Raw genomic sequence first — 246,963 nt, 5'->3', positions numbered from 1 at the left:
CTGGCAATTTGACACAAAAATAAAATGTCATTCACCACAATCTGTTAGCCTTTTTTCCCCACACAACTCTGCCCAGGAGGGTGCAATGTTTTAAACATTTCAGATGGGAATGTGACTGTCCATGATCCATCCATTCCCTGTCTGCCCTGTCCTTTCCTTGTGTGCGCTACTGTTACAGTACAGTAGGTGGTAGCCATTTTAATGAACACAGACCAGTGTTTACGAACTTCTTACAAAGGTTCTTTATTTCCTGTGTATACATCCACCTGGTCCGTGCTATCCGGGATCCTTGGGACGACACTATCACCCCATTGAAGTAGACATTTATAAAATGGTAAGGGTTTGTAAAATGGTATCCTTCCTGTTTGGCTCTGTCCGGGGGTTTCTTCGGATGGGGCCACAGTGTCTTCTGACCGCTCCTGTCTCAGCCTCCAGTATTTATGCTGCAGTAGTTTATGTGTCGGGGGGCTAGGGTCAGTTGGTTATACCTGGAGTACTTCTCCTGTCTTATCCAGTGTCCTGTGTGAATTTAAGTATGCTCTCTCTAATTCTCTCGTTCTCTCTTTCTCTCTGAGAACCTGAGCCCTAGGACCATACGTCAGGACTACCGGGCATGCTGACACCTTGCTGTCCCCAGTCCGCCCGGCCTTGCTGCTATTCCAGTTTCAACTGTTCTGCCTGCGGTTACGAAACCCCTACCTGTCCCAGACCTGCTGTTTTCAACTCTTAATGATCGGCTATGAAAAGCCAACTGAGATTTATTCCTGATTATTATTTGACCATGCTTGTCATTTATGAACATTTTGAAAATCTTGGCTCTCTCTAATTTTCTCCTTCTCTCTTTCTTTCTCTCGGAGGACCTGAGCCCTGGGACCATACGTCGGGACTACCGGCCGTGGTGACTCCTTGCTGTCCCCAGTCCGCCTGGCCTTGCTGCTATTCCAGTTTCAGCTGTTCTGCCTGCGGTTATGGAACCGCCACCTGTCCCAGACCTGTTGTTTTTCAACTCTTAATGATCAGCTATGAAAAGCCAACTGAAAATTATTCATGATTATTATTTGACCATGCTTGTCACTTATGAACATTTTTGAACATCTTGGCATAGTTCTGTTATAATCTCCACCCGGCACAGCCAGAAGAGGACTGGCCACCCCTCATAGCCTGGTTCCTCTCTAGGTTTCTTCCTAGGTTTTGGACTTTCTAGGGAGTTTTTCCTAGCCACCGTGCTTCTACACCTGCATTACTAGCTGTTTGGGGTTTTAGGCTGGGTTTCTGTACAGCACTTCGAGATATTAGCTGATGTACGAAGGGCTATATAAAATTGATTGATTGATTGATTGATTGGTTTGTGCTCCCGAGTGGCGCAGCGGTCTAAGGAACTGCATCTCAGTGCTAGAGGTGTCACTACAGACCCTGGTTCGATTCCAGGCTGTATCACAACTGGTCGTTATTGGGAGTCCCATAGGGCGGTGCACAGTTGGCCTGGGTAGCCTGTCATTGTAAATAACTGACTTGCCTAGTTAAATTAAAAGGTTAGGTAGAGTTTAGGTTAGGGAGAGAGAGCACAGACCCATCCAAATCCTGCTCTTTACCAGAGATGCCAAACACCTATGGGGGCAAGCAGTGTGCAGGAGGGAGATGTGAGAAGTGTGCAGGGGGACATGAGACAAAGAATGTGTTGTATTGGTGGAAAAAGTTGTGTGTGTGTGTGTGTTAACTGTAGGGGTACACATGATGCTGGAGATCAGAGGTGTCCGGTGAGAGAAAGGCAAGTTCAGGTTGCCAGGGTCAGAGTAGTGCAGAAGGTGTGGTATGCTGAGGCAGTGAAGAGAGTAGTAGAGGAAGATAGGTCCAGGGTGAGGGATCCTAAGAGGATCCCTGTGAGTAGGCCGGGGCCAATAGAGAGTGATAGGAATAACATGTGCCTCCAGTAAGTTTTTTTTTTGGGGGGGGCGTTTATGGTCATGATTGTCAACTGTACCGCAGGAATGGAACGTAAATCACAGAGGATAGATGTTGTGGGGGCAGCTGCAGAGAAGTACTTGGGTGTATGAGATTTTACTGCAGAAGAGTTACAAGGTGTTTTGAACGATAGCGTCCCGTCCTCCCAGGCTGCTGGCCTGGAGTAGGATCAGACAGGGCCAAAGTAGTGGTATAGTGCTGGTGAGGTTTTAATGGGTGTAGGGTTAGTTGGTATAGTGGTGTGGTTTTAATGGGTGCAGGGTTAGTTGGTATAGTGGTGTGGTTTTAATGTGTGTAGGGTTAGTTAGTATAGTGGTGAGGTTTTAATGGGTGCAGGGTTAGTTGGTATAGTGGTGAGGTTTTAATGGGTGTAGGGTTAGTTGGTATAGTGGTGTGGTTTTAATGGGTGCAGGGTTAGTTGGTATAGTGGTGTGGTTTTAATGTGTGTAGGGTTAGTTAGTATAGTGGTGAGGTTTTAATGGGTGCAGGGTTAGTTGGTATAGTGGTGAGGTTTTAATGGGTGTAGGGTTAGTTGGTATAGTGGTGAGGTTTTAATGGGTGCATGGTTAGTTAGTATAGTGGTGAGGTTTTAATGGGTGCATGGTTAGTTAGTATAGTGGTGAGGTTTTAATGGGTGCAGGGTTAGTTGGGATAGTGGTGAGGTTTTAATGGGTGTAGGGTTAGTTGGTATAGTGGTGAGGTTTTAATGGGTGTAGGGTTAGTTGGTATAGTGGTGAGGTTTTAATGGGTGCATGGTTAGTTGGTATAGTGGTGAGGTTTTAATGGGTGTAGGGTTAGATGGTATAGTGGTGAGGTTTTAATGGGTGTAGGGTTAGTTGCTATAGTGGTGAGGTTTTAATGGGTGTAGGGTAAGTTGGTATAGTGGTGAGGTTTTAATGGGTGTAGGGTTAGTTGGTATAGTGGTGAGGTTTTAATGGGTGTAGGGTTAGTTGGTATAGTGGTGAGGTTTTAATGGGTGTAGGGTTAGTTGGTATAGTGGTGAGGTTTTAATGGGTGTAGGGTTAGTTGGTATAGTGGTGAGGTTTTAATGGGTGCAGGGTTAGTTGGTATAGTGGTGTGGTTTTAATGGGTACAGGGTTAGTTGGTATAGTGGTGAGGTTTTAATGGGTGTAGGGTTAGTTGGTATAGTGGTGAGGTTTTAATGGGTGTAGGGTTAGATGGTATAGTGGTGAGGGAGGTTTTAATGGGTACAGGGTTAGTTGGTATAGTGGTGAGGTATTAATGGATGTAGGGTTAGTTGGTATAGTGGTGAGGTTTTAATGGGTGCAGGGTTAGTTGGTATAGTGGTGAGGTTTTAATGGGTGCAGGGTTAGTTGGTATAGTGGTGAGGTTTTAATGGGTGCAGTGTTAGTTGGTATAGTGGTGAGGTTTTAATGGGTGTAGGGTTAGTTGGTATAGTGTGGAGGTTTTAATGGGTGCAGGGTTAGTTGGTATAGTGGTGAGGTTTTAATGGGTGCAGGGTTAGTTGGTATAGTGGTGAGGTTTTAATGGGTGTAGGGTTAGTTGGTATAGTGGTGAGGTTTTAATGGGTGTAGGGTTAGTTGGTATAGTGGTGAGGTTTTAATGGGTGTAGGGTTAGTTGGTATAGTGGTGAGGTTTTAATGGGTGCAGGGTTAGTTGGTATAGTGGTGTGGTTTTAATGGGTACAGGGTTAGTTGGTATAGTGGTGAGGTTTTAATGGGTGTAGGGTTAGTTGGTATAGTGGTGAGGTTTTAATGGGTGTAGGGTTAGATGGTATAGTGGTGAGGGAGGTTTTAATGGGTACAGGGTTAGTTGGTATAGTGGTGAGGTATTAATGGATGTAGGGTTAGTTGGTATAGTGGTGAGGTTTTAATGGGTGCAGGGTTAGTTGGTATAGTGGTGAGGTTTTAATGGGTGTAGGGTTAGTTGGTATAGTGGTGAGGTTTTAATGGGTGCAGGGTTAGTTGGTATAGTGGTGAGGTTTTAATGGGTGCAGGGTTAGTTGATATAGTGGTGAGGTTTTAATGGGTGTAGGGTTAGTTGGTATAGTGTGGAGGTTTTAATGGGTGCAGAGTTAGTTGGTATAGTGGTGAGGTTTTAATGGGTGCAGGGTTAGTTGGTGTTACGCACGCCTCTGAGAAGAGGGAACGCAACTCCCTGCTACAACTCAACTCTCTGAAGTGCAAGAGGTATGGACTGTAGGTGCGAGTAAGGATGACTCAAAAGCAGATTTTACCGTTTACTTGGATTTATTTTCTTACACGGTAATATGGGGAAAAGGGGCTGGACGGAACCAAAGCAAAGAAAGTAAATATCAAAGTTCCCCCTCTCCTATCTAACCTGCCTACCCACTTAACACCGACTGGTGCCCTAACCAAAATACAGGGGGTGGTCCGACCAGGTCTTACCTAGTGTGCCTAGACAGTAAATATGCTACGGGTATATGTATGCCCTCGGGCCTCTTGCCTAAGCACTCCCAAAGTGCCTTCTCCCTCCCCCCTGGGAACAAACGAAACAGAGTAATTATTAATGATTTCACAAACACTCAAACACAGGACATAGAAAAACTGCTACCAACAACAACAGTACATACCACACTTTCTGATACACAACCCACACTATATCACAATCTAATTTTTCTCTCTCTCTCAATCTCCAAATCTCTACTCCTTATCTCATCTCTCTACTCCTTATCTCATCTCTCTACTCCTTATCTCATCTCTCTACTCCTTATCTCATCTCTCTACTCCTTATCTCATCTCTCTACTCCTTATCTCATCTCTCTACTCCTTATCTCATCTCTCTACTCCTTATCTCATCTCTCTACTCCTTATCTCTCTACTCCTTATCTCATCTCTCTTCTCTATCTTCCTCCTCATCTCCCCTCTCCTGGGGCAGAACACTGGCTTTTATCTTCAGGTGGCAATGGTGATTAGTGTCAGCTGCTTCTTGACGAGGGGGCGGGGTCAGCTCCAATCACCAATTAGCCTGGGGGTAGACCAATCAGCTGGTTGGGGAGTACTTCAGGAAGCCATCTCCTGAAACACACACTCAAATACAAAACAGAACACAGAAACTGGGGAACGTAACAGTTGGTATAGTGGTGAGGTTTTAATGGGTGTAGGGTTAGTTGGTATAGTGGTGAGGTTTTAATGGGTGCAGGGTTAGTTGGTATAGTGGTGTGGTTTTAATGGGTGCAGGGTTAGTTGGTATAGTGGTGAGGTTTTAATGGGTGTAGGGTTAGTTGGTATAGTGGTGAGGTTTTAATGGGTACAGGGTTAGTTGGTATAGTGGTGAGGTTTTAATGGGTACAGGGTTAGTTTGTAAAGTGGTGAGGTTTTAATGGGTACAGGGTTAGTTGGTATAGTGGTGAGGTTTTAATGGGTACAGGGTTAGTTTGTAAAGTGGTGAGGTTTTAATGGGTACAGGGTTAGTTTGTAAAGTGGTGAGGTTTTAATGGGTACAGGGTTAGTTGGGATAGTGGTGAGGTATTAATGGATGCAGGGTTAGTTGGTAGGGCATTTTTTTCACTAAGTGTAATACATTCACACTATAGAATAGTACACCTAGAACATTTATTTGCGGATCGCCATAATACCAAAGAAGAAGTAGTAGCTACAGGGGAAAAATGAATAGTTGCGAATACAACGGCGTCGGGTGGAAGTTTTGACGTGAGATGGTTTGTAAATGTTGCTCTCATGGAAACTCATTCCTTTTCGAGACCTAGCAATAAAGTTTAATATTTAATATATTAAATTATAATATAATAATATATTAATTATTTAATATAATTTCGCCTGTCACGTTTTTTTAAAAGTACTTTTTAGTAGTGTAAGTATTACAATTTATGTATTTTGTCTGAAAATGTGATGCACGTGCTCCGTTTCCATTTTGGTGAAAGGTTACGTACTGCCTACTGTAGCAGAGGCGAAGAGGGAGAGATATACCTGTATTCTCCAGCAGGCGGTGTCAGTCACCAAGCAAGGAATTGTTGTATGGAGGTGAATGTAAGTGTCAAATTTGGTTAACAAAAATGGTGTGGCTTATTTGCAATGTATGGCTTATTTGATCGAATAGAAGTTTCGTAATGCTTAGGTTGTTCACACGCGTATTGCCCTCATTGCCTAGAATGGTCCAACTTGATCTTACCACCTCATTGACTGCCTTCCATTTTTGAAGAGATTTCTTTTTCATTGTTAGTGGCCACTACAGTATCTGGTTAATATAATGGACAATTTGTACATGTAGTGTGTGTGTCTGAACAAGTATAAAACCAAGGTTGTTAATTTACTGTCACCTGCAGTTATGGAACGTTTCCTCGGGCGCAAAACTCACCAGAAGCGGGCGGAGCGGGGCGGGCAGAGAGGATGGGAGGGGTAAAACCTCTACAGCGTGAACGTCGTTGCGATTCTAGCTTGGCTGGTGGTGCATTTGGTAGCTAACAAGATTTGATAAATAACTGCTACTTCAAATGAACGAATCGCTGTCAGCTATGTGTAGTATCAGCATACTAATACCATCAGTATTAAGCTGTTGAAAAGAATAATGAATATATATATATATATATATATATATATATATATAAACAAACATGGTGCTTAGCAACTTGGGGAATAATATATACAGTTTTGTACGCCCTCAAAAGTTTTACTTTTAAACAGCTTACATTGAAATAAATTGTACATTTTCACCTCCCTCTCTTTCAACATCGGCAACTACACCTCCGATGATAGTTCTGGCTGTTGCTTTGACTGTATGCTAGCAGGATAGTCCATATGTATGCTAGCAGGATAGTTCATATCTCCGCTAGCAGGATAGTCCATTTCTCCAATCAAATTTGCTGATAGTGACGTTGTGTTAATTGATCTAATTAGCATGTATGGTAAAGCCTCAACTCTTACCCTCTTTTTTTTTTTTTTTTTTTTTTATAAGGACAAACTTTTTTTGTGTTGTGTGACTACAGCGCCAGAGATAAAACGCAAAAATAAAGAAACTTTCTACTTGAGCGCAGCAGCAAAGCGGACAGAGCGTTAGCTGCCCACCCGTCGTCCCCAGTTGGGTCATTATCATTCAAAACAATGCATTCCAAAATAAATTGCACGCACTTCAGTGAGTTTAGGCCTTTAGGAGTATATTTCATTGGTTGATCCCTCCCCATGACCTAGATGAAAATGGCCCATCTACTGTTGCTAGCCCCAATTCTGACGTGTGCTCTAATATCTGCTTCACTGATTTCTGCTCTCGTTAAAATCCTGGGTTTTCTGCACGTTAACGTGTGGGTTCACAGCTCCAATTTAGATGTTTTGGTCATTACTGAGACGTGGTTAAGGAAGAGTGCTTTGAATACTGATGTTAACCTTTCTGGTTCTAATCTTTTTCGGCAAGACATCTTCCAAAGGTGGTGGAGTGGCAATCTTTACCAAGGAACACCTTCAGTGCTCAGTACCACAAGGTATGACTCCAAACACCCAGAAAAGGTTACTCTCCTCAATGTTATCCTCACAAATAGTCCTGATAGGTATCAGTCTTATGTATTCTGTAATGACCTTTGTGATGACTGTTTTACGGTCTGTGCTCGTAATGGCTACTCAGTGAAACAACCTGTCCTGATTTGTCATAGACGCTTGCTAATATACTTTAATGAGCAAGCCTTCCTTCATAAACTGGCCTCTGTAAAATGGTATAGAATCAGCTTGGACCTTCTTTTTTGATATTTTCAGTGGTATTGTTAACGAGCATGCCCCCATAAAGAAAATGACAATTAAAAACAGGTTCTGCATCTGGTTTGACCGTGATCTTGCAGAGTTACTCCACCGTAAGAATTGCATTTGGTGAAAGGCTCTGCACACACATACTCAGACTGACTGGCTATCGTTCAGGCAAATGAGAAATAAGTGCACTCAGGCTATCCGTAAGGCCAAAGTTAGTTACTTTAAGGAGCAGTTCTCTCTCTGTGGGTCTAACCCCAAGAAGTTCTGGGAAACGGTTAAAAACCTGGATAATAAACTCTCCTCCTCACAGCTGTCCATGTCCCTTAATGTTGATGATGTGGTTGTTACTGACAATCTTTAATCACCACTTCATTAAGTCAGGATTCCTATTTGACTCTGCCATGCCTCCTTGCCCGTCCAACATTTCCTCATCTCCCACCCCTTCTAGTGCGACTATCCCCGATGCTTCTCCCTCTTTTTCCCCTGCCCCGCTACAAAGTTTCTCCCTGCAGGCAGTCACAGAGTCCGAGGTGCTAAAGGAGCTCCTTAAACTTGACCTCATAAAAACATCTGGGTCAGATGGTTTAAGACCCTTGTGTCGTCTTATTGGTCAAAGATGACCCGCCACTATGTTTAACAGCAGAGAGAACCCCCTAAATTATATTTTTTCAACTTGAAATTTGATGACTTTTCCTAGAGTGACCCAAACATTATAAAAAGTGAAACATCGCCTTTGTTCCTATTTCCATTAAGGCTGTACACCACCAGGGTACAAAGGTTGTCTTAGGGTCATTTTTGACCCAGCAGTTATTAAATAACTTACACACCACAAAGACACACACACACAATGAGAAATTGAGATTGTGTACTACTGATTTGAACTCAGCCAGCAGCTCCTGAACAGGAAGATCACCATCACAGTTAGAAAGAACAAGCCTGACCTCCCCCTGCACTCTTCGCAACAAGGCGAAGAGAGGCCTTCTCATCAATGTTTGCCTTCACCCCCACCACCACTCTAGTTTCTTACCTCCCAAAGAGGAACAAGAATGTGGTTCTTCTGAGCACACTGAACAAAACGGCTGAGACTAGTGATCGTGAGGACAGGAAGCCAGCCATCATCCTGGTCTACAACCACAACAAAGGAGGCATGGACAACCTGGACAAGGTGATTGGAAAAGCTGCAGGAGGATGACTGCCCGCTGGCCCCTGGTCATCTTCCATAACGTCATTGATGTGTCCTCATACGATGCCTTCGTGATATGAAACAAGATCAACCCTACCTAGATGCCTGATAAGCAGAACAAGAGGAAGGTGTTCCTGGAGCAGCTGGGAAAGGCACTTGTAGCCCCACACATTCAAAGAAGGGAGCGCCTCCCTCACACAGGAGCCTCTGCAGCGCTTGTGAAAGCTGTTCAGGGGGCTGAATCTTGTCCTGAGCCACCTGAGGCTGCAGCTGGGGCAGGCAAGAGGAGGAGATGCTAATTCTGCCGCCCAAAGAAGGACTGTAAAACAAATACTATGTGCTGCACTTGCGAGAAATACATCTGTAAAGTCAATGCACACACACTTGCATACTGTCCTACATGTGCTAATTAGAGTTGATTGATTTATGTTCTTCACGTTTTTGTTTTGTATCTATTATCTTATTTTGTTCTTATTTATTGTTGTTGATTATGCACCTTGTGGGTGGAGGCAAGAGTTAAAAAATGGGAGAAGACTAGTATTTTGTAGTTTAATTCCTCATTGTACAGTATGTAAGAATAAATCACTATGTTGCCAAAAAAAGTTCAAGACTGTTATTGTTTCCCTTCAATTAAATGCATTCAAACCTACTTTCTGCACATTTCTGCTACTTTCTGAGGTTGTACAAGTGCTCTCTCTTGCTAAAAAATGTATGTTTACACCTATGCAGTACCTTTAGCAATAATAATAATAATAATAAACCTCTAGTTTAGTAAAGAAAACAATTATGACAGGTGTGTTGTAATTAAAACGAGTGGTGTCCACTGATTAAATGCAGTCTTTCTGCATTGTGAGGGAAAACCCAGATATTCACAAAGTTTGTGATGAAGGACAGGTTGTTTCTTCATGCAAAATAGATTTGGGGTTTAAAATTCAATTAAGCTGCTTTATTTTAGTGATTTAGTGAAGGCGGTCATTTTTTTACCCTTAGGACAAGGGGAGTATACAGAATGTTAAGACTACACAAGGGTTATGGTTGCTGCCCCTATCATCACCAAGCCTATATTCAACCTTTTAAACATGTCTCTCCTTTCTGGGGAGGTTCCCATTGCTTGGAAGGCAGCCACGGTTCATCCTTTATTTAAAGGGGGAGATAAAGCTGATCCGAACTGTTATAGGCCTATTTCTATGTTCCCCTGTTTATCAAAAGTGTTGGAAAAACTCAATAGTCAAGTGACTGGCTTTCTTGATGTGTATAGTATTCTCTCTGGTTTGCAATCTGGTTTCCGCTCAGGTTATGGATGTGTCACTGCAACCTTAAAGGTCCTCAATGATGTCACCATTGCCCTTGATCCTAAGCAATATTGTGCTGCTATTTTTATTGACTTGGCCAAAGCTTTTGATACTGTAGACCATTCCATTCTTGTGGGCCGGCTAAGGAGTATTGGTGTCTCTGAGGGGTCTTTTAGATGGTTTGCTAACTACCTCGAGTGCAGTGTATAAAGTAAGAATATATGCTGTCTCAGCCATTGCCTGTCACCAAGGGAGTACCCCAAGGCTCGATCCTAGGCCCCACGCTCTTCTCAATTTACATCAACAACATAGCTGTGGTCCCGTGTGGCTCAGTTGGTAGAGCATGGCGCTTGCAACGACAGGGTTGTGGGTTCAATTCCCACAGGGCGACCAGGGTTCAATTCCCACGTGGGGACCAGGATGAATATGTATGAACGTTCCAATTTGTAAGTCGCTCTGGATAAGAGCGTCTGCTAAATGACTTAAATGTAAAAATAGCTCAGGCAGTAGGAAGCTCTCTCATCCATTTATATGCAGATGATACAGTCTTATACACAGCTGGCCCCTCCCCGAATTTTGTGTTAAATGCTCTACAACAAAGCTTTCTTAGTGTCCAACAAGCTTTCTCTACCCTTAACCTTGTTCGGAACACCTCCAAAACAAAGGTAATGTGGTTTGGTAAGAAGAATGCCCCTCCCCCCACAGGTGTTATTACTACATCTGAAGGTTTAGAGCAGGGGTGTCAAACTCATTCCACGGAGGGCCTAGTGTCTGCAGGTTTTTGGTTTTTCCTTTCAATAAAGCCCTAGACAACCAGGTGTGGGGAGTTCCTAACTAATTAGTGATGTTAATTCATCAATCAAGTACAAGGGAGGAGCGAAAACCCGCAGACACTCGGCCCCCCGTGGAATGAGTTTGACACCTGTGGTTTAGAGCTTGAGATAGTCACCTCATACAAGTACTTGGGGGTATGGCTAGACGGTGCACTGTCCTTCTCTCAGCACATATCAAACCTGCAGGCTAAAGTTAAATCTAGACTTGGTTTCCTCTACGTAATCGCTCCTCTTTCACCCCAGCTGCCAAATTAACCCTGATTCAGATGACCATCCTACCCATGCTAGATTACGGAGACATAATTTATAGATCGGCAGGTAAGGGTGCTCTTGAGCGGCTAGATGCTCTTTACCATTCGGCCATCAGATTTGCCACCCATGCTCCTTAAAGGACACATCACTGCACTCTATACTCCTCTGTAAACTGGTCATCTCTGTATACCCGTTGCAAGACACACTGGTTGATACTTATTTATTAAACCCTCTTAGACCTCACTCCCCCATATCTGAGATATCTACTGCAGCCTTCATCCTCCACATACAACACCCGTTCTGCCAGTCACATTCTGTTAAAGGTCCCCATAGCACACACATCCCTGGGTCGCTCCTCTTTTCAGTTCACTGCACCTAGCGACTGGAACGAGCTGCAACAAACACTCAAACTGGACAGTTTGTTCTCAATCTGTTCAATAAAAAACTCAATCATGGACACTTAATGACAGTTGTGGCTGCTTTGCGTGATGTATTGTTGTCTCTACCTCCTTGCCCTTTGTGCTGTTGTCTGTGCCCAATAATGTTTGTACCATGTTTTGTGCTGCTACCATGTTGTGTTGCTACCATGCTGTGTTGTCATGTGTTGCTGCCTTCTTATGTTGTTGTCTTAGGTCTCTCTTTATGTAGTGCTGTCTCTCTTGTTGTGATGTGTGTTTTGTCTTATATTTACAGTTGAAGTTGGAAGTTAAGTTACACTTAAGTTGGAATCATTAAAACTAATTTTTCAACCACTCCACAAATTTCTTGTAAACAAACAAAAGTTTTGGCAAGTCGGTTAGGACATCTACATTGTGCATGACACAAGTAATTTTTCCAACAATTGTTTACAGACAGATTATTTCACTTATACTTCACTGTATCACAATTTCAATGGGCCAGAAGTTTACATACACTAAGTTGACTGTGCCTTTAAACAGCTTGGGAAATTCCAGAAAATGATGTCACGGCTTTAGAAGATTCTGATAGGCTAATTTACATAATTTGAGTCAATTGGAGGTGTACCTGTGGATGTATTTCAAGGCCTAACTTCAAACTCAGTGCCTCTTTGCTTGACATCATGGGAAAATCAAAAGAAATCAGCTTAGACCTCAGAAAAACATTGTAGACCTCCACAAGTCTGGTTCATCCATGGGAGCAATTTCCAAACGCCTGAATGTACCACGTTCATCTGTACAAACAATAGTACGCAAGTTTAAGTATAAACACCATGGGACCACGCAGCCATCATACCGCTCATGAAGGAGACGCGTTCTGTCTCCTAGAGATGAACGTACTTTCGTGCGAAAAGTGCAAATCAATCCCAGAACAACAGAAAAGGGCCTTGTGAAGATGCTGGAGGAAACAGGTACAGAAGTATCTATATCCACAGTAAAACGAGTCCTATATTTACATAACCTGAAAGGCCGCTCAGCAAGGAAGAAGCCACTGCTCCAAACCCGGCCTAAAAAGCCAGACTACGGTTTGCAACAGCACATGGGGACAAAGATCGTATTTTTTGGAGAAATGTCCTCTGGTTTGATGAAACAAAAATAGAACTCTTTGGCCATAATGACCATCTTTATGTTTGGAGGAAAAGAGGGAGGCTTGCAAGCCGAAGAACACCATTCCAACCGTGAAGTACGGGGTTGGCAGCATCATGTTGTGGGGGTGCTTTGCTGCGGGAGGGACTGGTGCACTTCACAAAATAGATAGCATCATGAGGAAGGAAAATTATGTGGATATATTGAAGCAACATCTCAAGACAACAGTCAGGAAGTGAAAGCTTGGTCGCAAATGGGTCTTCCAAATGGACAAAGAACCCAAGCATACTTCCAAAGTTGTGGCAAAATGGCTCAAGGACAACAAAGTCAAAGTATTGGAGTGGCCATCACAAAGCCCTGACCTCAATCCTGTAGAGAATTTGTGGGCAGAACTGAAAAAGCGTGTGTGAGCAAGGAGGCCTACAAACTTGAGTCAGTTACACCAGCTCTGTCAGGAGAAATGATCCAAAATTCACCCAACTTATTGTGGGAAGCTTGTGGAAGGCTACCCAAAACGTTTGACCCAAGTTAAACAATTTCAAGGCAATTCTACCAAACACTAATTGAGTGTATGTAAACTTCTGACTCACTGGGAATGTGATGAAAGAAATAAAAGCTGAAATAAATAATTCTCTCTCCTATTATTTTGACATTTCACATTCTTAAAATAAAGTGGTGATCCTAACTGACCTAAGACAGGGAATTTTTACTAGGATTAAATGTCAGGAATTGTGAAAAACTGAGTTTAAATGTATTTGGCTAAGGTGTATGTAAACTTCCGACTTCAACTGTACTACCACAATTAGCCCGACTAACCGCTGCCCCCGCACATTGGTTACCCGGACTATCTGCATTGTGTCCCACCACCTGCCACACACCACCCGCTAACCCCTATTTTACGCTACTGCTACTCTCTGTTTGTCATATATGCATAGTCACTTTTACCATACCTAGCCCGACTAACCAGGGCCTGTATATGGCCTCGCTACTGTTATAGCCTCGCCACTGTTATAGCCTCTCTACTGTATACAGTCTCTCTACTGTATATAGCCTTGCCACTGTATATAGCCTTGCTACTGTTTTAGCCTCTCTACTGTATATAGCCTCTACTGTTATAGCCTCGCTACTGTTATAGCCTCTCTACTGTTATAGCCTCTCTACTGTATATAGCCTCTCTACTGTTATAGCCTCGCCACTGTATATAGCCTCGCTACTGTATATAGCCTCGCTACTGTTATAGCCTCTCTACTGTATACAGCCTCTCTACTGTATATAGCCTTGCCACTGTATATAGCCTCGCTACTGTTTTAGCCTCTCTACTGTATATAGCCTCTACTGTTATAGCCTCTCTACTGTTATAGCCTCTCTACTGTATATAGCCTCTCTACTGTTATAGCCTCGCTACTGTAATAGCCTCTCTACTGTTATAGCCTCTCTACTGTATATAGCCTCTCTACTGTTATAGCCTCGCTACTGTATATAGCCTCTCTACTGTATTTAGCCTCGCTACTGTTATAGCCTCGCCACTGTATATAGCCTCTCTACTGTATATAGCCTCTCTACTGTATATAGCCTCTCTACTGTTATAGCCTCGCTACTGTTATAGCCTCTCTAATGTATATAGCCTCTCTACTGTATATAGCCTCTCTACTGTTATAGCCTCTCTACTGTATATAGCCTCGCTACTGTTATTATTCACTGTCTTTTTACTGTTGTTTTTTATTACTTTACTTATCTATTGTTCACCTAATACCTATTTTTTACTTCGTTGTTCGTTGCCCGTAGCTTAACCCCACCTCCACCATGGGACGCTCATGGTGCAGGCTCTACACGGCAGCTGACCTTACAGCCTTGACATCTGCAAACCTCTCGCCCACATGACGCCATACATCTGTGTTTGTGAGGACGGTTGGAGGTGCTGCCAAATTCTCTAAAATGACGTTTGAGGCAGCTTATGGTAGAGAAATGAACATCCAATTCTCTAGCAGTCAGCATGCCAATTGCAATTGCATCTGTGGCATTGTGTTGTGTGACAAAACTGCACATTTTAGAGTGGCCTTTTATTGTCCCCAGCATAAGGTGCACCTGTGTAATGATGACACTGTTTAATCAGCTTGTTCATTTGCCACACCTGTCAGGTGGATTGATTATCTTGGCAAAGGAGAACTGGTCAACAAATTTGTGCACAACATTTGAGAGAAATAAGCTTTTTGTGCGTATGGAACATTTGTGGGATCTTTTATTTCAGCTCATGAAACATGGGACCAACACTTTACATGTTGTGTTTATATTTTAGTTCAGTATATGTTCAGTTGTCTTTTTAACAAACCCATTTGTCCAATGTTCCTAGGATTCAGCAGTCTGATTCAATAATTAATATTATTGATGGTTTCTTGTTTAATGTCCTCTGGACATAACAACCCCACGACAGTTATCTGTAACATTTGAGAAAAAAACTAATTTATGAATGAGGGCTTTCACACTATGTAACCTTATGAGGGCTTATGTAACCTACGAACATGTACCATGACTTGAAAAAGACCCTGTTCTGCTGCTGATAACATATCAGTGCTCTACACGGCATCTGACCGTGTTTAACCCTCCCTGGGGTTTAAAAAAAAACACGCCTACACAATCCTGGCCTTGGATTGCATCATCTTTAAAACTTCCTCTACACAACGTTTTGTGTGTGTCTTTTAAAACGACACAGTCATCGATGCATGTCTAGTATGTGTATCGTCTTTAGTCTGCTTTAGTGTTTGGATGTCTTTCTTGTTCCTCTTTTTTCCCTCCTCACCTGCTTAGTTTATGGAAAGAGGAAGAGGAAGGAATTCATGTTTTCTTTTCAAAATTCCCATTTGTCCGCCGCTCACTGTTGTGTTCACACCAAACCACAGTGCATCAGCAGCCGTTTCTTTCTTAATGTATAACATCCCCTTTTTGTGTTGTGGAGCCTATAGGGCCAAGTCACAGAGATATCTCAAATGGCACCCTATTCCCTTGTGCTCTACTTTTGACCAGGTCAACGTTTAAGTAGTGCACTATATAGGGAATAGGGTGCCATTCTGGTCAAAAGTAGTGCACTTAATACTTAATAGGATGCCATTTGGCACGCACACATTGGCTCAATGACTTTATTCATTGATGAAAAGCCAATACCTAATTTACATAAAACAAATATATATTTATGGTAATTACGTGAAGAAACAGTTTTATTGTAATTTTTGCTCAGTTCAGTGCTGTTTTGTATTAGCTTAATGGAACCATTGTGCAAAACATCCCACGGGGTGACGAGTGAATGCTACTGCTGCAGACAGACTGTATGTAGGAGTCTTCCCCAGGCGTATGGGTGGGACTGTGATAAGGACTTCTGTTCTGGGAAAGTGACAGTTTACTGTTGGGTGACTAAGCTGATACTGTTTGCAGTAAAAAAAGGCGGGATAAAAGTCTGTGCGTTCATGCGCGAGAGAACGAGAAAAGTGAGGTAGTCTTATGAGAGACCAAAGAGAAGGATGTCAACACAGAAGATTCTTCAAAAGAATCCCCACATAGCGTTCTATAAGACCCCACGTCTTATAGAACGCTATGTGAGGATTATTTTGACGCTACAGGGGGTCCTATCTAAAGCAACTATTCAATGTACATGCATGTCAACAAAGGTACACAGTGCAGTGCATTGTCTCACAAACTCCAACTCAGTACTGTGTTGGACCCCTGCATGGGCTGCTAAACTGCCTGCTTAATAACATAACATCTTCCACCAAAAGTCCAGAAAAACTCCCCTAAATAAAAAACGATACATTCAGAATGTGCTGCGAACTGTTTTGTACAGAGCATGACAAGGGGAGACCTCATGTTTTTTGCTATGCCTGCTATGCCTTAAAAAGATCATTTTAAGTCCATTGATCCTAATGCTGAAGAGGATCTTGATGTGTTTTTTTGGGGAAACTCACCCCAGAAAGATTGAGGTGTTCCATTAAGATAAATGTAGAGCTGGTACACTGTGTTGGAGATTTCAGATGTTTCGCAGCTCTAGTAGCGATGTATTGATGTAGTTACATGTCTTGGATTTTTTCTGTGTTAACTTGTATTGTACAATGATGAAATTGTTTAGTAAAACTTCCAAAAACCCATGTCCAGTTATAATAGTGGTGGAAAGACACCTAGTGAGAGGTTGTGTGGTGAGGTTGTGGTTTCTCTCCAACACGGCAAACTGTTCTATTGGAAAACAAACCACAGAATCTCTTTCCACTTGTTTCTGAAACAGCTGTGGGGAACTGTCTGGCCAGATCCTTCTCCCAGACTGTCTGGCTAGGCCCTCCTTCCAGGTGGATTGTGGTGGACTTTGTCTGTGTCAGCATCAGCAAAGCTTTGGACCCGTGCTTCCTGCCGGGAGAAACATGAGCCAAAGACCACATCCAGAGCAGCAGGAGAGGCCTATGGCAGACTTAACCAAGGTTAACCAAGTGGAGAGAACATCAGCAGCCAGTATGAATCATACTGGGAACACCTGGGCTGAGTTTCCCAAATACAAACATTGTCTTTAGCTCGAAGATCATTTTAAGTCCATTGATCCTAATGCTGAAGAGGATCTTGATGTGTTTTTTTGGGGAAACTCACCCCAGAAAGATTGAGGTGTTCCATTAAGATAAATGTAGAGCTGGTACACTGTGTTGGAGATTTCAGATGTTTCGTAGCTCTAGTAGCGATGTATTGATGTAGTTACATGTCTTGGATTTTTTGTATTGTTGTGGGGGTGTGGACATTGGTGGAGTCATTTTTAGATGAAGAGGGCAAAGAGCTTTGAATAACTGCTTCTTTACCGTGTAAAACAAAGAAGAGTTAAAAAAAAAAATCAGTTCTTATTTACAATGACCGCCTACACCGGCCAAACCTGGACGACGTTGGGCCAATTGTGCGCCGCCCTATGGGACTCCCAATTACGGCCGGTTGTGATACAGCCTGGATTTGAACCAGGGTGTCTGTAGTTTCATCTCTAGCACTGATACAAAGTGCTTTAGACCACTGCGCCACTCAGCAAGCCCAACTGGAGGTTTTCAGGTTTCAAAATAAGTAAAATGTACCACCAATGACTATTAGTGTAATCATTGGTTACAGTGCATGGAAAATGTATTGTGTATGTCATTAAGGGTGCAGGTGTTTGTTGCTGTACTCATTTCACTTCCTCAAAGGCAAATTAAGAATTTACTGTTTTGCTTAGAGAAGATTTAACAAAGGCCCAGCCTAAAAACTAACCCTACGCATAAATCTGACAGTTGGAAGCTCTGGCAATTCTATTTCATTTGCAGAAGAATGTACCATCAAATGGGAAGAACAAAACCTGTGTAGTTCCTGGATTAGAGCCTGGACTTGAATGACAATTTTACTAAATTGATAACCACATTTCATCACTAGTCTAGACTTGATGAATTTACACCCATGCAAAAACAGACACAGATAGTATTGGTTTTCCCATGAAGAAGATCAGGACTTCTGAGACATCATTTGAGCAGAAGAGTCGTTGCCAATTAAGGATTAGTGGGGTCTCCCTCAGAAACAAAGGGAATTGATGTTTACTTTCATGTAATGGGGAGTCAAGAAACTATATTTGCTCTGTGATTACCGGTAGTCAGGCAGGGAGTCATGAGAATCCTCTGTGCCCATCTGGTGAGAAACATTCAATGTCTCTCTCTCTCTCTCACACACTCTCACACTCTCTCTCTCTCACACACACACACACACACACACACACACACACACACACACACACACACACACACACACACACACACACACACACACACACACACACACACACACAGTTCCCAACCTGGCATTAACTGATGTGTTTATGGGATCTGGATCTGTGGGTGGTGTCTTTGCAGGTGGGACCCAGGTGGTGCGTACGGACTACATATTGGTCAAGCACCATCATTCCTCCCCAACCTTTCCTAGGAACTTCACATATTAAGGTGAAGTTCCTAGGAAAGGTTTAGAAGGAAGGGTGGCGCTTCACTGGTGCATTGTTGAGACTTGACTAGCAGAGGGGTTAGGTCTGAGGAGGAACGAAGTTCCTAATATGTATTCCGCTTATGATACATTTCACTGAAATCCTGTGAGGAAAAGAAATAAAGGAACTTTATTATCCCTCCTGTTCTTGAGCATTTAAAATATATATATATATATATATTCCATTGCAGTCATTGTAGTGTACGAGCAGCCTTCCAGTCTGCTAGAGTGACCCTGTGTGTGTGTGTGTGTGTGTGTGTTTGTGTTTGTGCCCAAAAAAATACCAAATTGGTTAGCTTCCACAAGTCAATTTCTTAGGAAAATATATTTATTTTGGAATATTCTCTTTAACCAAGGCAACCATCCCCACATTGTGAGTAGGTGTTTGGTGAATTGTTCTCTTTCAACACCTTTGCCCCTGAGTTAACAATTCAACAAGGGCATTACATATTGCTCGACAGGTTTGACATTATCCGGTGACACAACAACTAATGATTACACGTATAAAAAGAAAGAAACAATGAAGCTTGGCTTGCTAACAGTTGCTGTGGGAGCTTTACATTCTTGGCCTGAGATACCCAGCAACTACCACAGTGATTTACCCTGAACTAATTCCATTACACTTTCAAAACTCTAAATCCATGTTTATGAGGCCCTGTAGAGGAGGAATGTAAATAACAGTCCCATTATGTGAACTGGTTTGTTACAGCCAAGATACACTGTAACTTCCTCTTAGCTTCCTATTAGAGGACATGACATGCACCTACACTCTTTTTGGTTCCAGGTAAAACCTTTTTGGTTCCAGGTAGAACATTTTTGGTTCCAGGTAGAACTCTTTTTGGTTCCAGGTAGAACCTTTTTGGTTCTTTTGGGAACTCAAAAGGGTTCTACCTGCAACCAAAAGGGTTCTTCAGCTGTCCCCATAGAAGAACCCTTTTTGGTTCCAGGTAGAACCATTTTCACAGAGGGGGGGGGGGGGGGGGGGGCGCTACAAGGGAGTGTGGCGAAGTCAGGTAGGAGACCTGCGCCAACTCCCCGAGCTTACCGTGGAGCGCGAAAGTACGGGCAGACACCGTGTTATGTGGTAGAGCGCACGGTGTCTCCTGTACGTGTGCATAGCCCGGTGCGGGTTATTCCACCTCCCCGCACTGGCAGGGCTAGATTGAGTATTGAGCCGGATGTCATGAAGCCGGCCCAACGCATCTGGCCTCCAGTGCGTCTCCTCGGGCCGGCATAGATGGCACCAGCCTTACGCATGGTGTCCCCGGTTCGCCTACACAGCCCAGTGCGGGTTATTCCACCTCCCCGCACTGGTCGGGCTACGGGGAGCATACAACCAGGTAAGGTTGGGCAGGCTCAGTGCTCAAGGGAGCCAGTACGCCTGCACGGTCCGGTATTTCCGGCGCCACCTCCCCGCCCCAGCCCAGTACCACCAGTGCCTACACCACGCACCAGGCTTCCAGTGTGTCTCCAGAGCCCTGTTCCTCCTCCACGCACTCACCCTATGGTGCGTGTCTCCAGCCCGGTACCACCAGTTCTGGCACCACGCACCAAGCCTCCTGTGCGTCTCCAGAGTCCTGTGCGTCCTGTTGCTGCTCCGCGCACAAGCCCTGAGATGCGTGTCCCCAGCCCGGTACCACCAGTGCCGGCACCACGCACTAGGCCTAATGTGCATCTCCAGGGTCCAGTATGCCCTGTTCCTTCTCCCCGCACTAGCCTTCAGGTGCGTGTCCCCAGCCCGGTACCACCAGTTCCGGCACCACGCACCAAGCCTCATGTGCGTCTCCAGAGCCCTGTACGCACTGATCCTTCTCCCCGCACTCGCCCTGAGGTGCGTGGCCTCAGCCCGGTACCACCAGTTCCGGTACCACGCACCAGGCCTATAGTGCGCCTCGAGAATTCAGTGTGCCCTGTTCCTGCTCCCCGCACTAGCCTTGAGGTGCGTGTCTCCAGTCCGGTACCACCAGTTCCGGCACCACGCACCAGGCCTACTGTGCGCCTCAGCAGGTCAGAGTCGGCCGTCTGCCCAACGCCACCTGCACTGCTCGTCTGCCCAGCGCCGTCTGAGCTGCCTGCCCAGCGCCGTCTGAGCCATCCGTCTGCCCAGCGCCATCTGAGCCATCCGTCTGCCCAGCGCCATCTGAGCCATCCGTCTGCCCAGTGCCATCTGAGCCATCCGTCTGTCCCGAGCCATTAGATCCGCCCGTCTGTCCCGAGCCGTCAGAGCCGTCCGTCAGCCAGGATCTGCCAGAGCCGCCAGTCAGCCAGGATCTGCCAGAGCCGCCAGCCAGCCAGGATCTGCCAGAGCCGCCAGCCAGCCAGGATCTGCCAGAGCCGCCAGCCAGCCAGGATCTGCCAGAGCCGCCAGCCAGCCAGGATCTGCCAGAGCCGCCAGCCAGCCAGGATCAGCCAGAGCCGCCAGCCAGCCAGGATCTGCCAGAGCCGCCATCCAGCCAGGATCTGCCAGAGCCGCCAGTCAGCCAGGATCTGCCAGAGCCGCCAGTCAGCCAGGATCTGCCAGAGCCGCCAGTCAGCCAGGATCTGCCAGAGCCGCCAGCCGGCCATGACCAGCCAGAGCCGCCAGACGGCCATGACCAGCCAGAGCCGTCATCCGGCCATGACCAGCCAGAGCCGCCATCCAGCCATGACCAGCCAGAGCCGCCAGTCAGCCAGGATCTTCCAGAGCCGCCAGTCAGCCAGGATCTACCAGAGCCACCAAAGCGGGTATTGACAATGGTGGAGTGGGGGCCACATCCCGCACCCGAGCCGCCGCCATAGGAAGGCCCACCCCGGACCCTCCCCTTCTGTGTCAGGTTTTGCGGCCGGAGTCCGCACCTTTGGGGGGGGGGGGGGTACTGTCACGCCCTGGCCTTAGTTATCTTTGTTTTCTTTATTATTTTAGTTAGGTCAGGGTGTGACATGGGGAATGTATGTGTTTTTTGGATTGTCTAGCGGTTTTGTACGTTTAATGGGTCTGTCTTGTCTAGGTGTTTGTATGTCTATGGCTGCCTAGATTGGGTCTCAATTAGAGGCAGCTGTGGTTCATTGTCTCTGATTGAGAGCCATATTTAAGGCAGCCATAGGCATTTGAGTTTTATGGGTAATTGTCTATGTTCTATGTTGCATGTGTGCACTTAGTTCGTTTTAGCTTCACGTTTGTTTTTTTGTTTGTTTAGTAAGTGTTTGTTTTTCTTTATTAAAAGAAGGTGTCTGTTTTCCACGCTGCGCCTTGGTCCACTCATTCGTCTCATAACGATCGTGACAATAATTCACTGTATCACAATTCCAGTGGGTCAGAAGTTTACATACACTAAGTTGACTTTGCCTTTAAACAGCTTGGAAAATTCCAAAAAATTATGTAATGGCTTTAGAAGCTTCTGATAGGCTAATTGACATCATTTGACTCAATTGGAGATGTACCTGTGGATGTATTTAAGGCTTACCTTCAAACTCAGTGCCTCTTTGCTTGACATCATGAGAAAATCAAAAGAAATCAGCCATGACCTCAGAAAAACAATTGTAGACCTCCACAAGTCTGGTTCATCCTTGGGAGCAATTTAAGTGCAAAAAAGTGCAAATCAATCCCAGTGCAGAAAAGTGCCAGTGCAGAAAAGTGCAAATCAATCCCAGTGCAGAAAAGTGCCAGTGCAGAAAAGTGCAAATCAATCCCAGAACAACAGCAAAGGACCTTGTGAAGATGCTGGAGGAAACAAGTACAAAAGTATCTATATCTACAGTAAAACGAGTCCTATATCGACTCAGCAAGGAAGAAGTCACTGCTCCAAAACCGCCATAAAAAAAGCCAGACTACGGTTTGCAACTGCACATGGGCACAAAGATCGTACTTTTTTGAGAAATGTCATCTGGTCTGATGAAACACAAATTGAAGTGTTTGGCCATAATGACCATCGTTATGTTTGGAGGAAAAAAGGGGAGGCTTGCAAGCCGAAGAATACCATCCCAACCGTGAAACACGGGGGTGGCAGTATCATGTTGTGGGGGTACTTTGCTGCAGGAGGGACTGGTGCACTTCACAAAATAAATGGCATCATGAAGAAGGAAAATTACGTGGATCTATTGAAGCAACATCTCAAGACATCAGTCAGGAAGTTAAGGCTTGGTCGCAAATGGGTCTTCCAAATGGACAATTACCACAAGCACGTTTCCAAAGTTGTGGCAAAATGGCTTAAGGACATTAATGTCAAGGTTTCGGAGTGGCCATCACAAAGCCCTGACCTCAATCCTATAGAAAATTTGTGGGCCGAACTGAAAAAGCGTGTGCGAGCAAGGAGGCCTACAAACCTGACTCAGTTACACCAGCTCTGTCAGGAGGAATGGGCCAAAATTCACCCAACTTATTGTGGGAAGCTTGTGAAAGGCTACCCGAAACGTTTGACCCAAGTTAAACAATTTCAAGGCAATGCTACCAAATACTAATTGAGTGTATGTAAACTTCTGACCCACTGGGAAGGCAATGAAAGTAATAAAAGCTGATTTAAATCATTCTCTCTACTATTATTCTGGCATTTTCACATTCTTAAAATAAAGTGGTGATCCTAACTGACCTAAGACAGGGAATTTTTACCAGGATTAAATGTCAGGAATTGTGAAAAACTGAGTTTAAATGTATTTGGCTAAGGTGTATGTAAACTTCCGACTTCAACTGTATTTCTGATAAGCTACCCAGGAAAGGGCTGAAAAAAGCCCATAATAACATATGTAGCCTTAGAAATAAGGTTCATGAATTCAATAACTTGCTAAAATCAGAGCACATTCATATATTTGCCATTTCTGAGACTCACTTAGATAATTCATATTGATGATACAACAGTAGCAATAGAAGAGACAGAAATATTTATGGGGGAGGTGCTGCTGTATATATTCAGAGCCACATGTGTAATGCTTAGAGAAGATCTTCTGTCAAGTGTTATTGAAGTGTTGTGGTTGCAGGTTCACCTGGCACATCTAAAGACTTTTCTTTGGCCAAAGTAATTCTGCTACCCAAGAGAGGCACTCAACACTGTTACAAATTACTGATGGTTGGTTGAAAGAAATTGATAATAAGAAGATAGTGGGAGCTGTACTGTTAGATTTCAGTGCAGCCTTTGATATTATTGACCATAACCTGTTGTTGAGAAAACGTATGTGCTATGGCTTTTCAACCTTTGCCATATCATGGAGTCAGAGCCATCTATCTAATAGAACTCAGAGGGTTTTCCTTTAATGGAAACTTCTCTAATGTTAAACATGTAAAGTGTGGTGTACCGCAGAGCAGCTCTCTAGGCCCTCTACTCTTTTCTATTTTAACCAATGACCTGCCACTGGCATTAAACAAAGCATGTGTGTCCATGTATACTGATGATTCAACCATATACGCATCAGCAACCACAACTAATGAAGCCACTGAAAGCCTTAACAAAGTGTTGCAGTCTGTTTTGGAATGGGTGGCCAGTAATAAACTGGCCTTGAACTTCTCTAAAACTAAGAGCATTGTATTTGGTACAAATCATTTCCAAAGTTGTAGGCCTCAGCTGAATCTGGTAATGAATGATGTGGTGTTACCTGAATTACTTGGTGTTACCTTAGATTGTAAACCATCATGGTCAAAACATATAGATTAATTTGTTGTAAAGATGGGTAGAGGTCTGTCTGTAATAAAGAGACACTCTACTTTTTTGACACAACACTCCAAAGAGCATGTCCTGCAAGCTCTAGTTTTGTCTTATCTTGATTATTGTCCAGTCGTGTGGTCCAGTGCTGCAAGGAAAGACCTAGTTAAGCTGCAGCTGGCCCAAAACAGAGCAGCATGTCTTGCTCTTCATTGTAATCAGAGGGATAATGTAAATACCATGCATGCAAGTCTCTCTTGGCTAAGAGTTGAGGAGAGACTGAATGCACCACTTCTTCTTTTTACAAGAAACGATGTGTTGGAAATTCCAAATTGTTTACATAGTCAACTTACACACAGCTCTGACACACACACTTACCCCACCAGAAATACCACCAGGGGTCTTTTCACAGTCCCCAAATCCTGAACAAATTCAAGAAGGCATACAGTATTATATAGAGCTATTATTGCATGGAACTTTGTTCCATCTCATATTGCTCAAATGGACAGCAAACCTGGTTTCAGCAAACAGATAAAGCAACACCTCAAGGCACAACACATCTCCCCTATTAGACCTAGATAGTTAGTATGTATGTATTGATATGTAGGCTACGTGTGCCTTTACATTTTTTTAAATGTAGTTATGTCCTTAAGCTGTTCTTGTCTATTAATGTTCTGTATTTTGCCATGTTTCATGTTTTTTGTGGACCCCAGGAAGATTAGCTGCTGCTTTCGCAACAGCTAATGGGGATCCTAATAAAATACCAAATACCCCAACAACAAATATTCACATTGTAGGCCTCAACAGCAGGTATACTAGGCCTAAATATAAAGAGTTGATTCCAAAACTCTATATCCACAAATGTTTCACATTTCTGTTTTTTTCATCAGAAATGATTGCTTATGGGTACGTTCATGTATGTGTAAAATATGACTGTTTTAATTATTATTATTCATTTTAGATGTGCATGAAAATGTTAGTTTTTTTGTTGCAAAACGCTATATATCCATTGTTTAGCTGGAATGGAATGTTTGTATGCTGTATATTTGACTGTGGTTGTCTCACCTAGCTATCTTAAGATGAATGCACTAACTGTAAGTCGGTCTGGATAAGAGCATCTGCTAAATGACTATAATGTCAAATGTAAATGTTTTACATACACATCTCATATTAATGTATTGAATTGTTATTTTAAACCATTTTTAAATATTGATGTCACAAAATGTATAATTTGTACATTACTTTATGAATGAAAAAGAAAGCAGGACAGGCTTATTGTCAAGAAGTGGTGGCATGGCCCGTTTGTATTTCACCTGAATCCCTGTGCGTGTGATAATTTGAGACACCAGGGCTGACATCTTCCCCCTTTTAATCACTGTCCACAGTGTACAAAATGAATGTGTGACACACAATACTTGTAGTGGGCCGGATTGGTGCAGAAACTATTTTTCACAATGTTGATGAGAAAGGCAGCGAATAGTTTACCTGATGAGACCACCCAAGGAGGGTTGTTTACTTGAAGAGTTGAGCTCTGATATTACATACACAAACAAAAGAACAACCACAAAGTCATGATTTAACCTCTTTTTATACTTATGGAGGCGATAGAGTAACCTACTGACGGTTTAGATTTGATAACCTTTTCACTCAGGATATAGGAGTTTATCAAAACAACTATTTCCAGTGGCCCGAAACAATTCTTTACACATCTTTAGCTACTAGCTTTGCTTTTAAATAACAACGGAACATTGCATTCTTTCTCATTTGAAAAATTCTGTATCAAATGACATTTTATCATATTTTAATGTAGAAAATGTCTAGTCATAGGTCTGCAGATTCAGCATTTCTAAGATTAGGCTAAATCACGCCCTTCTGTCTCCTGGCCTACAATTACAACAAGACCCTGTATAGCAGATAATATTTCCACAGCTGTAGCAGAAAAAGGAGTGTTGCAAAAAAAAACTGAATTTTGTTCCCATGAAGTCTGATTTTCCTATTCATGTGTAACTGCAGGCCTGCGTCCGACTGGTTTGGTAGTTTTGGCATAATCTCGCGCAGAATTCCGGTCCGTCAAACTGCTTGGCATAATTACTGTTTAATAAACCATTTTGAATACAGAGAGGTCCTTATACCTGACCAGTCGGATGAAACAAACTACATTTTTTGAATTGGACAACCTGCAAAATGTGTCACAGTTATGGTTTCATCAGACATGTATAGTGCGTAAAATCATGTCTGCTGTGCAATTATTATTTTTTGAATATGTATATATATATATATATTACAATAATTGTCTGAGACACAAGAAATCTACCCTACCTACAAGTAAACCCTTATCTCTTACTCAGGCCTACCCTAAACGTTGATGTGGCTATTGCATAGGCTATAGGCGCATCGCCCCTACTATAATATCACTGAAATAGCCTAAAGCCGAATTGCATTGATGCCATCTCACATCTGCGCAAATTGAGTTATCCAAATTATATTTCGACAAAAATCGTTACAAGAACACCCTTCATTTTTATTTTGAGCAACCTGCATATAGTCACACCGCATTCAAACCAATTCATATTTAGGATGAGTCCTATATGTTCAGAGATTACCTGTTTATTGACGGTATGGTATATGAAAATGTTGCAATGAATTGTTGGTTGTTCATGGTGTGCAGCCTAGACTATGATGCCGCCAGCCAGTCATTCATTGGCAAACTCCTGCGCAACGCGTGAAAGTCGTCACAATCTGAAAAGCGAAGACACACTTGATTTAGCACGCTAAACTGGCAGTTTTCCCTTTTGGAACCATCCACTAATGCGAAGTGAAGTCCACGGAGCGCGCCGGGTGAGCAAAATCAACTGCGCCCAACGCGACCACGATTCTACATTTCTGTGTACATGTCAATATATTTAATCCTCACTAATGTTGTGCAAACACCCTGGGTCATGTGAATGTGTCAAATTAAACGATCAAAACACATAGGCCTAGAAACCACTGCCGACGTTGCTTTCTCAAGAACGCACACCTTCTAGAAGTTCTGGACTAGAACACATGGCAAGGCCAGCGCACCTCCGCTGAGAGGAGACGTGCGACAGGAAGTGACGTTTTCATCTATTACAACTCGATTTTTTTCTCTATCCATAAAGAGCATGCTCAAGGTTGCTTGCGCCAGTGAATGGAATTTTTTTGTGAACGTTGAAAGAAACCTCGTGTCGAGGGAGCATACAATACCAGACGATTGCCACAATCGAAGAGCGGTAAGGGTGTGATTAGATTCTTATCATAATAACTGTAGCTTTTAAAAGCCGAAATAGTCTAACAATACAATGAATTGACTAACATGAATGGCCATGATGACAGTAATGTTAACGTAAAGCGTCATGTTATTGACGTCCTTCATGTTAGAGCGCATATGGATATATTAGGCTATATGCAACCAAATATGTTTTACTGTCAAAATATTGCCAGCATGTCTTAATTACTATTTTTGCCTATCGCTTTATGTAGGCGAGTTGGCAGTTGTCAATGGTTGATTGGATCATGATTGTAGCTCTGTGTCTTATTGAAATCTAGGCTACAATGACTCTCATCGGTTAATTCCTTTACATTACACAACGTTAAATCATTGGATGAAGGCGTCTTCTGTACGGGGGAGTTTTGTTAAGAATGCTCGGTCTGAATATTAAGCATCGCTTGCAGTATGTGTTTGGAAACACACGCACCTTATCCTTCATATTAGCTAGAAATCATTTTCAAAAAACAAAAGGTTAAATTGATATACACCTTTTATAGGGTTGGTGTTCCGGCATCTTTCACATTTACAGCACACAGCGTGTATTTACGGAAGACAGTGACCACTTGTACTAATTATCTATCTAACGTGCTTTGAACACCTGTGTGAAACGGAAGAAGGCCGCCAGAAACGTGTTGTCACAGAAAAATACTATCGGCTGCAACTGTGATACACCCGTTTTTAAAACGGTGTACAGTAAGTGTATCTTTTTGCATTTGCTTTCATATCACGTTAACATAATGTAACAAAGGGCTTTGTTTCTATATCCGTATATCTTCACGTTTTTAATTGGTGTATTTGGTGGTTTTGGCTGGCAGAGCAAGTCTACCTCGGAAAATAACATAAGGTTCTTTGGACTATAAGGAGTAATCGTAGGCTCTTTAAGAGTACATATTGGGCTCAACTTCTGTATGGGAGGTTTGTCATGTTCGGTTGAGTCGAGTGCTCTGTAGCCAAGGCTACTCTCAGCACATGGTAAGTAGCCTATTTTCATGAGGTATGCACACACTCGGTTGATCTGGACTCATAGCTACCTAGATATATCGTAAACTATGCACAGTAAAGTTAACCTCAAGTAGGGTTCTTGAATGGGATTGAAGTAGTAGCGTTAGCGTTAGTAACGTTAGCATTTAAAAAAAAATAATCTCGTAATGGTAGTTCATATACATGGGTAAACCTTCGCGCCCCACAATCTAATATCCTATTCTCTATCAGCAAGATAGTGTGAAACAGACATTGTGTTATATAATCCATTTATTCCTGGTCATAGAAGCTAAAAGGCCCTGTTAGTCTATTGTACCTGGCTATAGCTTATCTAAACAAATCCAGCTTTTCAACGCTAGTGTGCGTGTAGAAGTCCAACAAAATTCTTAATTATCTCAACGCAAATCATGTCGAGCAATTATTTTGCATTGAAATAGGCTATGAATGAACTAACCTCGGTTTGCAAATAAATACACAAGGCCAATGTGTGCAGAACATTTGACCCAGAGTGCTATATTTCTATTTAAAACCATAACGTGGGCTACATTGAAGCCGAAACGGCATCAGGGGAACTTGACAAGCTCAAGTAGCCTACTGCGCATTCCTGCCCTTGACAAGTCCGCGTCGCTCCGGAGCGTCCCTATCCTATAATGACCTTGGTGATTTCTTGAATGTCTAAACAACGGTATTGTTATTCACGACCTTTGACACACATGGCTTTGCAACTTAAACTATGCACAGCACACATGTTGTCATCTCTATGCTGTGTGTCAGTCAGTTATATTCTAGAAGTCTCTACTTTTTAAGTAATATCCTTATTCATCCAGGTCGTTGATCTCCGTGTAGAAAATCTCCACAATATTCTAATTGACAATAGACCCCCAGTGTGTCTGATGTTCACCTCACAGCCGTGGTTGATTGGGTGGCAGGTAGCCTAGTGGTTAAGGACGTTGGGCCAATAACAGATTGTTTCCTGTTTCGAATCCCTAGGTGAAAGAAATATGTCGCTGTGCCCTTGAGCAAGGTGCTTAACCCTAATTGCTCTTGTAAGTCGCTCTGGATAAGAGCATCTGCTAAATGACATAAATTTAATGAAGATTCTTGTTTTTTTGTGTTGACAATATTGGTTAGCCTTTTCATATTCTACCCAGTAATCTCAGACTGAATATGTAATGTGTATGACTGTCAAACCCAGCCATTTTGGAGATACCTCTGTATGGCTCTGTAGCCTGTTCTCCTGGCTGATTCTCATGAACAACTGGGAACTTTTCCCAATGTGACTCTCACATGATCGGCTACTGCACAATGAAGCAGAAGATATGACTCCCCTCACACCCCACCTCCCTTCTCACTCCCTATAACAAGGATTAGTGGGCAACAATCCAGATGTCAGCAGCTTATGGAACCAGGATTGGCCATGTTCGGTTTGATGAATTAAGCTTTTATGTAATTGTTGTGTGGGTTTGCCCTAGAATTCTGGACTCTGGTGCTCCAAGCTTGCTCCTTTTGTGTTCATAGCAGGTCTATTTGTTGGGCAAAAGATTGAGTTAACAGCACTAGTCTATACTTGGTAGGAACTGGTTGAATGAATGACATTTCATGAAAAATATTGTGAAAAATATTTTAATTTCCCCGAACCTATCAAAGTTTGCAGTTGTCACACCTTTTACATTCGGAAAACCTGATAAAAAAAAATAAGATTCCTTTTCAGAAGTGAAATAGTTTCAGGATTCTTTTCTTGCTTCTCTTCACTTTAACACATACTGTCCATTCTGACTAAAGGTTTCCTATAACCATTGTGATGAGTCGAAGAACCTTTGTTATAGGTCTGCCTATGTGAGTGGTCGAATAGCTTTAGCCAAGGGCAATGATATAGGCTAGGATCTGTTACTTTGGTTAGGCTACATATTCAACTATAAAGCATAGGCCTCATACTGTGGCATGTAAGCGTCTAATCCTGTTGTGTTCATTCACAACATGTTGCCAGTTCTTGAGACTAAAATAACTTCCCATGGATGTTTGCAGTCAACTCGCAGCTGACGGAGTCAGTCCCCTATATCTGCATTTGTCATGATATTATTGAAGAAATTAATGGTTATGACATGCGTTATAGCATGTTTACAACACTGTAACATCGTCAGCTTCATGGATAAATGCTGTTCCATAGAAATGCATTGTGGTCAACCCATTGGTTGGCTACAGTAGTAGGCCTTAACTCAGTCACGCTCGTAAAGCTGGGATAAATGGCTGTGTTTGAACTCGCTCACCCCCCCCCTGTCTTAAGTTCACGGCAACGGTGGTGTCGTAATGTTACATGGCCCCACATTATACTCCTGGACTATTTATGAAGTTAAGGTTACCCGGGTTCTTCTGGGAGAGGTGTTGGAAAGCACTACCGTGAGTGTCTGCTTGACAATGGAGAAGAGAAGAGCTATTAGGCTGTTAGAAAAAGCGGTTGAAGATGTGTCTGTTTTCCAAGGAAGAACTTGATACGCAAGGCTTATTGCTTTAGCCTTGAATTGATGTAACCACGGTGCCCCCCCCCCCCCCCCCCCCCCCTGGGCCCAGTGTAGCAGTACGTCTGGGAACCAAGGGTGAATTCACGGTTCCCATGGTGATAGCACATGCTTTATCTGTCTGACACACTTTGAAGGCTTTGCAGGTAGAGGCCTACACTCTAGAACGCGGGGGACTCCAGGCCTCAGGGGCTTGAGAGGTTTCACACTTTGTCTTCATCCCTAGCAAACACAGCTGATTTTTAAACTAATTGCTCCCGAGCTGTGCAGCAGTCTAAGGCACTGCGTCTCAGTGATTGAGGCGTCACTACAGACACCCTGGTTCGAATCCAGGCTGTATCACTACCGGGCAGGTGATTGGGAGTCACATTTGGCCCAGCGTCGTCCAGATTTGGCCGGTGTAGGCCGTCATTAAAAATAAGAATATGTCCTTTAACTGACTTGCCTAGTAAAATAAATAAAATGTACATTCTAAACTCAAGATCATGGTTAGATGATTATTGGAGTCAAAGTCTTTAGGCAGTGGTCAACAGCTGGCAGATGCTGTGTGGTTAAGGCTACCTACGTGATGTGATCCTTATGAATTATTTGTCAAACAGCAGCCAAGCATCGATCATCATGTCACCAGAATAAGACCCTCGATATTTATTGGAAAGAAGCATCAAGCTTATCATGGAGGGGTTTCACCACCCTGTGAAGTTCATAATTTATTTAATCTGTAGCCTAATAAACTGCATGATTACCTGAGTTGTAGATGGAGGACCATACAACATAATCACGTGACTCCAGGTTCACATCGATATAATGGTTATTATATCAATATTTGTGCGTAAAGGGGATTCCACCGCCACTTCTCGCATTTTTATTAATTTGACTGACACAAAAAGATCCCACCTTGGCTAGCGTATTGTTTTGTTGTTGTCGACATTTGGAAAGTTTACAGGCAAATTTGTTTCCATCCGGCCCGTTGTGACCTTTTTATTTATCCGACATGTACTTTACTCGCATAAAAAGTTGGATGGAAACCTGGTTAGTGTATGTGACTGTGTGTTTTGTAGTCACACCTCATCTCTTATCTGTAGGTCTTGCAGAATTGGTTAAGTTTTTAACCCTACCAAGGCTGGTTATGTTTGGCATGTAGGCTAAAAGCTTTGAGATAGTGTGATTTTTATGAGAGAACCACTTAACCAACAGTCTTTTCTCAACATATTCCACTGTAAAGCAGAGGTTGAAGTTACAGCCTACATTTTGATATGCCAGCAAGAGGTTACAGCCTACATTTTGATATGCCAGCAAGAGGTTACAGCCTACATTTTGATATGCCAGCAAGAGGTTACAGCCTACATTTTGATATGCCAGCAAGAGGTTACAGCCTACATTTTGATATGCCAGCAAGAGGTTACAGCCTACATTTTGATATGCCAGCAAGAGGTTACAGCCTACATTTTGATATGCCAGCAAGAGGTTACAGCCTACATTTTGATATGCCAGCAAGAGGTTACAGCCTACATTTTGATATGCCAGCAAGAGGTTACAGCCTACATTTTGATATGCCAGCAAGAGGTTACAGCCTACATTTTGATATGCCAGCAAGAGGTTACAGCCTACATTTTGATATGCCAGCAAGAGGTTACAGCCTACATTTTGATATGTGGTTATGAAGTTTGCTCGTTTACGAAAGGACCGGTCATCATAATAATACATCGAATTTATAATGCGTTTTTCATTGAAAAACAATCTCAGTACTACAGTTAGTGTATTACAATAAATAAAAAGGAGACTTAGAAAAAGGACACAGCTAGACAGGGCAACTGACACGACGTACACAGCTGACGCTACAAGGAACACAAGGAGGAATAGTGCTACAGTATCTCCTCTGTTTGTGACCTTTACTGAAGTCTTGCTAAGTCAGCCTTTACTAGCCGTAGCCAAAATATGCTGAGGAAGACACGGCCAGGCCAACTTAGCCTAACTGAAATTAGCCTATATCTGCTAACCTAATGTAGTGTTAAGATCATAGGCTTATATTTATTTATGGTTTAGTTAGGCTAGGCTTGGAGGTTGCTAAGTAGGGCAGGCCCGTCTCCTGGCATTTGCCCACGGTTCCGCTGTCACGCCATGTCCTCTATGGAATCTCACCCCATTGGGGCTGAACATATCGCAAGAGGTCATTCGGGGCTCATTGTCCGGACAGGCGCCACTGTTCTGCCCCGTTAGTCTTACTACAGTAATCATTGTGGCAACTCTCTACTGAGGTGACTTTACAAAAACAAGGACTGTCTTTTGCTGATTCATTCAGTCCCTAACACAATCCTAGAATTGATTAGTCTTCTTTTTACACTAGATGGGTCATAAGAGAGCTGTTTAGGTGGTTGAAATTCTTCAAGACTGAGAGGAACGGTTGACGAGCAGTTATTTAGAGAAGCCGTGTTCAATTGGGAGTCATGTCCCGCGTGGCTCAGTTGGTAGAGCATGGTGATTGCAATGCCAGGTGTGTGGGTTCGATTCCCATTGGGGAACAGTGTGAAAAATAATGTAAATGTATGCACTCACTAACTAACTGTAAGTCTCTGTGGATAAGAGCATCTGCCAAATGAGTAAAATGTAAATGAGGGCTCTGCTCACTTGCCCCATTTTCTTTTTGTGTGTTTTGGTTCAGGAGCATTGAGATAATATTGATGCTTGGTGTGATGGGAAAAGAGGTGAATGAGGTTCATTAGGTAGGTTCATGCTGATTGGGAACACAGTTAGCGAGGCATTTGGTAAGACCGTAGACATGTGGCTTGTTCAGAAAGATTGGGCATGGTTTGAAAGGTAAGAACACATTTTTGTTTTAGTATTTAGGCCAAGGTCCTCTCTTGTCAGAGATGCATTGTTTTGAATGGTAATAAGTGAAACATTGGTTGTCAATTACTGCTTGTCTTTCTCAGTAAAGGAGAAGTGTTATGAGGAATTGCTATCATGACTGCGGTAACCCTGTGGTCAAAACATCTGTTAAGGGGGTTCGATAAACTTGACTTAGGATGTTGGCTGGATGCTCTGTTTCCTTTCCTGAAATAGTGAGGTGGTTTACTTATTTAATCGTCTATTTAAGTTGTGTTTTGACATGTTATCTCTGCACTTTGTTCTTTATTCAGAGCGTTAACTTAGTAAGACTGCCCTGTTGTCAAATATAGATGAGGTGGTTGTATTTAAAAAGAATAGATGAGATGGTGATCGTGATGTATCATTTTTAACTGAATAATGGATGTCCTATCTAGTGGCTTCAAGTTGATAACCTCTCAACGTGATGTAGGCCATCACAGCTGTGGCAATGATTAGAAGAGCTTTCGATTTATTTGCCCATTATTTTCAATTACTATTTATTTTTACAATGAATGTTTTTAATTTGGATTCAGTTCCTATATTATTTTGAGCCATTAGGCCTAGTTGTAATACAATTTGAGCCATTAGGCCTAGTTGTAATACAATTTGAGCCATTAGGCCTAGTTGTAATACAATTTGAGCCATTAGGCCTAGTTGTAATACAATTTGAGCCAATTAGGCCTAGTTGTAATACAATTTGAGCCATTAGGCCTAGTTGTGCTTCTACACCTGCATTGTTTGCTGTTTGGGGTTTTAGGCTGGGTTTCTGTACAGGACTTCGAGATATTAGCTGATGTACGAAGGGCTATATAAAATAAACTTGATTTGATTAGTTGTAATACAATTTGAGCCATTAGGCCTAGTTGTAATACATTTTTGAGCCATTAGGCCTAGTTGTAATACATTTTTGAGCCATTAGGCCTAGTTGTGATACATTTTTGAGCCATTAGGCCTAGTTGTAATACATTTTTGAGCCATTAGGCCTAGTTGTATATCACCCTAAGCAAAGCAAATCTTGTGGGACTTTGTCGCCACCTACTGCTCTAAACTGAATACTACATGGTAACTTCAATGGGACAAAATAATGGATTATTTTATGAATTAATTTAGGCTAATTACAAGAACTTACAATTAGGCCAGCATAACATTAACGTTACCAGTAGTGTACAGTACAAAATCACTTAAGACTGTACAGTCAAATAAGCAATGGGGTCTGCAATAATGACTTAATAACACAGCACATTATCGAAAATGTTTAAAACGGCCTATCCCTTATTCAGAACAATTGCTCATCATGGGTGCTACTTGACAGCCAGGAAATTATATGGTAGTCTTGTGTTTCTGGTCTCAGGACTCCATTCACACAGAGACATTGCTTTCTTTGGCGCATCCATAAAATCAAGCCATGTGGGAAGTTTGTGTTTTTGTAATCATGTTATTTTCCTTCCCCCTCGACTTCACGTGGAGCAAGTGTGATTATGTGGCCGGTTCACGCCCTCAACAGTGCTCTTTTGTGCCTGGGAACAGTGCAATCCTTCAGGGCCACACCGTAGGAAGCCTGGTGGATGTTTAGAGAAGATGTGGGACTTTTTTCTCTGGTTTCTTCCCACTAGCCAGAAAGAAACCGTTCATGAATACACAAATAAGAAGTGAAAACCTGGGGCTTTGGGACGTGTAGTATTTTCTTTCCCCAAAACTCCGTATTTCTATTCTAGCATGGATCCTATTCCACACTCATTGTTTTTCTGTTCCCTCTAGACTTCTGAGAAGCTACCATGGACCACGCAAGGTCGACAATATCCAAAATTGTAAGTACTAGGCCAACACTAAAGACATTACCCTAGCATTTATTAAATGATTGTCTCATTATCCTGTCTAAAAAAAATGGTTGCAAATCAAAAGCATTCCTCTTTTTGAATGTCTTTTTAAATGGTCGCTTTTAGTTTCAGTTGACTGATACATGCACCACAATTTTCTAAAATGTTAGTAAAATGAGTACACGTCACACACTTGCAAATTGGTTTCTTCACTCTAAAGTGGTTCAGTGATTCCCGAAGCAAAGGTATAGTGCTGCTACCTCGCATTCCAACCAAGGTGCATGAATAAAGGAGCCAACTGGAAATGTGAAGAATGGTTTAACTTCAGAATCTATTGATATTATACCCTGATGAAGGCTACAAGCCAAAAAGCATTGGTTTTTATTAAGGCAATGAAACAAATGTTTTTCTTCAGTTATTATGCCAGCCGTTTCAGTAAGCTGGTCTAGAGGAAGTAGTGTGTTATGTTTTATACTGATTTGACTCCAATAAAATTGTAACACAATAGCTGTGTTTACACAGGCAGCCCAATTCAGATCTTTTGCCTGATTTTTATTGGCACAAGCTCTGCTCTGATTGGTCACCTCCTTACTTAATTTGCACACACTGTATACAGGTTTTTCTATTGTGTTTATTGACTGTACTTCTGTTTATCCCATGTGTAACTCACTGGATGTAGTCTCACAGTGCCATCCGTTGTGTTACAAAAAGCCCCATATATTACCCACCACTGCGACCTGTATGCTCTCGTTGGCTGGTCCTCACTACATATTCGTTGCCAAACCCACTGGCACCAGGTCATCTATAAGTCTTTGCTAGGTAAAGCTCCGCCTTATCTCAGCTCACTGGTCTCTATAGCAAGATCCACCCGTAGCAATAATTAATTACTTGTAATTACTTCGCCACTATTGGCCTATTGCCTTACCTCCTTACTTTGTTTGCACACACTGTATACAGATTTTTCTATTGTGTTATGGGACAAACAAACGTACAGTCAATGTGTAACTCCTGTTTGTGTCGCACTGCTTTGCTTTATCTTGGCCAGGTCGCAGTTGTAAATGAGAACTTGTTCTCAACTGGCCTACCTGGTTAAATAAAGGTGACAGGATATCAGAAGTAGGCTGCCTGAGTAAACAGTAAACACAGCCAATGTGTTAAGTGGCACACATTATGCAAATCAGTTTCAACAACCTCTGACAAGTTGATGTATGGACACATACGTACTATATTACTGAACTATAGTATAACTTGACATAGTGCCAGCCTAGTAGGACTATACACTAGGGCTGGGAATTGCCAGGGACGATACGATATTATCACCATACTTACGTGCCTATTCGATACTGTGATATTATTGCGATTAGATTTTTCCAAACATATTGCTCACGATATCGCTGCAGAGGGATCAGTCATGGAAATAAAAGTGCTGAAAACAAATTGGATCACTGTTACTGGAGTTTGTTGCAGGTACAGATGACGAAGTCAAATAATATTGCGATATATCGGCAAATAATAATATCCCGATTTTTTTAGGGCTGTCAAACTGTTAGGAGAGTTAAGTTCTCATGTTCTTTAACCAATTAAATTAAATGACTGTCTGCTATATCAGGATTTGTAAGATATACTGATAGAAATAACAACAGACAGAGGCCAAGTCTACAATAGTCAAATGTTTATTTACGGGAACTTTCTGCCTATCATTTCCTGTACATTGGTCTATATACCTCATATTTTGTCATTACTGTCCCTCCTCCTCTCAGAAACAATGACAATATAGTTCACAAGTCTTCCTGTTATATAATCTACTACAAGCCCAAGGTCTCTCCCCTCCCTGGGTGGGGACAGAATGTCCTGTAAGGAACACAGTAGTACACCTTGTCTGTCGATAGCTCCTCTTATCATTTGTTTCCCACTTGCACCCTGCTTACATACTAAAAAGGAACAAAAAGTCCTTGTCCTAGTTCTGACTAAAACTAGACATCAGATTTATAGAGGTATGATTCTAATAAATTTCATACAATCATACAATGACAGGGTAGGTTTAGTTATAGTTCTACGTTAAATGTATACAACATTTAGTCATTATTCATAAAATCATAACACAAACTAATTAAAATAATCAATCACATTACATTCTGTAGTTAATCTCGATTTAAATCACTTTATTTTTTCAAATTTGGTGCCAAATAAAGATTGTTCCATTAAAAAAAGAAAAAATCTGATATAGGCATGTTATTATAGGCATGTAGGGAGTGAAACACAAGGTATTCTGTATAAGAATGTTTTCAATGTTCAAAATGTCTTCATTTTGGCTGAATAAAACACACACTAAATCACATGGCATGTGAGGATTTTAACAGCTCTCCTTCATCAATCTGTCTCCACACAGTTCAATGGAGAGCCTCGCTCATACACACGCTTCAACCTGACACAGAACATGGAGGGTGAGAACAGCCAGGTGGAGATGAAGCTGTCGTCCGACATGGACGAGGAGGTGGGCGGCAATGGCGTAGGGGAGGACCTCAACCATGCCAAGGAACCCTATGTGGTACACAAGCCTGCCGGGCGCACGCCCAAGAGCGTCTGCTTCATGGTGGCCACCATACTCCTCATCTTCATCATCAGTAAGAACAGACATTTTAAAAATGGACAATTGCATGCTGGTGCCTCAGTCACTATTAGTCACGTATTGGTCATATACTGTATCAGTAAAAGTCACATGCTCAGTATTAAAGGACACGTTGAAGGATGGTTGGTTTCTTCACTCTGAAAGTAGTCTATGGGCCAGGAGAAACTCTAATTCATGTTTCGGGTTTCTTTAAAAGCCACTATGAAATTCTGTTAACTTTAGCCACAGATATCTAAAACTCAGTGCAAGTCGCCCCTATCACTTCCACTGTCGTATGATTTATGGATGAAACACTGTTAAACTGATGACCAGATTAAGAGACGGTTTTCCAGACAAAGATTAAGCCTAGTCTTGGACAAAAAAATAATAATTCTCCATCGAAAGCTTTTTTTAAAATTTGTCTGGGGTAAACCGGCCCGTCTGGGGAAAACCGTCTCTTGGTCTGGTTTCTGCCCAGATGGTTTTGTATAACTCCTGCTGACAGTGGTTTCAGCGGTTATTTTATCATTTACTCTATTCCCCTTTTTTTCTGTTTCTCTCTCAGGCTATCTGATTGGCTACCTGTCCCACCGGAAGAAAGAGTTGGCTCCTCCCAGCTGCTCCAGGTCCACCTTTGAAGAATCCATTACCCAGGATTCCGTTAAGATGGAGGCGGACCCTGTCATGGACTGGACGGACGTGAAGCGACTGCTGGATCAGAAGATGAGTGCTTCCAGCTTCGAGGGTGCCTTCAGGTGACTGCACTAGTAGCCCAGTGGGGTAAACATTAAAGGGTTACTTCAGGATTTTGGCAATGAAGCCTTTATCTACCTCCCCAGAGTCGGATGAATTTGTGGATACCATTTTTTTTTTTATCCATGAGCTCATCAGACTGGGGAAGTAGATACAGAGATTTAATTGCAAAAATCAAAGTATCCCTTAAGCTTGTCTGCTCATTTTTCAACTTTATATTGGAAATGGCACTATGTTATACTACTGCCAATTGTATTATGTTGTGACAGTATGGCAGCTGCATACGAAGCCTGAACAGATTCTACCCCCAAGCCATAAGACTGTTAACCAATAGCTATCCCCACTATTTAACTATCTGCGTTGACCCTTTTTGCACTTAACTATTTTGACTCATATAAGCTGCCATTACTGTTTATCTATCCTGTTAGCTGGTCACTTTATCCCATCCTATATGTACATACAGTATCTACCTCAATTACCTTGTACCCCTGCACATCCACTCTGTACTTGTACCCTGTGTATATAGCCAAGTTATCGTTACTTATTGTGTATTCTTTATTTTTTTTCTTTCTACATTGTTGGGAAGGGCCCGTAAATAAGTGTTTCACTGTTAGTTTACAACTGTTGTTTACAAAGGATGTGACCAATAACATTTGAAGTCTTAATAATTGTCTGCATAATGTTTGGCACATCATTGGGATAATTTAAAAAAATATATATTTCTCTCATCACCCCCTTCCTGTCTCTCTCCATCCCCCCCCCCCCCCCCCCCTTTCTCTCTGTCTCTGTCTGTCACTCTCTCAGTGAGTTTGCTAGTGAAAGCCATCAGGCAGGCTCTGCTGGAGACAATGTGCTGGCCAAGAAGGTGCTGGCAAGGTTCAAAGAGTATGGCATGTACACGTGGACTGACGAGCACTATGTCAAGCTTGTGGATCCCCCTGCATCTGGCTCCAACATGGTGACCTTCAAAGGGTCTAACCTTGGGGCACTGAGGGGCTATCTGGCCTACAGCAAAACTGGAACAGCGAAGGTAATCATTGAAAAAAGTCCAGTGTTTCTATGTCTTTCTCTTTTTTTTTTACATTGAAATGAACTAATTTGGAGCATTTCAGTTGATTTCAAGCTTGACAATCGAGCTGATACTCTGATTTGTAATAAAATAATTTACATAACAATGTATACTATAAAATACTACGACAGGTATCACATTAGTCATTCGGTTTATTTTCAAGCGTTTAGCACAATTGCTAACTACACTTTGTATATACCCCTAGTATTCTTCCATAATAGTACTTCCATATTTATGAATAAATTGTTGCAGAGTAATTTGAGCTCAAGACCGGTTTCAATTTTTGTTTTTCACAGGGCGCAGTACTTCACGGCAACTACGGCCAGATGGATGACCTGAGGAAACTGCAGGATAAGAACATTGCCTTGGACGGGAGGGTCCTTCTGGTCAAATCTGGAAAAATAAGCTTTGCTGAGAAGGTGAGGGAATTTGCACAAGAAGAAACAGAAAAACATACTTCCTTGAGATATTTCATAATCTAATTTCATAAGCATACTGCTAAAAATTAACAAGGTCATTGATCGCTCTTCATTTTGGAGGTTTAGTGTCAGTATGATGAGTCTAGTTTTGTATTGGTAAATCTATTGGAGCCTATATGGACTTGATTGAATAACACAAGGTGATGTGTCATCGCTAGGCGTAAAAGGGTTCTGTTCTCGTGCTGTTCCACTCCACGCTTCCTCCTTTCTTCATTGTGTAGGTGGCCAACGCAGCCAAGCTGAATGCCTCTGCTGTTCTCATCTACCCTGCTGACAGAGGGCTCGGAGGATCCACTCAGCTCTTTGGCCATGTGAGTGAGGCGGACATTTTCTCTATGAAATGTACATGTAGACAGACTTGTATGATTTGCATTCCCAGCCATAACTGAAGTTAACTGGACACACACACATATATATTGTTGTGTATATCTGCAGTATCTACTTATGGGCTCCCGAGTGGAGCAGCGGTCTAAGGCACTGCATCTCAGTGCTAGAGGCGTCACTACAGACACCCTGGTTCAAATACAGGCTGTATCACAACCGGCCGTGATTGGGAGTCCCATAGGGATTGTAAATAAGAATTTGTTCTTAACTAACTTGCCTAGTTAAATTAAAACAAATTACATTTAAGGTTACATTTAAAGATACAGTAGTGTGTTGTTGTACCTCTTGTTGCTTCATCTTATTCAGCTCCACTTCGTACCCTGATGACACCCTCACTATATTCTAGGCAGTGCACCTTCTTGTTCTAGCCCTGCACCAACACACCTGGGGTGTATTCACTAGGAACCAAAACGGGAAGGAACCTACTTGAATTTTTTTCAACAGAAACTAGTTTTTGTTTCCAAACGCAACTGTTTGGACTAATGATTACACCCCAGATTGAACTTATCAAGGGTTAAGTTGAATTGGCTATGTTAGTGCAGGGCCAAAGCAAAACACAAAGGTCAGGGCTCACTCTGTCGTGTGTCTCCGTTTCTCCATATCCAGGTCCATCTTGGCTCTGGCGACCCTTACACCCCCGGGTTCCCCTCCTTCAACCACACCCAGTTTCCCCCTGTCCAGTCCTCAGGCCTCCCCAGCATCCTGGCCCAGACCATCACAGTCAACATGGCCACCACTATAATGAGGTAGGTTTCCATCAACTGATCGTAGTGTAGTAGAAGTTGGGTCTTAAACACAGATCTAGGAACAGCATACCATTCCTATCCTAACCATGACCATTTTTAAGGGTTAAAATGTGAAACTGACCTTAGATCAGTGCCTAACATTTTCCTGCCAAATCTTTGTCTGGAAACCCAGGGGGATGGGAGGGAAAAGCGCCCCTACAGGTTGGTTAGAGGTAGGACAACTGGGAGATGATGATGATATGGTCACGGTGGAGGTCAACAACGTCCTGGCTGAGAAGATGATCGTCAACGTGTTTGGAGTCATCAAAGGCTTTGTGGACCCAGGTATGGTTGACCTATGACCCTGTGGAAAGAAACATGAGTCCCTAGTATTGTATAGTTCTTAGGTAATTTGACGGCAGCTTTGGGGTCAGTTTCATTTCAAATGTAGTCAAGTCAATAGATTTAATTGAAATTCAATGTGTGTATTGATGCATAGTCCAGATCTAAAAGAATGAACCATTTTCATTTCATGAGCATAATTTCCATTATTGTCCCTACATTAAGGGAAATTAAATGGTATTGACCCTAATTTGAGAGTCTAACTGCTATCTGTGAGAGGCTAACTTATCTAATAGATCAACTGTCACAATCCTTTACACCCTTTAAATATGCTATGTCTCTGCCTTCCTTGCTGTAGATCGTTTTGTGGTTATGGGTGCTCAGAGGGATGCCTGGGGTCCAGGCTTCGCCAGCTCCACAGTGGGCACCAGTGTGTTGGTGGAGTTGGCACGCGCCATCTCAGACATGGTGAAAAATGGTGGGTGATGATAGATGCCAGGCCAGACCATATAAATGCCATAGAATAGACAGAATGGATACAGGTCTCTATTCTACTGTACTGCTTTGGGTTTTCAATCGGCAGGTAGCCAAGCACTTAAGAGCGTTGGACCAGTAACCAAAAGGTCACTGGTTCGAATCCCCACAGCGACTAGGTGAAAAATCTTGTTTGTGCCCTTGAGCCAGGCACTTAACCCGACTTGCTCCTTTTTAAGTCGCTCTGGATAAAAGCATCTGCTAAATGACTAAAATGTAAATGTACGGTTATAGACAGAATGGATATACAGTGTAGGTCTCCACTGTAGTGCCTTGAGTTTTCAATCAATTCTCTTGTGTGTTCATGTCGTGTCTGGGGTTAATTCTAATCTATTCCACCAATCTCAAGGAGCATTGTTGTCAATTAAGTCATATTTTAAGTGACCATGGGGTTCTGTTCACATAAACTGAGCACATGACTAGAGAAGACTTATATATTTAAAAAGGGGCATATAGATTAACCTAGTTAGAATCAGAATCACCATTTTTTTTACCAAGTACATTTACATGTACCAGGAATCTGACCTGGTGAAGTGGTGCTGACATCGTCTTACAATAAATACACAGACAGAATGTACACACACAGTGCCTTCAGAAAGTATTCAGACCCCTTGACTTTTCCCCCACATTTTGTTACAACCTTATTCTAAAATGGATTAAATACAAATAAAAATCCTCAGTAGTCGACCCACAATACCATATAATGACAGAGAAAACAGGTTGTTAGAAATGTTTGCAATAAATTAAAAACATAGAGAGACTTGAAATTGAGCTCAGGTGCATCCTGTTTCCATTGACCATCCTTGTGATGTTTCTACAACTTGATTGGAGTCCACCTGTGGTAAATTCAGTTGATTGGACATGATTTGGAAAGTCACACACACCTGTCTATGTAAGTTCCCACAGTCAAAGGAATTGTCCGTAGAGCTCCAAGAAAGGATTGTGTCGAGGCACAGATGTGGGGAATGGTACCAACAAATGTCTGCAGCATTTGAAGGTCCCCAAGAACACATTGGCCTCATCATTCTTAAATGGAAGAAGTTTGGAAACACCAAGACTCTTCCTAGAGCTGGCCGCCCGGCCAAACTGAGCAATCGGGGAGAAGGGCCTTGACAGGGATGTGACCAAGAACCCGAGGGTCACTCTGACAGAGCTCTGTGGAGATGGGAGAACCTTCCAGAAGGACAACCATCTCTGCAGCACTCCACAAAATCAGGCCTTAATTCTAGAGTGGCCAGAAGGAAACTACTCCTCAGTAAAAGGCACATGACAACCCGCTTGGAGTTTGCCAAAAGGCACCTAAAGACTCTCAGACCATGAGAAACATTCTCTAGTCTGATGAAACCAAGTTTCAACTCTTTGGCCTGAATGCCAAGCGTCACGTCTGGCGGAAACCTGGCACCATCCCTACATTGAAGCATGGTGGTAGCATCATGCTGTTGGGGTGTTTTTCAGTGGCAGGGAGACTAGACAGGATCGAGGCAAAGATGAACGGAGCCTAGTACAGAGATCCTTGACGAAAACCTGCTCAGGACCTCAGACTGAGGCGACAGTTCATCTTTCAACAGGACAACGACCCCTAAGCACACAGCCAAGACAACACAGGAGTGACTTTAGGACATGTCTCTGAAGGTCCTTGAGTAGCCCAGCCAGAGCCCGGACTTGAACCCGATCTAACATCTCTGGAGAGACCTGAAAATAGCTGTGCAGCAACGCTCCCCATCCAACCTGACAGAGCTTGAGAGGATCTGCAGAGAAAAATGGGGAAACTCCTCAAATACAGGTGTGCCAAGCTCGTAGCATCATACCCAAGAAGACTCGAGGCTGTAAATTCTGCAAAAGGTGCTTCAACTAAATAAAGGGTCTGAATACTTATGTAAATGTGATTATTATAAAAACATTTTTTTTAAATAAGTAAGCAAAAAAAAAGTTTTTGCTTTGTCATAATGGGGTATTATGTGTAGATTGACTAAATAGTTTTCCCCCCTCATCCATTTTAGAATAAGGCTGTAATGTAACAAAATGTGGAAAAAGTCATGGGGTCTGAATACTTTCCAAATGCACTATTCTATTCTACATGCATGACTTACAGTACAGATATAGTGGGGGGGAAATGGAACAATTACATAATAAAAAAGATAAATATCCCCATAGCCTGTAAGGAGGCAACCAACTGTGAATGATGACGATAATGATGTTCGTCCTCATGATACCTGTCTTTTCGCCCCCTCTGACAGATGGCTTCAAGCCCAGGAGGAGCATCGTTTTTGCCAGCTGGAGTGCTGGAGAGTTTGGGAGTGTTGGCGCCACCGAGTGGTTGGAGGTAAGAACAGCTGTTTTTTACTTGAGTATGTGTCTCAACCAATGATTTATATACAGTGCCGTTCAGAAATTATTCACACCCCTTTTACTTTTCCCATATTGTTGTGTTACAGCCTTAATTAAATTGAGATTTGTTGTCACAGGCCTACACACAATACTCCATAATGTCAAAGTGGAATTAGGTTTTTTGATTATTTGATTATTTTATTTTTTATATTTTTTACAAATTAATAAAAAATGAAAAGCTTAAAGGTCAAGTATTCAATCCCTTTTATAGCAAGCCTAAATAAGTTCAGGAGTAAACATATATATTTTTTTACAAGGCATATAAGTTGCAATAATAGAGTTTAACATTATTATTTTTTTAATGACTACCTCATCTCTGTAACCCACACATACGATCTGTAAGGTCCCTCAGTCGAGCAGTGAATTTCAAACACAGGAAAGGAAGCCTGTACATAATAAACATATTCATCCTTTTTGCAACAAGGCAGTAAAGTAATACTGCAAAACAAAATTGTCCTGAATACAAAGTGTTATGTTTGGGGCAAATACAACACATTACTGAGTACCACTCTAAATATTTTCATGCATGGTGGTGGCTGCAACATGCTATGGGTATGCTTGTAATCAGTTTTTCAGGATAAAAAAAAAAAGAATGGCACTTAACACAGGCAAAATCCTAGAGGAAAATCTGGTTGTCTGCCTTCCACCAGACACTGGGAGATGAATTCACACTTCAGCAGGACAATTTACTAAAACACAAGGCCAAATCTACACTGGAGTTGCTTACCATGAAGACAGTGAATGTTCCTGAGTGGCCTAGTTACAGTTTTGACTTAAATCAACTTGAAAATCTATGGCAAGACTTGAAAATGGCTGTCTAGCAATGATCAACTAATTTGACAGAGCTTGAAGAACTTTGAAAAGAATAGTGGGCAAATATTGTACAATCCAGGTGTACAAAGCTCTTGGACTTAACCAGAAAGACTCACAGCTGTAATCACTGCCAAAGGGGATTCTAACATGTATTGCCTCAGGGGTGTGACTACTTATGTAAATAAGATGTATCTTATTTATATATATCTCAGCAAAGAAAGAAACATCCTCTCACTGGCAACTGCGTTTATTTTCAGCAAGCGTAACGTGTAAATATTTGTATGAACATATTTGTATGAACAAAATGTTTTTGTTATCCTGCAGTCAAGTAGCCCTATCCATAAAAGGTTTCTAGATGGTCTACCTGCGGTGCATAATCCATTCGGCTTGTATCCATCCCCCATTTCCAAAGAGCGCCTCTTGTCCGGCTACAAAAGACAAACTCCTCCAAACAGGCTATTTACATTTTTAAGTCCTATAATGTCATATCAACGGTAGGCCTGGACTGAAACACCTGTTTATTGATAACGTGCCTCACACCTACAATACAATTTACGGAAGCCTAGTATTTATAAAAAATTAAAAAATATATATTTTTTAAATTGTGTAGTCAACATTGTTGTAATTGGCGTCAACGAGTATATGCCTTTACCCACTTCTCAGATTAGTATTTTTATTTAAATCTGAGAAGTGGGTAAAAGCATATACTCGTTGACGCCAATTACAACAATGTTGACTACACAACTTTATTTTATTTATTTTTTTACTGTTGCTATCACTCATTACTGTAGCCTATGCTATTTAAACTGTAGTATCAATCCACAACGGACTAGGCCAAGAATATTCTGTGCTGAATTGCACTTGATAATGCAGACTGGCAATAACCTACTGAACTGGAGACCAACAAATGTAGTATTAAAGCCATGGAACGCCTTGATTGGCCAGTGAGTGACCAAACCCTCGTCGCACCTACAACTTATTTATTCATCAAAACCCAGCCCTTTCGCGCCACCGCTAGCTATTACGCTCATAATAACGGCTGTGAAAATAACTAAAATATTATGGATTGACCTATAGCGCTACCGTCAGTGCTTAGATTTGCCATTGTGTTAGTTAAAATAGAGCCCGTAATGTTAATGTCCTTACTACAACAACAAAAATACTTAAATTCATGTAATTCATGTAACATTTAATTGAAATGCTGTAGAATTCCTGTAGAATTCCTGTAGAATTCCTGTAGAATTCCTGTAGAATTCCATTTATTCCCATAGAAACGGCTCCTTCTGGGGAATGTCAATCTGGCTGACCGGTGGCTTCAAAGCCTCCTATTGGCCAATACATGGCATCAGTAATCCTGGGTTTATATACATAATTAGTCTCAATTCGTTTCTGTTTTCAGGGTTATTTGTCTTCTCTGAACATGAAAGCCTTCTCTTACATCAACCTGGATGGAGTTGTAACAGGCACGTATAGTGTATTTGATATCTGTACACAATGCATTGTTTGGTTTGTGCCAATGACAGTTTACAGTTGCAAAGGTTATACATGAAAACTTAAAGTAATAAGGTGAAATAGTTTCCTCCTTGAATTGTACAATGTCTCTCTCCCAGGTTTCCCAACATTCAAAGCCTCGGCCAGCCCTTTGATGTACACACTCATCCAGAGAACGCTACAGGAGGTTAGATTTACGGAGCAGCAGATCATGTGACACGATTTCTCGTTTCATTATGAAGCCGTGATGTTTTGAAACCTGTGCTGTTCTTCTCCTCAGGTGAACACTCTCAGTGACTCCGGTACACTCTACTCTGCAGGCCCCGGGCCCAACTGGGAGACAGCAATGTAAGTGGGACTTGGTGGCATTTGGGAAGATCATAAGTGTGGCTCAACGTGTCAAGTATTTATTCTAAAGCAGATCCCACATGATGTTAATTGAATCGGTTATAGAATTAGTGGACATTTTCACCGCCATATTTGTATGATTGTGTAGTCATGTTTTTGTCTTTTTTATGTTTTAACAGCATGGAGCCTCTGAGGCTAAATGATCCCTCTTATCCCTTTGTTACCTTCTCCGGCATCCCAGCCGTCTCGTTCCGTTTCACCACAGAGGTCAGTTTGTGAAAAGTGCCTTTACAATGCCTACATAATGGTCTCGGCAGTACACCACGATACACATAGAAGCAGTCATTTTAGAACCCTTATACTCAACTGGCAGACCGGACCCACAACAGGGTCAATACGGGCCGGGACCCTGGTATCGTATAAACGGACAAATGTGTTGAAATGCAGGTCATTAACTATAAAACGGCAACATTTTCAGTCTGTCAACAACAGGGGTGTGAACAGTTTACATGGGTGGTGGGGGGGGTTTGTTACTACCCTGATGAATGACAATATTCAGCTGGACTTTTTGCCATCTAGGAACTTTGTGTAAATAGTACTTGAGTAGCCCTGTTATAGAAGGTCCTCCTCAGACCTGGAGAATCAGGTCCTGTCAGGGAAGCTTTCCATATCCTCTGCTCCAAGATGGTCCCCGGGAACCACAACAATTAGATCCTTGATCCCATTCCTGTCAGATTCCACTGTTCGTTCGATCAGGCTTTGCATTAAAAATGATCTAAAAATGTCTGGTGTAATATGACCGATAACTCTCTCTTTCTATGACAACACCAACAGAATATAACATGTTATTGCTACCTGTCGTTATTTTATAAACCCCGTTTTCCCCCACATTTTGAGTAATGCCAGTAATTGTTTAGCATTCGGTTTCTACCTGTAATCGTTGACATTCTTTACCCTTTAACCACCATGTGTCTCAGGGTGAGGAATACCCATACCTCGGGACACTGGATGATACACGTGACAAGCTGTATGGTGCCACGTCCAACCAGGTGGCCAAGCTGGCGGTGTCCGCAGGGCAGTTCGCCGGGAAAATAGCCCTGCGGCTGGTCCACGACCACCTGCTGCGCCTGGATGTGGAGAAATACATCCGCCTGATCCGCACCCACGTGGTCGCAATTAACTCCAAGATCAAAACAGTGCAGAGTGTAAGTCGAGTCCTGTCTGCTTAATTTCAGCGCAGTGCAGAATTGCTCAGCTAGTGGGAAAGGACATGTTTACTGTCTGGTAATGTGAACTTGGTGGAAGAATTTATAAGTTTAGTCTTCCTGTCGTCTTGTCTTCCTGTCCATGTCTACCCGTCTAGGATTTTGTTTTGTGCATTATTTAATCTGTCTGAAATTGATCCCGTTGCTTGTTTTGTCTGTTCTCATTTCTCCTTTGATCTTAATTTTTGTTATCTCCAGATGCAGCCCCAGCTGTTGCCTAAGTCGCTGACTGTCCAGTGGCTGATGTCTGCGACGGGCTCCTACAGCCGAGCCGCCAGTAGCCTGTCCACTGCAATCGATAATAGTAACCTGGAGGAAGCAGATGTGTGCCGTAACATCAACGACCGTATCATGAGTGTGAGTGCCTGTCCCTTCGAGTGTTATCTGGTCCTTTTGAGATTATTTTGTTGTTGGAATTGGACTGTGTACGGCAGGGTTAGGGTTACAGTGCCTTCATGGGGTGTGAACACTTTCTGGCTTTTTCCCACATTTTGTTACAAAGTGGGATTTTAAAATGGATTTGTCATTTTTTGACAACAACCTACACAAAAAAATACTCTGTCAAAGTGGACAAAACATTCTAATTTGTCAAATATTACTGAAAAATAAAACACTATTTATATATTTGTTCCTAATTAGTTACTTTCAAACTTTGCGATGAAATGAGCAGCAGCAGTACAGAACCATTGCTAGACTGGCACATTAGACTGGCACATTAGACTGGCACATTAGACTGGCACATTAGACTGGCACATTAGACTGGCACATTAGACTGGCACAATAGACTGGCACAATAGACTGGCACAATAGACTGGCACAATAGACTGGCACAATAGACTGGCACAATAGACTGGCACAATAGACTGGCACAATAGACTGGCACAATAGACTGGCACAATAGACTGGCACAATAGACTGGCACATTCCTCACTCGCTACATGCGCAACTAAATTAGTTTGTTTTCTTCTACTTTCAAAAAATAAAAAGAAGTGTTCTGATGTGATTTAAGCATTGAAATGGACTCAGAACATCAAATTTTGTTTCTCTTTTGAACAATTGTAATTTTAAGTGTGAAAAAATAAAAACATAATTTGGGAAAATATAAAACTGAATTTTGGGAGGACACCCCTTAGTTCTTAACAATTATTTCACAAGGTTTATTGAAAGAAACCAGTGCACTAATGTATCTTGTACACTAAGGACCTGGGGAAGAGTTGCAGGGGAGAAAAGCATAAAAGAAAAGTCTGTTTTTCATTATTTAAAAAAAAGTTGCTCTCATGCTAGAAAAGGTTGTAGACCCCTTTAACACAACAAAAATGTGGGGGGGGAAATCAAGGGGTGTGAATACTTTCTGAAGGCACTGTAGATGTCATGTACATCAGGATTGGAGGTCCATTTCAATTCCAGGCAATTCAGAAGGTAAACCCGATTCCACATTTTTTAAAAGCACTGAAGAAAATGTCAATTGAAATATGTGTACTTCCTGAATTGACTGGAACTGAAATGGAATTGACCAACCCTGATGTACACATGATCCTTTTGAAAGCAAACTCGGTGTTGCTGGGCTGCAGTGGCTGCAGGCCAAAAGTATGAATTTCAAGTATTTTGAAAAATGACACCAATAGGGAGAAAAAATATATATTTTAAGTGCCTCCACACATGGTTCATCCAAAATGTTTTGGGACACAAAAGTCCATGGAGAATAAGAGTACCTCCTCCCAGCTGCCCACTGCACTGAGACTAGGAAACACTTACCACTGAAAAATACAATACAATACAAAAAATACAAAATACAATACAACACTCCTTCTGTGGCCTCCAACTGCTCTTAAATGCTAGTGAAATGCATGTTCTTCAACCGCTCGCTGCTCACACCCGCACACCTGACTAGCATCACTACTCTGGGTGGTTCTGACTTAGAACATTCTGACAACTCTAAATACCTAGGTGTCTGGTTAGACTGTAAATTCTCCTTCCAGACTCATATTAAGCATCTCCAATCCAAGTTAAATCTAGAATCAGCTTCCTATTTCGCAACAGTCTCCTTCACTCATGCTGCCAAACATACCCTCGTAAAACTGACTATCCTACCGATCCTTGACTTTGGCGATGTCATTTACAAAATAGCCTCCAACACTCTACTCAGCAAACTGGATGTAGTCTATCACAGTGCCATCCATTTTGTCACCAAAGCCCCATATACTACCCACCACTGCGACCTGTATGCTCTCGTTGGCTGGTCCTCACTACATATTTGTTGCCAAACCCACTGGCACCAGGTCATCTATAAGTCTTTGCTAGGTAAAGCTCCGCCTTATCTCAGCTCACTGGTCTCTATAGCAACATCCACCCGCAGCACGCGCTCCAGCAGGTATATCTCACTGGTCATCCCCAAAGCCAAAACCTACTTTGGCCGTCTTTCCTTACAGTTCTCTGCTGCCAATGACTGGAACGAATTGCAAAAATCACTGAAGGTGGAGACTTATATATCCCTCACTAACTTTAAGCGTCAGCTGTCAGAGCAGCTTACTGATCGCTACAGCTGTACACAGCCCATCCAACTACCTACCTCATCCCCATATTTGTTTTAGTTTTTCTGCTCTTTTGCACACTCGTGTAAATTGCTAAATTGTAATTACTTTGCCGCTATTGGCCTATTGCCTTACCTCCTTACTTCATTTGCACACACTGTATACAGATTTTTCTATTGTGTTATTGACAGTACGTTTGTTTATCCCATGTAACTGTTTTTGTTGCACTGCTTTGCTTTATCTTGGCCAGGACGCAGTTGTAAATTAGAACTTGTTCTCAACTGGCCTACCTGGTTAAATAAAGTTGAAATAATAAATTAAATAAAAAATATCGTGTAACCTTGGGTACACACGGCTCATCGTGTAACCTTGGGTGTAGGACGATACTGACACATTTTAAACACTTATGTTTTAGTTACCTTACTTTCCTCTTCCTCCTGTAGGTGGAGAGGGACTTCCTGTCCCCATACACGTCTCCCAGAGAGACCCCGTTCCGCCACATCCTGGTGGGCTCCGGCTCCCACACCCTGAAGGCTCTATCGGATCACCTGGACGCCCTGCAGATCGACCACTCAGACGCCAACGCTGATCTGTTCCGGATTCAGTTTGCTTTGGCAACCTGGACCATCCAGGGCTGCGCCAACTCACTGGCGGGGGAAGTCTGGTCCATAGATAACATGATCTAAGCCGGCCTCAACATGTCCTATTAAACAAAACACCCAATATAGCCATCGGTCAAAGCACCATCAGTAAGGGTCACCCATTCAGGAAAATGAAATAGAAGTGTTCTGTATCGATATCAATAATTCAACCTCCTTTTTTTCATATGCATTGCAACTCTCATCAGTATGATATGCTGTACTTTACCTTCCGCACAAGGCCCCAAAAAATAACACTTAAATTCAACTGCCTTAAATTTCACTTGTTTGAGAAATAAGTGAAAAGCCATTATCACTCTTGCAAGAGAAAAAAAATTGAAATGCATTTCCTAACGCCGCATTTGAAATATATTGGTGCTAAATACGAATGACTAATGGCCTACAAATGTCACAGTACTTACTAGTATGGCAATAACGCAGTTTTGGCCCAATATCCAAGGTCACAAACACCTAAATTGTGTGCGTAAACTCAAGAGGTACTTTGCGATTACAACAAAAAGGTTATTATGGTTCTATTACCTACCATGAACGAAATTACAATTTTTTTACAATCCGAAACTGCTGTTACTTTACATTGGATTCAAACCTGGGCTGTTTTTATAGAGATTATGGTGCTGAACACTTTAGAACGAGACCTGGTCTGAGAGCTGTTGCCAAATGGGTTTAAATGTACATTCAGTTCAGAAAGTAACACAGAATAGATCGTTATCAATAAAACGTCTCAATATTCGATTTGCCTGGTTGGTGGGAAGGAGACCGCAGCTCAGCTAAAACCATGGGCAACTGTGTGCCCTTTTTTTCAAACGATTGTTAAATAAATGTTAACTATTTGGTTGTAATAATCCCCCTCCTTGAAGAGCATAGTCAGAACTACAAATGTACGATTATTCCTTGCAAACAATTGAGCACATTTTAGCTCTATCTTCAGTTTTTATACAGCATGAAACTGTATGCTATTCAGCCTCACGAAATCCCTCAATATTGGCCACCATTAATTGGATATTTAAGTGCTAAAAAAAGTTAACGAAACCTGACGAATGAGTGGTTTAGGTTAATTTCCCCATCTTTTGTGGGCTCTGCCTGTCAAGCAGCATAAGGGCGCATTTGCAGATGTAATGTTTACATTGCAAGCTACCGGTAGAAAGTTTGTACAGTTGGCTAAACATGTGTAACGGATGTGAAATGGCTAGCCAGTTAGCGGGTACGCGCTACTAGCGTTTCAATCAGTTACGTCACTTGCTCTGAAACCTAGAAGTAGTGTTGCACCTTGCTCTGCAAGGGCCGCGGCCTCTGTGGCACGATGGGTAACGATGCTTCGTGGGCGACCGTTGTTGATGTGTGCAGAGGGTCCCTGGTTCGCGCCCGAGGTCGGGGCGAGGGGACGTACTAAACTTATACTGTTACACATGTATAGTGGAAAGTAGACCTATTGTACTTTTTTCTTCAAACAATGTAGGCTTACCTAACATCCCCTTCTCAACATAGTGTTTAATCACGATTGCTGCTGACACATAATAGGCGACATTGATTGATGGACCACGGCTGGTTAACAAGCTAATTTTCAGGGGATATATTGTGCGCCTGCCATCTATTGTGATGACAGTAGTCCGATTTACAACTTTACCAGGACGAAGATTTACCAATGTCAAGCTCTTTCCTAATCTCTGATGAAGCAAGCTAAATGAGTTTTAGCCAGTTAACGTGCCAAATGTCTAGGCTACCTACCCTCACGTATCTTAAATGACATGATACATTGATGTTTACTGACAATGAAAAGCATACAGTGACTGCTAAATGTGCAATAATCGGAAATGTGGTGTTCTGACTATACTCTTAAAAAGGTGATATTTAAAAACCTAAATAGTTATAATATTGATTTAACAATTCCCTTAAACGGCACATAGTTGTCAATGGTTTTAGTTGACGCTGCAGGCAAATCGAACGCTCCGACATATTTGACACTATTGATAACGACCTGTTGACCCTTCACTACGCCCTGCCTGCCTTGGTTACTGTTGCCACCGGGAAGCCCAATTCTCCATTCAACCACTGGCGAAATCTCCTCACAATGATCTCAAACTCTGTTTTCGAATACACAATGAAATTAGACAGACTGACTACCCCTTGCTAATCAGGAAGCTCTTGGGTATGTTGTGGTTGCCCGTCATTACAATTGCTTCACGGGAACCTGGTAAAATTGTTTGTACTTTAGCTAGCCACTGAATTGCTCTGAATTCATTGTAGGCATGCAGTTAAAGCTATGACCACTTTTGGCGTTAACTAGTGCCCTCAACCCATATCCTGATGTCGACAGCAGTATACACTAAAAACCAAGCAAAGTTATCTAGCTAAAACAATTTAGCTAGCGCTAGCAAGCTTTGGTGGTCAGCGACAGAGCTAGCTAACCAGCTGAACTAGCAAACAAAATTATATAATTTCGGATTCAAAAAAATACTCCAAGGTCTATATTTCAAGAATTACAGTAGCAAGTATTCCTGGTGCATATTTCAAATATTTATCCATTTTAATAAAGTTTGAAAAACATATTTTTTTGTTGCCTAAGATGGATTGGCGTGGCTTAGCGAAGGGTCATTTGAACCACGTAAAGTGAGACCATCTAACCTAGTTACTGATGTTCAGTTGTCCTTAGACCTAAAGGCTAAATAAAGCCCTTACGCCTCAAGCAACATCTTCCTTACACCACACTTGTGAGCTCTTTCAAAATGGCTTCCTGCTGACATGAATACAATAGCGAAGACTTTTAAACCTGGGGGAGAAAGGGTCTTCACCACATGGCACTGAAAAGGTCTATTTCCTTGTTTATTTATCAGTGACAGGATTCATAAATGGTGTGTTTTTTTAACTACTTTTTAAACAAGAATAATTATCGGGAGCAGTGTCTTCCATAATTGACAGTAATACTGTCGAATTGACAAAGCAGCATCTGCTATGGAAGTGTACCTGTCAGACCGACTAACCCATACTAGAGACCAGCCCATACTTCAGTCCATTCAGTCACATACTTAACAACCGATTGCAGGTTCTGCGAGTTAGCCGTTAATATATTCCCGAATGACATCTCAAACCGATGTTTAAAATGCATTAAAAACAGCACAACGGAAGTTTGTTGCGTAAAAAAATAATAGTAATTTAACCGTTATTTCACTAGGCAATCAGTTAAGAACAAATTCTTATTCATAATGACGGAATACCCCGGCCAAACATTAACGACGCTGGGCCAATTGTGCGCCGCCCTATGGGACTCCAATCACGGCCGGTTGTGATATAGCCTGGAATCGAACCAGGGTCTGTAGTGATGCCTCTAGCGCTAAGAAGCAGTGCCTTAGACCGCTGCTCCACTCAGGAGCCCAAATTGCCTTTTTAGATTAACACAAAACTCAAGGCGGTTTCTAGTACAGGTCTCTTGGTGAATGTACACTTTCTCATCCTGAAACATTATCGGGAGCAGTGTCTTCCATAATGGGAAGAAGAAGGTAGTTTTTGTCTACCAGTGTGTCCGTATCGGAGGCAGTGACCTCCATATTTCACTGTAGGGTGGATGTGATTTATTATCGGGAACAGTGTTTCCCATAATGTTGTGTATATAATTGTCTGCATCTTTTGCGGTGCTTGCCGTTCCCTGTCATGTTGTCGCAACCCCTATAACCGTGGCACTCTGTAGTCAGCTAGTATTTGATTTCTACCTGGTGCTGTTCTTCTCTTGTTGACTCAATTCATAAGGAATTGATAGTGTGAACCTGAAACATCCATTGATTGGGTAAATGTTAAAGCTGAGACTGAACGATGTAGTCAAAAGGGTTTAATGTTTTCACAAGAGATTGAGACTTGATGTGGGCTATCGAATTTCCTGTATGATTCTGTTCCTATGACAATATCGGTTACACTTAACATAAAGCCTGCACTGCAGTATAATGCATTATTACTTATAAGCATGTGTGAGCCATTATAATGTCTTATTTTAAGGCTTATAATATGCTTTCTCTTTATGTAGGACATTTTTAAAAGGACAAAAATTGACTTATTTAGTCCGGATCATTATGAGACCAATCAGAAGACAAGTCTTACAATGCATTATAACCACATCATAATGCATTATAACCACAATGCATTATACCTGCAGGCTTTGAATAAAGTGTTACCAAGTTACATATTTTTCTATTTCTCCCTTTTTTTGGGTTGCTGTACATTCTGTACTCTTTAGGGGTTTAGGCTATGTGTGCCTTGTTATTTTTGTGAATGGTAATAATGTAGAGAAATCCTGGCGAAATGAAGTCTTCTCTGTGGTGAATTGTTTTTGCTTTATCCATACTTCTTTGCAGACATTGTAGTTCCTGATTTTTATTTTATTATTGTTTTTTTTTGTTGGAATGTTTGAGTATAATTTGGATGCGTTTTGAGTCTGTCATTTGTTAGCTTAAAGCTAGAATCCGCTGTTGAAACAACAAAGGGTGACTTTGTTGTCTTTTTACTCTGTGTTAGTAAAAGTGATGGGCCTGGAGAAATGCAACCGCTCTCAAATTCATAGACTCCATGACATCTATCAAACTCATTCCATGAAAGGCCGCGTGTCTGCAGGTTTTCGCTCCTCACTTGTACTTGATTGATGAATTAAGGTCGCTAATTAGTTAAACTCCCATCACCTGGTTGTCTAGTACTAAATTGAAACGAAAAGACCGCAGACACTCTGCCCTCTGTGGAATGAGTTTGACACCCCTGATTCATGATATCAAAACTAGCGTTTTAACCATGTTTTGAGGCTATACAGTATTTTACATTTGCTTTGTTTACATTGGAGTAAAACAAGCTTATATTTTGGGATCAGATGGGGTATGCCAGTTGAACTAAGCTCATTAATAAGGCATTCATAATTGATATTCTTCAATATTCAATGGGTATATACCATTTTTAATTTATAAGTCCAAAATGGATGTAGCAACTGCAGATTCCAGCGTTAAGCCCAAAGTCATTGTTTTTGAGAGAAGTCTACCCTATACTATTACACTCATAGGTTATAAACAGGCTTGATTATGACTGATGGAAAATAACATGAGTAACATGAAAAAAAGAATGTCTAGAACAACTTGCACAGCAGACAGTGAAGAATTTCTTAAACTTTTTGTTTAGTTGTTTACGGGACACACAATTTACTGATAGTCAAATATTTTTATTATCAGACACTCACGTCTGCTCGAGTTGTCATGTCACATTGGCAGAGTCAAAATTCCATTAACCAAATTTTCAGGGATTACCACACTGTGAAATTGCTATTTTCCTGCATTAGACTTGGCATTTTTACATTTAACCACTCTAAACTGAAAGTATGCTACAATCAGATTATTCAATATGTTAATTTACATCTAAAGTATTGGCAAAACTGATGCCCCACAAAGGTGTAATTGGTGTATTGCTTGTTGAGTTTATGATAGAAATTTCCTACAATGTATGTTTTTGAGGATTGGATTACATAGCTTCCCTTTGGTGGGCACTTAAAAGCCTGAAACAATAGGCAGCATATTTTGAGAAGACCATTTATTGGATGTTGGATTTTTTTTCTTTGTTTAGGACTACGCAAAATTGCTTGTCTCCTGTGTTTGCTGCAATAAATCATTACACAGTTTTTTTTGTCTTTTGTAAAAAATTTCAAGAATGTACTGGTAACACATTACTGTCTGAAAGGGAATGGGTAAAATATAGTTGTCGACAGGAGACCAATGTAAGTGTAGTAAAAAAAAAAAATTGGAAGAGGGGTATGCTTTATAAAAAAAACTAAATTGTAGTTTTACTTTTCACCATGGGATGTCATCATGGAAGATGTTTGACCAAATATAATGGCAACTACCCTGAACAAAAATAAACGCAACATGTAAAATGTTGGTCCCATGTTTCATGAGATTAAATAAAAGATCCCAGAAAGGTTCCAAATGCACAAAAAGCTTATTTCTCAAAAATGTTGTGCACAAATTTGTTTACAGCCCTGTTAGTGAGCATTTCACCTTTGTCAAGATTAGCCATCTGCCTGACAGGTGTGGTATATCAAGGTTACACAGGTGCGCCTTGTGCTGGGGGCAATAAATAGGTGCACCTCGTTCTGGGGGTGATAAAAGGTCATTAAAATGTGCAGTTTTGTCACACGATACAATTCTACAGATGTCTCAAGTTTTGAGGGAGGGAGTTCCCAAGTTTGAGGGAGGGAGCAATGGGCATGCTGACTGCAGGAATGTCCACTAGAGCTGTGGTCAGAGAATTCTACCATAAGCCACCTCAATTATTTTTGAGAATTTGGCAGCACGTCAAACCGGCCTCACAACTGCAGATGGTGTCTTGTGGGCGAGCGGTTTGCTGATGTCAAAGCTGTGAACAGAGTGCCCCATGGTGGCGGTGTGGTTATGGTATAAGCCACGGACAAAGAACACAATTGCATTTTATCGATGGCAATTTGAATGCACCAAAATACTGTGACGAGATCCTGAGGCCCATTTTTTTTTTTTTTTTAAGGTATCTGTGACCAAAAGATGCATATCTGTAATCCCAGTCATGTGAAATCCATAAATTAGAGCCTAATGCATATATTTCAATTTACTGATTTGCTCATATGAACTGTAACTCAGAAAAATCTATGAAATTGTTGCATGTTGCTTTTATATTTTTGTTCAGTATAATCATATCAATGCTATATTCCCATCTACTCAATGTAGGGAGGAAGTAGTGTAATGGGGGGCCTCTACAGCAGAGGCTGCTGGGAGGAGCTATATGAGGACGGGCTCATTGTAATGGCTGGAATGGAGTAATTGGAATGATATCAAACATATGGAAACCACATGTTTGGATCCGTTCCATGAATGTCAGTCCAGCCATTACAATGAACCCGTCACTAATCCAGCCCTGTTAGCCCATGTGGGACACAAACACAGACCACACTAACATCAAACGGACACACACATACACACACAGACAGAGGTGTTAACTGGACAGGAGCAGCCTGTGCACACTATGGTCATCCAAAACGAGATGCCCACTTCAGTCCTTTAGAAGTTTCATCTTCATATTGCCTGGCCCTGCAGTTTCATTTACTCTCATTATAGCACCACCTGATGGCGACAGAGAACAATACAACGTACAATGGAAACTACATGCAGCAATCCAGTGACAGCCATCTCTTCAAAATATGGGAGCCGTAGGAAAGGGGCAGCAACCAACACATGCTCATTTTTACACGTTTTATTTACAGTGTTATACATCTGTGAAACCCCTATTACAGCTTGCGATGAAGTCGATACTGACTTTCATATATTAATTAAGAAAAACACTGGCTGTGCATGACAGCAAAGTGGGACACCAAATAAAAATTAAATAATTACATTCAGCCTTGTTTTGTATTTGGAAGTGCAGTCGCAGTCAAATGTATTTTCAATGGTGCAAGTGTACGTTTAGCTCGGTACTTTACCAAGTTCAGGTTCAAAACGTGAGTTAGGGACATGTGCCTTTAAGAGTGGGTTGACTGCATAAACGCCTAGAAAAAAAAGCAGGGTTGAGTGGATGACGTCTGCTCGAGCCGACGCAAGCAAGGCTGGAATATGGTCAACTGAGAATAGAATAATAAAAATGAGCGATCCATGTTAAGTTTTCATAAGGAACTGGAGCGTTTCAAAGAAACAGGCAGCCAAACACGCCTCGCCGGGGAGCAATGCCGTGAGAGAGAGAGGAGCAGAGATCTACAGGTAGTTTTATTAAGTTTTATTAAGTTTTATTAGTTGTATGTCATGAAGTTGTATGTACAGGATACACATGGTAACGTTATAACTTATACACCGTCCAACGAAATACCTTCTCGACAATGTAACAACAATAAGAAATAATGAAAGATAAGAATACGAACATAAAGTAAATGTCTCAGTAGAATATAATATATTTTTTAGCATAAGTATAAAACAGGAAGGCACAATTTATAGTCCAATATTTACATCTTTTGTGGAAGGGGGGATTGGGGTGCAAGTGTTTAAATTGTGCAGTATCGAGCAATAAATAAATAAACAGATGTGTGTGTGTGTGTGTGTGTGTGTTTGTGGGGGGGGGGGGGGGGGGGGGGGTGCATGTACATGAGTTAGTGCATGTGTGCTAAGGTGCAGGTGGTCAGTCCAGTTCATGTGTTCAGCATTCGGATGGCTTGTAAATAGAAACTGTCTTTGAGCTTGTTGGTATCAGACCTCATGCTCCGTCTGATAAAGTTTGACCGACGGTAAGGGAATGAACAGCTCATAGCTGGGGGTGTGTGGGGTCCTTGATGATGCTGCGGGACTCCTTCAGGCATCGTTTCGAGTACATGGATGGGTCGGAGGATGGTCCCAGTGATCTACCGGGACCAGTTGGCCATCCTTTGCCACCCGCTGGAGGGCCTTGCGGTCGTGGACTGAGCAATTCTCTTACAGGCTGTGATGCAACCTGTCAGGACGCTCTTGACTCTAACCAAATTCTCTTAAAATGATGTTGGAGGCGCCTTATGGTAGAGAAATTAAATTATCTGGCAACAGCTTTGGTGGACATTCCTGCAGTCAGCATTTTAATTGCACGCTCCTTCAAAACTTGAGACATCTGTGACATTGTGTGGTGTGACACAACTGCAAATTTTAAAGTGGCTTTTAATTGTCCCTAGCACAAGGTGCACCTGTGTAATGACCATGCTGTTTTAATCAGCTTCTTGATATGCCACACCTGTCAGGTGGATAGATTATCTTGGCAAAAGAAGAAATGCTTACTGACAAGGATCTAAACATTGAGGCTTGGAAATTGTCAGTGCAGACTTACCCCAGGCACTTGCCTGGTCCTGCATTTAGTCTGGCCTAGTCCTGCATTTAGTCTGGCCTAGTCCTGCATTTAGTCTTGTCTGGCCGAGTGCCACCATCTGAAGTACTTTAGTAGATGAATGCTAGGGCTTGAACGCCAGGCAGTCAGCCAGTGGAAGTAACTCTTGAGTTCACTGACAGAGCCCATATTATTGCCGCTTTCAAGGCAACTCGGAAACTCTGAAATGTCAGACTTGGAAACTCATTGTAGAAAGATGAGTTTCCCACTTGGTAAGTATAAGAATCAAAAAAGTAGGTAGTGTGTTTAGCCACTCTGCCCAGAGTGGTTGAAAAGTTGTTTTGGTGATGAAATTTCACTTTATGTTATAAAATACATTTTACCAAGACAAATCTTTTTTCATGTTCTGAATCTTTAAGTGGGGTCTTTCTCTAACCTATCATTAACATTATAGCCAAAAAGTTGGATTTCGTAACCTAATACATATCCGATAATAAACACCAGCTCTGTTGACAGAGCGCAGTCTTACAGCGAATTTGGAGGATTTTGCATGTTGTGGTGGTCGTCTGCAAATTTGTTTCTGTGTGCCGCAAAAAAGCCAAATGAACACAAACTGAATTCAATGTAAACTTGGGTATACGGTAATACAGTGGAATGGTAGAGGGAGCGTTAGCTGAGTGCGTCGGTAGACCATGTGTCGATACTGATGGGATCGAGAGAAAAGCAGGGCTGCTCTCAGATCAGCTTTTTCCATTCAAATCTTACCTTCACATTAGAATTATTCCACAATACTGACGACGGATCAGCTCCTAGAGAGATATTATCACCTTATGGCTGCAAATATTGAGGCGTCTTATGATGCTTACCCTATAATAATGCAGTAAATCACAGATTGAGAACATGTTGTCACACATCATGAAACACATTGAGCCAAAAAAGCATATAACGACGCATTTGGCTGTTCTTTTTGTAAAAAAAATATTTTTATTTTAATTGAACCTTTATATAAACTAGGCAAGTCCAGTTAAGAACAAATTCTTATTTACAATGACGGCCTACCCCGGGCCAAACCTGGACGACGCTGGGCCAATTGTGCACCGCCCTATGGGACTCCCAATCACGGCCGGTTGTGATACAGCCTGGAATCGAACCAGGGTGTCTGTAGTGATGCCTCAAGCACTGTGATGTAGTGCCTTAGACCGCTGCGCCACTCGGGAGCCACACAGTTTGGAAAAGTAACTTTTACGAGTGGTCTGAGGTAGTCGGTAAATAACGAGCGTTTTTAAGTACAGCTGCAGTAATGATGGTTTCGAGGGAAACAGCTTGGCTACTAAAGATACATCGTATCTGGTTCTAACAATGATCTTACCGCTACAGAAGGCTATGGGAAATGGCTGCAGCACAAAGCAACTGCACTCCAGCCACCACAGTCACAGACAACTTCCCATTCTGACTAATGGAGGGCTATGTCAACACAGAGCCTCGATCCGCAGTAATACAATACAGATCAATCCACTGGTGGGCCCAGACACATCCTGTTCTCTCACAAAGGGTTTGATTGGACAAAGGCCAGGGCCATTACTGGACACCACCATTCTGGAGAGAGAGTGTCACTAGAACTCTCAGGTCAATTGGTCTTGTTTCAATGTCTTCCATTTCTTTTTCTTTTTTTCTTTTTTTTTTACCCAGTTTTATCCACAATTTCGTTCTTATCCAATTGGTAGTTACAGTTTTGTCTCATCGCTGCAACTCGCATACGGACTCGGGAAAGGTGAAGGTCGAGAGCCGTGCGTCCTCTGTAACATAACCCAACCAAGCCGCACTGCTTCTTGACATAATGCCCATCCAACCCGGAAGCAAGCCGCACCAATGTGTCGGAGGAAACACCGTACACCTGGCGACCATGTCAGCGTGCACTGTGCCCGGCCCGCCACGAGTCACTAGTGCATGATGGCACAAGGACATACCCGCCGGCCAAACCCTCCCCTAACCCAGACGACGCTGGGCCAAATGTGCGCAGCCCCATGGGTCTCCCGGTCGCGGCCGGCTGCGACAGAGCCTGGCCTCGAACCTAGAATCTCTAGTGGCACAGCTAGCACTGCAATGCAGTGATTTAGACCACTGCCCCACTCGGGAGGCCCGATATTTTGATTCACGTGAAAGTCTGAGTTCCTCACGCTTATCTCAACTGTACAAAGGCCCAACAATCACAAAATAGGCTGCTTTATCAGGAATGGCAAATTGAGAGAATTCTGCTTCTCGTAAGAACAGGGTGACTGAGTCAACTAATTCAGTCATAGGAGACACTACAGCACATCAGGTTTCTACCTGAGGCAACCGAGCGTTTTTCAGTTTCTGAGGATAGGTTCCGAACGGGGGGGGGGGGGGTTCAGCTGTGTGAATAAGTGTGAGAACAGGATTCACTGCACTGTCTCATTGTTCCTTAGAGAGAATTGCATTTCAAACCCACTCAGTTTTCACCATAATACCATCCAGCTCCTCCAGTGTATCGAGAAAACAATGGTCCCTGTAGCACTGTATCAAATGTCCTGCTTTGACTTTGGACACCTTATGCCTTACTTTGACTGATGGTCCTATACTGTAAAGGAATATTCTTTACAGTGTCTTCTATTGAAATGCAGTATGGTGTGGATGAAAGTGCGTTCTCAACTGCATGCAAACCTTAATTTTAAAGAAAGTTAAAGAAAACTGTGAATTTTCAATCCGTGGGATTTAACTAGGCCTGTGCTTCATACTACACACAGAGCTTTTTAAATGTCCTTGTGGAGGTTAGAGTTGGCTACTAACAATATTCACAATATGGATGACCAAGACCTACAGCATGGCTTGTTACTAGAGGTCGACCGATTATGTCTTTTCAATACCGATTATTGGAGGACCAAAAAAAGCCGATACCGATGAATTGGCCGATTTTCTTATTTTATTTTATTTTTAATTTATTTATTATTATTTTTTTTCTTCTTTTATTTATATATATATATTTTTTATATAAATATATATTTGTAATAATGACAATTACAACAATACTGAATGAACAATGAACACTTTTATTTTAACTTAATATAATACATCAATAAAATCAATTTAGTCTCAAATAAATAATTAAACATGTTCAATTTGGTTTAAATAATGCAAAAACAAAGTGTTGGAGAAGAAACTAAAAGTGCAATATGTGGCATGTAAGAATGCTAACGTTTAAGTTCCTTGTTCAGAACATGAGAAAATATGAGAGCTGGTGGTTCCTTTAAACATGAGTCTTCAATATTCCCAGGTAAGAAGTTTTAGGTTGTAGTTATTATAGGACTATTTCTGTCTATACCATTTGTATTTCAAATACCTTTGACTATTGGATGTTCTAATATGTACTTTAGCATTGCCAGCCTAATCTGGGGAGTTGATAGGCTTGTACTCATAAACAGCGCTGTGCTTCAGGCATTGCGAAGGGCTGCTGGCAAACGCAGTGAAGTGCTGTTTGAATGAATGCATACGAGCCTGCTGCTGCCTACCACCGCTCAGTCAGACTGCTCTATCAAATCATAGACTTAATTAATATAATAACACACAGAAATACGAGCCTTAGGTCATTTAATATGGTAAAATCCGGAAACTAACATTTAGAAAACAAAACGTTTATTCTTTCAGTGAAATACGGAACCGTTCCGTATTTTATCTAACAGTGGCATCCATAAGTGTAAATATTGCTGTTACATTGCACAGCCTTCAATGTTATGTCATAATTACGTAAGATTCTGGCAAATTAGTTCACAACGAGCCAGGCGGCCCAAACTGTTGCATATACATACCCTGACTCTGCGTGCAAGAGAAGTGACACAATTTCCCTAATTTAATATTGCCTGCCTGCAAACCTGGATTTCTTTTAGCTAAATATGCAGGTTTAAAAAAAATATACTTCTGTGCATTGATTTTAAGAAAGGAGTTGATGTTTATAGTTAGGTACATTCGTGCAATGATTGTGCTTTTTTCGCAAATGCGCTTTTGTTAAATCATCCCCCGTTTGGCGAAGTTGGCTGTCTTTGTTAGGAAGAAATAGTCTTCACACAGTTCGCAACGAGCCAGGCGGCCCAAACTGCTGCATATACCCTGACTCTTTTGCACAGAACAGAAGAGAAGTGACACAATTTCCCTAGTTAAAATAAATTAATGTTAGCAGGCAATATTAACTAAATATGCAGGTTTAAAAATATATACTTGTGTATTGATTTTAAAGAAAGGCATGGATGTTTATGGTTAGGTACACATTGGTGCAACGAAAGTGCTTTTGTCGCGAATGCGCTTGTTAACTCATCACCCGTTTGCCGAAGTAGGCTGTGATTCAATGATAAATTAACAGGCACCACATCGATTATATGCAGCGCAGGACAAGCTAGATAAACTAGTAATATCATCAACCATGTGTAGTTAACTAGTGATTATGTTAAGATTGATTGTTTTTTATAAGATACGTTTAATGCTAGCTAGCACCTTACCTTGGCTCCTTGCTGCACTCGCTTAACAGGTAGTCATCCTGCCATGCAGTCTCCTCGTGGAGTGTGTAATCGGCCATGATCAGTGTCCAAAAATGCCGATTACCGATTGTTATGAAAACTTGAAATCGGACCTAATTAATTGGCCATTCCGATTAATCGGTCGACCTTTACTTGTTACATCACTCCCTCAGCCCTCAGTCACTACCATGTTACTGTACATCACTCAGCCCTCAATCACTACCATGTTACTGTACATCACTCAGCCCTCAATCACTACCATGTTACTGTACATCACTCAGCCCTCAGTCACTTCCATTCGTACTGCCCTTAAACGTCACAATCACGCCAAGAAATAATGCCAGTTGTCTGTGTTCAAGTGCTCATGATTAATAAAGATTGGCCATTCAATCGCCCTTGTTTTTCTAACAGTGGTGTGATGATTTCATTATGGCCACGTCAATGAAAGGCCTAACTGGTGGCCTGTCAGTCAGCAGTGACTCGAATGGGTGGACTGTTCCACTTCCATATTTCTCTGGAGTCTGTTTTGTTAAGGGATTACATTCATATCACGGCTACGGTGCAATTCTGGCTCAATGTGGTAACAAGGAAATCGCCTGTTTTTTATGTTATTTTTTTTATGACAATTCAGATCCGGTAATGGTAATGACACGTCTTTAAACTGTACAACATTGTGCAAGCAGTTTACATTTACCATCTAATTTAGGCCTAGGCACAAGGACTGATCTGCATCGATGACTGTCCTCCCTAGGTAGATTTTGTTTTCTGAACACTCTACAGATTGAGGGGTATGTCCATTTTCGATCACATACCGTCGCCCGCCACAGCCCACTGAGTGAATTGCGTAACTATAATTCAATTCGGTATACTATAGTCGCCTATGTGTATAGTGTGTGTCCTTGCATAGGTGTGTGTGTGTGCGCGTCCCTCAGTTAATTTATGTCTCTTGGTGTGTGTATATTCCGTTTTCTGGACGCCCGCTCAGAGAAAGATGATCACCTGCCTCTCGCCCAAGCACGCACTCTACGTGTAACACTACGTGTCACTCTACGTGTCACTCTACGTGTCCTCATAAAAACACCTGGGACTTGGAGCATAGTGTGAACCGTCTGTGTAACTTCTGTTGTCGTAACACTGTTCTGCTCTATGACTCAAAGAGATGAAGGATCAACATCAAGAGAATAATTTGCATATTGTCCTGTGTGATTGTGTGTGTACCGGAGGTTCGGCTAATACAAACTGAGGTGTGATGCTTATAGCTCTATCATTAATACGTGGTGTGTTATTGTAGAGTAACTCAGGTGTGATAGTTATAGCTCTATCATTAATACGTGGTGTGTTATTGTAGAGTAACTCAGGTGTGATGGTTATAGCTCTATCATTAATACGTGGTGTGTTATTGTAGAGTAACTCAGGTGTGATGGCTAGCTCTATCATTAATACGTGGTGTGTTATTGTGTAGTAACTCAGGTGTAATGGTTATAGCTCTATCATTAATACGTGGTGTGTTATTGTAGAGTAACTCAGGTGTGATGGTTATAGCTCTATCATTAATACGTGGTGTGTTATTGTAGAGTAACTCAGGTGTGATGGTTATAGCTCTATCATTAATACGTGGTGTGTTATTGTAGAGTAACTCAGGTGTGATGGTTATAGCTCTATCATTAATACGTGGTGTGTTATTGTAGAGTAACTCAGGTGTGATGGTTATAGCTCTATCATTAATACGTGGTGTGTTATTGTAGAGTAACTCAGGTGTGATGGTTATAGCTCTATCATTAATACGTGGTGTGTTATTGTAGAGTAACTCAGGTGTGATGGTTATAGCTCTATCATTAATACGTGGTGTGTTATTGTAGAGTAACTCAGGTGTGATGGTTATAGCTCTATCATTAATACGTGGTGTGTTATTGTAGAGTAACTCAGGTGTGATGGTTATAGCTCTATCATTAATACGTGGTGTGTTATTGTAGAGTAACTCAGGTGTGATGGTTATAGCTCTATCATTAATACGTGGTGTGTTATTGTAGAGTAACTGAAATAACAGGAAGCTCAGCCCACATGGATCATTTCCCTGGTGCTTTAGTTAGGCTAACCTCACCTTAAGGTGGGTTGAAGGGAGTTGATCTTCACCTGGTAAGGACTTCAAGGTAGGCCGTCATTGTAAATAATAATTTGTTCTTAACTGACTTGCCTAGTTAAATAAAACTTGCTCTCATATAATTTCCTCTCAGATAATTTTAGGTTTCATTTCTTACTTAGGATGTAGAATTGTCAGTTTAGCTGTGCAGTAGAACTTGACTTTACTGACTGACTGACTGACTGACTGGTGGACTGACTGACTGACTGGTGGACTGACTGACTGGTGGACTGACTGACTGGTGGACTGACTGACTGGTGTACTGACTGACTGACTGACTGACTGGTGAACTGACTGACTGACTGACTGGTGAACTGACTGACTGACTGGTGGACTGACTGACTGACTGGTGGACTGACTGACTGACTGGTGGACTGACTGACTGACTGGTGGACTGACTGGTGGACTGACTGACTGACTGGTGGACTGACTGACTGACTGGCTGGTGGACTGATACACTGACTGACTGACTGGTGAACTGACTGACTGGTGGACTGACTGGTGGACTGACTGGTGAATTGACTGGTGGACTGATTAACTGGGGAACTGACTGACTGACTGGCTGGTGAACTGACTGACTGACTGGCTGGTGAACTGACTGACTGACTGGCTGGTGAACTGACTGACTGACTGGCTGGTGAACTGACTGACTGACTGGCTGGTGAACTGACTGACTGGTGAACTGACTGACTGACTGACTGGTGAACTGACTGACTGACTGACTGGTGAACTGACTGACTGGTGAACTGACTGACTGACTGACTGGTGAACTGACTGACTGGCTGGTGAACTGACTGACTGGCTGGTGGACTGACTGGTGGACTGACGGACTGACTGGTGGACTGACTGACTGGCTGGTGGACTGACTGACTGGCTGGTGGACTGACTGACTGGCTGGTGGACTGACTGACTGGCTGGTGGACTGACTGACTGGTTGGTGGACTGACTGACTGACTGGCTGGTGGACTGACTGACTGACTGACTGGTGGACTGACTGACTGGCTGGTGGACTGACTGACTGATTGGCTGGTGGGCTGACTGACTTACTGACTGACTGGTGGACTTACTGGCTGGTGGACTGACTGACTGGTTGGTGGACTGACTGACTGACTGGTTGGTGGACTGACTGACTGACTGGCTGGTGGACTGACTGACTGACTGGTGGACTGACTGACTGGCTGGTGGACTGACTGACTGATTGGCTGGTGGGCTGACTGACTTACTGACTGACTGGTGGACTTACTGGCTGGTGGACTGACTGACTGGCTGGTGGACTGACTGTCTGACTGACTGGCTGGCTGGTGGACTGACTGACTGACTGGAGGACTGACTGACTGGCTGGTGGACTGACTGACTGGCTGGTGGACTGACTGGTGAACTGACTAGCTGGTGGACTGACTGACTGACTGGTGAACTGGCTGGTGGACTGACTGACTGGTGGACTCCTTGAGGGCGTTCTTAATTAAGCCCCCACTGTCACACATTCCTACTAATGCACTTTCAGCACTGCCTTTCACACAGAGGCTATCCTCGCATCTCTGGACTCCACGCATAAAGTATCATCAGAGAACAACTCCCCCCTCATCTTTTACCTCATTAGATATTGATGCTTGTTGATGTTGCCCCCCTGTTGAGCTCTCAGCTTAGACCACCTCTGTGTGCTCAGTCTTACCCATCACGCATCCGGGTGTAATGATCACTGTGGTTTTATGTTTGCATAGAAAACAGGGAGTTTTGTTTTCTGTCATGAAGAGAGCCTATGTCGCAACCACCCACGCTACCTACTTTGATCTTAGGCCAAAGTAGGCCTAAAGTTAGTGATGGGGGGGAAACTCGATAATGTTATATATCACAATATTATTTTGGATGATATTCTATCGATACTTACTATCGATTTGTAAAAACAAATATATATATATATATATTTTTGCTACTAAGCATTAGCTAGTGCAGGTCGACTGTACCTGCTCCAAAACATATACCTTGCTGTTTTCTTTTTAAATAGTGACTCAACATGTTTTCAGAACTTTTATTTCCCTGTCTTATCAAAAACACATTTTCTCCTGCTGTCTCTTGTCTTTCTACAGCAGACAGTGAGTTATATGTTCGGAACATCAAATCGCAATAAAATCACAGTATCGAATCACACTACATATAGAATCATGAGAATCACACTCCATATAGAATCATGAGAATCACACTACATATAGAATCATGAGAATCACACTACATATAGAATCATGAGAATCACAATACATATAGAATCATGAGAATCACACTACATATAGAATCATGAGAATCACAATACATATAGAATCATGAGAATCACACTACATATAGAATCATGAGAATCACAATACATATAGAATCGTGAGAATCACACTACATATAGAATCGTGAGAATCACACTCCATATAGAATCGTGAGAATCACACTCCATATAGAATCGTGAGAATCACACTACATATAGAATCGTGAGAATCACACTACATATAGAATCGTGAGAATCACACTACATATAGAATCGTGAGAATCACACTACATATAGAATCGTGAGAATCACACTCCATATAGAATCGTGAGAATCACACTCCATATAGAATCGTGAGAATCACACTACATATAGAATCGTGAGAATCACACTACATATAGAATCGTGAGAATCACACTACATATAGAATCGTGAGAATCACACTACATATAGAATCGTGAGAATCACACTACATATAGAATCGTGAGAATCACACTACATATAGAATCGTGAGAATCACACTACATATAGAATCGTGAGAATCACACTACATATAGAATCGTGAGAATCACACTACATATAGAATCGTGAGAATCACACTACATATAGAATCGTGAGAATCACACTACATATAGAATCGTGAGAATCACAATACATATAGAATCGTGAGAATCACACTACATATAGAATCGTGAGAATCACAATACATATAGAATCGTGAGAATCACACTACATATAGAATCGTGAGAATCACAATACATATAGAATCGTGAGAATCACACTACATATAGAATCGTGAGAATCACACTCCATATAGAATCGTGAGAATCACACTACATATAGAATCGTGAGAATCACACTACATATAGAATCGTGAGAATCACACTACATATAGAATCGTGAGAATCACAATACATATAGAATCGTGAGAATCACACTCCATATAGAATCGTGAGAATCACACTCCATATAGAATCGTGAGAATCACACTACATATAGAATCGTGAGAATCACAATACATATAGAATCGTGAGAATCACACTCCATATAGAATCGTGAGAATCACACTCCATATAGAATCGTGAGAATCACACTACATATAGAATCGTGAGAATCACACTACATATAGAATCGTGAGAATCACACTACATATAGAATCGTGAGAATCACACTACATATCGTATCTGCACCTAAGTATGGTGATAATATCGTATCGTGAAGTCCTTGGCAATTCCCAGTCATAGTTAGTATTGATTTTGTACAGTATCCTTCGTCAAGTAGGAGGAGCCTTCAGTACAACGTCCAGTAAATATGGCTGTAGGTTGACATTCATTGGTATTTCAGTGATTGAGGCCTTTTCCCCCCCCCCAGGCAGTTTCCAGAAACAGACTCCCGGGTGTGTGTTGTCGTGTGTGGTTTTCCATGGACGGGGATGTACGGGACCATGTGACCAGCTGACCTTTCCGCACAACGTCGCAGCACCATGATGGACTCCTAGCCAGGGCTGTGCCTCGCCACGGACTGGGGCCTGCCGCCAACCAGTCCGTGGGTGACCTCTGACCTTCCCCCCTCTCCATACACAACCAACGACCACTAGACCTCGTCTCTACTGTCCCTGAGAGTAGGCTTGTGCCCAGATAGAGGCCGAGGGTCGACAGACAGACGGACACCTGCGCCCTGTCTTCAGATAGCAACCCAACAGCTAGCAGGTAAGACTTTGGATGTGTGTGTATACAGTATGTACACTTTGGTAAAACATTTTATTAGTTAGAAAGAATGGGTGTGTCAGGCAAGTTGCTCATCTAGAAAATGGAGTCTGAATGTAGAGTCTGGCCAAATGTAGAGTCTGGCCAAATGTAGAGTCTGAATGTGGAGTCTGGTCAAATGCAATACAGGAATAAGATCTGATTTACCTTCGCTGTCAAAGCTGTGCTTATTATATCCACAGTATCTCAGCGACGCATACAGGAAATGAAATCAGTCTGACTTGCTCTGATTGGAGGAGGGAATGAGCAAGTGAGATCCTCAGTTACGGTGCTGTTTTGAATGTTGAGTATTGATTCCCTTAAACAGGGTTAGTTCACTACGTAGGAAACCTTTGCATGATGTTAGTCATGGTCACACAGGTTGTCTGACTGGGAGTGACTGGGTCTGACTGGGTCTGACTGGGAGTGACTGGGAGTGACTTGGGTCTGACTGAGAGTGACTGGGAGTGACTGGGTCTGACTGGGAGTGACTGGGTCTGACTGGGAGTGACTGGGAGTGACTGGGAGTGACTGGGAGTGACTGGGAGTGACTGGGAGTGACTGGGAGTGACTGGGTCTGACTGGGAGTGACTGGGTCTGACTGGGAGTGACTGGGTCTGACTGGGAGTGACTGGGAGTGACTGGGAGTGACTGGGTCTGACTGGGTCTGACTGGGAGTGACTGGGAGTGACTGGGAGTGACTGGGAGTGACTGGGTCTGACTGGGAGTGACTGGGTCTGACTGGGAGTGACTGGGTCTGACTGGGTCTGACTGGGAGTGACTGGGAGTGACTGGGAGTGACTGGGTCTGAATGGGTCTGACTGGGAGCGACTGCTGGAGGTATTTCCCACATGTTGTTGGTGTTGTGTTCTGCTAAGTTTGACATGGCTTTTGTGGTTTCTTAGCAGTAAGACCAAAACGAAGTTGGACACACAGTGCACTTTCTACTGTTTCTACACAGGCACCCAACCACATACTCCTATGCACACACACACACACACACACACACACACACACACACACACACACACACACACACACACACACACACACACACACACACACACACACACACACACACACACACACACACACACACACACACACTGGTTGACCATTTGCTTGCGAAAACAGGTGTGTGACTGCAAAGCCCAGAATATCTGTGAGAGCTAATGTTTATTTAGTCTCTTTTGGTGAGACATCTACATGACAGGGGCGGATCCAGAGCCAGTTGAGCTGATGAGGTAAGAGTTAGTCAGCCATTCAGGCAATCAGTCAGTCAGCCAGTCAGGCAGCCATTCAGGCAGCCAGCCAGTCAGTGAGTTGGTCAGGCAGTCAGTGAGTTGGTCAGTCAGGGCCTGGGCCTACACAGGAGCTCCTCTGTTCCTCCCCCTCAGTACCCACAGACAGGATACAGGCCAGCCAGCCAGCCAGGTGTCTGCTGCTCACTGTTGCTGTTCAGAGACTGACTGGCTGACTGGGCACCATAGGAGGTGTGTGTGAGTGAGAGGGACTGGCTGGCTGGCTGGCTGACTGGGCACCATAGGAGGTGTGTGTGGGTGAGAGGGAGATTGGCTGGCTGGCTGGCTGGCTGGCTGACTGGGCACCATAGGAGGTGTGTGTGAGTGAGAGGGAGACTGGCTGGCTGGCTGGCTGACTGGGCACCATAGGAGGTGTGTGTGAGTGAGAGGGAGACTGGCTGACTGGGCACCATAGGAGGTGTGTGTGGGTGAGAGGGAGACTGGCTGGCTGGCTGGCTGGGCACCATAGGAGGTGTGTGTGAGTGAGAGGGAGACTGGCTGGCTGACTGGGCACCATAGGAGGTGTGTGTGGGTGAGAGGGAGACTGGCTGGCTGACTGGGCACCATAGGAGGTGTGTGTGGGTGAGAGGGAGACTGGCTGGCTGACTGGGCACCATAGGAGGTGTGTGTGGGTGAGAGGGAGACTGGCTGGCTGACTGGGCACCATAGGAGGTGTGTGTGGGTGAGAGGGAGACTGGCTGGCTGACTGGGCACCATAGGAGGTGTGTGTGAGTGAGAGGGAGACTGGCTGGCTGGCTGGCTGACTGGGCACCATAGGAGGTGTGTGTGAGTGAGAGGGAGACTGGCTGGCTGGCTGGCTGGCTGACTGGGCACCATAGGAGGTGTGTGTGAGTGAGAGGGAGACTGGCTGGCTGGCTGGCTGACTGGGCACCATAGGAGGTGTGTGTGGGTGAGAGGGAGACTGGCTGGCTGACTGGGCACCATAGGAGGTGTGTGTGAGTGAGAGGGAGACTGGCTGGCTGGCTGGCTGACTGGGCACCATTGGAGGTGTGTGTGGGTGAGAGGGAGACTGGCTGGCTGACTGGGCACCATAGGAGGTGTGTGTGGGTGAGAGGGAGACTGGCTGGCTGACTGGACACCATAGGAGGTGTGTGTGGGTGAGAGGGAGACTGGCTGGCTGACTGGGCACCATAGGAGGTGTGTGTGGGTGAGAGGGAGACTGGCTGGCTGACTGGGCACCATAGGAGGTGTGTGTGGGTGAGAGGGAGACTGGCTGGCTGGCTGGCTGACTGGGCACCATAGGAGGTGTGTGTGGGTGAGAGGGAGACTGGCAGTGTGTGTGGGTGAGAGGGAGACTGGCAGTGTGTGTGGGTGAGAGGGAGACTGGCAGTGTGTGTGGGTGAGAGGGAGACTGGCAGTGTGTGTGGGTGAGAGGGAGACTGGCAGTGGGTGTGGGTGAGAGGGAGACTGGCAGTGGGTGTGGGTGAGAGGGAGACTGGCAGTGGGTGTGGGTGAGAGGGAGACTGGCAGTGGGTGTGGGTGAGAGGGAGACTGGCAGTGGGTGCGGGTGAGAGGGAGACTGGCGGTGTGTGCGGGTGAGAGGGAGACTGGCGGTGTGTGCGGGTGAGAGGGAGACTGGCGGTGTGTGCGGGTGAGAGGGAGACTGGCGGTGTGTGCGGGTGAGAGGGAGACTGGCGGTGTGTGCGGGTGAGAGGGAGACTGGCGGTGTGTGCGGGTGAGAGGGAGACTGGCGGTGGGCGAGAGGGAGACTGGCAGTGGGCGAGAGGGAGACTGGCAGTGGGCGAGAGGGAGACTGGCAGTGGGCGAGAGGGAGACTGGCAGTGGGCGAGAGGGAGACTGGCAGTGGGCGAGAGGGAGACTGGCAGTGGGCGAGAGGGAGACTGGCAGTGGGCGAGAGGGAGACTGGCAGTGGGTGTGGGTGAGAGGGAGACTGGCAGTGGGTGTGGGTGAGAGGGAGACTGGCAGTGGGTGTGGGTGAGAGGGAGACTGGCAGTGGGTGTGGGTGAGAGGGAGACTGGCAGTGGGTGTGGGTGAGAGGGAGACTGGCAGTGGGTGTGGGTGAGAGGGAGACTGGCAGTGGGTGTGGGTGAGAGGGAGACTGGCAGTGGGTGTGGGTGAGAGGGAGACTGGCAGTGGGTGTGGGTGAGAGGGAGACTGGCAGTGGGTGCGGGTGAGAGGGAGACTGGCAGTGGGTGCGGGTGAGAGGGAGACTGGCGGTGGGTGCGGGTGAGAGGGAGACTGGCGGTGGGTGCGGGTGAGAGGGAGACTGGCGGTGTGTGCGGGTGAGAGGGAGACTGGCGGTGTGTGCGGGTGAGAGGGAGACTGGCGGTGTGTGCGGGTGAGAGGGAGACTGGCGGTGGGCGAGAGGGAGACTGGCAGTGGGCGAGAGGGAGACTGGCAGTGGGCGAGAGGGAGACTGGCAGTGGGCGAGAGGGAGACTGGCAGTGGGTGTGGGCGAGAGGGAGACTGGCAGTGGGTGTGGGCGAGAGGGAGACTGGCAGTGGGTGCGGGTGAGAGGGAGACTGGCGGTGGGTGCGGGTGAGAGGGAGACTGGCGGTGTGTGCGGGTGAGAGGGAGACTGGCGGTGTGTGCGGGTGAGAGGGAGACTGGCGGTGTGTGCGGGTGAGAGGGAGACTGGCGGTGTGCGCGGGTGAGAGGGAGACTGGCGGTGGGCGAGAGGGAGACTGGCGGTGGGCGAGAGGGAGACTGGCAGTGGGTGTGGGTGAGAGGGAGACTGGCAGTGGGCGAGAGGGAGACTGGCAGTGGGCGAGAGGGAGACTGGCAGTGGGTGTGGGTGAGAGGGAGACTGGCAGTGGGCGAGAGGGAGACTGGCAGTGGGTGTGGGTGAGAGGGAGACTGGCAGTGGGCGAGAGGGAGACTGGCAGTGGGCAAGAGGGAGACTGGCAGTGGGCAAGAGGGAGACTGGCAGTGGGCAAGAGGGAGACTGGCAGTGGGCAAGAGGGAGACTGGCAGTGGGCAAGAGGGAGACTGGCAGTGTGTGCGGGTGAGAGGGAGACTGGCAGTGGGCGAGAGGGAGACTGGCAGTGGGTGTGGGATGTGGGTGTGTTCATGCGTTTGCAGTTTATGTTCAGACTTTGTTCATGTGTGTGTATGTCTGCGTGCTGGCATTGTGTGTGTGTGTATCTCTGCGCACTGGTGTCGTGTGTGTGTGTATGTCTGCGCGCTGGCGTCGTGTGTGTGTGTATGTCTACGCGCTAGCATCGTGTGTGTGTGTGTGTATGTCTACGCGCTGGCGTCGTGTGTGTGTATGTCTGCGCGCTGGCGTGTGATAAACCGTTTTACACTGAGGTCCATGTAAGTTGTAGTTTGTTTATCCAAAATGTATCCTATTGTGGTATCCTAGTTTGTAACATCCTAATACACTATAAGTGTTCTGACAATTATGGCCTTATCTCTGTGCTAGACCAACAGCTTCTGATTTTAAGTGGTCACTCCCCTGTTGAGATTATAATCCCTGTCCATTACCAGGGCTGTTACAGGGGTCAATCCAGGCCTGGTTTACTGGACAGTACAGTACTATAGGACTGAGTGGAAGGGCAAGGGGGAAAAGTACTGTAGGGAGAGTACAAAGACAATGGAGGAGACTGTAATAACAGAAGGGTAGAGGTTGTAATAGAAGACAACAGAGAAGAGGTAGAGAGAGAGGGGTAATATGGAGAGGTAGAGAGAGAGGGGTAATATGGAGAGGTAGAGAGAGAGGGGTAATATGGAGAGGTAGAGAGAGAGGGGTAATATGGAGAGGTAGAGAGAGAGGGGTAATATGGAGAGGTAGAGAGAGAGGGGTAATATGGAGAGGTAGAGAGAGAGAGGGGTAATATGGAGAGGTAGAGAGAGAGGGGTAATATGGAGAGGTAGAGAGAGAGGGGTAATATGGAGAGGTAGAGAGAGAGGGGTAATATGGAGAGGTAGAGAGAGAGGGGTAATATGGAGAGGTAGAGAGAGGGGTAATATGGAGAGGTAGAGAGAGAGGGGTAATATGGAGAGGTAGAGAGAGAGGGGTAATATGGAGAGGTAGAGAGAGAGGGGTAATATGGAGAGGTAGAGAGAGAGGGGTAATATGGAGAGGTAGAGAGAGAGGGGTAATATGGAGAGGTAGAGAGAGAGGTAATATGGAGAGGTAGAGAGAGGGGTAATACGCAGAGGTAGAGAGAGAGGTAATACGGAGAGGTAGAGAGAGAGGTAATACGGAGAGGTAGAGAGAGAGGTAATACGGAGAGGTAGAGAGAGAGGTAATACGGAGAGGTAGAGAGAGAGGTAATACGGAGAGGTAGAGAGAGAGGGGTAATATGGAGAGGTAGAGAGAGAGGGGTAATATGGAGAGGTAGAGAGAGAGGTAATACGGAGAGGTAGAGAGAGAGGTAATACGGAGAGGTAGAGAGGGGTAATACGGAGAGGTAGAGAGAGAGGTAGAGAGAGGGGTAATACGCAGAGGTAGAGAGAGAGGTAATACGGAGAGGTAGAGAGAGGAGCAATACGGAGAGGTAGAGAGAGAGGTAATACGGAGAGGTAGAGAGAGGAGCAATACGGAGAGGTAGAGAGAGAGGTAATACGGAGAGGTAGAGAGAGAGGTAATACGGAGAGGTAGAGAGAGAGGTAGAGAGAGGGGTAATACGGAGAGGTAGAGAGAGAGGTAGAGAGAGGGGTAATACGGAGAGGTAGAGAGAGAGGTAGAGAGAGAGGTAATACGGAGAGGTAGAGAGAGAGGTAGAGAGAGGGGTAATACGGAGAGGTAGAGAGAGGGGTAATACGCAGAGGTAGAGAGAGGGGTAATACGGAGAGGTAGAGAGAGGGGTAATACGGAGAGGTAGAGAGAGGGGTAATACGGAGAGGTAATACGCAGAGGTAGAGAGAGGGGTAATACGGAGAGGTAATACGGAGAGGTAGAGAGAGAGGTAACACGCGGAGGGAACAGAGGGAGGGAGGGAACAGAGGGAGGGAGGGAGGGAACAGAGGGAGGGAGGGAGGGAACAGAGGGAGGGAGGGAGGGAGCGAACAGAGGGAGGGAGGGAACAGAGGGAGGGAGGTAGGGAACATAGAGGTAAGAGAGAGAGGGAGGTAATGTCAAATTGGCTTTTTACCAAATTACCATACGACAGACCACGTATTCACCCTGCACACCCTAATTGACGAAAAAGAAAACCGTATCAAAGGCAAAGTCTTCTCATGCTTTGTTGATTTCAAAAAAGCTTGAGTCAATTAGGCATGAGGGTCTGATATACAAATTGATGGAAAGTGGTGTTGGGGGAAAAACATATGACATTATACATTCCCCAAAATTTGCAAAAAACACATTTCTTTCCACAGGGTTTTGGGGGTTGAGACAGGGATGCAGCTTAAACCCCACCCTCTTCAACATATATATCAACGAATTGGCGAGGGCACTAGAAAAGTCTCCAGCACCGGCCTCACCCTACTAGAATCTGAAGTCAAATGTCTGCTGTTTGCTGATGATCTGGTGCTTCTGTTCCCAACTAAGGAGGGCCAACAGCAGCACCTAGATCTTCTGCACAGATTCTGTCAGACATGGGTCCTGACAGTAAATCTCAATAAGATGAAAATAATTGTGTTCCAAAAAAGGTCCAGTTGCCAGGACCACAAATACAAATTCCATCTAGACACCGTTGTCATAGAGCAGCCTTTCTTAAAGTGTGGAGTGTCAGAGTAAATTTTTGAATGATTTAATTCATTACTGGAATTGATTTGGCCAAGTGCACCTCTGCTTAAGCAGCGGTCTCTGCTCAGTTTGGCAGCTGCGCAAGTGGGAGAGGTAGATGCCCGTGTGCTTCGCGGTTTACCAGATCTTTTTTCCGCAGTTTTCTTGAAGATCAGTCCGCGACCCACACAATGCAGGGCTGTGGTTCAGCAGCAGATGATGTGCTGTCAGCCACTGACTTGTCATTCCCACTCGCCGTCACTCACCGCTGTCATCAAATGGACTCATGCTATAAAACGACACGTCCTGACCAAACATCCACAGCATGATGGTAAACCTAGGAAGTCCTTTCAGGACAGGGCAGAATGTTTCAGGAAACAGTGCCTCGACAGTGGAAAAGTAAATCAGCTAGCAAGGCATTGTTGTCATTTTATAACAGGTGATGATCAGCAGTAATAATAAGAGAGTACTAACTCTCATAGTAGATGTGAGTTTCTCCTTCAAACAATCCCCTGGCTTTGTACACAGCTAATAGCTAACATTCGCCAAAGCTACTGATAGTACAACCCTAAGTAACAGTACAGATGAAGATGAACAATGATCAGGCCCACTGTACATCTTACTGTAGAAATGATCAGGCCCACTGTACATCTTACTGTAGAAATGATCAGGCCCACTACATCTTACTGTAGAAATGATCAAGCCCACTGTACATCTTACTGTAGAAATGATCAGGCCCACTGTACATCTTACTGTAGAAATGATCAGGCCCACTGTACATCTTACTGTAGAAATGTTTAGGCCCACTGTACATCTTACTGTAGAAATGATCAGGCCTACTACATCTTACTGTAGAAATGATCAGGCCCACTGTACATCTTACTGTAGAAATGATCAGGCCTACTACATCTTACTGTAGAAATGATCAGGCCCACTGTACATCTTATTGTAGAAATGATCAGGCCCACTACATCTTACTGTAGAAATGATCAGGCCTACTGTACATCTTATTGTAGAAATGATCAGGCCCACTGTACATCTTACTGTAGAAATGATCAGGCCCACTGTACATCTTACTGTAGAAATGATCAGGCCCACTGTACATCTTAATGTAGAAATGATCAGGCCCACTGTACATCTTACTGTAGAAATGATCAGGCCCACTGTACATTTTACTGTAGAAATGATCAGGCCCACTGTACATCTTACTGTAGAAATGATCAGGCCCACTGTACATCTTACTGTAGAAATGATCAGGTCTACTGTATATCTTACTGTAGAAATGATCAGGCCCACTAGATCTTACTGTAGAAATGATCAGGCCCACTGTACATCTTACTGTAGAAATGATCAGGCCCACTTTACATCTTACTGTAGAAATGATCAGGCCCACTGTACATCTTACTGTAGAAATGATCAGGCCCACTGTACATCTTATTGTAGAAATGATCAGTCCTACTGTACATCTTACTGTAGAAATGATCAGGCCCACTGTACATCTTACTGTAGAAATGATCAGGCCTACTACATCTTACTGTAGAAATGATCAGGCCTACTACATCTTACTGTAGAAATGATCAGGCCTACTACATCTTACTGTAGAAATGATCAGGCCCACTGTACATCTTACTGTAGAAATGATCAGGCCTACTACATCTTACTGTAGAAATGATCAGGCCTACTACATCTTACTGTAGAAATGATCAGGCCCACTGTACATCTTACTGTAGAAATGATCAGGCCCACTGTACATCTTACTGTAGAAATGATCAGGCCCACTGTACATCTTACTGTAGAAATGTTTAGGCCCACTGTACATCTTACTGTAGAAATGATCAGGCCTACTACATCTTACTGTAGAAATGATCAGGCCCACTGTACATCTTACTGTAGAAATGATCAGGCCCACTGTACATCTTACTGTAGAAATGATCAGGCCCACTGTACATCTTACTGTAGAAATGATCAGGCCCACTGTACATCTTACTGTAGAAATGATCAGGCCCACTGTACATCTTACTGTAGAAATGATCAGGCCTACTACATCTTACTGTAGAAATGATCAGGCCTACTACATCTTACTGTAGAAATGATCAGGCCCACTGTACATCTTACTGTAGAAATGATCAGGCCCACTGTACATCTTACTGTAGAAATGATCAGGCCCACTGTACATCTTACTGTAGAAATGATCAGGCCCACTGTACATCTTACTGTAGAAATGATCAGGCCCACTGTACATCTTACTGTAGAAATGATCAGGCCTACTACATCTTACTGTAGAAATGATCAGGCCCACTGTACATCTTACTGTAGAAATGATCAGGCCTACTACATCTTACTGTAGAAATGATCAGGCCCACTGTACATCTTACTGTAGAATTGATCAGGCCCACTGTACATCTTACTGTAGAAATGATCAGGCCCACTGTACATCTTACTGTAGAAATGATCAGGCCTACTACATCTTACTGTAGAAATGATCAGGCCCACTGTACATCTTACTGTAGAAATGATCAGGCCCACTGTACATCTTACTGTAGAAATGATCAGGCCCACTGTACATCTTACTGTAGAAATGATCAGGCCCACTGTACATCTTACTGTAGAAATGATCAGGCCTACTACATCTTACTGTAGAAATGATCAGGCCCACTGTACATCTTATTGTAGAAATGATCAGGCCCACTACATCTTACTGTAGAAATGATCAGGCCTACTGTACATCTTATTGTAGAAATGATCAGGCCCACTGTACATCTTACTGTAGAAATGATCAGGCCCACTGTACATCTTACTGTAGAAATGATCAGGCCCACTGTACATCTTAATGTAGAAATGATCAGGCCCACTGTACATCTTACTGTAGAAATGATCAGGCCCACTGTACATTTTACTGTAGAAATGATCAGGCCCACTGTACATTTTACTGTAGAAATGATCAGGCCCACTGTACATCTTACTGTAGAAATGATCAGGTCCACTGTACATCTTACTGTAGAAATGATCAGGCCTACTACATCTTACTGTAGAAATGATCAGGCCCACTGTACATCTTACTGTAGAAATGATCAGGCCTACTACATCTTACTGTAGAAATGATCAGGCCCACTGTACATCTTACTGTAGAAATGATCAGGCCCACTGTACATCTTACTGTAGAAATGATCAGGCCTACTACATCTTACTGTAGAAATGATCAGGCCCACTGTACATCTTACTGTAGAAATGATCAGGCCCACTGTACATCTTACTGTAGAAATGATCAGGCCCACTGTACATCTTACTGTAGAAATGATCAGGCCTACTACATCTTACTGTAGAAATGATCAGGCCCACTGTACATCTTACTGTAGAAATGATCAGGCCCACTGCACATCTTACTGTAGAAATGATCAGGCCTACTACATCTTACTGTAGAAATGATCAGGCCCACTGTACATCTTACTGTAGAAATGATCGGGCCCACTACATCTTACTGTAGAAATGATCGGGCCTACTGTACATCTTATTGTAGAAATGATCAGGCCCACTGTACATCTTACTGTAGAAATGATCAGGCCCACTGTACATCTTACTGTAGAAATGATCAGGCCCACTGTACATCTTAATGTAGAAATGATCAGGCCCACTGTACATCTTAATGTAGAAATGATCAGGCCCACTGTACATCTTAATGTAGAAATGATCAGGCCCACTGTACATCTTACTGTAGAAATGATCAGGCCCACTGTACATCTTACTGTAGAAATGATCAGGCCCACTGTACATCTTACTGTAGAAATGATCAGGCCTACTACATCTTACTGTAGAAATGATCAGGCCCACTGTACATCTTACTGTAGAAATGATCAGGCCCACTGTACATCTTACTGTAGAAATGATCAGGCCCACTGTACATCTTACTGTAGAAATGATTGTTGAAAACTAGTCTAGGTTGGAACTGTTGCTGTTAAAATACAATGATAATTGTTATTCTTAACTGGAATAAACTGATTGAAGCAAGGTGCTTTTTGAGGTAAACACACTCACATAGTTCTGGTTGTTCATCTGCAGCAGGAAGTGGTCTCCTGCCTGACTGAGGAAGCAGTAGATGTTCTGGTCCAGTTTGGCACCACATACCTACGTGAGTCAAGGTTCTCAACTCTGACATACTTAAAAAACAAGTACAGAAACAGTTTCAATGCTGAGCATAACCTCAGTGTTACACTGTTAAAAACAGAGTCCAGAATAGACATGCTCTCATTAGGACTGTGTGTGTTTTCTAGTCTACATCTGTGTGATGTGATCAATCCGTTTATTCCAGTTCAGAATAAAACATATGTATTGTATTTTAACAGCAACAGTTCCAACCTAGACAGAAATGTACGTGTTTTTAAAGGGGGAAAATAAACATTCATATATGGATATTTAATTTACTTGTTATTTGTTTTTTTTCTATTGCATTTCTTTTAGGTATAAGGGCAATGAAATGTACCAATATTTATTTATCGTTGGATATTTTCCTAAGCTTGGGTCCCAAGAAAACAGAGAATGTCTAATTTGGGACCCAGGCTGAAAAAGTCTAAGAACCCCGGTCCTAGAGCACACAAGAAACTATACATACCTCGGCCTAAACATCAGCACCACAGGTAACTTCCTCAAAGCTGGGAACGATTTGAGAGACAAGGCAAGAAGGGCCTTCCATGCCATTAAAAGGAACATCAAATTAGACATACCAGTTAATATCTGGCAAAAAATACTTGAATCAGTTATAGAACCCATTGTCCTTTATGGTCTCAAGAGAAGACAGGCTATGTGCCCACTGCCCACAAAATGAGGTGGAAACTGAGTTGAACTTCCTAACCTGCCAAATGTATGACCATATTAGAAACACATATTTCCCTTAGATTACACAGACCCACAAAGAATTTGAAAACAAACCCAATTTTGATATTCTCCCATATCTACTGGGTGAAATACCACAGTGTGCCATCACAGCAGCAAGATTTGTGACCTGTTGCCACAAGAAAAGGGCAACCAGTGAAGAACAAACACCATTGTAAATACAACCCATATTTATGTTTATTTATTTTCCCTCTTGTACTTTAACTATCAAGAACATTCAGAGACTTGTCCCAAAGCCACTCCTGCGTTGTCTTGGCTGTGTGCTTAGGGGTCGTTGTCCTGTTGGAAGGTGAACCTTCGCCTCAGTCTGAGGTCCTGTAGCAGGTTTTCATCAAGGATGTCTCTGTAATTGGCTTCGTTCATCTTTGCCTCAATCCTGATTAGTCTCGCAGTCCCTGCCGCTGAAAAACATTCCCACAGCATGATGCTGCCACCACCATGCTTCACCGTAGGGATGGTGCCATGTTTCCTCCAGATGTGATGCTTGACATTTAGGCCAAAGAGTTCAATCTTGGTTTCATCAAACCAGATAATTTTGATTCTCATGGTCTGAGAGTCTTTAGGTGCCTTTTGGCAAACTCCAAGCAGGCTATCATGTGCCTGAGCGGTGGCTTCCGTCTGGCCATTACCATAAAGGCCTGATTGCTGGAGTGTTGCAGAGATGGTTGTCCTTCTGGAAGTTTCTCCCATCTCCACAGAGGAATTCTAGGATCTCTATCAGAGTGATCATGGGGTTCACCTCCCTGACCAAGGTCCTTCTCCCCCGAGTGCTCTGTTTGGCCAGGCAGCCAGCTCTAGGAAGAGTCTTGGTTGTTCCAAACTTCTGCCATTTAAGAATGATGGAGGCCACTGTGTTCTTGGGGACCTTCAATGCTGCAGAAATGTAGTGGTACCCTTCCCCAGATCTGTGCCTCGACACAATCCTGTCTTGGAGCTCTACGGACAATCCCTTTAACCTCATGGCTTGGTTTTTGCTCTGACATGCACTGACAACTGTGGGACCTTTATGTAGACAGGTATGTGCCTTTTCAAATCATGTCCAATCAATTGAATTGACCTCCGGTAGACTCCAATCAAGTTGTAGAAACATTTCCAGGATGATCAATGGAAACAGGATGCACCTGAGCTCAATTTTGAGTCTCATAGCAAAGGGTCTGAATTCTTATACGTAAATAAGGTATTCAGTTTTCAAATTGTTTTCTTTTCTTCTCAAAACCTATTTTCACTTTGTCATTATGGGGTATTGTGTGTAGATTTGCTGAGGAATTTCTTGAGTAAGGCTGTAACGTAACAAAATGTGGAAAAAGTCACAAGGGTCTGAATGCTTTCCAAAGACACAATACATCCGCTGTTACCTCACCCCCCCTCCACCCCCTCCTCTATCCTTACTCTTTTTGTATTTTCCCTCTCTAATTCTGTCTTATTTCCGGTCCATTCTAGCTGTCTTTCTCCCACTCCTCTCTCTTCATCCCTCCCCATTGATCTCCTGTTCAGTATTGTTGTTCACACTGTCTCTGTCTCCCTCCCTCCCTCCCTCCCTCCCTCCCTCCCCTCCCACACACACACACAGGTATCGCCTTACTACAGTCAAGGACATGCAGTGTGCCTATTGCCGGATATATGTCAGGCGTGTCCTTAACGTGTCCGGTGGCATGTTAAAATGGCCCTTTAACATGGCAGATTGTTACATACTCCAGTTTTAGGTAGTGGTGCCCTGTTCAATATTCCTCCTCCCTGTGGACTGGGTGTGTTTTCAGTAGTTCTCCCTGTGGACTGGGTGCGTTTTCAGTAGTTCTCCCTGTGGACTGGGTGTGTTTTCAGTAGTCCTCCCTGTGGACTGGGTGCGTTTTCAGTAGTTCTCCCTGTGGACTGGGTGTGTTTTCAGTAGTTCTCCCTGTGGACTGGGTGTGTTTTCAGTAGTTCTCCCTGTGGACTGGGTGCGTTTTCAGTAGTTCTCCCTGTGGACTGGGTGTGTTTTCAGTAGTTCTCCCTGTGGACTGGGTGTGTTTTCAGTAGTTTTCCCTGTGGACTGGGTGTGTTTTCAGTAGTTCTCCCTGTGGACTGGGTGCGTTTTCAGTAGTCCTCCCTGTGGACTGGGTGTGTTTTCAGTAGTCCTCCCTGTGGACTGGGTGCGTTTTCAGTAGTTCTCCCTGTGGACTGGGTGCGTTTTCAGTAGTTCTCCCTGTGGACTGGGTGTGTTTTCAGTAGTTCTCCCTGTGGACTGGGTGCGTTTTCAGTAGTTCTCCCTGTGGACTGGGTGTGTTTTCAGTAGTTATACCTGTGGACTGGGTGTGTTTTCAGTAGTTCTCCCTGTGGACTGGGTGCGTTTTCAGTAGTTCTCCCTGTGGACTGGGTGTGTTTTCAGTAGTTCTCCCTGTGGACTGGGTGTGTTTTCAGTAGTTCTCCCTGTGGACTGGGTGTGTTTTCAGTAGTTCTCCCTGTGGACTGGGTGTGTTTTCAGTAGTTCTCCCTGTGGACTGGGTGCGTTTTCAGTAGTCCTCCCTGTGGATTGGGTGCGTTTTCAGTAGTTCTCCCTGTGGACTGGGTGCGTTTTCAGTAGTTCTCCCTGTGGACTGGGTGTGTTTTCAGTAGTCCTCCCTGTGGACTGGGTGCGTTTTCAGTAGTTCTCCCTGTGGACTGGGTGCGTTTTCAGTAGTTCTCCCTGTGGACTGGGTGCGTTTTCAGTAGTTCTCCCTGTGGACTGGGTGCGTTTTCAGTAGTTCTCCCTGTGGACTGGGTGCGTTTTCAGTAGTTCTCCCTGTGGACTGGGTGCGTTTTCAGTAGTCCTCCCTGTGGACTGGGTGCGTTTTCAGTAGTCCTCCCTGTGGACTGGGTGCGTTTTCAGTAGTTCTCCCTGTGGACTGGGTGCGTTTTCAGTAGTTCTCCCTGTGGACTGGGTGCGTTTTCAGTAGTTCTCCCTGTGGACTGGGTGCGTTTTCAGTAGTTCTCCCTGTGGACTGGGTGCGTTTTCAGTAGTTCTCCCTGTGGACTGGGTGCGTTTTCAGTAGTTCTCCCTGTGGACTGGGTGCGTTTTCAGTAGTTCTCCCTGTGGACTGGGTGCGTTTTCAGTAGTTCTCCCTGTGGACTGGGTGCGTTTTCAGTAGTTCTCCCTGTGGACTGGGTGCGTTTTCAGTAGTTCTCCCTGTGGACTGGGTGCGTTTTCAGTAGTTCTCCCTGTGGACTGGGTGCGTTTTCAGTAGTTCTCCCTGTGGACTGGGTGCGTTTTCAGTAGTTCTCCCTGTGGACTGGGTGCGTTTTCAGTAGTTCTCCCTGTGGACTGGGTGCGTTTTCAGTAGTTCTCCCTGTGGACTGGGTGCGTTTTCAGTAGTTCTCCCTGTGGACTGGGTGCGTTTTCAGTAGTTCTCCCTGTGGACTGGGTGCGTTTTCAGTAGTTCTCCCTGTGGACTGGGTGCGTTTTCAGTAGTCCTCCCTGTGGACTGGGTGCGTTTTCAGTAGTTCTCCCTGTGGACTGGGTGCGTTTTCAGTAGTCCTCCCTGTGGACTGGGTGCGTTTTCAGTAGTCCTCCCTGTGGACTGGGTGCGTTTTCAGTAGTCCTCCCTGTGGACTGGGTGCGTTTTCAGTAGTCCTCCCTGTGGACTGGGTGCGTTTTCAGTAGTCCTCCCTGTGGACTGGGTGCGTTTTCAGTAGTTCTCCCTGTGGACTGGGTGCGTTTTCAGTAGTTCTCCCTGTGGACTGGGTGCGTTTTCAGTAGTTCTCCCTGTGGACTGGGTGCGTTTTCAGTAGTTCTCCCTGTGGACTGGGTGCGTTTTCAGTAGTTCTCCCTGTGGACTGGGTGCGTTTTCAGTAGTTCTCCCTGTGGACTGGGTGCGTTTTCAGTAGTTCTCCCTGTGGACTGGGTGCGTTTTCAGTAGTTCTCCCTGTGGACTGGGTGCGTTTTCAGTAGTTCTCCCTGTGGACTGGGTGCGTTTTCAGTAGTTCTCCCTGTGGACTGGGTGCGTTTTCAGTAGTTCTCCCTGTGGACTGGGTGCGTTTTCAGTAGTTCTCCCTGTGGACTGGGTGCGTTTTCAGTAGTTCTCCCTGTGGACTGGGTGCGTTTTCAGTAGTTCTCCCTGTGGACTGGGTGCGTTTTCAGTAGTTCTCCCTGTGGACTGGGTGCGTTTTCAGTAGTTCTCCCTGTGGACTGGGTGCGTTTTCAGTAGTCCTCCCTGTGGACTGGGTGCGTTTTCAGTAGTTCTCCCTGTGGACTGGGTGCGTTTTCAGTAGTCCTCCCTGTGGACTGGGTGCGTTTTCAGTAGTTCTCCCTGTGGACTGGGTGCGTTTTCAGTAGTTCTCCCTGTGGACTGGGTGCGTTTTCAGTAGTTCTCCCTGTGGACTGGGTGCGTTTTCAGTAGTTCTCCCTGTGGACTGGGTGCGTTTTCAGTAGTTCTCCCTGTGGACTGGGTGCGTTTTCAGTAGTTCTCCCTGTGGACTGGGTGCGTTTTCAGTAGTTCTCCCTGTGGACTGGGTGCGTTTTCAGTAGTTCTCCCTGTGGACTGGGTGCGTTTTCAGTAGTTCTCCCTGTGGACTGGGTGCGTTTTCAGTAGTTCTCCCTGTGGACTGGGTGCGTTTTCAGTAGTTCTCCCTGTGGACTGGGTGCGTTTTCAGTAGTTCTCCCTGTGGACTGGGTGCGTTTTCAGTAGTTCTCCCTGTGGACTGGGTGCGTTTTCAGTAGTTCTCCCTGTGGACTGGGTGCGTTTTCAGTAGTTCTCCCTGTGGACTGGGTGCGTTTTCAGTAGTTCTCCCTGTGGACTGGGTGCGTTTTCAGTAGTTCTCCCTGTGGACTGGGTGCGTTTTCAGTAGTTCTCCCTGTGGACTGGGTGCGTTTTCAGTAGTTCTCCCTGTGGACTGGGTGCGTTTTCAGTAGTTCTCCCTGTGGACTGGGTGCGTTTTCAGTAGTTCTCCCTGTGGACTGGGTGCGTTTTCAGTAGTTCTCCCTGTGGACTGGGTGCGTTTTCAGTAGTTCTCCCTGTGGACTGGGTGCGTTTTCAGTAGTTCTCCCTGTGGACTGGGTGCGTTTTCAGTAGTTCTCCCTGTGGACTGGGTGCGTTTTCAGTAGTTCTCCCTGTGGACTGGGTGCGTTTTCAGTAGTTCTCCCTGTGGACTGGGTGCGTTTTCAGTAGTTCTCCCTGTGGACTGGGTGCGTTTTCAGTAGTCCTCCCTGTGGACTGGGTGCGTTTTCAGTAGTTCTCCCTGTGGACTGGGTGCGTTTTCAGTAGTTCTCCCTGTGGACTGGGTGCGTTTTCAGTAGTTCTCCCTGTGGACTGGGTGCGTTTTCAGTAGTTCTCCCTGTGGACTGGGTGCGTTTTCAGTAGTTCTCCCTGTGGACTGGGTGCGTTTTCAGTAGTTCTCCCTGTGGACTGGGTGCGTTTTCAGTAGTTCTCCCTGTGGACTGGGTGCGTTTTCAGTAGTTCTCCCTGTGGACTGGGTGCGTTTTCAGTAGTTCTCCCTGTGGACTGGGTGCGTTTTCAGTAGTTCTCCCTGTGGACTGGGTGCGTTTTCAGTAGTTCTCCCTGTGGACTGGGTGCGTTTTCAGTAGTTCTCCCTGTGGACTGGGTGCGTTTTCAGTAGTTCTCCCTGTGGACTGGGTGCGTTTTCAGTAGTTCTCCCTGTGGACTGGGTGCGTTTTCAGTAGTTCTCCCTGTGGACTGGGTGCGTTTTCAGTAGTTCTCCCTGTGGACTGGGTGCGTTTTCAGTAGTTCTCCCTGTGGACTGGGTGCGTTTTCAGTAGTTCTCCCTGTGGACTGGGTGCGTTTTCAGTAGTTCTCCCTGTGGACTGGGTGCGTTTTCAGTAGTTCTCCCTGTGGACTGGGTGCGTTTTCAGTAGTTCTCCCTGTGGACTGGGTGCGTTTTCAGTAGTTCTCCCTGTGGACTGGGTGCGTTTTCAGTAGTTCTCCCTGTGGACTGGGTGCGTTTTCAGTAGTTCTCCCTGTGGACTGGGTGCGTTTTCAGTAGTTCTCCCTGTGGACTGGGTGCGTTTTCAGTAGTTCTCCCTGTGGACTGGGTGCGTTTTCAGTAGTTCTCCCTGTGGACTGGGTGCGTTTTCAGTAGTTCTCCCTGTGGACTGGGTGCGTTTTCAGTAGTTCTCCCTGTGGACTGGGTGCGTTTTCAGTAGTTCTCCCTGTGGACTGGGTGCGTTTTCAGTAGTTCTCCCTGTGGACTGGGTGCGTTTTCAGTAGTTCTCCCTGTGGACTGGGTGCGTTTTCAGTAGTTCTCCCTGTGGACTGGGTGCGTTTTCAGTAGTTCTCCCTGTGGACTGGGTGCGTTTTCAGTAGTTCTCCCTGTGGACTGGGTGCGTTTTCAGTAGTTCTCCCTGTGGACTGGGTGCGTTTTCAGTAGTTCTCCCTGTGGACTGGGTGCGTTTTCAGTAGTTCTCCCTGTGGACTGGGTGCGTTTTCAGTAGTTCTCCCTGTGGACTGGGTGCGTTTTCAGTAGTTCTCCCTGTGGACTGGGTGCGTTTTCAGTAGTTCTCCCTGTGGACTGGGTGCGTTTTCAGTAGTTCTCCCTGTGGACTGGGTGCGTTTTCAGTAGTTCTCCCTGTGGACTGGGTGCGTTTTCAGTAGTTCTCCCTGTGGACTGGGTGCGTTTTCAGTAGTTCTCCCTGGGGACTGGGTGCGTTTTCAGTAGTTCTCCCTGGGGACTGGGTGCGTTTTCAGTAGTTCTCCCTGGGGACTGGGTGCGTTTTCAGTAGTTCTCCCTGGGGACTGGGTGCGTTTTCAGTAGTTCTCCCTGGGGACTGGGTGCGTTTTCAGTAGTTCTCCCTGGGGACTGGGTGCGTTTTCAGTAGTTCTCCCTGGGGACTGGGTGCGTTTTCAGTAGTTCTCCCTGGGGACTGGGTGCGTTTTCAGTAGTTCTCCCTGGGGACTGGGTGCGTTTTCAGTAGTTCTCCCTGGGGACTGGGTGCGTTTTCAGTAGTTCTCCCTGGGGACTGGGTGCGTTTTCAGTAGTTCTCCCTGGGGACTGGGTGCGTTTTCAGTAGTTCTCCCTGGGGACTGGGTGCGTTTTCAGTAGTTCTCCCTGGGGACTGGGTGCGTTTTCAGTAGTTCTCCCTGGGGACTGGGTGCGTTTTCAGTAGTTCTCCCTGGGGACTGGGTGCGTTTTCAGTAGTTCTCCCTGGGGACTGGGTGCGTTTTCAGTAGTTCTCCCTGGGGACTGGGTGCGTTTTCAGTAGTTCTCCCTGTGGACTGGGTGCGTTTTCAGTAGTTCTCCCTGTGGACTGGGTGCGTTTTCAGTAGTTCTCCCTGTGGACTGGGTGCGTTTTCAGTAGTTCTCCCTGTGGACTGGGTGCGTTTTCAGTAGTTCTCCCTGTGGACTGGGTGCGTTTTCAGTAGTTCTCCCTGTGGACTGGGTGCGTTTTCAGTAGTTCTCCCTGTGGACTGGGTGCGTTTTCAGTAGTTCTCCCTGTGGACTGGGTGCGTTTTCAGTAGTTCTCCCTGGGGACTGGGTGCGTTTTCAGTAGTTCTCCCTGGGGACTGGGTGCGTTTTCAGTAGTTCTCCCTGGGGACTGGGTGCGTTTTCAGTAGTTCTCCCTGGGGACTGGGTGCGTTTTCAGTAGTTCTCCCTGGGGACTGGGTGCGTTTTCAGTAGTTCTCCCTGGGGACTGGGTGCGTTTTCAGTAGTTCTCCCTGGGGACTGGGTGCGTTTTCAGTAGTTCTCCCTGGGGACTGGGTGCGTTTTCAGTAGTTCTCCCTGGGGACTGGGTGCGTTTTCAGTAGTTCTCCCTGGGGACTGGGTGCGTTTTCAGTAGTTCTCCCTGGGGACTGGGTGCGTTTTCAGTAGTTCTCCCTGGGGACTGGGTGCGTTTTCAGTAGTTCTCCCTGGGGACTGGGTGCGTTTTCAGTAGTTCTCCCTGGGGACTGGGTGCGTTTTCAGTAGTTCTCCCTGGGGACTGGGTGCGTTTTCAGTAGTTCTCCCTGGGGACTGGGTGCGTTTTCAGTAGTTCTCCCTGGGGACTGGGTGCGTTTTCAGTAGTTCTCCCTGGGGACTGGGTGCGTTTTCAGTAGTTCTCCCTGGGGACTGGGTGCGTTTTCAGTAGTTCTCCCTGGGGACTGGGTGCGTTTTCAGTAGTTCTCCCTGGGGACTGGGTGCGTTTTCAGTAGTTCTCCCTGGGGACTGGGTGCGTTTTCAGTAGTTCTCCCTGGGGACTGGGTGCGTTTTCAGTAGTTCTCCCTGGGGACTGGGTGCGTTTTCAGTAGTTCTCCCTGGGGACTGGGTGCGTTTTCAGTAGTTCTCCCTGGGGACTGGGTGCGTTTTCAGTAGTTCTCCCTGTGGACTGGGTGCGTTTTCAGTAGTTCTCCCTGTGGACTGGGTGCGTTTTCAGTAGTTCTCCCTGTGGACTGGGTGCGTTTTCAGTAGTTCTCCCTGTGGACTGGGTGCGTTTTCAGTAGTTCTCCCTGTGGACTGGGTGCGTTTTCAGTAGTTCTCCCTGTGGACTGGGTGCGTTTTCAGTAGTTCTCCCTGTGGACTGGGTGCGTTTTCAGTAGTTCTCCCTGTGGACTGGGTGCGTTTTCAGTAGTTCTCCCTGTGGACTGGGTGCGTTTTCAGTAGTTCTCCCTGTGGACTGGGTGCGTTTTCAGTAGTTCTCCCTGTGGACTGGGTGCGTTTTCAGTAGTTCTCCCTGTGGACTGGGTGCGTTTTCAGTAGTTCTCCCTGTGGACTGGGTGCGTTTTCAGTAGTTCTCCCTGTGGACTGGGTGCGTTTTCAGTAGTTCTCCCTGTGGACTGGGTGCGTTTTCAGTAGTTCTCCCTGTGGACTGGGTGCGTTTTCAGTAGTTCTCCCTGTGGACTGGGTGCGTTTTCAGTAGTTCTCCCTGTGGACTGGGTGCGTTTTCAGTAGTTCTCCCTGTGGACTGGGTGCGTTTTCAGTAGTTCTCCCTGTGGACTGGGTGCGTTTTCAGTAGTTCTCCCTGTGGACTGGGTGCGTTTTCAGTAGTCCTCCCTGTGGACTGGGTGCGTTTTCAGTAGTCCTCCCTGTGGACTGGGTGCGTTTTCAGTAGTCCTCCCTGTGGACTGGGTGCGTTTTCAGTAGTCCTCCCTGTGGACTGGGTGCGTTTTCAGTAGTCCTCCCTGTGGACTGGGTGCGTTTTCAGTAGTCCTCCCTGTGGACTGGGTGCGTTTTCAGTAGTCCTCCCTGTGGACTGGGTGCGTTTTCAGTAGTCCTCCCTGTGGACTGGGTGCGTTTTCAGTAGTCCTCCCTGTGGACTGGGTGCGTTTTCAGTAGTCCTCCCTGTGGACTGGGTGCGTTTTCAGTAGTCCTCCCTGTGGACTGGGTGCGTTTTCAGTAGTCCTCCCTGTGGACTGGGTGCGTTTTCAGTAGTCCTCCCTGTGGACTGGGTGCGTTTTCAGTAGTCCTCCCTGTGGACTGGGTGCGTTTTCAGTAGTCCTCCCTGTGGACTGGGTGCGTTTTCAGTAGTCCTCCCTGTGGACTGGGTGCGTTTTCAGTAGTCCTCCCTGTGGACTGGGTGCGTTTTCAGTAGTCCTCCCTGTGGACTGGGTGCGTTTTCAGTAGTCCTCCCTGTGGACTGGGTGCGTTTTCAGTAGTCCTCCCTGTGGACTGGGTGCGTTTTCAGTAGTCCTCCCTGTGGACTGGGTGCGTTTTCAGTAGTCCTCCCTGTGGACTGGGTGCGTTTTCAGTAGTCCTCCCTGTGGACTGGGTGCGTTTTCAGTAGTCCTCCCTGTGGACTGGGTGCGTTTTCAGTAGTCCTCCCTGTGGACTGGGTGCGTTTTCAGTAGTCCTCCCTGTGGACTGGGTGCGTTTTCAGTAGTCCTCCCTGTGGACTGGGTGCGTTTTCAGTAGTCCTCCCTGTGGACTGGGTGCGTTTTCAGTAGTCCTCCCTGTGGACTGGGTGCGTTTTCAGTAGTCCTCCCTGTGGACTGGGTGCGTTTTCAGTAGTCCTCCCTGTGGACTGGGTGCGTTTTCAGTAGTCCTCCCTGTGGACTGGGTGCGTTTTCAGTAGTCCTCCCTGTGGACTGGGTGCGTTTTCAGTAGTCCTCCCTGTGGACTGGGTGCGTTTTCAGTAGTCCTCCCTGTGGACTGGGTGCGTTTTCAGTAGTCCTCCCTGTGGACTGGGTGCGTTTTCAGTAGTCCTCCCTGTGGACTGGGTGCGTTTTCAGTAGTCCTCCCTGTGGACTGGGTGCGTTTTCAGTAGTCCTCCCTGTGGACTGGGTGCGTTTTCAGTAGTCCTCCCTGTGGACTGGGTGCGTTTTCAGTAGTCCTCCCTGTGGACTGGGTGCGTTTTCAGTAGTTCTCCCTGTGGACTGGGTGCGTTTTCAGTAGTTCTCCCTGTGGACTGGGTGCGTTTTCAGTAGTTCTCCCTGTGGACTGGGTGCGTTTTCAGTAGTTCTCCCTGTGGACTGGGTGCGTTTTCAGTAGTTCTCCCTGGGGACTGGGTGCGTTTTCAGTAGTTCTCCCTGGGGACTGGGTGCGTTTTCAGTAGTTCTCCCTGGGGACTGGGTGCGTTTTCAGTAGTTCTCCCTGGGGACTGGGTGCGTTTTCAGTAGTTCTCCCTGGGGACTGGGTGCGTTTTCAGTAGTTCTCCCTGGGGACTGGGTGCGTTTTCAGTAGTTCTCCCTGGGGACTGGGTGCGTTTTCAGTAGTTCTCCCTGGGGACTGGGTGCGTTTTCAGTAGTTCTCCCTGGGGACTGGGTGCGTTTTCAGTAGTTCTCCCTGGGGACTGGGTGCGTTTTCAGTAGTTCTCCCTGGGGACTGGGTGCGTTTTCAGTAGTTCTCCCTGGGGACTGGGTGCGTTTTCAGTAGTTCTCCCTGGGGACTGGGTGCGTTTTCAGTAGTTCTCCCTGGGGACTGGGTGCGTTTTCAGTAGTTCTCCCTGGGGACTGGGTGCGTTTTCAGTAGTTCTCCCTGGGGACTGGGTGCGTTTTCAGTAGTTCTCCCTGGGGACTGGGTGCGTTTTCAGTAGTTCTCCCTGGGGACTGGGTGCGTTTTCAGTAGTTCTCCCTGGGGACTGGGTGCGTTTTCAGTAGTTCTCCCTGGGGACTGGGTGCGTTTTCAGTAGTTCTCCCTGGGGACTGGGTGCGTTTTCAGTAGTTCTCCCTGGGGACTGGGTGCGTTTTCAGTAGTTCTCCCTGGGGACTGGGTGCGTTTTCAGTAGTTCTCCCTGGGGACTGGGTGCGTTTTCAGTAGTTCTCCCTGGGGACTGGGTGCGTTTTCAGTAGTTCTCCCTGGGGACTGGGTGCGTTTTCAGTAGTTCTCCCTGGGGACTGGGTGCGTTTTCAGTAGTTCTCCCTGGGGACTGGGTGCGTTTTCAGTAGTTCTCCCTGGGGACTGGGTGCGTTTTCAGTAGTTCTCCCTGGGGACTGGGTGCGTTTTCAGTAGTTCTCCCTGGGGACTGGGTGCGTTTTCAGTAGTTCTCCCTGGGGACTGGGTGCGTTTTCAGTAGTTCTCCCTGGGGACTGGGTGCGTTTTCAGTAGTTCTCCCTGGGGACTGGGTGCGTTTTCAGTAGTTCTCCCTGGGGACTGGGTGCGTTTTCAGTAGTTCTCCCTGTGGACTGGGTGCGTTTTCAGTAGTTCTCCCTGTGGACTGGGTGCGTTTTCAGTAGTTCTCCCTGTGGACTGGGTGCGTTTTCAGTAGTTCTCCCTGTGGACTGGGTGCGTTTTCAGTAGTTCTCCCTGTGGACTGGGTGCGTTTTCAGTAGTTCTCCCTGTGGACTGGGTGCGTTTTCAGTAGTTCTCCCTGTGGACTGGGTGCGTTTTCAGTAGTTCTCCCTGTGGACTGGGTGCGTTTTCAGTAGTTCTCCCTGTGGACTGGGTGCGTTTTCAGTAGTTCTCCCTGTGGACTGGGTGCGTTTTCAGTAGTTCTCCCTGTGGACTGGGTGCGTTTTCAGTAGTTCTCCCTGTGGACTGGGTGCGTTTTCAGTAGTTCTCCCTGTGGACTGGGTGCGTTTTCAGTAGTTCTCCCTGTGGACTGGGTGCGTTTTCAGTAGTTCTCCCTGTGGACTGGGTGCGTTTTCAGTAATTCTCCCTGTGGACTGGGTGCGTTTTCAGTAGTTCTCCCTGTGGACTGGGTGCGTTTTCAGTAGTTCTCCCTGTGGACTGGGTGCGTTTTCAGTAGTTCTCCCTGTGGACTGGGTGCGTTTTCAGTAGTTCTCCCTGTGGACTGGGTGCGTTTTCAGTAGTTCTCCCTGTGGACTGGGTGCGTTTTCAGTAATTCTCCCTGTGGACTGGGTGCGTTTTCAGTAGTTCTCCCTGTGGACTGGGTGCGTTTTCAGTAGTTCTCCCTGTGGACTGGGTGCGTTTTCAGTAGTCCTCCCTGTGGACTGGGTGCGTTTTCAGTAGTCCTCCCTGTGGACTGGGTGTTTTTGTGCTGCATGTTTAGTCATTGGTTTCATTTTCACCCCCCTCCCCCCTCCAGTACAGTGTGTCTAGATAGTGTTTTTTTAAGTGTGTGTCTCTTTGAAGTGTTCTTAACTTCTTATGGCTGGGGGCAGTATTGAGTAGCTTGGATGAATAAGGTGCCCAGAGTAAACTGCCTGCTCCTCAGTCCCAGTTGCTAATATATGCTTATTATTAGTATATTTGGATTAAAAACACACAAGTTTCTAAAACGGTTTGAATGATGTTTGTGAGTATAATATAACTCATATGGCAGGCAAAAACCTGAGAAAAAATCCAACCAGGAAATGGGAAATCTGAGGTTGGTCGATTTTCAAATCAGCCCCTATTGAAGATACAGTGGGATATTGGTCATGTTGCACTTCCTAAGGTTTCCACTAGATGTCAACCGTCTTTAGACACTTGTTTGAGGCTTCTACTGTAAAGGGGGGCTGAATGAGAGGGGATTGAGTCAGAGGTCTGGCAGAGTGCCAGGAGCTGGTCACGCGCATTCACATGAGAGGTAGCTCCCGTTCCATTTGCTTTTTCTGAAGACAATGGAATTCTCCGGTTGGAACATTATTGAAGATGTATGTTTAAAACATCCTAAAGATTGATTCTAAACATCGTTTGACATGTTTCTACGGACTGTAACGGAACTTTTTGACATTTCGTCTGCTTTTAGTGAACGCACTTTGAGTTTTGATTTGTTTACCAAACACGCTAACAAAAGTAGCTATTTGGACATAAAAGATGGACATTATCGAACAAATCAAACATTTATTGTGGAACTGGGATTCCTGGGAGTGCATTCTGATGAAGATCATCAAAGGTAAGTGAATATTTATATAGTTATTTCTGACTTCTGTTGACTGCACAATGTGGCGGATATCCACAATGTGGCGCCAACATCAGATTATTGCATGGTTTTCTTTTTCCGTAAAGCTTTTTTGAAATCTGACACAGCGGTTGCATTAAGGAGAAGGGGATCTAAAATTCCATGTATAACACTTGTATCTTTGATCAACGTTTATTATGAGTATTTCTGGAAATTGATGTGGCTCTCTGCAAAATCACGGGATGTTTTTGGAACTACTGAACATAACGCACCAATGTATACTGAGATTCTTTTATATAAATATGAACTTTACCGAACAAAACATACATGTATTGTGTAACATGAAGTCCTATGAGTGTCATCTGATGAAGATCATCAAACGTTAGGGATTAAATTTATCTCTATTTCTGCTTTTTGTGACTCCTGTCTTTGGCTGGAAAAATGGCTGTGTTTTTCTGTGATTTGGCGGTGACCTAACATAATCGTTTGTGGTGCTTTCACTGTAAAGCCTTTTTGAAATCAAACACTGTGGTGGGACTAACAACAAGATTACCTTTAAAATGGTATAAAATACTTGTATGTTTGAGGAATTTTAATTATGAGATTTCTGTTTGAATTTGGCGCCCTGCACTTTCACTGGCTGTTGTCATATCGATCCCGCAGCCATAAGAAGTTTTTAAAAGGATTCCCCAAAACATATTTACCTGTTTTCATGTAGCCTACTCCACACTACTCTACTCACCGTGTGTTTTATAGTCTGCTATATAATATGCTTTAGGATTCATTTTGCTGGCTTCAATCCAGTTATTTTGTCTGCTGGACACTGACATTTTCTCCAGGACCTCCTAGGAGGGAGCAGCGTGAGGGTAGCTATCACATGTCGGCATTAGGGGTGTGTGGTAGCCAGATTTTCATATTGTCATACCGTGCTTCTCTCATAACAGGATATACGGTACTACCGGCTTAGTACACAATGGGAAGCCAAAAAAATCCAGCTAAAAAGCATAATTGGGTGTCTATTAGTAAAAGTGAATTTCCGTGGAGGCTGTTAGCTAACTATGCTAACGAGCGCAAACGAAAATAAAACAAATTGCAAAGACATGCAATCCACCTCATAAAGTTATACATATATAGGTAGGAGCTACCGAATACCATTTCTGTTGAGTTTGGACATTTACAAGCGAATGTGAATGAGAGACATTGTGCAAGTGAACACAGTTTTGACACATGTTTGTCTGAAGAAAGAACAGTACTGGCTTTGGAGGAGCAGCATGTGTACACTCTGTGTCTGTGTGGAGTCTAGTGTCGCTAGGGCAGCGGGCCTGCCTGCTCTGCTCTGAGAAAAAGGGGGAGGAGAAGACGTGCTGAGAATGGAGAGGAGAAAAAACACAAGGAAATAAAGATAACTCCTGCAAAGGGCTTTGACTTCTCAAACACAGCACTAAGCTAACACAATATGATGCTCCGTCACCTTATTAATTCAGCTATTTACTTACTTCGATTAATTAGCAAGTAAAACTTAGGTTCCTTGTTAACGCAGAATTCTGAATTTTTCACAGAGGAAAACAAGATAAAGATGCATAATAAATATTGTGCTGCAGTTGTAAAATGCTTCTTATTGTAATTTCTGCTCGGCATCTGGCAAATGTTGTGCTTCAGTTGTACTTTTCTACTCGGATGAGAATTCACTAACGGGCCATTCTGTCAGCAGACAGCGCACTGACTGATGTGGAGCTACTCCATCATTCTGTCAGCAGACAGCGCTCTAACTGATGTGGAGCTACTCCATCATTCTGTCAGCAGACAGCGCTCTAACTGATGTGGAGCTACTCCATCATTCTGTCAGCAGACAGCGCTCTAACTGATGTGGAGCTACTCCATCATTCTGTCAGAAGACAGCGCTCTGACTGATGTGGAGCTACTCCATCATTCTATCAGCAGACAGCACTCTGACTGATGTGGAGCTACTCCATCATTCTGTCAGTAGACAGCGCTCTGACTGATGTGGAGCTACTCCATCATTCTATCAGCAGACAGCGCTCTAACTGATGTGGAGCTACTCCATCATTCTGTCAGCAGACAGCTATCTAACTGATGTGGAGCTACTCCATCATTCTGTTAGCAGACAGTGCTCTGACTGATGTGGAGCTACTCCATAATTCTATCAGCAGACAGCGCTCTGACTGATGTGGAGCTACTCCATCATTCTGTCAGTAGACAGCGCTCTAACTGATGTGGAGCTACTCCATCATTCTGTCAGTAGACAGCGCTCTGACTGATGTGGAGCTACTCCATCAGTCTGTCAGTAGACAGCTCTCTGACTGATGTGGAGCTACTCCATCAGTCTGTCAGTAGACAGCTCTCTGACTGATGTGGAGCTACTCCATCATTCTGTCAGTAGACAGCGCTCTTGACTGATGTGGAGCTACTCCATCATTCTGTCAGCAGACAGCGCTCTGACTGATGTGGAGCTATTCCATCATTCTCTCAGCAGACAGCGCTCTGACTGATGTGGAGCTACTCCATCATTCTCTCAGCAGACAGCGCTCTGACTGATGTGGAGCTACTCCATAATTCTATCAGCAGACAGCGCTCTGACTGATGTGGAGCTACTCCATCATTCTGTCAGTAGACAGCGCTCTGACTGATGTGGAGCTACTCCATCATTCTGTCAGTAGACAGCGCTCTGACTGATGTGGAGCTACTCCATCCGTCTGTCAGTAGACAGCGCTCTGACTGATGTGGAGCTACTCCATCATTCTGTCAGTAGACAGCGCTCTTGACTGATGTGGAGCTACTCCATCATTCTGTCAGCAGACAGCGCTCTGACTGATGTGGAGCTACTCCATCATTCTCTCAGCAGATAGCGCTCTGACTGATGTGGAGCTACTCCATCATTCTCTCAGCAGACAGCGCTCTGACTGATGTGGAGCTACTCCATCATTCTGTCAGTAGACAACACTCTGATGTGGAGCTACTCCATCATTCTGTCAGTAGACAGCACTCTGACTGATGTGGAGCTACTCCATCATTCTATCAGCAGACAGCGCTCTGACTGATGTGGAGCTACTCCATCATTCTGTCAGTAGACAGCGCTCTGACTGATGTGGAGCTACTCCATCATTCTGTCAGTAGACAGCGCTCTGACTGATGTGGAGCTACTCCATCAGTCTGTCAGTAGACAGCGCTCTGACTGATGTGGAGCTACTCCATCATTCTGTCAGTAGACAGCGCTCTTGACTGATGTGGAGCTACTCCATCATTCTGTCAGCAGACAGCGCTCTGACTGATGTGGAGCTACTCCATCATTCTCTCAGCAGACAGCGCTCTGACTGATGTGGAGCTACTCCATCATTCTCTCAGCAGACAGCGCTCTGACTGATGTGGAGCTACTCCATCATTCTGTCAGTAGACAGCGCTCTGACTGATGTGGAGCTACTCCATCATTCTGTCAGTAGACAGCGCTCTGACTGATGTGGAGCTACTCCATCATTCTATCAGCAGACGGCACTCTGACTGACGTGGAGCTACTCCATCATTCTATCAGCAGACAGCGCTCTGACTGATGTGGAGCTACTCCATCATTCTATCAGCAGACAGCACTCTGACTGACGTGGAGCTACTCCATCATTCTATCAGCAGACACCGCTCTGACTGACGTGGAGCTACTTTTCACCGGTACTTTTCTCCTGTAAAATGCAAGGATGAACTTTAAGCAAAACATTAGGAAATGTAGCTGGCTACACTCTTTCTATGATTAACATTAGAAATATGATGGCCATGCATCGTTTTTTGCTAATAAGCTAATTTTACTTGTGTGGCTGCCAGACAAAATTTGCATTACACTTCTGTTGTCATCTTATGAAAATTTTATTATTTTCTGTTGAATGTGTTGCTCTAATATTATACTGAACAAAAATATGAACGCAACATTTAAAGTGTTGGTCCCATGTTTTCATGAGCTGAAATAAAAGATCCCAGAAATGTTCCATACACACACAAATCTTATTTCTCACGTATTTGTTTGCGTTCCTTTTAGTGAACATTTTCCCCTTTTGCCAAGATAATCCATTCACCTGACCGGTGTGGTATATGAAGAAGATGATTAAACAGCATAATCATTACACCTTGTGCTGTGGACAATAAAAGGCCACTTTTAAAATGTGCAGTTTTGTCACACAATACAAAGCCACAGATATCTCAAGTTTTGAAGAATACCATTTCCCGGATCACTCTATTGAAGTTAAAAAAACACTGTTGACTTTCAATATAAAACGCTCCTCCTTTCAATAATACACAGCTGCACTCACCTGCTCCTGATTTCTCCTGTTGTACTATTTACAAACGAACATGTGACTGGCCCAACTGTTCTGGGGAGCTATGGTAAGATAATGTTACAGGTGAAATGAAGAACGTGATCTGCTTTACATCCTAACATATTGCACAAGTTGACTGCAGACTATTTACTTAAAAAGTAGCTACAAATATTATAATGTATTGAAAAACTTTACAGAAATAGTTATTGAAAAACCATCTCGTGGATATTTCCAGAAAACCTGGTGTACGGTATACCGCTCAAGCCTAGTTGGCATGCAGTCGATCTAGCTATGTTTAGGTGGGGTTATAGGCTAGCCCTAGGCTAACCACTTCTACATGGTACTAGCAGTTTTAAAAGTAGCCTAAGCGGAAACTAGAAGGGACTATTAAAATACTAAAATGACACAATTAGTCCCAAAAAATTGAACACATGTTCCTACTTGAATCAACTAGTTAATTTAGAATTTGTGATAAAACTGTTGTCATTTGCTAAGGAATGTAGCTTGTGTATCTAGAGTGAAAGCAAATTAACGTATTCTTCAAGACATTTCACTTGTCGGGACAAAAGCACATTCCAACAAGTAGTTTTACAGTATTTGATCTCCGGTTAAATATCGAACTTTGACTTCCGTTCGAGTACTCTCTTACACATGCCCATCCCTCCACAGTGGCATACTGTTTTTCATGATAGGTGTTGGTATGCGGACACACGCGTAGGCGTTAAGCGTGTAGGTGTGGCATATGTGTGTGGGTGTTGTTGATGTGCCCTGTCATATAGAGGTTGCATTGCATCACGCCTGCGGTGAGTGGGCTAGCCTACGGTGACAATCTGGTCAATGTGTAACTCGCTCTTCTTCTGGTGTTTTCTTGAAGGAAGAATACAGACGAGCTGCACATAACACCCTGATGAACCGGAGAAAGAGAGAGGGGAGGACAGCGAGGGGAGGACAGCGAGGGGAGGACAGCGAGGGGAGGACAGAGAGGGGAGGACAGAGAGGGGGGGAAAGGGACGGGAGGAAAGAGGGGGAGAGAGAGGGGAGGAAAGAGAGGGGGGGAAATGAGAGGGAGAAGAGACAGAGGAAAGACAAAGAGATTGTGAAACAGAAAGGAAAAAGACCACGAGGGGAGGAAACATGGAGAGAGAGAAATAATCAGAGAGAGACATAAGGGCTATTTTGCAGAGGAGAAAAAAAAAAGAGATTGCAAGAGATTGAGATGAATGCTGTCATCTCCTCCAGGGTTGTTTGTGTTACTGGGAATCCTAGTAAATACTCCAGTAACAATCTCTTATCAGACACCCAATCTCCAGCAGGTCCTTGATCTGTTTTCAATTGCTGTGTATAATCTCATCTCCTGAGCTGGTGTCAGCGGTGCGATAGCGCCATGGGCAAGGTTAACGAGTAGAGCTGATACAGCCTTCACATAGACAGGTTCCACACTGAAAATACACAAAAATATTAGTTTGATGAAGACTGAGAGCATATTTTCATAAGAATCATTAAGCATGGCCGTAATTCATTACCATGCAGTGTTGTTCAATGTGGAATTTCTTTAAATATATTTTTTAAATTCCAAAGAACAGGCAGATTTAAAGTAAATCAAATGCTACTGTCTTTATTGAGATTGTGTTCCACGATATAATGTAACCAGTTGATATTACGGTTTCAATAAATCAAAATTAAATTGATTTTTATTGTCTGATATAGATACATAAATAATGGGACAATTTACCCATTAGGATTTGTTATCTTTAATGGTTATGATAAATTAGTCATCGTTGCGCACTGTTGGCATAGGTCTTTTTTATTTTTTATTTATTTAACCTTTATTTAACTAGGCAAGTCAGTGAAGAACAAATTCTTATTTACTTTGACAGCCTACACCGGCCAAACCCGAACGACGCTGGGCCAACTGTGGGCCGCCCTATGAGACTCCCAATCATGGCCGGTTGTGATACAGCCTGGATTCGAACCAGGGTGTCTGCAGTGACGCGTCAAGCACTGAGACGTAGTGCCTTAGACCGCTACAACACTCGGGAGGCCTAGAAATAAATGCGCACATATTTTTTCCCACTGCGGGCCTCTCCAAAAAAAAATAACATGCGAGTACTCAGTCAAAACATTTCAAATGCTAATTCTACTACTGTGCCTGTTCTCAGATCCTCCCATATAAGCACAGAGCACGTCAGGAGTATGGATGAGAGGGAAGTGTTGAGAGATGGAAAACACACTAGTCGAAATGACGCCTTGATTCTCTATAAATAGAACAAAAGGCCTCAAAAGTAATTTATTTGTGAATTATTGACATGCAAAAACAGCACTGGGCTGCAAAACTTTTAACACGCTAACTAGGCACTTGGGTAAATGGTGCTGCTTCTTGATAGTCTAAAATGGCTTCCTTTCCTCGTCTCCCGTTCTTCATACAACTCGGCAGCACAGACCTGAAATAGTTTGGCTAGATACTACTTAGTGCCTACACCCACTGCATACCTCATTGTACCCACTGCAGTGGAGAGTGAACACCTACAAGCTGTGTAGTCACTTGTTTAGACTTGAAAGGTTTGCATTGGTGCAAGCAGAATAACGGAGAAAAGGTCGGCTATCAGACGGCAAGGTGGAAACCATTGCCATATTGCTTATCCTATCAGATCGACATGAAATGCCAAGGAATAATTACCAAAGGTTCGACGTTGGATTGGGCATTTCTGCATTGCTGGTTTGACCCATTTGACTGGTTCTGTGTAATTGAAGACACAGATGCAGATGATTAGGCCACGTATGGAGTCAGGAGCCTGACGACCAATGGTTTTTCCGTTGCTCCTGAAAGGTAGTACTCCTGCCACACCCACAGCCCACAGTTGTCTGCACACCGGAGCCTAGAGCTATTTCTGGCAGGGTGGGTTTATACATCAGGATGGACACAAAAATATCAAAGGCACCAGAACTGTAAGCACTCAAAATGGTAGCCCTTATTCTAAACTGAGGTAGATGGCAATGATCTCTTATTCTCTCTCCGTTGATTAAGCTAGCGTAACGATGATCGCAATTGTTTATATAATCTCTTAACCAGGAAGTTCTGAGATTAATAATCTATTTTGCAAATGTTGTGGTGCAATTCACTCAAACCTTCCACACTCCTGGGTTGCGTTCGGGATGGTGCAACACATGGAACGCTGCAGACAAGAATGTCATGAATAACAATTACATTATTCCTTACTTTAGGAATAAGATAGGAGATTCTACCATCCTCTGCTGCTACCATGTCTCTACATCTGGTCTGGGATGTCCTCCGCTTGCCTCACTCTTCCCTCTTGTGGCGAGCAGCGGAAGTGGCTGCCCATAGTGAGGTTAACAAAGGTTATTTGTTGTCGCTGTCACAGTGAGGGTATGATGGTAAGGGGTGGGAGGGAGAAGATGAGCTAGAGGGACAGTGTTGGCAGTAGGATAAGCCACAAAATGGCTCCGTCTGAAGACCTTCAAGTTGTGTGTGTGTGTGTGTGTGTGTGTGTGTGTGTGTGTGTGTGTGTGTGTGTGTGTGTGTGTGTGTGTGTGTGTGTGTGTGTGTGTGTGTGTGTGTGTGGATGCGGTGTGTCGCACGTGCGGGAGTTTTCAGCTGCTAGAGAAACTGAATCCATGAGATGCCTTCAAAGCCTAGCGGCTTTGGGACATTTGCTTGGGTCATCATACCAATCTCTGGGGGATTTTAGCAGCTTTGGGGTATTTGCTTGGGTCATCATACCAATCTCTGGGGGATTTTAGCACCCATATCATTCTGTCAATTTAATGTAATAGCCTATGGCAGTGGTTCTCAAACCTCTCCTGGTGGGACCTCTATACGTTTCACCATTTTGTTGTAGCCCTGAACTAGCTCACCTGATTTAAGGGCTTGATGATTAGTTGACAAGTTGAATCAAGTGTGATAGATGTAGAATAGATTAAATGAATGGAGCGTCTGGGGCCCCCTGAGGAGAGGTTTGAAACCCTCTGGCCTATGCAACAAAACAAGCCTCAGCCCAGTCGATGCTGTTTTCTTGTTTAATTCCTTCAGAGGAAGGTGTTACCACTAATCAAAGGAATGCAATAGCATTTGCCTCACTTGTATCATTAAGCAATAAGGCACCTCGGGGGGTTTGTGGTATATGGCCAATACACCACGGCTACGGGCTGTTCTTAGGCACGACGCAACGCCTTATTGCTATTATAAACTGGTTACCAACGTAATTCAAGCAGTTAAAAATAAATGTTTTGTCATACCCGTGGTATATGGTCTCATATAGCACGGCTGTCAGCCAATCAGCATTCAGGACTCGAACCACCCAGTTTATAAAAAGGTATAAAATAAATTGAATCCAGATGCAGCTGTGTGTCTGCCCTCCTAATTTAGTTTTATGCAACAGGCTTTACTATACTGTATGAATTGTTGAGTTATTTTTTTAGGATATTGTCACTGTCTTTTTTCTCAAAGCACAAATTGAGATTTGCATGCTGCACGGGATGTCGTTGACAGACCCGAGAACTGAGGCAATGACTATTTAAAGGCAGTAGCTTTTGTGTTTGTTTTTATGACCTGGCTCTGAACCCTTCTCTCTCTCACTCCTCACTAAGCTCCTTGCTCTGTGCATGGATATGCCACACAGCTGGCTGGAAGCTCGCAGTATAGTGGCTTTAGTCATGACTGAGCCATACCTCACAGACTCACCGCGTTCAGCCATGGGTGAACAACAGACTGCTGCAAGCTGATTGGCTGAACGCGATACGCAACATCCGGGAATAGCATTCCGTGCTTTAGCCACGGTGGTGGTAAATGGTGTTTCAGATAGAAATATGTGCACTTGACTTAACTTCTTATGGCTGCAATCTTAATGGATCAATATGACAACAGCCAGTGAAAGTGCAGGGCGCCAAATTCAAACAGAAATCTCATAATTAAAATTCCTCAAACATACAAGTATTTTATACAATTTTAAAGGTAATCTTGTTGTTAATCCCACCACAGTGTTTGATTTCAAAAAGGCTTTACAGCGAAAGCACCACAAACGATTATGTTAGGTCACTGCCAAATCACAGAAAAACACAGCCATTTTTCCAGCCAAAGACAGGAGTCACAAAAAGCAGAAATAGAGATAAATGAATCACTAACCTTTGATGATCTTCATCAGATGACACTCATAGGACTTCATGTTACACAATACATGCATGTTTTGTTCGGTAAAGTTCATATTTATATAAAAGAATCTCAGTATACATTGGCGCGATGTTCAGTAGTTCCAAAAACATCCGGTGATTTTGCAGAGCCACATCAATTTACAGAAATACTCATAATAAACGTTGATCAAAGATACAAGTGTTATACATGGAATTTTAGATCCACTTCTCCTTAATGCAACCGATGTGTCAGATTTCAAAAAAGCTTTACGGAAAAAGAAAACCATGCAATAATCTGAGGTCGGCGCTCAGAGCCCAATCAAGACAAAAATATATCCGCCATATTGTGCAGTCAACAGAAGTCAGAAATAACATTATAAATATTCACTTAACTTTGATGATCTTCATCAGAATGCACTCCCAGGAATCCCAGTCCCACAATAAATGTTTGATTTGTTCGATAATGTCCATCATTTATGTCCAAATAGCTACTTTTGTTAGGACGTTTGGTAAACAAATCAAAACTCACAAAGCACGTTCACTGGTTGCAGACAAAATGTCAAAAAGTAACGTTACATATATATATATATATACTAATAATATGCATATATTAGCAACTGGGACTGAGGAGCAGGCAGTTTACTCTGGGCACCTCTGGGTACCTTATTCATCCAAGCTACTCAATACTGCCCCTGCAGCCATAAGAAGTAAAAAAATAAAATAATAATTCACCATCTCACCGTTAAATCTAAAAATTAAAAAGAAAAAGACAGAAGAAAACAGCAAACAACAATGCAAAAAAAAATGTAAACAAAGGACATCAAGGACAACTAAAATCATAACAGCAATGCCAACTGTATATGTTTGTGTGCATGTCTGGCACTATTACGTGTGTGTGTGTGTGTGTGTGTGTTCTTGAATGTGCTTATTTGATTGAGAGTGTGTGTATATGCATGTGTACAAACATCAGCCTCAGGCAAACCGGCATTAGCTGTAAAAACACTGCCCCTCAGTGTCATTCAAACTTACTTTTATTATGTTTTATTTTGACTTCATTTTTTTACTTTTATCTTTGACCATCATTCTATCTCCCGCACAGCAACTCCTCTCCCACTTGTCTCCAATTCCACATCCCAATCCTCAGCTTCCCTCAGCCCATCCCACCTATCTCTGCTGGCCACCCTCAGCTTCCCTCAGCCCATCCCATCTATCTCTGCTGGCCACCCTCAGCTTCCCTCAGCCCATCCCATCTATCTCTGCTGGACACCCTCAGCTTCCCTCAGCTCATCCCATCTATCTCTGCTGGCCACCCTCAGCTTCCCTCAGCCCATCCCATCTATCTCTGCTGGCCACCCTCAGCTTCCCTCAGCCCATCCCATCTATCTCTGCTGGACACCCTCAGCTTCCCTCAGCTCATCCCATCTATCTCTGCTGGCCACCCTCAGCTTCCCTCAGCCCATCCCATCTATCTCTGCTGGCCACCCTCAGCTTCCCTCAGCCCATCCCATCTATCTCTGCTGGCCACCCTCAGCTTCCCTCAGCCCATCCCATCTATCTCTGCTAGCCACCCTCAGCTTCCCTCAGCCCATCCCATCTATCTCTGCTGGCCACCCTCAGCCTCCCTCAGCCCATCCCATCTATCTCTGCTGGCCACCCACTTCGGGTTTCTACGCAACACATATCTTTCAACTATGTTGTGATGTTTAACTACAATTTCAATCTATCTAATCGAATAGAATCCACAGATTGCGAGTTGAAGATAAATACTTTTACTAAGAGTATTAGTATATTAGTAATTGACAGACCCGGTCTCTCCAGATCTCCTAACAGTACAATTTCTAAGGTAAATTTTAGATCAATGCTATGCATTTTCAGCCATTCCTGAACCTGAGAACAGAAACAGGCTACCTGAAGGCAATACTAAAATAAATTGTCTATTGATTCTGTATCCTCACAACAAAATCTGCAGAGCTTCGATGATTTTATGCACCAAATATTCAACATTTTGTTGGTGGAATTCTATCTAATAATTTTAGCTGAAAAGCACAAAGTCTTGAATCTTGCGTTGTTTAATATATCAACTCATACCATGGAAACGGTACGTCAAAAATCTCTCACCAACATTTAGGATTTCACTCCCTATTCCAAAATGTGATTGTTACGCAACAGAACATTAAATCCGAGCTGCCCTCACACTGAATTCAGCTGTGAGAGGGGGAGGGCGCTAGACTACCACATCAGGACACTGCAGGGACAGGACAACAAAGCCTGTTGTTCAGGAAAAGGTAAGAGAAGGAGAGGAAGTTACAAAGTAAGAGGTGAAGAGGCGGCAGGTTGTCGTTCTTATCGTTGTGTCTTTAGCCTTCATTCTGGACCTGTTTGGACCTGCTGTGGAATAACTTGTGGAATAAATTCTTGTTTGTTTTTTAAAAGTTGTAATTGATTATATATCGACCCCCTAGATCCTACATAAAGGGGTTGATTTTATATTGGGGCATTCCTCTAGTCCCAAGTCTGTGACACTGTGTAGTGTGAATCGTTTCTCCTAGATTTGTTCTTAAACAGACAAAGCCCCAAGCACCATTAAATGGTAGGGAAATCAATGAATCATCGTCATTTGCCCAAGAATTTGATTTTATTTGTATCACAAGAAAACGCAACAGCAATAATAAGTCAAAGGTCAAAGGAGCAGAGGACACTGCCATGTAGGTGACTGTGTGTGTGTACGTCCGTGTTGGTCTGTGCCCGCTGTGCAGGGCCAGGAGGGAACAGATTTAGCAGCGGAGGTGGAGAAGGGATGAGAGCATTAAGCCTGATCAGCGGGCTGCGAATAACAGGCCCCAGGAATGGGACTGCACTAGACCGGCCAAAACCATTAAGAGAGAGAGTGAGTTAACAACCGCAGTGCTTATTGAGATCAAGTGCTAATGTCTTGGTCAGTTCCATCGAGACCATGACTCTATTGTCAGGGTTAGATTGTGGAGAGAGAATCAGGAGGCCGGCAGATTAAACCGTTTCTGCCTCTCTTGTTCTGTCGTTTTATTCGTTCGTTCTCTCTCTCTACTCCCCCCTTTCATCCAGATGTCAGCTCAGCTAGCCTCCAGATGCGGGGGGGCATCTCCCCCTCCCCTCCCATAGCAGAGTAGTGCTTTCTACACACACACGCACACCGCCCAGCGTGGCCGTGTTTTTCTCCCTCCTATATGGCAGGATTATTGCTCCTCATTAATTCCTGCCTCCCTGTCGGCCTCCTGCCACCTCATTGGCCGCTCCTCTCAGGACCACCGCTGACTGGAGATCCCCGTGGCGACGACCTGGGGGGGGGGTCCACTCTCGCCGTGGCAACTCATCAGATCGTCGACCAGCTGGAGCAAAAAAAATGTAAAAAAAAATGTAAAAAAAAATGTACGGGGAGAAAAATAAGCGACAGCAACAACAAGGGATTAACCGTCGGCTCCAACTGAGCAACCAGGAAGTCTGTTTAAAACTGCACCAAAAAAACACACCCACTTTCTCTCTCCCTCTCCTCAGTGCTAAGCTGCTGGTCAGGGTGGACAGCTGTTCAAAAACTATGAGGATGGAGATGCATACAAAATGAAAAACAGCCCTTGGGACTCGGGTGAAAGACGCGTTCTACATCCTCTTGTTTTTCAATGCCTCCTTCCTGTATTTATTTTGAAGATGAGGCAATAAGGTAAGCCAGACATAAGGATGCTGTGGATATAGAACGACTGAGCGAGAGAGAGAGAGGGAGAACTAGTGCAGCATGCGTCAGCTCTGAGGCATTGACCAATGAACAAGCAGCGCGCGACAGAAAGAGAGAGGGAGACGGATGGTGACAGCCTGTGATGCGAGGAGGAAAGCGAGAGAGCGAAGAGCAGGACTGGAAGGTCATTAGACGAGACGGAAATAAACGAGGATCCCTTTGACACTTCCTGTCTACAAGGTTATCCTCAACACCAATCAACAAAATAGCTGGACTCCTGCTGCATCCACATATAGGGGAAACCCTCCACAGAACCCGACTCAACCTGCCAACCAGCCAATACATTCCCAGAGGAAAAGCCTATGTCCATTGTGAAGAGGACAATCCTACCTTATGCTCCTGTCCTTCTTAGTGTACCTAACCAAAAAACTTGGTCACTTGTTATGGCTGCCTGACCACAACATCCCCTTTTTGAATGAAACCCAAGAACTGTCTACAGAAAAGAAGGGAATATCTTTGACTGCTACGACGAGGAATAGCCTGTCTGTTGCTCGCCAGAACACACTGGATTGGTGATTCTCAGCCCACGGTGGACCAGCAAACCACTGGACTGAGGCTATTGGATAGATGACAGACAGACTGACTGACGGTGTTGGACTTTGCCATGGGAGAGACGGCTGACTACCAGCGGCTGGATGAGACATCAGACTACCAGCGGCTGCCCAGCGTTGACGAGGAGGTAGTTCACGTCACACCCACACTGATCATTGAGCGATGGTCACTGTGTTTTATGACAGCACTGCTGCCTAACTACTCATCAGTAGAGAGATATGAGGCCTTCATTATGACATGGCAGGAAGTGTGTGTGTGTGTGTGTGTGTGTGTGTTTTCAAGTCCTGTATTCTATTATTTATGAGTCATTATTTGGATTGTAGGTGAAGAATTTCAAGTCGACTGATTTTTAAAGAAATGCCTTCATATCTCTGTTCATGTGATAGTATCTTGTTGAAGTCTAGTGCTTTGCATTTAACCCTGAATATAAAGAACACCATTAGGCTATTGTATCGTGTGTGTTGCAGGTACCCATCTGGCAGTATAGTTGTTATAGTCTACCATTCATTCAACATATGCAGTGGTTATGGCTAGGCTAGGCTATGCATAGCTATATTTTGTGCATCTATCTGTTATGGTCTGTGTGTCTGCTCAACCCTTCAGATCATGACTGTCACTTTTTCTCTGTCTCACACACACACACACACACACACACACACACACACACACACACACACACACACACACACACACACACACACACACACACACACACAGCCCATGTTATTGAATACGGAACCATGAGGTCATTGATGAAGTGCTGTTGAATGACTTTAGTGATGGGACGCACCCACAACCTGCTCTGTCCTCCCTCTCTCCTTTTCTTTCCTTTCTTTCTCACTAGTGTGATATGCAGTCATTAGAGGGCTGTCTGTCTCTCTGAGGAGGTAGCCATGTCTCTGTGCTGACAGAGTAGTCTGTTCTGTTAGGTCAGGGGAGGGGAGGAGGTAGCCATGTCTCTGTGCTGAACAGAGTAGCCTGTTCTGTTAGGTCAGGGGAGGGGAGGAGGTAGCCATGTCTCTGTGCTGAACAGAGTAGCCTGTTTTAGTAGCCATGTCTCTGTGCTGACAGAGTAGCCTGTTCTGTTAGGTCAGGGGAGGAGGTAGCCATGTCTCTGTGCTGACAGAGTAGCCTGTTCTGTTAGGTCAGGGGAGGAGGTAGCCATGTCTCTGTGCTGACAGAGTAGCCTGTTCTGTTAGGTCAGGGGAGGAGGTAGCCATGTCTCTGTGCTGACAGAGTAGCCTGTTCTGTTAGGTCAGGGGAGGAGGTAGCCATGTCTCTGTGCTGACAGAGTAGCCTGTTCTGTTAGGTCAGGGGAGGGGAGGAGGTAGCCATGTCTCTGTGCTGACAGAGTAGCCTGTTCTGTTAGGTCAGGGGAGGAGGTAGCCATGTCTCTGTGCTGACAGAGTAGCCTGTTCTGTTAGGTCAGGGGAGGAGGCAGCCATGTCTCTGTGCTGACAGAGTAGTCTGTTCTGTTAGGTCAGGGGAGGAGGTAGCCATGTCTCTGTACTGACAGAGTAGCCTGTTCTGTTAGGTCAGGGGAGGAGGTAGCCATGTCTCTGTGCTGACAGAGTAGCCTGTTCTGTTAGGTCAGGGGAGGAGGTAGCCATGTCTCTGTGCTGACAGAGTAGCCTGTTCTGTTAGGTCAGGGGAGGAGGTAGCCATGTCTCTGTGCTGACAGAGTAGCCTGTTCTGTTAGGTCAGGGGAGGAGGTAGCCATGTCTCTGTGCTGACAGAGTAGCCTGTTCTGTTAGGTCAGGGGAGGAGGTAGCCATGTCTCTGTGCTGACAGAGTAGTCTGTTCTGTTAGGTCAAGGGAGGAGGCAGCCATGTCTCTGTGCTGACAGAGTAGCCTGTTTTGTTAGGTCAAGGGAGGGGAGGAGGTAGCCATGTCTCTGTACTGACAGAGTAGTCTGTTTTGTTAGGTCAAGGGAGGGGAGGAGGTAGCCATGCCAGGCGTGTGTTCTGAGTGTTCTGAGAATTTATTATCTTTGGTTTTTCATCTCCTGTACATTACCCAGTGTGTGTTTTTGTCTTTATTCTTCACTTTCTGTCCAGTACACTACAGTCCAGTCCACTACACTACAGTCCACTACACTACAGTCCACTACACTACAGTCCAGTCCACTACAGTCCAGTCCAGTCCACTACAGTCCAGTCCAGTCCACTACAGTCCAGTACACTACACTACAGTCCAGTACACTACACTACACTACAGTCCAGTCCATTACAGTTCAGTACACTACAGTCCAGTCCACTACACTACAGTCCAGTCTATTACAGTTCAGTACACTACAGTCCACTACACTACAGTCCGGTCCACTACACTACAGTCCAGTCCACCACACTACAGTCCAGTCCACTACAGTCCAGTCCACTACAGTCCAGTCCACTACAGTCCAGTCCACTACACTACAGTCCAGTCCAGTACACTACAGTCCAGTACACTACAGTCCAGTACACTACAGTCCACTACACTACAGTCCACTACACTACAGTCCACTACACTACAGTCCACTACACTATACTACAGTCCACTATACTACAGTCCACTACACTACAGGCCACTACACTACAGTCCACTACACTACAGTCCAGTCCACTACACTACACTACAGTCCACTACACTACACTACAGGCCACTACACTACAGTCCACTACAATCCAGTCCACGACATACTTTGCAAAGAAGCCAGGTGTGTGTGTGTGTGTGTGTTCTCTGACCAGTATGTTGGTCCTCTGGTGTGTATGAATGTGTGTGTCCTTGGGTTGACGTTGCAGTTTTCTGAGCAGCAAAGGTGAATCAGGGGATGCAGAGCCGCTCACACAGTTGCAGCTTTCTGCTTTCTGCAGCATTTCTCTCCCCTTACACAGCAGGCTTCAGGCTGCTGTTACCTCATCAACTGGAGAGGGAGAGAGAGATGTAGAAAGGGAGGGAGGGAGGGGAGAAGGATGGGGTGGGAGAGAGGGATATAGGGAGAGGGGAGGGTGGAGTTGGAAGAGGGAGGGAGGGAGAGCGAGAGGTGGTTGGGGAGAGAGAGAGGGGAGGGTGGGTGGATGGGAAGAGGGAGGGGGGGGGAGAGAGGAGGGTGGGAAGAGGGAGAGAGGGGGGAGAGAGGGAAGGGAGGGAGAGAGCGAGGGATGTAGTGTAAGGGAAGGATGGAGAGATGGAAAGAGGGTTGTGTTTTCTTTTGAACAGGTACTGTATATGAATGAATCTAGCTATATATAATGAATCACTGAAGCTTGCCCTCAGCTTTTCTCCCCAGGAGGGTTGTGTGGAGATCACTTGGCTGGCTGGCTGGCTGGCTGACTGGCTGACTGACTGGCTGGCTGGCTGGCTGGCTGACTGCCTGACTGGCTGGCTGGTTGACTGGCTGTTATGGCTGGGTATTATTTGCAGCATACTGTTTTGTCCTCCAAGCCCCAACAACTATGTCTTGTTTACACCAGTGATCCCTTCATCCAGCATACTGCGCTATGTGCTCCATACATTTTCATCAAACTCTCAATACTCTGCAGCGCAATTTTTCTCTGACTTTGTTCATGCGAAGGCGATGATTAGGCTATGTAACGTTGTAACGAAACGTTGCAATTATTTTTTTGCAGACTGATTTAAACAGCATGATCATTACACAGGTGCACCTTGTTTTGGGGACAATAAAAGGCCACAGTTTTGTCACAATACAACAAGTTTTGAGGGAGCATGCAATTGGCATGCTGACTGCAGGAATGTCCACCAGAGCCTTGGCCAGATAATTGAATGTTAATTTCTCTACCATAAGCCGCCTCCAACGTTGTTTTAGAGAATTTGGCAGTACATCCAACCGGCCTCACAACCACAAACCACTTGAATGGCGTTGTGTGGGCGATGTCAGCATTATGAACAGGGTTATGAAATGGGCAGGCATAAGCTACGGACAATGAACACACAGTGCATGGGTAAAATCACCGGGGAAACCAATCCAGAAATGTTGCTCTACGACCACCACAAGCTTTATGGGACTCGTCTGAATTTGATACCGCCGATGTGTCAACTTCTGTCTGTAGTGTTTGAACTAGTGATGTGCTGTTTGCAAACGATTCCTTCTTTTTGAACGACTCATTTTACTAACTTGAGAGTTCTGATTAGTTTTTCTACGTGACTTGTTAATTTTAGTTGTTTGTTTGACCTGCTAGTGCTGGCCGCAATGAGTCCTGCAGCAGGACTCATACACTCTCCTCCGGCTCAGCGGCTCCAGAGAAGTGCGCTGACCACCAACTGTCTGTCATATGTTCCCACCATGCACCAACTGTCTGTCATATGTTCCCACGACCACCAACTGTCTGTCATATGTTCCCACGACCGCCAACTGTCTGTCATATGTTCCCACGACCACCAACTGTCTGTCATATGTTCCCACCATGCACCAACTGTCTGTCATATGTTCCCACGACCACCATGCACCAACTGTCTGTCATATGTTCCATCGACCACCAACTGTCTGTCATATGTTCCCATGACCACCAACTGTCTGTCATATGTTCCATCGACCACCATGCACCAACTGTCTGTCATACGTTCCCACGACCACCAACTGTCTGTCATATGTTCCCACGACCACCAACTGTCTGTCATATGTTCCATCGACCACCATGCACCAACTGTCTGTCATATGTTCCCACCATGCACCAACTGTCTGTCATACGTTCCCACGACCACCAACTGTCTGTCATATGTTCCATCGACCACCATGCACCAACTGTCTGTCATACGTTCCCACGACCACCAACTGTCTGTCATACGTTCCCACGACCACCAACTGTCTGTCATATGTTCCCACGACCACCAACTGTCTGTCATATGTTCCCACGACCACCAACTGTCTGTCATATGTTCCCACCATGCACCAACTGTCTGTCATATGTTCCCACGACCACCAACTGTCTGTCATATGTTCCCACCATGCACCAACTGTCTGTCATACGTTCCCACGACCACCAACTGTCTGTCATACGTTCCCACGACCACCAACTGTCTGTCATATGTTCCCACGACCACCAACTGTCTGTCATATGTTCCCACGACCGCCAACTGTCTGTCATATGTTCCCACGACCGCCAACTGTCTGTCATATGTTCCATCGACCACCATGCACCAACTGTCTGTCATATGTTCCCACCATGCACCAACTGTCTGTCATACGTTCCCACGACCACCAACTGTCTGTCATATGTTCCATCGACCACCATGCACCAACTGTCTGTCATACGTTCCCACGACCACCAACTGTCTGTCATACGTTCCCACGACCACCAACTGTCTGTCATATGTTCCCACGACCACCAACTGTCTGTCATATGTTCCCACCATGCACCAACTGTCTGTCATATGTTCCCACGACCACCAACTGTCTGTCATATGTTCCCACCATGCACCAACTGTCTGTCATACGTTCCCACGACCACCAACTGTCTGTCATACGTTCCCACGACCACCAACTGTCTGTCATATGTTCCCACGACCACCAACTGTCTGTCATATGTTCCCACGACCACCAACTGTCTGTCATATGTTCCCACGACCGCCAACTGTCTGTCATATGTTCCCACGACCGCCAACTGTCTGTCATATGTTCCCACGACCACCAACTGTCTGTCATATGTTCCCACCATGCACCAACTGTCTGTCATATGTTCCCACCATGCACCAACTGTCTGTCATACGTTCCCACGACCACCAACTGTCTGTCATATGTTCCCACGACCACCAACTGTCTGTCATATGTTCCCACGACCACCAACTGTCTGTCATATGTTCCCACGACCACCAACTGTCTGTCATATGTTCCCACGACCGCCGACTGTCTGTCATATGTTCCCACGACCGCCGACCGTCTGTCATATGTTCCCACGACCGCCGACTGTCTGTCATATGTTCCCACGACCGCCGACTGTCTGTCATATGTTCCCACGACCGCCGACTGTCTGTCATATGTTCCCACGACCGCCGACTGTCTGTCATATGTTCCCACGACCGCCGACTGTCTGTCATGTGTGCCTCGATCACCGACTGTCTGTTATATCCGTCATAAGGGAAATAGATCAGGGTCATAGAGAAGAAAACTCCATGTTTAGAACTGATGATTGATCAGATGGTGGAAGAATACATTCAATTAATTGATTATTGAATGTTATGATTAAAAAAGCTTTGTAGAACCAAAACATGCACAGTCTCTGGTCAACAAACTCAAACTGGAGAAAGAATCATTTGAGGTTGCGCACTTTCACACTCACAGCAGTCAAGCACTCCACCAACGGTCGTTCACGATCTAGTCCGGTTGCTGCCACAACTAGACCTCGTTTCGAATGTATCAAGAAATAATCGTATTTATATGTTTAGCAATCAAGAAAATGTACATTTTTAAAGCACACGTCTACAAGTCTGAGTCACAAATGACAGCTCAAATTAGCCTCCTATGGTGAACGAGAGGCTTGTAGAATCATGACTTGAGTTTTCAGTTCATCGGTAGGGGGTCCTGCATGCTCTGGTATTACTGAATCAAATGGACTCTTTGTCCTGTCGTGATGTCCTGTCGTGATGATCAGGAGCCAGATGGATGACATCAGCTCGCTCTCTTACCAGCTGTGAGTCCACAAAGAATTCCATCTGTTTTAATGAACACAACAAAAACATGATGTCACTTTTAGTGTGAGTACCAGTTTGGAATGAAAACCTATTGAAAATATAAGAAAACATGAACTATCAAGGAAACATCGTGGAATGTTCTGGCTCCCCTGCTGTGTGTTTCTTCACCCAGAGAAGATGGAGAAAAGTGTAGACGGAGTCTGACCCACTCTCCAACGGCTGTCATCACCTCAATGTTCCAGAAACCTTACAAAAACATTCCATTCGCGTTAGCCGAGCAGTATCGCTAAACAGCACTGGCTGGTCCTCCTCTGACATTCCTCCTGTAATTAGTGCCGGCCTGTCTATTGAAGGGGAGAAAAGCAGCTGGTTTGGATTTGTTTATAGTCTGCACAGATAACATTTTTTGAGGGTTAGCAGGCAGGAAATAAAGCCAGCTTCAAATAAAGAACATGCTGTCGGCCCGAAAGCCGTGAGGGAATGGAGAGACTAGGGAGGAATGAATGAGAGAGGCAGAGAGGGAGAAAGAGGGAGAAAGAGGCAGAGAGGGAGAAAGAGGCAGAGAGGGAGAAAGAGGCAGAGAGGGAGAAAGAGGCAGAGAGGGAGAAAGAGGCAGAGAGGGAGAAAGAGGCAGAGAGGGAGAGAGAGGCAGAGAGGGAGAAAGAGGCAGAGAGGGAGAAAGAGGGAGAGAGAGGCAGAGAGGGAGAAAGAGGCAGAGAGGGAGAAAGAGGCAGAGAGGGAGAAAGAGGCAGAGAGGGAGAAAGAGGCAGAGAGAGAGAGAGAGAGAGAGGCAGAGAGAGAGAGAGAGAGAGAGAGAGAGAGAGAGAGAGAGAGAGAGAGAGAGAGAGGCAGAGAGAGAGAGAGGCACAGAGAGAAAGAGGCAGAGAGAGAGGCAGAGAGAGAGGCAGAGAGAGAGAGAGAGAGAGAGGCAGAGAGAGAGAGAGAGAGAGAGGCAGAGGCAGAGAGAGAGGCAGAGAGAGAGGCAGAGAGAGAGGCAGAGAGAGAGGCAGAGAGAGAGGCAGAGAGAGAGAAAGAGGCAGAGAGAGAGAGAGAGGCAGAGAGAGAGAGAGGCAGAGAGCGAGAGAGAGGCAGAGAGCGAGAGAGAGGCAGAGAGCGAGAGAGAGGCAGAGAGCGAGAGAGAGGCAGAGAGCGAGAGAGAGGCACAGAGCGAGAGAGAGGCAGAGAGAGAGAGAGAGGCACAGAGAGAGAGAGAGAGAGGCAGAGAGAGAGAGAGAGAGGCAGAGAGAGAGAGAGAGGCAGAGAGAGAGAAAGAGGCAGGCGAAGAGGCAGAGGAAGAGGCAGAGGCAGAGGCAGGCAGAGGGGTGCTGGGTTAGCCAGATAGGAAGTAAATGTGGTGGAGACAGCAAACGAGTGGGGGGAGAGCGGCAAGAGAAGGGCTGACTGGGTCAGAGGGAGAGAGGGGAGGAGAGAGTCAGTCAGAGAGAGAGCTGTGATTTATTAAAGTAGATGGTAACGAGAGAGTAGCAGCAGTGTAAAATACGGGGGGGGGGGGGGGGGGGGGGGGGGTGGCAATAAAAATAGTCTGCGTAGCCATTTGGTTAGATGTTCAGGAGTCTTATGGCTTGGGGGTAGAAGCTGTTTAGAAGCCTCTTGGACTGAGACTTGGCGCTCCGGTACCGCTTGCCGTGCAGTAGCAGAGAGAACAGTCTATGACTAGGGTGGCTGGAGTCTTTGACAATTTTTAGGGCCTTCCTCTGACACCGCCAGGTGTAGAGGTCCTGGAAGGCAGGCAGCTTAACCCCAGTGATGTACTGGGCCATTCACACTACCCTCTGTATTGCCTTGTGGTCGGAGGCCGAGCAGTTGCCATACCAGGCAGTGATGCAACCAGTCAGGATGCTCTTGATGTTGCAGCTGTAGAACCTTTTGAGGATCCAAGGACCCATGTCAAATCTTTTCATTCTCCTGAGGGGGAATAGGTTTTGTCGTGCTCTCTTCACGACTGTCTTGGTGTGTTTGGACCATGTCAGTTTGCTGGTGATGTGGACACCAAGCAACTTGAGGCTCTCAACCTGCTCCACTGCAGCCCCGTCGATGAGAATGGGGCGTGCTCGGTCCTCCTTTTCCTGTAGTACACAATCATCTCCTTTGTCTTGATCACGTTGAGGGAGAGGATGTTGTCCTTGCATCACACTGCCAGGTCTCTGACCTCTTCCCTGTAGGCTGTCTCGTTGTTGTCGGTGATCTGGCCTACCACTGTTGTGTCATCGGCAAACTTAATGATGTTGTTGGAATCGTGCCTGGCCGTGCAGTCATGAGTGAACAGGGGACTGACCACGCACCCGAGGGGCCCCTGTGTTGAGGACCAGTGTAGCGGATGTGTTGTTACCTACCCTTACCACCTGGGGGCGACCCGTCAGGAAGTCCAGGATCCAGTTGTAGATGGAGATGTTTAGTCCCAGGGTCCTTAGCTTATTGATGAGCTTTGAGTGCACTATGGTGTTGAACGCTGACCTGTAGTCAATGAATAGCATTCTCACATAGGTGTTCCTTTTGTCCAGGTGGGAAAGGGCAGTGTGGAGTACAATAGAGATTGCATCATCTGTGGATCTGTTGGCGCAGTATGCAAAATTGGAATGGGTCTAGGGTTTCTGGGATGATGGTGTTGATGTGAGCCATGACCAACCTTTCAAAGCACTTCATGGCTGCAGACGTGAGTGCTACGGATCGGTTGTCATTTACACAGGTTACCTTGGTGTTCTTGGGCACAGGGACTATGGCGGTCTGCTTGAAACATGCAGGTATTAGAGACTCAGACAGGGAGATGTTGAAAATGTCAGTGAAGACACTTGACAGTTGGTCCGTGCATGCTTTGAGTACACGTCCTGGTAATCCATCTGGCCCCGTTTCCTTGTGAATGTTAATCTGTTATAATGGAGGTGTGTTCTAGTGGGTCTGGGCAGGTGTGATGTAGTTAATGGAGATGGAGGTGTGTTCTAGTGGGTCTGGGCAGGTGTGATGTAGTTAATGGAGATGGAGGTGTGTTCTAGTGGGTCTGGGCAGGTGTGATGTAGTTAATGGAGATGGAGGTGTGTTCTAGTGGGTCTGGGCAGGTGTGATGTAGTTAATGGAGGTGTGTTCTAGTGGGTCTGGACAGGTGTGATGTAGTTAATGGAGGTGTGTTCTAGTGGGTCTGGGCAGGTGTGATGTAGTTAATGGAGGTGTGTTCTAGTGGGTCTGGGCAGGTGTGATGTAGTTAATGGAGATGGAGGTGTGTTCTAGTGGGTCTGGGCAGGTGTGATGTAGTTAATGGAGATGGAGGTGTGTTCTAGTGGGTCTGGGCAGGTGTGATGTAGTTAATGGAGATGGAGGTGTGATGTAGTTAATGGAGATGGAGGTGTGTTCTAGTGGGTCTGGGCAGGTGTGATGTAGTTAATGGAGATGGAGGTGTGTTCCAGTGGATCTGGGCAGGTGTGATGTAGTTAATGGAGATGGAGGTGTGTTCTAGTGGGTCTGGGCAGGTGTGATGTAGTTAATGGAGATGGAGGTGTGTTCTAGTGGGTCTGGGCAGGTGTGATGTAGTTAATGGAGATGGAGGTGTGTTCTAGTGGGTCTGGGCAGGTGTGATGTAGTTATTGGAGATGGAGGTGTGATGTAGTTAATGGAGATGGAGGTGTGTTCTAGTGGGTCTGGGCAGGTGTGATGTAGTTAATGGAGATGGAGGTGTGTTCTAGTGGGTCTGGGCAGGTGTGATGTAGTTAATGGAGGTGTGTTCTAGTGGGTCTGGACAGGTGTGATGTAGTTAATGGAGGTGTGTTCTAGTGGGTCTGGACAAGTGTGATGTAGTTAATGGAGATGGAGGTGTGTTCTAGTGGGTCTGGGCAGGTGTGGTGTAGTTAATGGAGATGGAGAGTGATGTAGTTAATGGAGGTGTGTTCTAGTGGGTCTGGACAGGTGTGATGTAGTTAATGGAGGTGTGTTCTAGTGGGTCTTGGCAGGTGTGATGTATTTAATGGAGGTGTGTTCTAGTGGGTCTGGGCAGGTGTGATGTAGTTAATGGAGATGGAGGTGTGTTCTAGTGGGTCTGGACAGGTGTGATGTAGTTAATGGAGATGGAGGTGTGTTCTAGTGGGTCTGGGCAGGTGTGATGTAGTTAATGGAGGTGTGTTCTAGTGGGTCTGGGCAGGTGTGATGTAGTTAATGGAGATGGAGGTGTGTTCTAGTGGGTCTGGACAGGTGTGATGTAGTTAATGGAGATGGAGGTGTGTTCTAGTGGGTCTGGACAGGTGTGATGTAGTTAATGGAGATGTGTTCTAGTGGGTCTGGACAGGTGTGATGTAGTTAATGGAGGTGTGTTCTAGTGGGTCTGGGCAGGTGTGATGTATTTAATGGAGGTGTGTTCTAGTGGGTCTGGGCAGGTGTGATGTAGTTAATGGAGATGGAGGTGTGTTCTAGTGGGTCTGGGCAGGTGTGATGTAGTTAATGGAGATGGAGGTGTGTTCTAGTGGGTCTGGGCAGGTGTGATGTAGTTAATGGAGATGGAGGTGTGTTCTAGTGGGTCTGGGCAGGTGTGATGTAGTTAATGGAGATGGAGGTGTGTTCTAGTGGGTCTGGGCAGGTGTGATGTAGTTAATGGAGGTGTGTTCTAGTGGGTCTGGGCAGGTGTGATGTAGTTAATGGAGATGGAGGTGTGTTCTAGTGGGTCTGGGCAGGTGTGATGTAGTTAATGGAGATGGAGGTGTGTTCTAGTGGGTCTGGGCAGGTGTGATGTAGTTAATGGAGATGGAGGTGTGTTCTAGTGGGTCTGGGCAGGTGTGATGTAGTTAATGGAGATGGAGGTGTGTTCTAGTGGGTCTGGGCAGGTGTGATGTAGTTAATGGAGATGGAGGTGTGTTCTAGTGCGTCTGGGCAGGTGTGATGTAGTTAATGGAGATGGAGGTGTGTTCTAGTGGGTCTGGGCAGATGTGATTTAGTTAATGGAGATGGAGGTGTGTTCTAGTGGGTCTGGGCAGGTGTGATGTAGTTAATGGAGGTGTGTTCTAGTGGGTCTGGACAGGTGTGATGTAGTTAATGGAGGTGTGTTCTAGTGGGTCTGGGCAGGTGTGATGTAGTTAATGGAGATGGAGGTGTGTTCTAGTGGGTCTGGACAGGTGTGATGTAGTTAATGGAGGTGTGTTCTAGTGGGTCTGGGCAGGTGTGATGTAGTTAATGGAGATGGAGGTGTGATGTAGTTAATGGAGATGGAGGTGTGTTCTAGTGCGTCTGGGCAGGTGTGATGTAGTTAATGGAGATGGAGGTGTGTTCTAGTGGGTCTGGGCAGATGTGATTTAGTTAATGGAGATGGAGGTGTGTTCTAGTGGGTCTGGGCAGGTGTGATGTAGTTAATGGAGGTGTGTTCTAGTGGGTCTGGACAGGTGTGATGTAGTTAATGGAGGTGTGTTCTAGTGGGTCTGGGCAGGTGTGATGTAGTTAATGGAGATGGAGGTGTGTTCTAGTGGGTCTGGACAGGTGTGGTGTAGTTAATGGAGATGGAGGTGTGATGTAGTTAATGGAGACGGAGGTGTGATGTAGTTAATGGAGGTGTGTTCTAGTGGGTCTGGGCAGGTGTGGTGTATTTAATGGAGGTGTGTTCTAGTGGGTCTGGGCACTGTGATGTAGTTAATGGAGATGGAGGTGTGATGTAGTTAATGGAGATGGAGGTGTGTTCTAGTGGGTCTGGGCAGGTGTGATGTATTTAATGGAGGTGTGTTCTAGTGGGTCTGGGCACTGTGATGTAGTTAATGGAGATGGAGGTGTGTTCTAGTGGGTCTGGGCACTGTGATGTAGTTAATAGAGATGGAGGTGTGTTCTAGTGGGTCTGGGCACTGTGATGTAGTTAATGGAGATGGGGGTGTGTTCTAGTGGGTCTGGACAGGTGTGATGTAATTAATGGAGATGGAGGTGTGTTCTAGTGGGTCTGGACAGGTGTGATGTAGTTAATGGAGGTGTGTTCTAGTGGGTCTGGGCACTGTGATGTAGTTAATGGAGATTGAGGTGTGTTCTAGTGGGTCTGGACAGGTGTGATGTAGTTAATGGAGGTGTGTTCTAGTGGGTCTGGACAGGTGTGATGTAATTAATGGAGATGGAGGTGTGTTCTAGTGGGTCTGGGCAGGTGTGATGTAGTTAATGGAGGTGTGTTTTAGTGGGTCTGGGCAGGTGTGATTTAGTTAATGGAGGTGTGTTCTAGTGGGTCTGGGCAGGTGTGGTGTAGTTAATGGAGATGGAGGTGTGTTCTAGTGGGTCTGGGCAGGTGTGATGTAGTTAATGGAGATGGAGGTGTGTTTTAGTGGGTCTGGGCAGGTGTGATGTAGTTAATGGAGATGGAGGTGTGTTCTAGTGGGTCTGGGCAGGTGTGATGTAGTTAATGGAGATGGAGGTGTGTTCTAGTGGGTCTGGGCAGGTGTGATGTAGTTAATGGAGATGGAGGTGTGTTCTAGTGGGTCTGGGCAGGTGTGATGTAGTTAATGGAGGTGTGTTCTAGTGGGTCTGGGCCGGTGTGATGTAGTTCATGGAGATGGAGGTGTGTTCTAGTGGGTCTGGGCAGTTGTGATGTAGTTAATGGAGATGGAGGTGTGTTCTAGTGGGTCTGGACAGGTGTGATGTAGTTGATGTGTGTATGTTTTGTATTGTTTATAAAATCTAAAACTAAATGGAAAGGAATGCAGTGGCTGTATAGTAACATGCATGACATCAGACCTTCACAGCACCTTATTGGTTTTGGCTGACAGACATTCGGTAGTTGCCCTGTCCCTCCTCCTAATTGGGAAAATGTAGAAAATATTTTGAAGTGGACTTTATGTATTTTGAAAGATGAGACGTTGAGGATTATAATTACATACCGCTTTGATTTCATACAAGACAGCAAACAACAACCGGGAGTCCAAATGTGCACTTCACATTTCCGTATCATTAAAGTCATGTAATTTACAACGTTCACGATCACTATGTGTGATGTACAGTTACTAGATGACATGGTGTCATACCCCGGGTTATTCTACACACAGCAGAATGCACTCAGGTCTCCTTTCTATCCGCACCAAAATTACAATCTGTTTCCACTGAATTGAATTGTGAAAATTTTAACCCTGTAAGATCATATTTTTTATAACTTAGCTACTAGTCTTGTTGGCAATAGAACAAGCTTTCAAATGATGCTTGGCTGACCCAGATTGTGATTTTATAATGGGCCGTTTTTAATTGCGTAAACAACAGTAGTTGTGTGACGGCGGGGATGCAGGTTTGTGTTCTGAACTAAACAACTACAAGTCTGCTGCTTTACTTCCTCTACTGCACAGATAGGAACGCTAAAGAAAAACACCTTCTAGTTGAAGACTCTTCTTTGAGTCATAAAAGTGCATTGAAATATGCACACTTTGGAGAGGTCTGTGTGTGTGTGTATCCACTTGGAGACACCAGTTAGTCCTCTGTCTCAAACCCTTGTCATTCTCTTGTCTTATGTTGCACCTACAACACATTGTCCAGGAATATTCTCATCACGTTACTGAAGGTATCCAGAGGACTTTCAGATGTCGTTAAGGTGGCAGTAAATGTAAAATACACACAAAATCAACAGTGTAATGTTTGGATTCAATCTTGTCAGGTGAACTGTGGTCTAATAATTTTCCCATAATTGCCAAACTTTCCCCTTTCAATTGTTACCATGGTTATGCATGTACTTTCCATATTTCTTCTGTAAGAAACATTTCAATGTATCCCTATCCATATAGTTATAGGGCAATTCCCACCAGTGTAAAGGGTTAAGATCCTAATATACTGTAAGTAGGGGGTGCACAGGAAACGAGTTCTCCATCCTGCAGTTCAAACTGACCTCAAATCTGAACTTAAATGTTCCTTCAGCCGAATACCATGGAGCCTCTGTACTCGACACGGAGCACTTCCCTGTCTGTCTTAGAGAGGGAGGGAGGTAGGAAAGGAGAGAAGAAGAGGATGGAAGAAAAGTGAAACGGGCAGAGAGACTGAAAGGGAGAAAGAGAACGAGGGGAAAAAGAGGCAGAGGGAATACCAGGAATCACCAAGCTGACTGAGCCAACCCATCCAGCAAGCAAGAAAGAGGGGAGGAGAGAGAGAGAGGGAGGAGAGAGAGGGAGGAGAGAGAGGGAGGAGAGAGAGGGAGGAGAGAGAGGGAGGAGAGAGAGGCCGAGCCAGAGTTATTTGCCAGCTTTGCTCAAAACAGAAGGAACAGATCGTCCTTCCAGTGCACACACTGACGTGCTTACACACACATTCATGTGCGCCACAAACAAATACACAAACTCGCTCACTAAAATACCATACCACATATACAGGTACACTCTGTGAGTCATCACGCCGCTGTTCTCCACTTTTCTATCGGCTGGAGCTGGCAGCTCTGAGTGAATCTAGGCGAAAACCAAGTCGCTGCTATTTTTAGCCCCACGATGGTGGGGATGGATAAACGAATGGACAGGAGCTGGGCACACGGAGGAGGGTAGAGAAGAGGGCAGGAACTGGGCAGCATTGGGCTATATCTCAGCCAACTTCGCAAAGCTGCTAGAGAAACTGACAAAGTGACAGTTCCTTTGGATTTATCCTTCTAACAAAGTGACATTTCCTCTGGATTTATCCTTCTCACAAAGTGACAGTTCCTCTGGATTTATCCTTCTCACAAAGTGACAGTTCCTCTGGATTTATCCTTCTGACAAAGTGACAGTTCCTCTGGATTTATCCTTCTGACAAAGTGACAGTTCCTCTTGATTTATCCTTCTCACAAAGTGACAGTTCCTCTGGATTTATCCTTCTGACAAAGTGACAGTTCCTCTGGATTTATCCTTCTGACAAAGTGACAGTTCCTCTGGATTTATCCTTCTCATTTGACCATTTGTTATGTTTCTTTAGATTGTTCCTGTGTTATGCCCCGTGCTGGAATGTAGCCTGGTTACAAGTGCTCAGGAAGTTTTCCCTTTTCCCGGGATTGGGAACGGGATCGTTGGAGCGCTCTCTCAGCATTCCCTCTCCGGGGAATCCTGTTGCTCTGATACTGTCAGGCCACAGAAGCAGGTGTCTCTGAAGATTTAAAAAAATACTCTCTCTCACACAGAATTCGGGATGCGGCGTTTCGACAAACTCAGAATGTCGTTCCCTTTCCTGGCACACTTCCATGTGTACAGAGTAAGCCTACTCGTTTCGTCTCGTTGACAAGTTGTTACGGTGATGTCATTGAATGAATGGGTACGGTTGTGGCTGGTCTGGTCTGGTACCATAAGTAAAGTATTTCTATCAATGTGGAGGAATTTGGGGTGAAGATTAGGTTCTTCAAATGAAAGACTTATGGGTCGCCTATGCTTGAATGGATCTATCCTATGTCCAAAATGTACACATCTCACACGCTGCTCAACCTGTCCACACCCACTGCCTTTTTGATATGTAAGATCACTTAACATTACTAAGCCAGATTTCAGTTGCAATCATGTTTTAGTTAGAAGCCAGACAGCGCTTGGTTGATTTCCTCCTGGAATTAGTTCATATTCTGAATGTAGGTTAGCCTCACTGACCACATTTACATGCTCACAGTATTACGGATAGTAGCTCATATCCCGCTAAAGGTCTTATTCAGGATACGTTGTTTACATGCAGCTTTGATATCCCGCTCATGAGTATCCCTGTATCCATGAATAAACAGAATATTTAGAATGTAATATATGGGTTAAATTGAATAGTTACTGAAATATGGACACTAACTGTTGGTCTATAACCTCTCACATGTAGAGTAATATAATACTGACTGTAGGTCTATAACCTCTCACATGTAGAGTGATATAATACTGACTGTAGGTCTATAACCTCTTACATGTAGAGTAATATAATACTGTAGGTCTATAACCTCTCACATGTAGAGTAATATAATACTGTAGGTCTATAACCTCTCACATGTAGAGTAATATAATACTGACTGTAGGTCTATAACCTCTCACATGTAGAGTAATATAATACTGTAGGTCTATAAACTCTCACATGTAGAGTAATATAATACTAACTGTAGGTCTATAACCTCTCACATGTAGAGTAATATAATACTATAGGTCTATAACCTCTCACATGTAGAGTAATATAATACTGTAGGTCTATAACCTCTCACATGTAGAGTAATATAATACTGTAGGTCTATAACCTCTCACATGTAGAGTAATATAATACTGACTGTAGGTCTATAACCTCTCACATGTAGAGTAATATAATACTTACTGTATGTCCATAACCTCTCACATGTAGAGTAATATAATACTGACTGTAGGTCTATAACCTCTCACATGTAGAGTAATATAATACTTACTGTATGTCCATAACCTCTCACATGTAGAGTAATATAATACTGATTGTAGGTCTATAACCTCTCACATGTAGAGTAATATAATACTATAGGTCTATAACCTCTCACATGTAGAGTAATATAATACTGACTGTAGGTCTATAACCTCTTACATGTAGAGTAATATAATACTGACTGTAGGTCTATAACCTCTCACATGTAGAGTAATATAATACTGACTGTAGGTATATAACCTCTCACATGTAGAGTAATATAATACTGTAGGTCTATAACCTCTCACATGTAGAGTAATATAATACTGACTGTAGGTCTATAACCTCTCACCTGTAGAGTAATATAATACTGTAGGTCTATAACCTCTCACATGTAGAGTAATATAATACTGACTGTAGGTCTATAACCTCTCACCTGTAGAGTAATATAATACTGTTGGTATATAACCTCTCACATGTAGAGTAATATAATACTAACTGTAGGTCTATAACCTCTCACATGCAGAGTAATATAATACTGTAGGTCTATAACCTCTCACATGTAGAGTAATATAATACTGTAGGTCTATAACCTCTCACATGTAGAGTAATATAATACTGTAGGTCTATAACCTCTCACATGTAGAGTAATATAATACTGTAGGTCTATAACCTCTCACATGTAGAGTAATATAATACTAACTGTAGGTCTATAAACTCTCACATGTAGAGTAATATAATACTGACTGTAGGTATATAACCTCTCACATGTAGAGTAATATAATACTGTTGGTCTATAACCTCTCACATGTAGAGTAATATAATACTAACTGTAGGTATATAACCTCTCACATGTAGAGTAATATAATACTGTTGGTCTATAACCTCTCACATGTAGAGTAATATAATACTAGCTGTAGGTCTATAACCTCTCACATGTAGAGTAATATAATACTGTTGGTCTATAACCTCTCACATGTAGAGTAATATAATACTAGCTGTAGGTCTATAACCTCTCACATGTAGAGTAATATAATACTGTTGGTCTATAACCTCTCACATGTAGAGTAATATAATACTTACTGTATGTCCATAACCTCTCACATGTAGAGTAATATAATACTGACTGTAGGTCTATAACCTCTCACATGTAGAGTAATATAATACTGTTGGTCTATAACCTCTCACATGTAGAGTAATATAATACTAGCTGTTGGTCTATAACCTCTCACATGTAGAGTAATATAATACTGTTGGTCTATAACCTCTCACATGTAGAGTAATATAATACTAACTGTAGGTCTATAACCTCTCACATGTAGAGTAATATAACACTAATGCCTGCAAATTATGCATTTCTTGCAGTGAAATTATACAACATTGTCTCGGGAACAGGACTGGAGAAATATGATTCCTTTCTTTCAGGTTCTCTTGAGAAAATGTGAATGTGATGTGTTATCTTTGACACAGTTCTGCAAACAGACAGTATTCCAACCACATAAAATATGTGCCCAAGACACACTAAAGTCTTTTCAGAAACCTGTTTCATTGTATTCTCAGCTTTTTAATTTCCTTAAAACCGGTCAAACGGATCACATTTTGGACATTTTGGACAGGACCAATCTTTCCATTGTTTTGGCAGTTATTGTGTTTTCTCCCCGGTCCCTAAATGCAACAGACAACGTTACCACTGTTTTGGCAGTTATTGTGTTTTCTCCCCGGTCCCTAAATGCAACAGACAACGTTACCACTGTTTAACTAGTTACTAATGCATTCATTCTATCCATGTAAGACATTATTCTGGTGAGCATTTCTTTATTTAGTCTTCTGGGGCAACAAGTTATGACAGAAGAGAAGCTGCATGTATCTAACTATAGTTGACAAACAAATAGACTACCAAATGTCAGAAATTATAATATGGCCTACCAAATGTCAGAAATTATAATATGGCCTACCAAATGTCAGAAATTATAATATGGCCTACCAAATGTCAGAAATTATAATATGGCCTACCAAATGTCTGAAATTATAATATGGCCTACCAAATGTCTGAAATTATAATATGGCCTACCAAATGTCTGAAATTATAATATGGCCTACCAAATGTCAGAAACTATAATACGGCCTACCAAATGTCAGAAATTATAATATGACCTACCAAATGTCAGACATGGTCCCTGTTGTTCTAGTGTAGGCTTAATGTAGATTAGCTGGGATTGCATGAAGCTTGTGGACATATTCTGCTTTCTGATCCAAAGACGGTCAAACGTACAGTATGTGGATTTGTTTGCCAGTTAAAACTATAGCAACTTTTACAGCTGGGTGTTTTTTGAAACAGAGTGAGGCATTATGGACCGGACAACAGGCCAGGATGTTCATGGCTTTCACATTGCTTCACTCACTCATTGCTTCACCAGGATGATCATTGCTACACATTGCGAGGCTGAACCACTGCTCCTCTTATACTTAGACCAGAATACAAACACAGCCTACCCACTAGATGTAGTCTACTAAACACACTAATGAATACCCCCCCCCAAAAAAGAACAGTCTAGACACCTTAAAACGATCTCGTTGTTTCCTTAATTCAGTCTTGAGACGCTCTGACTAACACTTTAAGGCTAACGTTTGTACAAGTGGTCAAGGTAGACCTCCACTGGATCTAGTTGAGGAAAGCACTGCTTGCTTTTACATTGCTTTGTCATTTTTTTGTTGCCTGACTCTGTGCTGAGACAAATAACTTTTGAAGACAACAGGGAGGGTTGTTGAGAGCAGTCCAGGACCTTTTGCAATTCTTCATTCCGCCAAGGGGAAGGAGTTCAGGCCAGAGGCATTTTTCACCAGGAACTTCTTGTAGCACTTCCCACCCCTTTCCATTACTCCAACCCCAGCTCCTTTCTCCCGCCACCTCATTATACAGCACTACACCCAGTAGCTTTCTACAACTACACTTTTGCATCATGGCTACAATGCAAATTCAGTAGACCTTTTGACCTTTTAAAAAGAGACCTCTGACAGTACGTCATGAGTGGAATTCAGACAAAAAAGGCCCTTTGGGGTTGTGGTCTTTTGCTTCAACGAATTCTCTAGGTTTAACGTTGAGTTTTCCCCCCCTGAAATGAGACCCATTAGCCTTTAGACTGAGCACGGGTGAGTCAGTTGAGCCCACTGCGTTCTACTCAGGGGTTCTAGAAGTGGACCAACTCCCGGGTGGCGCAGTGGTCTAGGGCACTGCATCGCAGCGCTAGCTGTGCCACCAGAGACTCTGGGTTCGCGCCCAGGCTCTGTCGCAGCCGGCCGCGACCGGGAGGTCCGTGGGGCGACGCACAATTGGCCTAGCATCGTCTGGGTTAGGGAGGGTTTGGCCGGTAGGGATATCCTTGTCTCATCGCGCTCCAGCGACTCCTGTGACGGGCCGGGCGCAGTGCACGCTAACCAAGGTCGCCAGGTGTACAGTGTTTCCTCCGACACATTGGTGCGGCTGGCTTCCGGGTTGGATGCGCGCTGTGTTAAGAAGCATTGCGGCTAGGTTGGGTTGTGTTTCGGAGGACGCATGGCTTTCGACCTTCGTCTCTCCCGAGCCCGTACGGGAGTTGTAGCGATGAGACAAGATAGTAACTACTAACAATTGGATACCACGAAATTGGGGAGAAAAAGGGGATAAAATTAATAAAAAAATTAAATAGAAGTGGACCAAGCCCAGTTCTACTCAGGGGTTCTAGAAGTGGACCAAGCCCAGTTCTACTCAGGGGTTCTAGAAGTGGACCAAGCCCAGTTCTACTCAGGGGTTCTAGAAGGGGACCAAGCCCAGTTCTACTCAGGGGTTCTAGAAGTGGACCAAGCACAGTTCTACTCAGGGGTTCTAGAAGTGGACCAAGCCCAGTTCTACTCAGGGGTTCTAGAAGGGGACCAAGCCCAGTTCTACTCAGGGGTTCTAGAAGTGGACCAAGCCCAGTTCTACTCAGGGGTTCTAGAAGTGGACCAAGCTCAGTTCTACTCAGGGGTTCTAGAAGTGGACCAAGCCCAGTTCTACTCAGGGGTTCTAGAAGTGGACCAAGCCCAGTTCTACTCAGGGGTTCTAGAAGTGGACCAAGCCCAGTTCTACTCAGGGGTTCTAGAAGTGGACCAAGCCCAGTTCTACTCAGGGGTTCTAGAAGTGGACCAAGCCCAGTTCTACTCAGGGGTTCTAGAAGTGGACCAAGCCCAGTTCTACTCAGGGGTTCTAGAAGTGGACCAAGCCCAGTTCTACTCAGGGGTTCTAGAAGTGGACCAAGCCCAGTTCTACTCAGGGGTTCTAGAAGGGGACCAAGCTCAGTTCTACTCAGGGGTTCTAGAAGGGGACCAAGCTCAGTTCTACTCAGGGGTTCTAGAAGGGGACCAAGCTCAGTTCTACTCAGGGGTTCTAGAAGGGGACCAAGCTCAGTTCTACTCAGGGGTTCTAGAAGTGGACCAAGCTCAGTTCTACTCAGGGGTTCTAGAAGTGGACCAAGCCCAGTTCTACTCAGGGGTTCTAGAAGTGGACCAAGCCCAGTTCTACTCAGGGGTTCTAGAAGTGGACCAAGCCCAGTTCTACTCAGGGGTTCTAGAAGTGGACCAAGCCCAGTTCTACTCAGGGGTTCTAGAAGTGGACCAAGCCCAGTTCTACTCAGGGGTTCTAGAAGTGGACCAAGCCCAGTTCTACTCAGGGGTTCTAGAAGTGGACCAAGCCCAGTTCTACTCAGGGGTTCTAGAAGTGGACCAAGCCCAGTTCTACTCAGGGGTTCTAGAAGTGGACCAAGCCCAGTTCTACTCAGGGGTTCTAGAAGTGGACCAAGCCCAGTTCTACTCAGGGGTTCTAGAAGTGGACCAAGCCCAGTTCTACTCAGGGGTTCTAGAAGTGAACCAAGCCCAGTTCTACTCAGGGGTTCTAGAAGGGGACCAAGCCCAGTTCTACTCAGGGGTTCTAGAAGTGGACCAAGCCCAGGTGCCAGACCACTAAGAGCTGACAGATTACAAAGTGCTACTCGGGAATATTGAGACAGGAATATTACTGCATTGTGACCTAGATTTATGTGCTTGTGGTGGATTCGAATCAGGATGCAAACATCTGGCGTAACCATTTGGGAGTAGTATAACAGTAACTCAATTTGAATCTCAAATTGTGTAATGTCTTAAGCAAAATAGAAGTAATCTCTTCTCATGTCATATCATTTGAGTTATAGGCTATGGGTCTATCTTGCTAGTCAGTGAAAGGTTTTTGAACTTGGTCATAAAGATCTGTGTGTGTGCATGTGTGCAGGTACACACACAGACATCTGAAGTACTAGTCAAGCGTCTTCCTGTCTCTGTCTCTGTCGCTCTCTCTCTCATATCCGAAGTACTAGTCAAGCGTCTCTCTCTCATATCCGAAGTACTAGTCAAGCGTCTCTCTCTCATATCTGAAGTACTAGTCAAGTGTCTCTCATATCCGAAGTACTAGTCAAGCGTCTCTCTCTCATATCTGAAGTACTAGTCAAGCGTCTCTCTCTCTCATATCTGAAGTACTAGTCAAGCGTCTCTCTCTCTCATATCTGAAGTACTAGTCAAGCGTCTCTCTCTCTCATATCCGAAGTACTAGTCAAGCGTCTCTCTCTCTCATATCTGAAGAACTAGTCAAGTGTCTCTCTCTCTCATATCTGAAGTACTAGTCAAGCGACTTCCTGCCTCTCTCTCTCTCTCATATCTGAAGTACTAGTCAAGCGTCTCTCTCTCTCATATCTGAAGTACTAGTCAAGCGACTTCCTGCCTCTCTCTCTCTCTCATATCTGAAGTACTAGTCAAGCGTCTCTCTCTCTCATATCTGAAGTACTAGTCAAGCGACTTCCAGCCTCTCTCTCTCTCTCTCTCTCTCTATCTATATTGTCTCTCTTTCAGAGGCTCTGTCTCTTTCTCTCTCTCAGAACTAGATAGTTGGATAATTGAAAGCAGCACTTCAAATCCAATAGAGAAGAAGGCAGCCGGACATGTTTGACAGAAGTCAAAAGAACTCTGTGTCCTGATGACAGTTGTTTGACATATAGGCTAGGCTATCAAACAAGAGCACACAGCACTTCATACTGCCCTCTACACAGGGTATGGTTGAGAATGAGGAAAACGGTCTGGCTGCATTGTCTGTTTGAATAGATTGTCTGCTTGGATACATTGTCTGTTTGGATACATTGTCTGTTTGGATACATTGACTGTTTGAATAGATTGTCTGCTTGGATACATTGTCTGCTTGGATACATTGTCTGCTTGGATACATTGTCTGATTGGATACATTGTCTGTTTGGATACATTGACTGCTTGGATACATTGACTGCTTGGATACATTGTCTGCTTGGATACATTGTCTGATTGGATACATTGTCTGTTTGGATACATTGACTGCTTGGATACATTGTCTGCTTGGATACATTGTCTGCTTGGATACATTGTCTGTTTGGATACATTGTCTGCTTGGATACATTGTCTGTTTGGATACATTGTCTGTTTGGATACATTGACTGCTTGGATACATTGTCTGTTTGGATACATTGTCTGCTTGGATACATTGTCTGTTTGGATACATTGTCTGCTTGGATACATTGTCTGTTTGGATACATTGTCTGCTTGGATACATTGTCTGTTTGGATACATTGTCTGTGTATCATCTGGATACCAGATGTGCTTTGTACTGTCTGGCTACGGATGTCTGTCTGGCTGCGGATGTCTGTCTGGCTACTGATGTCTGTCTGGCTACGGGTGTCTGTCTGGCTACGGGTGTCTGTCTGGCTACGGGTGTCTGTCTGGCTACGGGTGTCTGTCTGGCTACGGATGTCTGTCTGGCTACGGATGTCTGTCTGGCTACGGGTGTCTGTCTGGCTACGGGTGTCTGTCTGGCTACGGGTGTCTGTCTGGCTACGGATGTCTGTCTGGCTACGGGTGTCTGTCTGGCTACGGGTGTCTGTCTGGCTACGGATGTCTGTCTGGCTACGGATGTCTGTCTGGCTACGGATGTCTGTCTGGCTACGGATGTCTGTCTGGCTACGGATGTCTGTCTGGCTACGGATGTCTGTCTGGCTACGGATGTCTGTCTGGCTACGGATGTCTGTCTGGCTACGGATGTCTGTCTGGCTACGGATGTCTGTCTGGCTACTGATGTCTGTCTGGCTACTGATGTCTGTCTGGCTACTGATGTCTGTCTGGCTACGGATGTCCGGCTACTGATGTCTGTCTGGCTACGGATGTCCGGCTACGGATGTCCGGCTACTGATGTCTGTCTGGCTACGGATGTCCGGTTACTGATGTCTGTCTGGCTACGGATGTCTGGCTACGGATGTCTGGCTACGGATGTCTGGCTACGGATGTCTGGCTACGGATGTCCGGCTACGGATGTCCGGCTACGGATGTCCGGCTACGGATGTCTGTCTGGCTACGGATGTCTGTCTGGCTACGGATGTCCGGCTACTGATGTCTGTCTGGCTACGGATGTCCGGCTACGGATGTCTGTCTGGCTACGGATGTCTGTCTGGCTACGGATGTCCGGCTACTGATGTCTGTCTGGCTACGGATGTCCGGCTACGGATGTCCGGCTACGGATGTCCGGCTACGGATGTCTGTCTGGCTACGGATGTCCGGCTACTGATGTCTGTTCGGCTACTGATGTCTGTCCGGCTACGGATGTCCGGCTACTGATGTCTGTCTGGCTACGGATGTCCGGCTACTGATGTCTGTCTGGCTACGGATGTCTGGCTACGGATGTCTGGCTACGGATGTCCGGCTACGGATGTCTGTCTGGCTACGGATGTCTGTCTGGCTACGGATGTCTGTCTGGCTACGGATGTCTGTCTGGCTACGGATGTCTGTCTGGCTACAGATGTCTGTCTGGCTACTGATGTCTGTCTGGCTACTGATGTCTGTCTGGCTACTGATGTCTGTCTGGCTACTGATGTCTGTCTGGCTACTGATGTCTGTCTGGCTACGGATGTCCGGCTACTGATGTCTGTCTGGCTACGGATGTCTGGCTACTGATGTCTGTCTGGCTACGGATGTCCGGCTACGGATGTCTGTCTGGCTACGGATGTCTGGCTACGGATGTCTGGCTACGGATGTCCGGCTACGGATGTCCGGCTACGGATGTCTGTCTGGCTACGGATGTCCGGCTACTGATGTCTGTCTGGCTACGGATGTCCGGCTACGGATGTCCGGCTACTGATGTCTGTCTGGCTACGGATGTCCGGCTACGGATGTCTGTCTGGCTACGGATGTCCGGCTACTGATGTCTGTCTGGCTACGGATGTCCGGCTACTGATGTCTACTTACTGATCTATGACAGTGCCAGTGTATTCTCGGGGGAGGAACGGGTGTGGTAATTTGCTATGTCTGTGAAGCGGTTGTGCTTTTTTGGTTTTGTATAGATGCTGTGTGCTTGTCATTATTTAAACCCAGTTTCTCCTATGTGTTATTCAGAAGCTGGGCCGTAGCATGCAGTCTGAGGAGGGCACAGAATGGCTCCTGGAGCTGCTGATGGAGGTGCAGCTGCAGCAGTACCTTTTGCGTATCCGTGACGACCTTAACGTGACGCTCATCTCCCACTTCGACTACGTCAAGAACGAGGACCTGGAGAAGATCGGAATGGGGCGGCCCGGTGAGTTGTTATAGTGGGGATGGTTTTGACTTTTGGCTGTGAGAGTTACATTTTTCATTGGTCGCATTGGTGAGCTGCACATTCTACCTGGTCACCTCAATCAAAACGTCCTGTTTTTTGGGGCCGGATAAAACCATTAATTTGTTACAGTAAAGTGCGCTATCCTCATGATTCCTGTTGTAAGTGTCAGCCTGTTTTTCTGGGGCCGGCTGCTGTAATGAGGCTCTCTCTCCTTCCTGAGCCCCTCTTATTTCTCAACGATCGTTATTGAGCTCAAAGCACATTGTTTTTTACATTCAAGATATCTGATATGGCTTTGAAATACGGAACGCCCGAAATTGCACAACGGCCATCCGCGAGTGCACTTGGCCACATTGCAAAAATAATTTGAGGGGGGAGACATTACTTTTTCTGTTAGATTAGTACATGGTTAGGTGTTATGTTTTAGTGGTTAGAGCATTGGGTCAGTAACTGAAAGTTTGCTGGATTGAATCCCTAAGCTGACAAGGTAAAAATCTGTCGTTCTGCCCCTGAGCAAGGCAGTTCCCCGGGCACTGAAGACGTGGATGTGACATTTTTTTTGGGGGGGGGGGGGGGGGGGACATTAATTTTTTGAGGAAGTGTATACTGGCTGTGTGGTTGCTACAGGGACAAACAGAAAAATTGCTGAGTTCTGCTCAGGAGCAAACCTGAACCTAGTATACGGGTGCCTTAAGCCAGTCTGACAGGCGTGCGACCTTATGCACATTAATGAGAGTGAAAAAAAATAAACCCTAGTCTTTAGCTCTTATTTTCTCTCCCATTTTTCACGCTCTAAGCCCCCCTCTCAACTCCTCTCTCCCTTTCTCGCTCTCTCTCCTCTCCCTTTCTCGCTCTCTCTCCTCTCCTCTCTCCCTTTCTCGCTCTCTCTCCTCTCCTCTCTCCCTTTCTCGCTCGCTCTCAACTCCTCTCTCCCTTTCTCGCTCTCTCTCCTCTCCTCTCTCCCTTTCTCGCTCGCTCTCCTCTCTCCCTTTCTCGCTCGCTCTCCTCTCCTCTCTCCCTTTCTCGCTCGCTCTCCTCTCCTCTCCCCCTTTCTCGCTCGCTCTCCTCTCCTCTCTCCCTTTCTCGCTCGCTCTCAACTCCTCTCTCCCTTTCTCGCTCTCTCTCCTCTCCTCTCTCCCTTTCTCGCTCGCTCTCCTCTCTCCCTTTCTCGCTCGCTCTCCTCTCCTCTCCCCCTTTCTCGCTCGCTCTCCTCTCCTCTCTCCCTTTCTCGCTCGCTCTCCTCTCCTCTCTCCCTTTCTCGCTCTCTCTCCTCTCCTCTCTCCCTTTCTCGCTCGCTCTCAACTCCTCTCTCCCTTTCTCGCTCTCTCTCCTCTCCTCTCTCCCTTTCTCGCTCGCTCTCCTCTCTCCCTTTCTCGCTCGCTCTCCTCTCCTCTCTCCCTTTCTCGCTCGCTCTCCTCTCCTCTCCCCCTTTCTCGCTCGCTCTCCTCTCCTCTCTCCCTTTCTCGCTCGCTCTCAACTCCTCTCTCCCTTTCTCGCTCTCTCTCCTCTCCTCTCTCCCTTTCTCGCTCGCTCTCCTCTCTCCCTTTCTCGCTCGCTCTCCTCTCCTCTCTCCCTTTCTCGCTCGCTCTCCTCTCCTCTCCCCCTTTCTCGCTCGCTCTCCTCTCCTCTCTCCCTTTCTCGCTCGCTCTCAACTCCTCTCTCCCTTTCTCGCTCTCTCTCCTCTCCTCTCTCCCTTTCTCGCTCGCTCTCCTCTCTCCCTTTCTCGCTCTCTCTCCTCTCCTCTCTCCCTTTCTCGCTCTCTCTCCTCTCCTCTCTCTCTTTCTCCTCTTCCTCGAGCACACTCCTTTTTTCTTTATTTCTCTTGAAACTACTAGCAGCTAACTTTATTGAAGAACATTTTACTCACCATGACTGAGAGATGTGGTTGTCCCACCTGGCTATGACTGAGAGATGTGGTTGTCCCACCTGGCTATGACTGAGAGATGTGGTTGTCCCACCTGGCTATGACTGAGAGATGTGGTTGTCCCACCTGGCTATGACTGAGAGATGTGGTTGTCCCACCTGGCTATGACTGAGAGATGTGGTTGTCCCACCTCACTGTAACTGAGAGATGTGGTTGTCTCACCTCACTATGACTGAGAGATGTGGTTGTCCCACCTGGCTATGACTGAGAGATGTGGTTGTCCCACCTGGCTATGACTGAGAGATGTGGTTGTCCCACCTGGCTATGACTGAGATGTGGTTGTCACACCTGGCTATGACTGAGATATGTGGTTGTCCCACCTCACTGTGACTGAGATATGTGGTTGTCCCACCTCACTGTGACTGAGAGATGTGGTTGTCCCACCTCACTGTGACTGAGATATGTGGTTGTCCCACCTCACTGTGACTGAGATATGTGGTTGTCCCACCTGGCTATGACTGAGATATGTGGTTGTCCCACCTCACTATGACTGAGAGATGTGGTTGTCCCACCTCACTATGACTGAGATATGTGATTGTCCCACCTCAATGTGACTGAGATATGTGGTTGTCTCACCTCACTGTGACTGAGATGTGGTTGTCTCACCCCACTATGACTGAGATGTGGTTGTCCCACCTCACTATGACTGAGATATGTGGTTGTCCCACCTAGCTATCTTAAAAGGGGATACTTTGGGATTTTGTCTACTTCCTCAGAGTCAGATAAACTTGCTAACTAGCGTTAGCGCAATAGGAAGGAAGTTGCTAACTAGCGTTAGTGCAATAGCTAACTAGCGTTAGCGCAATGAATGGAAGTCTATGGGTATCTGCTAGCACTTCTAGTCATTGTGCTAATGCTAGTTAGCATTGGCTCGCAAAACTACCTCTAACTTCCTTCATACTGGACACCGAGACATAAACATTTTATCCACAAGTTCATCTGACTCTGGGGAAGTAGATAAATGGCATCATTGCTAAAATCCCAAAGTATTCCTTTAAGAAGAATGCACTAACTGTAAGTCATTCTGGATACGTGTAAATTAATTAAGCTAAATTAATCAAATGTAAATGCTTTTCTGATGTTTCAAGTCCACCAACTCTCCTCCCAGAGGGCTACCCCCCTGGTGGGCAGCGGTGCCCAACTCTCCTCCCACAGGGCTACCCTTGGTTAGCTGAATCGGATGAGTTGCCAGGACCTTGGTTAGCTGAATCGGATGAGTTGCCAGGACCTTGATTCGCTGAATCGGATGAGTTGCCAGGACCTTGATTCGCTGAATCGGATGCGTTGCCAGGGCCTTGATTCGCTGAATCGGATGAGTTGCCAGGACCTTGATTCGCTGAATCGGATGAGTTGCCAGGACCTTGATTCGCTGATTCGGATGAGTTGCCAGGACCTTGATTCGCTGAATCGGATGAGTTGCCAGGACCTTGATTCGCTGAATCGGATGAGTTGCAGGACCTTGATTCGCTGAATCGGATGAGTTGCCAGGACCTTGATTCGCTGATTCGGATGAGTTGCCAGGACCTTGATTCGCTGATTCGGATGAGTTGCCAGGACCTTGATTCGCTGAATCGGATGAGTTACCAGGACCATGGTAGTTGAATCGGAAGAGTTGCCAGGACTTTGGTAGTTGAATCGGAGGAGTTGCCAGGACCTTGATTCGCTGAATCGGATGAGTTACCAGGACCGTGGTAGTTGAATCGGAGGAGTTGCCAGGACTGTGGTAGTTGAATCGGAGGAGTTGCCAGGACCTTGGTAGTTGAATCGGAGGAGTTGCCAGGACCTTTGTAGTTGAATCGGAGGAGTTGCCAGGACCTTTGTAGTTGAATCGGAGGAGTTGCCAGGACCTTTGTAGTTGAATCGGAGGAGTTGCCAGGACCTTGGTAGTTGAATCGGAGGAGTTGCCAGGACCTTGGTAGTTGAATCGGAGGAGTTGCTAGGACCTTGGTAGTTGAATCGGAGGAGTTGCCAGGACCTTTGTAGTTGAATCGGAGGAGTTGCCAGGACCTTTGTAGTTGAATCGGAGGAGTTGCCAGGACCTTTGTAGTTGAATCGGAGGAGTTGCCAGGACCTTTGTAGTTGAATCGGGGGAGTTGCCAGGACCTTTGTAGTTGAATCGGAGGAGTTGCCAGGACCTTTGTAGTTGAATCGGAGGAGTTGCCAGGACCTTTGTAGTTGAATCGGAGGAGTTGCCAGGACCTTTGTAGTTGAATCGGAGGAGTTGCCAGGACCTTTGTAGTTGAATCGGAGGAGTTGCCAGGACCTTGGTAGTTGAATCGGAGGAGTTGCCAGGACCTTGGTAGTTGAATCGGATGACTTATCACATGCCTTAGGGTTTCTCATTCTTGGTCTGCATAGTCAGTGACATTCTCTCCCTCTCGTGTGCTCTCTTTGTGTCTGTCTCTCTGTCTCTGTCTCTCTCTCTCCTCTCTCTCTGTCTCTCTGTCTCTCTCTCTCTCTGTCTCTCTCTCTCTCTGTCTCCTCTCTCTCTCTTCTCTGTCTCTCTCTCTGTCTCTCTTCTCTCTGTCTCTCGATGGTGTCGCTGCAGGGCAGAGACGGCTGTGGGAGGCAGTCAAGAGGAGGAAAGCCATGTGCAAGCGCAAGTCCTGGATGAGCAAGGTACATTACACAAACTCATGCATATCCGTACCATGCATACTGATGTATTGGAACCGTTGCATGATTCACTATCTCTTCTAAAATAACTTTAAAAACATTTAAAATAAAACATTTGGTGTTAACCCGTGTATTTGTTTGAATTACAACTGCACAGGACCCCCCCCCCCCCCAAAAAAATGTGGCAGAAATGTTGATTTTTAACTTCAAAATGGAATGGACAAAAATATTCAAAATTATTCCAAAATTCCCCAGACAGTTAGGTGTACAGTTCAGAGTTGTGTGATGGTCTACCGTCTTCACTGTTGAATGAACCTCCCATACCTTTATTTACAACTCCGACTCAATACAGAGACCTACACAGACTGAAGAACAGACTCATTGATACACACCACAGACTGAAGAACAGACTCATTGATACACACCACACCACAGACTGAAGAACAGACTCATTGATACACACCACACCACAGACTGAAGAACAGACTCATTGATACACACCACACCACAGACTGAAGAACAGACTCATTGATACACACCACACCACAGACTGAAGAACAGACTCATTGATACACACCACACCACAGACTGAAGAACAGACTCATTGATACACACCACACCACAGACTGAAGAACAGGGACATTGATACACACCACAGACTGAAGAACAGACCCATTAATACACACCACAGACTGAAGAACAGGGACATTGATACACACCACACTGCAGAGACATACACCCTGCCTTTTGTATGTCTCTCACGCTATTTTGAATGTACAACTAAGGTCAAAGTCATACAATAGGTTTATTCGGTCCACCTATCTAGTACCGGGTCGGAACCCCCTTTGCCTCCAGAACAGTCTGAATTCTTCAGAGCATGGATTCTATAAGGTGTGGCATTCAAACGTTGCTCAGTTGGTATCAAAGGACCTAACGTGTGCCAGGAAATCATTCCCCACACCATTACACCATCGCCAACATCCTGTACCGTTGGCGCCAGGCAGGATGGAGCCATGGACTAATGCTGCTTACACCAAATCCTGACTCTGCCGTCAGCATGAGGCAACAGGAACCGGGATATCTTTGGACCAGCCAATGTTTTTCCACTCCTCAGTTGTCCAGTGTTGGTGATGGCGTGTCCAGTGTTGGTGATGGCGTGTCCAGTGTTGGTGATGGCGTGTCCAGTGTTGGTGATGGCGTGTCCAGTGTTGGTGATGGCGTGTCCAGTGTTGGTGATGGCGTGTCCAGTGTTGGTGATGGCGTGCCCAGTGTTGGTGATGGCGTGTCCAGTGTTGGTGATGGCGTGTCCAGTGTTGGTGATGGCGTTTCCAGTGTTGGTGATGGCGTGTCCAGTGTTGGTGATGGCGTTTCCAGTGTTGGTGATGGCAGGTCCAGTGTTGGTGATGGCGTTTCCAGTGTTGGTGATGGCGTGTCCAGTGTTGGTGATGGCGTGTCCAGTGTTGGTGATGGCGTGTCCAGTGTTGGTGATGGCGTGTCCAGTGTTGGTGATGGCGTTTCCAGTGTTGGTGATGGCGTTTCCAGTGTTGGTGATGGCGTGTCCAGTGTTGGTGATGGCGTGCCCAGTGTTGGTGATGGCGTGTCCAGTGATGGTGATGGCGTGTCCAGTGTTGGTGATGGCGTGTCCAGTGTTGGTGATGGCGTTTCCAGTGTTGGTGATGGCGTTTCCAGTGTTGGTGATGGCGTGTCCAGTGTTGGTGATGGCGTTTCCAGTGTTGGTGATGGCGTTTCCAGTGTTGGTGATGGCGTTTCCAGTGTTGGTGATGGCGTGTCCAGTGTTGGTGATGGCGTGTCCAGTGTTGGTGATGGCGTTTCCAGTGTTGGTGATGGCGTGTCCAGTGTTGGTGATGGCGTGTCCAGTGTTGGTGATGGCGTTTCCAGTGTTGGTGATGGCGTGCCCAGTGTTGGTGATGGCGTGCCCAGTGTTGGTGATGGCGTGCCCAGTGTTGGTGATGGCGTGTCCAGTGTTGGTGATGGCGTGTCCAGTGTTGGTGATGGCGTGTCCAGTGTTGGTGATGGCGTGTCCAGTGTTGGTGATGGCGTGCCCAGTGTTGGTGATGGCGTGTCCAGTGTTGGTGATGGCGTGTCCAGTGTTGGTGATGGCGTGTCCAGTGTTGGTGATGGCGTGTCCAGTGTTGGTGATGGCGTGCCCAGTGTTGGTGATGGCGTGCCCAGTGTTGGTGATGGCGTGTCCAGTGTTGGTGATGGCGTGTCCAGTGTTGGTGATGGCGTGTCCAGTGTTGGTGATGGCGTGCCCAGTGTTGGTGATGGCGTGCCCAGTGTTGGTGATGGCGTTTCCAGTGTTGGTGATGGCGTGCCCAGTGTTGGTGATGGCGTGCCCAGTGTTGGTGATGGCGTGCCCAGTGTTGGTGATGGCGTGCCCAGTGTTGGTGATGGCGTGCCCAGTGTTGGTGATGGCGTGTCCAGTGTTGGTGATGGCGTGTCCAGTGTTGGTGATGGCGTGTCCAGTGTTGGTGATGGCGTTTCCAGTGTTGGTGATGGCGTGTCCAGTGTTGGTGATGGCGTGCCCAGTGTTGGTGATGGCGTGCTCACTGGAGCTGCTTCTTCTTGTTTTTAGCTGATAAGAGTGGAACCCGGTGTGGTCGTCTGTTGCAATAGTCCGTCCTTGACAAGGACTGACGAGTTGTGAGTTCAGAGATGCCGTTCTGTACACCACTGTTGTACTGGGACATTATTTGCCTGTTTGTTGCCCGCCTGTTAGCTTGCAGGACTCTTGCCGTTCTCCTTCCACCTCTCATCAACAAGCTGTTTTCACCATAGGACTGCCGCTGACTGGATGGTTTTAGTTTGTTGCACCATTCTCTGTAAACCGTAGACACTGTTGCAGGTGAAAAGCCCAGGAGGACGTCCGTTTCTGAGCTACTGTAACCGGCGCCCCTGGTCCCTGACGATCCTACCACGCTCAAACTCTTTCCGCCCATTGCAACGTTCAGTCGAAACAGTAACTGGTTGCCTGTCTGCCTGATTTATACAGCAAGCCACGGCCACGTGACTCACTGTCTGTAGGAGCGAACCATTTGCGTGAACGGGGTGATGTACTTCATCAACTGGCCGCTGAGTGTATATATATATATCTTAATGGTGAACATTATATTCTCACAGCTAAGTACTGTTGTCTGTTTCATACAGGTCAGATACCTCCTGCACTACAGCACCCAGAGACTCATTTACATAATGTAGTGAGAGTTGGGTCTTTTCATTCATCTTCTATTAATGACGTATCTCTTTTCTCGTCTTTCTCCAGGTGTTCAGCGGGAAGCGGCCGGACGGCGGGGACTTCCAGCAGGCGGCCCCCACCTCCTCCTTCCGCAAGCTGTCCCCTACGCCGCCCCCCCAGCAGCAGGCACTCAGCTGTCTGATCAGTGAGAAGGACCTGGTCCTCTTCCAGAAGCTGGGCGAAGGCTCCTTCGGCGTGGTCAAAAGGGGCGAGTGGTTCACGCCCGCTGGGAAAGTGGTGAGACGGGGTGGGTTCTGTCTGTGTATGGGGGGGTACTGTGTCTGTCTGTCTCTCTGTGTGTGTGTGGGGGGGGTACTGTGTATCTGTCTCTATGTGTGCTGGCGGGGTACTGTGTCTTGTCTGTCTGGGTGTGTGGGGGGGTATTGTGTCTCTGTCTGGGTGTGTGTGTGGGGGGGGTACTGTGTCTGTATCTCTGTCTGTCTGTGTGTGTGTGTGTGGGGGGGGGGGTACTCTGTCTGTCTGTGTGTGTGTGTGGGGGGGGGGGGGGGGGGGGTACTGTGTCTGTCTGTCTGGGTGTGTGGGGGGGATACTGTCTGTCTGGGTGTGTGGGGGGGGGGGTACTGTGTCTGTCTATGTGTGTGGGGGGGATACTGTCTCTGTGTGTGTGTGTGTGGGGGGGGGGGGGGGGGGGTACTGTGTCTGTCTATGTGTGTGTGTGTGGGGGGGGGGGGGGTACTGTGCTGTATCTCTGTCTGTCTGTGTGTGTGTGTGTGTGGGGGGGGGGTACTCTGTCTGTCTGTCTGTCTGCCTGTGTGTGTGTGGGGGGGGGGGGGGGGTACTGTGTCTGTCTGTCTGGGTGTGTGGGGGGGGGGATACTGTCTCTGTCTGTGTGTGTGGGGGGGGGCGGGACTGTGTCTGTCTGTGTGTGTGGGGGGGGATACTGTCTGTCTGTGTGTGTGTGTGGGGGGGGGGGGGTACTGTGTCTGTCTATGTGTGTGGGGGGATACTGTCTCTGTCTGTGTGTGTGGGGGGGGGGGGACTGTGTCTGTCTGTGTGTGTGTGTGGGGGGGGGGTACTGTGTCTGTCTATGTGTGTGGGGGGGATACTGTCTCTGTCTCCGTGTGTGTGTGTGTGTGTGTGTGTGTGTGGGGGGGGGGGGGGGGGGGGGGGGGATACTGTCTCTGTGTGTGTGGGGGGGATACTGTCTCTGTCTGTCTGTGTGGGGGGGGGGGATACTGTCTCTGTGTGTGTGGGGGGGATACTGTCTCTGTCTGTCTGTGTGTGTGTGTGGGGGGGGGGGATACTGTCTCTGTCTGTGTGTGTGGCGGGTGATGGGATGGGTTTTGGTCTAAATCTTACCCTCTATAGGTTCCCGTTTAGAAAACAGGGTCCCATCTAGACAACACATCTAATTCAGCTGATCAATAATCGTAATCAGGGAAGAGAGAATACCATCGCCCCTCCCCCATTTTGTTTTTTACGTCTTGTGTTTTTGGACCGTGGGTGAAACAGAGCCACTGTAGACCTAGTCAATGAGAAGTGTTACTCCGGCCGCACAGGCAGCACCTGTTTTTACGCTTCAGTTGTTTCACACATGCTTATGGAACGTTTGTGGTAAAGTTTCACAATAAGGTGTCAGAATAGAAAGAGGAACAGAGGGAGAAGGAGTAGGGAGTTCCTCGTGATCACCCTGGGGAACAGTATCAGTGGCTTCAAAGTTGAAACCATGACAACATGGAAAAATGACCAAAAACACTCTCTCTCCAACATCTGTTTTGGTCAAAGCCTTGACCACTAGCCCCTATAGACTTGACCTCGAGGGAGCGAGGGAGTGATGGAGAAAGAGAGAATCTTGTCCAAACACTCTCCAGAAGTGACCGAGTGACCACACACACACACACACACACACACACACACACACACACACACACACACACACACACACACACACACACACACACACACACACACACACACACAAAGACACAGTACATACACACAGTGACCCCAACATGGCCAGATGGGACCAGTAAAGCCAGGTGCAGAGTCCCAACAGAACAAAGGAATAGTTTACAGAACATGTGACACATGGTTTACAGAGCCCATAAAACAGGGTTGTTCAAGTATTACCCTACGAAACAAATGGAACCAAACAGAACCAAACAGAACCAAACGGAAGCTAACAGAACCAAACGGAAGCTAACAGAAGCTAACAGAACCAAACGGAAGCTAACAGAACCAAACGGAAGCTAACAGAACCAAACGGAAGCTAACAGAAGCTAACGGTTGCATGAATACACCCCTGGTGCTCTATTGTCTCCTAGTTTTAGATTGTTCCAAGTCCACCACACTGTTAGTAAGCACAACTGTAGTCACTCAAAGTAAACATCTGCTAGCATCAATCATCAATAATTTTCACTATGGATTTAGCATTAGGCTAACCCCCCATCTCTCCTTACCCCCTTCTCTTCTCCAGTTGGAGGTAGCAGTGAAGTGTTTAAAGACAGACGTTCTGAGTCAGCCGGACGCACTGGACGACTTCATCTGCGAGGTGAACGCCATGCACTCCCTGGATCACCAGAACCTCATCAGGCTGTACGGGGTGGTGCTCACACGCCCCATGAAGATGGTACGGACACACACATCATGGCACAGGAGGCTGCTGAGGGGAGGACGGCTCATAATAATGGCTGGAATGGAGCGAATGGAATGACATCAAGAACATGGAAACCATTTGTTTGATGTATTTGATACCATTCTACCTATTCAGCTCCAGCCATTACAATGAGCCCATCCTCCCCAGTTAAGGTGCCACCAACATCCTGTGGTACATGCATGCACACATACACCGGACACACATACACACACACACCGGGGACACACATAAACACACACACACACTGGACACACATACCAGACTATCATAAACACACACACATAAGCACACACACCGGACGCACATACCAAACACACATAAACACACTGCTCAGACTGCTTCCTGTCAGACTGCTTCCTGTCCCCATTTAAATCATGTCAGTGTCAGAAACCTCCAGGCCGGCAGGAGGAGAGAAGTGATTGATTGAGACAGAGGACTAAAATGAAGGCTGACCTTTCCTCCGTGTTCTATTCATCTGCGTCATATCCCCCCCCCCCCCCCCAGGTGACTGAACTAGCCCCGCTGGGCTCCCTGCTGGACCATCTGCGCTGCGTTCCGACGCAGGGCCCCGTCCTCATCCACACGCTATGCCAGTACGCCGTGCAGGTGGCGTGCGGCATGGCCTACCTGGAGCAGCGGCGCTTCATCCACCGCGACCTGGCCGCCCGCAACATCCTGCTGGCGTCGGCCGATACGGTGAAGATCGGCGACTTCGGCCTGATGCGAGCGTTGCCCAACAACCACGAGCACTACGTGATGCAGGAGCACCGCAAGGTGCCGTTCGCCTGGTGAGGGGGGGGGGGGGGACAGGGAGCTGTGTGTCTGTTGTGATCAGGGGCCACAGTCAGTAAACAGACGTCTGACGTTGCAGATAGAAATGTCATGAATAGATCAGACATGATCTTGTAATTCCTCATCAGGTCTGTTTATTCTACGTGTCTAAAGGCATGTTTGTTGAACATGACATATTTGTATCTGGATATTCCACAACATTGTGCTCCTGATGTGGCTGTGCATGCCGTAGTGTTTGTTTATTCCCTGTTCTCATCACCTTTTTAATCCAGTTGTCTAACGTGCGTGTCCCCGTACATTTGCTGTATGTGAATTTGCTCTGTGTGTGTGTTCTCTCCCTCCAGGTGTGCCCCTGAGAGCCTGAAGACACGGACGTTCTCCCACGCTACAGACACCTGGATGTTTGGGGTGACGCTGTGGGAGATGTGTACCCACGGACAAGAGCCCTGGCTGGGCCTCAACGGCAGCCAGGTATATATACATACATACACGCATACACACACACACACGTGTGAAAAAGTATTTGTCCCCTTTGTACATCAAGATTTCATTGTGGGTTTAATTTCAGTATTTCAATCTGTGTTTCAGATCTTACACAAGATAGACAAGGAGGGTGAGCGTCTGCCCAAGCCAGAGGACTGTCCTCAGGACCTCTACAACGTCATGTTGCAGTGCTGGGCCCAGAAACCTGACGACAGGCCCACATTCCTCGCCCTCAGGGAGTTCCTGCTCGAGGTACACACACACAAGTATAGTAAACGAACAAAAATTTGACCAACTGGGGACATTTTGTGAGGGGATTGGATGTGTGTGTGGGGGGTGGAGTGGGGGTTGGATGTGTGTGTGGGGGGGTTGGATGTGTCTGTGTTTAGGGGGTTGGATGGGGGTGTTGGATGTGTGTGTGGGGTGGGGGTTGGATGTGTGTGTATTGGGAGGGGGTTGGATGGGGGTGTTGGATGTGTGTGTGGGGGGTGGGGTGGTGGTTGGATGTGTCTGTGTTTAGGGGGTTGGATGGGGGTGTTGGATGTGTGTGTGGGGGGGTGGGGTGGGGGGTTGGATGTGTGTTTACATTAGTATTTGCATTACGTGTGTGTGTGTGTGTGTTTCTATTTGCATGTCTGAGTATATTCTGAATGGTTGAGTATATTCTGAATGGTTGAGTATATTCTGAATGGTTGAGTTGGTTGAGTATATTCTGAATGGTTGAGTATATTCTGCATGTCTGAGAATATTCTGAATGGTTGAGTATATTCTGCATGTCTGAGTATATTCTGAATGGTTGAGTATATTCTGAATGGTTGAGTATATTCTGAATGGTTGAGTTGGTTGAGTATATTCTGAATGGTTGAGTATATTCTGCATGTCTGAGTATATTCTGCATGTCTGAGTATATTCTGCATGTCTGAGTATATTCTGAATGGTTGAGTATATTCTGAATGGTTGAGTATATTCTGAATGGTTGAGTATATTCTGAATGGTTGAGTATATTCTGAATGGTTGAGTATATTCTGAATGGTTGAGTATATTCTGAATGGCTGAGTATATTCTGAATGGTTGAGTATATTCTGAATGGTTGAGTATATTCTGAATGGTTGAGTATATTCTGAATGTGTACCTTCAAGGTTGTATACATGACCTTCATGAGCGACAATTGTATATACTGACGTCAAGTTTAGTGGATCAATTTGCTTAGAACCTGAGATGTCAGTACTAAATACTTAACTTGTATACACAATTTGTGTAAAATGTCATTTCATTTTAATTATTTACTCGCATTATTGAATGACAAGATGAAGTCTTGACTTTGGGAGCTCTTAATATGTTAACTGGACCTATAGCTCCACCTAGTGAATCTACTACGGTACTGCATGGGTCAGGGGCACAGTGTATGGGTCAGGGGCACAGTGTATGGGTCAGGGGCACAGTGTAAGGGTCAGGGTCACAGTGTAAGGGTCAGGGTCACAGTGTATGGGTCAGGGGCACAGTGTCAGGGGCACACTGTATGGGTCAGGGGCACACTGTATGGGTCAGGGGCACACTGTATGGGTCAGGGGCACACTGTATGGGTCAGGGGCACAGTGTATGGGTCAGGGGCACAGTGTATGGGTCAGGGGCACAGTGTAAGGGTCAGGGTCACAGTGTATGGGTCAGGGGCACAGTGTATGGGTCAGGGGCACAGTGTCAGGGGCACACTGTATGGGTCAGGGGCACACTGTATGGGTCAGGGGCACACTGTATGGGTCAGGGGCACAGTGTATGGGTCAGGGGCACAGTGTATGGGTCAGGGGCACAGTGTATGGGTCAGGGGCACAGTGTATGGGTCAGGGGCACAGTGTCAGGGGCACAGTGTATGGGTCAGGGGCACAGTGTATGGGTCAGGGCCACACTGTCAGGGGCACATTGTGTGGGTCAGCGGCACAGTGTAAGGGTCAGGGGCGCAGTGTATGGGTCAGGGACACACTGTGTAGGTCAGGGGCACAGCGTATGGGTCAGGGGCACAGCGTATGGGTCAGGGGCACACTGTATGGGTCAGGGGTACATTATGGCCTCACCAACTGAGGAATCCTAACTTGACTTAACTGAGATTTGTGGAGGAAAACTCACCCTCTGATTTCATTTTTAGGTTTTGGGCCCAAATGACTACGTTGGGATGCAGTGTGTGTTTTAAGGTAATCACACTTGGTTTTTCTGTGTGTGTGTGTGTGTGTCTCCGTTCCAGACCATGCCAGCAGACATGTGCGCGCTGCAGGACTTTGAAGAGGCTGACAAGCTTCAGATTCAGGTCGACGACGTCATCACCATCATCGAGGGCAGGTGTGTGTGATCAACTGATGAACTGTAAATCAATATTCTGTCGTCATTGGGTTTTCTATGTATGTTTTGTGTCGGTCAGAGTGCGTGTGTGTGTGTGTGTATGCAATGCATGTGCATGTGCATCTGCACCCACCTGTGTATGTGTGTGTACCTGTCTGTGTGTGTTATGCCTTTATATACCTGTATGTGTTGTCTTTATATGCAGTTTACATACACCTTAGCCAAATACATTTAAACTCAGTTTTTCACAATTCCTGACATTTAATCCGAGTAAAAATTCCCTGTCTTAGGTCAGTTAGGATCACCACTTTATTTTAAGAATGTGAAATGTCAGAATAATAGTAGAGAGAATGATTTATTTCAGCTTTTATATCTTTCAGCACATTCCCAGTGGGTCAGAAGTTTACATACACTCAATTAGTGTTTGGTAGAATTGCCTTGAAATTGTTTAACTTGGGTCAAACGTTTCGGGTAGCCTTCCACAAGCTTCCCACAATAAGTTGGGTGAATTTTGGCCCATTCCTCCTGACAGAGCTGGTGTAACTGAGTCAGGTTTGTAGGCCTCCTTGCTCGCACACGCTTTTTCAGTTCTGCCCACACATTTTCTATAGGATTGAGGTCAGGGCTTTGTGATGGCCACTCCAATACCTTAACTGTTGTCCTTAAGCCATTTTGCCACAACTTTGGACGTATGCTTGGGGTCATTGTCCATTTGGAAGACCCATTTGCGACCAAGCTTTAACTTCCTGACTGATATTTTGAGATGTTGCTTCAATATATCCACATCATTTTCCTTTGACATGATACCATCTATTTCGTGAAGTGCACCAGTCCCTCCTGCAGCAAAGCACCCCCACAACATAATGCTGCCACCCCCGTGCTTCACGGTTGGGACGGTGTTCTTCAGATTGCAAGCCTCGCCCTTTTTCCTGCAAACAATAAAGATGGTCATTAAGGCCAAACAGTTCTATTTTTGTTTCATCTTTTTTATGGCGGTTTTGTAGCAGTGGCTTCTTCCTTGTTGAGCGGCCTTTCAGATTATGTCGATATAGTACTCGTTTTTACTGTGGATATAGATAATTTTGTACCTGTTTCCTCCAGCATCTTCACAAGGTCCTTTTCTGTTGTTCTGGGATTGATTTGCACTTTTCGCACCAAAGTACGTTCATCTCTAGGAGACGGAACGAGTCTCCTTCCTGAGCGGTATGACGGCTGCGTGATCCCATGGTGTTTATACTTGAGTACTATTGTTTGTACAGATGAACGTGGTACCTTCAGATGTGTTAGGTCTTTATATACCTGTATGTGTTAGGTCTTTATATACCTGTATGTGTTAGGTCTTTATATACCTGTATGTGTTAGGTCTGTATATATACCTGTATGTGTTAGGTCTGTATATACCTGTATGTGTTAGGTCTGTATATGCCTGCCTGCCTGCCTGCCTGCCTGCCTGCCTGCCTGCCTGCCTGCCTGCCTGCCTGCCTCCCTCCCTCCCTCCCTCCCTCTGTGTTTTCTCACATTCACCTGTACGTCTATTTTACAACCCTCTTTGTCAGAGCGGAGAACTACTGGTGGCAGGGCCAGAACAAACGCACGCTGAAGGTGGGCCAGTTCCCCAGGAACGTGGTGACCTCCGTTGCGGGCCTGTCGGCCCACGACATCAGCAGGCCCCTTCAACACAGCTTCATCCACACTGGCCATGGAGACTCCGACCCACACCGCTGCTGGGGATTCCCAGACCGCATCGACGAGTAAGACATAACTAATCCTACTTTTATATCATTAATGAGTAAAGATATGTCCTGATAACTAACCTGGACCGTATTAATGAGTAAAGACATGTCCTCATAACTAACCTGGACCGTATTAATGAGTAAAGACATGTCCTCATAACTAACCTGGACCGTATTAATGAGTAAAGACATGTCCTCATAACTAACCTGGACCGTATTAATGAGTAAAGACATGTCCTCATAACTAACCTGGACGTATTAATGAGTAAAGACATGTCCTCATAACTAACCTGGACGGTATTAATGAGTAAAGACATGTCCTCATAACTAACCTGGACCGTATTAACAATGAAAGACATGTCCTCATAACTAACCTGGACCGTATTAACGATTAGACATGTCCTCATAACTAACCTGGACTGTATTAATGAGTAAAGACATGTCCTCATAACTAACCTGGACCGTATTAATGAGTAAAGACATGTCTTCATAACTAACCTGGACCGTATTAATGAGTAAAGATATGTCCTCATAACTAACCTGGATTGTATTAATGAGTAAGACATGTCCTCATAACTAACCTGGACCGTATTAATGAGTAAAGACATGTCCTCATAACTAACCTGGACCGTATTAATGAGTAAAGACATGTCCTCATAACTAACCTGGACCGTATTAATGAGTAAAGACATGTCCTCATAACTAACCTGGACCGTATTAATGAGTTAAGACATGTCCTCATAACTAACCTGGACTGTATTAATGAGTAAAGACATGTCCTCATAACTAACCTGGACCGTATTAATGAGTAAAGATATGTCCTCATAACTAACCTGGACTGTATTAATGAGTAAAGACATGTCCTCATAACTAACCTGGACCGTATTAATGAGTAAGGACATGTTCTCATAACTAACCTGGACCGTATTAATGAGTAAGACGCCCTCATAACTAACCTGGACTGTATTAACGATTAGACATGTCCTCATAACTAACCTGGACCGTGTTAATGAGTAAGACATGTCCTCATAACTAACCTGGACCGTATTAATGAGTAAAGACATGTCCTCATAACTAGCCTGGACAGTATTAATGAGTAAAGACATGTCCTCATAACTAACCTGGACTGTATTAACGATTAGACATGTCCTCATAACTAACCTGGACCGTGTTAATGAGTAAAGAAATGTCCTCATAACTAACCTGGACCGTATTAATGAGTAAAGACATGTCCTCATAACTAACCTGGACTGTATTAATGAGTAAGACATGTCCTCATAACTAACCTGGACCGTATTAATGAGTAAAGACATGTCCTGATAACTAACCTGGACCGTATTAATGAGTAAAGACATGTCCTCATAACTAACCTGGACCGTATTAATGAGTAAAGACATGTCCTCATAACTAACCTGGACTGTATTAACGATTAGACATGTCCTCATAACTAACCTGGACCTTGTTAATGAGTAAAGAAATGTCCTCATAACTAACCTGGACCGTATTAATGAGTAAAGAAATGTCCTCATAACTAACCTGGACCGTATTAATGAGTAAAGACATGTCCTCATAACTAACCTGGACCGTATTAATGAGTAAAGACATGTCCTCATAACTAACCTGGACCGTATTAATGAGTAAGACATGTCCTCATAACTAACCTGGACCGTATTAATGAGTAAGACATGTCCTCATAACTAACCTGGACCGCATTAATGAGTAAGACATGTCCTCATAACTAACCTGGACCGTATTAATGAGTAAGACATGTCCTCATAACTAACCGTCGACTGTATTAATGAGTAAAGACATGTCCTCATAACTAACCTGGACCGTATTAATGAGTAAAGATATGTCCTCATAACTAGCCTGGACTGTATTAATGAGTAAAGACATGTCCTCATAACTAACCTGGACCGTATTAATGAGTAAAGACATGTCCTCATAACTAACCTGGACCGTATTAATGAGTAAGACGCCCTCATAACTAACCTGGACTGTATTAATGAGTAAAGACATGTCCTCATAACTAACCTGGACCGTATTAATGAGTAAAGACATGTCCTCATAACTAACCTGGACTGTATTAATGAGTAAGACGCCCTCATAACTAACCTGGACTGTATTAATGAGTAAAGACATGTCCTCATAACTAACCTGGACCGTATTAATGAGTAAGACATGTCCTCATAACTAACCTGGACCGTATTAATGAGTAAAGACATGTCCTCATAACTAACCTGGACCGTATTAATGAGTAAGACATGTCCTCATAACTAACCTGGACCGTATTAATGAGTAAAGACATGTCCTCATAACAAACCTGGACCGTATTAATGAGTAAGACATGTCCTCATAACTAACCTGGACTGTATTAATGAGTAAAGACATGTCCTCATAACTAACCTGGACCGTATTAATGAGTAAAGACATGTCCTCATAACTAACCTGGACCTTATTAATGAGTAAAGACATGTCCTCATAACTAACCTGGACCGTATTAATGAGTAAAGACATGTCCTCATAACTAACCTGGACCGTATTAATGAGTAAAGACATGTCCTCATAACTAACCTGGACCGTATTAATGAGTAAGACATGTCCTCATAACTAACCTGGACCGTATTAATGAGTAAAGACATGTCCTCATAACTAACCTGGACCGTATTAATGAGTAAAGACATGTCCTCATAACAAATCTGGACCGTATTAATGAGTAAGACATGTCCTCATAACTAACCTGGACCGTATTAATGAGTAAAGATATGTCCTCATAACTAACCTGGACAGTATTAATGAGTAAAGACATGTCCTCATAACTAACCTGGACCGTATTAATGAGTAAGACATGTCCTCATAACTAACCTGGACCGTATTAATGAGTAAAGACATGTCCTGATAACTAACCTGGATCGTATTAATGAGTAAAGACATGTCCTCATAACTAGCCTGGACCGTATTAATGAGTAAGACATGTCCTCATAACTAACCTGGACCGTATTAATGAGTAAGACATGTCATCATAACTAACCTGGACCGTATTAATGAGTAAGACATGTCCTCATAACTAACCTGGACCGTATTAATGAGTAAAGACATGTCCTGATAACTAACCTGGACCGTTTTAATGAGTAAAGACATGTCCTCATAACTAACCTGGACTGTATTAATGAGTAAAGACATGTCCTGATAACTAACCTGGACCGTATTAATGAGTAAAGATATGTCCTCATAACTAACCTGGACCGTATTAATGAGTAAAGACATGTCCTCATAACTAACCTGGACCGTATTAATGAGTAAAGACATGTCCTCATAACTAACCTGGACCGTATTAATGAGTAAAGACATGTCCTGATAACTAACCTGGACCGTATTAATGAGTAAAGACATGTCCTGATAACTAACCTGGACCGTATTAATGAGTAAAGATATGTCCTCATAACTAACCTGGACTGTATTAATGAGTAAAGACATGTCCTCATAACTAACCTGGACCGTATTAATGAGTAAAGACATGTCCTCATAACTAACCTGGACCGTATTAATGAGTAAAGACATGTCCTCATAACTAACCTGGACTGTATTAACGATTAGACATGTCCTCATAACTAACCTGGACCGTTTTAATGAGTAAAGACATGTCCTCATAACTAACCTGGACCGTATTAATGAGTAAGACATGTCCTCATAACTAACCTGGACAGTATTAATGAGTAAAGACATGTCCTCATAACTAACCTGGACCGTATTAATGAGTAAGACATGTCCTCATAACTAACCTGGACAGTATTAATGAGCAAAGACATGTCCTCATAACTAACCTGGACCGTATTAATGAGTAAGACATGTCCTCATAACTAACCTGGACAGTATTAATGAGTAAAGACATGTCCTCATAACTAACCTGGACCGTATTAATGAGTAAGACATGTCCTCATAACTAACCTGGACTGTATTAATGAGTAAAGACATGTCCTCACAACTAGCCTGGACCGTATTAATGAGTAAAGACATGTCCTCATAACTAACCTGGACCGTATTAATGAGTAAAGACATGTCCTCATAACTAGCCTGGACCGTATTAATGAGTAAAGACATGTCCTCATAACTAACCTGGACAGTATTAATGAGTAAAGACATGTCCTCATAACTAACCTGGACAGTATTTATGAGTAAAGACATGTCCTCATAACTAACCTGGACAGTATTAATGAGTAAAGATATGTCCTCATAACTAACCTGGACCGTATTAATGAGTAAAGACATGTCCTCATAACTAACCTGGATCGTATTAATGAGTAAGACATGTCCTCATAACTAACCTGGACAGTATTAATGAGTAAAGATATGTCCTCATAACTAACCTGGACCGTATTAATGAGTAAAGACATGTCCTCATAACTAACCTGGATCGTATTAATGAGTAAGACATGTCCTCATAACTAACCTGGACCGTATTAATGAGTAAGACGTCCTCATAACTAACCTGGACAGTATTAATGAGTAAAGACATGTCCTCATAACTAACCTGGACCGTATTAATGAGTAAGACATGTCCTCATAACTAACCTGGACCGTATTAATGAGTAAAGACATGTCCTCATAACTAACCTGGACCGTATTAATGAGTAAGACATGTCCTCATAACTAACCTGGACCGTATTAATGAGTAAAGACATGTCCTCATAACTAACCTGGACCGTATTAATGAGTAAAGACATGTCCTCATAACAAATCTGTACCGTATTAATGAGTAAGACATGTCCTCATAACTAACCTGGACCGTATTAATGAGTAAAGATATGTCCTCATAACTAACCTGGACAGTATTAATGAGTAAAGACATGTCCTCATAACTAACCTGGACCGTATTAATGAGTAAGACATGTCCTCATAACTAACCTGGACTGTATTAATGAGTAAAGACATGTCCTCATAACTAACCTGGACTGTATTAATGAGTAAAGACATGTCCTCATAGCTAACCTGGACCGTATTAATGAGTAAAGACATGTCCTCATAACTAACCTGGACTGTGTTAATGAGTAAAGACATTTCCTCATAACTAACCTGGACCGTATTAATGAGTAAAGACATGTCCTCATAACTAACCTGGACCGTATTAATGAGTAAAGACATGTCCTCATAACTAACCTGGACTGTATTAATGAGTAAAGACATGTCCTCATAACTAACCTGGACTGTATTAACGATTAGACATGTCCTCATAACTAACCTGGACCGTATTAATGAGTAAAGACATGTCCTCATAACTAACCTGGACCGTATTAATGATTAAAGACGTCCTCATAACTAACCTGGACTGTATTAATGAGTAAAGACATGTTCTCATAACTAACCGGGACCGTATTAATGAGTAAAGACATGAACTCATAACTAACCTGGACCGTATTAATGAGTAAAGACATGTCCTCATAACTAACCTGGACCGTATTAATGAGTAAAGACATGTCCTCATAACAAATCTGGACCGTATTAATGAGTAAGACATGTCCTCATAACTAACCTGGACCGTATTAATTAGTAAAGACATGTCCTCATAACTAGCCTGGACCGTATTAATGAGTAAAGACATGTCCTCATAACTAACCTGGACCGTATTAATGAGTAAGACATGTCCTCATAACTAACCTGGACCGTATTAATGAGTAAAGACATGTCCTGATAACTAACCTGGATCGTATTAATGAGTAAAGACATGTCCTCATAACTAGCCTGGACCGTATTAATGAGTAAGACATGTCCTCATAACTAACCTGGACCGTATTAATGAGTAAGACATGTCATCATAACTAACCTGGACCGTATTAATGAGTAAGACATGTCCTCATAACTAACCTGGACCGTATTAATGAGTAAAGACATGTCCTGATAACTAACCTGGACCGTTTTAATGAGTAAAGACATGTCCTCATAACTAACCTGGACTGTATTAATGAGTAAAGACATGTCCTGATAACTAACCTGGACCGTATTAATGAGTAAAGACATGTCCTGATAACTAACCTGGACCGTATTAATGAGTAAAGATATGTCCTCATAACTAACCTGGACTGTATTAATGAGTAAAGACATGTCCTCATAACTAACCTGGACCGTATTAATGAGTAAAGACATGTCCTCATAACTAACCTGGACCGTATTAATGAGTAAAGACATGTCCTCATAACTAACCTGGACCGTATTAATGAGTAAAGACATGTCCTGATAACTAACCTGGACCGTATTAATGAGTAAAGACATGTCCTGATAACTAACCTGGACCGTATTAATGAGTAAAGATATGTCCTCATAACTAACCTGGACTGTATTAATGAGTAAAGACATGTCCTCATAACTAACCTGGACCGTATTAATGAGTAAAGACATGTCCTCATAACTAACCTGGACCGTATTAATGAGTAAAGACATGTCCTCATAACTAACCTGGACTGTATTAACGATTAGACATGTCCTCATAACTAACCTGGACCGTTTTAATGAGTAAAGACATGTCCTCATAACTAACCTGGACCGTATTAATGAGTAAGACATGTCCTCATAACTAACCTGGACAGTATTAATGAGTAAAGACATGTCCTCATAACTAACCTGGACCGTATTAATGAGTAAGACATGTCCTCATAACTAACCTGGACAGTATTAATGAGTAAAGACATGTCCTCATAACTAACCTGGACCGTATTAATGAGTAAGACATGTCCTCATAACTAACCTGGACAGTATTAATGAGTAAAGACATGTCCTCATAACTAACCTGGACCGTATTAATGAGTAAGACATGTCCTCATAACTAACCTGGACTGTATTAATGAGTAAAGACATGTCCTCATAACTAGCCTGGACCGTATTAATGAGTAAAGACATGTCCCCATAACTAACCTGGACAGTATTAATGAGTAAAGACATGTCCTCATAACTAACCTGGACAGTATTTATGAGTAAAGACATGTCCTCATAACTAACCTGGACAGTATTAATGAGTAAAGATATGTCCTCATAACTAACCTGGACCGTATTAATGAGTAAGACATGTCCTCATAACTAACCTGGACCGTATTAATGAGTAAAGACATGTCCTCATAACTAACCTGGACCGTATTAATGAGTAAAGACATGTCCTCATAACTAACCTGGACCGTATTAATGAGTAAGACATGTCCTCATAACTAACCTGGACCGTATTAATGAGTAAAGACATGTCCTCATAACAAACCTGGACCGTATTAATGAGTAAGACATGTCCTCATAACTAACCTGGACCGTATTAATGAGTAAAGACATGTCCTCATAACTAACCTGGACCGTATTAATGAGTAAAGACATGTCCTCATAACTAACCTGGATCGAATTAATGAGTAAAGACATGTCCTCATAACTAACCTGGACCGTATTAATGAGTAAAGACATGTCCTCATAACTAACCTGGACCGTATTAATGAGTAAAGACATGTCCTCATAACTAACCTGGACCGTATTAATGAGTAAGACATGTCCTCATAACTAACCTGGACCGTATTAATGAGTAAAGACATGTCCTCATAACTAACCTGGACCGTATTAATGAGTAAAGACATGTCCTCATAACAAACCTGGACCGTATTAATGAGTAAGACATGTCCTCATAACTAACCTGGACCGTATTAATGAGTAAAGATATGTCCTCATAACTAACCTGGACAGTATTAATGAGTAAAGACATGTCCTCATAACTAACCTGGACCGTATTAATGAGTAAAGACATGTCCTCATAACTAACCTGGACTGTATTAATGAGTAAAGACATGTCCTCATAACTAACCTGGACCGTATTAATGAGTAAAGACATGTCCTCATAACTAACCTGGACTGTATTAATGAGTAAAGACATGTCCTCATAACTAACCTGGACTGTATTAATGAGTAAAGACATGTCCTCATAACTAACCTGGACCGTATTAATGAGTAAGACATGTCCTCATAACTAACCTGGAATGTATTAATGAGTAAAGACATGTCCTCATAACTAACCTGGACTGTATTAATGAGTAAAGACATGTCCTCATAACTAACCTGGACCGTATTAATGAGTAAAGACATGTCCTCATAACTAACCTGGACTGTATTAATGAGTAAAGACATGTCCTCATAACTAATCTGGACCGTATTAATGAGTAAAGACATGTCCTCATAACTAACCTGGACTGTATTAATGAGTAAAGACATGTCCTCATAACTAACCTGGACCGTATTAATGAGTAAAGACATGTCCTCATAACTAGCCTGGACCGTATTAATGAGTAAAGACATGTCCTCATAACTAACCTGGACCGTATTAATGAGTAAAGACATGTCCTGATAACTAACCTGGACCGTATTAATGAGTAAAGACATGTCCTGATAACTAACCTGGACCGTATTAATGAGTAAAGATATGTCCTCATAACTAACCTGGACTGTATTAATGAGTAAAGACATGTCCTCATAACTAACCTGGACCGTATTAATGAGTAAAGAGATGTCCTCATAACTAACCTGGACCGTATTAATGAGTAAGACATGTCCTCATAACTAACCTGGACAGTATTAATGAGTAAAGACATGTCCTCATAACTAACCTGGACCGTATTAATGAGTAAGACATGTCCTCATAACTAACCTGGACCGTATTAATGAGTAAGACATGTCCTCATAACTAACCTGGACTGTATTAATGAGTAAAGACATGTCCTCATAACTAGACTGGACCGTATTAATGAGTAAAGACATGTCCTCATAACTAACCTGGACAGTATTAATGAGTAAAGACATGTCCTCATAACTAACCTGTACCGTATTAATGAGTAAAGACATGTCCTCATAACTAGCCTGGACCGTATTAATGAGTAAAGACATGTCCTCATAACTAACCTGGACTGTATTAATGAGTAAAGATATGTCTTCATAACTAACCTGGACCGTATTAATGAGTAAGACGTCCTCATAACTAACCTGGACCGTATTAATGAGTAAAGACATGTCCTCATAACTAACCTGGACCGTATCAATGAGTAAGACATGTCCTCATAACTAACCTGGACCGTATTAATGAGTAAGACATGTCCTCATAACTAACCTGGACAGTATTAATGAGTAAAGACATGTCCTCATAACTAACCTGGACCGTATTAATGAGTAAGACATGTCCTCATAACTAACCTGGACTGTATTAATGAGTAAAGACATGTCCTCATAACTAGCCTGGACCGTATTAATGAGTAAAGACATGTCCTCATAACTAACCTGGACAGTATTAATGAGTAAAGACATGTCCTCATAACTAACCTGGACCGTATTAATGAGTAAGACATGTCCTCATAACTAACCTGGACTGTATTAATGAGTAAAGACATGTCCTCATAACTAACCTGGACTGTATTAATGAGTAAGACGCCCTCATAACTAACCTGGACTGTATTAACGATTAGACATGTCCTCATAACTAACCTGGACCGTATTAATGAGTAAAGACATGTCCTCATAACTAACCTGGACCGTATTAATGAGTAAGACATGTCCTCATAACTAACCTGGACCATATTAATGAGTAAAGACATGTCCTCATAACTAACCTGGACCGTATTAATGAGTAAAGACATGTCCTCATAACTAGCCTGGACCGTATTAATGAGTAAAGACATGTCCTCATAACTAACCTGGACTGTATTAATGAGTAAAGACATGTCCTCATAACTAACCTGGACAGTATTAATGAGTAAAGACATGTCCTCATAACTAACCTGGACAGTATTAATGAGTAAAGATATGTCCTCATAACTAACCTGGACCGTATTAATGAGTAAAGACATGTCCTCATAACTAACCTGGATCGTATTAATGAGTAAGACATGTCCTCATAACTAACCTGGACAGTTTTAATGAGTAAAGATATGTCCTCATAACTAACCTGGACCGTATTAATGAGTAAAGACATGTCCTCATAACTAACCTGGACCGTATTAATGAGTAAAGATATGTCCTCATAACTAACCTGGACTGTATTAATGAGTAAAGACATGTCCTCATAACTAACCTGGACCGTATTAATGAGTAAAGAGATGTCCTCATAACTAACCTGGACCGTATTAATGAGTAAGACATGTCCTCATAACTAACCTGGACAGTATTAATGAGTAAAGAGATGTCCTCATAACTAACCTGGACCGTATTAATGATTAAGACATGTCCTCATAACTAACCTGGACAGTATTAATGAGTAAAGACATGTCCTCATAACTAACCTGGACCGTATTAATGAGTAAGACATGTCCTCATAACTAACCTGGACAGTATTAATGAGTAAAGACATGTCCTCATAACTAACCTGGACCGTATTAATGAGTAAGACATGTCCTCATAACTAACCTGGACTGTATTAATGAGTAAAGACATGTCCTCATAACTAGCCTGGACCGTATTAATGAGTAAAGACATGTCCTCATAACTAACCTGGACAGTATTAATGAGTAAAGACATGTCCTCATAACTAACCTGTACCGTATTAATGAGTAAAGACATGTCCTCATAACTAGCCTGGACCGTATTAATGAGTAAAGACATGTCCTCATAACTAACCTGGACCGTATTAATGAGTAAGACATGTCCTCATAACTAACCTGGACCGTATTAATGAGTAAAGACATGTCCTCATAACTAACCTGGACCGTATTAATGAGTAAGACATGTCCTCATAACTAACCTGGACCGTATTAATGAGTAAAGACATGTCCTCATAACAAACCTGGACCATATTAATGAGTAAGACATGTCCTCATAACTAACCTGGACCGTATTAATGAGTAAAGACATGTCCTCATAACTAACCTGGACCGTATTAATGAGTAAAGACATGTCCTCATAACTAACCTGGATCGTATTAATGAGTAAAGACATGTCCTCATAACTAACCTGGACCGTATTAATGAGTAAAGACATGTCCTCATAACTAACCTGGACCGTATTAATGAGTAAAGACATGTCCTCATAACTAACCTGGACCGTATTAATGAGTAAGACATGTCCTCATAACTAACCTGGACCGTATTAATGAGTAAAGACATGTCCTCATAACTAACCTGGACCGTATTAATGAGTAAAGACATGTCCTCATAACAAACCTGGACCGTATTAATGAGTAAGACATGTCCTCATAACTAACCTGGACCGTATTAATGAGTAAAGATATGTCCTCATAACTAACCTGGACAGTATTAATGAGTAAAGACATGTCCTCATAACTAACCTGGACCGTATTAATGAGTAAAGACATGTCCTCATAACTAACCTGGACTGTATTAATGAGTAAAGACATGTCCTCATAACTAACCTGGACCGTATTAATGAGTAAAGACATGTCCTCATAACTAACCTGGACTGTATTAATGAGTAAAGACATGTCCTCATAACTAACCTGGACTGTATTAATGAGTAAAGACATGTCCTCATAACTAACCTGGACCGTATTAATGAGTAAGACATGTCCTCATAACTAACCTGGAATGTATTAATGAGTAAAGACATGTCCTCATAACTAACCTGGACTGTATTAATGAGTAAAGACATGTCCTCATAACTAACCTGGACCGTATTAATGAGTAAAGACATGTCCTCATAACTAACCTGGACTGTATTAATGAGTAAAGACATGTCCTCATAACTAATCTGGACCGTATTAATGAGTAAAGACATGTCCTCATAACTAACCTGGACTGTATTAATGAGTAAAGACATGTCCTCATAACTAACCTGGACCGTATTAATGAGTAAAGACATGTCCTCATAACTAGCCTGGACCGTATTAATGAGTAAAGACATGTCCTCATAACTAACCTGGACCGTATTAATGAGTAAAGACATGTCCTGATAACTAACCTGGACCGTATTAATGAGTAAAGACATGTCCTGATAACTAACCTGGACCGTATTAATGAGTAAAGATATGTCCTCATAACTAACCTGGACTGTATTAATGAGTAAAGACATGTCCTCATAACTAACCTGGACCGTATTAATGAGTAAAGAGATGTCCTCATAACTAACCTGGACCGTATTAATGAGTAAGACATGTCCTCATAACTAACCTGGACAGTATTAATGAGTAAAGACATGTCCTCATAACTAACCTGGACCGTATTAATGAGTAAGACATGTCCTCATAACTAACCTGGACCGTATTAATGAGTAAGACATGTCCTCATAACTAACCTGGACTGTATTAATGAGTAAAGACATGTCCTCATAACTAGACTGGACCGTATTAATGAGTAAAGACATGTCCTCATAACTAACCTGGACAGTATTAATGAGTAAAGACATGTCCTCATAACTAACCTGTACCGTATTAATGAGTAAAGACATGTCCTCATAACTAGCCTGGACCGTATTAATGAGTAAAGACATGTCCTCATAACTAACCTGGACTGTATTAATGAGTAAAGATATGTCTTCATAACTAACCTGGACCGTATTAATGAGTAAGACGTCCTCATAACTAACCTGGACCGTATTAATGAGTAAAGACATGTCCTCATAACTAACCTGGACCGTATCAATGAGTAAGACATGTCCTCATAACTAACCTGGACCGTATTAATGAGTAAGACATGTCCTCATAACTAACCTGGACAGTATTAATGAGTAAAGACATGTCCTCATAACTAACCTGGACCGTATTAATGAGTAAGACATGTCCTCATAACTAACCTGGACTGTATTAATGAGTAAAGACATGTCCTCATAACTAGCCTGGACCGTATTAATGAGTAAAGACATGTCCTCATAACTAACCTGGACAGTATTAATGAGTAAAGACATGTCCTCATAACTAACCTGGACCGTATTAATGAGTAAGACATGTCCTCATAACTAACCTGGACTGTATTAATGAGTAAAGACATGTCCTCATAACTAACCTGGACTGTATTAATGAGTAAGACGCCCTCATAACTAACCTGGACTGTATTAACGATTAGACATGTCCTCATAACTAACCTGGACCGTATTAATGAGTAAAGACATGTCCTCATAACTAACCTGGACCGTATTAATGAGTAAGACATGTCCTCATAACTAACCTGGACCGTATTAATGAGTAAAGACATGTCCTCATAACTAACCTGGACCGTATTAATGAGTAAAGACATGTCCTCATAACTAGCCTGGACCGTATTAATGAGTAAAGACATGTCCTCATAACTAACCTGGACTGTATTAATGAGTAAAGACATGTCCTCATAACTAACCTGGACAGTATTAATGAGTAAAGACATGTCCTCATAACTAACCTGGACAGTATTAATGAGTAAAGATATGTCCTCATAACTAACCTGGACCGTATTAATGAGTAAAGACATGTCCTCATAACTAACCTGGATCGTATTAATGAGTAAGACATGTCCTCATAACTAACCTGGACAGTTTTAATGAGTAAAGATATGTCCTCATAACTAACCTGGACCGTATTAATGAGTAAAGACATGTCCTCATAACTAACCTGGACCGTATTAATGAGTAAAGATATGTCCTCATAACTAACCTGGACTGTATTAATGAGTAAAGACATGTCCTCATAACTAACCTGGACCGTATTAATGAGTAAAGAGATGTCCTCATAACTAACCTGGACCGTATTAATGAGTAAGACATGTCCTCATAACTAACCTGGACAGTATTAATGAGTAAAGAGATGTCCTCATAACTAACCTGGACCGTATTAATGATTAAGACATGTCCTCATAACTAACCTGGACAGTATTAATGAGTAAAGACATGTCCTCATAACTAACCTGGACCGTATTAATGAGTAAGACATGTCCTCATAACTAACCTGGACAGTATTAATGAGTAAAGACATGTCCTCATAACTAACCTGGACCGTATTAATGAGTAAGACATGTCCTCATAACTAACCTGGACTGTATTAATGAGTAAAGACATGTCCTCATAACTAGCCTGGACCGTATTAATGAGTAAAGACATGTCCTCATAACTAACCTGGACAGTATTAATGAGTAAAGACATGTCCTCATAACTAACCTGTACCGTATTAATGAGTAAAGACATGTCCTCATAACTAGCCTGGACCGTATTAATGAGTAAAGACATGTCCTCATAACTAACCTGGACTGTATTAATGAGTAAAGATATGTCCTCATAACTAACCTGGACCGTATTAATGAGTAAGACGTCCTCATAACTAACCTGGACCGTATTAATGAGTAAAGACATGTCCTCATAACTAACCTGGACCGTATTAATGAGTAAGACATGTCCTCATAACTAACCTGGACCGTATTAATGAGTAAGACATGTCCTCATAACTAACCTGGACAGTATTAATGAGTAAAGACATGTCCTCATAACTAACCTGGACCGTATTAATGAGTAAGACATGTCCTCATAACTAACCTGGACTGTATTAATGAGTAAAGACATGTCCTCATAACTAGCCTGGACCGTATTAATGAGTAAAGACATGTCCTCATAACTAACCTGGACAGTATTAATGAGTAAAGACATGTCCTCATAACTAACCTGGACTGTATTAATGAGTAAAGACATGTCCTCATAACTAACCTGGACCGTATTAATGAGTAAAGAGATGTCCTCATAACTAACCTGGACCGTATTAATGAGTAAGACATGTCCTCATAACTAACCTGGACAGTATTAATGAGTAAAGAGATGTCCTCATAACTAACCTGGACCGTATTAATGATTAAGACATGTCCTCATAACTAACCTGGACAGTATTAATGAGTAAAGACATGTCCTCATAACTAACCTGGACCGTATTAATGAGTAAGACATGTCCTCATAACTAACCTGGACAGTATTAATGAGTAAAGACATGTCCTCATAACTAACCTGGACCGTATTAATGAGTAAGACATGTCCTCATAACTAACCTGGACTGTATTAATGAGTAAAGACATGTCCTCATAACTAGCCTGGACCGTATTAATGAGTAAAGACATGTCCTCATAACTAACCTGGACAGTATTAATGAGTAAAGACATGTCCTCATAACTAACCTGTACCGTATTAATGAGTAAAGACATGTCCTCATAACTAGCCTGGACCGTATTAATGAGTAAAGACATGTCCTCATAACTAACCTGGACCGTATTAATGAGTAAGACATGTCCTCATAACTAACCTGGACCGTATTAATGAGTAAAGACATGTCCTCATAACTAACCTGGACCGTATTAATGAGTAAGACATGTCCTCATAACTAACCTGGACCGTATTAATGAGTAAAGACATGTCCTCATAACAAACCTGGACCATATTAATGAGTAAGACATGTCCTCATAACTAACCTGGACCGTATTAATGAGTAAAGACATGTCCTCATAACTAACCTGGACCGTATTAATGAGTAAAGACATGTCCTCATAACTAACCTGGATCGTATTAATGAGTAAAGACATGTCCTCATAACTAACCTGGACCGTATTAATGAGTAAAGACATGTCCTCATAACTAACCTGGACCGTATTAATGAGTAAAGACATGTCCTCATAACTAACCTGGACCGTATTAATGAGTAAGACATGTCCTCATAACTAACCTGGACCGTATTAATGAGTAAAGACATGTCCTCATAACTAACCTGGACCGTATTAATGAGTAAAGACATGTCCTCATAACAAACCTGGACCGTATTAATGAGTAAGACATGTCCTCATAACTAACCTGGACCGTATTAATGAGTAAAGATATGTCCTCATAACTAACCTGGACAGTATTAATGAGTAAAGACATGTCCTCATAACTAACCTGGACCGTATTAATGAGTAAAGACATGTCCTCATAACTAACCTGGACTGTATTAATGAGTAAAGACATGTCCTCATAACTAACCTGGACCGTATTAATGAGTAAAGACATGTCCTCATAACTAACCTGGACTGTATTAATGAGTAAAGACATGTCCTCATAACTAACCTGGACTGTATTAATGAGTAAAGACATGTCCTCATAACTAACCTGGACCGTATTAATGAGTAAGACATGTCCTCATAACTAACCTGGAATGTATTAATGAGTAAAGACATGTCCTCATAACTAACCTGGACTGTATTAATGAGTAAAGACATGTCCTCATAACTAGACTGGACCGTATTAATGAGTAAAGACATGTCCTCATAACTAACCTGGACAGTATTAATGAGTAAAGACATGTCCTCATAACTAACCTGTACCGTATTAATGAGTAAAGACATGTCCTCATAACTAGCCTGGACCGTATTAATGAGTAAAGACATGTCCTCATAACTAACCTGGACTGTATTAATGAGTAAAGATATGTCTTCATAACTAACCTGGACCGTATTAATGAGTAAGACGTCCTCATAACTAACCTGGACCGTATTAATGAGTAAAGACATGTCCTCATAACTAACCTGGACCGTATCAATGAGTAAGACATGTCCTCATAACTAACCTGGACCGTATTAATGAGTAAGACATGTCCTCATAACTAACCTGGACAGTATTAATGAGTAAAGACATGTCCTCATAACTAACCTGGACCGTATTAATGAGTAAGACATGTCCTCATAACTAACCTGGACTGTATTAATGAGTAAAGACATGTCCTCATAACTAGCCTGGACCGTATTAATGAGTAAAGACATGTCCTCATAACTAACCTGGACAGTATTAATGAGTAAAGACATGTCCTCATAACTAACCTGGACCGTATTAATGAGTAAGACATGTCCTCATAACTAACCTGGACTGTATTAATGAGTAAAGACATGTCCTCATAACTAACCTGGACTGTATTAATGAGTAAGACGCCCTCATAACTAACCTGGACTGTATTAACGATTAGACATGTCCTCATAACTAACCTGGACCGTATTAATGAGTAAAGACATGTCCTCATAACTAACCTGGACCGTATTAATGAGTAAGACATGTCCTCATAACTAACCTGGACCGTATTAATGAGTAAAGACATGTCCTCATAACTAACCTGGACCGTATTAATGAGTAAAGACATGTCCTCATAACTAGCCTGGACCGTATTAATGAGTAAAGACATGTCCTCATAACTAACCTGGACTGTATTAATGAGTAAAGACATGTCCTCATAACTAACCTGGACAGTATTAATGAGTAAAGACATGTCCTCATAACTAACCTGGACAGTATTAATGAGTAAAGATATGTCCTCATAACTAACCTGGACCGTATTAATGAGTAAAGACATGTCCTCATAACTAACCTGGATCGTATTAATGAGTAAGACATGTCCTCATAACTAACCTGGACAGTTTTAATGAGTAAAGATATGTCCTCATAACTAACCTGGACCGTATTAATGAGTAAAGACATGTCCTCATAACTAACCTGGACCGTATTAATGAGTAAAGATATGTCCTCATAACTAACCTGGACTGTATTAATGAGTAAAGACATGTCCTCATAACTAACCTGGACCGTATTAATGAGTAAAGAGATGTCCTCATAACTAACCTGGACCGTATTAATGAGTAAGACATGTCCTCATAACTAACCTGGACAGTATTAATGAGTAAAGAGATGTCCTCATAACTAACCTGGACCGTATTAATGATTAAGACATGTCCTCATAACTAACCTGGACAGTATTAATGAGTAAAGACATGTCCTCATAACTAACCTGGACCGTATTAATGAGTAAGACATGTCCTCATAACTAACCTGGACAGTATTAATGAGTAAAGACATGTCCTCATAACTAACCTGGACCGTATTAATGAGTAAGACATGTCCTCATAACTAACCTGGACTGTATTAATGAGTAAAGACATGTCCTCATAACTAGCCTGGACCGTATTAATGAGTAAAGACATGTCCTCATAACTAACCTGGACAGTATTAATGAGTAAAGACATGTCCTCATAACTAACCTGTACCGTATTAATGAGTAAAGACATGTCCTCATAACTAGCCTGGACCGTATTAATGAGTAAAGACATGTCCTCATAACTAACCTGGACTGTATTAATGAGTAAAGATATGTCCTCATAACTAACCTGGACCGTATTAATGAGTAAGACGTCCTCATAACTAACCTGGACCGTATTAATGAGTAAAGACATGTCCTCATAACTAACCTGGACCGTATTAATGAGTAAGACATGTCCTCATAACTAACCTGGACCGTATTAATGAGTAAGACATGTCCTCATAACTAACCTGGACAGTATTAATGAGTAAAGACATGTCCTCATAACTAACCTGGACCGTATTAATGAGTAAGACATGTCCTCATAACTAACCTGGACTGTATTAATGAGTAAAGACATGTCCTCATAACTAGCCTGGACCGTATTAATGAGTAAAGACATGTCCTCATAACTAACCTGGACAGTATTAATGAGTAAAGACATGTCCTCATAACTAACCTGGACTGTATTAATGAGTAAAGACATGTCCTCATAACTAACCTGGACCGTATTAATGAGTAAAGAGATGTCCTCATAACTAACCTGGACCGTATTAATGAGTAAGACATGTCCTCATAACTAACCTGGACAGTATTAATGAGTAAAGAGATGTCCTCATAACTAACCTGGACCGTATTAATGATTAAGACATGTCCTCATAACTAACCTGGACAGTATTAATGAGTAAAGACATGTCCTCATAACTAACCTGGACCGTATTAATGAGTAAGACATGTCCTCATAACTAACCTGGACAGTATTAATGAGTAAAGACATGTCCTCATAACTAACCTGGACCGTATTAATGAGTAAGACATGTCCTCATAACTAACCTGGACTGTATTAATGAGTAAAGACATGTCCTCATAACTAGCCTGGACCGTATTAATGAGTAAAGACATGTCCTCATAACTAACCTGGACAGTATTAATGAGTAAAGACATGTCCTCATAACTAACCTGTACCGTATTAATGAGTAAAGACATGTCCTCATAACTAGCCTGGACCGTATTAATGAGTAAAGACATGTCCTCATAACTAACCTGGACCGTATTAATGAGTAAGACATGTCCTCATAACTAACCTGGACCGTATTAATGAGTAAAGACATGTCCTCATAACTAACCTGGACCGTATTAATGAGTAAGACATGTCCTCATAACTAACCTGGACCGTATTAATGAGTAAAGACATGTCCTCATAACAAACCTGGACCATATTAATGAGTAAGACATGTCCTCATAACTAACCTGGACCGTATTAATGAGTAAAGACATGTCCTCATAACTAACCTGGACCGTATTAATGAGTAAAGACATGTCCTCATAACTAACCTGGATCGTATTAATGAGTAAAGACATGTCCTCATAACTAACCTGGACCGTATTAATGAGTAAAGACATGTCCTCATAACTAACCTGGACCGTATTAATGAGTAAAGACATGTCCTCATAACTAACCTGGACCGTATTAATGAGTAAGACATGTCCTCATAACTAACCTGGACCGTATTAATGAGTAAAGACATGTCCTCATAACTAACCTGGACCGTATTAATGAGTAAAGACATGTCCTCATAACAAACCTGGACCGTATTAATGAGTAAGACATGTCCTCATAACTAACCTGGACCGTATTAATGAGTAAAGATATGTCCTCATAACTAACCTGGACAGTATTAATGAGTAAAGACATGTCCTCATAACTAACCTGGACCGTATTAATGAGTAAAGACATGTCCTCATAACTAACCTGGACTGTATTAATGAGTAAAGACATGTCCTCATAACTAACCTGGACCGTATTAATGAGTAAAGACATGTCCTCATAACTAACCTGGACTGTATTAATGAGTAAAGACATGTCCTCATAACTAACCTGGACTGTATTAATGAGTAAAGACATGTCCTCATAACTAACCTGGACCGTATTAATGAGTAAGACATGTCCTCATAACTAACCTGGAATGTATTAATGAGTAAAGACATGTCCTCATAACTAACCTGGACTGTATTAATGAGTAAAGACATGTCCTCATAACTAACCTGGACCGTATTAATGAGTAAAGACATGTCCTCATAACTAACCTGGACTGTATTAATGAGTAAAGACATGTCCTCATAACTAATCTGGACCGTATTAATGAGTAAAGACATGTCCTCATAACTAACCTGGACTGTATTAATGAGTAAAGACATGTCCTCATAACTAACCTGGACCGTATTAATGAGTAAAGACATGTCCTCATAACTAGCCTGGACCGTATTAATGAGTAAAGACATGTCCTCATAACTAACCTGGACCGTATTAATGAGTAAAGACATGTCCTGATAACTAACCTGGACCGTATTAATGAGTAAAGACATGTCCTGATAACTAACCTGGACCGTATTAATGAGTAAAGATATGTCCTCATAACTAACCTGGACTGTATTAATGAGTAAAGACATGTCCTCATAACTAACCTGGACCGTATTAATGAGTAAAGAGATGTCCTCATAACTAACCTGGACCGTATTAATGAGTAAGACATGTCCTCATAACTAACCTGGACAGTATTAATGAGTAAAGACATGTCCTCATAACTAACCTGGACCGTATTAATGAGTAAGACATGTCCTCATAACTAACCTGGACCGTATTAATGAGTAAGACATGTCCTCATAACTAACCTGGACTGTATTAATGAGTAAAGACATGTCCTCATAACTAGACTGGACCGTATTAATGAGTAAAGACATGTCCTCATAACTAACCTGGACAGTATTAATGAGTAAAGACATGTCCTCATAACTAACCTGTACCGTATTAATGAGTAAAGACATGTCCTCATAACTAGCCTGGACCGTATTAATGAGTAAAGACATGTCCTCATAACTAACCTGGACTGTATTAATGAGTAAAGATATGTCTTCATAACTAACCTGGACCGTATTAATGAGTAAGACGTCCTCATAACTAACCTGGACCGTATTAATGAGTAAAGACATGTCCTCATAACTAACCTGGACCGTATCAATGAGTAAGACATGTCCTCATAACTAACCTGGACCGTATTAATGAGTAAGACATGTCCTCATAACTAACCTGGACAGTATTAATGAGTAAAGACATGTCCTCATAACTAACCTGGACCGTATTAATGAGTAAGACATGTCCTCATAACTAACCTGGACTGTATTAATGAGTAAAGACATGTCCTCATAACTAGCCTGGACCGTATTAATGAGTAAAGACATGTCCTCATAACTAACCTGGACAGTATTAATGAGTAAAGACATGTCCTCATAACTAACCTGGACCGTATTAATGAGTAAGACATGTCCTCATAACTAACCTGGACTGTATTAATGAGTAAAGACATGTCCTCATAACTAACCTGGACTGTATTAATGAGTAAGACGCCCTCATAACTAACCTGGACTGTATTAACGATTAGACATGTCCTCATAACTAACCTGGACCGTATTAATGAGTAAAGACATGTCCTCATAACTAACCTGGACCGTATTAATGAGTAAGACATGTCCTCATAACTAACCTGGACCGTATTAATGAGTAAAGACATGTCCTCATAACTAACCTGGACCGTATTAATGAGTAAAGACATGTCCTCATAACTAGCCTGGACCGTATTAATGAGTAAAGACATGTCCTCATAACTAACCTGGACTGTATTAATGAGTAAAGACATGTCCTCATAACTAACCTGGACAGTATTAATGAGTAAAGACATGTCCTCATAACTAACCTGGACAGTATTAATGAGTAAAGATATGTCCTCATAACTAACCTGGACCGTATTAATGAGTAAAGACATGTCCTCATAACTAACCTGGATCGTATTAATGAGTAAGACATGTCCTCATAACTAACCTGGACAGTTTTAATGAGTAAAGATATGTCCTCATAACTAACCTGGACCGTATTAATGAGTAAAGACATGTCCTCATAACTAACCTGGACCGTATTAATGAGTAAAGAGATGTCCTCATAACTAACCTGGACCGTATTAATGAGTAAGACATGTCCTCATAACTAACCTGGACAGTATTAATGAGTAAAGAGATGTCCTCATAACTAACCTGGACCGTATTAATGATTAAGACATGTCCTCATAACTAACCTGGACAGTATTAATGAGTAAAGACATGTCCTCATAACTAACCTGGACCGTATTAATGAGTAAGACATGTCCTCATAACTAACCTGGACAGTATTAATGAGTAAAGACATGTCCTCATAACTAACCTGGACCGTATTAATGAGTAAGACATGTCCTCATAACTAACCTGGACTGTATTAATGAGTAAAGACATGTCCTCATAACTAGCCTGGACCGTATTAATGAGTAAAGACATGTCCTCATAACTAACCTGGACAGTATTAATGAGTAAAGACATGTCCTCATAACTAACCTGTACCGTATTAATGAGTAAAGACATGTCCTCATAACTAGCCTGGACCGTATTAATGAGTAAAGACATGTCCTCATAACTAACCTGGACTGTATTAATGAGTAAAGATATGTCCTCATAACTAACCTGGACCGTATTAATGAGTAAGACGTCCTCATAACTAACCTGGACCGTATTAATGAGTAAAGACATGTCCTCATAACTAACCTGGACCGTATTAATGAGTAAGACATGTCCTCATAACTAACCTGGACCGTATTAATGAGTAAGACATGTCCTCATAACTAACCTGGACAGTATTAATGAGTAAAGACATGTCCTCATAACTAACCTGGACCGTATTAATGAGTAAGACATGTCCTCATAACTAACCTGGACTGTATTAATGAGTAAAGACATGTCCTCATAACTAGCCTGGACCGTATTAATGAGTAAAGACATGTCCTCATAACTAACCTGGACAGTATTAATGAGTAAAGACATGTCCTCATAACTAACCTGGACCGTATTAATGAGTAAAGATATGTCCTCATAACTAACCTGGACTGTATTAATGAGTAAAGACATGTCCTCATAACTAACCTGGACCGTATTAATGAGTAAAGAGATGTCCTCATAACTAACCTGGACCGTATTAATGAGTAAGACATGTCCTCATAACTAACCTGGACAGTATTAATGAGTAAAGACATGTCCTCATAACTAACCTGGACCGTATTAATGAGTAAGACATGTCCTCATAACTAACCTGGACCGTATTAATGAGTAAGACATGTCCTCATAACTAACCTGGACTGTATTAATGAGTAAAGACATGTCCTCATAACTAGCCTGGACCGTATTAATGAGTAAAGACATGTCCTCATAACTAACCTGGAAAGTATTAATGAGTAAAGACATGTCCTCATAACTAACCTGTACCGTATTAATGAGTAAAGACATGTCCTCATAACTAGCCTGGACCGTATTAATGAGTAAAGACATGTCCTCATAACTAACCTGGACTGTATTAATGAGTAAAGATATGTCTTCATAACTAACCTGGACCGTATTAATGAGTAAGACGTCCTCATAACTAACCTGGACCGTATTAATGAGTAAAGACATGTCCTCATAACTAACCTGGACCGTATCAATGAGTAAGACATGTCCTCATAACTAACCTGGACCGTATTAATGAGTAAGACATGTCCTCATAACTAACCTGGACAGTATTAATGAGTAAAGACATGTCCTCATAACTAACCTGGACCGTATTAATGAGTAAGACATGTCCTCATAACTAACCTGGACTGTATTAATGAGTAAAGACATGTCCTCATAACTAGCCTGGACCGTATTAATGAGTAAAGACATGTCCTCATAACTAACCTGGACAGTATTAATGAGTAAAGACATGTCCTCATAACTAACCTGGACCGTATTAATGAGTAAGACATGTCCTCATAACTAACCTGGACTGTATTAATGAGTAAAGACATGTCCTCATAACTAACCTGGACTGTATTAATGAGTAAGACGCCCTCATAACTAACCTGGACTGTATTAACGATTAGACATGTCCTCATAACTAACCTGGACCGTATTAATGAGTAAAGACATGTCCTCATAACTAACCTGGACCGTATTAATGAGTAAGACATGTCCTCATAACTAACCTGGACCGTATTAATGAGTAAAGACATGTCCTCATAACTAACCTGGACCGTATTAATGAGTAAAGACATGTCCTCATAACTAACCTGGACCGTATTAATGAGTAAAGACATGTCCTCATAACTAGCCTGGACCGTATTAATGAGTAAAGACATGTCCTCATAACTAACCTGGACTGTATTAATGAGTAAAGACATGTCCTCATAACTAACCTGGACAGTATTAATGAGTAAAGACATGTCCTCATAACTAACCTGGACAGTATTAATGAGTAAAGATATGTCCTCATAACTAACCTGGAACGTATTAATGAGTAAAGACATGTCCTCATAACTAACCTGGATCGTATTAATGAGTAAGACATGTCCTCATAACTAACCTGGACTGTATTAATGAGTAAAGACATGTCCTCATAACTAACCTGGACCGTATTAATGAGTAAAGAGATGTCCTCATAACTAACCTGGACCGTATTAATGAGTAAGACATGTCCTCATAACTAACCTGGACAGTATTAATGAGTAAAGACATGTCCTCATAACTAACCTGGACCGTATTAATGAGTAAGACATGTCCTCATAACTAACCTGGACAGTATTAATGAGTAAAGATATGTCTTCATAACTAACCTGGACCGTATTAATGAGTAAGACGTCCTCATAACTAACCTGGACCGTATTAATGATTAAAGACATGTCCTCATAACTAACCTGGACCGTATTAATGAGTAAGACATGTCCTCATAACTAACCTGGACTGTATTAATGATTAAGACATGTCCTCATAACTAACCTGGACCGTATTAATGAGTAAAGACATGTCCTCATAACTAACCTGGACCGTATTAATGAGTAAGACATGTCCTCATAACTAACCTGGACTGTATTAATGAGTAAAGACATGTCCTCATAACTAACCTGGACAGTATTAATGAGTAAAGACATGTCCTCATAACTAACCTGGACAGTATTAATGAGTAAAGATATGTCCTCATAACTAACCTGGACCGTATTAATGAGTAAAGACATGTCCTCATAACTAACCTGGATCGTATTAATGAGTAAGACATGTCCTCATAACTAACCTGGACAGTTTTAATGAGTAAAGATATGTCCTCATAACTAACCTGGACCGTATTAATGAGTAAAGACATGTCCTCATAACTAACCTGGACCGTATTAATGAGTAAAGATATGTCCTCATAACTAACCTGGACTGTATTAATGAGTAAAGACATGTCCTCATAACTAACCTGGACCGTATTAATGAGTAAAGAGATGTCCTCATAACTAACCTGGACCGTATTAATGATTAAGACATGTCCTCATAACTAACCTGGACAGTATTAATGAGTAAAGACATGTCCTCATAACTAACCTGGACCGTATTAATGAGTAAGACATGTCCTCATAACTAACCTGGACAGTATTAATGAGTAAAGACATGTCCTCATAACTAACCTGGACCGTATTAATGAGTAAGACATGTCCTCATAACTAACCTGGACTGTATTAATGAGTAAAGACATGTCCTCATAACTAGCCTGGACCGTATTAATGAGTAAAGACATGTCCTCATAACTAACCTGGATCGTATTAATGAGTAAGACATGTCCTCATAACTAACCTGGACAGTATTAATGAGTAAAGATATGTCCTCATAACTAACCTGGACCGTATTAATGATTAAGACATGTCCTCATAACTAACCTGGACAGTATTAATGAGTAAAGACATGTCCTCATAACTAACCTGGACCGTATTAATGAGTAAGACATGTCCTCATAACTAACCTGGACAGTATTAATGAGTAAAGACATGTCCTCATAACTAACCTGGACCGTATTAATGAGTAAGACATGTCCTCATAACTAACCTGGACTGTATTAATGAGTAAAGACATGTCCTCATAACTAGCCTGGACCGTATTAATGAGTAAAGACATGTCCTCATAACTAACCTGGACAGTATTAATGAGTAAAGACATGTCCTCATAACTAACCTGTACCGTATTAATGAGTAAAGACATGTCCTCATAACTAGCCTGGACCGTATTAATGAGTAAAGACATGTCCTCATAACTAACCTGGACTGTATTAATGAGTAAAGATATGTCTTCATAACTAACCTGGACCGTATTAATGAGTAAGACGTCCTCATAACTAACCTGGACCGTATTAATGAGTAAAGACATGTCCTCATAACTAACCTGGACCGTATTAATGAGTAAGACATGTCCTCATAACTAACCTGGACCGTATTAATGAGTAAGACATGTCCTCATAACTAACCTGGACAGTATTAATGAGTAAAGACATGTCCTCATAACTAACCTGGACCGTATTAATGAGTAAGACATGTCCTCATAACTAACCTGGACTGTATTAATGAGTAAAGACATGTCCTCATAACTAGCCTGGACCGTATTAATGAGTAAAGACATGTCCTCATAACTAACCTGGACAGTATTAATGAGTAAAGACATGTCCTCATAACTAACCTGGACCGTATTAATGAGTAAAGATATGTCCTCATAACTAACCTGGACTGTATTAATGAGTAAAGACATGTCCTCATAACTAACCTGGACCGTATTAATGAGTAAAGAGATGTCCTCATAACTAACCTGGACCGTATTAATGAGTAAGACATGTCCTCATAACTAACCTGGACAGTATTAATGAGTAAAGACATGTCCTCATAACTAACCTGGACCGTATTAATGAGTAAGACATGTCCTCATAACTATCCTGGACCGTATTAATGAGTAAGACATGTCCTCATAACTAACCTGGACTGTATTAATGAGTAAAGACATGTCCTCATAACTAGCCTGGACCGTATTAATGAGTAAAGACATGTCCTCATAACTAACCTGGACAGTATTAATGAGTAAAGACATGTCCTCATAACTAACCTGGACCGTATTAATGAGTAAAGATATGTCCTCATAACTAACCTGGACTGTATTAATGAGTAAAGACATGTCCTCATAACTAACCTGGACCGTATTAATGAGTAAAGAGATGTCCTCATAACTAACCTGGACCGTATTAATGAGTAAGACATGTCCTCATAACTAACCTGGACAGTATTAATGAGTAAAGACATGTCCTCATAACTAACCTGGACCGTATTAATGAGTAAGACATGTCCTCATAACTAACCTGGACCGTATTAATGAGTAAGACATGTCCTCATAACTAACCTGGACTGTATTAATGAGTAAAGACATGTCCTCATAACTAGCCTGGACCGTATTAATGAGTAAAGACATGTCCTCATAACTAACCTGGACAGTATTCATGAGTAAAGACATGTCCTCATAACTAACCTGTACCGTATTAATGAGTAAAGACATGTCCTCATAACTAGCCTGGACCGTATTAATGAGTAAAGACATGTCCTCATAACTAACCTGGACTGTATTAATGAGTAAAGATATGTCTTCATAACTAACCTGGACCGTATTAATGAGTAAGACGTCCTCATAACTAACCTGGACCGTATTAATGAGTAAAGACATGTCCTCATAACTAACCTGGACCGTATCAATGAGTAAGACATGTCCTCATAACTAACCTGGACCGTATTAATGAGTAAGACATGTCCTCATAACTAACCTGGACAGTATTAATGAGTAAAGACATGTCCTCATAACTAACCTGGACCGTATTAATGAGTAAAGACATGTCCTCATAACTAACCTGTACCGTATTAATGAGTAAAGACATGTCCTCATAACTAGCCTGGACCGTATTAATGAGTAAAGACATGTCCTCATAACTAACCTGGACTGTATTAATGAGTAAAGATATGTCTTCATAACTAACCTGGACCGTATTAATGAGTAAGACGTCCTCATAACTAACCTGGACCGTATTAATGAGTAAAGACATGTCCTCATAACTAACCTGGACCGTATCAATGAGTAAGACATGTCCTCATAACTAACCTGGACCGTATTAATGAGTAAGACATGTCCTCATAACTAACCTGGACAGTATTAATGAGTAAAGACATGTCCTCATAACTAACCTGGACCGTATTAATGAGTAAGACATGTCCTCATAACTAACCTGGACTGTATTAATGAGTAAAGACATGTCCTCATAACTAACCTGGACTGTATTAATGAGTAAGACGCCCTCATAACTAACCTGGACTGTATTAACGATTAGACATGTCCTCATAACTAACCTGGACAGTATTAATGAGTAAAGACATGTCCTCATAACTAACCTGGACAGTATTAATGAGTAAAGATATGTCCTCATAACTAACCTGGACCGTATTAATGAGTAAAGACATGTCCTCATAACTAACCTGGATCGTATTAATGAGTAAGACATGTCCTCATAACTAACCTGGACAGTTTTAATGAGTAAAGATATGTCCTCATAACTAACCTGGACCGTATTAATGAGTAAAGACATGTCCTCATAACTAACCTGGACCGTATTAATGAGTAAAGATATGTCCTCATAACTAACCTGGACTGTATTAATGAGTAAAGACATGTCCTCATAACTAACCTGGACCGTATTAATGAGTAAAGAGATGTCCTCATAACTAACCTGGACCGTATTAATGATTAAGACATGTCCTCATAACTAACCTGGACAGTATTAATGAGTAAAGACATGTCCTCATAACTAACCTGGACCGTATTAATGAGTAAGACATGTCCTCATAACTAACCTGGACAGTATTAATGAGTAAAGACATGTCCTCATAACTAACCTGGACCGTATTAATGAGTAAGACATGTCCTCATAACTAACCTGGACTGTATTAATGAGTAAAGACATGTCCTCATAACTAGCCTGGACCGTATTAATGAGTAAAGACATGTCCTCATAACTAACCTGGATCGTATTAATGAGTAAGACATGTCCTCATAACTAACCTGGACAGTATTAATGAGTAAAGATATGTCCTCATAACTAACCTGAACCGTATTAATGATTAAGACATGTCCTCATAACTAACCTGGACAGTATTAATGAGTAAAGACATGTCCTCATAACTAACCTGGACCGTATTAATGAGTAAGACATGTCCTCATAACTAACCTGGACAGTATTAATGAGTAAAGACATGTCCTCATAACTAACCTGGACCCTATTAATGAGTAAGACATGTCCTCATAACTAACCTGGACTGTATTAATGAGTAAAGACATGTCCTCATAACTAGCCTGGACCGTATTAATGAGTAAAGACATGTCCTCATAACTAACCTGGACAGTATTAATGAGTAAAGACATGTCCTCATAACTAACCTGTACCGTATTAATGAGTAAAGACATGTCCTCATAACTAGCCTGGACCGTATTAATAAGTAAAGACATGTCCTCATAACTAACCTGGACTGTATTAATGAGTAAAGATATGTCTTCATAACTAACCTGGACCGTATTAATGAGTAAGACGTCCTCATAACTAACCTGGACCGTATTAATGAGTAAAGACATGTCCTCATAACTAACCTGGACCGTATTAATGAGTAAGACATGTCCTCATAACTAACCTGGACCGTATTAATGAGTAAGACATGTCCTCATAACTAACCTGGACAGTATTAATGAGTAAAGACATGTCCTCATAACTAACCTGGACCGTATTAATGAGTAAGACATGTCCTCATAACTAACCTGGACTGTATTAATGAGTAAAGACATGTCCTCATAACTAGCCTGGACCGTATTAATGAGTAAAGACATGTCCTCATAACTAACCTGGACAGTATTAATGAGTAAAGACATGTCCTCATAACTAACCTGGACCGTATTAATGAGTAAAGATATGTCCTCATAACTAACCTGGACTGTATTAATGAGTAAAGACATGTCCTCATAACTAACCTGGACCGTATTAATGAGTAAAGAGATGTCCTCATAACTAACCTGGACCGTATTAATGAGTAAGACATGTCCTCATAACTAACCTGGACAGTATTAATGAGTAAAGACATGTCCTCATAACTAACCTGGACCGTATTAATGAGTAAGACATGTCCTCATAACTAACCTGGACCGTATTAATGAGTAAGACATGTCCTCATAACTAACCTGGACTGTATTAATGAGTAAAGACATGTCCTCATAAGTAGCCTGGACCGTATTAATGAGTAAAGACATGTCCTCATAACTAACCTGGACAGTATTAATGAGTAAAGACATGTCCTCATAACTAACCTGTACCGTATTAATGAGTAAAGACATGTCCTCATAACTAGCCTGGACCGTATTAATGAGTAAAGACATGTCCTCATAACTAACCTGGACTGTATTAATGAGTAAAGATATGTCTTCATAACTAACCTGGACCGTATTAATGAGTAAGACGTCCTCATAACTAACCTGGACCGTATTAATGAGTAAAGACATGTCCTCATAACTAACCTGGACCGTATCAATGAGTAAGACATGTCCTCATAACTAACCTGGACCGTATTAATGAGTAAGACATGTCCTCATAACTAACCTGGACTGTATTAATGAGTAAAGACATGTCCTCATAACTAGCCTGGACCGTATTAATGAGTAAAGACATGTCCTCATAACTAACCTGGACAGTATTAATGAGTAAAGACATGTCCTCATAACTAACCTGGACCGTATTAATGAGTAAGACATGTCCTCATAACTAACCTGGACTGTATTAATGAGTAAAGACATGTCCTCATAACTAACCTGGACTGTATTAATGAGTAAGACGCCCTCATAACTAACCTGGACTGTATTAACGATTAGACATGTCCTCATAACTAACCTGGACCGTATTAATGAGTAAAGACATGTCCTCATAACTAACCTGGACCGTATTAATGAGTAAGACATGTCCTCATAACTAACCTGGACCGTATTAATGAGTAAAGACATGTCCTCATAACTAACCTGGACCGTATTAATGAGTAAAGACATGTCCTCATAACTAGCCTGGACCGTATTAATGAGTAAAGACATGTCCTCATAACTAACCTGGACTGTATTAATGAGTAAAGACATGTCCTCATAACTAACCTGGACAGTATTAATGAGTAAAGACATGTCCTCATAACTAACCTGGACAGTATTAATGAGTAAAGATATGTCCTCATAACTAACCTGGACCGTATTAATGAGTAAAGACATGTCCTCATAACTAACCTGGATCGTATTAATGAGTAAGACATGTCCTCATAACTAACCTGGACAGTATTAATGAGTAAAGATATGTCCTCATAACTAACCTGGACCGTATTAATGAGTAAAGACATGTCCTCATAACTAACCTGGACCGTATTAATGAGTAAAGATATGTCCTCATAACTAACCTGGACTGTATTAATGAGTAAAGACATGTCCTCATAACTAACCTGGACCGTATTAATGAGTAAAGAGATGTCCTCATAACTAACCTGGACCGTATTAATGAGTAAGACATGTCCTCATAACTAACCTGGACAGTATTAATGAGTAAAGACATGTCCTCATAACTAACCTGGACCGTATTAATGAGTAAGACATGTCCTCATAACTAACCTGGACTGTATTAATGAGTAAAGACATGTCCTCATAACTAACCTGGACCGTATTAATGAGTAAGACATGTCCTCATAACTAACCTGGACTGTATTAATGAGTAAAGACATGTCCTCATAACTAGCCTGGACCGTATTAATGAGTAAAGACATGTCCTCATAACTAACCTGGATCGTATTAATGAGTAAGACATGTCCTCATAACTAACCTGGACAGTATTAATGAGTAAAGATATGTCCTCATAACTAACCTGGACCGTATTAATGAGTAAAGACATGTCCTCATAACTAACCTGGACCGTATTAATGAGTAAAGATATGTCCTCATAACTAACCTGGACTGTATTAATGAGTAAAGACATGTCCTCATAACTAACCTGGACCGTATTAATGAGTAAAGAGATGTCCTCATAACTAACCTGGACCGTATTAATGAGTAAGACATGTCCTCATAACTAACCTGGACAGTATTAATGAGTAAAGACATGTCCTCATAACTAACCTGGACCGTATTAATGAGTAAGACATGTCCTCATAACTAACCTGGACTGTATTAATGAGTAAAGACATGTCCTCATAACTAGCCTGGACCGTATTAATGAGTAAAGACATGTCCTCATAACTAACCTGGACAGTATTAATGAGTAAAGACATGTCCTCATAACTAACCTGTACCGTATTAATGAGTAAAGACATGTCCTCATAACTAGCCTGGACCGTATTAATGAGTAAAGACATGTCCTCATAACTAACCTGGACTGTATTAATGAGTAAAGATATGTCTTCATAACTAACCTGGACCGTATTAATGAGTAAGACGTCCTCATAACTAACCTGGACCGTATTAATGAGTAAAGACATGTCCTCATAACTAACCTGGACCGTATTAATGAGTAAGACATGTCCTCATAACTAACCTGGACCGTATTAATGAGTAAGACATGTCCTCATAACTAACCTGGACAGTATTAATGAGTAAAGACATGTCCTCATAACTAACCTGGACCGTATTAATGAGTAAAGACATGTCCTCATAACTAACCTGGACTGTATTAATGAGTAAAGACATGTCCTCATAACTAGCCTGGACCGTATTAATGAGTAAAGACATGTCCTCATAACTAACCTGGACAGTATTAATGAGTAAAGACATGTCCTCATAACTAACCTGGACCGTATTAATGAGTAAAGACATGTCCTCATAACTAACCTGGACCGTATTAATGAGTAAAGACATGTCCTCATAACTAGCCTGGACCGTATTAATGAGTAAAGACATGTCCTCATAACTAACCTGGACTGTATTAATGAGTAAAGACATGTCCTCATAACTAACCTGGACAGTATTAATGAGTAAAGACATGTCCTCATAACTAACCTGGACAGTATTAATGAGTAAAGATATGTCCTCATAACTAACCTGGATCGTATTAATGAGTAAGACATGTCCTCATAACTAACCTGGACAGTATTAATGAGTAAAGATATGTCCTCATAACTAACCTGGACCGTATTAATGAGTAAAGACATGTCCTCATAACTAACCTGGACAGTATTAATGAGTAAAGACATGTCCTCATAACTAACCTGGACCGTATTAATGAGTAAAGACATGTCCTCATAACTAACCTGGACCGTATTAATGAGTAAAGACATGTCCTCATAACTAGCCTGGACCGTATTAATGAGTAAAGACATGTCCTCATAACTAACCTGGACTGTATTAATGAGTAAAGACATGTCCTCATAACTAACCTGGACAGTATTAATGAGTAAAGACATGTCCTCATAACTAACCTGGATCGTATTAATGAGTAAAGACATGTCCTCATAACTAACCTGGACAGTATTAATGAGTAAAGACATGTCCTCATAACTAACCTGGACCGTATTAATGAGTAAAGACATGTCCTCATAACTAGCCTGGACCGTATTAATGAGTAAAGACATGTCCTCATAACTAACCTGGACTGTATTAATGAGTAAAGACATGTCCTCATAACTAACCTGGACCGTATTAATGAGTAAAGACATGTCCTCATAACTAACCTGGATCGTATTAATGAGTAAGACATGTCCTCATAACTAACCTGGACAGTATTAATGAGTAAAGATATGTCCTCATAACTAACCTGGACCGTATTAATGAGTAAAGACATGTCCTCATAACTAACCTGGACAGTATTAATGAGTAAGACATGTCCTCATAACTAACCTGGACCGTATTAATGAGTAAAGACATGTCCTCATAACTAACCAGGACCGTATTAATGAGTAAGACATGTCCTCATAACTAACCTGGACCGTATTAATGAGTAAAGACATGTCCTCATAACTAACCTGGACCGTATTAATGAGTAAAGACATGTCCTCATAACTAACCTGGACCGTATTAATGATTAAAGACATGTCCTCATAACTAACCTGGACTGTATTAATGAGTAAAGACATGTCCTCATAACTAACCTGGACCGTATTAATGATTAAAGACGTCCTCATAACTAACCTGGACTGTATTAATGAGTAAGACATGTCCTTATAACTAACCTTGACCGTATTAACGATTAGACATGTCCTCATAACTAACCTGGACTGTATTAATGAGTAAAGACATGTCCTCATAACTTCCTCCATCTAACTGTCCCATCCTTGTAAAATCTAATCAAATTTGATCAAATCTATAACATTCTGACAGTTCAGCGAGTGTATACATTTTATAGTAAATGGAATCGAACCCTCAACCTTGGCTTTGCCAGTTCTATCGTCTTAATAACTGAGTCATACAGGAACAACAAATTGTTAGAGAATCTAACAGTATCTTCACTTGAGTCTGTTGCCAAAAAAAGTCAATTGTTTTTCTGACCACTAGAGCGCAGTAGAGTGTAGTTAATTTGACTTTAGTCAGGTGAAGCGCAGTAGAAATGACAGCATCAGGCAGGCCAGGGGCACCTTCAGCAGGACGCAAGGTTTTGGGACAATCAAATAGAAATATTCTACTCTGTAGAACACGCATTGCAGTCTGACAACGTTTAGCAACTAGCTGAACGTGGCCCAGGGTTGGTTAAGCAGATGTGAAACCTGGGGCGAGCCACTGTACACCTGATTTATGGCTAGCCCAGAGTAAAGAACGTCTTGGTATGGAAATTCAATAAATTCCCCCTCTATCTCTGTCTCTCTCTCTCTGTGTCTCTGTCTCTCTCTCTCTGTGTCTCTGTCTCTCTCTCTCTGTGTCTCTGTCTCTCTGTGTCTCTGTCTCTCTGTCTCTCTCTCTGTGTCTCTGTCTCTCTCTCTCTCTGTCTCCCTCTCTCTGTGTCTGTCTCTCTCTCTCTGTCTCTCTCTCTGTGTCTCTGTCTCTCTCTCTCTCTCTCTCTGTGTCTCTGTCTCTCTCTCTCTCTGTGTCTGTCTGTCTCTCTCTCTCTGTCTCTCTCTCTCTGTCTCTCTGTCTCTCTCTCTGTCTCTCTCTGTCTCTCTGTCTCTCTAGTCTGTACTTAGGAAACCCCATGGACCCACCAGATGTCTTGGGGTTGGACCTCAATGCTGCCCGGCCCACTCAGCTACTGGGACGAGGAAAAAGTGAGAGGCCGGTTCCTAAACAACCTACAGCCCCTGTCCCATAACACTATTTAATTGGACAACTATTGTCAGTGACTCTAGGAAGTATGTTTCTCTCGCTGGTTGGTGTTTCTCTCACTGGTTGGTGTTTCTCTCACTGGTTGGTGTTTCTCTCGCTGGTTGGTGTTTCTCTCGCTGGTTGGTGTTTCTCTCGCTGGTTGGTGTTTCTCTCAGTGGTTGGTGTTTCTCTCAGTGGTTGGTGTTTCTCTCGCTGGTTGGTGTTTCTCTCGCTGGTTGGTGTTTCTCTCGCTGGTTGGTGTTTCTCTCGCTGGTTGGTGTTTCTCTCGCTGGTTGGTGTTTCTCTCGCTGGTTGGTGTTTCTCTCGCTGGTTGGTGTTTCTCTCGCTGGTTGGTGTTTCTCTCACTGGTTGGTGTTTCTCTCGCTGGTTGGTGTTTCTCTCGCTGGTTGGTGTTTCTCTCGCTGGTTGATGTTTCTCTCGCTGGTTGATGTTTCTCTCAGTGGTTGGTGTTTCTCTCGCTGGTTGGTGTTTCTCTCGCTGGTTGGTGTTTCTCTCGCTGGTTGGTGTTTCTCTCGCTGGTTGGTGTTTCTCTCGCAGGTTGGTGTTTCTCTCGCTGGTTGGTGTTTCTCTTAGTGGTTGGTGTTTCTCTTAGTGGTTGGTGTTTCTCTCGCTGGTTGGTGTTTCTCTCGCTGGTTGGTGTTTCTCTCGCTGGTTGGTGTTTCTCTCGCTGGTTGGTGTTTCTCTCGCTGGTTGATGTTTCTCTCGCTGGTTGGTGTTTCTCTCGCTGGTTGGTGTTTCTCTCGCTGGTTGGTGTTTCTCTCGCTGGTTTGTGTTTCTCTCGCTGGTTGGTGTTTCTCTCGCAGGTTGGTGTTTCTCTCGCTGGTTGGTGTTTCTCTTAGTGGTTGGTGTTTCTCTTAGTGGTTGGTGTTTCTCTCGCTGGTGGTGTTTCTCTCGCTGGTTGGTGTTTCTCTCGCTGGTTGGTGTTTCTCTCGCTGGTTGGTGTTTCTCTCGCTGGTTGGTGTTTCTCTCGCTGGTTGGTGTTTCTCTCGCTGGTTGGTGTTTCTCTCGCTGGTTGGTGTTTCTCTCGCTGGTTGGTGTTTCTTTTAGTGGTTGGTGTTTCTCTTAGTGGTTGGTATTTCTCTTAGTGGTTGGTGTTTCTCTTAGTGGTTGGTGTTTCTCTTAGTGGTTGGTGTTTCTCTTAGTGGTTGGTGTTTCTCTCGCTGGTTGGTGTTTCTCTCGCTGGTTGGTGTTTCTCTCGCTGGTTGGTGTTTCTCTCGCTGGTTGGTGTTTCTTTTAGTGGTTGGTGTTTCTCTTAGTGGTTGGTGTTTCTCTTAGTGGTTGGTATTTCTCTTAGTGGTTGGTGTTTCTCGTAGTGGTTGGTGTTTCTCTTAGTGGTTGGTGTTTCTCTTAGTGGTTGGTGTTTCTCTCGCTGGTTGGTGTTTCTCTCGCTGGTTGGTGTTTCTCTCGCTGGTTGGTGTTTCTCTCGCTGGTTGGTGTTTCTCTCGCTGGTTGGTGTTTCTCTCGCTGGTTGGTGTTTCTCTCGCTGGTTGGTGTTTCTCTCGCTGGTTGTTGTTTCTCTCGCTGGTTGTTGTTTCTCTCGCAGGTTGGTGTTTCTCTCGCAGGTTGTTGTTTCTCTCGCAGGTTGGTGTTTCTCTCGCTGGTTGGTGTTTCTCTCAGTGGTTGGTGTTTCTCTCGCTGGTTGGTGTTTCTCTCGCTGGTTGGTGTTTCTCTCGCTGGTTGGTGTTTCTCTCGCTGGTTGGTGTTTCTCTCGCTGGTTGGTGTTTCTCTCGCTGGTTGGTGTTTCTCTCGCTGGTTGGTGTTTCTCTCGCTGGTTGGTGTTTCTCTCGCTGGTTGGTGTTTCTCTTAGTGGTTGGTGTTTCTCTCAGTGGTTGGTGTTTCTCTCGCTGGTTGGTGTTTCTCTCGCTGGTTGGTGTTTCTCTCGCTGGTTGGTGTTTCTCTCGCTGGTTGATGTTTCTCTCAGTGGTTGGTGTTTCTCTCGCTGGTTGGTGTTTCTCTCGCTGGTTGGTGTTTCTCTCGCTGGTTGGTGTTTCTCTCGCTGGTTGGTGTTTCTCGCGCTGGTTGGTGTTTCTCTCGCTGGTTGGTGTTTCTCTCGCTGGTTGGTGTTTCTCTCGCTGGTTGGTGTTTCTCTCGCTGGTTGGTGTTTCTCTCGCTGGTTGGTGTTTCTCTTAGTGGTTGGTGTTTCTCTTAGTGGTTGGTGTTTCTCTCGCTATTTGGTGTTTATCTCGCTGGTTGGTGTTTCGCTCGCTGGTTGGTGTTTCTCTCGCTGGTTGGTGTTTCTCTCGCTGGTTGGTGTTTCTCTCGCTGGTTGGTGTTTCTCTCAGTTGTTGGTGTTTCTCTTAGTGGTTGGTGTTTCTCTCGCTGGTGGTGTTTCTCTCGCTGGTTGGTGTTTCTCTCGCTGGTTGGTGTTTCTCTCGCTGGTTGGTGTTTCTCTCGCTGGTTGGTGTTTCTCTCGCTGGTTGGTGTTTCTCTCGCTGGTTGGTGTTTCTCTCGCTGGTTGGTGTTTCTCTCGCTGGTTGGTGTTTCTTTTAGTGGTTGGTGTTTCTCTTAGTGGTTGGTATTTCTCTTAGTGGTTGGTGTTTCTCTTAGTGGTTGGTGTTTCTCTTAGTGGTTGGTGTTTCTCTTAGTGGTTGGTGTTTCTCTCGCTGGTTGGTGTTTCTCTCGCTGGTTGGTGTTTCTCTCGCTGGTTGGTGTTTCTCTCGCTGGTTGGTGTTTCTTTTAGTGGTTGGTGTTTCTTTTAGTGGTTGGTGTTTCTCTTAGTGGTTGGTGTTTCTCTTAGTGGTTGGTATTTCTCTTAGTGGTTGGTGTTTCTCTTAGTGGTTGGTGTTTCTCTTAGTGGTTGGTGTTTCTCTTAGTGGTTGGTGTTTCTCTCGCTGGTTGGTGTTTCTCTCGCTGGTTGGTGTTTCTCTCGCTGGTTGGTGTTTCTCTCGCTGGTTGGTGTTTCTCTCGCTGGTTGGTGTTTCTCTCGCTGGTTGGTGTTTCTCTCGCTGGTTGTTGTTTCTCTCGCTGGTTGTTGTTTCTCTCGCAGGTTGGTGTTTCTCTCGCAGGTTGGTGTTTCTCTCGCTGGTTGGTGTTTCTCTCGCTGGTTGGTGTTTCTCTCAGTGGTTGGTGTTTCTCTCGCTGGTTGGTGTTTCTCTCGCTGGTTGGTGTTTCTCTCGCTGGTTGGTGTTTCTCTCGCTGGTTGGTGTTTCTCTCGCTGGTTGGTGTTTCTCTCGCTGGTTGGTGTTTCTCTCGCTGGTTGGTGTTTCTCTCGCTGGTTGGTGTTTCTCTTAGTGGTTGGTGTTTCTCTTAGGGGTTGGTGTTTCTCTCGCTGGTTGGTGTTTCTCTCGCTGGTTGGTGTTTCTCTCGCTGGTTGGTGTTTCTCTCGCTGGTTGATGTTTCTCTCAGTGGTTGGTGTTTCTCTCGCTGGTTGGTGTTTCTCTCGCTGGTTGGTGTTTCTCTCGCTGGTTGGTGTTTCTCTCGCTGGTTGGTGTTTCTCGCGCTGGTTGGTGTTTCTCTCGCTGGTTGGTGTTTCTCTCGCTGGTTGGTGTTTCTCTCGCTGGTTGGTGTTTCTCTCGCTGGTTGGTGTTTCTCTTAGTGGTTGGTGTTTCTCTTAGTGGTTGGTGTTTCTCTCGCTATTTGGTGTTTCTCTCGCTGGTTGGTGTTTCGCTCGCTGGTTGGTGTTTCTCTCAGTGGTTGGTGTTTCTCTTAGTGGTTGGTGTTTCTCTTAGTGGTTGGTGTTTCTCTTAGTGGTTGGTGTTTCTCTCGCTGGTTGGTGTTTCTCTCGCTGGTTGGTGTTTCTCTCGCTGGTTGGTGTTTCTCTCGCTGGTTGGTGTTTCTCTCGCTGGTTGGTGTTTCTCTCGCTGGTTGGTGTTTCTCTCGCTGGTTGTTGTTTCTCTCGCTGGTTGTTGTTTCTCTCGCAGGTTGGTGTTTCTCTCGCAGGTTGTTGTTTCTCTCGCAGGTTGGTGTTTCTCTCGCTGGTTGGTGTTTCTCTCAGTGGTTGGTGTTTCTCTCGCTGGTTGGTGTTTCTCTCGCTGGTTGGTGTTTCTCTCGCTGGTTGGTGTTTCTCTCGCTGGTTGGTGTTTCTCTCGCTGGTTGGTGTTTCTCTCGCTGGTTGGTGTTTCTCTCGCTGGTTGGTGTTTCTCTCGCTGGTTGGTGTTTCTCTCGCTGGTTGGTGTTTCTCTCGCTGGTTGGTGTTTCTCTTAGTGGTTGGTGTTTCTCTTAGTGGTTGGTGTTTCTCTCGCTGGTTGGTGTTTCTCTCGCTGGTTGGTGTTTCTCTCGCTGGTTGGTGTTTCTCTCGCTGGTTGATGTTTCTCTCAGTGGTTGGTGTTTCTCTCGCTGGTTGGTGTTTCTCTCGCTGGTTGGTGTTTCTCTCGCTGGTTGGTGTTTCTCTCGCTGGTTGGTGTTTCTCTCGCTGGTTGGTGTTTCTCGCGCTGGTTGGTGTTTCTCTCGCTGGTTGGTGTTTCTCTCGCTGGTTGGTGTTTCTCTCGCTGGTTGGTGTTTCTCTCGCTGGTTGGTGTTTCTCTCGCTGGTTGGTGTTTCTCTTAGTGGTTGGTGTTTCTCTTAGTGGTTGGTGTTTCTCTCGCTATTTGGTGTTTCTCTCGCTGGTTGGTGTTTCGCTCGCTGGTTGGTGTTTCTCTCGCTGGTTGGTGTTTCTCTCGCTGGTTGGTGTTTCTCTCGCTGGTTGGTGTTTCTCTCAGTTGTTGGTGTTTCTCTTAGTGGTTGGTGTTTCTCTCGCTGGTGGTGTTTCTCTCGCTGGTTGGTGTTTCTCTCGCTGGTTGGTGTTTCTCTCGCTGGTTGGTGTTTCTCTCGCTGGTTGGTGTTTCTCTCGCTGGTTGGTGTTTCTCTCGCTGGTTGGTGTTTCTTTTAGTGGTTGGTGTTTCTCTCGCTGGTTGGTGTTTCTCTCGCTGGTTGGTGTTTCTCTCAGTTGTTGGTGTTTCTCTTAGTGGTTGGTGTTTCTCTCGCTGGTGGTGTTTCTCTCGCTGGTTGGTGTTTCTCTCGCTGGTTGGTGTTTCTCTCGCTGGTTGGTGTTTCTCTCGCTGGTTGGTGTTTCTCTCGCTGGTTGGTGTTTCTCTCGCTGGTTGGTGTTTCTCTCGCTGGTTGGTGTTTCTCTCGCTGGTTGGTGTTTCTTTTAGTGGTTGGTGTTTCTCTTAGTGGTTGGTATTTCTCTTAGTGGTTGGTGTTTCTCTTAGTGGTTGGTGTTTCTCTTAGTGGTTGGTGTTTCTCTTAGTGGTTGGTGTTTCTCTCGCTGGTTGGTGTTTCTCTCGCTGGTTGGTGTTTCTCTCGCTGGTTGGTGTTTCTCTCGCTGGTTGGTGTTTCTTTTAGTGGTTGGTGTTTCTTTTAGTGGTTGGTGTTTCTCTTAGTGGTTGGTGTTTCTCTTAGTGGTTGGTATTTCTCTTAGTGGTTGGTGTTTCTCTTAGTGGTTGGTGTTTCTCTTAGTGGTTGGTGTTTCTCTTAGTGGTTGGTGTTTCTCTCGCTGGTTGGTGTTTCTCTCGCTGGTTGGTGTTTCTCTCGCTGGTTGGTGTTTCTCTCGCTGGTTGGTGTTTCTCTCGCTGGTTGGTGTTTCTCTCGCTGGTTGGTGTTTCTCTCGCTGGTTGGTGTTTCTCTCGCTGGTTGTTGTTTCTCTCGCTGGTTGTTGTTTCTCTCGCAGGTTGGTGTTTCTCTCGCAGGTTGGTGTTTCTCTCGCTGGTTGGTGTTTCTCTCGCTGGTTGGTGTTTCTCTCAGTGGTTGGTGTTTCTCTCGCTGGTTGGTGTTTCTCTCGCTGGTTGGTGTTTCTCTCGCTGGTTGGTGTTTCTCTCGCTGGTTGGTGTTTCTCTCGCTGGTTGGTGTTTCTCTCGCTGGTTGGTGTTTCTCTCGCTGGTTGGTGTTTCTCTCGCTGGTTGGTGTTTCTCTCGCTGGTTGGTGTTTCTCTTAGTGGTTGGTGTTTCTCTTAGGGGTTGGTGTTTCTCTCGCTGGTTGGTGTTTCTCTCGCTGGTTGGTGTTTCTCTCGCTGGTTGGTGTTTCTCTCGCTGGTTGATGTTTCTCTCAGTGGTTGGTGTTTCTCTCGCTGGTTGGTGTTTCTCTCGCTGGTTGGTGTTTCTCTCGCTGGTTGGTGTTTCTCTCGCTGGTTGGTGTTTCTCTCGCTGGTTGGTGTTTCTCGCGCTGGTTGGTGTTTCTCTCGCTGGTTGGTGTTTCTCTCGCTGGTTGGTGTTTCTCTCGCTGGTTGGTGTTTCTCTCGCTGGTTGGTGTTTCTCTTAGTGGTTGGTGTTTCTCTTAGTGGTTGGTGTTTCTCTCGCTATTTGGTGTTTCTCTCGCTGGTTGGCGTTTCGCTCGCTGGTTGGTGTTTCTCTCAGTGGTTGGTGTTTCTCTTAGTGGTTGGTGTTTCTCTTAGTGGTTGGTGTTTCTCTTAGTGGTTGGTGTTTCTCTCGCTGGTTGGTGTTTCTCTCGCTGGTTGGTGTTTCTCTCGCTGGTTGGTGTTTCTCTCGCTGGTTGGTGTTTCTCTCGCTGGTTGGTGTTTCTCTCGCTGGTTGGTGTTTCTCTCGCTGGTTGTTGTTTCTCTCGCTGGTTGTTGTTTCTCTCGCAGGTTGGTGTTTCTCTCGCAGGTTGTTGTTTCTCTCGCAGGTTGGTGTTTCTCTCGCTGGTTGGTGTTTCTCTCAGTGGTTGGTGTTTCTCTCGCTGGTTGGTGTTTCTCTCGCTGGTTGGTGTTTCTCTCGCTGGTTGGTGTTTCTCTCGCTGGTTGGTGTTTCTCTCGCTGGTTGGTGTTTCTCTCGCTGGTTGGTGTTTCTCTCGCTGGTTGGTGTTTCTCTCGCTGGTTGGTGTTTCTCTCGCTGGTTGGTGTTTCTCTCGCTGGTTGGTGTTTCTCTTAGTGGTTGGTGTTTCTCTTAGTGGTTGGTGTTTCTCTCGCTGGTTGGTGTTTCTCTCGCTGGTTGGTGTTTCTCTCGCTGGTTGGTGTTTCTCTCGCTGGTTGATGTTTCTCTCAGTGGTTGGTGTTTCTCTCGCTGGTTGGTGTTTCTCTCGCTGGTTGGTGTTTCTCTCGCTGGTTGGTGTTTCTCTCGCTGGTTGGTGTTTCTCTCGCTGGTTGGTGTTTCTCGCGCTGGTTGGTGTTTCTCTCGCTGGTTGGTGTTTCTCTCGCTGGTTGGTGTTTCTCTCGCTGGTTGGTGTTTCTCTCGCTGGTTGGTGTTTCTCTCGCTGGTTGGTGTTTCTCTTAGTGGTTGGTGTTTCTCTTAGTGGTTGGTGTTTCTCTCGCTATTTGGTGTTTCTCTCGCTGGTTGGTGTTTCGCTTGCTGGTTGGTGTTTCTCTCGCTGGTTGGTGTTTCTCTCGCTGGTTGGTGTTTCTCTCGCTGGTTGGTGTTTCTCTCAGTTGTTGGTGTTTCTCTTAGTGGTTGGTGTTTCTCTCGCTGGTGGTGTTTCTCTCGCTGGTTGGTGTTTCTCTCGCTGGTTGGTGTTTCTCTCGCTGGTTGGTGTTTCTCTCGCTGGTTGGTGTTTCTCTCGCTGGTTGGTGTTTCTCTCGCTGGTTGGTGTTTCTCTCGCTGGTTGGTGTTTCTTTTAGTGGTTGGTGTTTCTCTTAGTGGTTGGTATTTCTCTTAGTGGTTGGTGTTTCTCTTAGTGGTTGGTGTTTCTCTTAGTGGTTGGTGTTTCTCTTAGTGGTTGGTGTTTCTCTCGCTGGTTGGTGTTTCTCTCGCTGGTTGGTGTTTCTCTCGCTGGTTGGTGTTTCTCTCGCTGGTTGGTGTTTCTTTTAGTGGTTGGTGTTTCTCTTAGTGGTTGGTGTTTCTCTTAGTGGTTGGTGTTTCTCTTAGTGGTTGGTATTTCTCTTAGTGGTTGGTGTTTCTCTTAGTGGTTGGTGTTTCTCTTAGTGGTTGGTGTTTCTCTTAGTGGTTGGTGTTTCTCTCGCTGGTTGGTGTTTCTCTCGCTGGTTGGTGTTTCTCTCGCTGGTTGGTGTTTCTCTCGCTGGTTGGTGTTTCTCTCGCTGGTTGGTGTTTCTCTCGCTGGTTGTTGTTTCTCTCGCTGGTTGTTGTTTCTCTCGCAGGTTGGTGTTTCTCTCGCAGGTTGGTGTTTCTCTCGCTGGTTGGTGTTTCTCTCGCTGGTTGGTGTTTCTCTCAGTGGTTGGTGTTTCTCTCGCTGGTTGGTGTTTCTCTCGCTGGTTGGTGTTTCTCTCGCTGGTTGGTGTTTCTCTCGCTGGTTGGTGTTTCTCTCGCTGGTTGGTGTTTCTCTCGCTGGTTGGTGTTTCTCTCGCTGGTTGGTGTTTCTCTCGCTGGTTGGTGTTTCTCTCGCTGGTTGGTGTTTCTCTTAGTGGTTGGTGTTTCTCTTAGGGGTTGGTGTTTCTCTCGCTGGTTGGTGTTTCTCTCGCTGGTTGGTGTTTCTCTCGCTGGTTGGTGTTTCTCTCGCTGGTTGATGTTTCTCTCAGTGGTTGGTGTTTCTCTCGCTGGTTGGTGTTTCTCTCGCTGGTTGGTGTTTCTCTCGCTGGTTGGTGTTTCTCTCGCTGGTTGGTGTTTCTCGCGCTGGTTGGTGTTTCTCTCGCTGGTTGGTGTTTCTCTCGCTGGTTGGTGTTTCTCTCGCTGGTTGGTGTTTCTCTCGCTGGTTGGTGTTTCTCTCGCTGGTTGGTGTTTCTCTTAGTGGTTGGTGTTTCTCTTAGTGGTTGGTGTTTCTCTCGCTATTTGGTGTTTCTCTCGCTGGTTGGTGTTTCGCTCGCTGGTTGGTGTTTCTCTCGCTGGTTGGTGTTTCTCTCGCTGGTTGGTGTTTCTCTCGCTGGTTGGTGTTTCTCTCAGTTGTTGGTGTTTCTCTTAGTGGTTGGTGTTTCTCTTAGTGGTTGGTGTTTCTCTTAGTGGTTGGTGTTTCTCTTAGTGGTTGGTGTTTCTCTTAGTGGTTGGTGTTTCTCTCGCTGGTTGGTGTTTCTCTCGCTGGTTGGTGTTTCTCTCGCTGGTTGGTGTTTCTCTCAGTGGTTGGTGTTTCTCTTAGTGGTTGGTGTTTCTCTTAGTGGTTGGTGTTTCTCTTAGTGGTTGGTGTTTCTCTTAGTGGTTGGTGTTTCTCTTAGTGGTTGGTGTTTCTCTTAGTGGTTGGTGTTTCTCTTAGTGGTTGGTGTTTCTCTCGCTGGTTGGTGTTTCTCTCGCTGGTTGGTGTTTCTCTCGCTGGTTGGTGTTTCTCTCGCTGGTTGGTGTTTCTCTCGCTGGTTGGTGTTTCTCTCGCTGGTTGGTGTTTCTCTTAGTGGTTGGTGTTTCTCTTAGTGGTTGGTGTTTCTTTTAGTGGTTGGTGTTTCTCTTAGTGGTTTGTGTTTCTCTTAGTGGTTGGTGTTTCTCTTAGTGGTTGGTGTTTCTCTCGCTGGTTGGTGTTTCTCTTAGTGGTTGGTGTTTCTCTTAGTGGTTGGTGTTTCTCTTAGTTGTTGGAGTTTCTCTCGCTTGTTGATGTTTCTCTTAGTGGTTGGTGTTTCTCTTAGTGGTTGGTGTTTCTCTTAGTGGTTGGTGTTTCTCTCGCTGGTTGGTGTTTCTCTCCCCCCAGCCAGCCAGTGTTGTCTCTCCCCCCCAGCCAGTGTCGTCTCTCCCCCCCAGCCAGTGTCGTCTCTCCCCCCCAGCCAGTGTCGTCTCTCCCCCCCAGCCAGTGTCGTCTCTCCCCCCCAGCCAGTGTCGTCTCTCCCCCCCAGCCAGTGTCGTCTCTCCCCCCCAGCCTGTGTCGTCTCTCCCCCCAGCCAGTGTCGTCTCTCCCCCCAGCCAGTGTCGTCTCTCCCCCCAGCCAGTGTCGTCTCTCCCCCCAGCCAGTGTCGTCTCTCCCCCCAGCCAGTGTCGTCTCTCCCCCCCCCGGGCCAGTGTCGTCTCTCCCCCCCCCCCCGGCCAGTGTCGTCTCCCACCCCCCGCCCCCCCCGGCCAGTGTCGTTCGCCCCCCCCCACCTAGTGTCGTCGTCGTCGTCCCCAGCCAGTGTCGTCGTCGTCCCCAGCCAGTGTTTTCACCCCCCCGCTAGTGTTTTCACCCCCCCAGCCAGTGTTTTCACCCCCCCAGCCAGTGTTTTCACCCCCCCCCCAGCCAGTGTTGTCTCTCCCCCCAGCCAGTGTCGTCTCTCCCCCCAGCCAGTGTCGTCTCTCCCCCCAGCCAGTGTCGTCCCCCCCCCCCCCCCCCCCGGCCAGTGTCGTCGCCCCCCCCCCCCCCGGCCAGTGTCGTCGCCCCCCCCCCCCCAGCTAGTGTCGTCGTCGTCGTCCCCAGCCAGTGTTTTCACCCCCCCCGCCAGTGTTTTCACCCCCCCAGCCAGTGTTGTCTCTCCCCCCAGCCAGTGTTGTCTCTCCCCCCAGCCAGTGTTGTCTCTCCCCCCAGCCAGTGTTTTCACCCCCCCCCCAGCCAGTGTTTTCACCCCCCCCCCCAGCCAGTGTTTTCACCCCCCCCCCAGCCAGTGTTTCCCCCCCCCCCAGCCAGTGTTTCCCCCCCCCCCCAGCCAGTGTTGTCTCTCCCCCCAGCCAGTGTCCCCCCCCCCCCCAGCCAGTGTCCCCCCCCCCCCCAGCCAGTGTCGTCTCTCCCCCCCAGCCAGTGTCCCCCCCCCCCCAGCCAGTGTCGTCTCTCCCCCCCCCCCCCGCCAGTGTCGTCTCTCCCCCCCCCAGCCAGTGTCGTCTCTCCCCCCCCAGCCAGTGTCGTCTCTCCCCCCCCAGCCAGTGTCGTCTCTCCCCCCCCAGCCAGTGTCGTCTCTCCCCCCCCAGCCAGTGTCGTCTCTCCCCCCCCCAGCCAGTGTCGTCTCTCCCCCCCCAGCCAGTGTCGTCTCTCCCCCCCAGCCAGTGTCGTCTCTCCCCCCCAGCCAGTGTCGTCTCTCCCCCCCAGCCAGTGTCGTCTCTCCCCCCCCCAGCCAGTGTCGTCTCTCCCCCCCCAGCCAGTGTCGTCTCTCCCCCCCCAGCCAGTGTCGTCTCTCCCCCCCAGCCAGTGTCGTCTCTCCCCCCCAGCCAGTGTCGTCTCTCCCCCCCAGCCAGTGTCGTCTCTCCCCCCCAGCCAGTGTCGTCTCTCCCCCCCAGCCAGTGTCGTCTCTCCCCCCCCCCAGCCAGTGTCGTCTCTACCCCCCCCAGCCAGTGTCGTCTCTACCCCCCCCAGCCAGTGTCGTCTCTACCCCCCCAGCCAGTGTCGTCTCTCCCCCCCCCCAGCCAGTGCCCCCCCCCCCAGCCAGTGTCCCCCCCCCCCAGCCAGTGTCCCCCCCCCCCAGCCAGTGTCGTCTCTCCCCCCCAGCCAGTGTCGTCTCTCCCCCCCCCCCCCCAGCCAGTGTCGTCTCTCCCCCCCCCCCCCAGCCAGTGTCGTCTCTCCCCCCCCAGCCAGTGTCGTCTCTCCCCCCCCAGCCAGTGTCGTCTCTCCCCCCCCAGCCAGTGTCGTCTCTCCCCCCCCAGCCAGTGTCGTCTCTCCCCCCCCCAGCCAGTGTCGTCTCTCCCCCCCAGCCAGTGTCGTCTCTCCCCCCCAGCCAGTGTCGTCTCTCCCCCCCAGCCAGTGTCGTCTCTCCCCCCCCCAGCCAGTGTCGTCTCTCCCCCCCCAGCCAGTGTCGTCTCTCCCCCCCCAGCCAGTGTCGTCTCTCCCCCCCCAGCCAGTGTCGTCTCTCCCCCCCCAGCCAGTGTCGTCTCTCCCCCCCAGCCAGTGTCGTCTCTCCCCCCCAGCCAGTGTCGTCTCTCCCCCCCAGCCAGTGTCGTCTCTCCCCCCCAGCCAGTGTCGTCTCTCCCCCCCAGCCAGTGTCGTCTCTCCCCCCCAGCCAGTGTCGTCTCTCCCCCCCCCAGCCAGTGTCGTCTCCCCCCCCCCAGCCAGTGTCGTCTCTCCCCCCCCCCCCAGCCAGTGTCGTCTCCCCCCCCCCAGCCAGTGTCGTCTCCCCCCCCAGCCAGTGTCGTCTCTCCCCCCCCCAGCCAGTGTCGTCTCTCCCCCCCCAGCCAGTGTCGTCTCTCCCCCCCCCCAGCCAGTGTCGTCTCTCCCCTCCAGCCAGTGTCGTCTCCCCCCCCCCCAGACAGTGTCGTCTCTCCCCCCCCAGCCAGTGTTTTCAACATCCCCCCCAGCCAGTGTTTTCACCCCCCCCAGCCAGTGTTTTCAACACCCCCCCCAGCCAGTGTTTTCACCCCCCCCCAGCCAGTGTTGTCTCTGCCCCCAGCCAGTGTTGTCTCTCCCCCCAGCCAGTGTTGTCTCTCCCCCCAGCCAGTGTTTACCCCCCCCCCAGCCAGTGTTTTCACCCCCCCAGCCAGTGTCGTCTCTTCCCCCAGCCAGTGTCGTCTCTCCCCCCCCAGCCAGTGTCGTCTCTCCCCCCCCCAGCCAGTGTCGTCTCTCCCCCCCAGCCAGTGTCGTCTCTCCCCCCCAGCCAGTGTCGTCTCTCCCCCCCCCCCAGCCAGTGTCATCTCTCCCCCCCCCCCAGCCAGTGTCATCCCCCCCCCCCCCAGCCAGTGTCGTCTCCCCCCCCCAGCCAGTGTCGTCTCTCCCCCCCCCAGCCAGTGTCGTCTCTCCCCCCCCCCAGCCAGTGTCGTCTCTCCCCCCCCCCAGCCAGTGTCGTCTCTCCCCCCCCCCAGCCAGTGTCGTCTCCCCCCCCCCCCAGCCAGTGTCGTCTCTCCCCCCCCCAGCCAGTGTCGTCTCTCCCCCCCCCAGCCAGTGTCGTCTCTCCCCCCCCCCAGCCAGTGTCGTCTCTCCCCCCCCAGCCAGTGTCGTCTCTCCCCCCCCAGCCAGTGTCGTCTCCCCCCCCCAGCCAGTGTCGTCTCCCCCCCCCCAGCCAGTGTCGTCTCCCCCCCCAGCCAGTGTCGTCTCCCCCCCAGCCAGTGTCGTCTCTCCCCCCCAGCCAGTGTCGTCTCTCCCCCCCAGCCAGTGTCGTCTCTCCCCCCCAGCCAGTGTCGTCTCTCCCCCCCAGCCAGTGTCGTCTCTACCCCCCCAGCCAGTGTCGTCTCTACCCCCCCAGCCAGTGTCGTCTCTCCCCCCCAGCCAGTGTCGTCTCTCCCCCCCCCCCCCAGCCAGTGTCGTCTCTACCCCCCCAGCCAGTGTCGTCTCTCCCCCCCCCAGCCAGTGTCGTCCCCCCCCCCCCCCCAGCCAGTGTCGTCCCTCCCCCCCCCAGCCAGTGTCGTCTCTCCCCCCCCCAGCCAGTGTCGTCTCTCCCCCCCCCAGCCAGTGTCGTCTCCCCCCCCCCCAGCCAGTGTCGTCTCTCCCCCCCCCCAGCCAGTGTCGTCTCTCCCCCCCCCAGCCAGTGTCGTCTCTCCCCCCCCCCAGCCAGTGTCGTCTCTCCCCCCCCAGCCAGTGTCGTCTCTCCCCCCCCCCAGCCAGTGTCGTCTCTCCCCCCCCCCAGCCAGTGTCGTCTCTCCCCCCCAGCCAGTGTCGTCTCTCCCCCCCCCCAGCCAGTGTCGTCTCTACCCCCCCCCAGCCAGTGTCGTCTCCCCCCCCCCCAGCCAGTGTCGTCTCTCCCCCCCCCAGCCAGTGTCGTCTCTCCCCCCCCCAGCCAGTGTCGTCTCTCCCCCCCCAGCCAGTGTCGTCCCTCCCCCCCCAGCAAGTGTTGTCCTCCCCCCCAGCCAGTGTCGTCTCTCCCCCCCAGCCAGTGTCGTCTCTCCCCCCCCAGCCAGTGTCGTCTCTCCCCCCCCAGCCAGTGTCGTCTCCCCCCCCCAGCCAGTGTCGTCTCCCCCCCCAGCCAGTGTCGTCTCCCCCCCCCAGCCAGTGTCGTCTCCCCCCCCAGCCAGTGTCGTCTCCCCCCCAGCCAGTGTCGTCTCCCCCCCAGCCAGTGTCGTCTCCCCCCCCAGCCAGTGTCGTCTCCCCCCCCAGCCAGTGTCGTCTCCCCCCCCCAGCCAGTGTCGTCTCTCCCCCCCCAGCCAGTGTCGTCTCCCCCCCCAGCCAGTGTCGTCTCCCCCCCCAGCCAGTGTCGTCTCCCCCCCCAGCCAGTGTCGTCTCCCCCCCCCAGCCAGTGTCGTCTCCCCCCCCAGCCAGTGTCGTCCCCCCCCCCAGCCAGTGTCGTCTCTCCCCCCCAGCCAGTGTCGTCTCTCCCCCCCAGCCAGTGTCGTCTCTCCCCCCCCAGCCAGTGTCGTCTCCCCCCCCAGCCAGTGTCGTCTCACCCCCCAGCCAGTGTCGTCTCACCCCCACCTCAGCCAGTGTCGTCTCTACCCCCCCAGCCAGTGTCGTCTCCCCCCCCCCCCAGCCAGTGTCGTCTCCCCCCCCCCCAGCCAGTGTCGTCTCCCCCCCCCAGCCAGTGTCGTCCCCCCCCCCCCAGCCAGTGTCGTCGTCCCCCCCAGCCAGTGTCGTCCCCCCCCCCCAGCCAGTGTCGTCCCCCCCCCCCCCAGCCAGTGTCGTCCCTCCCCCCCCCAGCCAGTGTCGTCTCTCCCCCCCCCAGCCAGTGTCGTCTCTCCCCCCCCAGCCAGTGTCGTCCCTCCCCCCCCAGCAAGTGTTGTCCTCCCCCCCAGCCAGTGTCGTCTCTCCCCCCCAGCCAGTGTCGTCTCTCCCCCCCCAGCCAGTGTCGTCTCTCCCCCCCCCCAGCCAGTGTCGTCTCTCCCCCCCCCCAGCCAGTGTCGTCTCTCCCCCCCCCAGCCAGTGTCGTCTCTCCCCCCCCCAGCCAGTGTCGTCTCCCCCCCCCAGCCAGTGTCGTCTCCCCCCCCCAGCCAGTGTCGTCTCCCCCCCCCAGCCAGTGTCGTCTCCCCCCCCCAGCCAGTGTCGTCTCCCCCCCCAGCCAGTGTCGTCTCCCCCCCAGCCAGTGTCGTCTCCCCCCCCAGCCAGTGTCGTCTCCCCCCCCAGCCAGTGTCGTCTCCCCCCCCCAGCCAGTGTCGTCTCTCCCCCCCCAGCCAGTGTCGTCTCCCCCCCCCAGCCAGTGTCGTCTCCCCCCCCAGCCAGTGTCGTCTCCCCCCCCCAGCCAGTGTCGTCTCCCCCCCCCAGCCAGTGTCGTCTCCCCCCCCAGCCAGTGTCGTCCCCCCCCCAGCCAGTGTCGTCTCTCCCCCCCAGCCAGTGTCGTCTCCCCCCCCAGCCAGTGTCGTCTCCCCCCCAGCCAGTGTCGTCTCCCCCCCCAGCCAGTGTCGTCTCCCCCCCCAGCCAGTGTCGTCTCCCCCCCCCAGCCAGTGTCGTCTCTCCCCCCCCAGCCAGTGTCGTCTCCCCCCCCCAGCCAGTGTCGTCTCCCCCCCCAGCCAGTGTCGTCTCCCCCCCCCAGCCAGTGTCGTCTCCCCCCCCCAGCCAGTGTCGTCTCCCCCCCCAGCCAGTGTCGTCCCCCCCCCAGCCAGTGTCGTCTCTCCCCCCCAGCCAGTGTCGTCTCTCCCCCCCAGCCAGTGTCGTCTCTCCCCCCCAGCCAGTGTCGTCTCTCCCCCCCCAGCCAGTGTCGTCTCCCCCCCCAGCCAGTGTCGTCTCACCCCCACCTCAGCCAGTGTCGTCTCTACCCCCCCAGCCAGTGTCGTCTCCCCCCCCCCAGCCAGTGTCGTCTCCCCCCCCCCCAGCCAGTGTCGTCTCCCCCCCCCAGCCAGTGTCGTCCCCCCCCCCCAGCCAGTGTCGTCCCCCCCCCCAGCCAGTGTCGTCCCCCCCCAGCCAGTGTCGTCTCTCCCCCCCCAGCCAGTGTCGTCTCTCCCCCCCAGCCAGTGTCGTCTCTCCCCCCCCAGCCAGTGTCGTCTCTCCCCCCCCAGCCAGTGTCGTCTCTCCCCCCCCAGCCAGTGTCGTCTCTCCCCCCCCAGCCAGTGTCGTCTCTCCCCCCCCCAGCCAGTGTCGTCTCCCCCCCCCCCAGCCAGTGTCGTCTCCCCCCCCCCCAGCCAGTGTCGTCTCCCCCCCCCCCAGCCAGTGTCGTCTCCCCCCCCCCAGCCAGTGTCGTCTCCCCCCCCCCCAGCCAGTGTCATCCCCCCCCCCCCCCAGCCAGTGTCGTCTCCCCCCCCCCCAGCCAGTGTCGTCTCCCCCCCCCCCCAGCCAGTGTCGTCTCTCCCCCCAGCCAGTGTCGTCTCTCCCCCCAGCCGGTGTCGTCTCTCCCCCCAGCCGGTGTCGTCTCTCCCCCCAGCCGGTGTCGTCTCTCCCCCCAGCCGGTGTCGTCTCTCCCCCCAGCCAGTGTCGTCTCTCCCCCCAGCCAGTGTCCTCCTCCCCCCCAGCCAGTGTCGTCTCTCTCCCCAGCTCCCGCCTCTCAGTGTCTCCATTTGTGTTCTTCCTCCTTGTCGTTTCTCTCCCACAAACGGGGCAGTCTGGGTTGCTGTGCATTGAGTGGGTTAAAAGACAAGTTGTTACGGTAGTTTTTAATGGTTATGATTATAGTTGTTTTTAATGTTTATCATTACGGTACTTTTTAATGTTTATGATTAAGGTACTTTTTAATGTTTATCATTACGGTACTTTAATGTTTATGATTACGGTACTTTTTAATGTTTATGAGTTTAATGTTTATGATTTCATCCTAAACATCTTTAAAGAGCTAATGTTCTCTGTAGGATTGTGTTTGTTTCCATTCATACACAGTGTATGAAATGCACACATTACAGATGGACACACTGAGGAATATTACCTACTCATTTCAGGGACATTATGCGCATAAATAAACCTCACATCAAAGGCAGCACTCAAGGTTGAGCACTCAATGTAGACAGCTGGGGCCTTGGGGATGGACTACACTGCTACACGAGGAGAGGTTACAGAGTTGGGTTAGGGTATTGTTGCCAAAGTCATTAAGTTGTGTTTGTTTGTCTGTTTATTTGTCCAGAGCCATGCTACGACTCAGTGACTGAGGACGAGGAGCTAACCGCCTCAGGCCTCAAGAGGCTGTCGTTACGGAAAGCAGGTTCCATCCTCAAGCTCAAACCCGCCGCCTGGGTCTCCGCCTCCAAACAGGGGGAACGGACTACGGGTTCAGGCCACACCCCCAGCAAGGTGTCGCTCATCGACTTTGAGCAGGAGTTTCCCCCGGCCACACCCACTCCCTCCCCAGTGGCGGAGCTACAGTTGCCCTCATTTGTCAAGCTGGCCCTGGAGGCGGAGTCTATTCTGGACAGGACTCCTCCTCAGAGCCCATGGTGCTCGCTGCCCTGCCCTTTACACCCAACGCCAGTGGTGGACTGGGACGCCCGCCCCTTACCTCCGCCTCCTGCGTACGATGACGTGGCGCAGGACGAGGAGGACATGGAAGTGAGCTCCATCAACAGCTTTGAGCAGCGACAGCAGGGGGGGATGGGTGAGAGCCACAGCCCCACGGAGGCCATCCCGGCTGGGGAGGAGGGGAAACCCCTGGAGGACAACCTCTTCTTACCCTCCCAACAGAGCCAGGCCTACACATCCTTCTCCCAATCAGCAGAGATCTTTCAGGAGCTCCAGCAGGAGTGCATGAGGAGGCTCAATGTGCCCACAGGAGGAGTTCCCCAGCCCCCCTCTCCGTCACCGAGCTCAGGCCTCCAGTCCATAGACGTGCACCGCCATATCGTCCTATCCTTCTCCGAGGACAAGCCCCAGATCCCTCCCCGCATTCCCATCCCGCCTCGCCCCGTCAAACGAGGGGACTACACCCGCTGGTCCGGTGACCTGTCCCCGGCTCCAGCTTCCGAGGAAGTCCAGGACCGGCCCCCTCAGATCCCCCCACGGAACCCCCTGTCCCAGCCAGGCTCGCGCACCCCCAGTCCCATGGGGCTCCAGGTGGGCTCCCCCCAGCAGAGGACAATGGTTTGCCCCAGCGCCCCTCCTCCGGCCACATACGGATCCTACCTCTCCACATCCCCGGGGAAGATCATGCCCACTACGCACAGCTTTGCCTCAGACCCAAAATACGCCGCGCTCAAGGTCATCCAAGCACAAGCCCAGGGTAAGGACCTGGCCAAGGGGCCATGCATCCTGCCCATTGTCCGCGACGGCCGCAAAGTCAGCAACACGCACTACTACCTCCTGCCCGAGAGGCCGCCTTACCTGGACCGCTTCGACCGCTTCTTCAGGGAAGCAGAAAACGTGCCGACCGGTGGCGGCAGTGGGATCTGTGAGGAGAGGCAGCAGGCCAACACGGCCACGGTCAGGCCAATGGTGGTGAACCAGCAGCAGCAGAGCAAGGGAGGAGATTTCAAGGCCAACTTCTCCAACAACAACAGCAGTCTGGGCTGCCGGCCGGGCATGAGGGCCTTCCTTAGCCTGCCTAGGGTCAGCTCTGAGGGGTCAGCCAGCAGGGCAGCGGGTGGAACCACAACAGACCAGGTCAAGATGGTGTGTAGTACCGAAAGCGCCAGTCAGATTGGCTTTTTATAATCCGTAATCAGTTGACGACTGGAAAGGACATAGTCTATTAGACACAAACACATAAGTCCTACCAAAACACAAACACATAGACCTACCAAAACAAAAACACACAGACCTACCAAAACACATAGGCCTACCAAAACACAAACACACAGACCTACCAAAACACATAGTTCTACCAAAACAAAAACACACAGACCTACCAAAACAAACACACAGACCTACCAAAACACATAGGCCTACCAAAACAAAAACACACAGACCTACCAAAACAAACACGCCTACCAAAACAAAAACACATAGGCCTACCAAAACAAAAACACACAGGCCTACCAAAACAAAAACACACAGACCTACCAAAACAAAAACACACAGACCTACCAAAACAAAAACACACAGACCTACCAAAACACACAGACCTACCAAAATACACAGACCTACCAAAATACACAGGTCTACCAAAACACACAGACCTACCAAAACACACAGGACTACCAAAACACACAGACCTACCAAAACACACAGGCCTACCAAAACAAAAACACACAAGCCTACCAAAACAAAAACACACAGACCTACCAAAACACACAGGCCTACCAAAACACATAGGCCTACCAAAACAAAAACACATAGCTCACCAAAACAAAAACACATATGCCTACCAAAACAAAAACACACAGACCTACCAAAACACACAGACCTACCAAAACACACAGACCTACCAAAACAAAAACACATAGCTCACCAAAACACAAACACATAGGCCTACCAAAACACAAACACATAGGCCTACCAAAACACAAACACATAGGCCTACCAAAACACAAACACATAGGCCTACCAAAACACAAACACACAGTCCTACCAAAACACAAACACATAGGCCTACCAAAACACAAACACATAGTCCTACCAAAACACAAACACATAGTCCTACCAAAACACAAACACACAGACCTACCAAAACACAAACACATAGTCCTACCAAAACACAAACACATAGGCCTACCAAAACAAAAAAAACTAAGGGGGAGGCAACCATTACTGTTATATTACAACCAAATAAAAAGAGTAAGGAGGTATGAGTAAGGAGGTATGAGGTATGAGTAAGGAGGTATGAGTAAGGAGGTATGAGTAAGGAGGTAGGAGTAAGGAGGTAGGAGTAAGGAGGTAGGAGTAAGGAGGTAGGAGTAAGGAGGTAGGAGTAAGGAGGTAGGAGTAAGGAGGTAGGAGTAAGGAGGTAGGAGGTATGAGTAATGAAGTATGAGTAATGAGTAATGAAGTATGAGTAATGAGTAATGAAGTATGAGTAATGAGTAATGAAGTATGAGTAATGAGGTATGAGTAATGAAGTATGAGTAATGATGCTACAGTATGGCATTACAGTATGTTTGATATGGAGACAAAGAGCACAACTACTGATTCAGAAAACAAGAAAAATGACACAGAAAGTATTAAAAGAAACAAGAAATCGAGTTACAATAAATCGACTTTGGCAGAGTTAGAGGATACACCCACCCGATGTTCTTTACCGTGTTCGTTTATCATTTTGCTGACAAATCAAACTTCCCCAAGTCCCTAGAGGATTAAAGTACTGGGATTCGGTCCACGCAAAACTATCTAACCAATCGATCGAAATCAACACTCTCTCAACCAATCAAGTAGCCATCAAAGATTATTTTATAAGACTACATTGCACTGTGGAATGAAATTAGAGTTGTATAATATAGTAAATCGTTGTCCCAACCCATGTCATTAGAGTTGTATATTATAGTAAATCGTTGTCCCAACCCATGTCATTAGAGTTGTATATTATAGTAAATCGTTGTCCCAACCCATGTCATTAGAGTTGTATATTATAGTAAATCGTTGTCCCAACCCATGTCATTGGAGTTGTATATTATAGTAAATCGTTGTCCCAACCCATGTCATTGGAGTTGTATAATATAGTAAATCGTTGTCCCAACCCATGTCATTGGAGTTGTATAATATAGTAAATCGTTGTCCCAACCCATGTCATTAGAGTTGTATAATATAGTAAATCGTTGTCCCAACCCATGTCATTGGAGTTGTATAATATAGTAAATCGTTGTCCCAACCCATGTCATTGGAGTTGTATAATATAGTAAATCGTTGTCCCAACCCATGTCATTAGAGTTGTATAATATAGTAAATCGTTGTCCCAACCCATGTCATTAGAGTTGTATATTATAGTAAATCGTTATCCCAACCCATGTCATTGGAGTTGTATAATATAGTAAATTGTTGTCCCAACCCATGTCATTAGAGTTGTATATTATAGTAAATCGTTGTCCCAACCCATGTCATTGGAGTTGTATAACATAGTAAATCGTTGTCCCAACCCATGTCATTGGAGTTGTATAATATATTAAATCGTTGTCCCAACCCATGTCATTGGAGTTGTATAATATAGTAAATCGTTGTCCCAACCCATGTCATTAGAGTTGTATAACATAGTAAATCGTTGTCCCAACCCATGTCATTGGCATTGTCTTAACATAAGCTATGGGCATAACACTTCTAAAGATTGGTCTGTGGGATCAGATGCAGTGTCCTCTCTCCCCCAGAACCCCTAGATTGAACTGGAAGCTGACTTGTTAGGGGACCAGTCCACTATTCCCTATATAGTGCAGTACTTTTGACCAGAGCCCCATAGGCTGTAGTTAAAAGGAGTGCACTATATAGGGAATAGGACAGGATTCCCCAACTGGTGGCCCGGTGATTTAATTAGTATTGCCAAGGTTTCTGAGTCAAATTCTTATTATAATTTGAATTTATTTTCATCATTTTCATTGTTGGACAAAACACCAGGAAATCCCCTCGGAAATCTATTCCCAAGTATTGCCACGCATAGTAAATATGATCGTATACAAAATGTAAGCAAGGTTTGAAATTATTATGTTTTAGTCAAATATTATATCTGTATATTAGTGCTCTACAAATTATTTGTAATTATGTTCCGGTCCACCGACCAGACGCTCAAGACATATTTGCCCCGCAGCTGAATGTAGCTGATGATCCTTGGAATAGTGTGTTATTTTGTTTTGCTTTGGAGACAGTGTTTTTGGTGTTTCATGTGCCATCATTGAACAGTAGGGGGCAACACAGGGCAATTCCTGACCAGTCTTTCCATAACATCAACTCCTGCTGGAGGCACTGTTTGTCTGCTTGCTTATAGACATCTTCTCCTTACTGGTGGATTGATTACTTCCTAACTAAATCAAAATTCAATATTTCAAACTGTAACCAAATTCTATTTGATGTATAACAACCAAATGTAATTTGTGCACCGAGAGCACTTGGGAAGATGGATGGACTGAGAAAAGGGTCTTGGAAAAGGTTCGATAAGGAGTCTGCATTAAAGCAGGCAGTCAGACAGTCAGTCAGTCAGTCACTCATTAAAGCACTCACACGCTCGCTGCATTTCAATTCTGTACCCTTTTTGAAAAGTGTGCACTCATTCACTCCTCTATGCATTTAAAAGCATTGGATTGGTGCAAGCATGGCTGCAGGGAGTTTCCACCATATTGCTCAGACCAGTCCATTCCTTTTAAATCCATGAGGTGGAGTGTACGAGTGCAGAGAATACAATTTGAAGCCACTCACTCACTCACTCAAAGACTGATAGACACTCAACACTTATTCTTTCCCACAATGTATTAGACTTGTAGAACAAACATAATGAGCATGCCACTAAAGTGTTAGTGTCTGAGCATAGTTGAATAATTCTTTTTTTTGTTTTTGTTTTGTGTATGTGGTTTTGATTGACAGCAGAGGACTGCCGAGCTGATTGGTCAGTGTAGCAGCAGTATTGACCTGATTGGTTGATTTTGTAGAGAACTGCAGAGCTGATTGGTTGTTTGTGTGGCATCCACAGGTGCAGGAGGCGGTCCATGGCGTGACTGTAGAGGAGTGTCAGACAGCCCTCCAGAACCACAGCTGGAACGTGCAGAAAGCTGTGCACTACCTCAAGGTAGGGGCCCTTGGTGGTAGTGCACTATTACCTTGTCACACTATGGAGCCAATCAGAGCTGTACTACGTTGGCCTGGTTACTCGTCCACCATAGTTGCTGGGACCTACAATTACAACATTTCTAATCACAGCACTATATAAACTCCCCGTGATGTATCAATTCCCCGTGATGTATAAACTCCCCGTGATGTATAAACTCCCTGTGATGTATAAACTCCCCCGTGATGTATAAACTCCCCCGTGATGTATAAACTCCCCGTGATGTATAAACTCCCCGTGATGTATAAACTCCCCGTGATGTATAAACTCCCCGTGATGTATCAACTCCCCGTGATGTATCAATTCCCCGTGATGTATCAATTCCCCGTGATGTACAGTTAAAGTCAGAAGTTTACATACACCTTAGCCAAATACATTTAAACTCAGTTTTTCACAATTCCCGACATTTAATCCAAGTAAAAAATCCCTGTCTTAGGTCAGTTAGGATCACCACTTTATTTTAAGAATATGAAATGTCAGAATAATATTAGAGAAAATTTTTTATTTCAGCTTTTATTTCTTTCATCACATTCCCAGTGGGTCAGAAGTTTACATACACTCAATTAGTATTTGGTAGCATTGCCTTTAAATTGTTTAACTTGGGTCAAAAGTTTCGGGTAGCCTTCCACAATAAGTTGGGTGAATTTTTGCCCATTTCCTCCTGACAGAGCTAGTGTAACTGAGTCGGGTTTGTAGGCCTCCTTGCTCGCACACGCTTTTTCAGTTCTGCCCACAATTTTTCTATAGGATTGAGGTCAGTGCTTTGTGATGGCCACTATAATACCTTGACATTGTTGTTCTTAAGCCATTTTGCCACAACTTTGGAAGTATGCTTGGGGTCATTGTCCATTTGGAAGAACCATTTGCGACCAAGCTTTAACTTCCTGACTGATGTCTTGAGATGTTGCTTCAATATATCCACATAATTTCCCTCCCTCATGATGCCATCTATTTTGTGAAGTGCGCCAGTCCCTCCTGCAGCAGAGCACCCCCACAACATGATGCTGCCACCCCCGTGCTTCACGGCTGGGATGGTGTTCTTCAGCTTGCAAGCTTTTCCCTTTTTCATCCAAACATAAAGATGGTCATTATGGCCAAACATTTCTATTTTTGGTTCATCAGACCAGAGGACATTTCTCCAAAAAGTACGATCTTTGTCCCCATGTGCAGTTGCAAACTGTAGTCTGGCTTTTTAATGGCGGTTTTGGAGCAGTGGCTTCTTCCTTGGTGAGTGGCCTTTCAGGTTATGTTGATATAGGACTCGTTTTACTGTGGATATAGATACTTTTGTACCTATTTCTTCCAGCATCTTCACAAGGTCCTTTGCTGTTGTTCTGGGATTGATTTGCACTTTTCTCACCAAAGTACGTTCATCTCTAGGAGACAGAACGCGTCTCCTTCCTTAGCGTTATGACGGCCGCGTGGTCCCATGGTGTTTATACTTGCATACTATTGTTTGTACAGATGAACGTGGTACCTTCAGATGTTTGGAAATTGCTCCCATGGATGAACCAGACTCGTGGAGGTCTAGAATTTTTTGTTCTGAGGTCTTGGCTAATTTCTTTTGATTTTCCCATGATGTCAAGCAAAGAGGCACTGAGTTTGAAGGTAGGCCTTGAAATACATTCACAGGTAAATCAAATCAAGTTTATTTTATATAGCCCTTCGTACATCAGCTAATATCTCGAAGTGCTGTACAGAAACCCAGCCTAAAACCCCAAACAGCAAGCAATGCAGGTGTAGAAGCACGGTGGCTAGGGAAAACTCCCTAGAAAGGCCAAAACCTAGGAAGAAACCTAGAGAGGAACCAGGCTATGAGGGGTGGCCAGTCCTCTTCTGGCTGTGCCGGGTGGGTACACCTCCAATTAATTCAAATGATGTCAATTAGCCTACCAGAAGCTTCTAAAGCCATGACATAATTTTCTGAAATTTTCCAAGCTGTTTAAAGGCACACTCAACTGAGTGTATGTAAACGTCTGACCCACTGGAATTGTGATACAGTGAATTATAAATGAAATTATCTGTCTGTAAACAATTTTTGCAAAAATGACTTGTCATGCACAAAGTAGATGTCCTAACCGACTTGCCAAAACTATAGTTTGTTAACAAGAAATGTGTGGAGTGGTTGAAAAACTAGTTTTAATGACTACTAGGTGTATGTTAACTTCTGACTTCAATTGTATCAACTCCCAGTGATGTATAAACTCCCAGTGATCTATAATCATTGGCTGTATATAGTGTGCGACTTTCTTTATTTTTCCTTAGGAAGTTGTGGAAATAAAACTGCTCTAGCTTACAAACGGGATAAGTCCTTTTTACAGAAGTTAACCCATCAAAACATTTGCTGATTTTTAAATATCTGATGACAGATACATGAATAATACAATGTTTTCAGAGATGATGAGTAGTAAGGGTGAGTTGTAACTGATCCTGTTGTTGTCAAGGTTGAGCAGCTGTTCTGTCTTGGCCTGAAGACCAGGCTGGAGTGTCTCAAGATGCTGGAGATGTACAACTGGAACCTGGAAGTGGCCAGCACTCAGCTCCTGGACTCCTACAGCGCCGTCACGCAAAGGTAACATAGAATTCTGGAGAACTTAAAGGGATAGTTTGAGATTTTGGTAACGAAGCCCTTTATGTACTTGATGGCTGATCCCAAAGACTTCCAGCTTTTGGGCTAACACTAGATAGCATTTGTTTGCGAAACTACCTGTAACTTCCTTCATACTGGATGCAGCGACATAAAAATGGGTCCATGACTTAATCTGTGGGAAAAATAGATGCAGTCCCTTCAGGAAGTATTCACACCCCTTTTACTTTTTCCACATTTGGTTGCGTTACAGCCTGAATTTTGATTTTATGTCTGATCTACACACAATACCCTGTAATTTAAAAGTGGAATTTTGTTTGTAGAATGTTTTTTTAAATGAGAAAAATCATTAATCCGAAATGTCTTGAGTCAATAAGTATTCAACACCTTTGTTATGGAAAGCCTAAATAAGTTCAGGAGTAAAAATGTAACAAATCGCATAATAAGTTGCATGGACTCATTCTGTGTTCAATAAAAGTGGTTAACATGGTTTTTGAATGACTACCCCATCTCTGTACCCCACACATAAAAATTCTCTGTAATCAAGTAGTGAATTTCAAGCACAGATTCAACCACAAAGACCAGAGAGGGTTTTCAATGCCTTGCAAAGAAAGGCACTGATTGGTAGATGTGTAAAACAATCTATAAAAGCAGATGCTGAATGTCCCTTTGAGCGAAGGACCTTTGGTGAAGTTATTAATTAGGCTTGAGATGGTGTATCAATACAGCCAGTCATTACAAAGATACAGGCGTCCTTCTTAACTCAGTTGCCAGAGAAGAAGGAAACTGCTCAGGGATTTCACCAATGGAGCCCAATGGTGATTTTAAAACAGTTACAGAGTTTAATGGTTGTGTGAGAGTTGTATGAGAGAACTTGAGGATGGATCAACAACATTGTAGTCACTCCATAATACTAACCTAAATGACAGAGTTAAAAGAAGGCTCCTGAGTGCCGCAGCGATCTAAGGCACTGCATCTCACTGCTAGAGGTTGCCACTACAGACCCAGGTTTGATCCCGGGCTGTATCACAACCAGCCATGATCGGGAGTCCCATAGGGCGGCGCACAATTGGCACAGCCTTGTCCGGGTTAGGGGAGGGTTTGGCCGGGGTAGGCCGTCATTGTAAAATAATAATTTTTCTTAACTGACTTGCCTAGTTAAATAAAGATTTTTTTTTAAAGAAGGAAGCCTATATAGAATAATATTTTTCCAAAACATCATGTGGCAAATAAATGAACTTTTTGTCCTGAATACAAAGCGTTATGTTTGGGGCAAATCCAACACATCGCTGAATACCCCTCTTCAAGCACGGTGGTGGCTGCATCATGTTATGGGTATGATTATCATTGGCAAGGATTAGGGAGGTTTTTTGGGGGAATAAAAATAAAAGTTATACAGCAAAATCCTTGAAGAAACCTGGTTCAGTATGCTTTCCAACAGGCACTGGGACATAAATTCACCTTTCAGCAGGACAATAACCTAAAACACAAGGACAAATTTACCAAGACGACATTGAATGTTCCTGAGTGGCCTAGTTACAGTTTTGACTTAAATCTGCATGAAAATATATGGCATGGAAATGGTTGTTCAGCAATGATCAAGAATAAACTTGACAGATTTAAGAATTTTGAATAATATTGTATAATCCAGGGGTGCAAGTCTCTTAAGAGACTTACCCAGAAAGACTCACAGCTGTAATCGCCACCAAAAGGTGCTTCTACAAAGTATTGACTCGAATGTAATAGTTCAGTATTTCATGATCAATACATGTATTTATTTTTAAAACATGTTTTCACTTTGTCGCTATGCGTTATTGTGTGGAGATGGGTGAGAAAATGTTTTTGATTAGATTCTATTTTGAATTCCGGATGTAATTTCCCCCAACTATGCACACCTGTATGTGGGACAATTTGAAGAAGCATTCCTTTTTAAAACAGACACACACCTTACTTTCTAAAATACTTCTATGGAAGAGATACATAGATGATGTCTTTGTGCTCCGGGAAGGAAGTCAGTAGGAACTAAATTAATTCCAAACTCTACTAAATGAGAGCTCTGAATACCTCAGATTCACCATGCAGACTGATGAGAGAAAAATTAACTACCTGGACTTATGGATCATCAAAGAGGATGATGCATTACACACAGACTTATACACAAAGCCCACAGACCTCAATACCTTGCTATGTGCGGATAGTATGCATCCCCTTCCCCTCAAGAATGGTCTACCATATAGCCAGTTATGTATTAATAAACAAATCGTTGGCCACCAGACAGATTTTGATAGCAATGCTAAAGAAATGACAGATACATTCAAAATGAGAGGCTACAAGGACAAAACTCTTGATGCTGCAATGAGGAAAATATCAACAAAAAAAACAAGAGAGGAATTACTAAAAACTCAACCAAAGAAGAAAAACAACGCAACTGTCTTTTGCACTAAGAACACCAAGAGGTTCGGAGAAAATGAAAGCAATCCTGAAAAAGCACTGAAATATTCTGCAATCAGACAAAAAAAAATTACACACCTCTTCAAGGAACCCCCACTGGTGGTCTATAAGTGTGGTCGCAATATTGGAGATAGTTTGGTGAGATCTGACATGCCCCCTGAGCTCACTCCGATACCTATCCCAAATGGGAACTACAAATGTGGCTCATGCGCACAGTGTAATTGCACCAAAAAAAAAACATCTTTCTTCAGACACCCACATACAGGTCGAAAGATCCCTGTGAGAGGTATCATCTCATGCAAGACCAAGGGGAGTAATCTATCTCATCACCTGTTCATGTGGAAAAGCCTACGTAGGACAAACGAAAAGACAATTAAAACAATGCATAGCTGAACACCGCAGCTCAATCAGGTGTAAGAACATTGACTATCCAGTAGCAGCTCACTTTGTTGAAGCTAACCATCCAATCTCCTCCCTCAAATACACAGGCACTGAGCATGTTGCTCTACCAAGGAGAGGAGGTAACATCGAGATCCTACTACTACAAAGAGAGACAGGATATCCTGTCTAAAAACATTGACCCCTAGTGGTCTGAGTATTGACTTTGATCTCAGGCCCTTCTTATGAACACATTTTCCTTTATGAACAAGTCTTATAAATGTAATAAATATTTTTTACAGCATATTAGCGTACACCTAATATGTTCCCCCTGTTGATGATGCTCATTAAATATTAAGGTTGAACCAATATTACATGTAACAAAAATGAAATAGAAAATTATGTGAAATTGAATGAAACAATAATGTATGTTGATGCTAATATGATGTACAATATTCCATTATGTTTCTATATGATAACAATAGCATAATATTTAATATGCCATATACAATTTTTTTTAACAGTTTCACCAATTCATTTTAATTAACTTAATCATTATGACACACCCCTCACCACTGTCATTGGTTACACTAATTGCACTGTGTGTTTACATAACCTAGTTCAAATATTCATGACATCACCCTGAGGAAGGCACAGTGATGCCGAAACGTTGGTAAATACCCATTAAATTGCTGGGAGATTATACGTGGAGTGTGCGACTTTATTCGCTGCTAGTCAGCACCTCCACACAAACTATTTTCTGGGTGTGCGCCAGCTCATGTTTTTTAAAATGTTTTATTATTGAATTCCAGATGTAACACAACACAATGTAAAATAAGTCAAGGGGTGTGAATACTTTCTGAAGGCACTGTAGTGCCAACATGCCAAACTATCCCTTTAAGAGGAGACCTCAGGAGAATTTAGGGCAAACTAACCCTACTGGTGCTGATGCCGATGCTGGATTTTGCTCCAGACAAACAGCCAAACACATGGGTCATGTTCAGTAGGGCACACTGTAACTAAACGTTTTGAATAGGAAAATAAAAAGGAACCAGGTAGTCCCTGTTTCAGTATGATTTCTTCTGTTTGGTGCCGAATGAACAAGTCACTGATTCTACTAATTAAGAATCAATTCGGTGTGTTGCTGCTTGGTCCAGCCCAATAACCTAGTATACTCGTGTCTATCCACAATTTAAACTGTATCAATTTACGTTAATCTAGCACCAAGTAAAATAGATGGAATTGTGAATGTACTTGGATTTGTTTTGAAATAATGGAACATCAAAATACATCTCTCATCCCATTGCAGGCGGTGACCGATGCTGTAGGAGCAACAGCAGAACTTTTGTCTTTTAGGGGACGGAGTCTGCTCCCATCCCTCTTTTATGACTTGCCAGACGCATCCCTTAAGAAGACGGGGATTTGAGTGTGAACCTGGGGTACATTTGACTGTGTGATGGGCCATGGCTGCAGTCTTGCCTACTGTACACTGAGACCTGGTCCTCAGTGGAGGCTGGCTCATAATAATGTCTGGAATGGAGTCAATGGAATGGTATCAAACACATCAAAGACGTGGTTTCCATGTGGTTGATAACATTCCATCGACTCCATTCCAGATATTATTATGAGCCGTCCTCCCCTCAGCAGCCTCCACACTGAGGACCAGGGGGCTAGCCTCCACACTGAGGACCAGGGGGCTAGCCTCCACACTGAGGACCACGGGGCTAGCCTCCACACTGAGGACCACGGGGCTAGCCTCCACACTGAGGACCAGGGGGCTAGCCTCCACACTGAGGACCAGGGGGCTAGCCTCCACACTGAGGACCAGGGGGCTAGCCTCCACACTGAGGACCAGGGGGCTAGCCTCCACACTGAGGACCAGGGGGCTAGCCTCCACACTGAGGACCAGGGGGCTAGCCTCCACACTGAGGAGCCTCCCGTTCTACCACCGAATATGAGTGGAAGTCAACTTAGAATACAGGTAGTGGAACCATACTCTTCAAGGGACCATGGTGTCTGCTGGTTCCTACCCTATACCCAACACTGAAGGAAAAACATCCTCTTTTTAATTGCTGGTCTCCCCGATTCAGTTATATCAATGCCACAATACACCTTTGACCAACTAGGCTGACCTCTTTTGTGTTATTACTGAGATATGAATCAGCACTCCCCTACTGTATGTGAGCTTTGCTAAGCTCCTCGGTTTGGATAGGGGCTTGTTTTAGTGAGGCCAGCATCTTTCTGCTGCGCCGCCCGCCCTCCCAGGCTCTACTGTGTTTTAGCAGAGGGCAAAGTTCACAAAGCCCACCTGGATGGAGAGAACGAATACAAGAGAGGGGGGGAAAAAACGAAATGCAGCTGGTCTACTTTTAAGTCGACTCCTTTTTTTATTTTCTATTCTAGAGATTTCTACTTGATTTTTATTAAGGAGAGGAATTAAGAGATTTTTTTTTTATGCACACAAACAGTTACATACATGAATAGTTCAGTTTATATATCTGTAGCGAATATGTGCTAGAAGTTGGTATTTTTAGTTTTTAGTGCTCTGTTTTTAATATATTCTGGGTTTTGAACCGGTTGTTTGAAAAGGGGGACATATTGAAAACATTCAATTCTTGAGATTAAAAATATATATATTTTGTCAGTTATTAAAACCATGTATGTTGTGCTTTCCCTGAATCGAGTTCACTTATGTTTGTCAGTGACATCAATCTGATCCACTCCTGGTGGCCATGTAGAACTTCTGGTGTGCTATATGACGCCTGACTAATCATAGTGCTCTCACACTATCTACTCTAAGCACCTGCCCACACAAAACAACTGATGAAAATCGCCCACTGGCTCGCCTATTTTACCATGTGTTCAAAGCACGTTGATACTTCTAGAATTAAGAACATTGCCGCTAGTCTTTCCCTCAACTATTAGGGGCTAAAACCCTCAGTCAACACCCATAGGTTACACACAATTTTGACCGGGAAGACTAGATACCACTGGCTCTAGTTGATGACACACCACGTCAAGCACATGCAAGATACAACACGTCACCATACTGGACGTTAGTCTCAGACAATAAAGTGTATAGCCTAGAGCAAACTGTATAGTGATATGTGTTGGTTGGATGTATTTTCTATTCTGTCTTATCCTGATGCACGCTGTGTGCTTTTCCGTGTGTTATGATTCAAATAATGTTTTTTGGCGAACTGAACGTTAATATACTGTACACTGAACAAAAACATAAAACGCAACATGTAAAGTGTTGGTAACATGAGCTGAAATAAAAGATCACAGAAATGTTCCATACGCACAAAAAGCTTATTTCTCTACCATAAGCCGCCTCCAACATTGATTTGGAGAATTTGGCAGTACGTCCAACCGGCCTCCCAACCGCAGACCATGTGAATGGTGTTGTGTGGGTGAGCAGTTTGCTGATGTCAACGTTGTGAACAGAGTGCCCCATGGTGGCGGTGGGGTTATGGTATGGGCAGGCATGAGTTACAGACAACGAACACAATTGCATTTTATCGATGGTGATTTGAATGCACAAAAATACCGTAACGAGATCCTGAGGCCCGTTGTAAGGCCCGTATTATTTTTTAAGGTGTCTGTGACCAACAGATGCATATCTGTATTCTCAGTCATGTGAAGTCCATAGATTAGGGCCTAATGAATTTATTTCAATTGACTGATTTCTACATATGAACTGTAACTAACTAAAATCTTTGAAATTGTTGCGTTTTATATATTTTTTCACTATATAATCATAATATGCTATTTAAGTAGAAGCTTTTATCCAAAGCAACTACTTGATCCCGGCAATCGAACCCATTATCCTGCCGCTGCAAATGCCATGCTCTACCAACTGAGCTACATCAGACCACAATAAACCCAATAACTTTTTATAGTTGATTTCAATCTGAAAATGAATCTTACATTAGAAGGCTTAATCTGATTTCAAGTGAGTTGAAATTTAAGCACAGACCAACACGGTAAAACTATCAGACTCCTAGCAGACCACTCCTACCATGTAGTGGGCTTGAAGGCTGATCTTTATCCAGTCTTTGCACTGTAGCAAATTGGACTTGTGTGACTGTTTATTTGTTTGTGTCTTTGTCTAAAACTCAAGAGAGAATGTTATGCCAAGTAGTTGTGATCGGTGTCTTGATTAGAACACTGTGTCTTGATTAGAACACCGTGTCTTGATTAGAACACCGTGTCTGTCTGTGAACTGTTCCGTAGACACTTTGGCCATGTTCCAAACTCAAACATTGTCTCCTTGCCTCTTAGTCGTTTACCATCACAGATAAGGAAGGTCTGGATAGGTGAAACCAATTTGCCAAAAACTTGCAAGGTTTAATGCAGTGGAACTATCAGTCCTACCTATCCGCCCCTTAAGATTCACCCAGGCCAGTCCTCAAAGGGCAGAGGTAAAGTGTCCACGTTTATGGTTTGGAACACCGCCTTAGTTGAGCTTTTCCTGTATGCAATAATAAGGCACATGTAACTTCTTCCAACAGTCAAGGTCATCCAGCCATGACAAAAAAAAAGAGTGCTTCCATTGCTGTGAACTCCTTGATGCACAGAAAAATGCTTAGTGGCACAGTCTGATGATGTCACGATAAGGTGACACAATCCCCATGTCTTACATGATACCAAGCTGCTGTAGTTAGAAGGACTGATGCAACATTATGGCAATATTACCCAAACCAATGTTCTCCTATTCATGTTGTTTTTAAGATGATCGCTGTATTACCTTGGTGTGGGTTTGTTGTTCGTTCATCCCGATGTACTTGTACTAGAGGTCGTCACGGGTACACAAAAGTTGGACACGTTTCCAAAAATCGAGCTGGGGCTTTTCCACCCGGAACCGATATGAATAAGTTATTTATTATTTTAAAGGGAGAAAGGTGGCGCTCTAGCAGTCGAAGAGGGGCCGTAGTGTGAACGACAATGAGAGAGGGGAAAGAGAACCTAGTCAGTTGCACAACAGCATTCAACTGACATGTCAACCCAACCCCTCAGAATAAGAGAGGTGTGGGGGGCTGCTTTACCGACATACATGTCATCGGCACCTGGGGAGTGCGTGTTGTTGGGGGGTTAACTGTCTTGCCCAAAGGCAGAACGGCATAAAGTAAACTCACTCACTTTTGTACATCGCCTTAGTCCGTACAATTGACCTTATTTTACCACCCCAAAAAAACGTAATACTTCCAGATCAACTGTAATGTCAATACCAATGTAAAGCACAATTTATCCCCTTTCCAACAGAATTCATGCCGAGACCTCCACGCTGCCTGTTTCTGCATGATTGAAGAAGGCAATGAGCTCCTTCGGGTCTTTTTAAAAATGGCGGGTGGGGAAGCAAAACTAATGCGTGGTAGTGAGAAGGAGAGGAGATGTGTGGGCAAACACCTTTTTTTTTTACTCGATCTGTCCAACTTATCACCTTATCGCCTCTAAAATGTAAATAAAACACTATAAAGAGTTTATATAATGTGTCATTACATACGTATTTGAAGGTTTGTGTCGGGTTTTTAGGACGTTGCTAACGTGATCTTCAGAAGTTAACATCAGCTTTGAGAGTGACGATCGCTTACGATGATGAAGCAAAAAAGGACTAGGTATCCCCCTTACCCCCGTCACTGTCCATTTCTTGTTTTTAAACGATGAGAGAAGTGCTACACCTGGTGGAGAGAGATTGTAAGACAGAAATAGTTACTTTATGCGTGCTGTACGTTACGGCATGACACGTCACGATGTAACGGAGGGTCAGATTTGTTCAACTTTTCTCCAATACTATAGAGCCATTACCATGTCGATCAACGCTTGAATAGAAACGTAGTTCACACCCCAGATGTTGAAGTCAACACAGTCCCATTAGTTTTCTTTACAGCCTCGTTTGAATGTCGCGTTTGCGCACATTTGTACGGAATGGGGTGAGTTTATGTTATTTGTTTATCTTGACAGCTCAGGGATTCAAGCCAGCAACCTTTTGTTTACTGGCCCAATGCCTTTAACTGCTAGGTGACACGGGGAGCAGGGAGGGAGAGACGAGAGACAGCAACCAACCAAGCCAACTCACGCTATAGTAGACTAATAGCTGCCATAGCTAGGTTATTTATCATCAAATATGATTATGTAGTACCGGTCTTGGACTGCATCAAACCTGGAAGAGAAGCTAGTTAGTTAGGCTAACTAAGGCTGCAGTGCCTGCGCGTTATCATCCTACAGTTACTAATAACAATTCCATTCAGAATATTAAGTAGCAGCCTACCTCTTGGCTCTTGGTTGTCGTAGTCTATCCTTCTCCTTTAACTTTTCATTCCGTCATTTTAATTCCATCTTCCACTGATTAGATATCTCCTAACTTTTGCCACACACGGAGCGAGGCAGTAGCCGATTTGATTACTTATGATTGGCCAACAACAAGCGCCTCTCTGGTGAAAAGCAAGAGCAGCAGTTTAAAAACGACAACTTCTCTCTCTCGCTCTACTGTAGCAGTTGCATTCGGATCTGTGCATTCTCTTCCGGGCAAATCAGTCAAAATTACACGTACCAGAGACCCGTGACAATCAGATCCGAACCAGATCCGTGATATTATTTAGAACTCTGGTTGTGGACCCACTCGGGTGCCAGATGGGCTGTTGGGTATTCGGGTACATGTGGATCCATTATGACCTCTAACCTGTACCGATGTACTTCCCCCAAAGTGTTTTATTTCCCCATGGTTGTGTAGCTGATTCCCCCCTTCCCCCTTGGTGTATGGAATTGTGCAAGAGTACAAATGCAAGTTAATGCTGCCAATCTCAAATGTATAAAATGTTTTAATTACTTTTTTTTACCTTGCTCTCGTTACGTCTGATTGTTTTTCTTGGTACGTCTTGATGAGCGTTGATTGGGTGGCTCCCGAGTGGCGCAGCGGTCTCGAGTGTCACTGCATCTCGAATCCAGGCTGTATCACATCTGGCCGTGATCGGGAGTCCCATAGGGTGGCGCACAATTGGCCCAGCATCGTCCGGGTTTGGCCGGGGTAGGCCATCATTGTAAATAATAATTTGTTCTTAACTGACTTGCCTAGTTAAATAAAAGTTAAATGAAATATTTAACGTGCAGCGAGGAAAGTGCCAGTTCTTACATAACACTTAGAAGAATGGGCAGCTAATTGCCAATTTCTCACTTAGAGTTATTTAGCCATAAAGTGCCCGGCAACTCTGAACACTGCCCTGAATGCTCTTCAATTAGTTGAAAGAGAAAAATTGATATATCTCCATATTTTGTATATACTGTAGCCTCAAATGAAAATGGCTTGGATACTTTTTGGATAGCTAGCTATGGGGCATTTTACTTAACCCCTTGTGTAGTCTTAACATTCTGTATACTCCCCTTGTACTAAGGGTAACAAAATGACCGGGCCTTCACTAAACCACTAAAATAAAGCAGCTTAATTGAATTTTAAACCCTAAATCTATTTTGCATGAAGAAACAACCTGCCATTCATTCACAAACTTTATGAATATCTGGGTTTTCCCTCACAATCCAGAAAGACTGCATTTAATCAGTGGACACCACTCGTTTTTATTACAACACACCTGTCATAAAGTATAGGGTTATTATTATTTATTATTATTTATTATTATTATTATTATTATTATTATTGTAGCTTAAGGTACTGCATAGGTGTAAACATGTTTTTTAGCAAGAGATAGCACCAGTATAGCCTAATAAAGTAGCAGAAAGGAATGCAGGGGGAGATCAGGCTTGTTCTTTCTAACTGTGGTGGTGATCTTCCTGTTCAGGAGCTGCTGGCTGAGTTCAATCAGTAGCACACATAATTTCAATTTCTCATTGTGTGTGTGTGTGTGTGTGTGTGTGTGTGTGTGTGTGTGTGTGTGTGTTTTTTTTTGCGGTGTGTACATTATTTTATAACTGCCGGGTCAAAAATGACCTGTAGACAACCTTTGTACCCTGTTGGTGTACAGCTTTCATGGAAATCTGAACATTAAGGCGATGTTTCACTTTTTCTAATGTTGGGGTCATTCTAGGAAAAGTCATCAAATTTCAAGTTGAAAAATATCATTTAGGAGCTTTTCTCTGCTGTTAAACATAGTGGCGGGTCATCTTTGACCCTTAAGACAACACAAGGGTTAAGGGTCAGCACAAGGGTTAAGGGTCAGCACAAGGGTTAAGTCCCCTATTACATGTGTTTCTTTTGTTTGCTCGTGAAGGACAGACAAACCTCTGACAAATGGCCAAATCAGTGTTTACGGCTTCATTTCAGTATATGCGCATGAAATGTGTGTAGAGTATTTTCCAGGTTTCTGTGTGTGTCATGTGTGTATCCACCCTTTCGTGGCCTTGGTGTGTGAGGGATTAGTCTGAATCAATTATGTGGGTTTCTTGTGAGGATTGACTCAACCTTTATGACAATTGGCCTTGTTTGCTCTCTACAAGGTCACAGATCTTGTATTCAGCATATGTGACCGACCGGCTCAATTCGGTCTTATGTAGCAACATTTGAAATTGTGTTTTTATCATTGGATAAAAGTAAAGACTCTGAGCTAGAAAATGGTATATCACACACTACAGTTGAGGAACAATGGGAAAGTAACTCTGCTTTGACAGTTGATAAACCTGTAACCCCACTTTGAGAAAATGGTCCTTGAATGTTTGGTTCACCTACTGGAGAGCTCTTCTTTGTCTTTGGGGCTCCCAAGTGGCGCAGCAGTCTAAGGCATTGCATCTCAGTTATAGAGGCGTCACTACACCGTCTTAAGCCTTAGCCCCACCCGTCTGTTTAAGGATTCTTATACATGACATCAGCAGCCTGGTGGTCCAAAATAGCGTAACTGGTGTATTCTAACACCAATAAACTCATCTGTTTAAAAAATGAATTTAGTCTATTTCAATCTACCAAACCAGGCAACTATAAAAGCAACTTTCTAAACAATGTTTTGATTCGTTTCTAGCTTGTTAGCTACAGTAGCTAACGTTACGTTAGCTGGCTAGCCAGTTCAAATAATGACCACATCATATAGCTGACAACGTCTTAACTTTTTAGCTAATTTGTATTCATTATTACAGGACAATAAACTCACAACAAGACCATTTATTTACAAGTTAATGGCCAGTTAATTAGAGAAAATAACTTACGGTTGTGAATGTGAGAAAATAAAAGCAGGGCATTCTACCGGAGAATGTTAGAACTTGGACACTGTCTCGTTGGCCTAACGTTATATCCTCATTTGATTTTAGTGCAGGTCATGTTGTTCTTCACATTACAGTCTCTGATAAACACACACTATATCAGATAAAATCAAAGTGTATTTGTCACATGCACAGGATACAGAAGGTGTAAATGGTACAGTGAACTGGTACCTTGCATAGTGGAGTCTTTTGTTTAGACATGTAGCTAGCTAAACAATGAACCATAATCCTAACTCATAAACGTGACTACCTTGCATGAATCTGCAGGTAGCTAACCAACTCGATTCAATGTTAGCTAGTTAACATTAGGCTATAACTAGCAATGCAAATTGGCCCTGAGATATGAATAATATTACTAACAGATCATACACATAACGGTAGATAGCGATCCAGCCAGCCAACGGTGGCTAGCTAGCTAACAGTACTCTTTAACTTGCAATGAAAAAAAACTTTCTGACAAAAGTAGAAGCTTATAATATCTGAAAATGTAGCTAGCTAGACTCTTACCTGTATACATGGATGGACGCTTCTCCCTCTCTGTCACGGATGTCATGGTTACCCTTAGATGTAATCCGGAGACGGGTGTTTTATACAACAGCCTTCTGTGTGTTCTATTTACGACTCCCTCCGTGCAATCAAACGCCAGTCCCATTATCTCCTTAGCTATCATACTTTGCGTCCACCGGGAATTCCACTGATTTCAGAACTCTGTCCTCCAAAAAGTGGAGAGCAACAGTTGTGCAGTTATTTGTGATACCTTTAAAAAATATATGTTTTAAAGCCAATTTAGAAAGGATTACCTACAAATATGGAGCAGCCCTTTGTTGTAGACAAAGCATGCTACATGGCAGACCAATCCGAAATCATCTCTTGGTATGTCCAGCCTATCCATTATCTCAGCCAAACATGGCGAGCGGGAAGGTTTTTCCTTTTTCTGTGGCTAAACCAACTAGGCTCGTAATTTTACAATTGTATTTGTATTTACAGATGGCATACAAGTTTGTTATTAAGGCACATGTAAAGTCACATGATCCAGAAGGCATTTCTAACAAAAAAACGCATTTTGATCCCCCCCAAAAATAAGTTTACGTTCAAATGGCTCTCCTGTGAATTAGTGACACGTGACATACATCTAGTTTACTGAAACGAGTCACATATGGATCCTAGTTTCTCATTATGAATTATCCTTGTTTAGAAAACATTGTCACTTCTCACTGGGCACAGACGTCAATTCAACGTCCATTCCACATTGGTTCAAGGTCATTTCAGTGGAAGGACATGGAAACAACGTTGATTCAACCAGTGTGTGTTCACTGGGTTGTGTTTCAGAGTACATTAAAGTGTTTTTCCTTTATACAACTTGTATGAAAAGATCCCATTTTTGTTTTATGATTGTGGAATTCCTAATGATGTTTTTAAAACAGCTCGCAGTCGAGGAAGATTTAAACTTCATTACACAATAAATATGTTGAAGCTCTGCAGCTATGGAGTCACTTGTTATAAAGAGGTTGGCATTTCCAAGGTAGAGGGCCTGGACATATTCTTCCCTTACTCATGTACTGTCTACACCCCCACACACACTCGCACTACCATTTGGGCTGCTGAACTTTTGCTTACTAATGAGAAGTGTGAGTCCTCCATTCGTCTTTGTGATGTATGTGCACAGTATTGTAGCCGTCCCTAGACCAAATAAAAAACATATCTGACTTCCTGATCATTATGGTATAAAAGAAGCATTGGGTACAGAACATTCCCCCAGAGAAATTATCTAGTTTTTTCGAAAATAAAAAAGGGAGGAAGGTAAAGTAGAGGGAGACAAAGAAAGTGTAGAGATAACTGAGAAACTTCTGCCGTTTGGGGAAGTGTGCGTGTAGAGGGGAATTAGGCATACCCGATGCTAATGCCCTGCTTGACTCAGTTTAAACTTGGCTAAAGCCTTAAATGGTAACCAAATAAATCTCTCAAATTTGATTATCTTCTTTCCTCTCTGTGGTAGTACTGTACTGGGGGCTGGTCTAGTCGTAGTACTGTACTGGGGGCTGGTCTAGTGGTAGTACTGTACTGGGGACTGGTCTAGTGGTAGTACTGTACTGGGGGCTGGTCTAGTGGTAGTACTGTACTGGGGGCTGGTCTAGTGGTACTAGTATATTGGGGGCTGGTCTAGTGGTAGTACTAGTATATTGGGGGCTGGTCTAGTGGTAGTGCTGTACTGGGGGCTGGTCTAGTGGTAGTGCTGTACTGGGGGCTGGTCTAGTGGTAGTGCTGTACTGGGGGCTGGTCTAGTGGTAGTACTGTACTGGGGGCTGGTCTAGTGGTAGTACTGTACTGGGGACTGGTCTAGTGGTAGTACTGTACTGGGGACTGGTCTAGTGGTAGTACTGTACTGGGGGCTGGTCTAGTGGTAGTACTGTACTGGGGGCTGGTCTAGTGGTAGTAGTGTACTGGGGGCTGGTCTAGTGGTAGTACTGTACTGGGGACTGGTCTAGTGGTAGTAGTGTACTGGGGGCTGGTCTAGTGGTAGTAGTGTACTGGGGGCTGGTCTAGTGGTAGTACTGTACTGGGGGCTGGTCTAGTGGTAGTACTGTACTGGGGGCGTGTCTAGTGGTAGTGCTGTACTGGGGGCTGGTCTAGTGGTAGTGCTGTACTGGGGGCTGGTCTAGTGGTAGTACTGTACTGGGGGCTGGTCTAGTGGTAGTACTGTACTGGGGGCTGGTCTAGTGGTAGTGCTGTACTGGGGGCTGGTCTAGTGGTAGTGCTGTACTGGGGGCTGGTCTAGTGGTAGTGCTGTACTGGGGGCTGGTCTAGTGGTAGTACTGTACTGGGGGCTGGTCTAGTGGTAGTACTGTACTGGGGACTGGTCTAGTGGTAGTACTGTACTGGGGACTGGTCTAGTGGTAGTACTGTACTGGGGGCTGGTCTAGTGGTAGTACTGTACTGGGGGCTGGTCTAGTGGTAGTAGTGTACTGGGGGCTGGTCTAGTGGTAGTACTGTACTGGGGACTGGTCTAGTGGTAGTAGTGTACTGGGGGCTGGTCTAGTGGTAGTAGTGTACTGGGGGCTGGTCTAGTGGTAGTACTGTACTGGGGGCTGGTCTAGTGGTAGTACTGTACTGGGGGCGTGTCTAGTGGTAGTGCTGTACTGGGGGCTGGTCTAGTGGTAGTGCTGTACTGGGGGCTGGTCTAGTGGTAGTACTGTACTGGGGGCTGGTCTAGTGGTAGTACTGTACTGGGGGCTGGTCTAGTGGTAGTACTGTACTGGGGGCTGGTCTAGTGGTAGTAGTGTACTGGGGACTGGTCTAGTGGTAGTAGTGTACTGGGGGCTGGTCTAGTGGTAGTAGTGTACTGGGGGCTGGTCTAGTGGTAGTAGTGTACTGGGTGCTGGTCTAGTGGTAGTAGTATACTGGGGGCTGGTCTAGTGGTAGTACTGTACTGGGGACTGGTCTAGTGGTAGTACTGTACTGGGGGCTGGTCTAGTGGTAGTAGTGTACTGGGGGCTGGTCTAGTGGTAGTAGTGTACTGGGGGCTGGTCTAGTGGTAGTACTGTACTGGGGGCTGGTCTAGTGGTAATAGTGCACTGGGGGCTGGTCTAGTGGTAGTAGTGTACTGGGGGCTGGTCTAGTGGTAGTAGTGTACTGGGGGCTGGTCTAGTGGTACTACTGTACTGGGGACTGGTCTAGTGGTAGTAGTGTACTGGGGGCTGGTCTAGTGGTAGTAGTGTACTGGGGGCTGGTCTAGTGGTAGTAGTGTACTGGGGGCTGGTCTAGTGGTAGTAGTGTACTGGGGGCTGGTCTAGTGGTAGTAGTGTACTGGGGGCTTGTCTAGTGGTAGTAGTGTACTGGGGGCTGGTCTAGTGGTACTACTGTACTGGGGGCTGGTCTAGTGGTAGTAGTGTACTGGGGACTGGTCTAGTGGTAGTAGTGTACTGGGGGCTGGTCTAGTGGTAGTACTGTACTGGGGACTGGTCTAGTGGTAGTAGGGGACTGGTCTAGTGGTAATAGTGCACTGGGTACTGGTCTAGTGGTAGTAGTGTACTGGGGGCTGGTCTAGTGGTAGTACTGTACTGGGGGCTGGTCTAGTGGTAGTAGTGTACTGGGGGCTGGTCTAGTGGTAGTAGTGTACTGGGGGCTGGTCTAGTGGTAGTAGTGTACTGGGGGCTGGTCTAGTGGTAGTAGTGTACTGGGGGCTGGTCTAGTGGTAGTAGTGTACTGGGGACTGGTCTAGTGGTAGTAGTGTACTGGGGGCTGGTCTAGTGGTAGTAGTGTACTGGGCGCTGGTCTAGTGGTAGTAGTGTACTGGGGGCTGGTCTAGTGGTAGTAGTGTACTGGGGACTGGTCTAGTGGTAGTAGTGTACTGGGGGCTGGTCTAGTGGTAGTAGTGTACTGGGGGCTGGTCTAGTGGTAGTAGTGTACTGGGGGCTGGTCTAGTGGTCGTAGTGTACTGGGGGCTGGTCTAGTGGTAGTAGTGTACTGGGGGCTGGTCTAGTGGTAGTACTGTACTGGGGGCTGGTCTAGTGGTAGTAGTGTACTGGGGGCTGGTCTAGTGGTAGTAGTGTACTGGGGGCTGGTCTAGTGGTAGTACTGTACTGGGGGCTGGTCTAGTGGTCGTAGTGTACTGGGGGCTGGTCTAGTGGTAGGAGTGTACTGGGGGATGGTCTAGTATGTCTTGCCCCCCTGTTTATCTGCTCTCTTTCTCCCTCACCAGCTATCAATTCAATTTAAATGCTTTATTGGCATGGGGAAAACATGTTTACATTGCCAAAGCAAGTGAAATAAATAAACAAAAGTGAAATAAACAATAAAAAATTAACAGTAAACATTGCAAATGTCATATTATGTGCAAATAGTTAAAGTACAAAAGGGAAAATAAATAAACATAAATGTGGGTTGTATTTACAATGGTGTTTGTTCTTCACTGGTTGCCCTTTTCTTGTGGCAACAGGTCACAAATCTTGCTGCTGTGATGGCACACTGTGGTATTTCACCTAATAGATGTGTGAGTTTATCAAAATTGGGTTTGTTTTTGAATTCTTTGTGGATCTGTGTAATCTGAGGGAAATGTGTGTCTCTATGGTCATACATTGGGCAGGAGGTTAGGAAGTGCAGCTCAGTTTCCACCTCATTTTGTTGGCAGTGTGCACATAGCCTGTCTTCTCTTGAGAGCCAGGTCTGCCTACCGCTGCCTTTCTCAATAGCAAGGCTATGCTCACTGAGTCTGTACATAGTCAAAGCTTTCCTTAAGTTTTGGTCAGTCACAGTGGTCAGGTATTCGGCCACTGTGTACTCTCTGTTTAGGGCCAAATAGCATTCTAGTTTGCTGTTGTTTTGTTAATTCCAATGTGTCAAGTAATTATCTTTTTGTTTTCTCATGATTTGGTTGGGCCTAATTGTGTTACTTTCCTGGGGCTCTGTGTGGTCTGTTTGTGTTTGTGAACACAGCCCCAGGACCAGGTTGCTTAGGGGACTCTTCTCCAGGTGCATTTCTCTGTAGGCGATGCTTTTGTTATGCAAGGTTTGGGAATCACTTCCTTTTAGGTGGTTGTAGAATTTAGCGGCTCTTTTCTGGATTTTGATAATTAGCGGGTATCGGACTAATTCTGCTCTGCATGCGTTATTTTGTGTTTTACGTTGTACACTGAGGATAGTTTTGCAGAATTCTGCATGCAGTCTCAATTTGGTGTTTGTCCCATTTTGTGAATTCTTGGTTGGTGAGCGGACCCCAGACCTCACAACCATAAAGGACAATGCGTTCTATAACTGATTGAAGTATTTTTTGCCGGATCCTAATTGGTATGTCGAATTTCATATTCCTTTTGATGGCATAGAAGGCCCTTCTTGCCTTGTCTCTCAAATCATTCACAGCATTGTGGCAGTTGCCTGTGGCCCCGATATTTAGGACGAGGTATGTATAGGTTTTTTGTGTGCTCTAGGGCAACAGTGTCTAGTGCCCCTGCCAATTCGTTGATATATGTGACCCGTTTCAGGAACTAGGCGTATGTCACGGGTTACTTCATAGGAGAGCCGTTTGAACGTAAACATTTTTTGTTGTTGTCAAAATGCTGTTGTCAAATTTTTTTTGCCAGAAATGCCTTCTCTAACATATGAACTTTCATGTGCCTTAATAACAAACTTGTATGCCATCTGTAAATACAAATAAAATGGTTAAATTACGAGCCTAGTTGGTTTAGCCACAGCAAAAGTAAGCAACCTTCCCGCTAGTCATGATTGGCTGAGATAATGAGTGGGCTGGACATGCCGAGAGATGAGTTTGGATTGGTCTGCCATATAAATAGCACGCTTCTGTCTTATTTGAGCTGCTTAGTATGTCTAGGTAATCCTGTCTAACGCAGCTTAAAAAATAAGATATAGCTAGCTAACGCACTTTTGTATATCGCCTGGAATATACAATTTACCTTATTTTATCGCCCCAAAAAAACGTAATACTTCCAGGTCAGCTGTAATATGAATACCATTGTAAAGCACAATTTCTCCCCTTTCCAGCAAAATCAATGACGAGACCTTCATGCTGTTTGTCTGCACGATTGAAGAATGCAAATGAGCTCCGTCGGGTCTTTTTTTTAAATTACGGGTGGGGAAAACGAAACCTACTGCGTGATAGGGAAATAAATATGTTGTGTGGGGAAACTGCTTTTTACCCGATCTGTCCAACTTATCACTTCTAAAATGTAAAACACTATAAAAAGTTTATATAATGTGTCACGACATACCAATTTGAAGGTTTGTGTCGAATTTGAATCGGGCTTTTAGGGCGCCGCTGAAGTTATCTTCAGAAGTAAACAGCGGCTGTTGCGGCTTTTGAGAGTCTTGTTGGCTTGCAGTGATGACGCAAAAAATGAATGCATTCAGTTGTATAATTGACTAGGTATCCCACCTTACCCTGTCCCTTTTGTCACGCCCTGGCCTTAGTATTATTTGTTTTCTTTATTATTTTAGTTAGGTCAGGGTGTGACATGGGGTATGTGTGTGTTTGGGGGTATTTATATGGTAGAGGTGGTGTTGGTGGTAGTGTATGGGTTTGTGTTGAGTGTATGTATCTAGCTGTGTCTATGGGTGTGTAGTTTTCTAGGAAAGTCTATGGTTGCCTGAATGGGTTCTCTTCTCAATTAGAGACAGCTGGTTTCGGTTGTCTCTAATTGGGAACAATATTTAAGGCTGCCATAGGCTTTAGCTGTTTGTGGGTCATTGTATATGTATATGTCGACGTAAGTAGTTTGTGTGTGCACTTGCGTTTGAAGTTTCACGATCGTTTGTTGTTTTTGTTAGTGTGGTTTAAGTGTTTCGTGTTCATCTTCGTCATTATAAATTAAAGAAGATGTATTCATATCATGTTGCGCCTTGGTCCTCTCATTCATGTCAACACGATCGTGACACCTTTCTTGTTTTTAGTCTGCGAGAGAGGCTGTATGACACAGAATGAGTTGGTTTATGCGTGCTGTATGCTACGTCATGACAAGTCGCCATTTAACGTAGTGTCAGAGGGGTCCGTTTTTTTCTACTTTTCTCCAATACTATTGGGCCATTACCATGTCAATCAACACTTGAATAGAAACGTAGTTCACACCCCAGATTTTGATGCCGACACAGTCGCTAAAGTCTCATTAGTTTTCATTGCAGCCTCGTTTGAATGCCGCGGTTGTGCAAATTTGTACGGAATGGGGTTAGTCAACAGTAGTGGACTGCGTAAGTGTTGCTCTCCACTTACTGGAGGACCGAGTTTTGAAATCAGTGGAATTAGAGTATGATAGCTAAGGAGATGGAGAAAAGACCTGTCTCCTGATTACATCTTCAAACTAAGGGCAACCATGGCATCCGACAGGAGATGCGTCCATCCACGAATGATATATACGGGTAAGATTGTCTAGCTAGCTGCATTGTACAAGTGTACTGGCTAGCTAATGTTAGCTGGCTGGCTCGCTAGCTAATGTTACGTGTATGATCTTATTATTCGTATCTCAGAGCTATTTGCTTGGCTAGCTGTAGCCTAATGCTAGCTAGCTAACATTGAACCTGGTTTGTTAGCTACCTGCAGATTCATGCAGGTTAGTAGCGTCATGAGTTGGGATTATGGTTCATTGTTTACCTAGCTAGCTAACGGTAGCTGGCTGGCTCGCTAGCTAACGTTAATAGTATGATCTTATTATTAGTTTCTCAGAGCCATTTGCTCTGAGATACGTCCCTGTGGAAAGAAATGTGTGCATTTTTGGCCCATTTTAACCGCACACTTGTTTGTGTACATGGATTTTATAATGTTGTATGTTTTTCCCCAACACCACTTTCCATCAATTTGTACAGCAGGCCCTTGTGACAAATTGAGTTGAAAGCTTTTTTGAAATCAACAATGCATGAGAAGACTTTGCCTTTGTTTTGGTTTGTTTGTTTGTCAATTAGGGTGTGCATTGTGAGTACGTGGTTTGTCGGACGGTAATTTAGTAGAAAGACAATTTGACATTTGCTCAGCACATTGTTTTCACTGAGGAAATGTACGAGTCTGCTGTTAATGATAATGCAGAGGATTTTCCAAAGGTTGCTCTTGACGCATATCCCCCGGTACTTATTGGGGTCAAATTTGTCTCCACTTTTGTGGACTTTTGTGGATTGGGGCGATCGGTCCTCTTTCTCTCTCTCTCTTTCTCTGTCGTTATCTCTCCCTCTCTCTGTCTCTCTCCGTCACTCTCTCTCCCTCACTGGCTATCTCACTCTTTCCCCCTTTGTATCGCTCTCTCTCAATTCAATTTAAATGTAAGGGCTTTATTGGCATGGGAAACATATGTTAACATTGCCAAAGCAAGTGAAGTAGATAATAGACAAAAGTGAAATAAACAATAACAATTAACAGTAAACATTACACTTACAGAAGTTTCAAAAGAATATAGACATTTCAAATGTGATATTATGTCTATATACAGTGTTGTAACGATGTACAAAAGGGAAAATGAATTAACATAAATATGGGTTGTATTTACAATGGTGTTTGTTCTTCACTGGTTGCCCTTTTCTTGTGGCAACAGGTCTCTCTCTCTCTCTCTCCTCCCTGGCTGTCTCTCTGTCTCTCCCTCATTCGCTATCTCATGAGTACCGAGTGTGCCGTTCCCAAGTCAATAATAAGATTGAGTGTTACCATGGTGAAATACTGTAGACACCTGCATAACATAGAATACTTTGTATGTGTGCGTGTGTCTGGCTGACTGGGGTGTCCTCAGAACGGTGGATGGGAGTCCTCTTAAAACCCTCTTCATGCTCTGAAGAAGAGACAGCGGAGCAGCCGTTGAGTGGATTGGAGTGCCTGGGGAGCCAATCAAGAAGCTCTCCACCTTGCACCAGAGGAACCTAGCTATGAGTAGAGAGATTGGTAGGGTTATGTGTTGTCAAACCAAGGTCACCACTGCTGGTTTATTGATCAGGCACATAGCCGGGCAGCCCACCGACCACCACTGACGTATAGGGTCCTGCATGCAAGGGCATTGATAATGAACCTATGCGAGGGAAAGATTCACATGAAAAAGAGAGTATCTACTGTACATCGTATGTGTTTCTGTAATCAATCATTGACTTGTTGTTACCTTGTGTACATTTACAGGTCTTTACATAAAAATAATCTTAGGTTTCAAAAGGTGAAAATTAATTGATGGCTTACTGACTGCCGAACCATCATGGAACCTTACTGACTGCCGAGTCATCATGGAACATTACTAACTGCCGAGCCATCATGGAACCTTACTGACTGCCGAGCCATCATGGAACCTTACTGACTGCCGAGTCATCATGGAACATTACTAACTGCCGAGCCATCATGGAACATTACTAACTGCCGAGCCATCATGGAACCTTACTGACTGCCGAGCCATCATGGAACCTTACTGACTGCCGAGCCATCATGGAACCTTACTGACTGCCGAGCCATCATGGAACCTTACTGACTGCCGAGCCTTCATGGAACCTTACTGACTGCCGAGCCATCATGGAACCTTACTGACTGCCGAGCCATCATGGAACCTTACTGACTGCCGAGCCATCATGGAACCTTACAGACTGCCGAGCCATCATGGAACCTTACTGACTGCCGAGCCATCATGGAACCTTACAGACTACCTAGCCATCATGGAACCTTACAGGCCTAAATCATAAGCATAAAAGACTTACTCCTTTATTCGTGCTTTATTAAGCATTAGTGACATGTTTCTGAAGAGCTAATAAACCAGTAGCATGGACTCCCTCCACCTGTCCTATGCTCAGCAATCCCATCACCTGCTATTTTATATGAGCCATATCCTTCCTTTCTATGCGTAATAAGACAGGAATGGCTCACGCGATATGGATAATACCTCATGCGTGTTATTGGCAAGGATGTTTCGTCTACAGTACCTCGCTCCTCTCATGTGTGTAATTGGATTCCTGCATGCCGATTGACATTTGATGATTTGTGGCATGGATCTTTTCATTTAAAAATGTATTGGCTGGAAATTGTGACACACACACACACAGACACACACACACACATACAGGTACAATTACTATGATAGATGTTTTTCATAGCATTGATTTCCATTTATGATTGAGACAGAGTCTAGATATTGTAGTGTTCCTCTATTAGCGATTTGTGGCCAATATCGTAGTTGAAAGGTCGATGGAGATTGTGTACCTTGTGGAAAGCCCCCAAGGCTGTAAACAAGCAAATGATGCAGTCCTCGGCTCCCAGAGCAATGACCCCCGTTACAACAAAGGCAGAGCGTCAAAAACCTATTGTTACTATTATTCACTGCTATCTGTTCCATTCTACCCTGGTATTTGTTTGTCTGCCACGGAACAGAACACAGCAAACCCCAAAAATCCCGAAGTGAAAAGATCATGCCAACGGAGAACATGACAGAACGTACAGAACAGGAAGCAGATTTAGTCGGTGTTCTGTAACAGTAGCACCCATACAGTGTGACCATGCATTAATGCTACTGAACCAATGTACATGACTTGGTGGTGTTAGGCTGTGGCCATGTAGAGATTTCTGCTACGAAAATTATGGTTTGGACCAATGGTTTTTCAATAGGAGTCATACGTTGACTGATGATTGACAACGGAGATGATTGTCTGTCAAAAAACACAAATGTCCACCTTTTTATGTATGAAGATGTATAAACGTCCGAAAATAGTTTACTTACAGTACCAGTCAAAAGTTCAATCCCACCTAATCATTCCAAGGTTTTTCTTTGTTACAATTTTCTACATTGTAGAATAATAGTGAAGACATCAAAACTATGAAATAACACACATGAAATCATGTAGTAATCAAAAAAAGTGTTAAACAAATCTAAATATTAGATTCTCTGCAGTCAGTAAGGTTAGATTCTTCAAAGTAGCCCCCTTTGCCTCGATGACAGCTTTGCACAGTCTTGGCATAAGTTTAACCCTTACAAGACAGACATGGACAATTGATGTTCATCTGTGTTCAAGCGTCTGTGTAGCCGTAGCCTCATGCTGACAGCATAAGGATGATGATATGACTACTGCATTTGACACATTTTATACAGAAGTGAAGAGAGGAAGGCTATCTGGGGGAATAAGGGGAAGAAATTCACTTTTGGCAGGAATTGTGACAGCTATTTGTGTTGATATGTCGTCCCAGTGTATTCAAGCCTTCGAAGCTTCCCCATCTCACATCACACCGATGTCAACATAGCCGCAGCACCCCCACCCCCAAACTACTTCCCGCGGCTATGAATGTCAACATTATCACTGAAATCTTGTGCAGTTTGAGATTGGCTGGTTCAAGGGGATATTGCTAACAGAGTGCAGACACTACAATATTAGAAGAAAATATGCTATCTAGAACCTATAATGGTTATTTGGCTGTCCTCATAGGAGAACCCTTTGAATAACACTTTTTGGTTACAGGTAGAACCCTTGTTGTTCCTGGAAGAACCCTTTTGGTTCCTGGTAGAACCCTTTTGGGTTCCATGTAGGACCCTTTCTACAGAGAGTTCTAAATTGAACCCAAAAAGTGTTCTACGTGGAACCAAAAGGGTTCTCCTATGGGGACAGCCGAAGAACCCTTATGGAACCCTTTTTTCTAAGCGTGAACATGAGAAAGGTTGAAGCAAAGATTTTTTTGAAACTTCCCCCATTTGAAAAATAATAGTTCTTATTTGTGCTTGTGAATTGACCATGTTAAATGTGACTACTTCTTAATTAAAAACATTAAATTTAGCTCACAGAATGAAGTGTTTGTTTAGAAGAGAGAAAGAGAGGGGTTATTGCTACGTTATCCTTACAAGCCTTGCGTAACGTTTTCCCCGTTCACAAACCTCTGAGCACCGGGTCAAACCAAAGGCATACTTGGCCTTGGGGGGGAGGGGGGGTCTAATCATAAAATTAGGAATTGAGTAGTACTGTGTAGTGTAAAGCCACAGAAAGCCATTAGCTACTCTGGGAAAATGCTTTTCAATCCATCAAATTCATGGTATAATATTGTGAGGGGGTCAAAATGGGCATGTCTCTAATATGGAGGGGGAGGGGGGGGGGAGGGGAGGGGGGGGGTCCAATCTCAAATGTACTAAATATCAAGGTCAGAGGTCAATTCCTTGGTCATTAGGCATTTGTATTTGAGGCATTCTTCCAGCCATTACCCCCTTAGTGCCAATGCAATGCACGATTTAGCCCTGGTATCGATTGCTCTCTCCTCTCCTTCCTCTGGCCCACCTTGTCCTCCCTCTCCCTTCCTCTCTCCTCTCCTTCCTCTGGCCCACTCTGTCCTCGCTCTCCCTCCTCTCTCTCCCTTCCTCCCTCCTCTCCTTCCTCCAGCCAACTCGGTTCTCTCTCGCTCCTCTTTTTCTACACCCCATTAGGATTCTGAGTGGCCATCAGGGTGGCCCCAGGCTGGGAGCTGAACCGAAGAACTCACTGACAGAGAGAGAGGGGGGGGGGGGGGGGGGGGGATAGAGAGGGGGGGGAGAAGGTGGGAGAGGAGGGTGGAGAGAGAGGGGGGAGAAGAAATAATAGGGAGGAGGGGTATAGAGGAGGGTGGGGAGGGGGAAAGAGAAGGGGGAGAAGAGAGAGAAGGCGGGAGAGGAGGGTGGAGAGAGAGGGGGGAGAAGAAATAGGGAGGAGGGTTATAGAGGAGGGTGGGGAGAGAGCAGGGGGGAGAAGAGGGTGGATTAGGGAGGAGGGGGGAGACAGAGAGGGGGGATCAAATAAGAGGAGAAAGGGGAATTTGATGGGCTTCAATATGCGCTCAAAGGAACAGCTTTTCTCAATCCACACAGACAGATTGACAGACAGACAGTGAGACACATACATGCACAAATGCAGACACACACACACATACACACACAGTTTTTCGGTCAATGCTAACAACGATTTCTCATCAATTGGGAAGACAGTCAAAGGGCCCAGTCAAATCAATCGTCGTCTTTGCTTCCTTTATAATCAGGTTGCTTTGGCTCAGTATCTTTATCTTTGTCTTTCTTCATCTCCTCCTTTCATCTCTACATTCGTTCTCTCTCCTGATTTATAAGGAAGACGACGACTGATCGGAATGGACCATTTTCACTGCAGTTCTTTTACACGTTGTTCTGTCTTCCAAATAGAGGAGAAATCGTTGTTTAGCATTGTGTGTGTGTGTGTTTGTGTTTGTTTGTGTGTCTCTTCCATCTCATATTTCTATTTTTTTTCTCTCATCTCATCCTGCACTTTACACCTCCTTCCCATCTCTCATGTTTTCTCTACCTCCCCTTCCCTCTGTCTTTCTGCTCAGACAAACAAGTCAATGCTTCCTTCATCCCCATTGTACAGATGTGGCCCTCACCGGGGTTGCGTTCCAAGTGGCACCATATTCCACTATATAGTGCACTACTTTTCACCAGGGGCCCATAGGGAATAGGGCTCTGGTCAACAGTAGTGCCATGTATAAAGGTTATTGGGCGCCATTTAGAACGCAACTCTGGCGTTAGGCTCCTGGTTCTTTTCTTCTGGACAGAGAGAGAGAGAGAGAACATTGTCTCCCCATTAGCTCAGCCTGTGCAGAGCAGAGGAGAGCATTCCCATCGAGGGAATAGAGAGGGTACAGCAGAGCGCCATTAGTCCACCAATGATAGATTATTTTGTCCTTAAAACAGAAGTCAACCGGCTCCAGAGCCACAGCAAACACCAGCTCAATTTGCACAAGCAGAAGAAATGGTCCACATTCTACCAACAACTAGATAAAGACTCCAATACCCACACTTTCTGGCAAAAAAGACTCAATGAAAACGAGAACGACAACAACACAACACCAGCTTTAGTCCAAAACGGCAGTCCCCTGGAGAACAACCAAGAAATGAGGAAGAGCTTAACAACAGCCTTCTCAAAGACGCTCCACAACGTCACCTGAACCAGCTGTTTTCTGCCTGCCTCCAAAACGGTAACTTCTCTACTCCCTGGAAGACGGCACTGGTGACAATCATTTAAGAAACCTGGAAGGACCCACAAAATGTCACCAGCTGTCAGCCCATCGGTCTTTTAAGTAACCCGGGGAACCTTTTTTTAGATTTTTTTTTTTTTTTTTACAAGATACAGAGCGACAACAGATCCTGGGTATTCATCAGGACGGTTTTAGCAAAGGGAGATCCTGTCACGTGTGCTCCCTCTCTGGCCTCTAGGTCACTGCGCACATCGCCATCACCATCGTTATGGAACATAATACACGGAACATGTGTAATATTATGTCAAGGAGGTGATAGAGTCCAGGTGAGTGTCATAATGCATGCATGTTGTTAGTGTTTCTTGTTTTCTATTATGTTCCGTTTATTTTATTAAAACACTCACTCCCTGAACTTGCTTCCTGACTCACAGCGCACATCGTTACAGAATGACACCTCACCTAAGGGAAGCATCAGGGAGTGTTTATATGACGTCGGGTTCCGGAACTGCTGCAGGCTCTCATGCCTCAACCAGATCGCCAGGCTTCCCTGCCTCAGCCGGCTTGTCAGGCTATCATGCCTCAGCCGTCTCGTCGGGCTTTCATGTCTCCGCCGGATCGCCAGGCTCCCCTGCTTCCACCAGCTCGCCAGGTTCTCATGCCTCAGCCGACCGCCAGGCTGCCTCAACTGATCTATCAGGTTCCCGCACTCCAGCTGACTCGACAGGTTCCCATGCATCAGCTGGCGTGACAGTTTCTCGCGCATCAGCAGGGGTGACCGGTTCGCACCTGATGCCCGTGTTCGTCCCCTTTGATGGCGTTGGGGGTTGGTTGGGGTGGAGACCCGCGCGTTGGGGGTTGGTTGGGGTGGAGAGGGGGGGGGGGGTACTGTCACGTATACTCCCTCTCCAGCCTCTAGGTCATCAGGCTGCTGATTATCCTGCACACCTGTCACCATCGTCTTGCGCAGCTGTGCCTCATGACACTCACCTGGACTCCATCACCTCCTTGATTATCTTCCTTATATCTGTCCCTCCCCTTGGGTTCTCTCCTCAGGTGTTATTGACTCTGTTTCATGTCGGTGCTTTTCTGTTTCGTGTTCATTGTTTATTTATTAAAACACTCCCTCCCTGAACTTGCTTCCTGACTCTCAGCGCACTCGATACAAATCCACAACGGACAACATTTTAAGAATCTCAGAATGCGTTTTAAAAGATTTGAACTAAACAGTTTTTACCCTTGCTGTGTTTTTTGACATAGAGAAGGCATTTGATCAAATGTGCCACCAAGGTATTCTCTACAGGCTCCAGGACAATAAACTCAAAACAATAACTCATCTAAACTGCCACTCACACTGAAACAATATATAGACAACATCTGAAGATTTGAGAACACAACACAATTCCTGGGTGTCACTTTCCAGCATGACATAAAGTGGACAACCCACATTGCAAACTAAAACAGAGGGAGAAACAATAATCGACCACCTGAAAGCCCTGTGTGGGAGGTGTACCGAGCAATGCCAACCAATATGATGAAAGTATACCAAAGCCACATCAGGCCTGTTTTCGTGTACTCCTCCTCAGCCTTGATGTCCGCATCAACACTACAGAAACACGAGCAACAAATAATCCAGAACACAGCAATAAGAGCAGCCTACCACCTCCCTAAACACATCCCTGTCACCTACCTTCATCTCCGGGCTGAAAAAACAATCAACAAGCACCTGTTGCACCTGTTGGGACAGAAATATATTCACAAAGCAAAAGACAATCCATCACGAAAGAAAACAATAGAACGAGCAATACACTACCAAGACACACTTCTCTCCATCGTACTGAGCAACTCCCTAACCCAAACTCCCTGACCCCTAAACTGGAGCTGTGTCCACACCCCAACCCTACTGTACATCCCTCCATGCAACCCCAAGATAAGCCACGCAACAAATCCTAACCTTCAACCGAACCCACTGGGCTGTGGTCAGTAACAAGTATTACAACAACAACCACATATAGTTTATACTTCTTTTACATTTTACAACATGCTACTCAAACCCTTTTATGTAGCCCCCCCCCCCCCACTCTATTTTTACTTATGAGCTTCTGCGTTCCTTACGTCTTCAGATACCCTGCCCACTTCACTCCTCCTCCTTTGCCACGGCGACCAGCCAAGCCAATCAAGCCAGAATCAATAGATAGAAAAGAGCAGACGCTCTGAACTTTCCAACCAGGACCAAGACTACTGCTACTACTTATTATGACCATTATATTGGCTACCATGGCTATGCCCCCGATAAGATGACAATGCCTCCATCCATAGGGCACGAGTCGTCACTGAGCGGTTTGATGAGCGTGAAAAACGATGTAAGCCGTGGCCGTCTCAGTCACCAGATCTCAGCCCAATTGAGCACTTATGGGAAACTCAGGAGTGGTGACTGAGACAGCGTTTTCCACCACCGTCAATAAAACACCAAACAACGGATTTTCTTGTGGAAGAATGGTGTCGCATCCCTCCAATAGAGTTCCAGACAACAACCCTATTAAGACACTTTATGTTGGTGTTTCCTTCTGCTGTGTTTTGGCAGCCAAATATGTGTCCACCTGTCACAACCTGAGGGACAGCCAGTGAAAATATAGTGTGATTAATATTAGCCTTTTTGCTCTGTTTTGGCTTTTCCATGCCATTACTAGTCATTACTAGCTGCTATACCATTACTAGTCATTACTAGCTGCTATACCATTACTAGTCATTACTAGCTGCTATACCATTACTAGTCATTACTAGATATACCATTACTAGCCATTACCAGCTATACCATTACTAGTGATTACTAGCTATACCATTACTAGTCATTACTAGCTATACCATTACTAGTCATTACTAGATATACCATTACTAGCCATTACCAGCTATACCATTACTAGTGATTACTAGCTATACCATTACTAGTCATTACTAGCTATACCATTACTAGTCATTACTAGCTATACCATTACTAGTCATTACTAGCTATACTATTACTAGTCATTACTAGCTATGCCATTAACCGTCATTACTAGCTATGCCATTACTAGTCATTACTAGCTATGCCATTACTAGTTATTACTAGCTATGCCATTACTAGTTATTACTAGATATACCATTACAAGTCATTACTAGCTATACCATTACTAGTCATTACTAGCTATGCCATTACTAGTTATTACTAGCTATACCATTACTAGTCATTACTAGATATACTATTACTAGTCATTACTAGCTATACCATTGCTAGTCATTCCTAGCTATGCCATTACTAGTCATTACTCGCTATGCCATTACTAGCTATTACTAGCTATACCGTTACGAGTCATTACTAGCTAGTCCTCTTCTGGCTGTGCCGGGTGGAGATTATAAGAGTACATGGCCAAGATGTTCAAACGTTCATAGATTACCAGCAGGGTCAAATAATAATAATCACAGTGGTTGTAGAGGGTGCAAAAGGTCAGCACCTCAGGAGTAAATGTCAGTTGGCTTTTCATAGCCAATCATTCAGAGTTAGAGACAACAGGTGCGGTAGAGAGAGAGTCAAAAACAGCAGGTCTGGGACAAGGTAGCACGTCCATTGAACAGGTCAGGGTTCCATAGTCGCAGGCAGAACAGTTGAACCTGGATCAGTAGCATGACCAGGTGGACTGGGGACAGCAAGGAATCATCAGGCCAGGTAGTCCTGAGGCTCAGATCCTCCGAGAGAAGAGAAGGAGAGAATTAGAGGGAGCATACTTAAATTCTCACAGGATACCGGATAAGACAGGAGAAATACTCCAGATATAACAGACTGACCCTAGCCCCCCGACACAAACTATTGCAGCATAATTACTGGAGGCTGAGACAGGAGGGGTCGGAAGACACTGTGGTCCCGTCCGACTATACCCCCTGGACAGGGCCAACCAGGCAGGATATAACCCCACCCACTTTGCCAAAGTGGGGGGATATCATTACTAGAGGGATATCTTCAACCACCAACTTACTGCCCTGAGACAAGGCCGAGTATAGCCCACGAAGATCTCCACCACGGCATGAACCCGAGGGCGGCGTCAACCCAGACAGGAAGATCACGTCAGAGACTCAACCCACTCAAGTGATGCACCCCTCCTAGGTACGGCATGGATGAGTAGTAGTGAGCCAGTGACTCAGCCCCCGTAATAGAGTTAGAGGCAGAAAATCCCAGTGGAGAGAGGGGAACCGACCAGGCAGAGACAGCAAGGGTGGTTCGTCGCTCCTGTACCTTTACCATCACTAGCTGTACCATTACTAGTCATTACTAGCTATACCATTATTAGTCATTACTAGCTATACCATTACTAGTCCATACTAGCTATGCCATTTCTAGCTATACCATTACTAGTCATTACTAGCTATGCCATTACTAGTCATTACTAGCTATACCATTACTAGTCATTACTAGCTATACCATTATTAGTCATTACTAGCTACGCCATTTCTAGCTATACCATTACTAGTCATCACTAGCTGTACCAATAATTACTAGTCATTACTAGCTATACCATTACTAGTCATTACTAGCTATACCATTACTAGTCATTACTAGCTATACCATTACTAGTCCTTACCAGCTATGCCATTACTAGCTATTACCAGCTATACCATTACTAGTCATTACTAGCTATACCATTACTAGTCATTACAAGCTATACCATTACTAGTCATTACTAGCTATACCATTACTAGTCATTACTAGCTATACCAGTACTAGTCATTACTAGCTATACCAGTACTAGTCATTACTAGCTATACCATTACTAGTCATTACTAGATATTACTAGCTATACCATTACTAGTCATTACAAGCTATACCATTACTAGTCATTACTAGCTATACCATTACTAGTCATTACTAGCTATACCATTACTAGCCATTACCAGCTATACCATTACTAGTCATTACTAGCTGCTATACCATTACTAGTCATTACTAGCTATACCATTACTAGCCATTACCAGCTATACCATTACTAGTCATTACTAGCTATACCATTACTAGTCATTTCTAGCTATACCATTACTAGTCATTACTAGCTATACCATTACTAGTCATTACTAGCTATACCATTACTAGTCATTACTAGCTGCTATACCATTACTAGTCATTACTAGCTATACCATTACTAGCCATTACCAGCTATACCATTACTAGTCATTACTAGCTATACCATTACTAGTCATTTCTAGCTATACCATTACTAGTCATTACTAGCTATACCATTACTAGTCATTACTAGCTATACCATTACTAGTCATTACTAGCTATACCATTACTAGTCATTACTAGCTATACCATTACTAGTCATTACTAGCTATACCATTACTAGTCATTACTAGCTATACCATTACTAGTCATTACTAGCTATACCATTACTAGTCATTACCAGCTATGCCATTACTAGCCATTACCAGCTATGCCATTACTAGTCATTACTAGCTATACCATTACTAGTCATTACTAGCTATACCATTACTATACCATTACTAGCTATACCATTACTAGTCTTTACTAGCTATACCAGGGGTGTCAAACATACGGCCCGCGGGCCGGAACCCGCCCCCAAGGAGGTTCGATCAGGCCCGCAGGATAATTTGAAAGTGGAAAAAATGCATAAAAGACATGGAATTAATATTTTTAATTCGCTGCAATTCATGGATTATCCGCTAAGGGACACACTCTTTCCATCAGAGTAGAAGACAAGCCGCATCACTGAGACAGACTGAAAACAGCAGACGGTATCAATGCGCCATCTGCTGCTTGTTACGACGTTGTTAATACCTTGGTCTCTACCTCTCCGCTACACCCTCATTAGCCAAAATGTCGTTATCCAAACGGAGAAAAGTAGATAAGGAGTGTAGAATTTTCAAAGAAAAATGGACCACGTCCTATTTATTTACAGAGATGCACGGAAAACCTTCGTGCTTGGTGTGTTTGCAACAAGTTTCAGTATTGAAGGAATATAATATTCCACGCCACTACGAGACTCATCACAGCGAAAAATATGACGGCTTACAAGGACAACTGAGAAGAGATAAGATTAACGAATTGCTGGCGGGTCTGAGGAAACAGCAGTCAACTTTCATCCAGAGCCGAGAAGTCAGTGAAGCAGCGGTAAAAGCCAGCTACCTAATTGCTAGCGAAATAGCATTAGCATCGAAGCCGTATTCCGACGGTGACTTTGTTAAACGATGCATGATGAAGGCGGCTGAACTTGTATGTCCCGAGAAGCGACAAGCTTTTGCCAATATTAGCCTGACGAGGAATACTATAGCAGAGAGGATTTCGGAACTATCGGCAGATTTAGACAGTCAATTGAAACAGAGAGTCAAGTCATTTATTGCATTTTCCGTGGCAATTGACGAGAGCACTGACATCACAGACGTGGCCCAACTGGCCATATTTATTCGAGGAGTTGATGAGACATTGACTGTTACTGAAGAGTTTCTTGAGTTGGTGCCAATGATGGACACCACAACAGCCGAGGACATTTTCGGCTCTGTCGTTGCTGCATTGGACAGAGTTGGAGTGGACTGGTCCCGCGCTGTCAGCCTGGCTACAGACGGCGCGCTATCCATGGTCGGAAAGAAAGCAGGTGTCGCGACAAAGTTCAAAGACAAAGTACAAGCCCTTAATGGAGGAGATCGTTTCTGGACATTTCACTGTATTTTGCACCAGGAGGCATTGTGTTGCAAGTCGCTGAAAATGGACCACGTCATGGAGGTGGTTGTTCGCACTGTAAATTTCATCCGGTCCAGAGGTCTGAACCATCGTCAGTTTGACAAACTTCTCAGCGACAGCAACATTACCCACAGCCTGCCATACCACACTGAAGTGAGATGGTTAAGCCGAGGCGCTGTGCTGAGGCATTTCTTTGATCTACGAGAGGAAATCGGACAGTTCATGGAGAAAAAAGGAAAACCGGTGTTGGAATTACAATCTCAGGAATGGCTACGGGACCTTGCATTCTTGGTTGATATTACTGAACACTTGAACAATCTGAACAAAATGTTGCAAGGCCGCAAAAAAGTTGTCACACAGTTTTCTGACAACATACATGCATTTAAGTTGAAGCTGACTTTGTGGGAGATGCAACTGGCAAATGGCAACCCTGCTCATTTCCCCTGTCTGAGAGATGTGTGTGTGACCAGACCTGATGCGGACATGAAACGGTACAAAGACAAAATTGCAGGACTACTGCGGGAGTTTGAGAAACGTTTTCAGGTATTTGGTGAACTTGAGACAGAATTTTCAGTTTTTCGCTCACCTTTCACAGTTAAAGCTTCTGATCTGCCGGTCGAAATTCAGCTAGAGATAATTGATTTGCAGTGTGATGCAGATTTGAAGGGCAAATTTGCCTCTGTAGGTCTGGACAGATTTTATCAGTATCTACTACCAGGGTACCCCAAATTAACAGCCCTGGCTGCTAAAATTTTGTGCATGTTTGGGACAACCTACCTTTGTGAACAAATTTTCTCAGTGATGAATATCAATAAAACAAAAATGCGTTCAAGGCTCACAAACAAGCACTTAAATGACATTCTGAAAGGACATGACACCTGGTGTTGATGCACTTGTACAGGCCAAAAGATGCCAAGTTTCAGGAACAAATACAAGTCCAGACTAGACTAACACCTTTAAAATGCTGCCTTAGATACTGTTTGCATTGAAAGAATACAGCTCTGTGAAGATGAATCCTTACTGTGGTGATTTAAAAAATGTGCGCTTTAATGTTAGTCAGCAGCTTCAAAACAAAAGTTGTGTGATGGAATTCTACTGTTCATACAACTCCATAAATTTTCAGTATGTATTGTATGTGTATGTATGTTTCATGTATGAAGTTTACAGATTTACAGGACAGGCGAACACTTTCTTCATTACACATTTAAAATCACTCTCCTTAGTTTGTAAGGTGTACGCAGGGATTACATTTAGATTTTATATGCGTATGTGTAAGTGGTTTAAAAATTCCTTTCTTTAAAAGTCTCATTTAATCTTAAAGTGCATTACTATATTTTTCAGTACCAATTAAAGTTTTGTGCCTTTGTACAATCCGTGGGATCAGTTGCAATGCATATTTGTGAATGATAAAAGTAAATTGCACATTTGTCTAAGGAAATATGAGGTGTTTCATGAAATGTTTTGTAAAAGGATAGTTCATTAAATTTCAATATTTTCCTAATGTTCTTGTGCTTCTTTACACCAAAACAAAGGAAAGACATGATATTTTGGTTATTTATAGCAGAGTATGGTATAATTTTAATGGTCCGGCCCACTTGACATCTCCCTAGGCCGTATGTGGCCCACGATGCGAAATGAGTTTGACACCCCTGAGCTATACCATTACTAGTCATTACTAGCTATACCATTACTAGTCATTACTAGCTCATTGTTATTATTGGTGTAGTTACTGTTGATATTATTTCCACTATTAACATTGTTATTATTGCTTTATTACTAAGTTTTTTACTGTCTTATTGGAACATAGTGATTATATGTTTACTTTGACAATTTAAGTATTTTACTTTCCGTGTCAATAAATGATGTGAGAGAGAGGGAGAGACAGTAGGGAGGGTGGGCGGAGAGCCAAAAGAGAGATTTGGTAAGGGCATTGATGGGTAAACTGATTGAAGCAAACTCCTTTTGACTTGTTCTTGCTTCTGAAAGTATTGATTTAATCAAACTTCAGAGGGAGGAAAAGGTTTTGATTCCCTGGGGTCCCTTGGGAAAATAATGGCGCACAAAAAACAGACATCTGGTACTTTTAAAATACGTTTTATTTCATTTTAAAAGTGCAACATTTCAAAATACTCACCTCAGAC

General features: G+C 44.7%; 2 protein-coding genes across 5 annotated transcripts; both read left to right on the top strand.

Moving 5' to 3' along the window:
* Positions 1–27,498: 27,498 nt before the first annotated feature.
* Positions 27,499–57,869, top strand: LOC129823664 (transferrin receptor protein 1-like). Of its 2 annotated transcripts, none has more exons than XM_055882556.1 (18): positions 27,499–27,625; positions 35,784–35,833; positions 38,232–38,466; positions 39,016–39,205; positions 40,008–40,233; positions 40,569–40,691; positions 40,973–41,062; positions 41,742–41,881; positions 42,054–42,205; positions 42,561–42,680; positions 44,974–45,059; positions 47,337–47,400; positions 47,548–47,615; positions 47,709–47,776; positions 47,956–48,043; positions 48,754–48,981; positions 49,240–49,398; positions 52,016–57,869. In XM_055882556.1, exons 2-18 carry the CDS (start codon positions 35,801–35,803, stop codon positions 52,256–52,258), a joined length of 2,313 nt encoding a protein of 770 aa, XP_055738531.1. In that variant the 5' UTR covers positions 27,499–27,625; positions 35,784–35,800; the 3' UTR covers positions 52,259–57,869. The 2 variants fall into 2 exon arrangements, with proteins under 2 accessions (XP_055738531.1, XP_055738532.1); XM_055882557.1 differs by lacking the exon at positions 27,499–27,625 and adding an exon at positions 27,876–28,356.
* A 1,894-nt stretch (positions 57,870–59,763) lies between these two features.
* On the top strand, positions 59,764–217,792 carry LOC129823663 (activated CDC42 kinase 1-like). 3 transcript variants are annotated; one of them, XM_055882555.1, is made up of 16 exons: positions 59,764–59,970; positions 71,340–71,677; positions 135,852–136,029; positions 140,523–140,593; positions 143,874–144,083; positions 146,284–146,436; positions 146,968–147,251; positions 147,600–147,726; positions 147,844–147,990; positions 149,975–150,069; positions 151,626–151,820; positions 186,871–186,962; positions 203,537–205,014; positions 208,946–209,041; positions 211,525–211,652; positions 215,806–217,792. In XM_055882555.1, the coding sequence occupies exons 3-16, from the start codon at positions 135,867–135,869 to the stop codon at positions 215,810–215,812; spliced, it is 3,246 nt and encodes a 1,081-aa protein (XP_055738530.1). In that variant the 5' UTR covers positions 59,764–59,970; positions 71,340–71,677; positions 135,852–135,866; the 3' UTR covers positions 215,813–217,792. The 3 variants fall into 3 exon arrangements, with proteins under 3 accessions (XP_055738530.1, XP_055738527.1, XP_055738528.1); XM_055882552.1 differs by lacking the exons at positions 59,764–59,970; positions 71,340–71,677 and adding an exon at positions 109,319–110,625; XM_055882553.1 differs by lacking the exons at positions 59,764–59,970; positions 71,340–71,677 and adding an exon at positions 125,282–126,272.
* Positions 217,793–246,963: the final 29,171 nt, after the last annotated feature.

Source organism: Salvelinus fontinalis, chromosome 26 (genome assembly GCF_029448725.1).
Source record: "Salvelinus fontinalis isolate EN_2023a chromosome 26, ASM2944872v1, whole genome shotgun sequence".
NCBI lineage: Eukaryota > Metazoa > Chordata > Actinopteri > Salmoniformes > Salmonidae > Salvelinus > Salvelinus fontinalis.
The sequence above is the reverse complement of the archived record's forward strand: the minus strand, read 5'-3'. Positions and strand labels throughout refer to the sequence as shown.

Excerpts from the sequence above, each read along its gene's own strand:
- LOC129823664 (XM_055882556.1), top strand. The coding sequence starts at position 35,801 with ATGGACCACGCAAGGTCGACAATATCCAAAATT. Across the intron at positions 40,234-40,568 it reads GCAAAACTGGAACAGCGAAG|GGCGCAGTACTTCACGGCAA; the intron begins GTAATCATTGAA and ends TGTTTTTCACAG. Across the intron at positions 47,777-47,955 it reads CCCAACTGGGAGACAGCAAT|CATGGAGCCTCTGAGGCTAA; the intron begins GTAAGTGGGACT and ends ATGTTTTAACAG.
- LOC129823663 (XM_055882552.1), top strand. The coding sequence starts at position 110,551 with ATGGGAGAGACGGCTGACTACCAGCGGCTGGATGAGACATCAGACTAC. Across the intron at positions 150,070-151,625 it reads ATCACCATCATCGAGGGCAG|AGCGGAGAACTACTGGTGGC; the intron begins GTGTGTGTGATC and ends CCTCTTTGTCAG. Across the intron at positions 205,015-208,945 it reads CAACAGACCAGGTCAAGATG|GTGCAGGAGGCGGTCCATGG; the intron begins GTGTGTAGTACC and ends TGGCATCCACAG.